Genomic DNA, 281645 nt, shown 5'->3' with positions numbered 1-281645 from the left:
TAGAAGATAATTGTACTGTATAGATAAACCCATAGAAATTCTATACGAAACTAAAAAAAAACTCTAAAGATATTCTCAAGAATTTCTAAAGATATTCTAAAGAATTTCTAAAGCTATTTCTTAAGCTATTTCTAAAGTTATTTCTAAAGTTGTTTCTATACGAAATCTAATAGTAAAATATATAGAATTTGTATATAATTTCTATAGAATTTTGTTATAGAAATTCTATAGATTTTTTTCTTACGGGTTATGCGCTATATAACCGTAAATTTATTTTTTATTACAGTGTAATATAGTGTTGTTATGAGGTTTCTGACTTGTAAGGAAGACTCTACTCGCTTGACTGTCGTAACACATATATTGTTTATTCAGTATAATACTTGATACAATAATACTTCTGTACAATATACAACTATAACTAAGGAACAGAGGATAGGTGATGCTGTCGGTGAGATGTGAAATGTGTAGGTCTGCTTCTGGAGAAATGGCTGTGAGGTGTGTCTGGGCTCTTCTGAAACTTGGGGGTATATTGGCTTCGGTTCATTTGCATATGTCACTACGTCATCTGTGAGGGTAACGATTGGTCCTAAGTTGATCCAGGGGTGTTTAGGTGGGAGTGATTGATCTTATCTGGGGAGGTTACAATGATGAATTGGCCCTGTCGAATCTTTGCTTAAAACTGTCAATATCTAATTGTTTTACGATGAGAACAGTTAGAGAGGTCAAATAAACTGTTTACTTTTGGGATTTAATTATGAGCTAAATGGACTAAATGTACTTTTTAAACATCTGGACAAACTCTCCTCTGGACTTTCTGGGTCAAGTTTGTAAACTTAGTTGAATTCTAATACAAAGGTTGATTTCTCAATTATAAATGTATATCATTATATTACAAAAGGTAGAACATCAGATGGTGAACCACAGCAGGCACTTCGTCGACCCAGCCACTGGTGTGCACACCCAGTACATCGAGTCGTATTGGAACCGGGCTAAGCTGAAGATGAAGAGAATGCGGGGCTGGAAGCGAGAGTGGGTACCAGAGTATTTGGACGAATTTATGTGGCGGGAGCGGTATTAGTCCAGTCAATCTACCGATAGACCCAAAACAAATTGCAATAGTTTCCGAACCTTTTTTATTTGATTCTATATGTTCCTGGAAGAAACATTTCCAAAATCTACCAAAATCGGTTCAGTGGAACATACTTTTTTAAGGGGTCAAGAGGTCATGGGGGTCAAATTATATATTTGTATATCTCAGTAACCGCTTGGCCGAACTTGGTAATTTTGGTGTCAAACAATTCAGAAGACCCATATTTATATTAACTCTTATGAAAGTTTTTTATCAAAAATGACCGGAATCCATGTTTTTGACCTTTGACCTATTATTTTGGCATATTCATATCTCGGTAACCACTGGGCATAAACAAGCGTTTTTGGTGTCAAAATACTCAAAAAACTATGTTTATATTCACTCTAATGAAAACGTTTTGTGTATTATGACCAGAAGACATCATTTTGACCTTTGACATATATTCATTATTTTATATTATTTCACTAATTATATTTGTTGTATCTCAGTGACCAATAGGTGTAAATTCGTAATTTTTGTGTTAATCAATTCAGAAGACCCATATTTATATCCACTCTAATAAAACTTTTTACAAAAAATGACCGGAAACTACTATTTTGACCTTTGACCTATTATATTGGTATATTCATATCTTTGTAACCAATGGGCGTAGATAAGCATTTTTTGTGTCAAAATATTTAGAAGGTCTATATTTATATTCACTCTAATGAAAAAGTGTGGTATGACCGGAAGTCATCGTTTTGACCGTTGACATATATTCATTATTTCATATCTCACTAAATATATTTTTTGTATCTCGGTGACCAATAAGCGTAACTTTTGTGTTAAACAATTCAGAAGAACCATATTTATTTACTCTAATGAAACTTTTTTTACAGAAAATGACCGGAAGCTTTAAACTATTATATTTATATATTTGTATCTTTGTGAACTATGGGTGTAGATGAGCATTTTTTGTGTCAAACAACTCAGAAGGATATCCACTCTAATAAAAAATGTCTGTGTATATAGTCAATGCAAAGTAATTATTTTGACCTTTGATATCTATCCAGAAAACGTTTAGTAATTGGGGCTATATATTGGTGTTATATTTCTTCATAGATCAGCACCCAAGATAACATTTAACTATTCATTATTCTGTTTATATTTACTCTAAAAACACACAAAACAGAAAAAATAAAATAATTACCCAAATAGGCCTGGTTGAGAATATTTACCAATCGTCTGATTTTACAAATCCATTGTTGAATCTTCAGAATCGGTATCTTCATTATCATCTAGTGAAATGTTTGCACATACACCTCGACACTCACTACATGGCATGGAGCAATCTAATCCATTGTTCCTACAGCTGCATTTCATATTATAGCAGCCTGTTTTGCATTTGCATCTTATGATTTGTAGGAGCGCTTGTGGTGCTGGGGGGTTGTCCGTCAAATATGGTATCATCCTGCCTTGGCTGATCTTCCATCCATATTTATCTGGAGGTACATTTTCTTCATTTCAAAGCCAAACTTGAACTTGTTGGTACACCCTTAGACTATGATACTTTGCCGCTGATGCCGTTGGGGGTAAAGAACGTGGATGAACTGCTTTAGTACTGCATGTAGTCTTTTCATGAAATTTACGAAACCTCAATTCATCTAGGTTTTCATTATCGCTGCTGCCATACAAAGACAAAATGGCGTTATTACCCGCTGCAATTACCTCCTGTCTGTTTGCCTTACAAGTCATAAAAACTTTGGCTTGTTCAGAAAAGAAACAGTCACTTCTTACTTTAGTTACTGCTTTGATTTTCCCAATACCAAAAAATCGTGATGTCGTGTCACATCCAAGGAACGTGTGACAAAATAGGATATATTTACAAACATCGCTGCCAAGGTCAAGTCTTGTTGCCGCAAAGTTCCAATATCGTTGCGCCTTTTTAGTTTCTTTCCTTTGGTTTGGCTTGAACCATACATTGTGTTTGACGTGACCACCATGATGGATAAGGAGGACCAGGATATCTGTATCATCTGCGATGACAACCGTGCCTATTTGTTCTGCACAGGACAGAGCCATCTTCGACACAAGATAGTCAGCGTCAGCTTCTGCGTGGTGAACAGTACAACCTTCTTTTTCAAGACTATTTCCCAAAATGTTAATGAATCTTTGTTTGTTTTGAACGTTTGACAGAAATTCTTCTTTTTTGGTTTGTAAGGTCATATAGATTGGTCAAAGTGTAGCTACACCAACACCACCACCACCACTTCTCATTGTATGTGTACAGTCTTTTGTACTTAGTGAGTTATCGCACCCATCAAAAACAATATGGTTTTCCATATTTGTGAGAAACATATTTAGTGTATACTCTCATAATGTCACCCCATGAAGCCCCTCTTGTCCATGGAATTTTATGAAGTAGTGCTCCTCCATCTAAGACTTACTGAATTTGATAAGGAGGTTCTGGAGCAACCTCGATTGCTGTTGACCACAAATTATCAGCTAAACTAGCTTTATTTGCAGACCTCATCATATCTGGTGGATATGAACAAAGCTCATATCTAAATATATCTGATACATTATCGCATCTTGTGCCGGCAGTTACAAGTCGTCTTTTATCTTCAATGCGCTTTTAGAGTTCATTGTAATGGATTGGCTCTTTTTCCGAAATGTGTAGTCGGCGACCTTTTGGTTTGTCATTGATTGCACAATTTGTTGACCTACATGCTTGGCATTGTCACAGTCTACATTGATATGTGCCGTCACTCCAGTTGCAATGTTTCTCAGTGATTTTGTACTGTCTGTATTGAATGGATTTCGCTGTGTCAGATACCTTGATATGTCTTGTACATCACTGAGGTCCTTCATCTTTATGGCATATGTTGTTTCTTTATGTTGTTCACTGGTAGTATACGAAACGTTAGTGAACTCTTGCATTGAATGATTGATCTCGGCGCAGACTGGAGTTGAAAGGACCCACTTTTGGTATACAGGTTATGTCCAGACGCCGCAAAAAATGGCAGCATATCATAGAGACATTGTAGGTGAAGTTCCCAATTTCCTAGTTGATGAAAGTACGTAGGATATCTATCATTTCCATATACTGGAACCAAAGGTTTGCTGTTCGGTATTCTCCTAACCGTTTCTTGTCTGCCTCAAATCTGTCTTGTAAAACTCTTATAATCTGATCGTTCTGCAAATCAAATGGTGAAATTGTTCCTAACAATATTCTCTCCAGAGTATTATTTTGTCAAAAGTGGAATAACTTTGTTTATGACATGACGATCGGGGACTGAAATTGAAATAACCATATTTTTGTATTATTACATTGTATTACATGGCAAAAAATATATACGTGTTAAACCATGGATTAAAGAATAGAAGGATATGCATCGACGGTGACATCAAACGATTTTACAACGCGCTTGCCTATACTAAAGCACTGCTGCCAATCAAACAAACACGCTCATTGAACTCCGTGTCTCTAACCGCGGCCCTCTGTAAAACGCTGTGAATCAACTGTTACATTTTTTGAGACCAAAACGTAACCATGTAGAAATCGTATGCGCAGTCTGAATGTTCTATTGACATGTCTGCGTCGATGATTAATTGACAACAAAAATATATTGCTGAACAATTCTGTTTTAGTTTCATCACAATCGGACTACGAAAAGTTCACTTTCTTACGACTGGTAATTTTAAGTAGTTGGTAATATTAATAAAATATGCAATTTTTATATTTGAATTATCATTATTTGCCTGCCATCTTCTGTCATTAAAAATTGCGTTAATCTATAGAATATTAAATTATGCATTTGATCATGTATGTTGTTAGCGTGGCCGGTGTTCACACATACAACAATCGTGTTTTTAATATATGGCTAAGCAGTGGTTTCTTCATAAATCTCCTTAATTATCGATGTGATTATATTTAAATTGTAGTGCCTGGTGATTGGCTAGTGGTTATGTCATCCACATCACATCCAATCACCGGGCCTAATTGAATGAAAACAGCGATCCCTGATCCGGGATTGGCTCGCTATGTATAGTTTGCGATACGTTACCTAGCGGTCGTTTTGAAAAGTACACGCAGGGCAAACTTAATCACGAACAAACGAAGTACCTATTATTATTCACACAAGAAGTAAGACAACGGTGAGTATATAGATCATGATTAAATGTTGTATCTACTACACTTAAGATTAGCAGTATCAATGTCGGCAAATCATATGGTTTACTAGTAAGCCTAGAAGGCCTAGGCCTAGTATTCTTGCTGATTTTTTAATTTTACATGTAGGCTGAGACAACAAATAGTTATTGTCTCAGATGTAGGGCTACTACAGGTCATAAAATGCTACTTTAATGTCATAAAAACATTAGCGAAGATCAATCGCGGCAGAAACCTATACTAATTACAATTATAGCATCTACAATTCTAAGCCAATAACAATATAGTATTGTTTTTACCTGGTATATTGATGAAGTAGGCCTACACTAGGGTCTTCACAATAACATACAATGTAATTTAATAACTGTTTTCAATAAAAATTATACTCAGTGGGAGGCCTGTAGCCACTTGTTTAGGAAACCTAAGTGGCCCTCTAAGTTTCAAAGATCGAGGCCTGGGACGTTTTTAGCACTTTCGACATATTTTATGCCTGTTCCTTTGGGCACTGCTCATGGGCCCCAAGCTTCAGGGCCCCTGGGTTTAGCCAGTGAGCGCACATAGTCGTTACGCCACTGATTATACTGTTCAAATATGTATGAATACATAGGTGCAACAATATTTTCTATTTTCTAGATAGAAAATGAGCAATCACCAATTGTGTCTGCAAACGATTTGTAGGCTATGTGGTAGCAGTAAAGTTTCTATGAAGGACCGGAAACCAAAGAACGCGCGAAAGAAGCGTAGCCAACAAGGTTAAATGTCGTTGCACATGTGCAGTAAACAATATATTAGGCACGCGACCGTTTCGTTGTTACCATGCGGTTAATTAAACTGTAACATTGTGGGCGGTCCGCGGTCTGTCGGCGAGAGTCAAGGAACCCTTGATCTCACGTCGATGCATATCCTTCTATTCTTTAATCCATGGTTAAACCAATTCAAACATTTTTGTTTGACCTTTACAAATAATATATATATATACTTGCTAGTTTATGCCGAGATTTGAAATTTTAAAATAACTACCTGAAACTGATGAACATTGCTCGTCCTGAATAGTATCATCAACTTCGATTCCTGTATCTTGCTGCATATGTATTGTTAGAGTGTTAATACTCACCATTTCAAATCTTCATATAAAATTCAAAATCTGTTGTGGCAATAACTTTCAGCCAATGGGAAAGCTGTATATTCAATTAGTGACCTCTGGTTTGAACTTTCTTCTTTTGAAAATGATTTTATAATATAATATATTTTTACTCACATTATTACAAATTTAAAATGTTATACTCAGACTCGAGATTTATTCATAACACGACTAGAAAATGTTAACGGTCAAAATAATGATTCGGTTATATTGTACATTTGCATTTGTTTTCATTAGAGTAAATATAAACATAGATCTTCTCTATAATGTAACAAATAAAAAAATTAATCTATGCCCATTGGCTATTGAGATACGATACTGGTATAATAGGTCAAAGGTCAAAAACATAGTTTCCATCCATTTTTTAAAAAACTTTTTCATTATAGTGAATATAAATATGAGTCTTCTGAATCTTTTGACACAAAATTGACGAAGTTGTGCTTAGTGGTTAGAAATCTAAAATAATGAATATGTGTCAAAGGTCAAAATAATGACTTCCGGTCGTTTTACACGAATCTTTTCCATTAGAGCTAATATAAACATTGACCTTCTGAGTAGTTTGACGCAAATAACGCTCACCTACGCCCACTGGTTACTAAGATACGAATATACGAAAATATACAATAAAATAAGTCAAAGGTCAAAAACATGCTTTCCTGTAATTTTTGGTAAAAAGGTTTTATTAGAGTACATATAAATATGGGTCTTCTGAATAGTTTGACACCAAAAAAAAGTATGTTCCACTGAACCGATTTTGGTAGATTTTGGAAATGATCTTCCCAGATGCTTATAGAATCAAACAAAAAAGGTTTGGAAACAATTTGTTTTGGGTTACGCCCTTTTTTGTCATAGATTGACTGGACTATATGGTAGGTCAGGTGAAGAGGCATTTGCCAACATTCTTCTAGATATTTCACAACATTATAGAGTGTAGGTAACTTAATTGTAATGTAGTATTTAACATGTTTTAATTCCGATTGTATTGTACTGAATATGTTTTAATTCCAATTAAAATATATTAAGTACTATAATACAATCGAAATTAAAACATCCTAAATACTACATGTTTTAATTTCGATTGTACTGTAGTATTTAAGATGTTAATTCCGATTGTATTGTAGTATGTTTTAATTCCAATTAAAACATTAAATACTACAATCAATCGGAATTAAAACATCTTAATTTAATTCCAATTAAACTGTAGTATTAAATTTAGTTATATTGTTTGTAGAACCGATTGTAATATATATATATATATCATTAATATAGTATATTTTCAGATGTTTTAATTAAATCCTAATTGTATTAGTTTAATAATTAATATTATTAGTCAAAAATTGACTGGTTTTTGTTCTGTATTGTTCCTTGTACTGTATGTTACATAACAAGACAATTGTATTGTTTTCCCATTCAATAGACACCCTTCTCTACATAAAACACCACACCCTTAATTTGACCCTTAATCACAAAGGATTTTTTTTGTCATAAGGTGATTGAATAGACACCTATAATCATAAAAATTTAGTAAAAGACCAAATTGTGCTTCAATAAATTTGTTATAATACATAATACATTGTTGTAATTGGTCAATTTTGAACTTTGACCCCTTATATCTCGAAAACGCTTCCTATCCTGATCGATTACCTTATATTCGTAATCTACGGAAAATTCTGGTCTATAAAAGTTAGATGGCAATTTGTCCCCTTTCGGGTGGTGATTTCCCGCCCTCCTGCCACCGGACTATTACTAATCTTAAATTAGGCACGTGAAAATAGTAACCCATCCCAACTTTTTCGGTCAGCAACTCATAGCAAAATAATAAAATTTAATACGAATAAAATTTGTTTAAACTCTAACTTTATTTTATAAACTCACAAAAACACTCAATCCTCCCTCACTCCCCGAGATAAACATGCATTATCTCCTTATTTTTAAAACGGTTGTATCATAAACGACCAGTCTTCAATGTCATTTTGTCAATAGTTTTTGTGACTTTAAAATAGAAACCCCCATGCGTTACTATTATTAGAGTAGTGGGTCATTATACTGTAAGTGGGTTACTATTAGAAGGGTTGCGGGACGATTCGGCCCTGGGACTATTCGGTCCGGATTCCTATTAGAAGGGGTTACTATAGATTTTTAATTATTAGAGTGTTAAGGCCCATTTACACTAAGACGATAACGATCGACGATAAATAGATAAACATACATTTTTCTTGCATAAAACAAAAGAAATTACAACAGTTTTCGTTCTAGAACTATAGGATAATAATTTATGCTGTATTTGATAAAAATAATATTTTTTTAAATCCATTCAAATGACGTCATGATAAAAAAAAACCAAATAAAATCGTTGTATTGTCACGATATTACTGCTCTTACTAATCATGACGTCATTTGATTGGACGTGTGGACATATTATTTTCATCAAAAGCAGCATAGATGATAATCCTGTAGTTTTAGGAGGAAAACCTTCTAAAATTCTTTTGTTTTAGGTATGAAAAAAAATGCATATTTATCTTTTTATCGTCGATCGTTATCGCCCTAATGGGCCTTTACTACTGTTAGAAGATTTACGGTATTGATTTTGAGAAACCCGTCTACAATATTTACGCATGCGTAGAGTACCGATCACCACTTTAAACTCCCGGATGTATGTGTGCTTGGCTTGGGTTGTTGTGTTGCAGTTGGTGTGTCTACGTCTAGTGTCGTGTCCCAGGCGTCGTTCTGTTTGTAGTTTCGTGTTAACGTACAAAAAGTATCCTAAAAAATCGCATAATTTACGTGTTTAATTCTTATTAACAAAATTCATAGTAGGTAAGTGGAGGTTCAAATGTTTTAAATTATTAATTATTTTATAATTATTTAATGTTTAACAGTTAGTATTTCAAATACTATTGGCGTAGGCCTAAATTTCGCCTAGTAGGCTACTGAATAACCCTCTAGGCCTATACTAATAGGTGATTCCTAAAAAAAGAAGATCCTAGTATTTCATTAAAAACATGCAAATCATTCATCGGTGTCTAAATAATAAGCTTAGCCTAGTAGTAGCTAGGCTAAGCCGGTACGGTAGATGTACCATCATCAGTCTTCTGCCACCTCTCTGCATGCAGGGATAGACTCAGGCTTCAGGCCTATGGCCTAGGCCTACCTCTGCAGCAGGTCACAATAAATAGGGAAATTCGCTATTAATGTGTACTTTTTTTAAAAACATAGCAACATTTTTTTTGAAGTTGAGTTTTATAAAAAGTAGAATTTATTTATCAAATAAATATTTCTACTTGACAATATTTTTTTTATTTTTATCTGAGTAAAACGCACCTCGAGATATGACCGGTTGGACTGCCGACAAGTTGAGCTGCTTTTCTATGAAACGTCATTTCATGGGATTAAGCCAAGTTGAGCTGCTGCCAGAAAAACGTTATTTTCTATGAAGAGCCTGCTATTTAGATGTTCTATTTTTATTTAGGATAGCGATTTATATTCAAAAGCTAATATCACGGTTTTTAGTATAAGTTATTAAATATTACAATTAAAGAAATTATGAAAATCTGACTTGTAGTTTCCGAAATATACGGTCTAGCAAATCGCTGAAAATGATTATTTGTAGCCACGAACGATGTAAACAAGTTGCTAGTTCTAAATGAACTACAGTACAGAAAGAAAATACTGCAACTTTTTTTTGTTCAACAATCCTAATTAGCATCATGCATAATGCATACTCGTGGTTTGAAATCTTTGTTTACTTTCGCATGCGACGATTTTCCAGATGAAATGTAATCAAATTAATTTGACTGCTAAATTTGGAAACACAACGCTTGACTGCCAAACACAAAAATCTTTGTGTTTCGCGTTTTTTACGAATTCCGGTGGATAGGTTAATTATTGGTATATACTATAAATATGGACGTTATATTCGGTCTGGACCGTCAATATTTTACTATTTGAACGTAACTAATCTGGTTACGAACGACTATAAAAATGGTACCCGTCGAAATAACATACACAGCGCATCACAGTAGAGCGATGGCTTGGCGCACTGTGTATAAAAAATAATGGAGTCATTTTTTATATATTATTGTATGTATACCCTAATTGTTTTGGTGTTTCACTGTAAGTGACCGAGTTTGACGCAACAAACTAGAAATGGTATGGATATTATCATCAGTTTAGGCTAGTAGTAGCCTAGGCCTAGTCGTAAAACGGTTCCGGGCCAACTTTAGGTCTGGTGTCTTTACTATGTGGATTTTTGTGAAACATTGATGCAAGATTTATGATTTATAAAATGTAATACATTTTTCGATAGTGGTAACTTGTTTTTATAGGCCTATCGGTGCCCTGTAATTAACTTTTTCGTTGTTTGTTGATCTCACCGGGCGATATTTTCATATTGTGATGTCTTGCACAAAATCGCGAATATCTCGACTTTATTGCACGAAACTACGAAAAACTCAAAAAGTGGGTTACTTTTATTTTACTATTACGATTTACATTTGAAAATCGTTCTTGGTACCATTGTAAAGCTAAAATCTTTATGATTATTTTAGTTTAATTACATATAAATCAAATCACATACATAGTTTCAATCAGCTTTAATAAAAAACGTCGAATTGGGCTAAAAACGCTGCCAGTGGCAGTTTCTAACTAGAAAAACGTAAACTTGTTGTTTTTGGCTCGAATTTTCGACTTAAAGTGAATAACTTTAATATTACTTTGATATGACCAATTCAGCCCACGAAATTCATAAAAAAGAAGGTCGGCAAAAAATTGCCGACCTTAAATTCGCCAAGGTCGGCAGTCTCGGCAGTTCTAAAAATAGAAAATTCACCAAGGCCTAACCTCTTGCTAACCTACGGCCTAGCTAGGCCTAGCCTCCCTAGCTATATGTTATGCAAAAAGAACTAGCAAAATTAACTAAAATATAAAAACCTAACACTAAAATTTACAAGATAAATTCTATTTGATAATTGCTGAACATCGTGGTTCTGGAGCTAGCCGTACACAGAGCATAGTTGCTTGCTTGGCATAACAGGGTATTCCCCTATACTACACAGGTCTCGCGCTGTGCCCAGCCAGCTTGATAGAAAGCATGCAGCTCACACACAACATGATGTAATGGTTGAGTGAATTCAGGGATCATCTTAATTCCATGGTTTGTTAACTAAACACAACATGGTGGTGAATATGCCTGTTAAAATTTCAATGATACGATCCCTTAAAGTACCATGTTGTTGCTAGGAGGCTTGAAAGGAGGGATCTAGCCTAGTTTCTAGGTCGGCAATCTCTTGCCGTCCTCTGACAATTTAAGGTCGGCAATTGCCGATTGCCGACGTGAAATTCGTGGGCTGCCAATTTAAATTTAGAATATTTTAACCTTCATTTCTTTGTGTTGTGTTTAAATGAAGGTCTGTATTCCATTAGATTCGACTTAGGCATTGTGGATTTTGTTTATTTATGGTATCTAACTTTCCTACAGTAGGTGTAAAAATGGGAAGTAGAATTTATATTGGGAGGCTGAGTTATCAGGCACGTGAAAAGGATGTTGAAAGATTTTTCAGAGGATATGGAAGAATACGAGAAATCAACTTAAAAAATGGATTTGGATTTGTAGTAAGTTGATTTGTTCAATTAAAGAGCTTAATATAATTTTACATGTCAGCAGTGTGAATTTGTGTATTTTTATTAGATTTTTATTGCTTTTTGATTCTGTTTTTGTAAATTATGAACAAATTTACAGGTTGTATTTTATTTGTCAATCGAAATAAATGTTGAACAAACATTTAAAAACAAAGTACAGTAAACATAATGGGCTTTTCCAAATGAAATCAATACAATAAATACAATTTTAGTCAATACAAGGAAATACTTTTTTTTTAGGAGTTTGATGACTATCGTGATGCTGATGATGCAGTTTATGAATTAAATGGCAGGGAACTGTGTGGTGATAAGTAAGACTATATTTATTACAAGAACTGGGGCGGATTGCAATAAAGGTCTTAACCGCGGTCTTAGACTTAAGCCCAAGATGAAATCCTTAGCAACGATGGTCTTAGATTTAAGACCATTGCAATAAGAAGTCTTAGCCTTAGAATGTCAGCGCCGTGGTCTTAGATTCTAAGCCTCCTCCAGGCAGGCTTACGCTAACCGCGCGACGCGAGCGCTCCTAGGCTAGCTAGTAATTTCATGGCGAAATTAACTTCTTTAAATACTGCTGTGAATTGATTTTATGATACTAGTGTAGGAAAGGGGTATTGAGCTATAAGACATGTGTATTATTATTTTTATCTACCAATTGTTTCAATAGATAAAATCTATATAGGCCCACACCTACCTGACGATAAATTACTATTAGCGGTCCACAACCGCACCAACAAGCTGTACGCATATTGTTCATACGCGGCCTAGCGATACACTATTTTGACCAAGAAAAAGACTGCATATAGTAGCATATTTAAAATTTATTTTTTTGAAATATTTGTTTGTAAACTTTAAGAATGTATTAATTAACCAATATTTACTATCAAATTACATACAATTTTGTTGCCAATATTTTTAATTATTTGCTAAAATCTCCTAGTATTTACGTAATCGTAACGCTATTGAATAGGCAGTGTGTCCATTCATGCATTAAAATGGCCGCAATATGTCCTACTGAGGAGCTTGTTGCTACTCCTTATTGTTAAATAACTCTATTTGCACTTGTTGGTATAGCGCCCTCATTTGTCGGTAACTATAGGCTGGTTTGATTGTTTGAAATTCTTTCCTAATAAAGTCTCAGTTAAGACCGCTATATTGCAATCGACTTTGCTGAGAGGCTTAACTAAGACTTTCACGAGGGGCTTAGGGCTTAGATCTAAGCCTAAGCCTAAGACAAAGTCTTTATATTGCAATCCGCCCCTGTAACTCTGAAAATATTCTAACTATGTTCAATGATGAGAATTCAGTGACATTCTGTAATAATGTTTTCATTGTAGAGTTATTATTGAACATGCTCGTGGTCCTGGAAGACGAGATGATCATCGTGGTGGTGGAGGAGGAGGAGGTGGTGGTGGCGGCGGCGGCGGCGGCGGTGGTTACAGCTATGGACCACCAAGGCGTAGTAGAGGAGGATTAGACAAGTAGGTTTAGCATCATTTATTTTTGACCAATGAGAATTTTTTCTTTAAAAAATGTGGTGTATTTCACAGTATGAAAAAAACTGTTTTCACTACTTTGCAGGTATGGTCCTCCAGTGCGAACTGAATTTAGAGTTATTGTTAAAAATCTTTCAAGTCGTGTTAGTTGGCAGGTAAATACTACTTTTCATTACTATTGTTGATATTCAGGTTTTTAAATTATTTTTATATTTTTATTGATTACTATACAGTTTTTCCCCTTTATTTTAGGAACTGGTTGTGAGGGTTTGCATTAATTACATGTAAATACCTTGATTATTGTTGAATTTAATTTCCATTAATAACTGTAATGGTAGGTGTGCAAGTCAGATCCTGCATTAAGAGAGTGTGCATGAGACCGATTATAAAATTAAATTATTGACTAAAAATATGTTGTGCTTCCTTAAATACTAGCTTGCCACCGGCTGATGCCGTTTTTGTCTGAGGGTCATGCTAACTAGAGGCTCTCTAAGAGGTTGATGATGATGTTGTGAGGCACTCGCTCCCTGGGCACAGACTTGACAAGGGCCGCTTAGTAAACTACTTGCCAGTCTACCTCTAGGATGCCTAGATGCGTGTCTTCAAAATTGGCTACTGCATCATCATTCTAAAGAGAAAAATCGTTCTGGAGCCTATCTGGCTATTAGTTAATGCCTATGGCAAATTAAAAGATAAAAGAATTGGCGACATCAGCACCATGGACAGATTGAAAACCTGGTTCAATCTAAAAGTTTCTAAATTTCAACTGCGGTCATGTCCTAAAGACGTGTCAAGTCCTTTAGGTTGACTGATCCTGGGAGTAGTAGGCCGCTACTCCAAAGATGTCGGTGGTTCTGTTGACTCGCCATCTGATCTGTGTGACTGATTGCATTCTATTGACTACCTGGTGTAATTTCTATAGGAGTGTTCTAATCGGCATTCCAGTGCAGGTATAGTAATGAGAAAATCCCGGGTAAACAAATTTATGAGAAAGAAATAATAAAATTTGGAAAAATTGATTTTAAATTTAAATATACAATGGGAGTATATTTGGTAAGTTTTAATTTTTTTAGATTTATTTGTTTCTCATCCGTTAATGACATGACTTGAATTACAAAATTATTATAAATTGCATGAAATACATACTAATTGTAATGTTTAAATTTTTTTGACCAACTTGAAAATGTGAAATTCCACTTTAATTTCTGTTTGGAAGCACATTCATTTAATTGGAAAGGAAAACACTTGTGATGTCTGTAAATTTGAAATTGTTTGCATGACAACATAATGTTCATTTCTTTTTTTTTTAATCGATTAAATCCAGCTTTAAAAAAAGATTGCAATTTTTAAAAAAATCTTTACTTCAAGATTTTGTTATTATAGTGACATACTATTCCTTTGACGTCTATACAGTTAAACTACAGTAGTATAAAGCTTGATTTAACCTTCAAACTGCACCTCGTGCACTAACTAGCAATACCTTACACACAGGTGCCGTACCACATGATGGCATTTATTGATGTTTCCAGACCAACTGAGAAGACTCTGCAGTGAATGTCAATTCAAGTTTCCCTATTCCATTCACAGAGTTTTCTATTGCAGCAATATATTTATCTTCATTTGCGTTGACTTTTTTGAAAATATTTTTTTTAATCTGATTTGTCTTACAGATACTGCTTTTAACTTTTCTTGTATTTTAATATATTGCATTTTGTATGTGTATTTAAACAGGACTTGAAAGATTACATGAGGCAGGCTGGAGAAGTTACGTTTGCTGATGCTCACAAACAACACAAGAATGAAGGGTAACTTTATTGTATATTCTAATTCATTTAAAGACAATGTAGCTTTGTATGGTGCGATAAGTTTTTGTGCAATTTACAGTACCTTAAAGTAAAATTGATTAAAAACTGTCAACTCTCTTGTAACTGATCTACCTCTGTGTGCACTAAGCTAGAACATTTTTTGCCAAATTTAAACAATGAAATGTAGGCTGGTGCTTCACTGTCTGGGGAAATTCCTTGATATCAATATCAAAAAATCGTGCTGCAACTTGTGGATTTTGATCACTAATTGGTAGTGGATCTGAAATAGATTTTCAAAACATGTTATTTAAATGTATCGAATTAACACAACTTCATACAAATAAAAACAAAATGTATATTATTTTGAGAAAAAACTACATTTTAAGATACCTTAATATATTAATATTCTCATCATTACAACATGATATAATTGATAACACTTTATAATTGCTTCAGGATTGTTGAATTTGCTACCCTTCCTGACATGCGCAATGCTATTACAAAATTGGATGACTCTGAGATTAATGGACGTCGTATCAGAATTGAAGAAGATCGTCCACGCAAGAGCCACCGGTAAGTAACTTTGTATAGTTGGACTCTCATTTATATGCAAGAATATGTTGCCCTTACAACACTCCTTGGCGAAGTATTGTAAGGGACCGTTCTTTTCAGTTACTGTGAAGCCCAAAATGTTCGCGATTTTATATTTTTAACTATTTCGCGACCTATTATTTTCGTGCTTTGAGTTTCTTGCGTAAGTTGTTGAACCAAATTGGCGAATGTATTTCGCCTCCTTGATGAACGTCAAAACAAACGGCGTCGAGTAAAATTACAGAATACGCGATTGTAAATTTGGGTGATGCACATGTAATAGGCTCTTAGATAGTGAACACCCCCATATTTAATATACTCTACCAAATTTTTGTTGCATCTACAAAACAACGGATGTGACGCCGACCAGATGAATCTCTGCTGTGTGGTGGTGGTATTTTTGCCGTTTGCTACACACCACAAGCTAGGCTTACGTATGTAGAATAATTACTTTATGGACACATTACAACTGATTATATGATTTAATGGACAAAGGATTCGTCAAGAAAGTACACTATACATTTCATAACAAATTACCTACGAAATTTCGTAATCTTTTTTATTCCAATTCGAACACGCGCATCGATCGCTGTCAGAAGGAATTTCATCATTGTTTTGAGCGAGGCTGAGTAGGGCCTAGCTAGCATGTTTTAATTACACCTGAACAAACAATATAAATAATAATCGGGGTTCGTAAATGTTTAAAAGAATACATAATTAGAAGTTTATCGTAACTATTTTATTTTCATTTTTTCTATATTTGGGCTAGGCTACTGTAGGCCTGATCGGCTGTAAACAACATCGTTGGGAATTTTTCGCGATTTTTTGGGCTTTACAGTAGTTCAATTGTTGAATTAAGCTACTTCATTAAACCAAAGTGTATTTAGTATGTTGCGTAAAGTTGACTGATTAAATTTCCAGGATGACTGCAAACAGTTCAAAGCCATAGAGCTTATTTCTTTTTTTGGTTTAATATCTAAGCCACCAATTTCGTTAAAATGATCATTCCTTACATCTGTGCTCATGTATCTCAACGGTCTGTAAGCTGTAGTACCGATTTGATTTATTTACTTTCATGTATTTTATATTATGCCTTAATAGAAGCAGCAGAAGCCCATCTCGTAGCCAGTCTCGATCAAGATCTCGCAGCCGCTCCAGACATTCACGTTCCAAGAGTCGCTCTATGAGCAGAAGTCGATCAAGAAGTAAGAGTAGAAGTCGTAGCCGTAGCAAATCAGGTGGTGGAAGCAAATCACCTCGTCAAACTAAAGACAGGAGTAAATCGAGATCTCGCTCCAAGTCCAGATCAATTAGTCCTAAAAAAGATGACTAAACTTAAATTTACAGGTAGCGTCTAAAAAGTACAATCTTGATTGAAGTTACTATCTAGAAATATGCATGACTACAGAGTAATTGACTGCTATTGAGCAAATAATCCAATACAAATAATGATTACTCAAACTGCACTGTACATATTGATATATCACTTTTTTTTTTTTTGTAAAGCATTTCAATTTGTAAGTTTTAGTAATGTATTTACGCTACAGACTACATGAATATGAAGTAGTTAATATGTATATGTAAATGAATACAAATAAGTTAAATCCCTTCAGATTTCTATGAATTTCCTGGTATAAATTGACCTTTTTATTTGTAATTTTAAGTTAGTTCGTATTCTTAAATAGCGACTGTTATTTGGTTTCTGTGATTTGTAGTTGTTTTTTTTTGATAAGTGGAATAAAAGTTTTTGTATAACCTAATGTTAGTACTTTTGTATACAGTGTAGCATTATTAGTATGGTTTGCTAGTGTAACTGAAAATACAGTTGTGTTGACCAAAACCATTGTCCTCTGTTACCGTGTGACAATTGGCAACCGATGATGTGATAAAAGGCAATGGATGTTTCTAATAGCGTTTTTGTGAAAACAAAAATTGATTTTTCTTAACGTTATAAGGCCAACACGTTATTATTATTATAGATAATTGAGCTAGACCCCTTTAACATCAAACAGTGTGATCTTCGAGGTTTGTGAGAATTCACAATTTCAAAAACTCCATGTGTTTTTAGAATCGTAAATGCTGCCCTCTATTCTGTTTGTTTTACGTCGCAGCGATCATTTAAATTGAGATTTTATTTATTTTTATAGACCGGCTATATATTTTGTGTCAAAATAAATTGGTGTGTAGAGCTGCAATGTTAAAAATGGACGCAAAAAAACCTTTAAAGATGTATTGTCCCCCAAAAACATGAAAAATGAAGATTAATTAAATCAGAATTTGAATATGTTATTTTGTAGTTTTAATCAAGTTAATCACTTCCATTGAAAAAAATACGAAAAAATGACAAAATAAATGGTTAAATTCAGCAGCCAATTTGACCATTATTGCTTAAAATTACAGTATGTTACATTAAAATAGAATATTCAAAAATTTGTTTAAGAATTATTTTTTCAGGGGGACAAAACATCTTTAAGGATGTGTATTGTCCCCCAAAAACATGAAAAATAAAGACTTAATAAAACAAAAAATGTTTTGGATCCAATTTTTGGTCAAAGTGAATAAAAACATTGACATTAAAAGGTAGCCAATAATTACATTTCTAACATTGTATCCCCTTGCCAACTAATAAAGGAAAATAAATTCTCAAGTAAAATTTACCAATATAACCTGATTTAAAAAAAATAAAATACTTTGATAATTTGTCTTGTTTCAGGGAAGGCCCTGTCTGCTATCTGTAAGATTTTAAAGTAAATCGAATATCGGATCTCGTTATTAAATTATTTAATCTTATTTTCACGCTGCTGCTCTAGCCCGCTACGTCACAAGAGATGACTCATTCAGATATAAAACAAGCAGCAGTTTTAGTACTGAAATACTGACGTTTTTGCTAAAATGCATACTCGACTATAATTTATAGGTCCCAGCTGCTGGAACCAAAAAACGTCTGGGAAAAGAGTCTATGAGGGCTCACGGTTGAACGATTTTGGATTCTTGCAAGAATTTCCACTTGTGCCAACTTGAAGTCTCTAGAGGGTATTCAGTTGCATGCCTACAGTTCAGGTTGAGGCCACAGACAAACAGGCTACAGCGCATTAAAGTTCAAAATTGACCATTTTAAATGCCATTTTAGAATTAGTAGATTAATATTTGTTGTCAAATAATACATTGTTGGAAAGGTACACATTACATTCTTCTTTCAAATGATCTGTGATTTGTATGTATCTTTGCGATTAAAGGACATCTTTTTAATAATTAATCATAAATTAATCAAAAGAACAATGATTAATTTTAAAATGTCGAGCGGCGTTTTTTGTAAGAAATATTTCTTGTTAATTACCGGGTCATTCCCACTTGAATGGGCTTCAGGTTTTATTGTCACAAAAAGGGCTATAGAAATGACCCAGGACACTATCGCGGTATTTCATTGCTCCCCCAGTCATGAATACAATTTTCCCGAAAATTATACTTAATAGACTTGAGTTTTGGGCAGAAACAGAAGAAATATTTTACCAAGAACAGGGAGGATAGGACGATAGATAATGTGTTCATTATCGATAATGTCATAAATAAATATTTGTCACGTAAAAGGGAAAGGGTATAAATTGCATTTGTAGATTTTCAAAAGGCTTTGACCTTATTGTTAGATTATGAGTAGCCATAATCTCAACTTGGAAGCAGACAACAGCGGATAAAAATAAGATATAACTCAACAGTGTTACATGAGAACTTGCACTACAGTTTATTCAGAACTTATATTAAAATATATGTACAGTACAATTAAATGTGATTGGTCAGTTAATAACCAGAAATGTGTGGGACATTCCACCTATCATGGGATATCAGGTACTCACACACCTGTCATTAATAAAAGTGCTAAATCAGATGTCTTTACAATAAAATTTAATGACAAAAAACAAGAAGATCGACGTTTCGGAACCATCATGGAACCATTTTCAAGATCAAGTGATCGAATTATACAAAAACAACAAACACCAGTGGGTGACAGGAAATACTAATTAATTGGTTAATTAACATAAAAGAAGGCTTACAATACTAAGGACTTAAGTTATTAAGCTCCTCCTTCTTAATTAATAAACAATTTAGCTTTGACTGAATCGGTTTGTTTATTAAGTGTAGGTTTCAGTTCTTTGATCCAAAGCCGACAAGTATAGCCGACATAGTTTGCATCGCACAAACCACATTGAAATTTATATACAACGCATTGCTGATTTACAATCATATGTTTTCTTTCCTTAGATTTAAGAATTTCACCTAACTTTCTACTAGTAAAAACTGGCATAATATTATTGTTTAACTTGCAACTAAGTTGTTTGAGTTGTTTCGTCACAGTATTAGAGCAGGTTTGATCCTTAAAATGGATATGAAACAATATTAAAATATCAACAAAAATAATTTTGTATGAATGCTTTACATATGAAATAACAACACACCAAAAATTAGGTTTTAATACCTTGTAAAACTTGAGAAATAAATAAGTTAAAAATCAGTGTAAAACCATCGAAAGATGGCCGACCAACCATCATGCCATCTTGGATTTCATTAACGTTCTAAACAAACGTACGCGGAATCTTCCGATTAATTTAAAACGCCCGCTTTTGCATCCACGGCAGCAGCTGTTTCGTGATTGGTTAAGAATGCCCAACTACAGCCAATGAGCTTCTTTCAAAGCGGACAGGAAGCGAACGTAAACAACACACGTCACACACGATACACACATGTCAAGCCGATTCTAGGCTAGGCCGGCCGCGCCGACCGCGAGTGTTTACATTTTCTCCGAAAACTTGGGTACATTCATCTACAAGATGAAAATTATTATTTATCATTATAGTTTTACCTAATGAAGTTTTTTGCATAAAAGCTAATATGATATAAGCCCAATGAAGGACAATGTTAGTAGTAGACGGCAAAAGACGAGAGCACCTCTTGAATGATGATGGATTGCCTTGATTGAATATCATCACGCATCGTGCAGTAAACTAAAAAGGTGGACAATTTGTACCTGATGAAAAAAAACCGGGTAAGCTCTACTTTTTTATTCGTGACTCTAAATAATGGCCATCATATAAACTGTAGTACAGTATTATTAAATATATGAATTATATTATTTATTTAATTTAACCTTTTGTTTACTAAAAATACTGCTGTTAATTCAAGTTACAAGCTTGACCTATATTACTCAAACTTTGTTTACTCGACCATTACTCGGCAGTAGCTAGGCCTACCTATGGTACCAGTCGAGTTTTAGGGGCTATACCAATTACCTTTATATATATTATATACTTACTATCTTTTATCTTTGCAGATGGAATATTGACTTGTTGTGGCAAGAAATGCAAGGAATTAAAAACTGATTTTACAGCATTGTAGATTTATGTTGCATTAATAATAATTCTATTTAAACATAGAAGAATCTTAAAATGTGGACCAAGGAGTATTGTTCAGATTTATAAACATTTTAATTGTATAATAAATAATATTAATAAATGTTTTAGTCAATTTGAAAGAGTAGGGCCTATATAATTTTATATTTATTTAATTTCTTGCTGAATGAAAATAAATGAATTAAATGTACACTTGTCTCAATGCTATTTTTTATATTACACACCTAGTCAACCATTTTAAAACATTGGCCTATTTTTGTTCACCCTTTATTTATGATGTAGCTGTCTACCTAGTTGTTGAAGTATTCGATGGTTATCAAGCTTGGTTAAAAACAATGGCCAATACTGTATATATTTATATAGGACAGGCAGCTCTATCATTGCAAAAAAATTTCAGAAATTTGTCTGTCCAGCGTCAGCGTGTGACACACTGACATGACCCTTTGGAAAATCCATAGAGGTGCGCGTCCTCCTGGGACACGTTGGTTTGAGAAAAAATCGAGTTGAATACAGTACAGTCGTATAGTATAAAGTTTTCCGAACAATGCCTAATGCGTGCTGTATTGGGGGGTGCAACAGGACCCCAACATCCCACCCACATGTATCCTTTCTCCTTTTTCCAAGCCAAGTGGACCAAGTGGAAACTTTTAAAAAATGGGAGGATTTCGTAAAACTAACTAGAAAAGGATACATCTGGAAGCCGTCTCATAAAATATGCACTGAGCATTTTTGTATAGAAGATAACATAAACCGCACCGAAATACAAGAGATGGGAAAGAAGGGGAAAAAAATAAGATACCGTCTTCGTCCTGGCGCTTTCCCAACATTGAAATCGCCAGTAATAGAAGGGAATAGGGATGATACTGATAGCACGAAGCCAAAAAAGAAGAAGATGCGGACCTGTTATCGGAGGCGAGAGGTCAATAGGGTAGGCATACAGTACTCAAATCACAAAACATTTTGTTTATCATAAATTGCCCAGATAGAATATTGGTATTTTACTAAAATATAATTACGAATAGAAACAATCTCCATTTAGGCCTAGGCCCTAATTTATGAATAGAAATATAATAATTGTGGATAGAAATAATCTCGGTGTAGGCCTAAACTTCTTCGTAGATGCATGACGGCTAGTTTAATAATAGCCAAATTTTGAACGCGCGTTACGCACAGTACGAAATAATGGTATGCGGCATACAGGGTCTAGCATTGTCACTAGACTCTATTAACCTATTATACCGTCTTAGGCCTATCTACTATCGTTTTAGGTTAGTTCAATCTGGTAAATACGCATAGGCCAAAAAAACGCAGAAATTATTTATTTATTTCATCTTTCTTTTTTTTTTAGATTTTAGCAGCCAGCCGTGGTCCAAGTACATCGTCGGTAAGTAGGCCTTTTCACGGATGGCAAACAATGCTGTGCAGGGAAGCGTAACCAACAGAAATAACATAGCACACCACAGTGTATAAAAGCATAGGCGCCGCAACTGCATCGCGGGAAAAACGGTGGTGACAAACGCTTATGCTTATACACGGGTGTTTTTTTTTTTATGAATTTTAAGCGAACAAAAAATCAATTTCTAATTTTTTTTCAGACATACAGTGATGTTTTAGGCCAATCTTTTAAGAAAATGTTACAGTAACTTTATTTCCTCATACGATCAGGGGTTACAATTTTTTAATTAACATGGTGTCTTGAAATCCATGAAAACTCTTTTTTTTTTTTTTACGCTTCCCTGCACAGCATTGTTTGTCATCGGTCGAAAATGTCTTCCATTTCGTGAAAAAGGCTTATACAAAAAGTCTATGCCTATCTACCAATTACAATTAATGCAGGGAGTCATTAGATTAATTTTGATTAAATCCCTATGGAAACTATTTCTAGTACTGTATTTTAAATGTAATAATTACTATATTTTTGTACATAGGCACAAGGACAGTATGTGCAGTCTTCAGGTAATGCCAATATTAATACTAAACTTTTTTACATTGATGATTCTGTCTTCACTATCAAACTACTATGCTTAAATATGATGGTTCTATGACATCATCATGTCCATATATGGGCATATCACATTTTTTTGTCACAAAGTTTGACAGTGTAGACAGAGCTTTAGGCCAATTGTTTTTATTGCGCACTTATATATCTTAATTTGATGTCAATCAAATACTTGTCAATGCCGTTTTTTGACATGACAAATTTACTTACACAATAGATTCGGATGATGAAGGAAGAAATATAAGAGGCACACGTGGCGCATTCAATTTATATTCGGAATCCGACAGTGATAGTGATCATGACGATGCAGATGCGGACTACATTGGTCCAGATGACCAAACAGATTATATAGAACCAGCGGATACTATTAGAGGTCAGCGAAAGTATATTGTTGGTCAAAGAGAATTAATGGCTCTCTTTGACAGGTGTCGGCAGTGTGGAGGGAAAGCAGATAGAAAAATAAAGAGAGAGTGTGGAACAGCAGTAGAGATAGAGTCAAAGTGCAGAAATCGAAGTTGCGGCTATCAATTTGAATGGATGAGCCAACCAAAACATGGAAAAATGTTTTTGTTTAACATTCTTTTGTCTGCCGCTATTCTTGTGTCAGGTAAGATAAGGTTTATTCTTTTTCATTTTTATGAAGGCTTGAAATAATCTAAAAGTTTACGGTTCAAACAACATTGACACTATTTACAGTACATAAATACATTTTTTTATATTTATAGGTTGTTGTATAACACAGTTTTTAAGAGCTATGAGATTTTTAAACATTGCAGTTTTTACTGATAGAACATATTTTTACCACCAGAAATGGTAAGTACAGTACAACTATTATTATATTTTTTAAATGGTCTATCGCATTCATTTACTTCTGCTGCCTCTCGCTTATGGGATGAGCTACCCGCCTCTATTCGATCATGTCGATCGCCTTTAAATCTGCCTTAAAAACTCAAATTCAAATTAGCTCTCATACACCGCACCTTTGATCACTTACTGCTAGAATTGGCGCTTTACAAATTCGTATTATTATTCACAGCAATAAACGCTCATTGGAGCTCGATGATGTGTTATGTTTTTTTTTAGGTATTTGCTGCCAGCTGTGTCCTGTGTTTTCGCAGCGCAGAGAGAACACAATTTCAAGAGCAACATGAATATTTCATGTGATATGCGCTGCGATAGCCCAGGACATACAGCCAAGTTTGGCACGTATACCACAATTGATGCAGACACCCATAAAGTAATCCACATTGAAGTGGTCCAAGTAAGTCGTCAAGTCAAATTTACTCCATCTTTATTGTACAGTAATACTTTACCTGTACTGTGCTTATAACAATGTTGGACATGCCACCTCCTAAATTATAACTTTTTAACTGAATTTGTTTTACAGAAAGATGAATGTTCGAATTCACCAGCAATGGAACTGGAGGGGCTGAAAAGAACATTGATGGTTTTAAAAGGTTACGGAGTTACAGTGGAAAGAATTGTTTCCGACAGACATAGTAGTGTAGCTGCCTACCTCAAAAATTCCATGCAGAATATAATACACTACTTTGATGTGTGGCATGTTGCTAAAGGCAAGTATTTAACTACTTCAATTCATCACCTTTGCTGAACCATCACTAATATGGTACATGATTAATATTATAAAATTATACACTAAACTGTTATCTCAGTACAGTAGTCCATTTAATTGCCAACAATCTTTAAACACAATATATTTTTTTTTTTAAATAAAAAGTGTGTATACTATTTGAAGATGTTTAATATGATCAAACTGCTTAAAGAAATATAAAATCTGTATTTTCTTAAATTGACATGCAGGTGTAAAAAAACAATGTCTGAAGGGTGGAAAGCTTAAAGACTGTGACCAGATAACAAAATGGATCAAATCTATTGTAACTATGATTTATTGGATTGCGTCAACTACACCCGAGACTAAAGATTTGAGTCACGACAAGGAACTAAGAGTCCAAAAATTTAAAAGCATATACAATCATGTTAGAGGGATACATGAACATGAAACTCCCTTGTATCCCAAATGCATGCATGGTGAACTGGAAGAACGGGATTACATTCTCCCAAGTAAGTATCTCATGTGTATAATTAAGTAGTAACCAATCTCAATCAAAGTAAAAATTGCACACTGACAAACGAACATTTTACAATTTTACAATGTTTACTGTAATGTCTAAACACATGATTTGTTATTATCTCGAATACAGGCTCTAAAGCTGAGGAAGTATTGTCAAAGATTCTGAATTCTTCATATCTTTTAAGATCAGTTCAACAGTTATCACCTACTATCCAGACATATTCTAACGAATCATTCCATCAAGTTATCAATCACTTCGCTCCAAAAATGCATCCATACCGTTTCAAGGGAATGATTGCAAGGTAGTATTATACATCTTCCCAAAACAAGCTAAAAAATGAAACAAAAAAAAATTACTCGAGTCATTGGAATGGTGAAAGACAAACAATTTTTTTACTATTTTCAGAACGTACATTGCTGCACTGCATTGTAATGAGAATGTCGGACGGTGCCAGCGAGAAAATAAAAAAGGCGAGAAAGAGTATTCACTGTGGTATTCTAGAGCCAAAAAAGACTGGGTGGCAAAAAAACATTTAGTTAACCCCACTTTTGGTAAGATTTATTTATTTATTTAAAAAATATAACATATATATGTTTTCTGTAATCAAAAAGTCTTATTATTATTTATTTGTTTTTCCTTTCAGAATACGCAATTAACGTCATTGAAATGGCAATGTACATGGCAAAAACAAATACAAAAGAACTATATTACACACCAGAGATAATGTGTGACCCAGGCACAATTGCAGAGAAAATGCCAAAACCTGACAAAAATGAGTTTGTAGCCAAGTTACTAAGCAGATTCAAACCTACAACATAATGAATTTGAGTCTACCTTATCTATCCAATGGTGGATATTTGAACCCTGTGTAATTGTTGGCTTCATCTGGGAAAACATCTCGTATTTTTTTCATAACACAAGATGGCATTGGTATTCTTCGGTCCTTGCCAAGAAACCCCCAGCACCAACGTACAAATTGGCGGTATGCAGTATATCTGTATCGCCTGGAAAAATGTACAAACAAAAGAAAAATACATGTTATTGTGTTCAAATTATTTGTTTATTTGTCTTGTAAGATTCCTGTCATGTACATTCCTCCAGTTGGAAATTAATAGTAGATTGATATACATATGATATAATATATTTTTCTTTTTTATTAACTTTTACTCTGTACAGTACCTTTCTATTGCACCTTCCACCACATGTTCTTGGTATTGCGAGACATACTGCCAATACGCAATTTGTAGTGTTGCTGGGTTTAAAATTGCAGGTTCGAACCATGGGTGTGTTGTTACGCACCCAGTGTGCTGAGGTCCCTCCTTGTTTTTGTTGTTGATTTTTTCTACCTGTAACAAAATACAAAGAAAACACAAATTAATTTAAAGCCAAAAAATAGTTGGTCCGAGTCAGATTTAATGGGTTTTTGGTTATATTAAGCCATTTATTTTGTCTTTTTTTTTTTACTAAAACTGTAAAACGGCCTACCGTACTATATTCGAAATTTGATTTTATATCTTCATTTTTCATGTTTTTGTGGGACAATGCAATTCTTTAATTTGTGTTTTTTCTGAAAATAATTAATTATTAAAAATTAATATTACCTGTTGGCAACAGTATCTATTCTCCCATGTTTCTTCTTCCACACAGTTTCCACATTCACACCTATTTAAACAAAATCATAGATTACACATTAATGTGGCTCATTGTTTCCTACTTTCGCAACGTGTATAGTAGAGCCCTAAATATATACAGTCGATAATTAATATGATTTGTGAAAGTGTAGTTGCAGTCATTTTAATGTACTTCCTAATTTAATTAATTATGCCTACATTTAGTCATTACATAATAACAGGTTGTACTAGCATACTATTTACTAGCCTAGGCCTACTGTACAAAATGCTAATATGGTGGACTGCCTCTCTGCTTAGATAGCCTACCATACATACCTACTATACTAATCTATTCTGTAGTCTATTTTTTATATTCTAAAAGTATTCTCCTACATAGCCTAATACTAATAGTAGGCCTGCTAATTATAATATAATAACTACAACTTACTGATAGTACTATCTAGCCAGGACTAGCCTAGGCTATATGAGCCTAGGCCTAGTAGTAGTAGGACTATTGAATATAGCCTAGGCCTCTAGCTCTATCTCTAATATAGCTAGGCCTAGTACTATAGTAGCAGGTGGACTATTAGTATAGTATATTTATATACTCTACTACTAGGATAGGTTAGCTAGGCAGGACAGGTAGGGAGGTTTATTTTCGCGTTGAGTACAAAGAGTGAAAAATCGAAAAGATGCGAAACAGCAGTAACTCCCAAAGTAGGTCTAAAAAAACCATGGGGTCCCATTACATCTCTCTTACTTATCGCTTACCATTCTCGACCTTGCCTAACATGCATGTTAGGTGGAAGCCCAAACCGTTCGAATTCCCTGGCCCGACGAGCGTCAGGAGGTAGGCCTAACCGATCGTCTGCTGCGGGCCTTTGCAATGGTGGTAGACGTGGGTCATTATCGAACGGTCTTAAATTGTCAGGATTTACTGGTAGTAAATCTTCTTCTATTTCTATATCCGCTACAAAATATTCCTCTTCACTATCCATTCCAAAATGATGATAAAAATAAACACTCCGCCGTCGATAGTGGAAAAAAAATGGCGTCGGGGTTTCTCCGTAGCGATCGTGTAATTGACATTTTCACACATGCGCACTGTATCTACGTTTCTCCAGCCTCCCGGTGCAAAACGTTAGTCAATTTGCAGAAGATTGCCATAAGAACAGATTTTAAAACTCATTTTAAAAAATAATCGGTTGACAAACAAACAAAAATTGTTTTCGAAAACATTTAAAACATATTCATAAACAAAAATGTAAAGCGGATAAGCCAAAGCTGTAATAATATAGAGCCAATCTGCAAAAGTCTGTGAATGACGAATTCTCCTAATGCAAATTTTTCTTTTAGTGACGTCACAAAAAGATTTTTTGTCACCGATTAGAGGGGGACCCAGACGTCCATAATATTTAGCATAAAGGTCACTAACATGATTCTATGCGTACTTTCCGATAATGAAACTAACTCATTTTTTTTAACATTGTTTCATATCCATTTTAAAAGGAAGAACAATACTAATTATAGGCTGTTCAAGTCAATCGCAATGTGTGTGTTATTTAAAGTGTCCAGAAACTTGTGTGCATAGTCCTGGTCCGGCATAAAAACAATGGTATCATCAACATATCGTCGGTAGAATGCTGTCATCTTATTAGATGACTGTAGGGTGTTTTCCACGTCACACAGATCGTAAAAGATGGGCAAGCCTCGAACCTTGCTGAGTGATTGTCGAAGCTACTTCTATAGGAAGATCACGAAAATACGTGATAGGCCTACTTGTTTCTCTTTCACTATCAGCGGATGGTAGTGTTTGATTGGTCTTCCTCTTGATTTAGGTTGTGTTTTACTTACGGGTTTAAAATTTGAAGTGTTAACTGATGCTTCACGAAGGAGTTGATCATATTGTTGTTTATCCATAACAACAACTCCTGAACCCTTATCTGGTTTGGTAATAATGACGTCATCTCTTCTCTTTAACTGTCCTATTGCACGTCGCAAGGATCTTGTACAATATATGATGAAATATGACCTGAAATTTAAGAGTACCAAATATTATTTAATTGTGATTCATGCTTGTGAAGATATGATTACAAACGTGATTTCGTTAAATTGTGCGTAGACCGCGTAATTTTTGATTTCGCACCGTAAAAACATAACCACATCGATTCCTGGCCATAAGGAATAAATTTACATAGCTAGATGAAACTAATATCAAGACAAGGCCATATGTAAGTTTAGTGTTTAACGACCGACCGACATAGTGAGCTCTAACTATTATGATACTTCAAAATGACCAACTTTTTTTCGAAATCTTGTTTAACAATTTTTTTTTAATTAGTCCAAGGGACAATACATATATATTTAATTTTAGAAAAACTTCACTGTGCTTTGACAAGAATATGTGTTGTAATTTATGTGGTCTTAATGTATTATATTAGAATATTATTTTTTATATAGACATTTACGGCGGCCATCTTGTTATTTCCCCCTCCGACCTGTTGAAATCACTTTTCAGTCTGGAGTACGCCCTCTAGCCTTCGGATTATTACACCTCTCCAGTGATTTGTATACTGTAGCCTCTCACAGCTCTTTATTCCAATTGACCATTTAAATATGGCGCCCTCTGGAGTTATCGAAGTCGCTTTGCCGGCCGCCATCGTCGTCGTCCGTCAACCATCATTTCTTTCTCGGTCTCTCTCTCGATCATCCCCGCGCGACGCGGATCGTGGTGTTTTGTTGTGAATGGTGGTGATTTATACTGGACAAATTTAGAGATAACAATTTCGTTTTTGATTGAATTGTAGGAAACCTATTGCTCATTAAGTGAGGTTAAATTATGAAGGTCACACTATTTTGTTAATGTTTATATTTTTACATTTACCACTTTGTTTTATAATTAACATGTTATATTGTTGTCTATCCTCTAGGTAGCCCAGGTAGGCCTAGCCTGGCTTTTTGGGCAATCCGCTTTTTGTAGGGCGCCTACCTCCTAGCCTACATTATTTATATACACACGTCGTACGTAGTGCTACTGGCGTGCTACTACCACTCCACCAGTTTAGGCCTAGCCTACTACTACTAGACCTAACTAACTGGCGAAGAAATACGAAAGGGAAGTTCAAATCAGAATGGGTCCTCCAGCAAAAGCACGAGGTGGCTTTTTTGGGGGCAGAGGTTCGCATAGGCCTAGAGGGAGAGGTGGTTGGCGAGGACGTGGTAGAGGGAATATTGATCCACGATTTAATGAATCAAGGTCTTGTAGCCCACCAAGTCCAAAAAGACGATCTAATGAACGATCAAGCAGAATGCTTGATACACGGTCACATGATAACACTGTGGCTAGGCCTAGAGATAATTCTCCTACCACTACTACTAGGCTTAGACATCAGCCTAGAAGTCCAGAGAAAAGTTATGAACACAATGATAAATGGTTAAGTGGCAGTGGAAAAAGGCACAGAGATGAATATTCAAGTTTTGCTGTGAGTGATCATGATCGGAAGAATTCTAATAATACTATGAGGCCTGGTCCTATGACTGCTTTTCCTAGAAAGTCTTCTAGTAGGCCTAGGTCAGTCACACCACCATTACCCCCTAATACATCAAGGCATCAAATTCATGAAACAAACTTAGACCTGTATTATGGTAGGTCAACAGAACCAGTATTCAGCCATGATGAGAATTTGTCATCTGCTTTAGTTACTGATGCCCAGCAGCAATGTTTAGCACAACCTAGTACTGGAATGCCACCTCACACCAATTCATCTAGTGGGGGTAGGTATGCACCACCACCACTACCAATGGTAACACAATTGAATGAAGATCCAACAAGAAAGATGAAGAAATCTTTTCAACAGGTAAAGGTGCACTAAAACTAAGTATAGTATAATGTAGACAGCATATGACCAATTGAACTGCGTTTGGGTGGCACTAACATTTCATTTTGTTTGGCGAAACCCTAACCCCTTTCAGTTTGTCTATACCCAAAATGGCTAAAGTCCAATTTTTTTTTAGCCATATAAATCGATCTTTAGTTAAAAAAAAAATGGATAGTTATTCACATATTTGAACATGATGACGTCATTAAAAATTAAAATGTTTGTAACTCCTACAAAAGATAATTGATTGAGCAAACAAATATTAATATCTGGGCGAATTTAAGTTACGGATAAGCGAGATGCGCTCTATTCAATGTTATGAGCTATAACAAAAGAAAATCTATATTTTATATTCGGGTGGCCATATGATGACGTCATAACATCCGAGAGGTAACAATTTTGCATTAATTCATATCTACAACTTATCTACTTGCATTATTATAAGTTAAACAAATTTGGGGTCACGGTTGATCCAGAGGAGCTATAATAGATTAAAAATAGACATGATTTTAACAGCATTTGTAATTTTTTAACTAAATCGCACGCAAATTGTCTAATTCAACATGATCGTATGATGAAGTGGAAATGCTTAAAAAAAATTTTTTAATTACCTGAAAAAGCTGAAAAAATATAATTCAAGTAAAAAAAACATGTTTTTATACTCAAGAGTGCATCGTACGCGTAAACAAGTTTGTGCGTGTGGGAATTTTTGACAAAACACAAAATGACATGATTTGCGTAGAAAGTTGATTAGAAATTAATTTTGCGCATCTAAAAATGTTAAATGCGCATGTGCGCATAACTTTGTGTGAAACATGACTCTCCTTTTATTCTAATTAGCTGGGGTAGCACTAACATTTCATTTCAATGTTTAGCCATTTGGCGAAATATTTTTTTAGTCAAACCTGTTTATCTATAGCCAAAACGACTAATGTCCAATTTTGTTTTATTTAGCCAAATAAATCGGTTCTTAGCCAAAATTAAAAATTGATGAAATATAATGGTAAAAACATTTTAGTAAATGTATCCATGTCAATTAGGCCTATACACTGTTCCCTGTACCTTGTAAGGCATTTAGAGAGAGCCAGGCTTAAATCATGATTTAAAAAATATTAATTTTAATATTTTCAATTTTTAATCATACAGTTATTAATTTCAAGGGCAATTCCAATGGGGGTCCCCGAAGTCTTATTTCGAAGCATGATCCAATTTCCGGGGTGGATCAACTTGGCGGCGGCAAGATTTTCATCTAGAGACCTACTACTAGCCTGGCCTAGATAGTCTAGGCCTAGCTAGTGACCACCTACTTGCATGCTGTATTAAGTAAAGTAGGCAAACACAGCAGCCTTTTTAGCTATGATCTACATATTTTGGGGGTTAATTTAAGGTCAAGCCAGATTTTACGAATCCCATGTTTTATGTATCCCTTTCGGTCCCGTACCATACGTAAAATGAAGGTTTTACTGTACAAGTCAGAAATCTTAGTGTAATTCTTGATGCTAATCTCAAGATGATGGCTCATATTTCTAAAGTTATGTCATTCATTTTTAATTAAGAAATATCCATAAATACTTAAATAGTGCAACTTGTACATGCATTTGTTAGTTCTTGTCTGGATATTTGTAACTCCTTGTTATCCAGGCTCCCACATACTGTAAACAACTGCATCAGCTCCAGCTCATACTAAATATGGTCTACTAATTTGCCTACATTTTCACTGGCACCTTAAAAGATTTACATTGGCTGCCTATTAAATATAGAATTGATATTGATTGATATAAAGTTTGCGGTACACCATGTTTGTAGTTCTGAAGAGAACTGTTGAGTTTCTTTACATTTTGATAGTCCTCAAGCGTGACGATTTTGTGGGGTTTGCCTAATATGGTTACATTTAAAAAAATTTACGTCACAGGCACGGAATAAATTATCTGCTGAAATTTAATTAATTCATTTGAAACGATAAAGATGAGGAAATCTGTAAGAATGAGAAAAAGTTGCTCCAACCAAGATTCGAACCCGGAACCTTCTGCTTGATATGCAAATGTCCCAACCATTAGACCACTGGGGCTTTCATGGTATTGTTCAAACCAATTGGTTAGCGACTCTTCAACACTCGACATGGTATGGCAGAACAGCACTAGTCCCTGAGTTGTACATACGCGCACCAGAGACCAAATTGATATGCCCTCATCTTTCAGTATTTTATTCACGAAGCGGGAGCTCCGAGGAGATGCTTTATTTTCTATACTGATATTTCCAATCATGAAATTGTTTTATTGATTTTGTAGAAGGAGTTTAAAGACACTGAATCTCTGAGAATAACTGTTGACAATGACCATTATAAGACCGAGAAGCCATCAGCATTGGAAAGGTTAGGACCACCTGTTGAAATCAACCAGCACCAACAGAGAAGGTACTGTAGTTGTAGTTAATTTTTAATGTGTTAAATATATTTTTAACCATTCCATTTTATACTGTCTTATCTTATTGATGACAAAATTGACGTCTTAGTTAACAATACATTGTTTGTTTGCATTGCCCTTTCGTAGCCTACGCGTAGATACAAAGCAGTAATTTCTTTCTGTACTGTATTGTCGAACCCAATGATCATCGGTCATTGTTCACTGAACGTAGCCTATGAAGTATTATTCATATCTTACGATGTATTGTTATGATAATTATCTATGCAATGATCATAGGGTGTTTCGTAGGGTTAGTAAACTCGTCATCGCCTTTAGACCCATGGGCAATGCAAACAAACAATGTATTGTTCACTAAGACGTCAATTTTGTGTACCCCCCTACGAATCGGTTATCCTGATTTGGCCGGACATCAGCCGATGAGACGTCATCTGGCACGTGGGCCTCGTCTTGCGCAGAGAGAGTTTCGGCGGCCTACACTATAAATGATTTAATCTTACCTTGGGTTAGCAAATTATAAAAACAACACCTAAGCTAGGAGAACAACAAAATATATGCAAAATAAATATATATTTAACATAGGCCTTTTAAATTATTATTACGAAAGGAAAAGGCCTGACCAGAATTTGGAGGGGAAAAAACATGCGAGTCGTGGGAACAGTTTATTAGAGCTGTTTTATTACGTTTCATGTCATGTGAAACAAAATCTAGGTACACGATCTTAATTACTGTTTTGCAGCCACGCCTTGTACCGAGTTAAAAAACATGAAATGTTGCAGTAAATCAGAGTATCACGTTTCATGCCATGTGACCATTAATCGCGGTCTTCTGTGGGCAGTCTTTTTGAGCGACCGATATTTAGAATAAATTTTTTATGATCTTTTTGTCGGCATCGTTTCTGGATCGACTGGACGTTCGCTATATTATTTTTATTAGTTGGCATAGTTCATTGTGTTGGATCGTGTCCCTACGTTTACATCGTGGGAAATTTACATTTATATTCGCTGTTGAGTAGGTAGGCCTAAACACACATGAAGGAAACGATTACGATTAAAAAGTATTATGTATTAATTTCACACCTTGTTAATTCACTAAGATTGATTTGATGATCTAGTTTTCTAGTTTCATTTTGGAACTAGAAAACCCAGATATTGATATCTGAGTTTTCTAGATCTAGAAAAGTCAGATATCTGAGTTTTCTAGATCTGGAAAACTCAGATATCGGAGTTTTCTAGATCTAGAAAACTCAGATATATCTGAGATCTGAGTTTTCTAGATCTGAGTTTTGTCATCTGTCAGCAGTCTTTTTGAGCGACCGATTGAACGTTCTGGTACTATATTTAGAATGAATTGTTTACAATTTTTTTCTCGCAACATCAAAGATCGTAGGCGCGCCTAGCCTATCGGGGGTAGCCATAACAAAGATCGTTTGCGCGACTATATATAGACTGTGTGTTGTATTCGGGGTTAATATTCTTATCATTATATATATTTTTATGACGCACTGTAAAAGGTTGGGGAGCGCTATTTTAGGCGCTCCTTTAATCGTTTTCAGGAGCGTCAGCGCCATGGCGCTCCTTTTAAATCAAGGTCTATAAATCAATGATAAACAATTAATTATAAAATAAATAATAAAAATGGTAGATAGTCCGGTGTACACAAATTTTTTATTCCAAAGCAGAAAAATATGATTAATTTTCACTTTCTATAAAGGTAACATTACATTTTAAATGTTAATTGGTATCTACTGTTACATAGCCTAAAGAATAATGTTATGTTTGCCTACTCGACTTGCGAGGCACCCTTGAAATTGAATAAATGGCACCGCCCATAGTGTCTCGCATTCATTTGCATTGAACGAATAGGAAGTGTGATATCTATATAATAGAAATATATGTTTTGGTGCTTTCTTTTCCCCCTTTTTCTTGTTTTAGGTTCTTCTGGGACCCCAGACATTTCATTTTTATGGTGACTCTGTTGCCTTTGGGGTCCCAGGATATAATGTTGAATAAATAAATAAATAAATAAAAGAAATAATACTGCACTAATTAACATAATATATTGTTTTTTACAGTTCAAAATATGAGTTTCAAACTGGGAACCAAATTGATAGTTCAAGTGGACCCATGCATGATGAAAAGCAGAGGAAAATATATGATGAATATCATCGTAAGAGTAAAACAAGTGTTGTAAAGAATAGTAGCAGTAGAAGCAGCAGTAGTAGTTCTAGAAGAAGCAGCAGGTCGCCTTCTCCTGATAAAGGCGGTAAAATAAAGAAGCACCAAGCATCAGTATCACGACATAGTTTTAAAGCTGAAGAATCTATGAAGTATACACAATCAAGAAATAATGACCCTAGACTGAGGGTTTCCACCCATGAGCTTGTTGAAGATCCTCCAAGCAAGATTGATAACAAATATCCCCATGCTTCTAAATTACAAGCTGTGTCAGACGAAGGCCAAAATTCAGTACAAAAACTTTTAAATGACCTTTCACACATAACACATTCAAGTTTTGATGCAAATCAAATGAAAGAAAAATCTAAATCATTGACTGAGACACTAAAGGAAGCAGCAGGTTTGTCTGGACCCACTATTAAGCCTGCTAAATCTATCTTAAAACGCACAAAAAATCCTGCTCCAATAGTAAGCCAGCCAGAACCTGACAAACCAATAAAGTCTATATTAAAGAATGTACCAACAACAGCAGAACCCGAGTTGTCTGCTTACTCTAGTATATTCTCTAGAAATATAGAAGGGTCTTTGCCTGGTCTTGATTTATTGGATGAACCATCTGAAGAAAATTTAAAATCTAACACTAATCGGTTTGGATTTCCATCAATTGATGATGAAGAAGAGTTTTTGTATGGAGATGATGAATCAGAAAATGAGCAACATAGGGATCATAATGATCAGTACAATACAAAAAATAGCACTGAAGTAAATTATCAATCACCTTTAAAGGAAAGTGAAGAAAAGTATGTACCAGAGTTTAATTCTTCTGAGATAGCAGAAGAGTTGCAAGTAACCAACCAGCCCGACTTTCAGAATACTCAGGTCCAAAAAATATTATCTGCCATAGGCTTTGATTTTGACCTTGCTAAAAAGATTCAACAGCAAAAAAAAAGTGAAGAAACTTCATCAACTGAACAAAAATCTAAAAACGCCTCATACATTGAAGTTGGTGATGTTAAACCAGATGGTAAACAAGCGCAAAACTCTAAAGATGTGCCATTTGGAACATTTGACCAGTCAGCATCTTTCTTGAGTTCAGGGTTTGATGGAGGGTTAGACACATTAATAAAAGAGGAAGCAACTGACAATATTCGAAAATCAATGGAGCCAAAAACAGCAGTCCATGAAATTCAAAGTAAGCCAGGTCCTAATGAAGCATTTAATTATAATGATTCGCATATATATCCACCATCGTCTATTCAGTATGCTAATTACCCTACCTTTCCTCCAAGAAATCCACCAGTTGGTATTGTTCATCCTCCTATTCATGGATTTCCACCAATTGAAATGCAACATATGATGTATTCATCCCATCAGAGCCCTTTTAATCCTAGTCATGGTCAATTTAATGCGAATCCATATATGCAACAATTTCCATATTATGACTATTCCTCAACTTATGGATATCAACAGCAACATCCAGAAGATGGGAAAATAAATTTTGAGTCACATAGTAGATCACTTGAGAAGTCAAAGAAGCATAAACGAAAGTCAAGACGTGAAATCAGTAGTGATAACGATGATGATAATATAGATCGCAGAAAACGACCAAAATATGCCAGTGATGATTCAGAATCTGATGGTAGAAAGAAACAATCAAAAACAACTAGAGATAGACCAGTTCGTGACATAGAAAAAGAAACAAATCGCAGACTGGGACTTGTAAATATGCCAACTGTTGTAAGCACAGAATACCTTTCCTCGGAGGACGAACTGGACCAATTGAATGAAAGGCAAGGAACTGTTAATACGGATTCTGATGATGAACGGGATGCCAAAAAACAAGCAGTTTTAGAAGTAAAGGAGAAATTTGAAAAAATAGCAAAGCAGCGTCCTGTGACAAGAAAAGAACTTGAAGATGATATAAAAGAGAAGACTCTTGAGATTCTGAAAAAGAAAAAAGAATCTGTTGCTAAAAATAAAGAGTTGACAGAAAAAAAAAAACAATTACAAGATGAAAAAGCGATATATCTTCGTCGAATGGAGATGCTGGAAGAAGAACTTTGTAGGCTACGTAAGCAGCAATCTGAATTAATAAGGAAACGGAACTATCGCAGAGATTCAAAAGATCCCGTACTGATGGAAAATACTATGCTTCAAGATGCAATCGCAAATCAGATTCATCAACTTAGAAGGGATTACACTGAGAAAAAGAAAAATGAAAGTGCACAGAAAGAAAAGAGTGCTAGAGAAAATAGAAGCATTTCCGTATCACCAGAAAAAGAATCTTCAAAATCAAATAGATTGTCTAGTTCAGAGCCAAATGAGTTTGTTCGTAAACGTTCCTCTTTTGCGCGGAATGGAAACAGAATGTCACCACAGAGACAAGATACATTGGACAAAGGGGATAGAAGCAAAGAGTGTAAAGATCTTCGCCGTTCAAGCAGAGACTCTTCGAGATATGAGAAACGAAAGTATTCCCCGAAACGTAGTGATAGTAGAGAAGACGGACGAAAAAACAAAGCTGTAAGTTACCTTAATATTGTCCCTTTATAATTAGGTTGTAATGGATACTCATATCTTTTGATCCTTTCATTTTGTTTATGCACCATGCATTTGTAAAATACACCTAAATAATTGCTGATGTATTGCTTTTGACATAAATTGTGCATGTGATATTAATAATTCTACAGTAGTTAAATTGTAAGGTTATGCAAAACCAACAGCATCACATAACTGTTAAAGGTTTTCACTATTATAATATTTTTTAAAGAAACCAATCAAGTAGTTCAAGAGTAGGATCAAAAGTAGGACTTGACTTGTAGCATTTGATTTCAAGTCATTTTTTTCAGTTAATATGAACATGTAAACATAAAATAGGTTTTCCATGATAATTTTCGATATTAGCAAGTACACATACAGGCAATATAAATTGTATAATGTCTAAACATCACACAACATTACAGGAGTGGTTGCCTATTTACTCAGCTATCAAGAGTTGCACTTAGCAATACCATATTTTATAGATTCATGCTATAAATACCTTAGCTTCCATTTGATTTAATATTGCAGTATTATTGTCTGTTACCACTTCAACAAAACAACAAAGTTTCTAATTTGTAAATCAGATGACTTGATACTAATATGAATACCGGAAAAGAAGCAGCCAAAAACGTTTGTAATTATTTTTGTGTATAGTATTAGTATATTACCATTTTTCAGAATTCATTGAACATACTGCATTTTGATTAGGTTGATGACCGAGATGTAGGTGAAAGGCGACATGATAGCAAAAGAAGCAATCAAGAAGAAAAAAGAAAACATTTAGAAGAAAATACCAAGCAAGAAGAAAGAAAACAACAATTGGAAAAAGAGGGTGTCAAAAACAAACCAAAAGAAAAGTTTCAGTTTGAATTTTCTTACTTTGACCCTGGCTCTCACTTTTGCAAGATGTGCAAAATGCCGCTAGCCAGATTAAATGAGGTTTTTATTCATCTTCATTCAAAGAAACACCTACAGGTAAGAAAATATTTGTAGTAGAATTGTAGGTGGTTTGTTAATAAAATTGTTACATAATAACAGCTTCAAAATACAACATAGGCATTTTAAGTATGGCATATATTTTACTGATAGAATATTGTAATTTGTTCATGTTTTGTTGCATATTAATTTGGAGTAGTGTTTCCTTGAAATATTTATAGTATTACTATTTCCACACCATTAAACGTATTGTGTGACTAAATTATTGTTGTTATTTATTCTGTATAGTTTTATAATAGAAAATTACAATTTTCAGTTAAGTTTCTACATATTGAGATAAACTACCGTAACTGATTGCTGCAGTTGAATAATTGCTGCATCAGACCATGTAGCTAGACACAATGATTTCAGAGTTGGATCTTGCCCATATGCATTGATCATATATTGCCACTGTCAAAATTAGCCACATAGCGACATCAGTGATCATAATACGGTAATGACTAGTAGCGTGATTAGTGCAAGAATCATCTTCAATCAGTTTGTGTAGGTTTTGTAAACTTTCAGTTTTTTGAAACACAGTAGACATGCAAATGCTGTGTACTCAAGGCTGTTTTACAATGTTAGAGGTAATATATTTCATTTTAAATGCTTTGTTTTACTTTCAAAATCTAACAAAAAAACTGATTTTACTTTTGACTGATTCAGTAAATTTTCTTTCCTAGAAATGTGATCCATTTGATAGGCCTTGGATGTCGGATATGAAAGCAAATCCACACCCATCATCATCAAAAACTGTTGCTGCTCCTTTAAAAGGTATGTTTATTATTACTATAAGTTATTTTCTATGATGTGAATTTCCACTGTTTCTATTTTTCTGTTTGTTTTATAACCCACGTCTTTCAAACTGCTAATTATGAAAAGCACAAAGTTAAAAACATCTAATTTACAATAGAGTTTGTAGCTACAATATGTTTTCAGCTGATGTGTTTCTTTATGCGTTCACAGACTTTGGTTTATATTACGTTTGAATATTTTTTAATTGAAACTAAATAATATTAGATAAAGAATCTTGAAGAAGCTTTAAAGTTATAGGATTACTTAAAATATATGAACACTTTAATAAAAGCATACAATCTAATCAATTGATGCACTATAACATCTTGAAATAGTTGATAATGTATTAAGAACTCTTCCACCAGGTGTTGATTTCATGATGCCAGTTAATGGATTTTACTGTAAACTCTGCAAGAATTTTTTTGGTGATGCAGCTTGTTCTGCTGAACATTTAAAAAGTGTAGAACATAACATGGCTTATCAGGTAAAGAAAGCAGACAATCTCCAAAGAGACAAGTTTCCAAAAAAATAAGCTTGAATTAAACAACCTCCTCTTCTAGACCTATTGTGGACATGCAATGTTTTAGTAGTTTCCTACCTTGGTTCTAAAAATAAAACCAATACACATTTCACACGTAGACCAAATGTAAAAAGTTATAAACATCGATAATTTCTGAGTTATTTGTACTGTGTTCGTACATGCATTATTGACCTTTTGTAACAACTCGTAAAAAAAACAATCAACAGATTTTCTATCTTAAGTTATCTGTTTGTATATTAAATCATGCTCAATAAGAATGAATCTATTCACTTGGCCTAGGCCATAGCATAGGCCTACGATGTTTCACAAGCCTTTGTAACAAGATTTACGTGTTCACACGCATGAATCCTTGTAATTGTAACTACATTTGAAAAAGATTGTACGTGTGAAATGGGTACTAGTCAAAACCTAAAAATGCCTAATGAATGAGGAAGATTTAAAAAATGCATCTGTATAAAGATTCATAGTACTGTACACACATTAAATTAAAAATGAAGAACTTAGTCCTGTGTATTCACTGTGCTGCTGCTGTATGCCTAGATTCATATGTTCCAGTTTTTTATTAGTTACCCATTATGTTTACCATTTCTAGAAATACATTGATGAGAATCCACTTTATGAGAAGGAACTGGAGTTGATAAGGGCTGCTGCTCTAGGTAAGCAAGACGATGTTAAGCCAGACCAAGGTAGTATTAAAGTCACCAAGAAAGAAGGTGGATTTGGCAAGTTTGCATTCAATAATGAAGATTGTGTGAAAGATGTAAAACAAGAGATTAGTGAGACTGCTAATATTAGACAGCCTGCTTCAAATCTGCTTATATATGAAGGACCTAAACTTCCCCCAGAATTACAGGTTCGTAAGTCTGTTGATATATTTCAACCAAAGCCATCTCAAAAGAATCCGTCATCTGGAAAGAAGATGGACAAATATGGTGATGAAAATAAAGAGGTCTATTTACCTGGGGAAGGAGACATAGCGGCAGCTTTCAGTGGTAAGGAGATGAGTCAACCTGATAATATGAACAAAAAGCATGACGTCAGTAAATCTGTTTCTTCTAAAATGTCTGGTGCAGCCAGTTTGATTGTCACAACAACTGCAACTACACCTTCAGCAAACATTCCAAAGCCTGCATTTATTGGAAGAATGCCTGGTCGTAAAACTGTAAGTAGAGGTCGTGGGAAACCTAAATTGGATTCAAAAATTGAAAAACCTGCAACTAAAAATGAAAAAAGTAAAGAAGCTCAGCAGATGGCTCATATTGCGAAGGAAATGCAAGCTCACATGGCCAGAGCACAATTAGCAGCTAAACAACAACTAGAAAAGGTACAGAAAGATGAAGCTCTTGCTAAATCAATGAAGGAAGCTAAAGAAAATGCGATGCTTGAAGCGGCAATTGTAATTCAAAGATCACACAATATTAACCAAGAAATGAAAACCAGACCTGCACCTTCAAATATCATTCAATTATCTGGTGGTGGTCCTCCACCTCCATGTATTTTAAAACCGACACCACAATGTGTTGCTGCTGTTCAGTCAAAAGAATTGCCAGCTGAAAGTTTTACTCATGAGAAACTAACAGAAAAAGATAGTATCCAATCACCATTGAGTATTGCTCCTCCAGGAATGTCGCCTCATAATAGTCCAGTTTCAAATATTCCTCCTGAAGAGGATCTGTATTCTATCGATGATATGTTTATGGAGGATGGTACTGAAATTCCTGGAATGGATTCTTTCATGTCAACATCCTCCATGGGTGTGAGGGTTAAACCACCTCCACCAGTTAGCAAGAACAAAGTAAACACTGGTCCCAAGGAAACATTAACAACATCATCGAAGGAGAGTATCTATGGACTGTTTTTTAGTGGAAAGTGATTGAAAACTAGGAAGGCTTGTATTGGCAATTTTCTTTTTATTTGGTAGATATATATATTATACATACAAGGTTCAGAAGTATTCTTTAAAATGGGGTTTGAATCAATTTTCAAGGACTGTATTTCCTTATATAGTACATTATTTGTGGAAACACAAAAATGATGATGGTGTTTCATCAATATTTGGTTGTAAATATGTATATCAAAAATTCTTTCCAGATGAAAAGTATGATTATTCTCATTTCAGTAATTGTAGACAATTTTTTAGGTGTACAGTAATGCACATAAATAAAATGTTTGGTGTTTTTTCTGTATGTTATTGCAGTTTTTATGTAGGCTTATTGCAAATATATAGCTTCACACAGTAGCTTATAAAAAATAAGTATATGTAGTAACACTATTATTGTATGTGTTTAACTATACAGTGTAAATAGTTTGAATGCAAAGAAACTGCTTTGCAATAATTCTGATTTTACAAATGTCCAGTAGCATTTTTATTGTAGGCCTATGTGAAATTATTGTATCTATGGAGGCAGAAGTACAGTGGAAACTGTAAAAAAATTGATTTGTCTATAACTTAGCCTTAGCTAGATAATGTTTTTTACCTTTAATAAAAGTGGTGACAAATTGTCTGTGACTATTTTACTTGACTGATTTCCACACATAAAATTACTGACTTGGGAAGATGTCGTGGTGCCTTTCATTGACTCTGGCTAATACATTACAGAAATACCATTATTAGAAATACCATTATTAGAAATACCATATTAATCATACAGTTTTTATAGCAAGTAATTCAAAGGAATGTGTTGTATCAGAGTGATAAAGGTGCCTGTGTTCTTTCTTTTGTTATGTGGTTAATGATGGAATAAGTCATAGTAGGATACATGGCAAATTTGTCAGCCAGTAGTTTACCATAGATGAATGATTATATTACTATTATAATACAGTACAGTAGTAGAAACTAGGCATTCAATTCAACTGTTATAATGGATAGTTTAATGAGATAATGTAAAATAATTTGTTTACATTCAATAATGTAAAACATGTTTTTATCCTTTGTTGCTTTTTTCTATTTGTAAATACAGTATTTTGCATTCAGTTTAGTAATTTAGTAGTACTTTGTGATGAGACAAGGGTATAAAAGAATTAGTGATAAATTATATAGCAAACTGTACCACAAATATTGTACTAATACTCTAATTGCATTTTATATTAAAAGTGTTTACTTGTTTTAGATAAAGGACTACACAAGCAGATACCAGATCATAACATATGGTAAATGTGACATGTTTAAACACTACCATGTGTTACATATTTCGGTTTGTAACACTTATTATATTATACAATATAGCATGTATGTATGTAGTATAATAATCTGAAGCATCTGTTTTAAAAGCATATTCTATTTGTTTTAATGCGAATAAAGGTTACATTTATTGTAATTGTCGTTATAGTAAGTTGTATTTATTCAGCATAAATTTAGGCCATTGGTCATTGCAACATAATTTTGTTTGTCTGGTTTAAACTGCAGGTTCAACTGGAAAGGTTATTCTCAACTAGGGACTAACTATGCGCGCAATATCCCTTACTTCAACAACTTAACTTAATTAAAGTTTATAAAGTTGTGACATTTACACACTAAACTTTATAATGCTATAAACATAAAATCATAGTAATATACATACGACTATCGGTCACTACTGATAGCTTAACCTTAAAAAAAAAAAAAAAATTAATAATCATATTAATACAAATAATCAAATGAAACATATTGACTCACCCCAGCCGGAATTCTGTTGGTTTTGATCAAAAAGAAAATTACAAAATGTATTCTACAGAAGGTACCTATGCTTAGCATCATTAGACGACCGAAACATAGGCCGCTACTACAAGTTGCAATAATTATTATTAGTAGTAATAACATATTGTATAATACTGTACTGTAGTATTTCAAACAATCTACCCTCCGATTAATAATGGAACGATCCATTTGATAATCTGAGTTTTGTAGATCTAGAAAACTCCGATAGATCTGAGTTTTCTAGACGCAACTTTCAGCATTAAAAGAATTTCAAATTAACATACCTCATCACTATATATGACTTTTTTACACCTTAAAATAATTAAACCTCTTGGATTTATTGTTCGCTCTTAATGGTCTGCTTTGAACTATCATATTTTAATTTCAAGTCGTTATTTTGCCTCTTTGGTCAGTATATCAATTGGCTTATTCTGTTAAACGTTAATCTCTTACTTTTACCATTAACTTCAGTAACTCAGTTCAGGTGGAGACGTAAAAACACATAGACTAAGACTATATTTTGGTGTATATCAAAAGTCTTTTATGATAATATTTTCTAAACGTAAAATTTCAAATTCTTTAAATGAACAAATGTACATTGATAATAAAATGATCGAACGAGTTATTGAAACACAATTTTTAGGAGTAACCATTGATGCCTCTTTGACTTGGAAACTACACATAAATAAGATCAGTAATCTAGTTTCCAGAAATGTTGGAATATTGAACAAATTAAAACATATCTTCCCTCAAAAAACCTTATTAACCCTTTATAATACTTTAGTTTTGCCTTACCTTTCTTTTGCCAATTTATGTTGGGCAATTACTCTAGATAACTTTGATACGTTATGCCCCTGGACAAGTCTAGAGAAACCCCAAATAAACCGCCTTTTTAAACTACAAAAACGTGCACTTATCTTAATTCTTTTTTTTTGTATCAATGAAAACCCATATTTTCATCCAATTAAAAATAATGTCACAATCAGGAAACAGTATTTTAAATGACATCACTCATAGAAAGATGGTTTCATTGAATCTTTAAATCCCGTTACAGTTACATCATAGAAGCAAATTAACCCTAACCCTAACACATAATATTACAATTGTAATTCATCAAGTCATCTAATCCCAAATAAAAAATAGTATTTTGTCACATATTTAAAAATGTTCCAGTTGGATTGATTGGATCTCGAAACCTCTATACATGTCTCAATAGCGAATGTTATATTAATCTACTTAAGAATTACAATTGGGCCTCATCCAATCAGAAAACACCATTTTGTTACGTCATACCAATTTTTAAAAAGTTCCATTGAACACTACGCGTCTAAAAACCCCGTAGACCCTTTAAAAAATAACTTAAAATCAGTATTTATTTACGGCGTATAGACGTTTGGCGCACACACACAAACACACACACACACCAATTCTGACTCACCGTGCGGCGACTTATATTTAATTTTCTATTTTGCATCTCCCCTCTTACGACCGAGAGGTTGAATCATTACGGTTGCGACGAACGTAAAGCAGAAAGCGGTGTTGAATCGTCTACATACGGCACCGTGGTTACGTCGTCGGTTCCTTCCCACAGTGTGATGACACGCAATGAATATTGCGTCGATCTGGAAACCACTTTCAGCTCTTAAATATAGCTCGGGCCAAATTTGACAGTTCGTCCCAATAACTTACCGTTACGAAACTTTACTTTATATCTTTTTATTGTCAAAATCTAAAATAAAAAAAAATAATATATTACAAATTCAAATGTTTTGTCAAAAGGCCAGATAAACGCAGCGAATAGGCCTACTTATAAATAGATCGTTACAACCCCCAGATTTCTTGCGATACATTATCTGATTTTTAATGATAAAATTACATTTTGTGAAGTTATTTTTGCTGTATTTTTACTTCTTTTACATTTTGTGGGTATGAATTATTAATATTTTTGAAGTACACTATTAATTTTAATATTTCTTGGTATATGTCCTCCCGTTCGTCCGTCGCCGTGCGAATAGCGTGATGCCACATGGGCGTAGTCAAACTAGTTTGATACCGTAGATGGAGATTAATGAAGATGTTGACCAAATATAAACAGCAAATACCCTTTTGTACCTTTGACTCAATAATGTGAGAGCTAATTTGTTATGTCAATTATTGTTCAAAGCATAGGTGATATACTGAAATTTATTTAATTTGAAACGATAAAGATGAGGAAATCTGTGAGAATGAGAAAAAGTCGCCCCAACTGAGATTCGAACCTGGAACCTTTTGCTTGATATAAGATGTCCTAACCATTAGACCACTGGGGTTTCATGGTATTGTTCAAACTCGATTGGATAGCGACTCTTTATATTTTCGGCGTGGTACGACGGAATAGCACCAGTCTTTTATTAATCAAACTTTACCTTGAAATGTTCTGAAGTTTGCAATGTTTTAATCAGCAGCTTGAAAAACTTCACTTATTGTCCGGTGGCAGGAGGGTGGGGTTCTGGAGGATGGGTTGTATCACCACCCGAAAGGGGACAAATTGCCATCCAACTTGTCTAGACCAAAATTGTTCGTAGATTACGAATCTGGAAGGTAATCGATCAGGATAGGACGCGTTTTCGAGATATAAGGGGTACAAGTTCAAAATTGACCAATTACAACAATGTATTATGTATTATAACAAATTTATTGAAGCACAATTTTGTCTTTTATTACATGTTTATGATTACCTTGACCTTTTATTGCAAAGATTGGTCAGAACTTGGTTGCAGGCCTACAATACTCATTTTGCTTTGTAAAGTTTACGGATTAGTTTCATTGGTTTTTCACAGGCGCCTTGAGCACTTTAGTGGATAAGCGTCTAACAAATCTTACTAAAATTATTGGTTATCACTTTTTTCATCCCCATTCTAATCAGAACATAATTTATAGTTCAACTTACGTCCAGAATATGTACATACCAACCTCAGTGAAGATAAATCTGGAACCCATGTCCATAAATGATTTTCTGGACTATCCAAACACTAACCAGGGCATATTCTTGCATTGCTTTGCTATATCATTAAAATGATTCTAAAAGAGATAATTAACTCTGACTTTTGTTGTAGAGCGCACATGTTTCACAATCATTCCAAGCATTGTTTTTTTTTATATATTAGTTGACATTGACTTGGTTCTATTAGTTTCCGATCCTTTTAATTATTTTATCCTAATAGTCTATTGTTTTTCAATAGGCCCTACTATATAATCTTTTATTATGAATAAGCTTAAATTGAAATCAAAATATCTTATGTTCGTTAGATAGACGCATAAAGAATTAAAGAGAATCAGATGAGTTTATTTCTCCTGACATCATACTGCTAACTTTGAACAGTATATTATATACACAACCCTTTCTTTCTCTTCAGAACACAACATTTGTACTACATTATGCACAGTAAAACTATCTGTAGCTAGCAACCATATCGAGACTGATATAAAAACTGTGGTCTGTCTGTGTTGAGTGAGTTGTGGATTCCAGAGCCAATAAAAGTAAAAATCTAAAGCATTTCGTCTCTTACGAAAGGTATTCATTGAAACATACAGTATTTGCAGAACTTGACAATGAAAAGACAAACACATAGTGACGAGTCCAAGATCATTAAATAGAAAGAGATGGGGATCAGTGAATGGCCAGAGTCCTAGAAATTGTGAATTGAAATGGTGAAGTAAACTACTTTTGCATTGTCGAAATTAAAGATGGGGGGGGGGGGGGGGATTGGGTGGGCTGGGCCACCTGGATCTGCCTATGCCATATCCTGTGGATGAATTGGTATTCTCTGATTCTGAGGAATAGTAGTTTTTTGTCCAAAAACGAACATTGTAGCCCTAATAAATGCAAATGTGTAGTGGCAAATCATTGAAGGTCATTGTAACATTTTAACATCATAACATTTTAACAGTCATATAATATTAATTTTATTATTTATTTTATAGTATTATAATACATTAAAAATAATGCGTACCCTACTAGAAAGAATATAAAAAATACCATAACTTCACTGATCAAATAACGTGATTACATTTATGACCATCGATCTCAATAAATTGGTTATAAAACATATATATATAATACATAATCACTTGCACTGATGAAGGGCTAGTGTTGCCCGAAAGCTCTGCTAACTTTTCTGGCTGTTTTACTTTTTTTTTTTTTTATTTAATTTGCCTTTGGATTTATATATAATGCATATTGTTATAATTGGTCAATTTTGAACTTTGACCCCTTTTATCTCGAAAACACTTCCTATTCTGATCGAAGTCTTTTGATTAATTGCAGTATTATAATTATATTAATCAAAATTATAATGAAATAACATAACTTTACTGATCAAATAATTTGATTATTTGTAAAACTATCGATATCATAGTTTGGACAACTTTGAATTTATTTGGAAACTAACTAATAGGCATAGTAAAATCTTGACCTTTGACCTTTTGTCTGATGAAATGATGTATTCGCTCTTTTACATTGCGTAGGCTATGATTAATTAACAGGATGAGAAAACATCCAATTTTTGTTAAATATTAGTTTTTGTTTGGTTTTATAGGTACGTTCTACGATTGGTCGATATTGACCTTTAATCACAAAGGATTTTTTTTCATAATGTGATTGAATAGACACCTATAATCATAAAAATGTAATAAAAGACCAAATTGTGCTTCAATAAATTGGTTATAATACATATACATAATACATTGTTGTAATTGGTCAATTATCACTTGTTAACACATGTCTGGTTTACATCTGAAAAGATATGAAGGCTGTCTATTTATAAAAAATTTAAAACATCTACACCCGACTTTGACCCCTTATTGTTGATTCCATTGTAACCTGGATTTAAAGCTCGGGAATATACAGAAATAATAACACAGAAACTACGGGAAATTAAAGAACAACGTGTGGTTTATTTTTCACTGAATCATCTCACGAGGTTTCACCAGAGAAGAGACCCGCGCATAGTTACAGTATGACACGTCAAAGGTGCATTACATATGAGGGGATAACTTAACACTTATATCATGGAGCTATAAAATTAGCTATCTAATTTTATAGCTCCATGCTTATATCTCGAAAACGCTTCCTATCCTGATCGATTACCTTCCAGATTCGTAATCTACAAACAATTTTGGTCTAGAAAAGTTGGATGGCAATTTGTCCCCTTTCGGGTGGTGAAACAACCCCATTGCTATATTAAATGTCGTGGATTGTCGGAGCCAATTGGTATTAACGTATACGGCCATAATGCGTTGAAACACCGGTTCTCGTCAGATCACCGAAGTTAAGCAACGTTGGGCCCGGTCGCGTTATATGGATGGGAGACCATCTAGAAATATATATACCGGAGAGTGATGGTAATGATAATATCGGACTAGCATGTGATAGGCATGGATTCGAGGTTATCTATACCATACTAATTGCATCATTAGGCCAGATGCTTTACTCTGGTGGATGGATCACCTTCATTCAATATGGTGTAAAAAAACCCCGTAAAGCTCAAGCTTTGCTCGAAATGTTAATGTCAAAATCAGCGCGTGAATCTAAACTATTTTAGTGGTTTTATTTTAAAAATTAAGATTTTTGGGTATTTTTGGCCTGTATTTGGTGACCATTAACCCAAAATTAAGCAATAATTGAAATTTTATTTTTACTGCCTAAAATGGTTAATAACAGATACAAATTTCATGCAGTATCAAAACCGTTGCTTTTTTCTAGAAAACATAAAAGCGAATTTATAACTGTTTTTGCTCATTTTCCAGTTTCTCCCAGTTTCCGTGGTTACAAGATACTATTAAAATTTACCAAATATAAAATTATCAGTGGATTTATATAATTTAAGATGTCTTCTTCCTTATAAAATATTAAAAAGTTTGGATTGTCACATTTACCATTTGGACTTTTATTGGCACACTTTGAATTGATTCTGGCTCACTGTTCGTCGTATGAAATGGTAAAAGAGCCATATGAAATGGTAAAAGTGCCGAACGTAATGATAAAAGTGCCGAACGTAATTGTAAAAGAGCCGTATATAAAATGGTGAAAGAGCCAAAATGGTAAAGGGTCGAATGATAAAAGAGCCGAAGAAGGCAGAAACGGCGTTCCATAATATCCGTCCAAACATTTGTACTAGCTATACTAAAAAGCGGAAGTACGATTTCCACGTGAATAATTAGCAATAACGGCATTGATTGAATGAACAACAGTGTACTGACCCCCGTCGTACTAACTGTCTATAAATGGACATTCATGTTGATTAAATTATCTAGAAACAATATGTACCTATTAAAACTTTGTAATTTTTGTGAAATTAAAGAGTACTGACTTGACTGATTTCAAACTAATTACTAGATGAATAATTAACAGATAGTATTTTGTTTTAGTGTATTTCTATGGAACTACTTTTTATTTCCAGTGAATTTTCCCGGTATAACTGTGTGACGAGGCATTTTATTGCTTCCGCTCTGTGCATGATAAGTATACATCGAAAATGTCTGACTGCTGCTAATAAGTAAAGAGAGTGCGAGAAAGACCAGGATTGACTTAAAAAAAATTGACATTTGTTGATCGGAAGATGGACAAACCCGAAGAATATGGATAAATATTAACTAAGGAACTATACTAAAGCAACATTCTTAATAATGGAGGATAGGTTAACAGACGAGTAAGTAGGGCCTACTACTACTAGGCTAGGCTAGGTGTAACTTTCTTTTTCTGGTCTAAAAAAAACTTTTCATGCATTTAATAATAGGCCTAGGGGCCTAGCCTATAGGGCCTAGGCAATGCCCAGCCCCAAGCTAGGCCTAGCCTCCTACCTAGCATAGTCTTGCCCGGATCCGTCCAGCCTACTACTACTATAGCCTACTAATACTATGAATACTACTTGCCTAGGCCTAGAGTAGAGGATCCGAGTAGAGGGACATATATTTTTCAATTTATCTTTCAGCATTTGAATAGGCTAGTGTTCAGTTTGGAAGAGTATAGCCTAGGCCTAGCCTATAATCTTTTTAAACTTTAAATCAACAAAATAAGGTGTAAAATTGAACCGTCACTAGGCTTAGGGCGCAAAAACTATAAATGTACACAATTGCTAAAACATTTTGACAAACTTTTTTATAATTTTAATAAATGCTTACAAATATAACTGTAATGATTTAGTGTCGCCAAAAACAACAACTAAATTCATACCTTGAAGGGGCCTTGATTACCTAGGCCTTCAAGGATCGGTAGTTTTTTGGCTCTCGACGCCTTCAATGTTTTGTTTATATTTCACATTTTTTCAATAAAAAATTTTGTTATACATTACTAGGGCCTAGCCTATATTAAGGATAACGATGGAAAATTAAAAGTTGTTATTTTTCAACCAATTTAAACAATCTGTTAGTATTTTATATCAATATTCCAATAAAGAAAGAATTACGAAAATCTGACTCATAGTTTTCGAAATATAGGGTCTAAACCATCGCCGAAAATGATCGTTTTTAGCCATGAACGATGTAAACAAATTGCGCCCTCAGTCGACAATTGTATGAACTACGCCATTTTTCGCTAAAATAATTACATATAATTATGTTTTATAGTAATTTATTTTATATATCAACATTGGAAATAACAATAAAATATGTTATTAATGTTTATAAAATATATAAAGTCGTTTATTTAACGGAATTCGTATAAATTAATTGCTCTAAATTTGTGTAGTAACGATCAGTACAGAGAGACCATATGACTTCACGGTACACGCGAAAGAAAACATTCCGCTGTGGGTGATTCGCGTCCACCAATCAAATAGCCAGAATCCCAAATCATTCAACCGTGAGCTCTGCCAATCGCGGGAAAGCTCAGCTTTGATTGCCTTACGATGACATCATATCACAAAATGATGGTTTTGTAGTTGAGCCTCACATAATTTTCACAATTGTGTGATTTTTCTCTAAAAGATTTGAATAATAAAGGTTTCATATCGAGAAAAAACCGATTTTTGGCACTTAAAAATATTTCTCAGAGAAAAAAGCACATGGCATGTAGAACTATATTATCTTGGCGTAGGAAGACCTACAAATCCCAGGTCATGAGAGGCTCAACTACAAAAACAAGGTTGAATAGGGTACGGTCACTGGACCGTTCAAAGGTTTTTGAGTAAACAATCTACCGTATATGGTAGATAATACGCTAGATAATACGATATTTTAACTACATTTTTTACATGTTTGGTTGGATGTAATAGAAATAAAAAATAGTTGATCTGATGGAATGATATGTAAATAAACAAATACTCAAAAGAATTATGTTTACAGTTCAATTATTTTCAGAATAATAATACATAAAAATGTGTTTAGCAATGGACAAATGATCGCGTCAATGACATAGCGCGCATGGTAACGTATGCGGAATTGAATCGTGGCAATAACAATGGAGTCAACTCTCGGTAACCCTAATACTATTATAATCGTTTTATTCTTTATACTGTATCTACAAAAAATTATTTATAATATTTGGTTTTTATAGAGATATTGAATTACTTTAAAAAATGCGATCCACTAATTAATTTAGTGATTAATTACATGTTTTTATATATAGTGCCACCTACTGTCTGATTGCATTTTCGTTCTTGGTATTTGAAGCCCTATATCAGCCAAATCCATGTGCAGTGGCCATTTTTTTAAACCAACTATTAAAATCAAATTTTGGTTAACTTTTACACATTTTTAATAATTTTGGTGTAGATTGTATAGACCGAGTATTGACCTTAATGTTCTTTAAAAACCCCAAATCACGTGTGACCTTGAACTTGACCTCAAATAAATTACTGGTTTCAGGAGCGATATTCATGGAAATTTGTAATTTTTTTTGTTACCCAGCGACGTGACATCGATAATGAATAATTCATGAGGAAAAATTATTTGATTGGTTGAAATTTTATACATATTCATAAGTAAACAGTATCAGGTGGCCGATTACCAGAACTTGCTGCATACCACGCCCCGCCCCCTACAGTATGGTTTGTTTACATAGGAATCCCTACCCTGCATTTGTGACCTTGTACACAAATAGTCACTGAGTGAAAAATACTAATAAAACACAAATAAACACATTTTATGAACATATTTTTATTTTAAAAATTAATGGTGGCACATATATATTTGCATAGTACCACATTATGGGAAATTGTGTCCAAATCACAAAAAAAACAAGATAGAAAGTACTTATGTATGTTGTTTACCCTCTCCCCGGACTGCGCAACTTTCAGGGAGAAATACCCCCCACCTCAGCCAGGCTGTGTGATGACGTCATCAAGCACTTCGCGGCCTAGAATTGCTTACTCACCTAGAATCAGGTGATTTAAAACCTTTTGCGCTCCAATATAGGTGATATTTATGTAAAAAATATAACCAAAATTGTACACTGTTAGAATATAAATACTGTATCTGTATATAAGCAAAATCCCAAAATATTATTCGATTTTTTTCTGATTTTACTAACATTTCGAGTCCAAAATATTCACAGAGAATTTTAAATTTTTAATCAGAATTTTCCGGAGAAGATCGTACAGTCATTCGTTTTTTCTGAATACCCAATCAGAGTTCGTAAATTCATGTGTGCGCTGAATTCTGTGACTCAGCCCTGGGGCTAGCTGTCTAAATCATAGTATTTGAGGGCCTGTCATGACAAATATGGTCCGGGGCCAAAATCTGTGTAGTATACTACACGATTCACTAACTTTTATGTTGGTTCAATTGGGTTTGCTATGTTTTTTCTAGGTTTGCAGGGTTTAGCAATTTTTTAAACCAAAAAATGATCTTTTACCCAAAAAAAAAATTAGTTACCAAAAATAATTAGGCAAATTCATGTGAATGGCGATATATTGAGAAAGTTACAAAATGTTATGTTTGCAGGGTTTAGAGATACGCACACACAAAAATTACAGAAAAAGAAGAAAAAAAGAGGAAGATATTGATCTTTAAGAATCACAAGGGTTATCCGCAACTTTGTTCTAATAATCGGGGATCGTAAATGTTTCAATGAATACACAATTAAAAGTTTATCGTAACTATTTTATGTTCATTTTTTCCATATTAAGCCTGATCGACTGTAAACAACATTGTTGGGATTTTCGCGTGACCTTTATTTTCATGAACGCGAAAATAAAGGGCATGTGAACCGGGCTTTACAGTATTAAAAATAGTGTTTTTTAAAGAAATTTGGTTTGTCTTTAATGATGACTGTACTTTGGCTTTTTGACCAGGTTTCAGCTATTAAAAACAATTATTGTAGAAGGAGGTAGGTAAATGCGAAGCATCCTCGTATTATTGTGTGCTGGTATTTCTCAACATGGACATAGACAATGTATACCACGATCTGAAAACACTCCTATTTGGAGCCAATTGTTGAAGCTAAATTCGTTTTAAATTTGTCAATAACTAGAGTTATCTAACTCAACTTAATTACTGATTTTCCAATTTTTGCCCTTACATAAATTTATATAGATACACCATTGAAAACAGAACATGTACATGACTCCATATACATGTAGCTATTTATTCAAACAAAGGAAGTGACTACACACAGATTCAAATCTGACTAATTGAATCCTTCCAATTCATGAATACACAAAACACCACAGTATGCATTTACTTACAATACTGCGTCATATACAGTACACTAATACTATACTGTATGATAAATTATCTACGTGTCATTCATAATGATCATAAAAAATTCATTGTGATCACCTTTAGAAACATTAATTTTGACACCGCGAAACAGTTTTTGAGTGGTTTGAGAATTTAATTTCGATGTGACATGTGCGTTATACATAAAGGAGAAACCTTGAGCTGTGCTGAATTTTGTCTTGATTAGTGCAATTTTGACCCTCCAAAAAAAAAATTACAATGCAATTTCCTGGGTACTTAAGTCTGGATAGAGGTCCATACTGTACCTGTATTTCGAAACCATTTTTACCTATGCTCCAAACAACTTCATGCCCCTGGGCCTCAGCTCACACAGGGGTGCTGTCGTCAGACTGCAGCACCCCTCTCCTCATACTGAGTTTTAAAAAAATTCGCATTTATTTAGTTGTTTGAATATGACTTTTGTTTTAATATAATAGAAACTGAAGTTTTAAAATTGCGTTGCCGACGTAATCGCCGACATAAGCCTAGCTAGGCCTGATGATAAATCTATGCGTCGATCGTAGGGTGGTTCGTAGGGTTAGTAAACACCATTCTCCTCGCCTTTAGAAGCATGGACAATGCAAACAAACAATGTATTGTTCGCTATTTAAAATCCTATCTAAAGCTAGAAGACGTTAAGTTTTGTAGCCTCTCTACGCATCGGTTATCCTAATTTAGCCGGCCATCTGCCGACGAGACGACATCGGGCCTGTGGGCCTTCAGCTCACGCATAGAGAGTTTTGGCGGCCTACATTATAAATGATTTAATCCTACCTTGGGTTAGCGAATTATAAAAAACGACACCTAGGCTAGGACACCAACAAAATATGCAAAATAAATGGGTGTCTAGAAAACTCAGATCTAGAAAACTCAGATCTCAGATATATCTGAGTTTTCTGGATCTAGAAAACTTGGATATCTGACTTTTCTAGATCTAGAAAACTCAAATATCAAGATCTGAGTTTTCTAGTTCCAAAATGGAACTAGAAAACCAAGATCATCAAATGGATCGTTTCATTATTAATAGAGGGTAGCTTGTTTGAAATACTACAGGACTATTATACGTTTTCTTACTAATAATAATAATTATTGTAACTTGTAGTAGCAGCCTACGACTTCAATCATAAAGAAATACAGTATACACCTTTTAAAATGTAGGCTTAGCATTTAGGCCTAGCCTAGCTAAGCAAACTCAATTCAAGGCTCAATGTGTGGGCGCTATCGCGATGTATCGCGAAGAGTAGGCCTGGCCCTACTAGGCTAGAAGTGGTCAACTCATACCCAAAATAACTCGTACCTATTCCCAACTTGGCTAACTCGTACCTCAACCAACTGTTATCCACACCAACTCGTACATACCTAATTTTTATGCCTACATTTTTAACGATAATGTGCACTGTATTTTTTTTATGATTTAAGCCGTAGGCCGCTTCTACATGTTACAATATTAGTACACAGTATCAGTTTTAATAATACTCTAGTATTTCAAATGGCCTACCTTCTGATTACTAAAGGAATGATCCAAATGACCTACCAACCAATCATTTGATGATCTGAGTTTTCTAGATCTAGAAAAGTCAGATATCTGAGTTTTCTAGATCTAGAAAACTCAGATGCTGAGATCTGAGTTTTCTAGATCTGAGTTTTCTAGACACCCAAAATAAATATATATTCTATGTTAAGATTTAAGATAGGCCTTTTAAATAATTATTACATGTTTAAAGAAAATCCAGGTACACGATCTTAATTAGCCACCCCTCGTACCAAGTTTTAAAAAAAATGTGAGAGGTTGCGGTAAACAGAGAGTATCGTGTTTTATGCCATGTGACCAAAAAAAACTAGGTCTGTATTAATTACAGTCTTCTGTCGGCTGTCTTTTTGAGCGACCGACTGAACGTTCTGATATTATATTTAGAATGAATTGTTCACGATCTTTTTTGTTGGGATCGTTTCTGGATCGACTGGGCGTTCCCTATATTATTTTTATTAGTTGGCCTAGTTCATTGTGTTGGATCGTGTCTCTCTACGTTCGTCTACATCGTGGGAAATTTATATTCGCCGTTGAGTAGGTAAACACGCACGAAGAAACGATTACGATTAAAAATATTATATATTTCTTATTAATTTACAACTTGGTCCTCCGCCAGTCAAATTTTACTGTAGCTGAAACTAAAAACATGAAAATGCTGACGTGATGACCTGCGTCAACAGCTTTAAATTACGGCATATGAACACGTTGAATTAGACTATTTGTGCACGTTTTAGTTGAAAAAGTTACAAAATATTGTAAAAAACGTGCCTATTTTTAATCTATTGTAGCTCCTCTGGATCAACAGTGACGCCCAATTTTTAAAACTTATTTTGCAAGTGGATAAAGTTGTACTGTAGATATGAATTAATGTAAAACGTTTTTCTCTCAGATGTTATGATTCATCATATGGCCACCCGAACATAAAATATAGGTTTTTGTCTCTTTCGTCATAGTTTAGCATATTTAATAGAGCGCATCTCGCTTAATATTCATATCATATTTTCCGCTGTTTTTTCCATATTTTCTTGGTTAATGGTTAAGATTAACATGCTTTTTTTCGGTTTAACTGTAAATTTCGGTACCTCATTCACAGCATTCACTAACACAGTTGACTGATTATTATGGTATATATCTTAATTGTATTTCAGAAGTATTCGATGTATTCATTCACAATTATGGAATGGAATCATTAAGCAAGGACTAGGAAGGTAGATCTTGGGCTAAATTAAAGTTGACCCCATTCTGTCCATTTTTGTTTGCATGATGTATGTATACTGTAGATTAGTCTAGGCACACTTTCTTTACTCACCATTTAATTTGTATTACTGTACAGTTTTCTTAATTTGTTTTAGTTTGTATTGGTTTGGTGTAAGTATGTGTATATTATTAAATTTATTATTATTGTGTAGTCATCTCAAAATTATACAGTAAACAATTATTCAAGTGAAACCTGGGTGGATGCGAGATAGACTCCACAACCTCAGCTCTACCATGCTTGCGGATGAGGTACAGTAACAACAGATTTAGAGTATATGAACCTCTAGTTGCCCTCAAATTGCACTCTTAATATCACTTAAATCTCAGTACAGGTACCAATGATCCACTGGCCAATTAAGTTAAAATTGCAGTGTCTAAGGCCTGTTTTTCACTAGGCGAATATACTGTATTCACTATTCACGCAAATCAAACATTCCAAAGTTCTCATTTATTGCACATTTTGTCAATAAAAATTAGTCAACACTTTTCGATTCTCACAAATAAATTTGGCCTACAGAGTAGCTATAATTACTGAATGTTCCCATGCATAATCCTTTGTGTGGTTCATTCATTGGTTTTTTATTGCATAGTACTGTATGTATGTAGAGGCCTTGTCTTGCTATGCCTCTGATATAAAAAACATAAACACCTTTGTTACCAGCTACTAGTTATTGTTAATAGCATTGTTACCAGAACAATGCTAGTATTTTAACTCACCTTGGAACTTCTGCCCCTATGGTTACACCCAATGTAGCCTAGCGATTGATATTAAATATAAATGCTTATCGTTTTTATTTCGTAGTCGTACAGGCATTTCTTTTACCAATTTAGTTTTAGCATTTAAATTAATTTATTCCTTCCATGTTAAAATATTACAATATAATATGATAATATTGCGTAAAAAGTAAATTTTTAAATATTGCCCTACAGTACAGTATACGAACGACAATCGACCAACTCTGCTAATCGAAATACTGTACATTCATTGAATATATATCCAATAACCCATGATCCACTGCGTACAGTTAGTACATTGACTGGAGCAGAATAAAAGCATGTGGAATTTGGCGGTCGACGGGATTATGACATGATTAAAAACTAAATCAATCAATCTAATCAAAAATGTTGATACCTTGTCTGCAGTATCCAGTTGGCTGAAAAGTGATTTAGGTATAGTACAGAAAGAAAATACTGCAACTTTTCCTACTTTGTGAAGTACTGTAACAAGATGTGAAAATTAATGTGTTAATTTTGACCGTTGGAGGACCAAGTTGTAAATTACCTAAAAATATATAATATTTTTTAATCGTAATCATTTCCTTCATGCATGGTTACCTACTCTAACACTGACAGCAAATATAAGTATAAATTTCCCACGATACATACAACTTGGCCAACTAAAAATAATATACCGAACGTCCAGTCCATCTAAAAGTCTTCTAGCCTTAGATAAGATTTTAATTAGTATACAATACATTGTTTGTTTGCAATGTCCATGCTTCTAAAGTCGATTATTAACTCTACAAACCACCCTACGATTGACGAGTACATTAGGTAATTATAACAATGCATCGTAGGTTATTTCGATCTACCTACGCTTAGGCTACAAAAGGTTAAAGGTTTATTTTTGTACTGTAGGTGACTGTATAATATTTTTATTGCATTAGAAGCAACATTTTGACATTTTTCATATGGTAGTCTGTTGTTTTCGCTACTGCATTGTTATGTTACGATGTCAATGGCGTAGAGTGTGTTTTTGATTGCTTGATTTTTGGCGTAGGCTAAATATATTGGGCGTAACTGCTGTATTTGTCAATCATTCTTAGCTGGTAGCAATGGTGTTTATAACACGTGGGGAAAGTAATTTTTAGCTATACAGTATTTACCGGCTTTAGTGTTAACTGGATTTGAAGCATTGATTTTACTAATCAAATTAGGGAATATGGACACTATCTTTCTTTGAGGCTCTGCAGTAGCAGTGATTCAATGGCAAGCAATGTCAGGGTATTGCTAAACCCTGCAAACCTAAAAAAAACATAGCGTTGTAGCAAACCTTATTTATCTGACATAAAAGTTATTGAATCATGTAGTGTATGGTGTTTCAAAATATTTTTCATCTTTCATTAAAAATAATTGATAAAGCCTGCAAACCTAAAAAAAAAAGCATTGCAAACCCCATTGAACCAACATAACAATGATTGAATCATGTAGTCTACAACTAACTACTTGGTATGTCAATTTAAAAAATATAAATTGTTGTTGTTTTGAGTGTAAAATAAAATTGATGTTTTACCCCCAAAATAATTAGTTAACAATTTTTTAAAACTGATATTGATTTGTACACTACACGATTCAATCACTTTTGTGTTAGTTCAATGGGGTTTTCTATGTTTTTTTGGAGGTTTATCAATTATTTTTACCAAAAAATTATGTTTTACCTGAAATAAAGTATATTAACATTTTTTGGATGTTTGCATGGTTTAGCAATATCCCAATGTCATGCAAAATTGTAGCAGTCTGGGGTTTACTGTACCTTTATGTAATGCACAGCATCATTCATGTTATTGTTAATACTAGTTTACAATTTGTTACAGTACTACTATTAGTTTTATTGTTGTTCATTAAAAATAATTGAATGATTTATAATACAGTTGCTCTCTTTGTGAAGTATTACGTTAAAAAAAAAAGGATGGATAAAGGAAGCAATAAAAGTATTTAGGGGCCGTGTCAAAATTATATTACTTCGTGTAACGCAGTAAACACAAAGTTTACCGCGGTTAACGCACTAACGCTCCTAATTGATGTTCATTTATGCATAATCTTGTGGATTTGCGAAAAAGTCGTCGACGTGAGCCTAGGCCTAAGCTAGGCCTAGCCATACAACAGGATCAATGTAAAGAATTTCCGACGTAAACAGTAGATTTTGAATGAAGTATTGTTTATTAAAATGTTTTTGCATGATTTTGTGAGTAAAAAGGGTAAACAAATTTCAATCATGTTCGATGTTATTGCTGCATATTCTACTTAGACTGTAGTGACAGTTTTATTCTTCGAGCATGATCGATGGCCAGGCGAACGCGAGGAGGCCAGAAGCATATATTGAACATTGATCGATACTTACCTTATGAATATTTATTATATACAATATAATGAAACATAACACAAGAAACACTGAAATTAACCTTTTAGATTTAATTTATTGATTGATCTTTACAATGTAAACGTCACAATAATTAAGACGATCCCCAACTCAGCTGGCCATGTGTACGTTTGTAGGGGATCGGCGGAGAGAGCGTGATTGACCCGTAAATTTGTTGTTATTATTAAAAAAAAGAAAGAGGTAGAGTAGTTTGCTTTCCAATTCATTTTATTCATAATCATTGTTATGATTATATTGTGTTTATTTTGGGATCGACTATTCTTTACTGTAGATGAAACTAAAAACATAAAAAATGCCAACCGTGATGAACAGCGTCAATATTTTCATGCCGGCTTTTTTTTTCTTGGTCGACATAATTTTTTTTTAAAAATATTTAGATCAGACATGATTTTACCATATTTTTTTTATAATAAAAGTAAAACTGTATTTAAATTTTTTAAAAACAACTAAAAAAAGACAAAACCATTACTGCACTTTACTATAAGAATAACATTGTATACAGTATGTACATACAGTATAGCCAGAGCCTTGCAGCACGGCGGTGACGGCCACACAAATGGGAATTCCCCTGTTGACTTTACAAACTTTACTACCGCATACTCTACTGTACTACATTATACCGCGTGTTGTCGCTGAAAAAAAAATTCATTGGGAAAAAAAATTCATTGGGGCTCCAAAAATGGGAATTCTCCTGAATTGAAAACAACGGAAACACGCGTAACGTATAATGTTAATATTATTTAATAAACAATTTTATGAATCAAACATGCATTTGTGCCCAATATTGGAAGTTGAAAAAAAAAACCTGTAAAAATTAGAAAAGAAAAAAACAAAATGTTCAAACCGTTAAACCGAATGTACTGTTTTTTTTCTTATTCAGTAAACGAAGCAAACAAATCCATAAAATGCTACGATTACTGTACAGTGGTCATCTTTTAACATAATATGCTCCATGAAGCGTTTTCTCCAGTATGGTGTAGGAACAACACAGTAATGGAAGGAATCTAACTGAATGAAATGTTCCGTGTATCTTTAGAAAATAAGTATGTGTGGTTATTTTTTCAGAGAGTCAATGGTTCGAGTGAAAGCCCAGGTAATGATACCAACTGATGGTATGTGGATACCACTTGAAGGAGGACTTAGCACTGTTGGCATTTATAAACATGTATTTGATGACGTGTCAAAAAAATGTGAATATTGGGTTAGAGCAACGCAAAATACAGATGTATGTGCCCCAGTAAGTATAACCATATTTTTAAAATCAATATTTTAAGTTATTTTTCCCTATACATCATTGTTTTCTATAAATAATTACAATGTATTATGGCAAGTAGATGAATGCTGTGACTAATACAAAATTCTCAAGGTGCAACATTACAACATTTTTTAGGTGTGTTGCATATCTTTATCTTCTATTTATTAGCATTTTTGTGTATTTGATCAAAACGAGGACTTCAAACGGAAACTGTCCTTGCTGGTTTTTAATACAAACATCCTTCCTGGTAAATGAGTCTAACTTCCTATTGAGTCTATGTGGGGACAATACTAGAAATCATACACTACAGTAGAAAGAAGTCTGAAAAATCAGAATTAACTAAAACTAAATGAAAAAAAAGTAGTTCAAACATTTTTATATTACTTTGTGCATAACATTAACAAATAAATTAATAAAATTTGTACTGTACAGACTTTCAGGGATATTGCTAAACCCTGCAAACCTCCAAATAAGTAGCAAATCTCACAAACCAACATAAAAGTGATTGAATAATGTTGTGTAAAACTCACTTGGCATGTCAATTTAAAAAAAAACGAAATTGTTTATTACTAATTAAATTAAATGTTGTCTTACCCCAAAAATAAGTAGTAATTCCTACTAGTCTGTATATATTTGTGTATAATCGGCAAGAAAAACAGTATAGGAGTAATATAAAGGGAAGAGGAATTGAGATCCCTGCTGCCTATTGTTTTGAGTACATTTTCTCCCCAACGTTTAACTGAAAATTAAGAAATATTTATAGAAATTGTGAGTTAATAATGAGGTACAAAAGCCAGAGAGCTGAATTATGTGCCCTAAAACCTCCTTACAGGGAAAATTAATTTCTTTTATATAAATTACCGTTGGCCAACCAATTAATTAATAATGATAAACTACATTGTTTTATTTTACTTTATATGGACCTTGTGCGAAAAAGCCAACAAGACCAAAAAAATAATCCCCATCGAAAATATCCGAGTTGACAGTTAGTTATTTTGTTAACCCCACAATGGACTGTAGCAATACGGAACTAGTCTTCCTGCACACACGAGGCATGTTGGAAAATGTGTTGGTTCTCATGGAATATTTGCTTCAAAACGTCAATTTAAATTAAAAAATTTAAATTAATTATTTCACTTTTTCTTGCACTAATGTAATGTAATTAGTTATATATTATAATGTTATTATTTTGTGGGGACCGAGAATTATAGCGCGAGAAAAAGATTCTGTGTTAACTGTTGTACACTGTTACATCCCACCGGTCCAGGCTAACGATGTTTTGTATCCTTTTTTATTTAGACCTGAGTGTTGGTTTCGAGATATATAGCCTAGCTAGTAGAGTAGTACCAACAGCGAAAACGAACTTACTCGCCGACGTGCCCTTATTAATATAACATCATTATTCTGTTGTATGTGGTAGTAGGCCTAGATGTTTATTTTAGGATGTAAACAAACCAAATCTCAGTCTCATCGGCCTTCCATAATTTGAACTGCATTGCGGGTAATGGATGACATGATTTTAAAAAATTGATTACCAGATAACCGTTTAACGTCTGAGAACATTTTCAGTTGCAATGCCGACAATTCTGTGGTTTGAGATACTTAGGAATAATTGTTTGTTTGGCCACTTCAACAGACCATACCTTTAGAACCTTTTGAATTACAATCATTTAAATTGCAAAATGTTAGGTTCAGTAAGTTCCTTAACTGAGAGAAAAGTATCATTATCCTTAATTTGAATTTTTTCATTGGATACATATTGGCTGATAAAAATGAATGAACCAAAATGAAAAATGATGAAATGAAAATTCTTTTAAAGGCAGCCAATCCAATAAGTGGATGTGTAGGCCTACCACTGATATTTTTAGAGTACTGTACAATTTCAATTTCCTGGTTCCTAGAGATTCATATTCTTAAAACTAAGTAAAGTAGGTAAAAGTAGCATTGCACCCTCCCAAAGAACGTTCTGAGAATGCTATTTCTACGCTCACCTCAGCCCAAACCATGGTGAGACAGAGGTGGGGTTAGGTAGGTTGCAAAATTCACCCTACAGTATGTTTTTAAATACGGAAATCTCTCCTCCCTTTGTAATGGGCTATACCATTAACAAGACTGTGTATTTTCCTGTAAATGTTAATAGCCCATTGCAAAGGAGGGGGTGGGTGGAGATTGGGATTTCTGTAATTAATCACCACTCACACTAAACATACTATATGTTAAATTAGAGGTGTAGTTTTTAGATGTCCAGACGGCAGTGGTAAAATACATTCTGCAATTTGGCGAAGATGACAGTTTTGTGAGTTTTTTTCCCAGTAATCGTTGGTGCATAGAAAAAAAGTTGATTGATTTCAGTGAGCAAAGCGAGCATCACTAGGCTGGGGGCCAGGGGGGGGGGGTTGGGGGCCGCCAAGGGGCCCTGGTGGGGGTCGAATCCCCTGGAAGCAACATGTAATTTGAGGCCATTTTAATCAGATTTAGGGTAGCCAACTGTTTCCATATTTTATGGTACATAAATAAAATACTATGTGGGTAAACTTCGACTGGAAAGTAACTACAGTACACATTCTGGTCCCTGGATAGAACATGATTTCACGCGTAAACCGCAATGAGCTGGACCCAATGTTAAATGTTCCGTACAAAGGGACACCGGCAGACAAGTGCGTACCTATTGTGTAGTTAAAGTGTAATAGCCCTCGACGTACTCATGGTCAAAACGGAACCTCATGATTTTCTAGGTGCTGATGTGGATGCGAATGATTTTTACTGAACAAAAAGTACCCCGTAGCTCCCCCGCTGGCGCCACCATCATCATCTTTAATGATAATATTACTGTATCATTCAAAGACTTTAAAATGAAAATGTATGTAATTGAGTGTTATTTTCACTGAATTCTAATGGGAAAGTAATCAATATATTAAGCATACTTCTGTAGATAGCTGATTGAGATTATCAAAATACTTTATTAAATTATTTTCTGAAGTGCTTGAGTCTGTGACTGAAACAGCCTGAAAAAGAATGGTGACTAAAAGATTTTTACCACAAAGAACAAAGATCTTCTGTTTAGTGAGGTCAGACCACAATCTCTTATGTTTGATCTTTTTGTATGCAAGCAAATGCCTGTGCTTTAAGCATAAACTTTGTACTATTTCTATTTACTTTCTCCTTACTATAAATTAATCACTGCCCTTATACCCAATACCCACTATATAACTAACATAACAATCTGAAATTGACTGTGGGCCTGTTTCTGCTGCATAAAAAAGAACTGGTTAAAACGTTGTGAATAGATTAACTCCATTTTCTTTTTTGTGGTAACCGGTTAAAAGTAGGTATCCCAATGAAAGCGCACAGAGGGGTATCACTTTTGAAATATTAACAAAATTCGAATAAGTAGTATGACTTTGATGGTAAATAAATCGTATTCACTCTTAATTAATACTTACAAAATTTATATTGGTTGAAAGTACTTGTTTTAATCTATTGTATAAGTGTGTTTACAATTAAAATTAATGAAGTAGTTGCCGAGATAATGCGATTTTAAAACGGTTCTAAAATCCTGTCGAGCCGATTTCCGCGCGTTGAAAACCTTATCGGAAAATCCCCATCAGTTTTCAAAACCAGTTTACCATTGAAGCTAGCGGATTAATTTTTGTTGTATGTTATCAGGCTTTAAATGAGCTTTAATTTGATATGAAAATCGTCTTTTATAAATAGGTTTTTAGTAACGAAAAGTCAATTTTTGTGACAAAAATCCAATTTTGAATCACCGTTTATGGAAAAATATTATGGATTTTAGTATTAAATTATAGCTAAATCTACATGGAAATCGATAAAACATAGATTACAAACGTATTGTGCATGGTAATTGTGCGAACTACATTTTAAAATGGTGCATGAGGCGTAAATCCCGTTCAGAATTTTAAAGATTCAACCATTATAATCCGGTGGATATTGTAGTGAGTAAAATATTGTACTGTGAAATACGCGCTAGTTTGTTGTGACGTTTTCCGTTTAATACATTATTGCACCCTATCAGCGAATGGTACGTTCCATATTTTGAACATGTTGTTTAGTTTTCCTCGCTCGAGTTCGGCCAGCTCGACGCGAGATGTGTGACAGCAGCGATGTCGGAGATTGACATGTCCTTTTCCGCCGTGGAATATCTGGTTTACGCATTAATTTAACAACTTGTGCGGAAGATTTATTATGCAAGTATACAATGCAAATGCATTAGGTTTAAATGTACCGAAGAAATTTATTAAGCTAATTTACCAACGTTACATTTGACTCTGTATATGGCGGCCGAAAGTCATTAACTGTGACCGAAATACTTTTACGGGAGCGACTGCTGATCGCGAGTAAGCTGTTACTTGGCCTAAACTTTAGCTCCGTATTTCAATTTAATAACGTACTTACGGTTAGAAATACGAAAAGAAAACCATTTTTATAATGTTATATATACTATTCAGGTAAACAATTAATTGTTTTAATTAACATTGATTATTTTAAATGAGTTTATTTTGACCCATTGTGTGTTTGCCTAAGAGAGCATCTTAGCCTGGCTTGGATTTGGTGTCATAATCATACAGGCCTAAAATCTTGTTTTACGTATTCAAAAATTATATATAATTTAGTATTTATGATTGAAATTATGAATATAAAGTATATTAAAATAATATAATAATCATACTTACCTAAAATTAGTGTGAAAGAAAGAAAACAGTACACACAGTTTTTAACATACTTTTTCATTTTTTTTTATAATTTTAAATTTCACCATAAAAAAAATATTTTTTTTTCATATTACAGTTTACACATCTCAAATATATTTATTAATGAAATACAGTATACACTACATTCTAACAAGTACAAAAAAAATTAAATGAATTAGTACAGTAGTTCAAAAGTTACAGATCATTGAAAAATTGCATTTTTTTCATTTTTTTGGGAATTCCAGCAAAAATAGGCGCAAAATGCTTTCGGACCAACTTTGCGGACCAATAAATTTAAAAATAGGTTTCCTTGAGGCTCCAAAAAAAATAGAGTTGTATAACTCTGTGATATCTACAGGTTTAAAAAAAATCAAAACTTTTAACTGATTATTGTAAAAGTTATAACCTTTTAAAAATGCTTCCAATTTTAACTGCAAAAAACACCATTTTTAGGCAAAAAATCGAGTATTTTTTTACCACTTTAAATAACCATAACTTCAGAACGGGTAATCGAATTTCAATCATTTAAATTGCAAAATGCTAATTACATTAAGTTCTTTATGGTTAACTGAAAGAAAAAGTAAAAAAATGAATCTAAATTTTTTCATTGGGATACCTATTAAAAGGCAACGCAAAATAACTGGTTAAAAACACCCATTCAATTCGGTGTTAGAACGCCATTTAACCGGTTATCGCTGAGCAATTTTAGCTGCAACACGAAATAATTTTACTACAGTAACGTTTGAATTAACCACCAGGACCAATTGCATTTTGGGTAATTCTAATGATTTTTGTCAATGACCACCCACTGATTTAAACGGTTATTTTGGAGCAAAAATTGAGTCAAAATATAATAATTACATTTTTTAAATAATCAGTTTATTTGGTTCTCTACAGCAGACACAATTTACACTTTAAAAAGGTGACAAAAACATACCAGCAACCATATTCTGTAACCAAATTTTAGTCCTACAATAGTTCGAGCTATAACTTGAAGTTGTAGTTAAAACCACAACTTCAAGTTTGATTAATAAAAGAAGTAATCATTTAAGTTTGCAGGAATTATGAAGTCATTTTAGTTGAGTTTCACATCTAATAATATAAAGACAACAGTATAATTTAGCCAATGACAGGACAGTATTTAGGAGGGCAGACAAGATTGTTTGCTTTAATATTGCCTTCCAATCCATTTTATTTAACAGAACTTTTTACGTAAAGTATATACAGATATTGACTGCTTAGAGGTTAAATATAAGATTAGACATCTTCGAGGAAATGATATATATTTCCCGAGAACATAATATCATTCCCGAATGGATGTCAAATCTTATATTTTACCGATATAAAAGGCGATGTCTGTGAATATTACATAGCCAACAACAAGTTCAATGTAACTGCTGGGTCGGGTGTAGCTAGGCCTCCTTTCTTTATGTAATAAGCCTGCCTAGGCATTGCATTCACCTTACCCTGCAAAGAATAATATACAGATAATTACTAATTAATGATTCCTTGGCAATAAAATATTCACTTAGGCCTAGGCCGTTTAAATTAACTGAAGAATTTCCATCAATAAGCCTACATTAATAATAATAATATTATTATCAGGTAGGCCGAATAAATAATAATTCTTCTTCTTCGAGGAGCCGATCACCGGATGTTCAGCTCGTCGCGCGTACCAAGTTACTACGGTGAATATTAACCAATCACTGACGGTCTTTCATCACATCTAGGGAGGACTAATAACAAATGAGGGCGCTATGTATGCATAGTTTAAATAGTAGTTGATTAATTTCTTCAAGCAAGTTGCGTGGCACATCGGATGAAGCGTTGTCTTGTGATGGAGTGACAATTCATCGCGAGTTGTTTATTTATCGCCAAATGCGAGTTTTGCCACATGAAAATTACACAGTCAATATCATCATACTCGAGAATTTGCTGGATTTTATATGTTTAATGACAGGGACACGATAATTACGCGAAAATTACTCACAATTTACAAGACAATATGAATACAAACAATTTACAAGCAATACATTAAATAAGAAACCAAGGATAGCCCATAAAGTCAAAAGAAAAATCAACTTAATTTCAATGGGGTCCTTTAAAAAACAGCGTAGACAATCACAACAAACAGCATAAACATACAAATCAAACACGCATACAAATAAAATATGGCAGAAGATATACAATTAAAAAAATTTTAAAATATGAGACAATAGTTTGGATGACTTACAAAGGATTTTGATAAAGCCTTGTTTGTTGTATTCAGTTCAGTGACCATACTTTTTGTGAACACAAAGCCAATCAAGTATGATTAAAAAATAAGACCATGGGACCCAGATGAATGTGTTGATTTAATTTGCTTATTGCCTCTCTGCTTCCCATGAATCAATATTGAATTGGCTTACAGGTTCGAAGAAAAATTACTTTACTAACCACCTCAATATGGAATCTTAGAATGATTCTCAGTGTTATAATTCTTTAAGTGATATTGATACTGTGACCTTGTCTTAGATACTGAATTATAGAATTTCCTCACTTTCTGTCACTAAACTGTACACCAAATTAAAATAATTTTAACTTATTCAATTACCTTGCCTAATGTAAACTCATTTACAGTTATTCTGGTAAGCATGAGAATCTATAATATATTAGAACACTAACGCCCGTATTCTTAAACCGAACTTTAGTCGTAGTTCGAAGTTCGACTTAATGAAGTCGAGCTTTTAGTCGAGTTTCACACGTCTGGGTAACAAAGGCTATACATTGACCAATGACAAGAGAGTATTTGAGGAGCAGACGAAATTTTGCGCATTGATATCACTTTCCATTTTCTTACAAATATGTTTACGCATCAGGACATATCAAAATAATTTGAATCGTTAATTATTATAGAACAAGATCAGTATTAATTTAACAGTGAAGTACTTTTGATTAACAACAAACAAAATCTTCAAAATATATTTAGGAACCATGGCGGTACGGTAACTTTCATATTTTCTAGGCCTCCAGCAAAGTATGATCGCGACGAACCACATACTTCATAGCGTGACAAGAAAGCGCTAGGCCCCTTAAACATTCCAGTTTCCGCATCTTCCATTGTCGCTTGGCGTGACGTTGTTCAAGTCGGACTTGCGCGAAGAAAATAATGTCATTTGTATACGGTTGTAAATAAACATGATTTGCATTATTATAACATATACCAATGTATATTTAATTAAGCTAATAATAATATAAAAATAGATATTTCATTCTTCAATATCTGGCTAATATAACAACTCAATGACTGTTACATTTTGTATAAACCTCGTTTAAATACCATTTAGTCTGCGATTTTGCATGCCCCCTCAAGGACTAAAAAAATTGATCAAAATCCGTCTCGATTTAGTTGAATTTCGGTTTATGAATTAATTGTTTTTAAAGTTTTAGCTCAAACTACGAGCTGAAGTCCAGTTTAAGAATACGGGCCAGCCTGACCGTTCTCGATTAAAAAATTGTCCTTCACCAAACTGCTAAATGTATTTCTCCCCCGCTTGATGTCAAAAAAAAGACCTCCAATAAACTGTAATATACTTTAACTAGCACATGTTAGAATCAGTCTCGCTGTGAATCAGTAACATGTTTAGATTAACACGCTATTGTCAATGTAGGGCAAGCGTAGCCATCACAACAAAAAATGTTTGGACTTATTGGGTAGCCATTGTTTGTAAATTTATTGACAACAAGGCCATTACATGGCTGCAGTCACGTGCTCAAGGTATTGTTTATTGACAGACCCACCGACCGACATAGTGAGCTGTAGAGTCGCGTTCAATAATTGAGCCAAACGAACTCAAAATAACAACTACCAGAGACGGATTATGTGACGAATTTAGAATTGAGTTAAAAAAAATGTGGTGTATACTATATTTGCAAGAGAGGTACATGAGTTGATTTTCTAGAGAATGGAAGCTATGTCAAACTCCGCTCTTGAGAAGTCTCTGCATTGCTGAAAACCACTTGCTATTACGAAAACAACCTGAAACTAGATTTGAACTCGTCACGGTGACGAGTTAGGCTATCGCACAACGCATCGTAACATGCACATTCTATTCATCAGGCTCAGTCTACAGTAAGCTGTATCACAATGATTGTACAAACAGCATAGCATCGATCGAAATCGTTTAACAAGCGTCAACAGTTGACGGTATTGTCATTGTAAACGGTTTAAATGACGGGTTATTTTTTTATTTTACACCACTCATGTTTATTTAATTGTTTGAGTATGATGACCTTTTCAAATTAAAAATAAAGTTCATATGTCTGAAGGAGAATGTTTTGAGTAATAATATTATTGAAAATTGGAAGAAAATTGATAACGCGATATGCGCTCTATTGAATGTTACAAACTGTGTCAAAAGAGATAAAAATCAAATTTTAAAAATTCAGATGACCATATGATGACGTCACAGCATACTTACGATCTAAATTTCACATGAATTCATATCTACAACTCATTGCCCTTTATAATAAGTTAAAAAAATAGGGGGTCACCAGCCATCCCGCAGAGCTATAATCGATTCAAAATAGGCATATTTTTTCACAAATTTGCATAAAATTACCAATTTTCAAGCGCACGATATTTAAAGTTTGACGCGCACGTGTGTCATTATTTTGCATTCACAATTCATCAAATATGAAAGAAATATATCATAAAACTATAAAAAACAATAATCAAGCGCAAAAACGGGCTTTCTAAGCTGCGTACGGGCTAAGTGCGCTAAAACGCAAACGCAACTCAAATTTTTTTGAAAAAGGTGAAATGCTTAAAATGTCCTGAAACGTGTAGAAAGTTGATTAGAAATTGATTTTGAGCATTAACTTTCAAAGCGTGCGTACACGCGAAAATATCAATGTTCAAAATTTTGCTGATGATACAGGAAGATGACCCTTCATGTAGCATACGTGTGTCAAGTGGTATTTAAAAATATCTATTGATTTTCAATTTATAGTCAATTTAAGAATTTCAAAAAATCACGCGTAGTAACATTTTCATTAAACCAAAGTCTCTTGCACAACTACATATATACGCGCATCTGCTGGCCAAGTTACAACATAACTGCTACCTGCTATTGTTTTAAATGGAGAAGAAATTAATATGGTAGATGTATTAAAATGTATCATAGATCATAAACTTACACTTTTTACAGTAACTGAAAGATGGATCCATTAGAATACAGATAAATTAGTTGGTAAATCATGTCAAAGAATGTATATTGCGTAAAATGCTCAATATTGATGTATAATGTATCATTGTACAATGCTTTTTTTTATTGTACTTTAATAATTTTATGATTAATGCTTTTAATCTGTATACTACACTTATAGCTTTTAAAGTATGTTAAATATTTAATTGTAAATTTAACACCCTTATGGACATAGTTTAAACAAAATAATATACAGTAAACATTGGTTTTATGGACTAGGACTAGGCCTACTTACGTTGGGGTACTGTATTATATTGTAAAATAAGTTACAAATAAATCAAGGACACAATTATGGCAGAGGTTTGCTGAGCTAGAAGGCCAAAATGTTGTTGGGCTTTTTAGAGGTGTTATGCAGGGAGTTGTAATTAAAATTCCCTGTGTTATGCCTATACTATGGCCTACATGTTATAAACATTCATGGTCTACAGTAGCTGTGACGTATATTAACTTTCCGGTTGTAGAGAGGGGATTTTGTGGACGCAGTTTTTTTATCTGACACAATCTCACAACCCCATCGTCTCGTGAACGGCTAATCGTTTGCGATCAATTAGAAATGTGAACAAGATTTTATTGTGGTTGAAAATCAGGAAAACCAAATTAGGTTTTAAAAAAAATACATTGTTAATTTCAACCTGTGACCCCTCAAAAACAATTTTACACCTATTTTAACCGATTACTTATTACATTCTGGTCTGGAAAAGTTGGATGCTTTATGATGCCGATGAATGATTTATTTTCTGTTATATTAATATTGACTTTGTTGGAGTGATATTTATCTGACTAATATCTGAATCTGAATTTCTTTTTTACAGGTAGTTGACTGTCAAATAAAGAAAGATTTACGCTTATGTAAGCCATCACCTATATTCCATCACTGGCTGTCAGAAAATAAGAAATTTGGGTTAGTGTACAATAACACCTACGATGCAAAAGCATTTGATAGAGGAATCAAAAGAGCAGTCGAGGAACTTACAGATGGTAAGTTTTATTGAAAATTTTATATTTTACACAGTCATTAGTTGTATTTAATACAAATATGCCAGATAACAAACAAAAAATGGAAAATAATGAGATTTGGGCATGCCCAGTCCGCATTTCCAAATACCCATTTTTTCAGCTGTAGTACTGTGATCTTCCGTGTGACACAGTTTCCTAATGCTTCCATCCTCTTGAATATAACTGCCTAAAGGCGTGGTGCGAAAATGCAGTACAATTGTCCATGATGACATTTTATATCATTAAAAACTCTAGCTATTTTGATGAATTGATTAAAACCAGTTTATAGGAGATACACATTTGAATTTTCGCACGTACAACGTAAGCATAAGTGTGTACTATGTCATATAGGCTAACTCATAATAAAACTTCATATTCCTAGTCACAGGGCTTGATTTAGTACTAATCTATACTGTTCTGGGCTCTCCAAAATCCTATAACTTACCGCCAGGTGGCTATTAATAGGTCGTCATGTAATTCTCACTAAGGTCAAATTTGCTTTCGTAAAACTGGCAAAAGGTTGGAGATTTTTTTTTTTTTTTCGCCAATTGTTCGGTAATATTAAATGTGTAGCATTCAAAATGTGGGATTACAATATTAATAAAACATGACAGCAAAAAAATCCAGGCCCAGTTTTGCGAATAATATAAAAATTCAATCGGCATTTGTGTATTCGCAAAAGTAGAAACGGAACGATCAAAAAATGACCTTGTAAACTTTGGTCTCTTTCACAACTGGTAGGCATAAGCATCCCTGCACAGTCGTATCTTCCCCTGACTTCTGTTTTGTCTGTTCTTCGATGTTTTGTGTATTTCGATTTTTGTTGTCGATGGATATGATATATTTTCATTTAAGTATAATTATATATTTTTGTATAATTCAACCCAAAAGTTGCAATAAATATATTTAATCGTTAATTTAATCGCAAATGGCTAATGTGAGCATAGCATCATAATTATTGATGGCATATGTTACATCTTTTTATAGTCTTTGTGATGAAAAAAAAATTAAACTGTAAATTAAGAAATAATTCAAATAATGTGAAATCCATACAATCGATAAGCATTATGCCTGTTTTATTGATTAAAGTGTTCATACAAACAATACCAAATACACCAGTCAAAAGAATGTGTTTTTATTTAATTAATACTAGTTTGAAAATAAAAATACATTCAGTGAACTGTTTTATCTTCGCCCTTATTGTTTAAAATACAGGATTCATACTATACTGTATAATTTGGCATAAATATGTTCTATTTTTTATTTGTGAACCAAAAACTCTGGCTGCATGTTTTTGGAGACCTTGATGAATATTATAGCAATGCTAGCCTATTGATCCAATCAACTGAATTTCAATGGATCTGTATAGGTTATTGTAAATGCCGGATGTTAGTATTCCACTCTGAGAAAACCTTATTTGTCTATCTCTTCTCATGCAGATCAAGTTGTTTAGGCTTCATTAATTCAACATAGTAAAACACGGACAATGCTTCAATTCCACTAGTTAGTCTACCATATCTGCATTAAGACATCTGTTGATTTAGCAATGCCTATTATAAGAGAATGCCTACTAAACATTGGTTGGTAAAACACAAACGATTCATAGTTTCATACACATTTACATTTTGCGGCTGAAATGAAACAGGTCTATAAGTGTCGACAATGTTCTTTTACTAGCAGCACCCTACAGTATGTAAGGCTATAGAGAGCTGTCACTCTCCAAACTGGTTTATGTAGGCCTACATGAACTGGTAAAACATGTGCTTGCCAAACTTCATGAAAAATAACGGTGGTTGTTAGTGGGTGACTTCACTATAGGCCTACTTTATATTACTGAACAACATATTGGATCATAACATTGTTAAACATTGTTGTTTATTGTTCAGTTAAGAAATGGTTTTTCATTAAAAAATAGGAAGTAGAAATTGTGTTTGGATGTAAGGTAACAGGAAATTCCAACCATACCACTGTCAGATCAATTTGATGAAGAATGCCTGCCTGTTGTGTCAAAGCAGTAATTAAATTGGTCTTCAAAGTTTAGCATGTCTGTAATAGAGGAATGCCCCAGGCTTCCCAACATGCTGTGCTGAAATAATTATTCTATTGCCATCTGTTAGGGGCCCTGTTCTAGGGAACTGTTCAACTACTGTAAAGCCCAAAATTTATTCTTTATTTTGGCGATTGAACAACGATCATGAAAATAAATGGCTCGCAAAATTCGATCGGTCGATTAGGCCTTAGGCTTACTGTAGTATGGAAAAAATGAATACAGTATAAAATAGTTACGATAAACCTCTAATTGTGTATTCTTTGAAACATCTACGATCCCCAAATATTATTTATATCTGGGATAGCACTAACATTTCATTTTGTTTACAGTAGCCATTTGGCGAAAGTCACAATATTTTTTTAAGGCCCTGTTTCTGCTGCCAAGAAAATACCGTATTTTATACGGTATTTTTTTAATACCGTATTTATACCATATTTTTTTGGCAGCAGAAACTGCGCTCATAAAAAAAATACCGTATTTTGTATGGCGTATTTTCCCCACAAAATTTGTGGATAAAATACGGTATTTACAAATTTATACCGTATTTTTTGTACCCTTTTCTGCTGCCAATAAAAAATACCGTATTTTTTTTGACCTACGACATGAGGTCAACATCATGTTTTTATTTTCTGTCGCTGTCAGCTGTTTTACACACGTGTATAGATATATTCAGCGAAAATGTGGAGCAAAGACGTCACAGTATTTACTATATAAATCTGTGTGGGGAAGAAGGGTGTGGGGAAGCTAAATGTCCGGCCAACTAAAAGGTAATAAAAGGGACAATCACATTTATAAAAACATTTCTAAAAAATAAAGCATTATTGCAAAAGACAATAACTCGGGGAGGGAACGAATTACTTGTCCCCATTACGATGTTTTCTGTGCTCTCACAACATCTCTATCACTAGGGCTAGGCTGTTGAAAGTGAGGCGTAAAACTTCCTTTATTGCGACTTTTAATTATCGACCAAATAAATGAATTGCAATTTGGGTAAAAAGGATGAAATTTAACACAGCAGAAACGGAGTACTAAAAAATACCGTATTTTATACCATATTTTTATACCGTATTTTGAGCAGTTGCAGCAGAAACAGGCCCTTAGTCAAATCAGTTTATCTATAGCCAAAATGGGTAAAGTCCAATTTTTTTATTTAGCAAAATAAATCGGTCTTCAGCCAAAATTAAAAATTGTTGAAATATAATGGTAAAAACATTTTAGTCAATTTATCTATGTCAATAGGTCTATAACACTGTTACCTGAACGTTATTGTAAGGCATTTGGGGAGAGAGCGATGCCTAAATCACTGTCCTTGTATGATTAAAATAAAACATTTTGTATTTTTTATATGATCAAAACAATTGGTCTAATTGTTTTTAATCATACAGCATTCATACAGTTATCAATTTAATAAGAAACATTTTAGAGTTTTCTGAAATCCCCTGAACTGAACACCAAAAAAAATCCGAGCGCAACATTTAATTTTGGACACTTTTTGTGTCCTTAAGCAGCTGTAGTTTTATTATTCTATAACTTATTTCATATTCATATTTTATCATTAACATTTTTTAATCTGCCGACTGATTGACATACTTCAAACGTGCACCTCTCATGCACATTGTCACTTTCATATCCCATATCCAGTATTGCGCTTTTATACTTAAAGACCCCTTCCCTACAATTTGTGATGTTTTGTAAAAATAATACATATATATTACTTTAAAAACATTAAACCAGGTCATTCCTTGTCTTAAATATACGTTTTATGGTAAATTATGATAAAAAGTGAGAAACAATGCACTACCTAAGTAACTCGCGGCGAATGACCTAGCGAAGCTAGGCTTAGTTTTGTAGGCCTAGCTGGTAAACATCGGTAACGTACGAACATCGTATACCTATATACCTAGCCTGACGTTGCATAGTTGCTGCATTAATTGTCAATCCGCACGCAATGCATTTTGGGATTTATAGCGGGCCGCTATAATGAATCGAACTTAGAATCGACTTATTTTTCACATTTTTAACCGTTTAAAGTTATCGCAATAGGACCATATAGTATTTTTACATTAAATATAGTTTGTGATCTTAAATTAGATCTAAAAAACGTAGGGAAGGTGTCTTTAATCATCCAATGCAAAATAATATTAAGTACATTAATTATGGGGGTGTTCACTATCTAAAGAGCCTATTAAACATGTGCCTCACCCACTGTGTAGCCAAACATTTATTTATTTACATTCATTCCTAAATTTACAATTGCATATTCTGTCATTTTACTGACGCTATTCAATTGTTGTTTGATGTTCATCGTGGAGGCGAAATACATTCACCAATTTGGTTAAACAAATTACACAAGAAACTCAAATCGCGAAAATAAAAGGTTGCAAAATAGTTGAAAATGTAAAATCACAAAAAGTTAGGGCCGCAAAAATTGTGGGCGTCACGGATAAGGTTTAAAGCGTCACGGACAACCGTAAAGCGTCACGGTAGAGAACCCAAGCATCACAGTACCATGACGCTTCAAATGCCTGGGGAGAACACTGTTATAAACTTTTCGTGGGAGGACTAAGTATAATAAAAGCACACTCTGATAAAAGTACAAATAAGATTTTACGTTTTAACTGTGTGTAATTTTCCTGTGTGAATGTTATTCTAGGGTGCGCATCAAAAAGTCACAACATGCACATGAAAGGGAAGTGCACATTGAACTCTGTCAATCAGTGGGCAGTTTAAAACATTTCAATGATAAAATTTGAATTGGTAATTTTTAGAATTAAGTGTATTCAATAATAAAACTACAGTTATGGACTGTTTTGTTTTGCTTTCAGAGTTGATACTTATTATTAGATTCGAACTCGATTGTACTAAGCATTGATACCAATGGCCATGGAGTTTTACTCACTGTGCTAAACGTGATTTACCACATTTAACTTGCGAAACATGGTCGCTGAGACGTCAAATTACTGTTATTTTTTTGCATTTGTTTAGTTTTTATCCTTAAAATTCAGGAAATTGATATAACCTATTGAGTGGCCCATGAATAAACACAGAAATCACTGTTCCTAATTACGCGAATAATTTAGTAGCATTTATATGCATTATGTGGTTCCGACAAACAAATATGGGCTGAAGTGTCTCCAAGTGGCCGACACGGAAAAGAATGTCTTTCTACAATCTGTGAGGTTTTATTATAATACAACTACAGTATTGTTCAGTATCAATCTTTTAGCAATGACAAAATTAAATTAATTTTTTTTGCTAGGTTTTATGGTATCTATAATATTTTTATATCAATATCTTGTACAATTTGTTTTACAGGTTCTTCAACGGAGTCATCAACAAATCAGGTTACAGATACTGAACTTGGTGATGATGATGTTTTTGTTGTAAGTTTCTATGAATTAAATTCTATTTCACACACAAAATACCGTACTTATAGTATCCAGAGGCATTTTTTCATGTCTCTGGATATAATATATTTAAACAAGTTAATGGCACAATCTCTGCCACAGTCTGCACGTAAGGTGTATTTCTTGATGAAGCAAAGTAAATTAACACGTTTTATTCATATTGTTTGTTTCCTCAATAGCTTTTCAAAACTACCCCACAAAATGTATAACTTGTCTGCTTTCAATCCCAGGTTTCAGTACATCTCTATGTTTGCATTGTATGCTAAATTACAAATTTACCACTTAAAGATGTATTGATTTTGAATATGCTATTTTGTTGTTTTCATAAAGTTAATCACTTCCATAGAATAAAAAATGGAAAAAAATAATGTTTTCACTAATAAAATGACAAAATAAATGGTTAAATTCAACCAAAAACAGCCAATTTGACCATTTTTCTTTGCTTTAAATTACAGTTTTTTCAGGTAAATACATTTTCTTTCGATCCTATTTTTGGTCAAAGTGGATTTACTGTTATGTTACATTAAAATGACATATTCAACAAAAAATTTGTTATTATTTAATGAGTCGTTAAATTGATGTTTAAAGCAGGTCTTCTTAAGAAATTAGACCAAATTTAATTTTCACCTTGAGGATTAGAAAAAAAAGTTAAAAAATTGTACAGTCCTCTGTGATGATGTTTGAAATAAATTTTTACACTCAAGACCAGGTCTTGAAACTATAGAAATTTAAAAAGACCTTGTAGACTTGGGAAAACATTGTGGATCTGCAAACTGAACTAAGGTTGTCAGAAAACCTCTTTATACTATAACTGATGGCACATTCTGTGTATTTATCTTTCAATGTTTATCATTACTAACTTAATTTTTTTTTCCTCTACAGGCAGTTGAACCCTTATTATCACCAAGTCATGTTCATGACTACCAAAATACACCAACCTTGTTCACTTCACGTTCATCTGATAATTATACAAGTACGCTAAAAAGCGTTATTACAAAACCTCCAAGGCGTAGTGACAATAATCAGTATGAATATCTGCATAGAGTTCATTACTTATCGAGACATAGGGTGGAGAAAAATAAATGTTGGGTCAAAAGTCACTCAGAATGGCAGTCGATGCATGAACAACAACCATGTAAAGTGTCTAGTGGACCAAAGGATTCTTATGTACAATTTGTAAAAAATTGTCCCAGTCGACATGACTACAGTTACCCAACGTTAAATACTTCAAAGTTTACTGATAGACACTCTATTTCAACTCAGCCAAAAAGTCTACTACAGGTGCCACCATTACCCAATAAAAACTTTAAAATAGACCCTAAAGTGCGACAAGAACATTGTGTCCATTGCACAAATGTGTTTGATCCAAGTCAGAACAAAAGAGGGCAATGCCAGTATGCGCCTGATAGTGCTTTACATTGTATTGAAAAAGTAACTTGCTATTGCTTGGCAGAGGGTTTGCAATATCATTGTTGTTCAGATGGTGAAAATGACTATGCTGAAGGCTGTTCATGTGATCCCAGGCAAGATGGATGTTGTAGAAAATGGACAGCTCTTTCAGCAATATCCCTGTGCATACCTTGTCTTTTATGCTACCTACCACTGAGAGTTTGCCATAAAGTTGGTGTCAAGTGTGGGATATGTGGAAGCAAACATGTAGCTCATTGACAGTGCCAATGAAATCCAGCATAATATGCAAACAGATATCAATAATGTCGGCCACCTCTGGCATTGGTGTTTTACAGAGGTCCATTTAAATGTCGACTCAATCGCACAAGATACTAAACCAAAAAATAGTATAGGTTGGGACGGTGGTTATGGTGGATAGAAGGGAAGAGGGTTGATTGTGCATCTGTTTGTATCTACAGTACAGTATACTTGATTCTACAGTAACAGAAATATCCAACTGTACCTTATTATATCAATTTAATGCAACATTTTTATTAGGCATTATTTATCTCTAAGTTAAGTTACATTTAGTTAGGGACTGAAATATGATTGTTATGGTTTTTTCTTTTGAGTGAACTTTTTCCTGACTGAGTATTTCTAATAATGTAATATGAAATTCATTGTTTTAAATATTTGTATAATTTGTCCAGATGTAAGGGTTTAAGTACTGAATTTAAAAGAAACCATTTATGTTGCTTACCTCCTTGTGTTGGTCTTCCATGTTTTAATTATTTCTGACAGCTACATCAATGTTTATTATTAAGTCACTAAAAGAGTGCAAAATCTACAATGAAATTTGTAAAGTAATACAATTTAATCTGTAAAACTATTTGCCTATTCACAAATGGCTTAATGTGATTTCATAGAGCTTAACTTCAGAACCTGAATGCACTCACTGATTTTGTATGAGTTAGCTTTTTAAAACTGTGGCATGACAATTGACATAAAGATGTGATTATTATTGCTTCAAAATTAACCACCTGATATAAAATAAATCAATTTGAATAATTTGGCATTACTCATTCATAACAATTGGAAATATTTACCTCGTTTCAGGAATTTAGTTCAGTATGCTCTGGATGTTGGTCATGATACTTTGTCTGTAGAAAGCAACTCGTTTTTATGTTTGTTAGCGTATTAAAAATATATCATTGCCATCAGGTGTAAATTTATAGTTTGAATACTGTTGTATTTTAAATACATCAATACTTAATATCATACACACACTGTGTAAACTACATTGATCACAACCTATGCAATTGAAGTTGAGAAATACTGTAGATACATTTTATGATTTGAGTATACGATATATACCGTTTGTATATTGCATTTATTATGTGTGTAGATATGCTGCTAAATACTGCCATGTATGTACCGTATTCAGCATCCAGTTTTCCTATTAACTTTCTGTATGGCTAGTTAGTATTGTTGAGCTTTACTCTATTCATGCCAAAGAGTGATAAACATACACTGTGGTTATCAGCAATTTTTCTGAAATATGTTTCCAAGGCAAACAGTTTTTAATGCGTAATAACATTTGTTGTACTTGTAGTATATGATGATGAAACATCTGTGGGTGTATTAACTATCATTAATCATTACCCTAACTAGTTTTTAATGGCTGTCTGGATTTAAGGGGAGGCTTCGGAGCCAGAGTTGACCTGGCAAATTTGCAGGGTACACACCAGTCCTGTGTAGTAACCTTTCAGATATAAACGTAATTTTATGAGAATTCTATGCAAATCGTGCCACTTTCACACTAACATTTTATCTGATGTTGTTTGGTTTTTGTGACCAACTGGCTAACTAGATTCAAAATGTCTAGTGCCAGCAGCATGTTCCGGGAGATTAACAATTTTGTAAACACAGCCTTTGACAACTCAATACCTTTTCTTATTTGTATTCATTTTTGTACATGTTTTCAAAAATGTTTGTCTTCAAGGATGATCCTCAGTCTTTCTCAGATTAAAAAAAAAATGTCTTTATGTTTCTATTTAAACTAATTATCTTTTTTACTATGTAAATGTTCCAATAAACAGTAATTTTAAAACACAATATAGGCCTATGGCTTTAAAAAAAAATGTAAATAAATATTTGACCATTTCAAGACAGCTTGAATAGTTGTTTACATTTATTTCAAGCATCATCCAAGCGTCACTGTTTTATATGGTGCTCTTGTAGGTCCAGTTGACTAATGGATGTGCATAGCCCCTGGCAGATTTAATCATATGTAAAGTTGTAGGCCTAATGCTATATTTTTTTATATGAAAGTGATATATGTTTAGTTACACATGGCTCTTGAATTTATTTTTAATAGTAAATCAAGAGATTAGCGTGGTACATAGTAATAATGTAGAATAGATTTAAAATTTAAAATATACCACCATGGAGCTATAATATAGCTCCATGATACCACTAAAAGTTTATTGTTTATCGTACAAAGCTTATATACTTTTATGACTTTTATATATTTTTTATTTGACAAGAAGTAAAACAGCAGGGCTTGAACTTATTTTTATGCAATTAAACATCTAATATTTGATTCATTTTGTAAAGATTGGTTAAATTCTTTGTTGTAATTACATTTTATAAATGATGTGGACATATATTATATCAATATTATAGTACAGTATTGCCTTTTTACTAGTGGTAGTTGTAGTAGTAGTGGTAGGAGTAGTGGTAGAAGTAGTAGTAGTATTAGTAGTCGTAGTAATATTAGTAGTAGTAGTAATATTAGTAGTAGTAGTAGTAGTAGTAGTAGTAGTAGTAGTAGTAGTAGTAGAAGATTAAAACAATTCTTCCAAATATATTTAGTTATCTACTGATTTAAAGTGATATCAATTTATTTATTTTTCTCATTATTTCAATTCATTTCTCATTGAACAGCCTGGAATACAAAATCACTGTATCAGCTGAAAGATTTTAGTACTAATATTAATTTTGTATTAAAAGACATCATTATACTACTCTAATATTATTTATTGCTATTGCATTAATATTTACAATACAATGGTTGTCTTTCGTTTTGGCTTTTGTGAACTGATGTATTTTACCAGCTTTACCTATCTTGTATCTTAATATTAATCATTGTTATTTATTATTTATCATTCATCATCTGATAATATTTGATACTTTACCAGTCATGTTTACAATCCACATATTTTATATTGGTTTAACTTTGAATGGGGGTTAAGATAAAACTTCTGTTGAGGTAGGCCAATATAATATATTCTATAATCAAAAAGTCAAAATCATTTTTTTAAACAAAATCATTGCATAGTGTGATTTTTATTGTCATATTTACATATTAAGAGCTTAATATGATCAAAATATTTAGAATATATTGTATAATATTGTTTCATATACCTTTTTGTTATTTAACATTGCTTGGGAAACATAAACTATACAGTGTGTTTGTTTAATATCTCTATGGTTTGTTTTGCATATACTGCATACAATATGTAAATACTATGTAAATTATGTCCATATGTACAGACATTTAATTTTTTAGTAAAATTAATACAAAGAAATTTGACAGGGTTTTTAGATGGTGAGTGGATGTTGTTAAGGTGTTTTGAGGAGGAGATCAACTGTGCCTTGATTGTTGTCTGTTTTCAAGTTGTGCATACAATTATATTTATAGGTTATTATTCTACTGTAGTTAATTTGTGTCATTAAAAAATGTATTCACATTGTATTCAATATGTAAGAAATATTTCAACGGTGCCTTTGTTGTTATTGATCATTTTCATTTTATTGGCTATTTTATGGTGACCCCGTTCAACTGAAATCTTAATAAACCTAATCAGATTTTATATTAGCATTCTTGTGCATGCTTGCACTATTTTTATTTAGGTTATAGAATTTTATTATATTTGGATTGATATGATGATTAGCAATTTTACAAATTATATTTTTGTTTACAGGCTATAATGAAATCATGAATAATAATCCAATTTATCAATGTATTTACCTAATGTATATTAATCTATGTTTAAATGCTTAATATATTAAAACATTTCATGAAATACAATGAAAATGTATACAGTAATATTGTGGAGTAAAGGAAGTGGTCACACTACACTTTATTAATACTTTATACAGTAATTATCTCCAATGAGTTGTGTTACAGTAGATGTATTAATTGTAACTACAGTATTTAAGTGTTCAGTATGAATGAAGTTGCGTGCTGTACAGACTTAATTGTTGAGGAGAGTGAAATGCAAGATATGTTAACAAGTTACCATACTAATTAAGTTTTTCATCTTTTTTTAACTTATAGTTTTCATTATCATACATTTTTTTAAAATAAAATAATTTGTTATGATGATCATAATAGTATTATACATTAATATATTACCAATATATTATTCTGGATGAATATGATTATTGTTTTATTGTCAATAGTTATGCATATGATTTTACTCTTATAAACATACAATCTACTTGAGTTTCAATATGTTATCATCTTGTTATTTTACGATGATATAGCCCATCGTTGGTTGTGAGACTATTTAAATAAGTTATTGATAAAACTACGCATGGAAATTATGATTTGTGTTTGTGTATTATTGTGTTTTATTCTCATGCTGTTATTCTCATTCTATTATTCAATTTAATTTTAAATAATTAAGATTTATATAATACAGTATAACATGAAACTCGGTACGGTAAACATGGAGGTCTAACTTGAATATAGTATAACTGTTACTTCATTTCTTTCCAACGTCATTTCCTCTTAAAGATCAGGATAAACAAACCGCAATAAACAATTACGTTTTTATTTCCGATTATTCAACTCATTGTTCCAATTGATAGATTTGACCTTTAAAAAACAATACAGACACTTTGTTTATTTCTTCTGTGGTCATCGAGTTCCCCTAAGCCTCTCGACAATTTTGACGCATGATGATGAATATATGAACATGGAGGTATAATATAAACCTCCATGATATGACCATCTACACAAATATTCTTGTATTGTATGCTCGTCATTGGTTATTAACGGAAGTGCTGAAACCGTACGACGCCAGCCATCAAAGGCTTTCCTTCTTCCTGTGGTTAGTTTCGTTAATAACTTGTTATAGGCCTTTAATATCACAATAACTTTACTGTATAATATTTTTTTAAATACACCGATGTACGTGGATGTCTTACCCCAAGCCATTTACGCGCACATTAATACAATTTACTAAAAATTCTAACTTAACCTTAATAGTACTATTTTTGTGAAGGTAAAATAACATAGATTCTCAAAAAATGTCATCTGGTTTCAAATGGATATTTAAAAATAAATGTTAACTTCTAAAAATAGCCGAAACGTAACAAGTAAATACTTGACAACTGGGTTAACAAAAAATTTAACATTTATTTTTAAAATAACATAGCAAATAAATAATCAACAAAGCACGATAGACTACATGCTATGCTCAAAATCCTTGACAAATTATTTAAATAAACTTATTGATGAGCATGATAGACATAGTTTTGTGAGTGACCATTGTGTGTTATGGTTAACAAAATAATCTTAACGTAAGTAGTAATCAACCGGTAAGTAATCTAAATAAACCAATTTGGGATATTAAACATAATCAAGATTATTCTTCAACAAAAAATAAAAAGGCAGCCACTGAAGGTATCAAAATTAAACATTTACAGTTTTAATAAGGATCAACAACAAAACAAACCCATATAGAAATCGTATACGCAATCTAATTGCTCCACTATCCAAGAGCACTACAACCAGTTTACAATCAGTCACATTAAACTTGTAAAGTTACAAATCATAAAAGTCGACGCGAACAAAATCAAGCAAAATCATTAAAAATCAACGCAGTTCGTAAAATATTTTTGTTTTAACAAATATGTTTTTCAACAAGCACCATTTTCATTTTAATGACGTCATCATATCTAACAATTTATATAACATGGGTCGTATAATTTCACCGACCTATCTGTACTGTATATTTCAACCTTTTACAGCTATTCAGAATTGAAGGTGACATTCATGTTTATATAACATATTAATTTAAGGTATTCCGGTGCGGTTGTGATGGCATCTACAGCAATCCATCACAACAAGTGGTCTGTTGAGCCGTGAAATGTGCAAAAAGTCACATTTGTGCAAACAACTACATTTGTGCAAACATGTTGCCTTCAAATGTGCAAACAACCTCAAATGTGCAAATCTGTAAAAATGTATAATCCACTAATGTGCAAACATCACGCCGTTAAATGTAAAAACGATTAGTTTTGACGTTGAATGTGCAAATGAAATTTTACAAATGTGCAAATCATTTTTTTTTACCTAAATCGTTTATTAAAAATGATAACCTAATTCTCTAAACAGTCACAGGTTTTTCTAACAATGTCTTCAAGATATAGCCACAATTGTAGTAGGCCTACAGGCTGAAATAATCTGTTTTGAAAAACCACAATCATGTCAGGGGATGCAGGACTGACACGTGATCGCTGCTTGCTGGATGGAGACTTCTATACCATTAACATCCCTTAAAGTTATCCTCTTATTTTAAAGGAAATTCACACAAAAATAAGGAACTAAGTTCATCATTAGATTTTATATTATTTTATTTAAAACGTATTTCTGTTATGCGCGATTTGAACAATTTATGCAATTTTAAATTGTGAGGATTTTCAAATCATTTTCTTTAACAAAATGAATTAAAAGGAAAATAATATAGATGAAGTAGGTATATGAATGTTGTATAATTCTTAAGCGAAGGTAAATGTTATGCGTAGTTTAAAATAGCGCAAAGATTCCGTTGCGCGTTTGAATTTGCGCAAGAAATATCTGCGTAATTTTAATAACATTTTATTCTTTTAACTGCATTTTTACAAATGTATACGGATTTCAATGAGCTTTAGTTTTTTAAAATACTGAATTTTCTGCGCAAAATGAATATATTCAATTTGCGCAAGAAAATCGTCAATGAATTTCAAATTGCATAAATTGTTCAAATCGCGCATAACAGAAATACATTAATAAAATAATATAAAATATAATTAACTCAGTTCATTACCGGTATGTTTTGTAAATTTCGTTTAAAATAAGAGGACAGCTATTAGGGACTTCAATTTCAACGGTATGGAAGTTACCATATCCAGCAACTCTACAGTTCACTATGTCGGTTGGTTGGTCGGTCGTTCGGTTGGTCGGTCGGTTGGTTGGTCGGTAAACACTAACTTGAGCACGCGAGTGCAGCCATGTATATGGCCTTGTTTTTTTCAAAAACAGATTATTTCAGCCTGTACTACAATATATGTTATGCTATATCTTGAAAACATTGTTAGAAAACCACGTGACTATTTAGAATTAGGTTATCATTTTTAATAAACGAACTTTTTGAACAAAAGTGATTTGCACATTTGTAGAATTTCATTTGCACATTTAACGTCAAAACTGATCGTTTTTACATTTAGGCCTAACGGTGTGATGTTTGCACATTTTTACAGATTTGCACATTTGAGGGTGCCATGTTTGAACAAATGTGGTTGTTGCACATTGGAAGGCAACATGTTTGCACAAATGTGGCTGTTTGCACAAATGTGACTTTTTGCACATTTCACGGCTCAACAGGGTCGCGTAACTTTGCACAAGTGCACTGGGTTAACCCAACTTTGAAAATAGTTAGGCCTAAGAGATGTTGGAATTGGGAAGAAGACCAAATGTGGATGGACGTGACAATAAAAGATATCCTAAATAGAAATAACATGCTTACAGTACAAGAACTGATAAATAGCGGAGAGATGCTGGATAGAAAAAGGTGGAGAAAGAGGCTAGCACCATTGACAAGCGAAAGCCTGCCTGGGAGCTGAACCCAGAACTAGAACTAGAATTTAAGGTATTGTATGCCTACTTATGTCTGTGATGTTTAGCTACAAATTGAATTAAATAAATAAAAGGGACATACTTTTTAAAAATATACAATACATGCTTTATTTTTTCTCGGTCAGTCTAATTACCGAAAACAACCGAAAACAACCATAAACAACAAAAAACAACCGGGAAAAAAAACCGAAAATAAACCGAAAAATGTGTATAATTTGTGTTAATGTCGCCCTCTACTGATGATGGGTGTTTCTAAAGCTAAGACCATGACTGAGAAAAGACCGCGCGCGCAAAAGAAATGGTAGGATTCAACATACAACTAAAAAGCGTACAAACTAAATGATAACACCGTACATTTACTTACAGAATCTGTAAACATATTTTGAATTTAGTCTTTCGATGTTTGATCCAGAAACCAACGCGTACTCCTCACAATTGTGAATACGTTAATCATGATCAATTTATAAACTCCCTGACGCAAAGCTACACCACAGTAGTTTAAAACAATTACAATGATCAATTTAATTATAGATTTTCAAATTATGATATTTTTAAGAATATCATTGATAATTTTAGGGACTATAAAGTATACTTAAAACAAGCTCACGATAACGAGTCACAATAAAATCTATTATTAAAATCACCGTAGTCGAGTTACTGAATACTGAATACTGAAATGCTTTATTTGTCCATCATCATCATAAAATAACAACAGAAATTCTTCTTGAAGATTGACAATTATTAGTACAATAATAAATAGATATAAATATCATTCAAAACGCGCGCATAAGCAGTAGTATGTAAAATCTGTAAAATTTGTTTTTGAAATCGAAAGGTTAAAAACGAAATGTGTTTATAGATTTTGTAAGTAAATGTATGGTGTATATCATTGAATTTGTACGATTTTGAGTTGTATTTTGTGCACACTACCATTTCGTAGGGTCTTGGCTTTTGCGCGCGCTGTCTTCTCTCTCCATGGATAGAAAATCATCAATAGAGGGCGACATTAACAAAAATATATTGTACAAATTTGTTTTCGGTATTTAGATTTTTTCGCGCCGCGGCTTTAGCCAGCTATGTCCCAAGAGGACATACTCATTCAGAAGTTATATCAGAGCGGTAGCTATAGTTCTAGAGGCTGACGTTTTTGATAATTTGTAAACTAGGACTGGTCATGCTCAAATTACTAACCCCAAAGCACGTCTGGCTGGGAGAAGAGAGTCTATGAAAACATTTGCTGATAAATACAGTAGGCCTATTATTGAGATGCATGTAGACGGTAATCTGTAAAATCTTGTTCAATAAATAATAACTTTGTTCTTGCTGTCAGCCTAGGCCGGTATTATAATAATTCACTGTCAAATAACTTTATTTTGGCTGTATAGGCCGGTATTTACAATCACTTCATTGACTGTCAATCTAGGCCGATATTATAATACTGTCAGATAATCATTGAATTATGATCAAAACAGTCAATAGTAAAGTTTTTGTTTGTAAAAAGATACAATTTATCACTTGTTGACATCTTAGCAAATGAACTAAAGTGACAGAAATTGAGTCTGTTTAGTGGTCTAAAATTGGCTTTAATACTGTTTAGACATCATTTTTATTTAAATAAGCACATCATCTTTTACAGATTCAGTATTTTTTATTTTTCAATTGCACAATTATGACATATCAAAGAATTAATTCTTGTTATATTTAACTTCAAATAAAAAAGTTATTCACCTCCATAAAAAAAATTATTATTCACTTATAAAAAGAGAAAGAAACGTTTAATTTTAACCAAAAACCATTGTCTGACAGACAATTTAAGTATTTGTTGCTTTAAATTAGATTTTTTTCAGGCAAATACTTTTTTGGTTAACGTGAATAACTATTATGTGACAATAAAATGACACATTCAAAAACAAATAAAAAAAAATTGTTTAGGGGGACAAAATATCTTTAAAACGGCTACGTCAACAAGCGAGCGGCGTTTTTAGTAAGAAATATTTCTTGTTTATTTTGTTTTCGGTTGTTTATGGTTGTTTTCGGTTATTTTCGGTTGTTTTCGGTAATTAGACTGACCTTTTTTTCTAATTAATTAAGCAGGCATGGGATCCAGTCAAGTCGCCCCAAAAAGTCGTCCGAAAAGATAACCGAAAACAACCATAAACAACCGAAAACAAAATAAACAAGGCCAACAGCCATTAAGTCGCGTGATACAATGCATAGTGATACCGGACCGACAGACAGACCGACCGACCGACATAGTGAACTATAGAGTCGCGTCCACGCGACTAAAAATCTAAATACCAAAAAACAAATATATATTTATTTTAAAAATATATATATTATACAAATGTGTTTTCGGTATTTAGATTTTTTTTATTTTGTTTTTAATTTGTTTTCGGTTGTTTATGATTGTTTTCGGTAATTAGACTGACCCGTTCATACCCATAGCGTACGATTACAATTACTGTATAGGGTTTGTGAAATAATATGTCCACAGTAGGCGAGTTATTAGTATGGAACGCCGTTACTGCCTTCTTCGGCTCTTTTACCATTCGGCCCTTTACCATTTGGCTCTTTCACCATTTTATACGGCTCTTTTACCATTTCATATGGCTCTTTTACCATTTCATACGGCTCTTTCATCATTTTATACGGCTCTTTCATCGTTTGGTGCTTTTCTATTTGGCCCTTTTCTTTTAGCATTACTTTCGGTGCTTTCATCATTCAGTGCTTTTACTTTTCGTCCCTTTTCACGTCTCAACAAATATGACCCTTGACATCGGGTCAAATGAAAAAATGTGACTGCTGCATGGAGCCTAGTCTAATTTGCTCAAACTTGCCCAGTAGGCCTACACGCGCGGCACATCGAGAGAGTCGATCATCATCCGTAGGGGATTTTTTGTCCACAGTAGGGGCTTTTATTGGAGTAGTGAGTCACCCATTGTGTTGTCCATGATAGGGGATTTTGTATCGTATGTAGGCCCAGTATATGTTTATTTCGAGAGTAGAAGTAATAATAATTTGCTTTCTCTTCGAGGCTAGGCCCTAGGCCTAGTATTTTTGTTACGTTAACAATAATGATTAATAATAAAAATCAACTTTATCAATTTAGTATTGCAAAAGACATCCAAACCGAGTTAGATCCGCATAGCTCAATGACAAATCATTCCAGTCAGAAGTCGGAACTTCTCATCCATTTGTTTATTATATTGTTTTAATTAAATGAATACATTTTGATTTTCAATAATAAAGCGAAATAAATCTAAATTGAATTATTCAAAATACGTCAATAAAACAAGTTTACATACACGCAGTGTACAATCAACATCAAATACTGAATTATATTAATTTTTACATTGTTTTAACAGTTTGATTAAACTACAATTTGAAAAATAGCAAAGATGAATAAAATACAACATAATTATTATATTCTTCGAGGCTAGGCCTAGCATATTTTGTTTTATGGTGATATAATCGAAGTTATTATGTTGAAATTATGTACTTTTTCATTTCAGCAGCATATATGGGCAGATTATCAAACATCTGTATGCCTATAATAAAAAAAGAAATAGTTACAATGCTATAATAATGTTTAAGTAAGTACTGTATAATGCAAGTAACTTCAATCTTAGTAATGCTGAGTCAAATATTATGGTGGGACACATTACTGCAGTTATGTTTAAATATTTTGTTGCATTAAAAAAAAAAAGATATGATGTATTTTATTTATTATTATTTTTTTTTCCAGCAATATTTTATGAAGGTGGTCCATCGAGCTGAAGCTGATCATTAGGGACCCTCACAAAAATACATCATGACGAGACTTTTCGCACCTGCCTTGTATTTTGACTCCAAAATTAATTCAACTAACTTTATCCTGAATACCACACCTTAGAATAATGCCTCATAAGTACTTTTATGAAGGAGATTCACATAAAAAGGAACAAATAAATAATTGATATTATTTATAAATAAACATTGGTGATTTTACAGATGTGTTCTCGCACACTATTCACAAATTTCGCATACTCAATTTTCAATATTTTCGTTTCTATCGAGAATGTATTTATTGGTGAAATGCACGCTTAATTTAAATATATTTTGTCAATAAAAATACGGTAATCTGTTACTGCTGATACTTTTCTGTTTTCAAAGAATATTAATCGATCTTAAAATCAGCATCACTACTTACCCTAGGCCTAGTCATAAGGGCGAATTTGTCGATTTTATTCTTAAATTTAACAAAACCATGTAAAGTATCAACAGTAACATTTTATTTGTATTGACAGTGACAAAATATATTGAAATTGAACATGATTTTCACCAAAAAAAATCCATTAAATAGATGGATTCCACATAGTTTTTAGCCCTCTATTCATGTTGCTCTTTTGGCGTTCCATAGAAACGAAAATATTGAACCACGAAACCCAAGACCCAAGACCTTAGATTGCCAATAGTTCCCTTTCGCATCTGCCTTGTATTTTAACAGTAAATGTGTTAACCATGCTTTATCCTGAATACCACACCTTAGAATTACTACTTTTATGAAGAAAAATCAATAAATAACAAATAATAAATAACATTTTACAGACGTTTTTTCATGAAAATTTCGCATACTCCAATATGTCTTAGGTCTTAGTTTCGTGACACCCGCCTCTCAACATCATCACCAACCTCGAGCCTCTAGTTAGCATGACCCGCATGACAAAAACGGCATCAGTCGGTGGCAAGCTAATATTTAAAGAAGCCACAACATATTTTTAGTCAATAATTTAATTTTATAATTGGTCTCATGCACACTCTCTTAATGCAGGATCTGACTTGCACACCTACCATTACAGTTATTAATGGAAATTAAATTCAACAATAATCAAGGTATTTACATGTAATTAATGCGGTGAGGGTGAGTGAGTGGCCCAGCGGTTAAGACAGTGGAACCGTAATTACGTAGCCATAACATCGGCAGGGGTTCGAGGCTCACTCACTCCATGGTTCTGGTGGTAGAACGAGTCTTCTCGGATAAGGACTATAAACCGTAGGTCCAGTGTACACAACTAGCTTGTGTGCACTTTAAAGAACCTAGTACATCTTTCGAGACGAGTAGGGGGTTACCCCGGTGTAATAGTACATCACAGCCACTGATCACCAACTGGGCCCTCTGGGAGACCAGTCTTTGACTGAAGAGGTTACCCAGTATAAATATATATTTCAATTATTTCAATGCAAACCCTCACAACCAGTTGGTTTGACGTTGGATGACGTCGCACCCTGACGTCGATACGCCTTTGAAAAGACGCTGCATATGAAAGGTGGATCGACGTCATTATGCCAACGTTGTATCAACGTCGGATATAAAAGTTACATTGACGTCAAATTACGACGTCAATACAACGTTGAATTGTAGTTGGATATGAAAGGTGGATCGACGTCATCTTTGTGACGTTGTGTCAGCGTCAGATATAAACGTTACATCGACGTCGATCTTTGTAGTTGGATTTGAAAGGTGAATCGACGTCAGTTTTCAATGTTAAATCGACGTCCAGTCACGACGTTGATAACATGTCGGATTTAAAGCCTGTTTTCCTGTCGATGTTATTCGACGCTATCATCGTTGATCGTTAACAGTTCAACGACGATCGTTTGAAAACGGTCAAGTTGAAATGATAACGATAGCGAGTACCCTTTCCTGTAAATCGTTAACATTTCAATGTTTACGTAGAAGATCGCCGATTATTGTTAACGATAGCGTCGACTAACGTCGACAGGAAAGCAGGCTTTTAGTTGTCAACGTCGTTTGTTTGACGTGTCAACGTCGGATATAACGTTACTTCTACGTCCAGTCACGACGTCGATACAATGTTGAAATGAACTTGGATTTGAAAGGTTAATCGACGTCGAGCAACGACATAATTACAACGTTGGGTTAAACGTCACGATTTCAACGTTCGACGTCAAGTTAAAACATTATTTTATTTTATTAAAACATATTTAGGCAGGATAACATAATTCAGAAAAGAAAAGATCACAAAGTTTCTGTTTTTAGTCGCGTGAAAGCGACTCTATAGTTCACTATGTCGGTCGGTCTGTCTGTCTGTCTGTCTGTCTGTCGGTCCGGTATCACTATGCGTTTTATCGCTTTCTGACCTTATCTTGATATCAGTTTAATCTAGCTAAGTCAATTTTTCACAGAATATTCCTTATGGCCAGGAATCGATGTGGTTATGTTTTCACGGTGCGCAATAAAAAATTACGCGGTCTACGCACGATTTAACGAAATCACGTTTGTAATCATATCTTCACAACCATGAATCACAATTAAATAAAATTTGGTACTCATAAATTTCAGGGCATAAATCATCATATGGCAATACAATTACGTGCGTAGCGCATGTAACGCATGCGTACGCGCGCTTAAAATTTTCAAAATTTATTTTCGATGAAATAAGAGTACGTTTCAGGCAATTTTAAGCGTTTACAAAATTGCCATGAGTGCGCAGATTTTTGCGCGCGCACTGCGCGTTAAATGTTATTGCGCACTCTTTTTGCCCGATTTCTGTTTTCTTGACTTACTTTTCAACTCGAAATTACGTTATACGAGCACGTCAAAAGCTACGCACGTGTAAATTAAAAAAATATAAATGTTTTTAAACATTTCAACATTTTTAAACATGTTCAGTAATTTCGGTCAGTATAGTTCACGATGTCGGTCGGTCGGTCGGTCTGTCTGTCGGTCTGTCTGTCGGTTCGGTATCACTATGCATTGTAGCACGCGACTTAATGGCTGTTGGCCTTGTTCAATATGGTCCTGCAATGAAACAACTTTTAAAAAAACACAAGAAAAATAGAAAAAATACTAGCGGGTACTCCGAGAGTACAAACCTCCGCCTACTGTAAAATTCCCCTACATAAAATGCCCCCTGAATATTTTTTTTTTTTACATTTTGTTTTATTAGTTCTAAGTGTAAATATGTTAACTGCACACTACAAAGTTGTGGATGACAGTGTGGTGTAATGGTTATGTACCTAGCCTCTCACAGTTGAGATCGCTGGTTCAAGTCCCACTGAGGTTTTTTTTTTTATTTCTTTTTTTTTGTTTTTTGTGGACCTTGATCTTTGACCCTGACCCTTCAAAATTTAACCACAATTATATGATGTGTCATTGATCATTGTGGCTAAGTTTGGTGAGAATCGGATAAAAACTGTGGTCTCTAGGCAGTAAAATAGTTTTTTGTTAGTTGTGACCTTGACCTATGACCTTTCCCCCTCAAATTCGAACTCGTCTGAGCTTTTGAGGCATAGATCATTGTGTCCAAATTTGGTGAGAATCGGATAAAAACTGTGGCCTCCAGGCTGTTCACAGACACACACACAAACGCACACACACACATACAGGGGTGAAAACATAACCTCCTTGGCGGAGGTAATAACAATCAGTGAATATAGAACGTTAATAATAATACATGTGGAAATACAATTATTTTTTTAAGAAATGCTTTTTATAAATAATTTCAAAACTATTTACAGACAAACTATCTAGGGATCTTTTTCCAAGCTTTTGCTCCTGCAATCTTTAGCGATCCGTTCATTAATAAGCAATTACACACATAATAAGAAATTATTCAATTTTGTTGGTTGAAAAACCAAGTAGTATCGCTTTATTTCATAAACAAATTGCAGCAACTATAAATGAAAAATTGTAATAAATAATACAGCAAATTAGCTACAGTATAAATCATATAAATTGGGCGTAAACTTACCTAACTATAGGACATAACATCTTCAATTCATAGGATTTTCCAACATTTTTCAGAATTCAGTGTCAGTGAGTCTTCTTGTTTTAAACAACTTTCAATATTTAATGCTAGGCCTAGGTATTAAATTTAATAACCCTCAAACAAAATAAATGACGACATCATAGATAGGCCTAGCTAGGTAGGTCTATAATGTTTAGATGTTTTCACTATGCAGGCTACAAAATTAGAAGAAGACCGAACTTAAATTGTCAGGCTTCAACCTGATTTCAACGTTGTATCAACGTTACTATAGTGACGTTGTATCGACGATGATATCTCTATTTACAACTAAGATATCTCTATTTAAAACTAAGATATCCATATTTAAAACTAAGTTATATTAGTTTTAAATAGAGATATCTTTGTTTATAAAGATATTTCTGTTTTTAATAGAGATCTTAGTTTTAAATAGAGATATCTCATTCAATAGAATAAATAAAATATTACTAAACCACCTGATCAACAATAAAATACAATTAGCTGGAGAATTTAGAGGCCCGTTGCGTCATGAACGCCACAAAAGAAAAAACAGTTATATGGTGGGCGGTAAAACATTATATTAAGTGTATATATTAGAAGTGTACATAAGCCTATATTGAAATTGAAAGGCATAATGGCAGATTGTGGCATGGAGGGCGATATAAAATATAATAATTAGAGAAGTAAGTTAATATAAATAATGTATGTGCCTTGTTTATTCATTAAGTTACTGAATAATGCAGATAAGCCTACATAATTAATGAATTAGAGCCTACTCTTCAGGGGGCCCCCTCGTGGGGGAGCCTAGGCTGAACAATTTAATGACGTCATTTTGACCACGCCCATTTTAAATATATTATGTAGCTATGTAAAAATATAAAAAAACTATAAATTACATAAATATGCCAAGTTTAGTATCAAATTATAGATTATGACATTTACAATATCACTAACATGAGAAATATATAATTTCCCAATATAATGACGTCATCAAAGCCACACCCATTATATATTACATAACTTCGTGAACAAATTTAAGAAATCAATAAATAAAGCGACCTGACTATTACTTTCCAGGCGAAGTTTACCGACGCGATACAATTGTGTTCAAAATAAATATATTGTCGAGGGTTCGATATCCTTTCCTAAACACGGCTTGCTCCTGATTCAAAATGTTACATTCATCTGTCCAGTCTACGAGTCATCATTGATGATATAAAGGAAAGCCTTAGATCAGAGATATCCCTCTATAGTTTTGAGGTTCAGAACTTTTCCCTTTTTATGTATTGGTATAATTATTTTATTTATTTATTTATTTATTTATTTCACTTTACAAATATATAAATATAAAGTGGAGGAGCCTAAAAGAAAGCAACGTTGAGGGAAATTGCCACTGACAAATATTAAATTGAAGAGAAGCTTAACTTTCTCATACACAAAATTTGGGACATTTAATAATATTTCGCTCGTGATACCATCAATACCCGGGGCTTTACCCTTTTTTGTGCTTTAAATGCACTTATGACTTCCATCTAATTTAATTTCTGTGTTCAATATTTGATTGATATAGGGCAAGTTGTCCACTACGTTTACAATTTTTGGAAGTGTTTGCGACCGATCGCTATCTTTTTTTTTTGTCTTTTATGGGCTCGTCCCACTTTTATTTCAGTTTGCAGTAAAAATTAAAAACAAAGGTCATGTTCTCCATTTTTCTTGTCACATGCAAGTGACGCGTACATATTTGTGATTATTGTTAAAACGTGTTTTATTTTAATGACATAGTATATTTAAAAGTGAATAAAACAAAATTTACAATTATTAAAAACATTTACTTATGACCTACATACAATATATATACAAACATGCTGAATATTGCGGATTTCATATAAATTATTAAAATTGTCTAGAAACATAATCACGGGTTACATTTAAAATCACTTGAAATAAAAAAGGGCTACACATTTATATTAAAACTTATACAGCATATGTCACACAAATATAAAATACAATTGTAAATCGTAGGGAGAGAGATCTCCAGCACATATATATTTTAATTATTCAATAAGTCAAATATCTTGTCTTTACTATTTTTCCATTTCTGATCAGCAGTATAAAAGTTATACGAATACTCATTATTTATGAGGTTTATAATTTCATTTTTAAATAGACCCCAAATATTTGCAGATTCTTTTTTTTTCTGTCGTTTCTAGTTCTTTATATATTATGGAGGATTTATATATACAAAATGTAAAAACTGAAATTAATTCGTTTACAAGTTTGTTTGTTGTTCCCAAAATTACATTAACCCACTTTGGGAAGTCTTGCTGTACTGTAACCTCATTTGGAAGACACTGAACCAGCATATCTTTAAACTTTTTCCAGACTGGTTGAATAGTTTTACATGCAATTAATAAGTGTTCTTCATTTTCTATATGATTCTTACACTTATTACATTTGTCTGTTGTGGATAATTTCTATCTTTTTAGTCTTTTTTTACATGTAAGGATTCGATGTAACAACTTAAAATTAAATTGAGCTACTTTTACCATGTGTTTCATTCTACATACTTTTCTATTCCATATTTCATTCCAGTCAATAATTTCATCTCTAAATTCTATTTCCCATTTCATTTGAGAATTTGGAATAATACATATATCATCATATCTCTTGCCCGAGATGAGTTAAGGTGGACAGAGATGACATCAAAAAGCAATTCTTATTTCGACCCGGTGAATTATATGGCTTTTGGACATGTGGCACAAATATCTTAAATGGAAAGCACAGAAGCTCATACTAACTCTGCTTTATCTCTACAACTTCTGACTGAGATGCAGACAGAGAAAGATAAGTGACGTATAATTTTGTTTGAATATCATAAAAAGATATTAACTTGAATACAGAGAGTCGACGAAATTTAAATCATGTTGTTAAACTATCCCTATATATGTCAGAGACACAAGACAATGATATCTGCACACATGGAAAGTACACATGCTTTTATCAAATATGTCTTTGCTCATGACCACCTGAACTATGGCCGGTTACTTCCGCTTTATCACTTTCAGATTACTGAAACAAATTACAGATATTGGAGTTTAATAAATAGAGATATCTTCAATACTTCTTAGTTTGCTCCCATTTTTAAATACTATCATTTTTTTTCTACATTTACAGTTAATTCCCAGTCTAGTCATCACAATATTATATCAAATATTTCTTTGCTCATGACCACCTGAACTATGGCCGGTTACTTCCGCTGTATCACTTTCAGATTACTGAAATAAATTACAGATATTGGAGTTTAATAAATAGAGATATCTTCAATACTTCTTAGTTTGCTCACAAATTAGAGATGTTTAATAAATAGAGATATCTTTGTTTTCTATCAAATAGAGATATCTTAGTTTTAAATAGATATCTTAATTTTAAATAGAGATATCTAATTCAATAAAGATATCTTAGTTTTAAATAGTGATATCTTAGTTTTAAATAGATATCTTAATTTTAAATAGAGATATCTAATTCAATAAAGATATCTTAGTTTTAAATAGAGATATCTTAGTTAAAACTAAGATATCTTAGTTTTAAATTAAATGACAGTTTGGCCCGCCATAGACTTCAACCTGAATTCAACGTTGTATCAACGTTACAATAATGACGTTGTATCAATAGGGGTAGGTCGACGTTTGTCCGACGTTGATATCGTGTTGTCCGACGTCGCGACCTAATGTTAATGTTGATTCAACGTCGGTATGTCCGCTGGGAAGGGACATTAGTTGAAAAAAATATGATTTCGTTCACTCGAAATATTATTTCATTCCTTCGAAATCATTCCGTTCCCTCGAAATATTATTTCGTTCGCTCGAAATCATTTCGTTCCCTCGGAATATTCATTTCGTTCCCTCGCAATATTATTTCGTTCGCTCGAAATCATTTCGTTCCCTCGAAATATTATTTCGTTCCCTCGAAATATTATTTCGTTCTCTCGAAATATTATTTCGTTCCTTCGAAATATTATTTCGTTCCCTGGAAATAATATTAGCCCTTGATTAAATCTTTCTGGTGTCATTCTTGTATATCTATTTAATAAAACAAAACGGGAAACTTAATTAGTAAATGCACATACACTTTCAATGTTGTTTAATATTTCAATATTTTGTTTAATTTTCAGTGGAACTAGTAGAATCAGACTGTTCATTTCGAGGGAAATTTAAATTAATCTATTTACAATCCACTAACAATATTTAACTGTTTGACAATTAGTATTGTTAAAAAAAAATTACTAAAATAATTTGCATTACATTACTATTAGTACAGCTTCTTATATTTAACTCGTTGTCGTCTATATGAGATGAACCAACCACCAACTGCAAGATGGTAGGTGGTACACCCATATTTAAAAGATGATGAAATGCAGTTGTATGGTCAACAGAGTCAAATGCTTTAGAGAAGTCGGTCAGCACCAGAGTACCGATGCTTTCCGATTTCTCAGCATGTGAGACCAATCTATGATATACAACATCGATAAGGCAATGGTTGACTTACCCTTCTGATTTCCATATTGTCTACAATCAATACTATTTCGAATTGATGGAAGAATTGCATTCGAGGTTAGTCGAAGACGTATAAAAGGTAGATGTGAAGAGATAGGTCTGATTGCATCAATTGATGGTTGAGTTTTCTTTGGTAAGGGAAGTACGTTTATTGAGAATTTGATCAGGCCCTCCGGATTTGTTGTTGGGTACATTTTAATTCATCAAATATGACCCAGGGCTCAAATTGAGGTGGTGGCACCAAACCAGGCAGGTAGGGATGGTAGTTCAGCAATATTGTTTGTTGTTGTAACTGTGAGAAACTAGAAAAAATATTTATCTTATTGACGATCTCAACGTGATTGCACACAAGAGCAAGCTGTAACTTTTATCTAGAAAGCTATAAGATTTCCTGGTTTTCATCATCACCAGCAAAAGACAACTAATCTGGACAGGAAGATGTACTGAACAAAAATATGTGATTGAATCCAGCCACTATGTGTCCAATTTTAAATAATCCAAATTGCAGAGGTTTTTCTCCCATTAGCTTGATATGGTGTGCATCTACTCTGGAATTGTTGGTGAACAGGCATGCCTTTTGCAGTAGGACACTTGGGAAAAACACCTGTACATTATTGGAAATTTACAAACAATTTATTAAAAAGATGTTTTTAAAGAAACATTGTTAAAATATTTACACACTCTGTTTTGATGTATTTTGAAGATATGTGGTTGAAGATGCAAAGCTACCATTAGCGGTAGGCACAGGTACTGTTAAAGTTGTGTTAGCTCGATTAACAAGCTGTACGTGTTGTAAATTCATACACAAACTATTTGTTCTGCTCAGTTGGTCAGAAGCTCTTGATGGTTGTCGCTCTAATTCGGATTGTCGTCCTCTTGAATACAAAAACCACACTTTTGTTAGAATCCTTTTAAAAGCTGCTTTAAAGTCTTGGTTTCGGTATGCATACACAAACGGATTTGCACTACAATTAACTAAAATAAGTATTCCAGTATATTTGTATAATTGATAGGTTCTTCCATTTCTAAATAAAATGATGTCCATGAGAACTGATATAACAACCAAAACCCATGTCAATAAATAAACTCCAAGTATTAGTGTGAGGGTTCTGAAATATTTACTACCTTTAAACATGTGGTAGTTTCTATGGTTAAAAAGTGCAGGAAAAAGATAAAGTTGAACTGCTGAAATAGCTCTGGAGTGATGTCTTGCAACAGACCAAACATTTATGTATGAAAACAACATTAATAAAAAAGCTGGAACAAATGTTAATCCAAGCTGAATAATGATAGTATAACCAATATGCATATAGTTACAGATATCATTGTCTTTAGTTATTGGCCATGTATGTATTAATGGCAAAACTGCTACAATTAAAGAATACAGCCACGACATCAAACAGTACATAGCAACCCGTTCTGATGTTAGTCTCTGTGTGTATTTTAAAGGCTTTACAAGTGCAAGATAGCGATCATAAGCTATCATTGAAAGACTGAGCAATGAAACACTGCATGCCATTGTCACACTGCAATATGGTAGATTGCAAATTGTTCCTGCATCAAACTGGAACACGTGTATAACAGAGATAATCAACACAAACACGCTTGTTGTTATATCAGCAATTGCAAGATTTACGAAAATATAATTGGATGGAATTTGTAACCGCTTATATCGCCACACAACTACAATAATCATAACATTACCAAGCAGTGTCAAGAAAACGAATGGAATAGCAATTAAGATTTTAAAAATATTGTAAATTTGCAAATTACCATGGCCTTCTGATGATGAATTCAGAAAAATACTAATATTTTCATTGCAGTTACCGACATCTGAAATAGGTGAAAACATAATGGTCATTTGTTTTTCCAACTCTGTTATGCTTTTTTCATCACCTGTACAATAAATAAGATAAGTTTAAACATTATTTGAGAAACCTATAAAAACAGTATCCATAATTGTTGCATCAGGTAGGACTAAACCCCGAATCCTTTGGCCTTGGGAAACACAAGTTCACTGGCAACAAGCTTGCTATCAGCGGCTAGAATCTAGATGGTCGGAAATTGTACTCACGCACATAACATTCTTGATAAAATGGCACCTCCCACTAGTCTAATTGGCCCGGAAATGACACTACGGAAAAAAGGGGGGATCGGGCGCGTGTAGTCGCATTGATTCTTGATTTTGCCGGTTCGGGCCATGAAGAAATGGCGCTCAAACATATTCACAGAGTCGAACGGATCATCCAGAATTGCTGAAACGACGGCGTGTTAATATTTGAGGGCTGCACCAACAGGATGATAATTGTATTTAACTAGTGTGGAGTAGCTTTGCGTCAGGGAGTTAAGTAATTGGTCAAATGTTGGCCTATTACCAGTAAGTGTTCTCAATTTACGTCAGAGTAGAGAAAAAATCGGACCAATTCTTATAAGTAACTAAACCCAGTTTCAAACTTACAATTTTAAATGTTATAATGGTAAATTACCAATTATACACTTATCTACTTTGAAAGTACAATTGTCAATACATAAACGGCACTTGGTTCCAATACTACACAATGCATTGAGTATTGTTTCTTCAAATTGGAAGTTCAACATTGCCAGAATGTGTTTCCTTTAAAGAAAATCTTCCTTTGTACGATGAAATATTACATAAAATGTACAGAAATCCTAACATACCAGGTATACTTCTTTAAAACATTGTATTGGTAGATCCTGAAATGAACCAGCATATAAACAGCTACAACAACATAAAATTAACCGTGCATGCTTGAAATTGATTAGAGTTTACCATAAATGATCTGAATTTCATTCTCCAACCAAGATAATTTATTAGAAATAAGCTCCGCCTAGTTTGGTCAGAGCATGGTCAGAGTGTGCATTGCTATCTCATTAATATATTTTGCATTAAATATTTTTAAACAATATTTGGAATATGTGGGACAACAGGTTTATTATGTAACATCTAGTTTTGTTTAAAACGAAAAGAAAAGTTTTTCAAGTTACGTTCTCAATAACTAAACAAAAACATCTATACCATAACACCTGCAATATGAGAAGGTCCACACATTTGATAAAAGATATAGCAACAATATAGGCTACAGTATATGATTTTTTATCATAATTTAAAAAAAAACACCCAAGAAAATGTAGACATAATTGAAAAATATTCATTAACAAATGTTTAAAAGATGTATTGTCCCCCTGAAAAAATATTTTTTTAAATCGTTGTTGTTGAATATTTATTTTGCAATTTTATACGAGAAAACATTTTTTTAGGGAACGAATTAACTTTTTTAAAACTACAAAATAACCTATTCAAAGTTTGATTAAATTAATATTCTATTTTCATGTTTTTGGGAGACAATACTGTACATTTTTAAATGTCATATTGACATGCGTATGCGTGTCATATTGACATGCATATGCGTTAAATAAGTATCTACCTATTAGTCTTGTCATACTTTCTGCATTACCTACTGCATAGTTATACAAAATCTATAAACTAAAATTTCCACCAAAACCTAGTTATATAAGCATTGATAATATTTTGCATTACTTACAATAGTTTCCATTATTTTATTCAATGTCCATGTACCACAGACATGTGTGGGTGGAGTAGGCTATCATGTGGATTGCCAACACCCATGCACTATCCATGTGGCTCTCCAAAATCCAAACCACACTAGGCCTACAATACCACCTAAAATCTAATAATTCAAAGAAATATTAAATCTTAAAATAGTAGATGATGTACAAATAGATAAGAAATGTATTATAATGAGTGCATCAATGATGCACTCCTGTATAAAGTATATCTAGGCCCATAAGACAAGACATGCGTAGAACTAAAGTAAAGAAAAGTATAATTAGATTGCTACTCCTATGCACTATAGCATTTTAATCATGCACGTCGAGTAATAAACATTTCACAGATTCCTCAGCATGCGGTAAGTGCCGATTCCCATCAAGTTCCTGACACACTATCAAAGTCTGATTAATTGTGGGACGAGCTGAATTAAAATTATACAAATAAAGTGCATTGTGCTTTTTGATGATTTTTAGGAATATATTATAGTAAAATTCAAGCGAAATACATGTTAAACGTTTTTTTTAAACCATCGTTAACTTTCCATAATGTACCTATATGTATACATTCAATTTTTACTTTAACTTTATATGACTGTTTTTTTTTCCAATATTGATTTTTACCAAATAAAACGAATGAATGAAGATTCATAACTTAATAATGTGTGTGAAGTTGATCATAATTCAATTGTATTGATTATACAGGATCAGTTGATTTGAAGTTATTTGGAAAATCAGTATAAATATACTGTATATACAATGTATTTAATACCTATGATTAATGACAACAGACAACTCACGTAAACAAATATAAACTACAGTGAAATTACTGGTCACCCGGTCGGTTATCAGCAAGATTTTGCTATGGCACCACGATACTGTCCACGATCGGCAGTGACACACTCACATCTATCGTTTGGCATAAGTTGCAAACGCTGTTAACAGCTACCGTTGACAGCTACTGCAGCCTTCGCCAACAATCTCTGTGACAGCATGTTAATTAGAAAGGCAGTGTCATCTTCAATGAGTTAATGAATGTGCATTCACAGAAATGGCACCAGCCGCCTCTTCGTATGTTTTATTCTTAAATTTTGATATACAGAATTAAATCATTCTTAATACTTGAAACTTAGCCAAGCCAATGAATGAGTACTTCCCCAAGTGATCAGTGAACTTTTTTCCTCTTTGTAACCCTATTATTACTTAATTCAAAATTCCGTCATTCTACCCAATAATAATGTAATATCCAATTATTTGTAATCGAAAAGCCATTAAAACTTTTGTTTTTCATAAAAATGAGTGACTTTCTTAAGGAATGAAGCAACCAGTATTAGCCCTTCACTCCATTTATTATGCTCAATTGATGTATTTGTTGCCATGTTTTCTGTAAACTGTAACACTTGTTTCAGAAATCTATATATAAAAAAACAAAACGAATGTGTTAACTACATTGATCGTAAGGGAGGATTTCTGAAGTAGAGTATTTTTTTAAGAAACAGAGAGGTATTACCATTGAAAGCACACCTAGGATTACATATAATAGCAGCTTCAATTACACTACTGTATTTCAGTTCCTGAAGCTGTTTGTCTTATAACACAATGGATTTTGGACTAACTCTGTTAAAATGCCCTGCCCCAATTCCATTCATGTTTAATTCAATTATTGATGACTTCTACTCTAGGCTAGGGGGAGGGTTTCTAAACATTTCAATGTTATAGCGAATGATAGATGATAAATGTCAATAGCCTTTGATTAAAAACCTACTTGATTAGATACAGTTGATCAGGTAATGTTACATCTGGTAGATTAGTTGACATATAAAGTTCAGTGACAACAATAAAACTGACAAGATTTAAGGCATTCAAAATTGTAGGAATACTAGAAAAATAAAAGCAAAATTACTGAAACTACAAAAAAAGCTTGTATAATCTTAAAATCTTGTTCTAGTTTCATACATCATGTATATTAATATACTTTATAGTTAAATATGCAATACCAACTGTGGCAGATTCTAAAGTCCTTTTACATAGGATTATTATATCAACAGTTGGCAGTTAACGGATTTATTCTTGCTGTGATTAAAATCTAAAAATTGAAACTTTTCAATTCAAGTAATTCATTATCAATAGGGAACCTGTTTTTAAAAAATCAATCACATTAAAATGATTTGTGAATTTAATTTTTTTTAAATAGAATCAAGAAGGTTCTGTTAATTAAAACTGAAAGTTCGCATGAATTAATTATTGGATCAACATACTATTTGACTAAATCGTTTGATTTTGTTGTAACTTTTTTTATTCTAAGAATTCAGTAGCTTCTTCTAACATGTGAGAATGATAAACAGTACCTGGTTATAAGTATGCTGTAGTTTTTTCTCTGCCTTGAGCGAAGTTCCTTTTTTGATAATTGTTCATATCGCAAACTTGTAACTTGTAAAATGTTTTCTGATATGCATTGAGACTGATGTACAATCTTTTGTAAAATAGTTGTAACCTCTTGTTCAATTTTTGGTCGAAAGAGTGTGGACAGACATATATTTTCACATAAAATCTCAAGTGTAGACAGATCATGGTTTGCGAGTAGTAATCTATAAACAATATTTTAAAATAAATCAGAAACTTAAGCAAAAAAAAAAACTTGTTAAGCATCACTCTCTTAACGACCATACCTCTCGTAAGTGACTAAATCTTTTAAAGGAACACCACCTCTCTTAATGGTCCCGCTTTTCATAATCGACCACATCTTGTAAGGTCATTTTAGAAAGTTGGTCGCTTACGAGAGGTGCATAGACTGATAGCTAAATAAAGAGATGTCTTTGCACATGATTTAGACATAGGTTTGTAAAATATATATTTTCTACATTAGCTGGCGATAGTAACTACATTAGCTGTGAGGCAATTTTTGTTACTACATTAGCTGTTGACCGTTCTACATTGGATGGTGTTAATTTTGTATTTACAACATAAGCTGTTGGCGTTTCTACATTAGCTGGAGGTTTTACTACATTAGCAGTGGATTTTTCTACATTAACGGTTGTTTCGACATTAGCTGGCGTTTTTTACATTAGCGGTTGTAACAGCCAGCGTAATTAACTCACAAAAGTTTAATTTCTATTTCATTTTATTATTACCGTAATGTTTTGTATAATTTTGCATTATATTTAAAAATAATGGTTTTTAACTATACCTGTCTACACTTGACAACTGAGTGAAGTTGTTAACAATTTGTTGAATGACTTGTGACAGCATTTCATTAAGTTTATCATCAGTTGTATTCTGTTCACAAATAAGTTGGTCAGTGGTTGGAAGTTCAATACCTTGCCATTTTTTCAAAGACGTGAAAAGTTGAAATAGCATTCTTTTTAAGACAACCTTGTAATGAAATATTGATTTATAGTCTTGTCCATGAATTTTTAATTTTTCCATCATTCCATTCTACAAAACAAATCAACAAATCAACAAAACATATAATTTATGAGAAAAAATGCACTTTTCCTACGTTTTTTTGGATCTAATTTAAGATCACAAACTAGATTTTATGTAAAATTAAATACTATATGGGTCTAATGGGATAAATTTTCATCTTAATTAATGGTTAAAGAAATAGGTAAGAAAAATGAATGCGCTATTCTACTCAACGCTCTTTGTAATATACCAGTTAGACCTCCGGAATCAATGTAGAATATTATGATTTATATTTTGTATTATCGTACAATAGAAATAATAAAGTGCTATATGGTAATCATTAAAAAAATCATGCAACTGCTTACTGTTTTTGTATCTGTGTAGTCTGTATTCAGAAACAAACAGGCCCATGATAAACAAACGTATAACACAAAATCAGCAGTTTCCTTATCAACCTGATAAAAATTAATCTCGCCATGACTCAAGTGATTGCGTAGTCTTGGTCCTTCTTTGTATACTAAAAGATCCATCAACATTTCCTGTATTTAAAAAAAAGTAGAGTAGTACGTCGTGCTGTATTAGTAAGGTGTACTAGGCCTATCTTATTCATATTCTTTCAATACTGTTGTTTTTATCTAAATTTTGGTAGAAATTCCAAATCATATTTTCCACTATTGATATTACTGTATCTTGGCTAAAACAATAAAATGTTTGTTATAATGTTTATATTAATTAATGAAAAAGAAACTGTTTTCTCATTCTGAAAGTCTAAAATTGTGATATTACACTGCCTGGGATGAGTATACTACGTGTTAAATAACGTGTTTCACTTGAACCAGGGATCGATGAGTATATTATGCACTGCTAGAATGATGTTCAACAACTGTACACCAAGTGCATTCAGTAGTAAGGGATAATTTAGGTCAAGATATGAAAATATAGGGCCTAACCCCAACAAAATTGTAAGAAAAGGTTTTTTGATGTATTACAATAAAATAAGGTCTCTGTTAAGTATGTACATCGCACCTTGATACCTTGATATGTGAATTAGGCTATTTACGGTTTGTTGTAGTAATTGTAGTCGATACATTGTACAGTAATATGAACGTTGTGCACAATAACTGAGAATACCTAGTTATATACTAGCCAGTTTGTGCAAAATGGTAAATTGTTATCCGAGTACCTAAACAAATAATTGAAACAAAAATTATATATTGTCAACATTAAAGAGAAGATCAATCAGATAGCTTATTGCTTAAAAATGAAAATTGCAGGCCTGCAACCATGTTCTGACCAATCTTTTGCTTTAACCATTTATTTTATTTAAGGTCAGCGTAACATTTCACAGTCTGATTTGATTAATTACAGTATTATAATTCATTAATCAAAATTATATGAAATAACATAACTTTACTGATCAAATAATTTGATTACTGGTAAAACCATTGATCTCATAATTTGGACAACTTCGCATTTATTTGATAACTACCTAATACGCATATTAAAATGTTGACCTTTGACCTTATGTCAACCGATAAAATGATAAATATGCTCTTTTACATTGTGTATGATCATGGAGAAATAAGTTATCTCCATGGTATGATTTATTATCAGGATGAGAAAACATTAAATTTTATGTTAAATGTTAGTTTTTATTTGGATTTATAGGTTCTATGATTGTTCAATATTGACATTTGACCCTTAATCGCGAAGGCTTTTTTCATAAGATTGAATAGATACCTATAATCATAAAATATAATAAAAGACCAAATTGTGCTTTAATAAATTGGATATAATACATATGTAATACATTGTTGTAATTAGTCGATTTTGAACTTTGACCCCTTATATCTCGAAAATCTAGAAGTCTAGAACAACATATACGTACTGTGGGAAGTGCATTGGCGCTATTATTAACACAATCTGGTGATCATTTAGACAGTCATGAATGTTCTCTAGTGGACGGTCTTTAGGCCTAGCCTATAGCTAGGCTTGTTTTGCAGGCTAAGCTGGTAAAACATCGGTAACGTACGAACATCATACGCTAGATAAAGGCCTAGCCTGACGTTGTATAGTTTCTGCATTGTTAACATAATTTTTTCCAATGAGCTATAACAGATTAAAATATACTGTAAAGATGAAATTAAGTAACTCACGTTATTCTAATTTTTTTTTTATATGATGATGTAAAAAAAATAAAAAAATTTCAACTCATGTGAAAGAAAATTGATTTAGCAATACAATGATAATTTGTAAATGAAATGTATATACATTTGGTTAATTTCACCTGTAATGATGTAAACACTCAACCGATAAACCAATTTGGGATATTGAACATAATCAAGATTATGGGATTTGTGGAAGAAAAAAATTATCGAGGCAGCCACTGAAGGTATCGGAATTAGACATGTAAATAATAACTAGATTTGAACTCGTCACGGTGACGAGTTAGGCTATCGCGCAACACATCGTAACATACAGATGCTTATTATTAGGCTTAGCTTACAGTAAGCTGCACCATCGATCAAAATCGTCCAATAATCGTCAACAGTTGACTGTATTGGTTAATTTATATTTTACACCACCCACGTTTATTTAATCGTTTGAATATGATGACATTTTCAAATTAAAATAAAATTGGAAGAAAATTTACGTTTACGCGATATGCGCTCTATTGAATGTGACAAACTGTGCAGAAAGAGATAAAAATCCTATTTTTAAAATTCAGATGGCCATATGATGACTTCATAACCAGAGCCATATATATAAAGAGTTACGACATTGGATTATAGTCACATGATATGCAGATCAATTTGTGTCAAACTTGTCTCCGTTAATGCATGTAAAGTATAGGAGCAAGAAAATACTTTAAACTTTTTCTTATATTTAAAAAAATGTAATTGCACATTTTACGGTGAAATATCGATGTGCACAGCGTACAGAAGTACTTGCGGCAAAGAATATTGCGCGCGCGTGGGCTAGTACATTATAAAGTTCGATTGATTGATTTTGGAACGAAACATCCCATAACTACGTCCTATTAATAACAATTATGTAATATTTTCAATTCATAATGCATGCTTTGATGACTAAATAAAATAAAAAAGTGTCGTGGATATATTTGTTAATATATTGAATAGGGTATGAACAATATTAAAATAATAAAGGCAAATTATTACAAATGAAATGATGAACGAGTCTCTGAAAGTTTGTGTCAAAAACACACAGAGAGTCATATACTGTATAAAAAGAGGGGTGAATTTGTGTGTTTTTTGTATTGGTTCATGCTTTGATGTATCCTGACTTGCATGTAGGCCCTAGCATTTATTCTTTTATTATTATAGACACAATATATATATGTTACCAAATTAATACCATTAATAAAATTAATTACTAAAATAAAAACGGAATATAAGCGTTATTTCATAGACAAAAAAATCTAAAAATAATGCATGAACTACAGGAAAACGCTATACAAAATAGACGCGCGCGCCCATCGTGCGAATTCTTTGACACAAAAATGGCTTCTAAACTTCAATGTCGTAACTCTTTATATATATGGCTCTGTTCATAACATACTTACGGTCTAAATTTCACATGAATTCATATCTACAGCTCATTAGCCTTTATAATAAGTGAAAAAAATAGGGGGTCACCAGCCATCCCGGAGAGCTATAATAGATTCAAAATAGGCATATATTTACATAATATTTTGCATAAAATTAACCATTTTTAGGCGCACAAAGTTTGACGTGTCATTATTTTACATTCATAATTCATCAAAAATTAAAAGGAACTTATCTTAAAAGGTATACAGAACAACAATCAAGTGCAAAAACGGTCTGTCTAAGCTGCGTACGAGCCAAGTACGCAAAAAAGCTCTACAGAGAGCGATAGCCTAAAAACAAACCATGGTTGTTTTTTGAGACCATATTTTAATTTAATATATCATAAAAACCTTCTCTTGCAATTTTGTTGGGGTAATGAAACAGTGTGGCTCGACTAGATATTGTAAACATTAATATAGCATCCTTAGGTATGGTAGAAACCATTATTTTTGGATGTTTCGTTTCGTAATATTTATTCAACCAATAAGAAAAAATTATGTAACATAAATATTCAACATTTTAACATAAAATTTGTTCCCCATTTTTTGGTTAGGATCTGGTTTAGAATTAAACTTGTCTCAATCAGACCCCTCACAAAACAAAATATTAGAAATAGTTGAATAAAGAAACTGTAAACGCCATTTTAAAACTTCAAATTATCTATGTAAGTATGAAAAATATATATAAAGAACAGTAGATTTACTCCTGATATTTTGACAAATATTTTCCTTGGTGCACACAAGACTGAACCAAGACCTAGAGGTCTAGGGTAGGATGTCATACCAACCAAGATCTGGTTTTAAATCTGGTTAAGGAAGCTTTTTCTCTTTCTGACAGATTTGTTTCTTACCGTTAATGAACTTCTAGTATATCACTGGGCAGTTTAGAGTTTCTCTATTCCTGTCAAATTTATAAACACAAACCAATATACAAATACCATATATGACTCTCCGACTTTAGCAATCAAATCATTCTTTTTTCCATCTTCGACTTGTAGACATAACATCTAAAAATACATTTTTATATTATAAATTTTCAAAAAAACAGTTCATAATGAATAATGACCACATGCCAAAGAAAACTAAACCAGACAAAATATTTTTGAAGATATAAACAACCATGAACATCCACTACTAATCTACTACTAAACAGTAACAACCTACAGTCGTCACATAACATTTAAAAAACATTTGTAATTCATTTTAATGCTTAAAATTTAACAATAATCTTGGGAACAGAAATGTAGAACTCACCTCATCAAATGTTGTAAAAAGTACTGAACTCTATATGAAAAAAATTATAAATATCTTGATATCAAACCAATAAATCAAAATTAATCTATATATTAATGCTACTAAATTTTTCGCGTAATTTTACGTATCTCCTCCGAAACTGCGGTACCTGCTAACATTTGGCACACTAATGTTTATTGAGGGGCCGGACACGATAGGCTATGTCACTTTCCTGAATTTTAAGGATAAACACTAAAAAAAAAAAGCAAAAAAAAAAGTAATTTGATGTCTCAGCGACCATGTTACGTCACTGTATAAACTACGCAACCTCCTTGGTTGTGTACCGCCATGGCCGGATCTACAGATACCATGCCGGGCCGCCAAATTAAAACAGTGTTTAGTCTCGGCAGTCAGTCAAATGTATCGAATGATCGCGTTGTAAAGTTTAATTAATTACACCTATCCTTTGAACAGCATGATTTTCGTAAATCACGATTTGGCTCAGTGAGTAAAACGCTGTGGCCATTGATATCAATGCTTAGTACGTTCGAGTTCAAAACCGCGATATGTGTAAGTAATAAGTATCACCACTTAAAGCAAAACATCAAAACTAGACCACAATGTCATTACAAAAGTAGCAAAAAAGATAACAAAGCTCCCACAAAAAAATTGCAAAAAATAAAAAACCATTGAAAAAAAAAATGTAAATGAACAAACAAAACGAATTCAAATGAACATGAAATATAAGTTAATTAAGAACTGTTCACATGTTAGATTATAAAGTGTTGTAACCAAACTTTAATACAATCACTGCATTTGGTATAAAATTATTATTAAAGACCCCTTTCCTGCAATTTTGGACGTTTTTTGGAAAATAATACATATATATCACTTTAAAAACATTAAACCATGTCATTCCTTGTCTTAAATGTATGTTTTATGGTAAATTATGATAAAAAGTGAGAAACAATGCACTACCTAAGTAGCTCGCGGCGATCGACCTCTCGTGGACGGTCTTAGGCCTAGCCTAGCTAGGCTTAGTTTTGTAGGCCTAGCTGGTAAACATCGGTAACGTAAGAACATCGTACGCTAGCTATATACCTAGCCTGACGTTGTATAGTTGCTGCATTAATTGTCTTTCTATTTTTGCCAGACTCCGTTGATACAAATTGGGGAAAAGTGGGCGAATTACAGGTGAAAAACAAAAATATCAATCCGCGCGCAATGCATTTTGGGATTTATAGCGGGCCGCTATAATTATTAGAATCGACTTATTTTTCACATTTTTAACCGTTTAAAGACGAAAAAAGTTATCGCAATAGGACCATATAGTATTATTTTTACATTAAATATAGTGTGTGATCTTAAATTAGATCTAAAAAACGTAGGGAAGGGGGCTTTAATATTATATTGTATAAAACTAGATGGTACGCTTGCTTCGCTCACATACTATCTAGGGGTCCCCACAGATGGTTCTCGAATACAATAGAACCCACAGGGACATTTTTGGGACACTAAACAAAAACGGAAGTGTCCCCTTAATTGGGGTATTCGGAAATAAAGACAATACTGGATACCACAAAGAACAATTAATTGATGTGGACTCAACAAATTGAGGAGAAATGGAAATTTAACTACGGGGATTGGGCGGCATGGGGTGGTGGTGATTGAACTGCAGTAATAAAGTTGATTGTATTTTTACAGTATAAGAACCACACTAAATAAATACAGTAAGACATTCGGCGATCGGAAACGCTAGCTCTTATTTAGTAACAAATTAAACTGTAGTCTACCTCTTATTAAGCTAGGGATTATCAGACAGTTTGCTAAAAATTAACTCAATTTAATTAGTAAACAGGGTTACATCAGGTGGTTAAAATGAGTACCGAATGTATGAACCAACTTTATATACCATCGAGTAAAAATTCTAGAAGTAAGGTGCGATTTACCAAATTTTTCCCTGACATAAATTTATATATTCTTACCTCCGCTGTGACTAGTCTATGAGGACAGTTGTTGGCTTGTACAAACACTGTCCTAACTCCCATCTCCATTTGTGGTAGTAATAGCATTAAAAACAATCCAAATCTAATCAAATACAAAATTGTGTTAATAAATGATTTTTAAATAAAGAAAGTTTAAAGATATATTGTTCTAGTGAATTTTGAGGCTGTGTTACAACCACGCCAGCTATTGTTGAAACAACTGTTAATGTAACCCTGTAAGTGATAAGTGATTGATGACCCATACCGTATTCCTCCTGTGTAACGTTCAAATATATATGGTTTCATGTACACTGTTCTTTAACAATTATATTATTTGCATCTTACATTCTTATGATTAGATGAAACATTTTTACAAATTATCAATTCAATCGAATATCTTTTTTTCCTTTGCGTTCTTATGACCACCAATTGCTGTCAAGTACTCATACATAATTTCTGACAGGGTACATAATCATGATTGACATACATTTCGCATCTTACCAGACTCATTTTCAGAACAGGTTAAAATCTCACATGCATTCATATAGGTGAAAAAACCATGCGAGCGAACTTTCTAGTTTATTAAATTATCATAGTAGGGAAATGCAGTTTAAAAACTACGAAAACAGCAAAAACTAGAAGACACAGGCACGGTGTTACAACATATAAAAATAGGTAAAAATAAGATTGAAATCAGGATAGTTGCTTTGAGGATGTCGCCACTGTGCAGAAGCAAATTATTACTCGGTCAATTTACTTTGATATTACATTGTATTAAATAAATAAATATTTATTGTATTCAGGAAAAAATGTAATTGGTTTAATATAGTATAACAAGCAAACAATACAATAAGTCTTATTTGGCCTAAACACTATTGTTGAATGTTGTAGTAAGTAATACAAACCTTCCAGCATAATAGTATTGCAAAGCTTGTTCCCATAAGCAAATCATATTCTTCTGTATGAAGTTTGAATTATATATAATAGCCATCAGTTCATCCTTTTCTACATTTTCAATAACTGTGCAGTGAATAAAACATATTTTGACAACAATTCATAAATGATGTAATGTAGAAAATGTATGAATAAAAAATCTACTAAGGATGATATCAGTGACTCTGTTATTCTTTCACCAAAATATAGACCGGTGGTCAAAAAGTGGAAGGCTAAGCAGTGGCAAAACGCAAATGGTTGGAAGAACAACTTAGAGGCCTCCAAGTGTATATACTGGGATGTTTTTGTAAATAGCTGTGGATATGAAAGAACAAAATACTGAATCTGTTTGTGCTTATATTACATTTTGTATGGATATTGTTGTTCCAAAGAAATGTTTAATTTCCACCAGTAGAATAAATATCTAGGTGTTGTTTTGACAGTCATTTTCTTGGGGGGATCATGTTGATCATATTGTTAAAAAATTAAACTCTTGAATGTATTCATTCATTTTCCTTTTTTCTGAATATTTAGTGGTGAACTTTTGATATAGTGTGGGTAACATATTTATTTCACAATATCAACTTTCAAAATGTAGATCCAAGAAATCTTATGATACGCCATATGTGCCAAAATGTTTTTCTTCTACGAATAAACTGAATCACCATTTATAGAACCTATAGATAGATAGTATGAAAGTCTCTTATCAAATACTGTATTACAAATGTTTTAGTTTCAGTTTTTCTTTATATATATATATATATATATATCGAGTGGCTGTCAAATCTTATATTTTACCGATATAAAAGGCGATATCTGTTATATTACATAGCCAACAACAAGTTGAATATCTAGCCTACTGCTGGGTCGGGTGTAGCTAGGCTAGGCCTCCTTTGTAATAAGCCTGACTAGTTAGGCATTGCTTTCACCTTACCTTGCGAAGAATAATATACAGATAATTACTAATTAATGATTCCTTGGCAATAAAATAGGTCGTTTAAATTAACTGAAGAATTTCCATCATTAAGCCTACATTAACAATAATAATATTTTATCAGGTAGGCCGAATAATTCGTCTTCTTCGAGGAGAGCCGAATCACTGGATGTTCGCCGCGTCGCGCGTAACAGGTTACTACCGTGAGTATTAACCAATCACAAATGGTCTTTCATCACATATATGGAGGACTAATAACAAATGAGAGCGCTATGTGTACATAGTTTAAATAGTTTAGTTGATTAATTTCTTCAAGCAAGTTGCGTAGCGCGGCGTGTAAAACGTCTCAGTATATGACTTTTGTTTATTTATTGTCAAAAGCGAGGGTTGCCACACGAAAATTACACAGTCAATATGACGGTACTCGAGAATTTACTGGATTTTATATGTTTAATGACAGGGACACGATAATTACGCGAAAATTACTCAGTCAATATCTATCTATATCTACGATACGATCCTAGAAGCGGTAGTCTTGTGATGCAGTTTCAACCAATCACGTTCACGTATTTACATACATTTTTTTGACGAGGCGCAGACGTACACCTGCTGGACCTCGCTGATTTGTCCCGCTTAATTGCTGATTTTACCGGATTTTGTTCAGTTTTGTGCTTTTTTGTGAAACTGTTCTGATGTTTGTATACATATTTAGTGGAATTTTGATAACTTTTGTGTTTTTGAGGTGTTTTGATGTCTTTTTGATTGAACATAATCGTAGGCCGCATTAGATCGATTGTGACTCGGTGCTCGCGATGAGATCCAGGGTTCTACCCGCGGTGACCTAACCACGTATGGTCGATTATGATACAACGAAGGAATATTTTACATGTCTTAGTAAGCCGTGCTGTATTGATAACTTTAAAGTAAAAAAAAGACGCCGTGGTAAACGAGCGTGCCAGAAACTTAGAAGAAATATTTCTGTACGTATTAGCAGTAGGCACAGAAACACTAATGGTGATCCCATTGGACGCGGGATTAACGCTGATAACTTGATAAATACAAGTACTCTGTGCAATGTTCATAGAGCATAGACCGTGTTGTTTTGAATGTTTATGGACAAGGATTACCATGCCTCGTGTATGTAAATATCCGGTACTCTATGTTGGGGCTATTTACTACCCCCCTTCCGCTGCAGGCACACATAGCTCACATAGTTGATACTATTGACTCAATACGCATTATTAACCCTACTGCGCCCATATTGGTACTTGGTGATTTTAATGATTTACAAACTGAGGATTTTATCATTTTACTGGGAATGACCCAAGTCGTCAATTTTGCTACACGCGATAATGCTATATTGGATAAAGTGTTTGTGAATTACCCTTATTTGTTCCACGAGCCTAAGCGTTTACCGCCTCTGGGACGTAGCGACCACGATTCTGTTTTATTAGAACCCCGGATTTGTTTGCCACAAAAAATGCATTACAAAATTACCACGAGACCTTCTAAAGAATCGTCTGTTAGGAAGTTTGGTGAATGGATCACACAATATGATTGGCTCCAAGTGTATAATGCAGATGATTGTTCTAGTAAAGCCGACGAACTTCACTCCATACTTAAAGGTGAATTTTCGAAAGCGTTCCCGACCTCTACTAAGCGCAGGAGAGTATCTGAACCGCCGTGGTTAACACAGAGTGTTAAGAACGTCCTGGACAAGCGTCAAGAAGTATTTATTAAGTATGGAAAAAATGATGAATGGAGACGACTTTGCAATGCTGCACAAAGAGCAATTACAAGTTAATTTTTATGAGAGCTTGATTGAAAAGTAATAACCCGTCTGGCTGGCATCGTGCAATCCAGAAATTATGTAATCTTAAACCTAAACCACAATTTAAGATACCTGGTCTTGGACCATGCGATACAGTGGAGGAAATCAACGCTCACTTTGCCAGTGTGAAAAACACTACCTGCATCAATGTTCAAATAATTTCTTTGGCTTCGTATGATTATTTTTGATGAAATTTTTTATTTTTTTTTTTTTTTTTATTTTTCTATCAACAACCATATACCAGATTGGGACAATACAAAGATCTTGGACAAGGAGTCAGCCAGAGTACAACGCACTATTAAAGAGGCCATTTGGATCAGAAGAAAGAAACACACCATGAACAGAGACGAAGGAGCATACGAGCTGTCACACATCTATGACGACCTTTTATCTTCTACACCAACAGAGAGAACCCGGGGTCCCCCGGAAAAGACCTCTTAACACGACAGAGGGCGCACGTCATGGGAAAATACCCACCGATGATACGAACTAGCTTCGGCTAGCTCATTCACCTGACGATAACAGCCGATGAAAGGTTGAAACTACTTGCATATTTACCATCAGCCAAACCTCCAATTATTTATGTTGGTCAAGTGCAAGCAGAACTCAACAAGTTGATTGTTAGTAAGTCAGGACACCCAGAAGACTTACCGTTGAAGCTCATCAAACAGTTTGCATTTGAGATTGCTCCACCTTTAACCAGTGCATTTAACTGCGCTTTGAAAGAAGGATTATTCCCTGACCCATGGAAGACTGCGACGATTACCCCTTTACCTAAGACTAAATCTGCTAGTAGTTGTAATGAAGACCTATCTCATTGACCCCCATTTTTGCATGCCTTTTCGAATCATTTCTTGTGAAATGGATCGTTGAAGATACCAGTAGTAAATTAGATTCAAAACAGTTTGAAAGTAGAAAAGGTGCATCAACGACCCACTACTTGGTCAGCATGATTGACTCGATTGTTAAAGACCTTGAGGGGGGTAATAAGTATGTTAACCTTTGCACCATCGACTTCACTAAGGCTTTCGATCGTGTAGATCATTCTGTACTTATTCGTAAAATGATAGATATTGGTGTTAGACGATCCATTATTCCCACCGTCTGCAGCTTTCTTACTAACCGTACTATCAACACCAAGCACGACAATTTAGTTTCTTCTATTGCCCAAACTACTTGCGGCATCCCTCAAGGAACTAAATTAGGTCCCATTTTTTTCCTCATCCTGATTAATGATGCTTGTTTAGAAAGCTGCAGATGACTTAACTTTAAGTGAGATGAATAGAATTGGTGATAATTCAAATATGCAGTCTTTACTAGAAGACTTTAACGAATGGAGTAACAATAATAACATGTTACCTAAGCCCTCCAAGTGCAATTCTATGCAAATTAGTTTTCTTCGTCGTGATGTTCCTTCTCCCAATTTCTCCATTAATGGTGTTGATCTTGAGGTGGTTGGTCATATGAAACTCCTGGGTGTTACTATTAGTAATGACTTAAGATGGAATCTTCATGTTAATGATATTGTACGTAGGGCTTCGAGAAAATTGTTCACTTTATGCATTCTAAAAAAGGCCAATGCACCAAATGAATGACCTTGTTAATGTTTACTTAGCTTATATTAGACCTTTGTTAGAATATGCTTGTCCTGTGTGGCATGGTTACCTAACTGGGGAGAAGTCTCGTGCTATTGAGAGAATCCAGAAACGAGCTCTTCGAATAATACTAGGGACTGATCACATGTATGAAGAGGCGTGCGAGATCGCCGGTCTACTATCGCTTGCGACGAGGAGGGTGGGTCTGGTGTTGTCTTTTGGTGAGAAACTTCTTGCCTCTGATATATTTCGGAATATGCTCCCTCATTGTCGCGAACTTGATGTCGGCCTTCGGTCTCGCCCCCCTCCTTCGTATTCCGTTTGGCAGAACTGAGCGATTTAAGAAATCACCTGTTCCTACTATGGCTAGACTGTTAAATGAAGTTAATGTTTTGTAATGTTATTTCATCGGCTGTTTGTTTCATTTGACTTTTTCTGAATAAAGATATACCGACATATATAGGCTATGTAATCTGCACTGACGAGATCTAATAAGATCAAAACAGTACTGTCTGCAGATTGGATATATATATATATATGTCCATTTGTGACAATTAAATAGTTGTATGCATATTTTTCCCTTTCTATTGTATACTTGTTTCCGGAGCTCAGCATTTGCTGGGTCCGGAGTCGACGCTGCTTGCTGGAGATGGTAACTTCCAGCTAATGGGCATGCAAAAATTTTTCGTCTTAAGACATAATTTGCTGCCCTCTTCAATTTTACGCATACGCAAAGACAATTCTTCTGCTAAGACAGTTTGATAAATAAGCTTAAGCACTTTCACTGCGTATACACGGATATAAACAAATGTCGTTGAACTACGTATACCCGGTATTACCAGGTATAGGAAAAACAATGATTTAATCATATTTTTCTATAATATATAGCACCCTCTATATTTTTTCGATAAACGTGAAGATATTTTCAATTCTTAAAAACTACTTTTTAGCACAACATGCGCCCTTTATATGTGTAATTATCGTCTTGAAGTTTCGATTTCAACTCGGAAAGTTGTATAGCTATAATGGCGCAAAAACATCCTCTAGTTACCAAATTGTACCCACCCCAATAGGGCAATATCATGTTCATTTGTAATATGCAAACAAAATTATAAAATAATCTTTAATTTTTCTATAACAGAGATTTTTTTTTTGGAAAATGTCTTTTTTCTACGATTTTGACCCAAAACTTTGATTTATGCATAATGTTTATAAAACGATAAAAATAATTCAATTTTTTATTTATTATACATATCTTCATCAATATCCAGTGGGGAACCCATATTTCATAAGAATAGTTTTTGTCATTGAATTGACAAAAACAGGAATTCCAAAATAGCTGTAATGGCATCATTAATATTAATATTAGCTTTTTTTAAACTCCCAACTGTTGACAAACCCTTTGTTTATTTATTCAACTGTTAGTGAAGGATCGGGACCAATAGGTGGTAAACACCTCTAAAAACGGTCCAGTCCCAATTGCACAGTGGCTGTGTGTGACAGTGGCTGTGTTTGTGTGGACTAGTACACCGGGGTAACCCACTACTTGTCTAGAAAGATGTATTAGGTTCTTTAAAGCATGAGCTATGTGTACACTGGACCTATGGTTTATAGTCCTTATCCGAGAAGATTCGTTCTACCACCAGAACTATGGAGTGAGTGAGCGGTTCCACTGTCTTAACTGCTTGGCCACTCACTCACTCTCACTTTGCCCACCACACACCACAAAAATTATTAAAAAGTGATCTCATTTATTATTTTTTGCAATTTATTAAAATCACATTTTTTTGTTATGCCATGTAACTTTGTTAATGGTTACAGATATTTGGGATTCAAATTAGCCTTCAATTTTAGAAAAGTACAGTACAGTATTCAACTATACACTTTGCCGGAGAGTGAGCATAATAAAGATTGTACAAATACTTGATTGAGGGCAAGGACTTTATAAAAAAAACCAATTTTTTAACAGTTAAAAAGTTTTAATCCATACCTGTAGTGGTTTGCTTAGTTAGATTGATGTTGGAAAATGTGAACCATTGACGATGTGGAATTTGAACCAATTCATGATTAGAACAAAGAACTTCTCCTAAACTTACAGCTATCATAATTAGAAAATAAGCATACCTATTGAAGAAAAAAACATAGTTTTATTTCATTAAAAAAATGTATATATATTTAAAGACCCATTCTCTACAATTTTTGACATTTTGTAAAAATAATGCATATATACATAGTTACTAACCGGCACAGTACCGCATTTCAAAGTGATTTTTAATAAAAACATACACATATTTGTCACGCATTTAGCAGAAGTATATGTGTGACCATATTTTATCACAATTTGGGAGGAAAATGCAATTATATTAATTGGTATAGGTTGCGAGTATTCATAATATAACACCACACATATAAAAAAAAGTGAAATATCAGGGAAAAATAACAATTAATTTTCCGTGGTCGTTCAACGTGATGAAGGATGCGCCGATAGCTACTAAATGAAAAATCCTATGTTGGACGACACAGTGAAATGATGTTGTGTGCATTTATTAAAGGGGAAACCTTGAGCTGCGCTGAATTTTCTTGCCATTGGTTGGTGGATCAGTTCAATTTCTACCCTCCAAACAAAGACATTTTAAAATAAAATAAATTCAAAAATTCAAGAATCATGAAAATAATGTTGAATTAACAAACAAAAAGTAACATACAATCTAATAATATTTACATCATTTACCATACCGGAAGTACATTATTATCGGGACTTCCCCTGACGTTCGCATTAATCGCAAAATGTGATTATTTTGCTGATTCCTACCGCGCTATGGGAGTCTCAATTCCGGTCAACCAGAGGTGCCATTCATCAAGAATTGTAATCAAGAAGAGTAATACAGGTATTTCCAGCCATCTAGGAGTGCCAGTGAAAAATACTTGGTTGGTAACTATGATATATTACTTTAAAAAGGAGGGGAGACAAATTGACATCCAACTTCTCTAGACCAGAATATCTATATCTATTCAATCCCCTTATGAAAAAAAAAATAATTTGTGATTAAAGGGTCAAATGTCAAAATTGACCAATTATAGAATTTACCTATAAATCCAAATAAAAACTAACATTTAACATAAATTTGATGTTTTCTAATCCTGTTCAATGTTGTCAACTAGGAAAAAAAGAAACAGGCAATATTCTCTTAATATTTTCAAAAAGGAAAGAAATCCTGGTGGTCACTTATGAAAGGTAATCAAAACATTTGAAACATAAACATTTGCAAAAATTGATATTGACAAAACAATGCAGATGTTTTTGTAGATATGTTTCTGAGATGCGCAGAATGAATTTCTGACTGCTTGTTGCTTGTGTTGCGTCTTGAGAGGTACGAAAGAAGGCCAACACACGCTGTGTTCGGGAAAACCCTGTAATATGCGTCATCGATTTGTCCATAATGTTTTCATTTTTCCGGGGGTTTTCCATAATATAAGGCCCAAATCATAAATTTGTGTATAGTTCTGTATTTCCGCATATTCATCTTAGGAAATTTCCGTAGTAATTATGAACATTCCGAACTTTGAAATAACAGTGTTACCGGTAGAAGAGCAAGTTTGCTTTTTTCTGCTTCTTATTTTCTTTGTTTTATTTTGGGGTATGGTTTAAGCAGAACTATTGTGCAGTTTATAGTGGAATGAAATGAATTTTGGAAATTGTGGTTTTAACTTCTGAGTTAATTTAATTCAGAATAATACAATTTAACGTTTTGCTCAATATATTTATAGCAGCGGCATAATTTTTTGTCTAACTTTTAAAATTATTAATTGATAATAATAATTAATTTGCATTAATTGATTATAGTTAGTACCGTACTGAAAGTACAATCATTGGGACTCCTATTGTAAAGCTACGTTCACATCAAGCCCGGATACGTTTTTAAATCAGTGCATTCACATCACTGCACGAATTTGCACATCTTCGGTTCGCACGCTATTCAAATTATAATCATTGAAGTTGAACGAGTGTAAACATTAACAATGACAGATTACAATGATGACGAGGATGTTCTTCTGTTGTATTATTTGTCAACAAGAAAGAAAGAATTGATAAACATAATCAACAAAAAAAGACCCATGGTCAATTCCAGACATTAATCCGTGATTACTTTTTCTCAGAACCAGAGAAATTTTACAATTACTTCTACTAATTCTTCAGCGTTAGTCACCGTAGGCCTATGCTTTCACATACATTACTGCAGCATACCATTACGCTGCTTTTTATAATAGTACTATAATCATAGGGCAGTTATTATCATTTTAAAAATACATATTATTAGGCTAGAAGTAAACTAGGTAGGCTATGCTAATATGCATTATTACGTTTGTATTGGGTTTTTTTTTTCAGAATGACTTCAGATCAATTTGTTCTTTTCGGTCTCGTTAAAGATATGACATCACAAAACAAAACGCACATTTTAGAGGCTGTATCGACGGACGAGGATGCCTAGCCATATGCCTAAGGTAGAAAAAGAAATGATTGAATGCGCCAACTTTAACTTTAATGTTTTGATCACATCAGGGGACATCCATCCAGATCCAGGACCAAGAAATAACTCTGATCAGTCTTCAAGTAAGCGGCCCACTAAAAAATATGTTTCCGTCTTACTATCTTACTATTACTGTCGCAGTATTCAAAATAAGTGTCTAAATCTAGCTACGTTCTGTGACACTAAATCGGTTGGATCAAATATTATTTGCCACTGAAACGTGGCTGAAATCATCTGATGATTCGCTGATGTTAAATTTTTCTAACAAATTTGAAATCAATTGTGTCCAATGACTGGAAATGTGTAAATACAATTCCAGTTCACAAATGAGGGGATAAGGCAATGATATCCAATTATAGACCAGTTGCACTCTCCTCAATGATGTGCAAAATCTTAGAAAAAATCATTATTTTATACTTATACTTTAAACAACAAATCAAAAAAAAAATTTTGTTTCAGTCTTTCAACTACATCTTGGGGTCATCCAACGGTCTTACTGTATTCATGACTTAACCTTTATTGGTGACTAATTACGTGTAAAAATTAAAATAATAGACCACAAATTGTAAATTCTAAAATATTGCTTCTTATTTTTGCTTACAATTTCAATATTTAAGTTTTAGACCATTCTTTTTTGCCCAGTCAGATGGCATAAAACCAGTGGTCTAAAAAAACTGTACTTTTGATTTATAAATATAAATAACAAAACAACTAACATTATAGGAATTTCACCTGGTGAAGCAAATCCATGCCAGAAAATATTTCTGAGGTTGAGACTTGTCGGAGGTCCAATCAATATATGTAACATTTTTATCTGTGAATGAAATTTAATTCATTTGTGAAGGAGATGACTACAGTAGTACTAGTTATAGGGTAGCGCTAAATTCATGAATATAATCTTGCAGTCCGTCTGTTAACATCAATGAGCATGATCTGATGTCACCCAATTTCCTGTTTATTATTATAATAATTATTAACAATAACATATGTACGATTTATATTTTATATGAAGTACAAATTACGTCAGAGTAGGGCAAAACATCTGACCAATAAATGTTCTTAATACACAGAAAACAATTAAACAACAATATAATTTAATATAAACCCGAAATTTAGACACCCTATAAAAAAAATTGAAAATCCATTTCAGGTCCATTAAGAAAAAGTAATACAGTAGAACCCCTATTGAAAATGTGTCCCTTTAGGGGTTGGCCGTTGTGTTGAAACATATTTTGCCCTTTTCTCAGGAAAATGTCCCCTTAATAGAAGTTCTAAAGTAACAACCATGTTTAAAATATGCAATACATATGAAACGGTTAAAATAGTGATGATCTCTAAATCTAAAGTATGTTGGAGGTTTCCAATTTTAAAGTATCCAAAAAAAAGTTATTTTACATATAGGCATTGTTTTTTCATTTTTTTGCATCAATTTTATCCGAAAAAAAAAAACAAACTATAAAGCACTTGATGTTTATTGTAGAATACTTACTGCAGTACATCCAAACAGTGAACAAAGCTCAGGAGCAGCCAACAGATCTTTCAGCATTGATGGACATGGACTGTTCTTTGTAAGATACACCTGCAAAATGTAAGTGTGTAAAAGTGTAAAATCAATCAAAAATATATAGTACAAATTACCGAATTAACAGTACATCCCTGTCACATATATACCTTTAGTTTGTTCTGTTAATATGCTTTAAGCTCGGTGAGTTGATAAAGCAGTTAAATTAAAAGAACCGTGGTGAACATTCATACTTTAATATGGTGTCAGAATAGTGGAAATTCACTCAGAATGGAATTGTTAAAATTTAAGCTGCCTTCACCCTTCGATTTTAATGGTCCTAGTGTGTCTGCTGCTTGGAAAAGGTGGAAACAGAGATTCACATTCTTCCCGAAAGCAATGGGTAGTGCACGTAAAAGTGGTGAAATAAAGGTAGCAATTTTAATTACTACACTGGAAGGGCGTGGCTTAGATATAGTCATAGTCATAGTCATATATACTTTATTGTCCATTTAAAAAAACAGAAATGTGATTTGAAAACTGGCAAAATACAAAAATATAAATATAAAATACAATTTACAAAAACACACACAAAAAGTTAAGAGGCTATTAAAATTGTTAAAATTAGATAAATATTATTATTATTTAATTGTATTATATGATTTATTATTATATTGCACTAACGATGTTTTAAAGTCTATATAAAAGCATTAAAAATACATGCGTGAGCTATAAAAATAAACAAAAGCGGTTACATTTTATCTTTGTACTCTGGAGTTATATAAGTGTATAGCATTAGGTACAAACGAGCACCTAAACCGTTTTGTTTTGGTATTAAGTGCACGTAGTCTTATGCCAGAATTCATGAGGGCAAATTGTTTGTGAAGAGGATGTGTTTCATCATCAATGATACTTTTTACTTTTTTTAACACATTTTCCTTATACAAGGATTCAACATCAGGTAAGTGCTCTCCTACTAGTCTAATTGCTCTATTTCCTATTCGATTAAGTTTAATTTTATCTTTTTGCATTGTATTACCATAAAAACAAACATTACAAAAAAGTATTACACTGAGAATTACAGAGTTATAAAACAATTTAAGTATAGTTTTGTCAATTTGTAGATACTTCATTTTTCTTAAAATAAACATCTTTTGGTTGGCTTTGCATGTGGCTTTATTTACATTATTTATCCAATTTATCTTATTGTCAATTATACAACCCAGATATTTGTACTCATTTACAACAACTTTACGTTTAATGCTCTTGTAGGTGAACCGGGTCAGGAAGGTTATGTCCCAGCAGAGGATAATGATGATTTTGATACAGTAACGAAGTATGATGAATACTGTAATAAGCGGGACCTGATAATGGGGTTACGAGCAGAATATTGGCAATATGAATGACCTGAAAGTCAGGGTCTGGATGAGTTTGTGAATGACAATAGGGTCATCCGGTTGCGTTTGCCTCTAAGTCGTTAACATCAGCTGAAGTTAATTACTCACAAATAATGAAGGAGATGTTAGCGATTTGCTTTTCTGTACACAAATACCACCAATATGTATATGGTCGACCTGTTGGAAGTTCACACTGATCACAAACCACTTGAAACAATCACAAGCAAACCACTCCATAAAGCTGAATACAACAAATGTTGCTCAAATTGATGATGTATGAACTTGATGTGAAGTATGTTCCTGGAAAGTATATGAACATAGCTGATGCTTTCAGCAGAGCATATCCTGATACGGTTGATTGTGATGCCCAACCTCTTGAACAGTTGAAGTATAGAGTGCATAGTCTATACGAAATATTGCTCATAAGTAAAGCTAAGATTGAAGAAGCAATACTAGCTACAAAGGCAGATGTGGTACTCCAAACTCTATTCCTAACATGCAAAAACAGGTGGCCTAAACATAGGCTTGCAGAGATCATCTGATTATAATTGACTATTTTTCTAAATACCCTGAAGTAGTTACACTCCATATCAAAAAGGCTAGAGCGATCATCAAGAAATTGAAATTCATATTCTCAAGACAAGGCATCCCTGAAACATTGATGACAGATAATATGCCGTTTGCTAGTTATGAGTTCAAAATGTTTGCTAACCAGTGGGGGTTCGATTTAGTGAATCCGACATTGAATACCAGCCTAACAACTTTGACAACCATTATCAGCCATGACCAAGTCTTCAATTTTTGGAGTACTTTGTGAGAGGTTATACCCCAGTGCATGATAGTCCTCTGATAAGACTGGTCCTGCTTTCTTCCGAATGCCATTTTGAGTGCCATTCAAGTCATCATATATGTGATGGTCAAGAGCAGGAGGCTGAGAAACAACCATATCTGCATGGAATGTCGTACACAACGATGTTGTACTGTTAGCATCACCTTTCTTTGACGAAGATCAACATACTGATTCAATATGATGTTTAATACCACATTTGGAACAGGTTTTACCATAGGCAGGGCATAACTGCCTGCGCATCGTTGGTGAACTCCTCGCACTATGTCCTTTATTGCCGCAATATGTACAAATGGGGTCAGAGCCAATCTTAACCGGTTGCTTCTGCAGTTGTCGATATGAGCTGCTGGCCAATGCTCCTGTAGTTGAAAGATGAGACGAAGAGCGCTTACAGGCTCTTTATTGCCTCAATATACAAAATTACTGCTTCCAATGTCTTATCTTGGTTGCGTTCCCTAAGTAGGTTAAGCTGAATCTCCTGATCTGCAAGGTCACGTATCAAAACATCTCTTCCGAATAATAGATATCAGTCTGGGAATCCATACGCTTTACAGTGAATTTGCAAACAGATGACTGTCTACGAACACGTGCAGCAAACGATCGTATAATCTCATCTCGATCTTGGGTTACACGGACAACCATGCGTTTCTCTTCTATAACAGCCAACTTTCTCATTCCAGCAAGGATGTCGGTTTTCGGCCTTTGTAGTTAATACACTTGTGGTCAATCGCATCAGGTCCCTTCTAAGTTGATCATTGCAGCATTCCATCAGCTGAATGTTTCTTTCCTTTCCAGTGACTTTGGTAGCTTCCGCATACTCATTCCATCCTTGACAGGAAGGAGTCCAATTCCTCACTGGTTCCTGATGATGATATCGATGGCCGTTTAACTCGTTCAACCTTAGTCTGGTTTGAAGCAGAGTGTGAGCTGGCATGTGCAGTAAGCAGTGTAGCAACTATGGCATCTCACAGGTTATCCGTTGTCGTCCATCTATCAGGCAGGTCAGGGCTGGGATCGTCGTCACTTTGTTTTGTTCATAAATAAATCTCAAGACTATTTGGTTACCAATACATTTATTGTGCAATTACTATTGCAGCCAATGAACGAAAGGTAAAGAGACTTTAAATTCAATGGATACGCCTACATATATAAAGAGACACTGGCCTCCAGTAAAGGCCCTAATTGTAATTCCTGTTGGGACGTCAGTATCGATCTAGCCGCTCTGATACACCAGTCAGGTGTATCCCGGCATGACTCCACATGAATGCTGACGTGAGTTGCACTCTCTTTCCTAAAATCTGTTTTAGGTTTGAGTATCATTCTATGTGGCTAGTATTAGGAAAGATTTCCTAGCAAGATGCTTGACTGCTCGCGGATTGCTGACTGTGTTCATCATACTCGTACATGATGATGCTCCTCTCGCTATGCCTGCACCCGCTGCAACTTCTACAGACCCGGATGCTCTGTCCCAGCAGTTCTGTAAGCCATCGCGGCAGCTGTGAGAGCGTTGCCAAGGGAAATGCCCTCTGTAACCTTCCCCAGTTCCAAATATAGAACTACAGCGTCTGTGGCTGAGGGTCCGTCCATTGTCAGGGGTTACGAAAGTGACATAATGATGGTCATACTCTCCGACGAGGAGCATGCGCAAGAGCGCATGGGGACCGAAGGAAGAGGGCCTGCAGGCATTGGTTAACTGGACGATTCCGACGGTACTCGAATTCCTATGAGTCGACTACGCGCAAAGTGAACAACTGAAAATTGAGCTTTACCAGTCACTCCTCCACCACCAATTCACATGCATCAGTTGCATGTGGTTGCATAGGTGTTGCATACAGGTAGTGCCAGCTAGGTTGCAAACACAGTCAAAATTCACGCCACCCCATCGTTATCTCCACAATATTACACCAGCAGGCACAGCAGAGCTGAAGGTAATGGATACACAAAACTTGTCTCTCATCACCGACTAGTTTCTAGTATCTGCTACACTGGCTATTATCGGTTTATCGAGCTAAGTTGGGCACGAAATAGACTACACAAACCAACAGTGGTGTTGGTAGTCTATGAGTGATAGCTTTCCTTGATAAACGCCCTCCCACCATCCCCTTAGACAACACTACCAACACCACTTTTGCTTTGTGTATTTACAACGTTCAAATGCATTAATGGCCATTCACCATCATATTTATCCTGAATGTTAAGTTCAAGGACTCCCTCCACCCAAAATGCACCCGCAGCCGACTCAATTTTTTGTTTATTTTTACTGTAATGGGATCTCAGACACAACTTGAATATTCAGCAATAGGTTTTGTAGCATCTTTTGGACATTTCCCAAGAATATGACGCAGAAAACCCAATGATTTTGTAGAATCGATGTGATTGTTCCAGGATAGGGGTTTGGAGAAGACTGACCACCAACAGTTACCCTCTGTACTCTTTTTTGATCCTGTTCAGGTTTGCGGAGTAATCGCAAGTGAGGGACAAAACACAAAAAGCTTTAGAAAAGTCTAGTAAGATCAAGTCTGTTTGTTGGCTGCTGTTCAAGTCTGACAAGTCATTGACAGTAGTGATTAACTGTGATTCGCATGATTGTTTTCTGCGAAAGCAAAACGTCAGACAGATAAAGTCCAACTGTTCCATGATCTATGAATGATATGCTCTAGCAGCTTACAACATACTACTGTTATAGATATTGGCCCGTAGTTGGATGCTTTTGATCTATCACCTCTCTTGAAGACTGGTACAATAGTGGCTGCATTCCAATTAGTGGTATTAACGGTCCACTATCCATATATCCCTATCTGCCCTAAAATTAAAAGAATTTTGCTTGGTTAAATTTTCATTCTGTGTTCAAATATAACTTAGATATAGGTGGAAGCCTACCTGGGAGCTGAAGTAAAAGTGTGGTGTAAACCCAGAGTCAAATGGGCCAAAACAAATACAAACTATCGTATATTTAGGAAACTATATTATACTGTGCTTCAGTTTGCCAGGGCTGCCTTTTTGTTTTATCACAGTTTCCACACTGTCAATGTGCACAAGAAAGTCAGAACTAGAAGTTTATGGTATTTAGTCATTAAAGTATGTCAGAAAAGGCTAAAAACACCAGAGCGGTCGATGATTTTGCCCCAAATTATCCCCTGTCCCCAGTGTTAGAGGGCCCCCTAGATTGCCAAAAGCAGGGTTTTTCAGCCTCAAGCTGTGTTGCGCTACTGTTTCTCAACCTTGGTCTGCCCATCATTTCACCACTACTTCAGAGTTTCCAGTTCCAACATCATATTTCAGAACTTATTGCAGATGAATGTTACTCCTACATGTCTATGGATCTCCTCATTTCTTATTTTGTCCAATCTGGTCTTTTGACAATTGCAGCTCTGAAGGGTTACATTTCTGACAGTGCCGTAACGGCTATGAGCACTCACTAGCATAATCCAGAGCAGTCTCAAGACGAAAAATCAGACATTCAAATATGTCGAAAAAGCTAAAAACGCTTGAGGCCTCCAGTGTTGGAGGGCCACTTAAGGTTCCTAAACCAGGGGCCTCAGGCATCTGCATTACGCCACTGATTTCTGAGTCTCCTATTCAAGTCTTTTTTTGTTATGAGGTGGGTTTGGGAGGGGGTGTCCCCCTCCCGAGCCTCAGGAAATTTTTGAAAAAATAGATGCTTACACACTGTTGGTTTAATAGGCTAGAGCAACTGTTTCCATCACATTTAATAACAAATGTTACATCTATATATAAATTATGTTTAATTCTGACATAGGCGAGCACAATGGAAAAACTTCGGTATAAATCTCCGCCTTGTATACCTACCTCATCTATCTTAGATGTACCGCGAAACGTAGATTTGATAACATTAGTTTTCAGTACTACGCTATTGTTCCATTTTTGTCTTTTACAACGACAAAATTTAGCGTTACCTATCGAAATTTGTGGATATCACAGGGTTATTTTTTTAATACAATTAATGGACTGAAAGGATTTGATTTGTGAGAAGTAGTACAGGCTACATGTTGTTACATATACCGTAAAATGGTATAACTGTACATTTACTAAAAACTCACAGGTCTATAAGCTTCATATCTTTTTACATCAGCTGAGTTTTAGCCTCTCGTATTTATTGGTACTATTTACTGATCTCTTCAAACGAACTGTCGAAGCTAGCCCTAATGGCCGCAAACACGAAGGAAACTCCCGCCGCGACGGGCACAACAACAAGACAATCAAAACAAACCCATTTGTCAATGTCGGAAGTTATGAATAGTCCAGATATGGTTCTATTCATTGAAGATATCATTAAAAAGGCGTTCCAGGGACCAACGATTGCTGATATTATTGGTAAGCTGAACGATTATTTCAATGCAAACAAACTTTCAATAAATATTAACAAGTGCCATTTTATGCTTTTTGGTTTTCGACACCAAGATTTGATTAACGACACTCATAATGTTTACCTTGCTGCCTACAAAATTCCTCTTGTTAAGCATACCAAATTTCTTGGAGTAGAAATAGACGAAGAACTAAACTTCAAACACCACATTAAAGAAATCGAAACAAAAATTTCGAAAAATATTGGAATTTTATATCGTCTTTCATTTTACTTGCCCAAAGAAGTCCTTCGCATGATTTATTGTTCACTTGTTTTACCTTTTATTTCTTACTGTAATATCGTCTGGGCAAACAACTATGTTTCAAACCTCAACAAACTCTTTATTCTCCAAAAAAATGCTATTCGCCTCATCTCTGGTGCGTCACGCCTAGATCACACTAGTGAGCTTTTCTCTGATCTTAAATTATTAACTGTCCAAAACATCAATATCCTCCAACAATGCACCTATGAACATGTCAACTGTCTACTTCCAACTAAACTTTCTTGCAGCTTTATAAAAAATAATAGTATTCATACCCATAAAACTAGATCCTCCTGTAATCTCCACACTCCCCTTACCAAATTAACATTAATGCAACATAATATCCGTTATAGTGGCACCAAATTATTTAATGATCTCCCAGACGAAATTAAATTGGCACCTTCAAAAAATAAATTTTCTTTTAAACTTAAACAAATTCTACTCCATAAATAACTAATAATAATAAAACAACATGTTTATTCTGGTTTTCTGTGCTTCCATAGTATTTTATTATTATTAACTTGTCGTTGTCTTGTTTTACTTGTTTGTTTGTCTTGTTTTGTTTCTGTTTGTTTAAACCCCAATATGATTACAACTTTTTAAATGGCTACCCGTCACAAGTTTTTTTGGAGGGAAACCTCCAAATGTTATTACTTTCTGGGTTTTGCCTCTTAATTATTTATATTTAAATTGTTATTATGTTTACTTTGAAATGATAAGAAATAAATGTTATTATGAATGAATGAATGAATGAATGAATGAACACACTCGCGCTGTTGTTCAACTGGCTTCCGGGTCCGTCACTTCAGGCAAAATGGCCGTTGGTGGGGACAACCAATATTAAATACAAATATTTTAGTGGTTCAACGTATCGTGAACTAGGCCTACTGCAATTAATTTGTTTTAGATATTCAACTAATCAATTATATTGATTAAAGGCATTTACTTTACGTGAACTACAATTTGTTTTAGTAATTTAACTATTATTTATGCTATTTATTAATCATTTTATCAAATTTAGGTGCGATTCAATGTTACTATAGGAGGCCTGGTAGGCCTACCAGGGAAACACTTTTACTGTTTATATTATTGATTATTTCTGTTGGCTTCAACTGGCTTCCGGGTCCGTCACTTCCGGCAAAATGGCCGTTGGTGGGGACAACCAATATTAAATACAAATATTTTAGTGGTTCAACGTATCGTGAACTAGGCCTACTGCAATTAATTTGTTTTAGATATTCAACTAATCAATTATATTGATTAAAGGCATTTACTTTACGTGAACTACAATTTGTTTTAGTAATTTAACTATTATTTATGCTATTTATTAATCATTTTATCAAATTTAGGTGCGATTCAATGTTACTATAGGAGGCCTGGTAGGCCTACCAGGGAAACACTTTTACTGTTTATATTATTGATTATTTCTGTTGGCCTTTACTTTTACGTGAACTATAATGTGATTTTAGTGATTCAACTGAATCGTGAACTACAATTTATTTGTTTTAGATATTCAACTATCAATTATAAAGGCCTTTACTTTACGTGAAATACAATTTGTTTTAGTAATTTAACTAATTATTTATGCTATTTATTAATAATAATTAATTTTATCAAATTTAGGTGCGATTCAATGTTACTATAGAAGGCCTGGTAGGCCTACCGGGGAAACACCTTTACTGTTTATATTATTGATTATTTCTGTTGCTTGCTCTATTTATAATTATAAATGGTGTCTACTACGACCAATATATAAGTAGGCTACGGAAGTTGTTATTTGATCATTTTGTTGCAAAATTAACAAGATGCTGTTGTCATGATATATTGTGATACAAATGTTAAAGCCCTGCTCACTGTCACCCACTTTGATAAACTATGCTTTTGGTCTCTTTTGGTATGGTCACGTTAGAGACTGTTTCAGTGAATAATGGTTTCCTCCTGTGTGTAACGTTCAGATAATATTTATATAATAATATAATATGTATATTATACGTATACTGTTCTTTACAATTATATTATTTGCATTAATACCAATTGTTGTAAAGTTTTTACATCATTACAGGAGAATTAATGTACATTTTGTTTACAAATAAATAAATCTAATTGAGTAACTTTTCCCCTTTACGTTCCTAACCACCGATTGCTGTCAAGTGTCCATACATCATTACTGACAGGGGACATAATCAAGCATAATTGGTATACATTTCGCATCTTACCAAACTTATTTTTAGTACAGGTTCAAATCTCACACACTCATTCGGCGGAAGACCGAATATAATAATTAGCCTATAGGCCTATTGTTCTCTATTCGTACATTTTTTAAACTCTTATTTGCTATATCACCCTGGAAGCGATATTTTTGGCGTACCTAATTTATGGACCACCATGAAACATCACAAAATAAACCTACATTACTCATCAGTCATATGCATAGGTGTCACCCAGGCTTTAATTTCCAGAGCCGTTGGTCATGTTTTCGAGGACCATTCGGGTACACCCACTAGAGGGTGCGCAAGCGAAGCGAGCGAACCCTCTAGTAATGTAAATTTAATTAAATCCTTCCTTCTTTAAATCCTCCTTTTCGACGAACTAATAATAAACTTTGATCGAAAAACACTTCAAACGAAATGAATATTTGGTAAATACGGTACTCCGAAAATGCCTCGATAGTGCATGTGTTAGTGTACTGTGTTTTGGTGGTCTGTTAACCTCAGATATATACCCTACAGCCGGGTGAATAACTCAATGTAATTTAAAATACAATGCAGTAATTGCCGTGCCTATAACACAAATCAATAAAACGCCAAATAAGCCATACACTTTTTTTCGGCCGTGTACATACAAGACATTTCATGTTTATTCTATGCCTATAAAATAATAAAAGAATACCATATTTCTAGTTTATTTTTATCGTTTATACTGCATACCATTATTATATAAAAAACATTCATACGCGAGAAAAAAGTTGACGATATTACACTCCACTCTGTACAGGGGTGTAAATATACCACGCTAACGCTTGCACACACACGGATCAGGGCGGTAATTAACGTTAACTTTAAATGGGAAATTTTTGGAAAGTGATGACGTCAGCATTCACACGAGGAGCGAGCTAGACAAACGTGACGCTGGTAGTTGTGTTTTGAAAATAACTCAGTTGTGGGTATTTTCCGAAGATTTTAAATCGCGTTTTCTTAACTCTTTCACTATGTAGGCCTATTTACACAACTACAGTATAATATGTTATCTAGGCTAGCCTACTCTTCTCTTCTTAATTAAAAGAGTCAGGTGCGTCAAATGGTTATTGCATCTTTTTTTTTTCTTTTTTTTTGAGAATTAAGGGGGTGGCTAGCCACCCTATTCACCCCCCACCCCCTAGATCCGCCACTGGCGATACTTATGTTGTGCATTTCAGTAAGCCTGTTTTTCAGTTGACGTTGAGTTGTGTTGAATTAACCAGATTTAACGATTTTACAGGAATAGGTGGGAAAATATCTTTCTCACTTTTTGAAATATCTGAAGCTTAAAAAGTCAGTCAACATGACTACTGCTATTTAATATTATACAAATAATGAATGTTTACAATGGGAATGGCACAAATAATTTCATGAGGTCAAAAATTGAATGAATGAAATTATTTGGACCACACAAATATAAAAACATTATTTGTTTTTTTTATAACATTCTACGTGTCCTAAGATTTGCAAGTGAAAACTTGAGTACAACACTTACATCACCCATAGCTCTTTCCAATGTTGCAGTCAATAGGAGAAGGCTTACATGTGTTGAACAAGCATTATTAGACTGTAACACATCAAAACATTCATAAAAAACCTATAATATAGAACATGGTGTTAATTAGTGTTGTCCTCAAGTTATTCAGAATCCAGTTATTACAACCTTGTGGATGAATATCAATATATTTTCCTGTTAACAATGAGTTTGTTGTTTTTACAGAACAATATGCAAACAAATTGTCACTCTCCGTGCATTTGATTCATCATTCATATCAATGGATAGTTTTTTGCTATTCCATAATGCAATATAATATCATAATTGCAACAAAAAAAATGTCTTTAAATACCTCTGGTTGTCCTGTCCACTGAAGATGTTTTGAATATTTTGCTTTCAAATCTTCTATGTTTTGCGTTTTCAACCAGCTGGATATTTTAAAACAAACTGGCGCCAACATTTGAACATGTTCAGTATAGTCTGGCGGAAGATGGTCTAAATCTGCATAATATAGTAAAATTATATTATAATAGTTATCAATGTATGACACATCTGCATTTGATATGGACAATGCATTTATATCCATCCATGTATTATATTTTAAACCTTTTGTAACCTTCCCCAGTTGTTTCTGGTACTGTATGTCAAGAAGGATTTTTCTACAGCACCATAAGCAAAACTACATAATATATCACCTTTAAATACATGTTGTAATGATTTCCATTGAATAGTCCCCTGAGGAAGCTGAAGATGACATGTTGGAGATGACAATAATTCAGTGTTAGTACTACACAATAACTCCTTAACATTATCAGACAAGAAACTTACTTCCATCTCTGTCACATAACTTCCTAAAATGAGATTATTGGTAAACTGTGTAAAATGTGTCTCAACAACCTTTTTAATATAAACCATACATGATTCAGAACACAGTGCATATGATATCAATATAGTGTGTATTCCATTGTTGTTTTGTATGCTTCAAATTTACAACTGCAGGGACCATGGTTCCTAAATAAAATAAATAAACTTTATTGAACATACGCCTTTAAATTGGCAGCACACATTCTTCTGGACGGTGCATTCTTACATACATTACATACATTATGTTAGCCTGAAGGCTAAATAAAAGTATAAAGAGAAAATGAAAAAACATTTATAAGAAAGGAAGTGTTAAATAATAAAGGTTTGAGTTAATCACAGTCTGAACTTTACATTATGTGTACTACTGTGTATAGTCTGGGAGCCTGTAACATATGATTTCACCCCATTTCACCCAGAAGGTTTGACTCCTTAATGTTGTTAATACTATCAAAGACATTTTAAGAGCCATTGTCTGTAAGAATCAAAGAAATATCAAAAATAGTGGCAGACTCAAAAAAATGGATTTCTTTCAAATTTTGCACATGGTTATATATGTGTTGAGAGAAATCAAATATGAAGTATTTTTTATTTCACACATATATTTCCATGGCAACGGCCAAATTTGTGTTTTTGACAAATTTTGTCCTTTTTTAAGGTTTTTTAAAATGGATATTGGTACTACTTTGATGAACGATATTTTTGTTTTGTTCATTTAATTATAAAAAATAATTAGTGTATGCGTAATAACAATGCATTGTGTACCTGTTTCATATTTTTTTGATTTCATACTTTGGGAGATACCATTTATTTAAAAAGGGGTGTTTTTCACTTTTTAAAAATTGTTAAATGCAACTAAACTTTACTTCACCATAACTCCCAAAGTGGTGTATTTTTTTAGCTGATTTATTACAAATAGGTAGTTCTAATGTTTAATAATTGATTTCTAAAATAAAATACTGGGGTAATTTAAAAATCTACAAGCAGTGTTGCGAGAAACATAGGCATTTTTATTAAAAAAAAACATGGTATATTAGTAAAAACATTTTATTTTCTTTGATTATCTGATTTGAAACTCATTGGTCAGAAAAATTCTTAATGTTTTATATAGTTCTAGTTGTGTTGTGAGAAAAAAAAACAATATTTTTAATTATAGATTCTGTAATTCCCAGTTTTAACGTCATTTTATAGGTTATATCCTCTGGAAATTTGAATAAATTATCAGATCGTTGTGAATTTTAATCTTTGCAACAGATTACTCCTCTCTTATTTTGAAGCTCCTCTTTCATTTTTTACTTCTTTTATTTGCTAACCTAAGCAGATCCCACATGCCCATCCACCACCACTTTCGACTATCACCCACCCCCCCCCCCCTACCCCGACAATAACCACAAAAAGATAAACTGCAACACTTTGGTTGATCATCCACTATAGAGTGTCAAATACATGCATTCAAGCACCACCCATACTGCCGCTACCATCGCCCCAACCAATAGACGGATTCAATCCTCCATCCCACCCCTTCCCCTTTCTCGAAGCCCCCACCCACCCCAAGTTAAAAATTGCAATGCAAAAGATAGGACATAAAGTTAAGTTTTTAGAACCTCGCCTCCAACCTCCTAACTATTTCAAACTCCTGGATCCACCACTTTCGCCTCCCCAAAATTGAACCAATCAAAAGTCAATGATATACTCAGGTATGTTAATGCTACAATTATTGAAGCCCTGATGTGAAATTTCATTTCATTTAAGGTCAGCATGTAAAATATCACACTTTATATTAATTATTTTAAATTCTAAATTTTTTTTACTGTGATGGTTGGATTCAGTATTAATTATTAATTAATAATTATCTAATAATTATTTAATTTCCCTTAGTTATGCATAGCAACAGTTACTATGGTAACTAAAATTGAGATATTCTTTAGATTTTTCATACTTATCAAATTTAAATTTGTAGATGCCTTGTTTGCATTTTCAAATTACCGTTTTACAAGGTCATATTCGTAAGGACTTTCTTCTGTGATTATTTTTATTCATGAAAACCCCATATTTTATTTACAGCAGGCACCTCCCGTAAGAGGGCACCTCCCGTAAGCGGCCATCTCCCTTAACGGACGCATTTTGAAAAGCCTGTTTGTTCTTCCTATCTAATTAGTGCATTTGGTAGCTACCGTAAGTGGCCACCTCCCGTAAGCAGCTGCGGGCACCTTTTTTCTTTACCTTTTTGTATGATAAATGACCTCCCGTAAGCGGCCACCCGAAAAATGTGATACTTATTGCATGGACCTATGAATTAGAGGTCCATGTTTCTTTATATATTAGCTTTATTTCGAAGCGGTTTTAAAAACATTACTGTGAAGAGATGAGAAAACTACACAGATTTTGACCGACCATTTTTCATATGATAAAAGCTTTTAAAATTTATCTGAAAATGCTAAAAAATACTAAACCACCTGATTATAAATAATAATACAATTAGCTGGAAAATTGAGAGGCTCGTTTCATTAAGAATATCGTGTATAGCCATAATACGTGATTTTGGCCCTTTATCGGCAGAACCTCCCGTAAGGGGTCACCGCCCGTGAGCGGCCACTTTTCCAGGTCCCGAGGGTGGCCACTTACGAGAGGTTCAACTGTATTTAAAAAACAATTATCCTTAGTTACGCATAGAAACAGGTTCTAAGAAAACATAAATAATACATTTTGACATAATTTGACCCAACAAATGACCCTTTCACAAGGTCAGACATTTTCTGGGATTCAGTAGATAAGTAAATTTGGGAAAAAGTAGTAAAGCTATGTAATCAATTGTTTATAGTCATGAAACAAATATTGTACTTAGTTACGTATAGAAACAGTTGCTACAATACACTATAGGTAAAATGTTGATGTCATTTGACCTCAATATGTAAAATATATTTTTTTTTTCATGAAAACTTCATATTTTATTTAAAAAAAATTATTCTTAGTTACGTAAACAGGTTTAAGATAACACTAAAGGTCAATTTTTTACCTTTATTCAGATTTGTCAAGACTTTCTTTCTGAGATTATTAGGATTCAGTATTTAAAGTAAATTTGGCAAAAAGTAGAAATGTAAAACTATGTAGAAAAAATGTTTTGTATTTATGAAAAACCCCTTATTTTAAAAATATTTTTGCATAGAAACAGTTACTATGGTAAAATGTTGACCTCATTTGACCTCAAAATGAATTAATTTACAAGGTCAAGTTTGACATCACTTTAAGATTATTAGAATGCAGTAGAAGTAAAATCGAGAAAAATTACAAATGCAATCAATTCTTTGTATTCATAAAAACGCCATTTTTTACGTTTTTTTTAAAAATTACTTTCCTTAGTTACACATAAAAATGGTTGCTAAGGTAACACCATAGGTAAAAAATGAAAATTGTTGAGAATTTTTATGAACTATCTTGTATATTTTGATCAAACATTAATAGTTGTAGTAAAGTGGGGACCTGTCCTGTTTTGCATTCTGACCTCTTTTGACCTCAAATGACCTATTTACAAGGTCAGATTTTTTGGGAGGTCTTTCTGTATCTCTTTACACAAAATAGAAGTAAAAATTTATAAAAACCATTGACGCAATTATTTTAAAGTTTAGCATTATTTTCCATCAACTAAATATTTCAATGCAAAATACTGTTTTTCTGGCAATTAATTTAAATAAACCTGGCAACACATTCTCCTATTTTATCTAAACTATTCGTATGACTCTAATAGCATTATGACAAGCCACATATACATTTTATTATTGGATTAGCCATATTTAAATTGTGTTTCATGTGTTTTGTTTGCTGATATTTTGTTTGTATTTTTTTGTATTTTTCGTATTTTCCTGGCAACACAAAACCTATGTACGAAATTTACCCCAGTGTTTTTTTCATGATTATTGTTGACAAACCTATTGACTATCAAATTACAAAACCTCATTGATATAAAAACACCACTTTGGAAGTTATAGGTACGTTTATGAGGTATACTTTTATAAAAAATATATTTTTTAAAAACACCCCTTTTTAAAATAATGGTATCAACCAAACTCCATTTTGTAAATTTAATTTTTTTTTATATTAAATGGAACTCAATACATGTTGTTTACACTGCTATAAACAAAAACTGTATACTGTAAGTATTTTTGGTTAAAATAAGTATACAACTTTGTACTTTTTCACTATAGAAAATCTGTGAAAAATGGCAAAAACATCAAAATCTGGATAATTGACCGTTGTCATGGCAACGGAGGCTAAAAATTAAAATGAATGTTGTAGATATGCTTTTTATTGAAATGTCTATTCATGGTAAAAATTTGAGAGAAATCCATTTTTTTACATCTGCCACCAAATCTTTGATTTTTACAGACAATGGCTCTTAAGTAATTTTAATGACCTTTCCGACCTGATATTCTGTCAGTTTTTATTGACACATTACAATGTTTGTACATGGGTGAGATGAGATGAAATTAACGTGTTTGGGAGGGGAAACTTTAAAGGGGGCTGACATGACCTTTCTGACCGGATATTTTGTAAGTTTTTGTTTTTTGCTATGTCTCCACACACTTCTATGTTTGTACAAATTTTGGTTCATGGGTGAGATGGGGTGAAATAAATCGTTTTTAGGGATTTTTTTAGGGGGGTCTGCAGACCCGGGGTCAGGCTGACAAACTTTTTTTAAATGTTTTGGTAATATTAATTAACAACACTAAGGGGTCAAACCTTCTGCAGGCCCGTAGCCAGGGGGGGTTTTTATGGTTCGGGCGAACCCCCCTTAACCGACTGCGAACCCCCATCCCCGACATGCCCAATACCACACCCTCATCTCTGAATCCTCCAAATATGTGCCCCACACAGTACAAAAGGTTATTCGTAAATTGAAAAATTCGTAAACTCGTTCTTGAATAACTCGATACATTCTTCGCTGTATGAGTGTACGTCGAGCGATACGTGTCTGTAAATTTCCAAGAGTTGCAAATGAATTGCCGATCCTGGTTCAGACCTAGGGAGTTGTACGCCGCGTACAATACGAAAGCAAACGCCGCAGGTCTGAACCTTGAAATCCCTGGATGTAACATAATATTGACGCGACACCGCCAAAGGACACCGCCAGACAAATGCGTACCTATTGTTTAGATCACGGCAGTCAGCATGCATAAAGTAGGCCTATTCCGTAAATCTTTTCTGTGATTGTTTTTAAAGGGTGGGTAACTATTAGAAGGGGGACTACTATTAGAGTAGTGAGTTACTATTCTGGGGTAGCACTAACATTTCATTTTGTTTAGCCATTTGGCGAAAGTCAAAGTATTTTTTTTAGTCAAATCAGTTTATCTATAGCCAAAATGGCTAAAGTCCAATTTTTTTATTTAGCCAAATGAATCGGTTTTTAGCCAAAATTAAAAATTGTTGAAATATAATGGTAAAAACATTTTAGTCTATTTATCTATGTCAACAGGTCTATACACTGTTCCCTTAATGTTTTTGTAAGGCATTTAGCGAGAGAATCATGACTAAATCCTTGTATGATTTAAAAAAAACAAAAAACAAATTGTTTTTAATCATACAGCATTCATACAGTTATCAATTTAATAAGAAACATTTTACAGTTTTCTGAAATCCCCTGAACGCTATGTTATTTTTGTTTTTTACGCTTGGCTGGTCATGTTTATTTGATGGCTTCCGTCGCGTACCAGGCGAAAATCGTGTCCTGAGACTTCACGGTCACCGCCGCGCAGCGGGTGAACGTACTGGGTATGCTCAAGAGGTGCAAAAGTGCAGTGGCGCCAGCCCAGGCCTACAAAATTATGTACAACGGTACGTCGTATGCTAAAAATATTGAGGAAAATTCCTAGCAAACGAACACTCGTATCGTTGTTGAACGTAAGATAATATAGGCCAAATCACAGAGTACCACGTCTTTCCATCCCTCAGGGCTGCGCCGAAGCGTTTCTGTCAGGTGGAGAAATTTATATCATCCCGATTATTTGTTACACAACACCACAGAAGCCGGCGGCCGGCCCCGCTCAGCTGTAAAAATGCATGTGTGTGTTAGCTAAATCCCTGTTAGAATCTACCATTTCCAGAATGTTGTTTTGTTTACTCTACTGACCACGCACGAGGGAAGTTTATTAAGGGTAAAATATGAAACTACATTAAATTGGCTAAAATGCATAACGCATAAATATTTGATTTCGATAAGATTAAGACGTCATTCATCGAAGATACTATAATGTTTCTTTTTAATCTGAAAAGTACACCCCTATCGAAAAATAGACAATCCCGGTAAATAGCCGACCGCCATCGATCGTTTGTGCAGCGTGCAACACGTGATAGTTTGGGTAGACTTCATCATCCATGTGTCGTGTAACGTCTGTCTCTCTGTGCAGTATAGTCCTGCTACCTCCATCATATTGAAATAAAAGAGACGCCTGGTACAACGAAACAAGTTGACGAAAATGGAGCTTGAAGTAAACAACATGATAACGAACAAAATAAATGCTTGGAGATCGACAAATGGACCTTTTAGTTGGACTTTATGCTTTAGCCAAAATGATTATTTGATTATCTATTTAATCATATGTCATCGCCAAAATGGCTTAAGTAGCCGTTTTATTTTTCGCCAATCTGGAAACGTTTTCGCCCATGGCGACTTGGCGATCGGCCAGTGCGAGCCCAGCTATTACTCATCTTAAATTAGGCACCTGAAAATAGTAACCCACCTCAACTATTCTGGTCAGCAAATCATAGCAAAATAATAAAATAGTACGAATAAACAAATTTGTTTGAACTCTAACTTTATTTTATAAACTCAAAAACACACAATCCTCCCCACTCCCGAGATCAACATGCATTATCTCCTTATTTTCAAAATACGGCTATATCATAAACGACCAGTCTTCAATTCATAATGTAATTTTGTCAATAGTTTTTGTGACTCTAATATTAACCCCATGTGGGTTACTATTAGAGTAGTGGATTATTATTATAGATTGATTTATAAGGTGGGTTACTATTAGAAGGAGGGTTACTATTAGAGTGTGGGTTACTATTAGAAGATTTATGGTATAGCCTTCCGACGGACATAACAAATGTGTGGCTATGAAGTATAGTACGTGTATCATCATCATAGAGGATTATAGTGAATATTAATATATTACACTAGTAATATATTAATATATTACACTATAATATCTATGGTATCATGTACTGTAGGTTACATTATAGCATCTGTATCAATATCATCTATTTACATTGATTAATATTTAATTTCCTCAACAAATTGCTGTAAATAAATATAGGTAGAGCTATATAGTAAGCATTGAATTTGCCTTCTCACACAAAGTTCATATTGAACTTGAATGCAAAACAAAATACCGAGTGAATGATCATAACAATCGGCGATTTTAAAATAGTCCACGTGTGCGAGGAGGAGAAAAAAAGTACGAATACGATCGTTTTGCTCATTGGTAGCATGCTGCATGAGTTTCTTTTCCGACCAATTAGAGGTGCCATTTATCATGAATGTTATGTGCGAGAGTACCATTTCCGGCCATCTAGGGGTGTCATTTAACAAAATTCTCCCCCCTCAGTGGGGGGGCGGGGCAGTGTCCCAAATACTTAGTGTCCGACCCCCCCCCCCCCCCCCCCTTGACAGATCCTGGCTACGGCCCTGTTCTGGGTGGTATGGGGTGAAATCATATGTTACGGCTCTTGCCCTAGTAGGTTTTGTTATAGCTTCTGTTGTCATGATCATTTCAAAACCTGACAGAATTGTTTAGAAGTTCAAAAACAAGCCACGTATACGCTGGCACCCAAACTGAAACACCAAGGTAAATAAAAAAAATACTGTACACTCTTAAAGCCCCAGCATCAACAAATATCCACTGAACTGGCATGAAACTATACTGTTGAAAAAATATTTGCCAAACATTTCGTAATCTTACCAATAGGCTGTTGTATAAATATCTAACAGCAGTTGTACAGTTGCACTTCATGGTATGGTAAGCAGTGAACAAACCGTAGCTCCACACTACTAAAAATGCAGTGTTTAAATCATCTCCATACCACAATTGTTTATAAGTATCTTACTATAATTGTGATACAGTACCATATTACTATATGGTGACACCACTGGATTGCCCAAACCTCTGTAGGAACAAATAGTTGGGGAGCCAGAAAAGGGTTCCTGCACCCTCTAGCAAACTACAGTATGCCAACAATGTTTTTTTGCTTCTTTATATCAATACAAATAAATTAAAGGTTCTTTCCACGAGTTTGTGATACAAATGTAATAAACTATGTAAAAGAATTATTTATCAACATTAAAATGATTAATCTTTTTCTGTGTGTATATACATATACATACTAAACCATTCATAAAAGGCCTGTTTCTGCTAGACGGTATATGTAATATGGACTTGACCTTCTGAGGTGTGATAGAACTGAGTGGCATGACAACAAGATAAGTTGATTGAACGAGTGGAAGCAATGGAGGTTCGTCAAATAGATATGGAGCAATCAGTTACATTTACATCAGAGTCAATTAATGATCTGGATATATCTACTAAAATATCTAACACAATGAATCCGACTATTAAGCGACAGATAATTAATTTAGAGCGCTATTCACAAAGTTTTAATCTTCGTTTTGGAGACATTCCAGAAATAAAAGGTGAAAATGTGCATGATATATTAAAGAATTATGTAACAAATAAGCTGGACATACTTGATACTGATATTGAAATAGTGCATCGCACAGGAAAACCTCCCAAGTCTGAGAATGAAAAGCTATAGGCACATCTTGGCAAAGTTTACAGACCGAAATGTCATCTTGTACTTAAAAAGGCGAAATCAATAACAAAGGAAGGTGGGAATGAAAGATTTTCTAGCTGCCGACATACTGTAGTCAAGAAGAGAGCTCAAGGCATGGAAGAATGGGAAAAACCTTCTTTTCGTAAGCATATTTATAAACAGAAAACTATACTATACTAAGTAGTTTATTGCAAGGTTTTTAACGGTACTGTTCATATAGATAATAAAAATTCCCTATGGATGACAGACCAACTAATATTATAAATGAAATGAGGAAAAGAGACAAGTTACAAGTATTACAAATCACCCTCCTCTCAAGTCTGGAAGGAATTTAAAAAACAAAGAAATTTGGTAAATTTGCTAATTAAAAAATGTAAAAAAGTTTATTTTGCAGAAAATCTCATTACAAATAACTCTAAGAACATATGGGAAAATATAAGATACTTTGTTCCGAGTAAACAGAAAAACTCTGACATTAATAACATCAAGACAGAGAATGGTCTTGAATCAACCCCATTTGTAATTGCTAATACAATGCTTATTTTGCTAATATAGGACCTAAACTGGCTGAAAATATTCCTAAAACCAATCAATTTTTGGAAAAAACCTATCTCCACCATAATAATTTTTCTTTTTGTGAAGTAAAACAAGATTACATATACAAGCTACTATTTAATTTAATCTGTCAACTAAAAAAGCAACTGGAAATGATGGAATCCCTTGTAAATTGATAAAATTAGCAATTAAAGCCCCCTTCCCTACGTTTTTTAGATCTAATTTAAGAACACAAACTATATTTAATGTAAAAATAATACTATATGGTCCTATTGCGATAACTTTTTTCGTCTTTAAACGGTTAAAAATGTGAAAAATAAGTCGATTCTAATAATTATAGCGGCCCACTATAAATCCCAAAATGCATTGCGCGCGGATTGATATTTTTGTTTTTCACCTGTAATTCGCCCACTTTTCGATCGATCGTGGAGGCCAAAACAAATGGAAGACTCCTAACTTTTCAGCGAAAATACCGGGTTTTCCCCAATTTGTATCAACGGAGTCTGGCAAAAATAGAAAGACAATTAATGCAGCAACTATACAACGTCAGGCTAGGAATATAGCTAGCGTACGATGTTCGTACGTTACCGATGTTTACCAGCTAGGCCTACAAAACTAAGCCTAGCTAGGCTAGGCCTAAGACCGTCCACGAGAGGTCGATCGTATAATAGTATTTCAAACAAGCTACCCTCTGATTAATAATGGAACGATCCATTTGATGATCTGGGTTTTCTAGTTCCATTTTGGAACTAGAAAACTCAGATCATCAATGGATATGCTAAAGCTGAATTTTTCAGGATAGGTCCCTAATGTTGTCTGGAACAACATACTAAAAGTCTCCGGGTTTCCCCGGTCTGCTTCAAACCGATTGGGCCATTTTTCAAAATGGCTGCCATCTTAACAATATTTACTATATTTTGACAACCAGTAGTTTTCACTGTAATGGAGAAGTTTAACAAAAAATGACCGGAAATGCATGTTTGAATTATCTCAATATCTCATGAGCGACTGGCCGTAGAGACTTCTAAGTTGTCCCAAATTATTCAGAATGCCCAACTTTTTATTCATTCTAATAAAAGAAAAATACCAAATTCCTTATTTATTACGTTTTCTTACTAATAATAATAATTATTGTAACTTGTAGTAGCAGCCTACGACTTAAATCATAAAGAAATACAGTATACACCTTTTAAAATGTAGGCTTAGCATTTAGGCCTAGCCTAGCTTAGCAAACTCAATTCAAGGCTCAACGTGAGGCGCTATCCGATCGCAATGTATCGCGAAGAGTAGGCCTGGCCTTACTAGGCTAGAAGTGGTCAACTCGTACCAAAATAACTCGTACCTATTCCCAACTTGGCTAACTCGTACCTCAATCAACTCGTATCCACACCAACTCGTACATACCTAATTTTTAAGCCTACATTTTAACGGTAACGTGCACTGTATTTTCTTTATGATTTAAGCCGTAGGCCGCTTCTACATGTTACAATAAAACATAGGCCTACACAGTAATCAGTTTTAAACTCTAGTATTTCAAATGACCTACCTTCTCATTAACAATGGAATGATCCAAATGACCTACCAAGCAATCATTTGACGATCTGAGTTTTCTAGTTCCATTTTGGAACTAGAAAAGTCAGATATTGATATCTGAGTTTTCTAGATCTGAGTTTTCTAGACACCCGATCGATAGGAGTACATAAGCGAAATTGGTGTCAAAATACTCAGAAGACCCATATTTATATTCACTGTAATGGAAGAGTTTTAAAAAAATGACCGGAAATGCCTGTTTGGACCTTTGACCATAAATTTGGATTATCTCAATATCGACTGGCCGTAGAGACTTCAAAATTGTAGAGACTTCAAAATACTCAGAAGACCAAAATTCATACTTAACTTGCTGTAATGGAAAAGTTAAAGTAAAAATGACTAGAAATGCATGTTTTGAACTTTGATCCTAAGATTGGGTTATCTCAATACCGCAGAGACTTCAAAATTGTCCTAAATTAAGCAGAGTGCTCAACTTTCTATTCACTGTAGTTAAAGAAAAATACTAAAGGCCTTTAGAAACCACCTATTTTGACATTTGAACTATTGATCTGGTCAATACAGTATTTTATATCATAATTATATAGAAATCTTGGTGATCGATAGGAATACATAAGCGAATTTGTTGTCAAAATATTCCAAAACACCCATGTTTTTATTTACTTTTATAGAAATGGTGTACTAAATGCGATTGATAGTGTTTTTTGACCTTTGACTTTAATCACTACATTATAATTTAATAATTTAGGTCCCAAATAGCATGATGGACACATCATACCATTCATAATGCCACTTGAGAGTTATCCAAAACAGCCCAGAAAAAATGTCCGATGGACGAATAATACTATTCATCAATATAGATATGAGGCCATAATTTCAGGTATCAAAGGGTCACAATGTGTCATTTGACAAATCACCTACGTAATAAAATACAATATGAAACTCTTACAAATCTATCAAGATGGATTATAAAGAAAATGTCACTGTAAAGTTGTTATGGTCTTCATGAATTTCATGCTCATGATATAAACACAAAAAATGCTCTTTCCCTAAACAATTTCAAAAGATTAATTTCTTCTTAATTTAAGCCTGTTTTGTTGTAGTGAGTTAATTAATTGTTTAGTTTCTCTGTTTTAATTTTATCTACTAACTAGAAAATCTATTAATTCATTATAATATAATTTTCTTTTCTTTTCAATGTATAATTTTCTTGTTTGTTCATCAGTTTGATAATTGTGATATTGTAGTTTTATTTCTTTCATACGGCCTCGTGGAAGAACACATTTTGTTGTGAATGAGCCTCCGTTTTAAAATAAAGATTTGTTACGTATTTGCTATTTTTAGTCGCGTGGACGCGACTCTATAGTTCACTATGTCGGTTGGTCGGTCTGTCTGTCGGTCTGTATGTCGGTCCGGTATCACTATGCATTGTAGCACACGACTTAATGGCTGTTGGCCTTGTTGTAATTAAATCTAGACGCACGGTCTTGTCTGCATTAATAATTCGCATGGGATGATTAATTATAAACAAATACTGGATATAGGACTGTGTGAATATTAATCTAGGGTGTGCATCAGAAAGTGACAACGTGCATGAGAGGTACATGCATGTTAAAGTCTGTCAATCAGTCGGCAGATTAAAACATTTTAATGATAAAATATGAATTAAGCTATTGATTTATTAATTATTATTAAGTATTGGAATAAAATCACCACAAAAAGTCGAAATTAAATGATGCACTCGAACACAAAAACTTTAAAATTTTGAGTGTGTTTTTCATTGATATCTGATATTTTGTGGAAATAAGACACCCATTTGGATTGGTTATATTTGTGTGTGTTTTTTTTTTTCGTTTACATTTTTTTTTCTTTCTTTCTGGTTTTTTATATTTTTAAATTTTTTGCAGTGATACTTATTATATACACATAATATTAATATTATATACAAATTATTCACACATTTACACACATTGCGGATGCGAATTCGAACGTACTAAAGCATTGGTATCAATGGCTACGGCATTTTACTCGCAGAGCCAACCCGTGATTTACGAAAATGCTTCTGTTCAAAGAATAGATGTAATTAATTAACGTTGACTGGCTGTCGAGACTAAACACTCTTTTAATTTGGCGGCCTGGCAAGGTATTGGTAGATCCGACCATGGCGGTACACAACAGAGGAGGTTGCGTAGTTGATACATGACGCAACAACTCACGAAACATGTCAAATTACTTTTTGTGTTTATCCTTAAAATTCAGGAAAGTGACATAGCCTATGTGTGCGGCCCCTCAATCAATAAGCATCAGTGTGTCAAATGTGAGCATGTACCATTCAGTGGTTTTGGAGGAGATATGTAAAATTACGCAAAAAATTAAGTAGCATTAATATGGTGCAGGTCAAGTCGGCCCCAAACCGTCTCGGTCAAAGTCAAGTCGGCCCCAAGTCAACTCGGCCTCAAGTCAACTCGGCCTCACGTCAACTCGGCCAAAAACTAATCGGTCAACTCGGCCACAATAAAGTATGGAACGCAAAAAGTGCTTAATATTATTATGATTATTACTATCCACTCTTTAAAAAAAATTAAGAAATAAGAAAAATACTCATACAAAAAAATGATCTCATTGCCGATATGAATAGAAGTACCCGTGTGTGTTACAAAAACATATGCAGGTATCACATTTTAGTAAATCGAAGACGTAGGCCTACGTTCCACCATGGAGCTATTAATAGCTCCATGGTTCCACCGTTTGGCCATAGAAAAATGATCGTACGTTCAGCGAACGTAGCAGTTGTAGATATCGAAATAGCTGCCAAAGGTGCAGGGAAGCGCAGCTACGAATTGGCTTAAGATGTTGTCGCCTAATAAAATGCATACACTGAAGAAATCTACGCGTGATTCAACCATGGAGTTAACATTATTTAATACCTCAATGATTCAACCAAACAATCTTATTACACCCAATAAATGTCCTCGCATATCGGACATGTTTATTGAATTTTGACGCACGAACGAACATACGCGCCCACGTACGTGCATCATCATTATTGGGCCTACAATGTGTTCCTATTTATTATCCAAATGTTCATATTGTAATCATTAATAATAGTATGAATGCTAGCTTATTAATCAATTGTTTGTTATGCGCAATTTGAACAATTTTGACAAATTTGAAATGTTATTAAACGTAAATAAAGGAAAGTTGGTGAAATCCTTTTTTTCAGAATTATTCATAGGTAAAAAAATATGAAGAAATATTATTTTATCAATCCCCTTCCTTTGCACCTTTTGCATTCCATACTTTAACGGGGCCGAGTTGACCGATTATTTTTTGGCCGAGTTGATGTGAGGCCGAGTTGACTTGAGGCCGAGTTGACTTTGGCCGAGATGGTTTAGGGCCGACTTGGATCGAAATCCATTAATATATAGATTATTATAAGGTTATGTACCTAATATGCCTAGCCTACTGTAACTTGCTACTTACTTACTACTAACTAGGCCGGGTGCTGGTCAACCCGTACCCAAACCAACCCGTACCCATGCCAACTCGTACCCAACTTGGCTAACCCGTACCCAAATAATTGGTCAACTCGTACCCACTTTGGCTAACCCGTACCCAAACCAACCTGTACCCATGCCAACTCGTACCCAATTTGAATAATTACTTGTAATGATTTGATCGGCGCAAAACTAGTGGTATGCTTTTGCCGTATGAATATTTTTATATTTAAATTGTTTTTTTTATTTTACAGGTCTCGGTGAAATGTGTGCTAATAAAAATGACCATTGATTTGATTGTAAACTTCGTTTAATTAGGCATATATTTGTTTTGTTGACCGGGATTAACCTTTTATTATTTATTATTTATTACGCATTTATAGGGCGTCAAAGAGACGACTCAGTCGTATGAATGTTTCCATATATTGTATTTATTAAAGATGTATTGTCCCCCAAAAACATGAAAAAATAAAGATTAATAAAATCAGATTTTGAATAGGCAATTTCACGGTTTTAATAAAGTTATTCACTTCTGTAGAAAAAAAATCTTAAAAAATAATTATTTCACTTATAAAAAGACAAAAGAAATGGTTAATTTCAACCAAAAACCATTGTCTTCCAGACAATTTAGGTATATTTTGCTTTAAATTACATTTTTTTGGTGGAAAATGTGTTTTTTTTTGGTTCAAGTTTTTGGTCATAGTAAATAACTATTATGTGATATTAAAATGGCATATTCAACAACAAAAATAAAAAAAATTATTTTTTAGGGGGACAATATATCTTTAATAATTCAGTGAAATGATCATATCGGGGATCATTATACACGTACTGTAAGGCCTGCAGGGCTATGGGGTAGAATTACTCGTAGATTTCGTGTTATGTGTTTTTGCTGGCCGGGATTAACCTTTTATTATAAAAAAACATGCATTTATAGGGCGTCAAAGAGACGACTCAGTAATGACGTATGATCGTTTTCCATATATTGTATTTATTAATAATTCAGTGAAATGATCATATCGGGGATCATATACACGTACTGTAAGGCATGCAGGGCTATGGGGTCGAATTACTCGTAGATTTCGTGTTACGTGTTTTTGCTGACCGGGATTAACCTTTTATTATAAAAAAAACACACATTTATAGGGCGTCAAAGAGACGACTCAGCAATGACGTATGATCGATTTCCATATATTTTATTTATTAATAATTCAGTAAAATGATCATATACACGTACTGTAAGGCAATTAAACATTTTGGCAGATTTTCTTCTATAACATGCAGCTACGTGTTTTTGCTGACTGGGGATTCCTCTTTTATATTAAAAAAAAACGCATTGTAGTGTGTCAAAAAATAGACAACGCAATGTGGCGTATGATCGTTTTCTATTTATTTTTTTTCTTAAATAATTCAGTAAAATGATCTGTTTGTTTACGGCAATTAAACATTTTTGGTAGATGTTTCCTCAATAACAGCTAGCTACGTGTTTTTGCTGACGAGGGATTCCCTTTTTTTAAAAAAAAATACGCATTCTATAATGTGTCAAATAAGACAAACTAATGACCTACGACCGTTTTTCCATGGCAATGGATGTCGTATTATTTACTAAAATAATATAAACGTTCTGAAAGCCTACCTACACGTGTCTGAGTATACTTAGGCCCGTAAGTATCTGTCAGCGATAAGATGGTTTTTTTTAGTTTTAGTAGTATGTATTTCTGTTTTTTAGTCATAATAATACAGTATTAATCATTATAAAATGAAAACGTAATAACAGCAAATGTCGTACGTCGTTTGTAATTAAATGTTAAATTATTGGAGGTTACCTTTTATTATTATTCTCACATCCGTCATTGTATACTAGGGGATTTGTTTTATAAACGGCAATATGCCTAATCTACTTAGATTCATTTTTCTAATGCTCACTTAGCAGCAAAAATGAGGCTGGTATCCACTTAAATAGTTTCGTGATTTTAAAATACGAGTGACTACTTGAAAATGTATTAAATATTTTCGAAATGTTAAAACAGTTTAATATTTTCCAAAACTTGCAAAACAAAACAACAAAAACCATTTTTAAAACGATTTTCAAAAAGCACATTAGGCCTACTTCATTATCTGTAAAATAAAATGAAAATACAAATTATGTATAAAAGATATTCATGTTTACTTTTAATAATTCAAGTTTTCATCATCACAGGCTAGTGGGTATTTCAATATCCGTGTACTACTATTCGTAGTAAATAATAGATTAATAACTATTCATAAATGAAAAAAAATAGAATGCAGCACAGCCATATATGTGGCTCTGATCTTCAATGTAAAACAGCGCCCTCAAGTATTAACTTGACGACGTACCAAATACGACGAAAGCTGTGCTTTTTTCGTACGAGTCTGTACATATTATTATACTTTTTAGGTCAATAGTTTTTGCCATTATAATATCGAACATATGATTGGTATCTAAAAATGTAATAAAACTGGGTTTAAATGTAATATAAATATACTTTAAATAGCATTAAACTTGGGTACGGGCCAGCCAATGATGGGTACGGGTCAGCCAATGATGGGTACGGGTCAGCCAAAATGTTGGGTACGAGTAAGCCAAAATTTGGGTACGAGTTGGTGGGTACGAGTTGGCATGGGTTGACCTGTATTCACTAGGCCTGGCCCTAGGCTAGGCTACTAGGCCTATAGTACTACTACTGCTGCTAGCTAGCCTACACTACTACGGATTAGGCCAAGTTGAGCCGCCGCCAGAAAAACGTTATTTTCTATGAAACGCCAAATGCTAACTTTCGCTGGTGGTCGTTTCTATTTAATAGAAGTTCTATTTTTATTAGGGATAATGATGTATATTCAAAAGTTTATATATCACACTTTTTAGTATATATTATTAAATATTACAATTTAAAGAAATAATTATGAAAATCTGACTTGTAGATTCCAAAATATAAGGCCTAACACATCACTGAAAATGATCGTTTTTAGCCAAAAATGACGTAAACATGTTGCCCCCCTCAGGCGCCAGTTGTATGAACTAGGCCTACACCATTTCGGTTAAATAATTACATAAAATCACCATTTTTTAGGAAAATATTTTGTGTATTAAAATTGTAAAATTCAATAAAATATGATATTAAAAGATAGTAAATAAAAAATAATTATTTAACCTCATTCGAAGAATATCAATACTCTATTGTCATGGAGACAACGTGATTTAATACGTGGTAGGCCTACACGTGAGAAAAATATTATGGAGTGTATGGGATTTTTACCTTGAAAGATTAAAAACAATTAAATTATTAAATATGACTAGGCAGGCCTCTAGGCCTACTTTCCATTGCTGTGTTGTTATGGCGGTTCAAACTAACAAAATTGTAGTATGTAAAAAGCCTAGGGCTAGGCCTAGACTAGAGGCTAGGAGGCCTAGGCTAGGCCTATATAGGCCAGTATTATATATTTTCATGACACAATAAACATAAAGACCATGAACTTATACTCTAGGACACCACTCTAATCACTACGCGAAAAGGCGTAAAAGACGCACTGGGCGTTTCATAGAAATTACCGGCGGCTCAACTTGTCGGCAGCCCAACCGGTCATATGCCACTACTACTAGCCTAGTAGGCCTACTACTACTAGCCTAGGCTAGGGCTAGCCTAGCCTAGGCTCAACATTAATTAGCCAGGCCAGGCTACATAAGTTAAAAAATACCATGAATTAATTGAAAAGACATAGGCCTAGCCTAGATTTCTTCTACGTTAAGTCCTTAAGCCTACCTCTAGGGCTAGGCCTAGGCCTAGACGACCTACATCATACAACATCCGTTCCACGAAACATACACAACACGGCATGCATCAAACAACAATCTTGCTGTCGCGCATCACACACGACGAAATAATCAGACTTATATGACGGTTTGAGGGAGTTAGAAACACAAAAGTGACGCCACGACGCGAAATTACAGTGGGAAACAAATACCATCCACGAACAGAATTGAATGCAATAACTAGCGGAGGTATATTCAGAGCGTCATTCTGACGACTGGAGCATTCTCTACTTCCCTACTTCCTTCCATTTATGCCTTTATTAACTTCAATAATAGAAATAATACAACGGTAACTGTATTGTATTTTTAATCTGTTATAATACTGCACGTTTTAAATTGTTGCAATATTGTTGTTTTAATCTACCAAGCAAAGTGAATTTCCATTTTTATGGACAAATAAAATTTCTTGAATCTTGAATCTCGAATCTCAAGTGGACCCAATTTAGCACCAGGGTAGCACAGTGATATAAAATAGAAATAAAATCACTAAATTATAATATCTTTTCGTATGTTAAAACACCGTGCTCAAGTGGACACAATTTTGCACCAGGGGAGCACAGTGATATAAAATAGAAATAAGTCACTGATGGTAATATCTTTGCCCGAGTAAACCCAATTAAGTTTCAATATATTTTCGTATGTTAATACATTGTGCTCCAGTAGATCCAATTTGGCGCCCGGTGGAGCACAGCGAAATAGTCACATACAAAAACATCCAGAAAAAATTCTTCTGGAATTCAAGAATATTTCAAACTTGGTATATATGTTCAATGTCGGTTACTCCATCCGTAATGCAAAAGAAAAATTTGTTTCAAGCCATATCAGTGATTTTAATTATTGCGTTTGTCTAAGATAAATACTTATTTAGTTTCCCCGGAAAGTGCACCTATCGATTCATTGAAATATGAAATTAAATATTAAGTCTCCAGTACTAGCCCACCATGGTTGGGGCAGAGCTAATAATGAAAAAGAGTCCAGAATTGCACTTATACTTATACTTACTATACATCACCTATGATATTTATGATATTTGTTAAAAATTCAACTATCCAGATGCGACTTCAAAATTTTAGGTGGAGTTTTCTACTTTAAAAACTCGACTTCGTATATGCCTATAAGGCCTAGCCCGGCGGCGGAATTAGTCTAAGCTTCGAAATCGGTCTGGAAATCGGCATCTTTGCAAATGTTCTATATTTGATCTTATTTCACTCTCCATTAATCCCATACAAAAATCATCGGAGACAAACTATCTGTTTAAAACGTGTTTATTCTGGGACACACCAACTACCATAAACGTTTATTCATAACATATTACAATACAATATCTTGCATGAATCGGACATTTCGCTACCAATGTAGCAACATTGATTATACAAAATCAAAATTCAACAGTGAGGCGTGTTGACCGCGAATTACTAACAACACCATCTTTCCCACTACACCTGCACAAACTCATTTGCATAACAACGAACGGCATACCAAACTACGGTGAGACATACATTCTCTTCTAAACACGTAACGAAGATAATTAATTTCTTTTTTACATTAAAATTGAGGGCGCTAAACATAAAATTTACGAGATCAAATACATGTAGCGAAAAAAGCCAAACAAAAATGTGCTCTCCCTGCCTCAGCACTAAGGCCCTGCCACAGCCTTGGGGTCGTTTCCACCACATCATCACCAGATGCATTGCTAGTGCCTTCTCAAGATGTGTGGTGGAAAGGGGGACGTATAATTCTGTGAACCCCAAACACAGTTGGTCGCATACCTTTAACTCTATTCCACCGACCAGCGTGGGAATCGAACCCACGACATGCGTGTTGTCAACACGACGCTCAGTCGCCTGAGCTAACTGGTCATTTTGGTTTTAACAACGTTAATATGATATTTATGACGTAATGATGAATTACGTAATACACGTATAAATAGACTATTATCAACTGTTCGGTCGTGTACTACTTTATGGCGTAACGGGTAATGCTCAGGTTTGAGTTCTCTCAGTATTGGGTTCGAACCTCTACGGATATTTTTTTTTTTTTATTGAAAATAAATATTGTTTTTGAAAGTGAGATATTTTGAGGGTTGTAAATGTCAGGCCTAAACAAGTAGACCTTTTTTAAAATCAGAAACAAAGTTGCATGGCATTATTTTTCATTGATTCATCATTCATTTCATATATATAGACTATTATCAGCTCTTCAGCAATGTACTGATGTGTGGCGTAACGGGTAATGCTCAGGTTTGAGTGCTCTCAGCACTGGGTTCGAACCTCTACGGATATTTGTTTGTTTTTTTTTATTCAAAATAAATATTATTTTTGAAAGTGAGATATTTTGAGGGTTGTAAAGGTCAGGCCTAAACAAGTGGACCTTTTTTAAAATCAGAAACAAAATTGCATGACATTATTTTTCATTAAATAGACTGCCATAAAGCCTCGAAAAGAAGCCCATGTGCTCCTTCATTTTTAGTACTCATGGGTGGGCTTCTTTTCCACCTTGAGTTCTTTTCGAGAGCTGCTGGGTTCCCGCCCGGAAAATGTTTTATTTACATGATTTGAACAATCTTCTAATGTAAAGATTAACAGCATCAACATTTAACAGTGTGGCGTGTTGACCGCGAATGACTAACATAGTATTATCTTCCCCATAATACACGTGCACAAACTCATTTGCATAACAACCACGACGGCATACCAAACTGTTTAAAATAGAGCTGCAAGGTCCCCGAAAATGACATCTATTATTTTTTCAAACAACATGCATAAGAATCTTCAGTACCCCACCATACTTGGGGCTGAGCAAAGACAATTTTGAAAAATAGAGCTACATAGATTCCCGCCCGAAAAATGGTACTTTACATGATTTGAAATTATGTGAAACAAACTATATAAGACTCACCAGGACAATAGAGCTTGTCCCCGGAAAGTGCACCTATTCATTGAAATATGAAATTAAATATTAAGTCTCCAGTAGGCCTACTAGCCCACCATGTTTGGGGCAGAGCTAATAATGAAAATAGAGCCCAGAATTGCACTTATACTTATTACCATACATAATCACCTATGATATTTATGATATTTGTTAAAAATTCAACTATCCAGATGCGACTTCAAAATTTTAGGTGGAGTTATCTACTTTAAAAACTCGACTTCGTATATGCCTAAGGCCTAATTTCACTCTCCATTAACCCCATACAAAAATCATCGGAGACAAACTATCTGTTTAAAACGTGTTTATTCTGGGACGGTGCGGCCATACACACCATGACTACCATAAACGTTTATTCATAACATATTACAATACAATATCTTGCATGAATCGGACATTTCGCTACCAATGTAGCAACATTGATTAACAAAATCAACATTCAACAGTGAGGCGTACCAAACTAGCTCAATGAACCCAATTTAGTACGAGCGGAGTACAGGGATATAAAATAGAAATAAAATCACTAAAATGTTATATCTCATTTTAAACAGTTTGGTATGCCGTCGTGGTTGTTATGCAAATGAGTTTGTGCACGTGTATTAAGGGGAAGATAACATGTTACTCATTCGCGGTCAACACGCCACACTGTTAAATTGTGATGCTGTTAATCTTTACATTAGAAGATTGTTCAAATCATGTAAATAAAACATTTTCCGGGCGGGAACCCAGCAGCTCTCGAACACAACTCCAGGTGGAAAAGAAGCCCACCCATGAGTACTAAAAATGAAGGAGCACATTGGCTTCTTTTCGAGGCTTTATGGCAGTCTATTTAATGAAAAATAATGTCATGCAATTTTATTTCTGATTTTAAAAAAGGTCCACTTGTTTAGGCCTGACATTTACAACCCTCAAAATATCTCACTTTCAAAAACAATATTTATTTTGAATTAAAAAAAAATACAAATATCCGTAGAGGTTCGAACCCAATGCTGAGAGCACTCAAACCTTAGCATCACCCGTTACGCCACACATCAGTACATTGCTGAAGAGCTGATAATAGTCTATTTATATGAAATGAATGATGAATCGATGAAAAATAATGCCATGCAACTTTGTTTCTGATTTTAAAAAAGGTCCACTTGTTTAGGCCTGACATTTACAACCCTCAAAATATCTCACTTTCAAAAACAATATTTATTTTCAATAAAAAAAAAAATATCCGTAGAGGTTCGAACCCAATACTGAGAGAACTCAAACCTGAGCATTACCCGTTACGCCATAAAGTAGTACACGGCCGAACAGTTGATAATAGTCTATTTATACGTGTATTACGTAATTCATCATTACGTCATAAATATCATATTAACCTTGTTAAAACCAAAATCACCAGTTAGCTCAGGCGACTGAGCGTCGTGTTGACAACACATATGTCGTGGGTTCGATTCCCACGCTGGTCGGTGGAATAGAGTAAAAGGTATGCGACCAACTGTGTTTGGGGTTCACAGAATTATACGTCCCCCTTTCCACCACACATCTTGAGAAGGCACTAGCAATGCATCTGGTGATGATGTGGTGGAAACGACCCCAAGGCTGTGGCAGGGCCTTAGTGCTGAGGCAGGGAGAGCACATTTTTTTTGGCTTTCGCTACATGTATTTGATCTCGTAAATTTTATGTTTAGCGCCCTCAATTTTAATGTAAAAAAGAAATTAATTATCTTCGTTACGTGTTTAGAAGAGAATGTATGTCTCATCGTAGTTTGGTATGCCGTTCGTTGTTATGCAAATGAGTTTGTGCAGGTGTAGTGGGAAAGATGGTGTTGTTAGTAATTCGCGGTCAACACGCCTCACTGTTGAATTTTGATTTTGTTAATCAATGTTGCTACATTGGTAGCGAAATGTCCGATTCATGCAAGATATTGTATTGTAATATGTTATGAATAAACGTTTATGGTAGTTGGTGTGTCCCAGAATAAACACGTTTTAAACAGATAGTTTGTCTCCGATGATTTTTGTATGGGGTTAATGGAGAGTGAAATAAGATCAAATATAGAACATTTGCAAAGATGCCGATTTCCAGACCGATTTCGAAGCTTAGACTAATTCCGCCGCCGGGCTAGGCCTTATAGGCATATACGAAGTCGAGTTTTTAAAGTAGAAAACTCCACCTAAAATTTTGAAGTCGCATCTGGATAGTTGAATTTTTAACAAATATCAAAAATATCATAGGTGATTATGTATAGTAAGTATAAGTATAAGTGCAATTCTGGACTCTTTTTCATTATTAGCTCTGCCCCAACCATGGTGGGCTAGTACTGGAGACTTAATATTTAATTTCATATTTCAATGAATCGATAGGTGCCCTTTCCGGGGAAACTAAATAAGTATTTATCTTAGACAAACGCAAGTAATTAAAATCACTGATATGGCTTGAAACAAATTTTTCTTTTGCATTACGGATGGAGTAACCGACATTGAACATATATACCAAGTTTGAAATATTCTTGAATTCCAGAAGAATTTTTTCTGGATGTTTTTGTATGTGACTATTTCGGTGTGCTTCACCACTGGCGCCAAATTGGATCTACTGGAGCACAATGTATTAACATACGAAAATATATTGAAACTTAATTGGGTCTACTCGGGCACAGTGTATTAACATACGAAAAGATATTAACATCAGTGACTTATTTCTATTTTATATCACTGTGCTCCCCTGGTGCCAAATTGTGTCCACTTGAGCACGGTGTTTTAACATACGAAAAGATATTATAATTTAGTGACTTTATTTCTATTTTATATCACTGTGCTACCCTGGTGCTAAATTGGGTCCACTTGAGCAGTTACCGTTGTATTATTTCTATTATTGAAGTTAATAAAGGCATAAATGGCGCTCCGTAGAGAAGTAGAGAATGCTCCAGTCGTCAGAATGACGCTCTGAATATACCTCACTAGCGACGTGCTGTGCAGCAAACTGCCTATCGACTAGCCTACCTAGCTAGACTACGCTTTTTGTTTTTTTTTGTGATATATTCTTTGATATACTTAGGCCTAGGCTAGGCCAAGGGGATCGGCCAAGGCTACCTTCGCGCTACGGTACAACTGTGTTCTGTCGACTTCAGTAAAAACATCTAGGCCTACGTGTTTTAAATAAAGGTAACGTTTTATCCAATTTGAACTGGACGTGTGGCATAACATAGGCCTAGTCATAGAGGCCTATGGTTCAGGGACGATTCGGCCCTGAGACGATTCGCCCCGGGACTATTCGGCCCACTTTTGGTGGGACGATTCGGCCCACTTTGTCGGCCGAAACGTCTCACTTTAGACCAAATTCATATTCATTTTTTGGTATTTATCAAGTTTTTAAAGGTGTTTAACAATCCGTATTGGTGTCAGATGAAATCGGTCGTGCTTGAAATCGGTCGCGTTTGAAATCGGTCGCGATAAAATCAACTTCCGGTATTTTGCCGCTAGAGCTATACTTTTGATGATATCGGTCGCATTTGAAATCGGTCGCGTTTGAAATCGGTCGCGCTATTTTGTATGGATCGAGCGGGATGCATGCTAGAGCGGGATATACATTTTTCGTTTATATAGATTTAATTGATATTTTTTAGGAACTAGATTATTTATGTGGATATTTTTTACTTGGTTAATAAGTATTTATTATCAATCATTAAATTAATTTTTTTTGTATTTCACAGGTCTCGGAGAAGGACTGTGTCTTTTCAAAATGGCCATTTCTAAACACGTTTAAATATTATATTAGGCATAATGTTATATTAGGCATATAATAATTCCTCTATTTATATGTACTGTAATTAATATATAGAATATACGTATGTCGTGTCTTTTATTATGCAAACAATTACGTATGGTTTTAGGATATTAATAAAATATATAGATACTATGCCGTTTTAAATCAACCTACCGGCCTACAGTATGACTATGATGTACAATGATAGATGCGAGAATAATAATGTATGGATAATAAAGGTGGACACGATTCTCAAAGAGGTAATCTGCACTGATATTTAAACATTTAGATTTACGAACGGCGTATGAATGTGAGACACTGAGTTGCACTTACTTAATTATTTACATTAAATGATTATTATAAATGAAGAAATAAAAGATATTCAAATTAAAATCTATAGTAGGCCTATCGCCGACGTATATACGTAAATTATATATAAATCATACTGTCAAATTATAGAAACAGTGCTTTATTTGGAATTATTATGGATAAGCAAGCCTGTGAGCTACAGCGATTTTAATTGCTTTTGCTTATCCTTGCCTCCTTAGATTTCCACGTGTCTTGATTTTGTTACCTATGTTTTAAATGTATTTCGATTTTAAAGGCTAAATAAAGAATAAAGTAACTCGCCTTTTAACCATCCGCATATAATGATCATTTTACTAAAAACTATTTTAAACATTAGAAATAAAAATATACACGTGATTTGCCTCAACAATAATCATTATAAATACATAATAGAAAAATAACGCTTAAAAAAAGAACGATTTTTCGACTCCATTGTGGAGTCATTATCAAGTCCAATGAATAAAATTTAAAAAAACAACTAATTAAATAACACAAGCCAAGGGTTAAAGTTTAAATAACAAAAGACCTATAATCATTATACACTTAATATTATCCTACATAACGGATATAAATAAAATAGAAATAAAAATGAAATAAAAATAAGGTGATCGAATAGTATGTTGTTAACGACATGGATATGATATAATCTGCCACAGTATGCATAAGTATAAAAATGGATACGCTGGCTTTACGGGCTATATTGTAAAAATGATTGTTTTTAAATAAATTGTTCTCTTTTACGTAATTGTTTGCATAATAAAAGACACGACAGACGTATATTCTCTATATAATAATATATTAATTACAGTACATATAAATATAGAGGTAAATTATTATATGCCTAATATAACATTATGCCTAATATAATATTTAAACGTGTTTTAGAAATGGCCATTTTAAAAAGACACAGTCCTTCTCCGAGACCTGTGAAATACAAAAAAAAAATAATTTAATGATTGATAATAAATATTTATTAACCAAGTAAAAAATATCCACATAAATAATCTAGTTCCTAAAAAATATCAATTAAATCTATATAAAACGAAACATGTATATCCCGCTCTAGCATGCATCCCGCTCGATCCATACAAAATAGCGCGACCGATTTCAAACGCGACCGATATCATCAAAAGTATAGCTCTAGCGGCGCGCCATACAAAATACCGAAAGTTGATTTTATCGCGACCGATTTCAAACGCGACCGATTTCAGACGCGACCGATTGCATCGTAAACCTCCGTATTTTATTGATATTGACAAAGTTGATATAATATATAGCCTAGGCCTAGGCCTATAATAAATTACTAAAAAAACGTAATTTTATATTCAATTTATTACTCCGAAAACCTTGTTTATTTCGTGCATTCGCCAAGCGACCAACAGAGGGCGTAACTTGTTTACATCGTTCGCGTGACTAAAAAATGATCATTTTCGACAATGTTTTCAAAATGTTTGCTTTATTTATTGCATCTTTATCCCTAGTAGTGCTACCCCATATTCTCTCTGAAAATAAATTTTTGGGAAAAAAGCTTATTTTATGCTTATAAATGCATATCAAAGCCGATAAATTTAAGTGTGCCGAATCGTCCCAGGGCCGAATCATCCCAGGGCCGAATCATCCCGTTACCGAGGCCTATAGCGTCTTAGCGTTGGGCCCGATAGTCTTTTGTGTTATATAAAATAATGTTCCACATTTCGTTCCTAGTGCTTAGTGTCAACGTGCTTTTCTTGCGTAAGATTTAATTAAAAAGGTTAAGCCTAGTTAGATTTTTCTGATTTTATCATAATTTTCCCCTAATTAACACTACTGGTTTTAAGAATTTCTTACCAAATACTCTCGATTTATGAATAAATGTGATTGATTTTGATTTTTTTTTTGATGTTTTTATTGTGTTGTATAATGTATTCCCGTATTTAATTTTTGCTCTATACAGTGTGATATAACATGACTTCTCTCTCGCGACAAAATTAATAGCACATGCTTGAAACCTGATTTGGTAATACATGTTTTCATATTTTTCTGACTTTAAATCGAATAATTATTTTTAAAAATTTCCCGAGAATGTTTTGGGCCCGATCGTCTCTGGTCTCGATCGTCTTTCACCCTTGATGTGATGTGGGCCCGATCGTCCGTGGTCCCGATCGTCTAATAACCGTTTTCACCCTCTAGCTAGGGCTAGGCTAGACCTACTCTACTATCTCATTAGTTAGGCCTAGCCTAGCTAGGATGTACTAATTAGCGGTTTGTCCCAATTTTCGGTTAATTCATTAATTATATTAGGCTAGGCCTATATTTTTTCAAGAACTTTTCCAACTTTGTAAGTCCTTGATTGACACCGTTTAAGGTGATATTGTGAATAATGTTGCCGAACTTCCGACAGCATAACAAAATTAAAAGAGTTGCGAGTATTTTTCGTCGGGGAATATAATATACAGTAAAAATCATTCGGCTTCACATCATAGCTTCAGAGCCTAGAAAATCGTGACGTTCCATTTTGTTTAGTACGTCGGGAGGGTTATTACACTTTACATGCATGCATTATTGCCAGCGATCTAATAAGGTACGCATTTGTCTAGCGATGTCCCTTTGTACGAATCGTTTAACATTGGGCCCAGCCCATTACGGTTTACGGACGTTCCATCCAGGGATCAGAATGTGTAGGCCTACATCGAAAGTCCAGATGGTACGCACGCATACATCTGGGAAATAAACTGATTTCCCCGACAGAAAATGGGCTACGCTTGCAGACGCATTCCCCTCCAAAATGGCCAAGTATACAGTAAGTGTAATTTTTGAAGACCTGCAGCTCTAGTTTTCTTAGCTCAACCCCAATTATAGAGCTGATCATGGATACTTATACATTTCGGTTTATATTTCGAAGTACAATACAGTCAGTGCATTGTCTGGGGACAACTCTATTTTTTAAAATGTTCTTACTGTAGATTCACCCCAACCATGGTGGGCTGGTTCTGTAGACCTATATTTTCGTTTCATATTTCAATGTTTTGCAGAGACCTAGCAGCTCTATTTTTCACAGTTTTCTTAGCTCCACCCAACCATCCATGGCAGGCTGGTCCTACCACCCACCGCTTTCTTTAAAAAGTACTATTTTCATACCGGTTTTCAAATTAAAATTGAAAATATACTTTATTAGTATTACTAGTCCGGCGCTAATGCAGTTTCGTACGCACTCCTTAAAATTACTCAAAATCTTCATCCAACCTACTCACGAGTTGTCTACATCATCTTGACCCCTTGATGTTTGTTATATATACCTTTATACAGATGAGTATTTAAATTTTCAGATTGATTTTTTAACAAGTTATTTGTTTGTTTAGAGATAGGTTATTCCATTTTATGGCTTCTTTTATTTTTAACTATTGGTAGTTGTGTCGATAATTTTGAAATTTTTAACAATGAAGAAGAAGCTAACAAATTTCATCTACTCAAGACACAACAATATAAACTTTACAATTGAAATAGAAATAAATAATAAAATAAGTTTTCTGGACTAGCAATAGTTCACATTAAAATAATTGTACATGTACATATGTCGAATGATATCTTCAACTATGTTTACACAATGTCATTTTTGAAGGTACACATCTTCCTCCTAGACCTGTAAAATAAAAACAATTTATTAGTAATGAATATTCATCGACCAAACTAAAAATAATCTAGATCGTAACATCATTTTATCGAGACCAAAATTGAACGCGACCGATTTTGAACGTGACCGATATAATCGTAAAAGTCGTGATTTCCCCTTCTTGAGCTGGTGCGTTGTAGTGCGACCAAGGTGGAGTAATTATGGGTGTTTCCGCCTGGTGAGCTAACGCGTTTAGTGTGACCATGGAGTAATTAAGTCGGGGGCTTCCTCTCTGATGGGAGCAACTGATCGATGTAGTGTGACATGAGACTACACGGCAGGGCTACCACTTTTATACCTACACGTTACATGTTATTTTGTGTTCAATTTGTGCAAGAATATCATTGCATAATTTTACGAACTTGTAAACTATTTTAACGTTTAGATTAGGGGCGACTTTGTGTTGGGGCGACTTTGCAATGGGGAGACTTTGCGATTGGGCGACTTTGCGATGGGCGACTTTGTATGGGGCAACTTTGTATGGGGAAACTTTGTATGGGGAAACTTTACGATGGGGCGACTTGACTAGCATCCCCTCCACTTACATGTAGGTAAGTCACAAACTGCATTTCACAATACCTTAGTTATATTGTCCCCCTGAAAACATTTTTTTTTACTATTTTTGTTGAATAGGCCATTTTAAAGTTATTCATTTTGACCAAAAATTGGATAAAAAAAAAAATGATTTACCCGAGAAAATCGTAATTTAAAGCAAAAATTAACCAACCGGATGCAATGTGTTCCGGTTTAATTTAAAGATACATTGTCCCCCTAAAAAAATATTTTTTTACATTTTTTTGTTGAATATGTTATTTTAATGTCACATAATAGTTATTCACTCTCACAAAAAATTGGGTCTGAAAAAAATTTATTTACAGTACCTGAGAAAAATTTAATTTAAAGCAAAAAATGGTCAAATTGTCTGGAAGACAATGAGTTTTTGGGTAATTTAACTGTTTATTTTGTCTTTTTATAGGTGAAATAATTTTTTTCCCCCGTTTTTTTTCTTATGGAAGTGAACAACTTCATTAAAACTGCAAAATGGCCTATTCAAAGTCCGATTTTAAAAATCTTTATTTTTCATGATTTTGGGGGACAATACATCTTTAACCCTTGACCTGAGTTAACTCACGCATACTGTATGGGTACATGTGCGGATGCTCTCCAAATCAACAAAAATCCAACAACAATAGCATAGCATGAGAAAGAGTCGAGTAGTGACGCGATTAATTATTAATTAATACAAATGTTGAGAAGCAACTGTCAGTAATAAAGTTTTTTTTGTATATTATGTGTTTATATATCTAACAGTAGAGCCTACCCACACTCGCAGTAATACTTTGTATATGTGTTTATATATCTAACAGTACCACACATAATTTTCTATTCAAATGCAGACCAAAAATGGTTAATACGTATTTACAGTATTGTCAAAGTATTGCAATACTATTAATTATTAATTAATACAAATGTTGAGAAGCAACTGTCAGTAATAAAGTTTTTTTTGTATATTATGTGTTTATATATCTAACAGTAGAGCCTACCCACACTCGCAGTAATACTTTGTATATGTGTTTATATATCTAACAGTACCACACATAATTTTCTATTCAAATGCAGACCAAAAATGGTTAATACGTATTTACAGTATTGTCAAAGTATTGCAATACTATTAATTATTAATTAATACAAATGTTGAGAAGCAACTGTCAGTAATAAAGTGTTTTTTGTATATTATGTGTTTATATATCTAACAGTAGAGCCTACCCACACTCGCAGTAATACTTTGTATATGTGTTTTATATATCTAACAGTTACCACACATAATTTTCTATTCAAATACCGACCAAAAATGGTTAATACGTATTTACAGTATTGTCAAAGTATTGCAATACTATATCTTAAGGTTTTAAGTTTATTCTCCAAGGGCCCATAAATTTACCTACTTGTGTTAAACCAAGGGCTCATAAATTTACCTACTTGTGTTAAACCAAACTGGGAGGGTTCCATTCATCGCAAATCAATACATTTATATAAACGTATATTAAATCTAGTATTTTTTTCAACATTATGATGCTGTACTCGAGCTGTTCAACCGGTTTTCAGCTATTAAAATAATTATCATATAAGGAGATAGGTAAATGTGAAGCATCCTCGTCTTATTGTGTGCGGGTATTTTTAAAAATGGAAATTCATTAGACAGTGTATACCACGATCGAAAAACATCCCTATTTGGGGCAAATCGTTGAACCTAAATTTGTTTTAATCGTCAATAACTAATTATCTAACTCAATTTAATTAGTAAACAGGGTTACATCAGGTGGTTAAAATCAGTACTGAAAGAACGAACAAACTTTATATAGTGACGACTATATTGCTAACCAAAAAGCTCACTATTAGGTGGTGTTCGCCTAACAATAGAGTCACTTTGAAGAAAGTGCTCATGAAACTGTCAGTCAGGTCAGGTCATTTTAAAATAACATGTACTCTTGCATTCATCTTACATAGTTTATCATCTTCATTCAATTCAACTTTATTTCGTCCACATAGGAAAATATTTTTGAGTGCTTTTCACAATATAATTAATTACAATATTTAAAAACACTATATATTATTTAACAAAGTACTAAGTATGAACATAAAACTACTTTTGACTATATATATAATAAAAAACTGCAATACATCAAAAATTACAAATTATGCAATATCATTTAACAGTCTAATGGAATACGGAAGAAAAGAATTAAAATATCGCATTACCCTACTATTGCACGATCTCAGCACATTTAGTCTTTTTGATCTCATTTTAACATAATATTTATTTAAAGGGTGGTTTGTGTCGTCGCACATTTTCATAGCCTTATTTCTTATGATTTTGTTGCAAAGGTCATCCAAATTATGTCTAGATCCTGTGATCCTACCTACTTTATTTAATATTCGTTGTAATCTGGTTTTTTCTTCTGATCTACATGCACAGAACCAGGCAACACAACAGAAAGTGAGCACACTCTCAACTATCGAAGAGTGTAAGAAACTTTCAATCCATTTAATTATGGATGGGTTCACCTCTAACTTAATCAACTTATCTATTAAGATGGCAGGATTAAGGGTATTAAATGCTGAGGAGAAGTCGCATAACAACTTAAGTTATTTGTATGCTGGTTTAACAATTGTGTAAGAGTTAGGATCGCATCGTCGACAGATCTGCATGATTGGTATGCAAACTGATATGGATCAATTAAATGGGATAAGGGAGTAATAATTAAGTTACACATACATTTTTCAAAACATTTCATCACTGTCGAGGTTAAGGCTATTGGGCAGTAGTCATTCAAAATCTTAGGGTTTGGAATTTTGGGTACTGGAATAATAGATGCATCTTTCCAGACCGATGGTACAATATGATTATCTAACGACATTTGAAACAGTTTGGTAAAAGGAATAGACAGTTCATGGGCACATGTCCTCAGAATACAGCCGCTAATGTTATCAGGACCACTTGCTTTATTTCTTTTTACTTTTTTGAACAACGTTTTTTCTTCCTCAGTAATGGACCAACAATGAGTGATGCAAAGGTAATTCCAGATCTACCAGGCTTAGCAGAACTTCCAACAAGTGGTATTGTTTTAGCTAAACCCATTCAAATACAAAAGATCAAGAAAGCTATTAGGTTAGAGCCACTTCTTCGCAGTGTAGAACAGATCATCAGAGAACCTACTAGGTAGGGTTTTTTTGCAACTATGCTTATTTTTAAAAACAGTTACAGTCTTATAAATATGACGTATTATTTGTGTAAATCTCACTTAAATGGTCTGTTATCTGGAAATAAAAACATTGTTAATGTTTGTACATTACCGCTGAGATGCCCGATTTTGTCCTACATACGTCCATATTTTCTCTATGATTTAAGTCGTAGACCTCTACTACAAGTTACAATATTAGTAAGAAAACGTGTAATATTGTAGTATTTAAAATAACCTACCCTCTGATTGATAATGGAACGATTTCAGTCACATGCACTTGCTTAAGTAAGACGTTCGCTGAATAGCTCCTGGTCTATTGTGTTATACAATCTTAATTATGCCAGACACATGTGCCACTGCTAACTCTCATTCTAAGCCCTTATTTTATAACCTGAAGGTCCTAAATATTTTTGATATCAATAAATTACAAACTGCTATCTTTATGTTTCGATTATCACAAAACTCTCTTCCAACCTATATCACTTCCCTCTTTAGCAAACCATTCACTTATCACAATTATCCAATGCGTTTTTCCTCATTTCATTTTCACCCAAAATTTCATCCATCACTATTACTAGTAACTCTATACTATATCTATATCAACTACCAATTCAGCTAAAATCTAAGAAATCCATAGCCAGTTTTAAAATCACATATATAAGCAATCACTAATTAACAACTATATTTCCTAATTTATCTTTTTTGAAATCGGTTTTGATGATTTGACAGTAAATAACCTTGTATTAGTTAGTTTTAACTTTAATTATTTGATAACATTCCATGTTATTTATTTATTTTTTTTTTTTCCTTTTAATATTTTGTTGTCAATATTTTAGAGTTATTAGTTTTCTTGTCATGTCGACAACTGTTCAGGTGGTCAATGCTTAAAGTAATTTTTACTTATTTTGATCTCATTTTACACATTGTGTTCTTTTTGTTCAATGTGTAGGAAATAAATAAATGAAACAAACAAACAACAAAATGATCCATTTGATGATCTGAGTTGTCTAGATCTACAAAACTCTCTGCAAGTCACTCTGATTACTTTATATTGAAGCTACTGGTAAAAATAAGCTTGTTATTATTATTTATTCTTTATACTTGGTAGCCTCTTCAGTCTAAGACTGTTCTCCGAGAGAGCCCAGTGTATATATATGATGAGTTTGTGACAGTGGCTAAGTGTGAACTAGTACACCTGGGTAACCCCTACTTGAAAGATGTACTAGTGCACAAGAGCCAGATGTGTACACTTGACCTACAGTTTATAGTCCTTATCCGAGAGGACTCTACCAACAGAACCATGGAGTGAGTAAGCCTCGAACCCTTGTCGATGCTATGGCTACGTATTATGGTTTCCACTGTCTTTTTTTTCATTTTTCCTAGCAAGATGTTTCTATACATGGAAACATCCAAGATCCAAACATCCAACCTTTTAACTTATATCCTCACACAAGTCGACAAGACGACGAGATTTTGCACATATTACTTCCACAAGAGGACTTCTTTCAAATTTAACGTTCCACAATTTGAAGTTCTACAAAAACTAAACATTGTGGTGATGTCTCAAATGAAAAATGTCAATCTATATATAAATTATGGTTAATTCTGACATAGACGAGCACAATGGAAAAACTTCGGTATAAATCTCCGCCTTGGATACCTACCTTATCTATGTTGGAGTTACCGCGAAACGTAGATTGATAACATTAGTTTTCAGTACTACGCTATTGTTCCATTTTTGTCTTTTACAACGACAAAATTTAGCGTTACCTATCGAAATTTGTGGATATCACAGGGTTATTTTCACACGTGACAATCGCGCTGTTGTTCAACTACTACTTTTTATCATAATTTACCATAAAACGTACATTTAAGACAAGGAATGACCTGGTTTAATGTTTTTAAAGTAATATATATGTATTATTCTTACAAAACTTCACAAATTGTAGGGAAGGGGTCTTTAACTGCACACTCGTAAATTGTTATTTAAATAAGGTTTCTTCAACTAAAACCGAAAGTCCGGTACAAAATACCATGATTTTGCTGACCTAGTCGTTTAAATTGATAAAGAATCTGAAAGTAAATATGGTAACATTTTGAAAAATTCAGCTAGATATTATGTAAACAACTTATATTCTCATGAGTACTGCTGTATCTGTTTACAATGAAGAGACTTCAACCCCACAATTGATCATAGCTTCTTGGTTTTTTTTTTTTTTCAAAATGGTGACAGCACCACTAACTAAAAATGTATTCATTTTTAGATGTTACTGACTATAAACCAGTTGAATATGTTTAAAAAAATATAAAATGTATATTTATAATGCAGGTATTCTGATAGTGATGATTATGAAGATGAAAATGTTAACTTCACAAATGGAGATTTCAAACCAAATGGCCATAAAGATATGCATCATCAGCAGAAGAATGTTAAGGCAGATAACGTGAAACATACCAATGGATTCAATATAAATAAACAAGGTAGTTCTTGTTTTTTTTTAAAATTATATTTTAGGTAGATTAATTTTTGTGTCTGGTGAAACCATAAATTAGCCAATCTAGTCTTCAGATGCATCTGGATGATGTTATCCTTCATAAGGCGCGAACTACACATTATTTCCAACGGCAGAAACACATTCTAACATGTTTATTATTGTTGTATGTCAAGCTGGCCAAACACGTTTGAGAAAGGCTGTTTGGAAGCTGGCCGCTTGGGGCTGTTTATTCCATTTGGTAGTTGACTCCTCCCCTTTGTATGGCTGACTGATTGCCACTGATAAACACGTTGAAATGTGTTTTAACATGTTAAAACTTGTTTACAATATGTCAGAAATGTACCATAAAAACATAAAATGATTGTTTGATTTGTCAGTAAAAGTAGGGATAAGCTGAGCATCCCCTTTTTACAATGCACCATTCAATCAGACTTCTAGCATGTGGTTGCTGTACAAAATACAATCTTGCTTGAGTGTGGTAAGAAATGTATTCAAATACCCATTTAAGGTTTGTTCATAGTTTTTTTTCATTCATTATACAATATTTTCCTTTTTAGTTTGTCAGGTTTTCCATTCCAAAGAAAATCAAATAACATATTTTGTAGTTAATATATTCTACTGTACATCAGGTGTTGGTAAATTTGAAAAATTATATGATAAAATTGGTAAGATAAACCTCTTAGTTTCCACATGTTGAGAACGCTTTTTATTCGTTCTAATTTATTTTCAAAGGTATGTGTAAAAATATCATCAGCGTTCTCCGAAACATATATTCCGAGGTATTTGATTGGCCCATCTGTCCAACACAAATTCTTGGTACAGTCAATTTTAAAATTGGTATTGGTAAAAGTTGTTTTGATTTCGTTGACCGCCAGCTTCAACAAGTTGTTTTTGCTTTGATAGCTATTGCTATTGCTTAGGTTTAACCCACTATTATCTAAATTATTTATAATGTCTCTGTGGATGTAACAGGCTTAATATAGAATGAGTTTGCTTGCTTGTTTTTTTAGGTAACATAGTGGATTTATATGTGCAATAATATCTTTAAATAGGTTTACTCCTATCTTGTTAAACTGATCTGATATAATAATTGGGTCGGTAAGTGTTTTATTGTTGTGCTTGATGATATCCGGAATTTATTGTGTGCCATGTTTTTTTCATGTCTCCATGGCATTTCGTTATTCTAGACGTGTAGAAATTCCTCCTTGCCATTTTGCAAGATTTATTAAAGATGTTACGGTATTTATTATGTTTTTATTTGTCCTCTGGTTAGTTTAAGTTTAGTTTTACTAGGTTTTAATAGTCCATTTTTCATCCACTGTTGTTTAAATTTTGTACTTGAGTTTGTTGAATCTTGATGTTTGTAATATTTCTGAGGAGATGTTTATCATGGATCAACTTTATAATATGTGATCCGATTTGGCAAAACCCTACTTTGTTCGTAAATATTCATTTTGTATTTTTGATTGATATTTATGTGAATCATAAGCTTTGCAATGGTGTTTATTTCGTAAAATTTGAGTAAATATTTAAAAAGTTATTACATTTTAAAACTTACAAATCATTTACGAGAAAATCGTGTTTGAAGTTTGCAATGAAATACTTTTTGATACGCGCTGAAAACTTACTCCGTAGCAACGCTGTATTTTGGTCTAAGGCACAATGACGTCATACATTTCCTCAAAAATGTCGCCATTAACTAGAAAATCAATAGTTATTCTTAATTGCCTGCTTTCTCTTAGAATGTTTTACAGATACAACAAAATATTGAGATAGATCTGGCTTTATAGAATTTAACTCCCAATCTAATCCCTCGTCGATGGATTGAAAGACATTTCAAGAATATGAATTACTATGTACTAATAAATAATGTAAAGATGCTTAGATAAACATAAAAATGAAAAATGCAAAACATGAATATAAATTAATTAATTATGAACAGTTTGTAAAAAACAAATTAATCATAAACGTAAGTAGATGATGTCTACGCTGCTGTCTAAGTTGCTTTCTAACTTCCTAAGCTTCTCACTCTGTGCTCTTTCCCGTAAAAAGCTCCCATAAATTTCACACATAGAACTTCAATACTATCATGGTAACGTTTGGTTGCAGTTTTAGGAATTGTTTATCAATTCAATCAAAAAAGGGACAGGGACACCTTTCAATTTTACGTTGATGTCTCAGGGACATAAAAGAACTATTAGTCCAGAAGGTTTTGTTTAGCAATTTGAGTACAAAAGGTTTGAGGTGTGGAGTATGTAGAATGGTCTATGGGACCCAGAAATGGCAATTCTTTAAGTGACTGGTTCTGTTCAATTTTAAGTGGGAACCATCCAAATTACCCTAAAATTATCGAAAAAAAAATATCGAGTACATGGACCAAACCAATTCTAAAATGTTCTCTGACCTATCAGGAATCAGTATCATTAATTCTTAAGTGACCATTACTATGCTAAATTAACTTAAGAACGCCTTTATTAGTGCTAATTAGACATTTAAGTTAATAGTCAAGCCAGACAAACAATTTTTGTGATTTTTTACCATTTAAAAAAAAACCTTTTATACTGTAGTACAAGGAATGTTTAGAAAAATAATTTGCATACTGTACTTAACTGCTTGGGTTTTTTTTTTTTTAATATAGAAAGAAAGACCGACAGACGACGGCTGTATAACTTTACGAAGTTGAAGAAAAGCAGAAAATGGTTAAAGGTAACTAAGCACATTGCTCATTACAGATGTGTGTGAATTCCATTTTTGTTTCACCATAGACCTATAAATTAGGTCCATGGTTTCACTTGTCGAGGATATTATATTATTGGAAGTTAAAAAGAGTTAAAACTAGATTTGAATTCTTTGATTTACCATAGTACTGTAGATCATTTGGCATAAATTCTCCCCTCGAATAAACGCCCAGGTGTTTATTAGATTCCTCAAATAAACTCCCTACTACATTTCTATTTGTAGTAGAATTCAGTACTGATTGCATCACTTCTTGATATTAATTGTGATTGTATTTTTTCATATCTAACAGGTATTTATTTGATTATACATGTTACCATATTACACCCCAAAAAAAAAACGCCTCCCCAGAATAAACACCTCCCTCATATAACTCCTCCCCCCCTTAAAACCCTCCTGAACAAATAAAAAAATAAACAGTAATAAGCTTTTCAAAAACTTTTTGAATACCGTTTTTTGATATCGTTATCACCAAAAAAAAACAAACTATATCCGGCCCATTGACTAAATTAGTTTCATTTTTTGTACATAAAGAACATATTATTGACAGACAGTTCGGAAAGTGAAGATGATGATAAGATGATGACTAAAGAAGAGATACGACACCTTATTAAGGTTCATAAATACAAGCGCTCTTGTCAAAAGCTGTTCTATACACAAGGCGAGGTATTATTTTTAGACCATTGTAGAATTTAGAATGATTGTCTATTGTCTATATTCAGAGAAATAAACCCACTGAAATTGATGTCCTTAGTTATGACACTTATATAATGTTTAACTTAATGTGTCATAATAACCAACTTGAAACACCAAATTTCAAACTGAAAATTTGGAAAGTGTGCATATTTTATTAATTTTGGACAAAAATGAATTTACATTTAGGTAGTAAATTTATTTTGGTTTATTTATAATTTTGGGTGCGTCTTATACAAGGAATGATACTTTTCTGTCGAGACCATATTTTCCCTCAGCGAAATTATTTCCCTGGGGATGTCAAATGTTGTATTTCACCTATAAGCAGGTGATATGTGTATAATGTTGTTAGTGTTAAAGAGATATAAAATGTCGAATATTTCTAAAGATCTATTTTATGACTTTTCAGGTACATCAGCATCAATATTATGGTGCTGGTTTATTGTCTACATATGACCGATACTTAGACAATGAACGACTTATTCTTGGTCCAAAAAAAAGGAAAAAGGAAAAAGGTATGGTTTCCATGCACTTGGTGAATTATAAATACAGGGAGAGAGGTGATTAAACAATACAATCTGAGGGCATTAAAATGTGGGAAATCTATGAAAAATACACTTCATATATTCATTTAACATATTTTCTTTTAATTTATTTTCTCCTGATCTGATAATGTGCACCAGAGATCATATTGGTACGCCCTTATCTTTCAGTGTATTAATTATCGAAGCGGGATCTCCAAAGAGATAATTTTTACATATATATAAACATCATAATTTTGGTTGGTTAATGGTTACATATTTAAGTTTAATTGAATTAATAAAGACAAAGTCGATTTTATTTTAGTGGATAAGTTTAGAAAAGGAAAAATGAAGATTGTGAATTTAGAAGAAGCAAAAGTCCCACGTCCTCATTTCTCTGTTTCAACTGTCTCCCAGTTTCATGATTCTATAGTACGCCGTAAGTTAGCAGGAGTAAAAGATATCGATGGTTTAAGAAAAAAGCTATGGATTGCCATGTCAAAAAAAGATATTCCAAAGGTTAGTGATTATTTATAGCAAACTCTTTTTGTTGATATATTCTACTTTAAAACACTCTCAATATATTTAAGAATCTGAAATCGATTGTGTTTTTTTATTAAGGTGCTTCACTTGACGTAATCATAAACATTACAATGCAAAAGAAGAATTAATTTAAAAATGCAAGATAATATATAATACAATAAATAAAAAGAAATACTTAGTAGTAGTGGGATTTAACCTTTTATCATTCACCGAATGACATTATTTGTACCATTCCACGAATATAAACATTCAATAGCTTTGAATTCGTCACTGTAACGAGTTCCGGTTTTATCCGCGCAAACGCAACATGCACATTCGTTAAAAAAGGGATGCTGAAAATTATTATGCCAACCTATGACATGAAGAACGTGTATATGTTTACAGTGATGTACCTATTTTGTGTCATAAAACATATCACACACTGGAAATTGGTACCGCTTGTCGTAGACAACTGTATTTGGTGTCAAATTGTTCAAAATATACATGTTTATATGTACACTTTTTAAATATTTTGTTGAAACATGACAGGAAATTCCATTCTACATACACTGCAAATCACGGAGACTTGATATTGGTGTCAAAATGTTCAGAACATACATATTTATATTTACCCGTTTTTGAACATTTTGTTAATCATGAAATGACGAGACCTATCTTTTAATCCAATTTTTAACATGACATCATCAAAGTGACACATGAAGATAGAAATTTCAAGATGAATGCATTAAATTACCCATTTTTAGCACACGATTATTAAAGTTTAAAGACCCATTTTTTTAAAAGACAATAGGATCATATTGTATTTATTTTTTCATTAAATGTATTTTGTGAGCTGAAATTTGATCTAAACAACATAGAGAATGGGACTTTAACGCACAGGTGCATAATTAATTTGCTTATAAGTTCATCAAAAATCAATTGCAAAAACCTTTTTTCTACAGTTTTTGTGTGCGGAAAATGTAAAAAATGTGTACAATTTTGAAATGATTAAAATGACCTGAAATGTACGCGGAAAAAAAATCTTCTCGTGTACGGAATAAAGTCTCGAGACCAACTGAAAAATGTGAAAACCAATTATGACCGCTTGTGCATATAAACAATAAAAACATTCAAAATTGACAGAACTAACATTTTTGGAGAGCATAAGTAATAATTTAGATCAAAAAAAGCATTTAAATTAGCTTTAGATAATTTGTATCATTTTGATTTAATAATAATAAATAAAACTCTACTTGGAAGACTTGGAATCATTGAAAAAAAAAGAATTAGGCTAGATTAGTTTCAGTTGCCTGGTGACGTTTGTAATTATATCGTTTTTTACCTAATTTAAGGTCACACACTCCATTTTATGTAAAAAGAAATACTATATGGTCCTATTGCAAAATTTTTATTCATCTTTAAAATGGTTAAAAGTGTGAAAAATAAGTTGATTCTACTAATTTTTTGGTTTTTGTTTTTTTTTGGAGTGAAGTTGTGGCTTGGCTACCACTCAAAGGGTCCTGGGTTGAAGTCCCGTCACATGTCAGGATTTTTTCTAAGGACAAAATTGCAACTCCACTCCCAAAGACTTGTAATAAGACCTTGTTTATGTAAAGCATCTTGTGTATATGTTTGTCTTGTGAACCTCTGAGGGTCGCGGCCCGCTATAAATCCCAAAATGCATCCCTCGCGGATTGATATTTTCATATTGTGATGTGATGCACCAACTTCAACCGATCACGTGAAAGGGTAAACAAATAAAAGAACCGTAAGTTTTCAGCGAAAATACCAGGTCTTCCCCAATTTGTAATAATGGATTCTGCAAAAAAACCAATACAATTAATTCAGCAACGATATAGCTAGTGTACAATGTTCGTACGTTACCACTAATTACCAGCTAGGCCTACAAAACTAAGCTTAACTAAGCTAGAAGCATCTACAAGAGAACTTTATAGAATTAATTCATACATTGAAGTCATAGATCAATAATCACATTTCCATCTACTTGTATTTCGTCAAATGCAATATTTCAGCCTTTGGTCCTTTTAAAAAAAAATATTCATGGACTACATTCCGACGAATATGAAACAGGGATTACAAAACTATGTAACCGTTTTCTTTAACATCTCCTTATTTAGTACTATAGTACTAGTATTAAATAAATGGATACCTAGAGGGAACAGGGCACCACAGTATACAAAGAATGCTAATAAAACTGTTATAGTTTGATTAAAATCTGAAATTGATATTGTCTTATTGAAAATCATTGTATGTTATGAAAAATTTGTATTTTTATATATAATATATATTTTTGCTTAATTTTACATATCAGTTATTTTCTAAATTCCAAATTTTCTTATTCAGATTTTTATTCTTATGTGGTTTTTGTTTTTCTTTAACTTTTCTGTTTTTGTTGTATTTTCTGTATTGTATCTGTTCCGAGGGTCCCAAATGATCAGCAACTGCTGGATGGATTACCCTCATTAAATATGGTTAAAATAAAATAAATAAATAAAATAAATAATCTTGAATTACTTATAATTTTCCCCTTATAGGCATATAAACATCGATCATCTTTCCGTTCTAATAACATAACCAATGCAAAAAAACTTGTACAACTTTGTCAAAAGGAGATGAGACGTTCAGCAGTACAATCACAGCGTATATGCAAGGAGACTGTTCCAAAAGCAAGACGATTGACACGTGAAATGATGTCTTACTGGAAACACTTTGATCGTGTTGAAAAGGAACACAGAAGAAAAGCTGAAAAACAAGCAATTGAACAACGCAAGTTAGATGATGAAATAAGAGAGGTTGGTATTTTTTATTTTCAGTATCATAGTGTGTAGACGGGACTTGAGACGGTTGCTTTTTTCTGTAAAACATACATAAATGTATTCATCTTCTTATCTTCATCTAAATTATTCTTCTGTACTCTCTCGCACACACATCCTGGCTTATATGATAGTGATGTCCAAAAAACCCCCATTGCTACAGAGTGTGTATCTTGCCTTTTAGTAAGGTTTGTTCTCGATGATTTTTTGTAGGATAGTGTACTATTTGGTCGTAAACTAGTACAAAAAGAATTTCATTGCAAACATTTAAACTCTGTGGCTGGTATTCATGAAAGGGGACTATCTTTAGTCCTGGACTATCCTTAGTCCTGGACTATCTAGTCCAGGACTAAGGATAATCCTGGACTATCCTTGATATCGTATTCATGAAACCTGGACTAACTAGTCCTGGATTAAAGGGCCTTTCACACCTGTTCCGGCACGGTTCCGGTCCGGCGACGGAAAATCCAATCGAACGTCAGTGTTTCGTTTTCACGCGGCTACGCGCATATCGATTGGCGCATAGCCGCGTGGAGCGTCGTGAAAACGAAACAGTGATGTTCGATCCGTCGGACCGGAACCGTGCCGGAACAGGTGTGAAAGGCCCTTAAGCCATGGAAAATTACAGCAGCTAGGTGGTCCATGATGTTTCCTTCTAAACTTGTTCTAAACACGCTAGCATTGCATTCGCGTACTACGCGTCCAGGGTATAATTTACCCTGCACAAGTTCAACTAGAGGTCAGATTATAGGTTCTGCACACAGTACTTGTACACGTGTGACAGATGCCTGATGAATAAATAGTAACATAAAACAACCAATTTTGCCATTAAACCAGAAGCATAAATGAAATTATTGGAAAACAAAGTAAGTCTTGAATATTTAAAGAAGACTCTTGTGTAATTTTATTTGAATTTCATGTAAAGAAATTGAATTTTAAGGCGAACTTCAGGCCTAGCATCTAGCTAGCTAGCCTAGTAGTAGTGGGCCTACCTTGTTGGCCTAGCCTACCTCTCTCTAGGCCTACCTAGACTAGCCTAGGCGCAACTACTATCTAGGCCTAGTATTCCTACCCACTATTCTACCTATAGTCCTAGGCTTACACTAATTTCACTAAAAATATGGCCTATTACCTAGGCCTAGGCTAGTTCCAGTAGTAACTACTGTCTACTCTTTTCTTTAGATCTAGACTAGCCTAGGCCCTAGCTAACTACTAGGCCTATATTATATATAGGAGGATTATAGGCAGACTCCTTCTACTACTGCTACTACTAGTAGTAGTGCTACTATCCAAAGGGCTAGTACTAGGCCTAGTAGTACTTTTTTATATTTTGTTTAAAAAAATGGATGCATCATTTGTTATTAATTGATCTGTTACAGTAGGTTGATTCATAATAATAATATTATATGATGATTAAATTTAAAAAAACTAGGCCTAACCTAGCTAGCTGCAACCTTGTCCATCTAGTTCCTACTACTAGACTAGAGTAGAGCAATAGCCTGCCTTCTACTAGCTACTGACCAGGGTAGTCTCTCCTGGTAGTAGGCATAACAATAACATATGCATTATTTAATTGAAGATCTGTGTTCCATAATATTTAAAATGAGATAACACAATATTTATTGTAAATTACCTTTTTTTTATCTACACAGATTTTCAAGTCAGCAAGGCATCAACATTGTTTAAAGACTGATTAAATTAAATACTGTTGTTAGGACTATACTACTATTTTCATTGTTGGAGCTGTGGTTGCAAAATTATCAGAGTATAAACTGCAGAATTGAGAATTGGACATAAATAATTCAAGACAAGTCACATGATGACCATCTTTAAGTAACAAAACTATTTATTTTGATGACAATTGTATATAATATATATTTCAGTCAGGAATTATTTATCTAAATAAAAGTTGGACAGAATGCTGTGATCTGAACATGAATGTACTACAGTAATATGGTATTTGAATTTATTTATTTACTGTTTTTGAATAAAACAATAGAGTAATTTAAAAAGTTTCATATGTGGTTTTTATATGGATTTTCTTATTTTCATTTATTACTACACAACACACATACTAAAACGTATACAATTGTTTTGATAGTCCTGTTTCTCTCTGCATGATTATTGTGCTCCATCCAGGTTTGTTAGCAATTGTATCTAAAAAAAAATATTTAAATAATGTTAAATTACATCCAAACAGCTTTACAACTGAAAGACAGTACAGATAATAGCGGTAGACGATAGACAATCGCTAGCCCTGGCCAATAAAGACTGTCGGCTTACAAGCCTAGATAATTTGTCACAATACTCCACTTCATTTTTGTTTTCAATAATACCTCTTTAACTTGTACTCGAATAATTATGATGAAAATATCCAGAAAATTAAGCCTTCCCCCTATATAACTATAAATTGGGTGGATCCAGGATTTTTTAATTCGATCCCCCACCCATCTTGTGTAGTTTGCAGGATGCAATTTTTTTAGACAATTTATTAATACATTTTAAATATTTGTCTTTATCTTATTACCTTACTTGACCAACAGCATCATTCCATGTAGCCTAACTAGGATGGCAGTGGAGGAGGCATGTAATATTGACCAGATATATGTGTTCAGCAGTCTAAACCAATAGAAAAATAAATGAAATTAAACTATATTATCTAAAAAAATATTGAAACTAATACTAGCCTAGGTATTTTACATTTATTATGCCAAATTAAAATTAATTCAACAGGTTGTATATAAATTGTTTTATTTTTATCTTAATAATACCTTACCTGACCAACAGCAGCATTCCATGTAACTAGGACGGTAGTGGAGGCATATAATATTCACCAAACATTTGTTCAGCTGTCTAAACCAATACTAATAGAAAAATAAATAAATGATATTAAAATATATACAGTATCTAATATTTACTACTAACTATTAGCCTAGGCCTATTGCATTTATTATGCCAAATTAAAATTACTTCAACAGGACGTCCTATGTAAATTGATCCAATATTTTGAAAATACCTAACACTGCATTCCAGTCTAGGCCTAGACAAGGCATACTAAGTAATACAAGGTATGCCTACAATAGGCTAAGACTACTGTTTACGGACTACCTGATGTAGGGCCTTGCAATGCCCATCGACTTAGCCAATGGCAGAGTCTAGAGAGGCCTAGTTAATTAGTAGTAGGCCTAGGCTACTAACTAGGTACTCTAGCTAGCTAGGCTTACTAAATACTAGACTTCGGCCTAGCTAGCTAGGCTATATCCATCTATCATCATTTTTAACAAAAATTATAATATGTAAAATATATTACAAATTAAGATATATAGAGTGATTTACATCTTTAAAATAAGTTAAATGTGCGCTTAATGAAGAACAAATCATTTTAACACTAGCAGTATAGGGTGGTTGCTAGGCAATATCGCCCTAGGCAAGCGCTGTCAGAATTGAAACTGTGGGCCTAGCTTTTGGGCCTAGATTAAACACACTAAATTAACTTACTAAATATAATTTTTTTACTTTCTAAAGTACTTTATTATATCAAATATACGTTATATTTACTAATTTGATACAAATAAAAATGATTAATAATATTTTGTTTCTTAAATATGGTTTTAAAGTTGTCACACTTGTAACCTACCTTACCTCAGGCCGCCATTTTTTTCGAGCTATTCTTGAGATAGTCCAGGACTAACTTTCTTAAACCTACCCCTTGGGTGGACTATCTTTTGCCGGTTTTAGTCCAGGTTTAGTCCAGGTTTAGTCCAGGACTAAAGATAGTCCCCTTTCATGAATACCATTTCAAAATAGTCCAGGACTAAATCCAGAGATAGTCCAGGACTAAAGTTAGTCCCCTTTCATGAATACCAGCCTGTGTGTATAAAATGTAACAAATAAAACAACATTGCAAATCATATAATTTAAACATTTCTGACAATAGTAAGGCTTTTTCAGATCAGGGAGATAGGTAAAAATAAACAATTCTATTTATTATACAGGCAAAGCGACAGCAGAGAAAGTTAAATTTTTTGATTACACAAACTGAACTTTATGCACATTTCATGAGTCGCAAATTGACTGGAGAAACCGATAGACATCGTAAAGAAATCCTAAGTAAATTGGAAGAAAATAATCCAATGAGAGAGGTGCAGGTTGATGGAGGTGTACTTGTAGATGTAGAAGCAGATGATTATGGTAATGTACAAATTTAAAAGCGTGTTTTGGTATCACATTTTCTTTGCCTCTTTGATCTTTTATTATATTACATGTTAGGGTTATATGCCTTTAATAATACGGACATACTGCGTTGAAACACCGGTTCTCGTCAGATCACCGAAGTTAAGCATCGTTGGGCCAGGTTGCGTTCTGGATGGGAGACCATCTAGAAATCGCAGCGGGTGCTGTATATACTGGAGAGTGATGGTGTGATGGTGTAATGGTAATATCGGACTAGCATGTGATAGGCATGGGTTCGAGGTTATCTGTACCATACTAATTGCATCCTTAGGAAAGATGCTTTACTCTCATTGCCTCATCCTTCGAATGGGATGTAAAGCCGTTGGTCCCGTGTACTTAACAGTGCACGTTAAAGAACTTACACTATTCGAAAAGAGTAGGGGATCGTCTCCCGGTGGTAGGCGCTGCACTGCTGGCTGCCGTGGGTCCGTGGAGGGCCTAATCTGAATTTCCTCAGTTTCCAGTTAAGCTTGAGGACAAATATAAATACCTTTACCTTTAAAATTAGTTTTTGTTACAATTAATACCTATAAAGTAATTTTTGTTTAATAAAAAAGCTTTGCTTTACTCCTTGATGGTAAGACAAATTATATTTACTAAATGGTCTAGGTCGTGTCCACAGATGGTTCTCGATTACACAGTAATTTCAGCGTAAAAAAACTGGTGATTTCAAATGTACGTACCGCAGGACTATAAATACATTGTCGTTTTAAGGAACGAATAAATAGACACGATGATTAATGTAGTCAACTAAAATTAGCACACTGGGAATTAGGCCTACTTTCGAAGGAGAAACTTGTCTTAAAATGAGTCCAAAAAACTAAAACTGTCCCTGTTGTAGTCGATTGAAATAGTAAAGTATGTATAACGATACACCACTACGATGTTTATATTTTTTATAATTACTAATTAATACAATAAACAGTAACCACATTCACATTAAGAAAATTTCGATTCAAATGGCGACCAAAACTGCTAATTACTGGGCGATAGTAGTCTTTGACAGCTTTTGTCTCTCCTCAGTGCTCCACTTTCACGTTTTATGTTATGTTTGTATTGTCTTTACTGAAAGGAATAAAATAAAATAAATAAATACTACGTACAGTGTTTACAATATTGTCAAAGTATTGCAATGCTATATCTCAGTTTTAAGTTTATTCTCAAAGGACCCATAAATTTACCTACTTGTGTTAAACCATGGAGGGCTCATAAATTTACCTACAAACTGGGAGTCTGAGAGATTGGAATGTTCCATTCATCGCCAATCAATACATTTGTATAAACGTATATTAAATCTATGAAAATAGTATTTTTTTAAGAAAATCGGCCTGTCTTCAACATTATGATACTGTACTCGAGCTGTTCAACCGGTTTTCAGCTATTAAAAACAATTATCGTAGGAGGAGATAGGAAAATGCGAAGCATCCTCGTATTATTGTGTGCAGGTATTTTTTAAGAGGACATCTATTAGACAGTGTATACTACTGTCGGAAAACACCCCTATTTGGGGCAAATCGTTCAACCTAAATTCGTTTTAATTGTCAATAACTAATTATCTAACTCAATTTAATTAGTAAACAGGGTTACATCTGGTGGTTTAAATCAGTACCAAGATTCTAACCAACTTTATATACCATCGAGTAAACATTCTAGAAATAATGCGCGATTTACCGAATTTTGCCCTTACGTAAATTTATATATAGATTTACACTATTATTGGATGGAAGCCTTGTTCACTTTAACATCAAGAAATTATACAAGCAAGTGCAATGGGTCTATTATTATCTTTACTACATAATATTACAAGATTTAGACTTATTAACACTTTCACCACCAACCACTCACTTAAGGAAGATCACCGCCATACATTTTTGCTAAATTCATCTGTTTTTCAAAGCTCACAGTGGAGGTTTTTTTATCAGATAGATATGTACTATACATCAAAATAAAGACATACAAATACTGTAAGCTTTCCAATAATACCAAATATTTTATTGAAATAATATTCTAAAATTTCAAAATACAAAGGCTAGATAATAGGGGTTTCCACTCGTGCTCGGCCTAAGCTAGTGTCCCTAGGCCTAGAATTTTTCTTTTCTTTAAACATACATAAATCTCACGTAATTTATTACATTTTATAAATCAAACTTTGATATAAATATACTAACACCATCTGCGGATAATAAATAGTAATTTGCAGAGACGGAATCAGCAAATATTTCTGCAATTGCTTCATCTGTAGTAAGCATGTTTACTGTACACACACCCGCTAGTAGCTGGGGTCAACGAGAATAGGTCACAATCAAATTGTAAAATATGTGCAGTACAAATTGAATTGAGTGTTGACATTTTTACAGTAGGTACATAGATACTTACTCTAACCAATTCTACAATAAAAAGGTATGAACAATCTGGTGGTGTTTTTCTAAAGACGGAGATTTCCGTTTTTGACAGTGAAAGTGTTAATAATTAGTACTAAGATAACAAGATACAGTTTACTAGGAATATGGGAAATTAATTAAACCGGCAGTTCAGAGACATTTGGTTAGATGAACTATAGGTACCAATATATAGCTATATGATGGTGTAGAGAAGGATTACCTAAAGTCAATAAAAATTGGTGACAATTAATGCCAAATGAAAAAGTTGAGTTCGCAATACTAAATGGATAATGGCAGACTAATTGTCCTTTGCACCGCAAGTACCATACGCCCTAAAGTTTGATTAGAGACCCCCTTCCCCCAACCAGGCTATCTTAAATATTGTAGATATCGGGTCTAGGACAACTACCTCCTAGGACAATTACCCCTAGGACAACTATCCTCTAGCTACCCACTATCCTCTAGCTACCCACTAGGACAATTACCCCTTAGCATATCATGTAGCATATCCGGACAATTCCCACCCGGACAATTACCCTCTAGGACAACTACCCTCTAGGACAACTACCGTCTAGGACAACTACCACCCAGACAACTACCCCCCAGACAACTACCCCCTAGGACAACTACCCTCTACTACAACTTCTGTGCCCCTAGGACAACAACCCCTCTAGAACCACAACACCCTCTGGACAACCACATCTCTGGAATAACTAATCTTCATGACACCTACACATTAGGCTTTTTTATTTTATTTAATTTATTTAACTTTTTTTCTAATAATAAATTACATTACATATATTTTCCGGTTTTCTGATATTTATTTATTGTACTTTTTTTATATTACCTTTTTAACATTTTATATGTGTTTTTTATTATGTCTTTTACATTTCCATATGTCCTTCTTATGATCCTTGTTCACTTTCACATCTCCAATTTCTCTTGCAATGGACCCCATTGGAAATAAATGTCGACATGTCGATTTTATGGGTCGTCCTTGCATCCATTCACTTTGGTTTTATTCAATTTTAATATTCCTATTGTTTGTATTTTTTCTTTGTTTTGTATTTTAAATGTACTGTTGAATGGATGCTAAATGAATAAATAAAATAAATTACACTTTGATAATGATCTTGTAAAACTCACTGAACTTCAAAACATAGGGAGAGAGATTGATCTTAAATTAAATCTTTCGAATCTTTTAATATCATATGCATATTCGTCAGTTACTTGACGTTGAACGAGAATCGATAAAGCTCCAAATTTCTTAAAATGTATTCTAATTTTGACAAATAAAAGGGGTGGGCTTATTTAATTCTTGCGGGTGTCATTTGGTATTGTAAGAACTCACCTGTTCATTTGGCATTATTTGTGAGTGGTATCTCGCTCATCTATGATATCCCCATTTTTTAGGGGATTGCAGTGAATAAAATGTCTGTCTGTCTTTGGATGAGGATGTCAATGGGCATCTCATGGTGGTGAAATTACAGTACAGCTAAAATTTACTACAACGTAACCCACGTTCCAGCTTTGTGGCTATGTGTGGCTACAAGGTATTGTTTTTGATCGCGATCCTATGAACTGCATTGTTTTTTTTATTACAATCCTACGATAGACATTGTTTTGCCATGTGTCTATTGTTATGTGTTACAAACAACATTGTTATCAATGAATCATGTGTGATTGCAATAAAAGGTTACTCGTGGGAACGAAGCAGTCATTAATAGCTGTACTGTAAGTGGTACAGTATCTCTCAGGTCTATCTGGTACCATTTTTTAAGCACCTTTCGTAGTCCCCCAAGCAGTACCCGACAGACTCCCATTTATTTTGACTTCAGGTAACCCCCTTACACACTTACATATTCAGATATTGGATCTTGCTCATCTAACCAAGTCTCTTGGCTGCCTGTCTACATAGATGTAAAAAGTATACTGATTATAAATACCTACTCAAGGACTAGCAAATCTCAAATGCTCACTTCTAGTTATCATATCAAAACCTGCTGATTTGTGTAAAGAAATCTTATCAATTAACAAAGCAACTTTGAGACTTTGTTTATACAGTAATTTATGTTTTTATATGAAATAAACTGTTGGTTTTTTTGTCTGCATCTAATTGACAATTGTTTTTTACATGATTTTCATCTAGATTCCAGTGAAGCTAAAGATCTTGCCCTAAACAATGCTCAGAATGCTTTCAAGAAACATGAGGAGAAAACTGCAATTTTTGATGCTGATATTCCTCAAAGATGTAAGTTTGAATTAATTTGAGGGGTTGCAGTACTATAGTGTGTTTTAAAAAGAAATCTCTTTTGCACTTTCATGTATGCGTTAATTGTTGAATTTAATTGCGATCCTGAAAGAAAATGTGGAAAATGGATCTTCAAGCTGATAAAAGTAACCAATTTTGAACACCATTAATAAAAAAAAAATTATCGTTTCTTTTTTTATAGTTGATCTGGCTAATCCTTTCTTGCTTAGTAACAATGAGATGCCTCAACCTAAAATGTTCAATGGCCAATTGAAATCTTACCAATTGAAGGGTATGAACTGGCTAGCCAACCTGTATGACTGTGGAATTAATGGTATTCTAGCTGATGAAATGGGTCTGGGTAAAACTGTACAGAGCATTGCATTTGTTACTCATCTTGCTGAGGTAAGTTTTCATTAATTTGTCTGATGGAATTTATTTTGATCAATGTTTGATAATAAATATAATTATTTAGCCATTTATTCACTTACAATGTGCTTGTATTCATTTAACTCATCCATTCATAGACTATAGTACAGCTATTAATTACAGCATTGTTTTTTTATCATAAACCTATGAAGTATTGTGTTTTTATTGCACAAAAGGTATTGTTTTTTATCGCAATCCCACATGATACCATGGAGAGATATTGTTTTTGGATTGCGATACTACAGGGCTTTGTTTTGCTATGCCTCCGTTGGAAGGGTGTTAAATATACACCATTGTTACCAGCTATCAAAAGAGAACAATGTTAGTATAATAACCCACCTTGGATCGACGAATTCTACCCCTAGAGTTATGCCCAAGAAGACCTGCAACTACAGTGTACTACTACATATACTATATGACACAAAATAGACACAATTCACCGATATCAACATATTTACAGATCCTGAAAGAAATTTCAACATATCTTTCAACATATTTACAGATACACATACATTGTGCATATTTCATGTTACACATTGTGTGTTAACACTGATAAGTTCAAATCTAGTATTTTATCTGATTTTACAGCTTTCCCATTTCTACTAAGCAACATAGTGTACAAATAATGAGTGTTTATTAGTGGAATGGTACAAACAATGGCATGAAGTGAATAATGAATGGTTCTATTTCAACGAGGCAATGCCGAGTTAAAATATAACCTTTCCTAATTATTCACCAAATGACATTATTTGTACCATTCCACGAATAAACATTCATTATTTGTATTATAAAAACATCTAAATGGATTCTTGCCCAGCCTGGTAGAGTGACACATATCCCACACTTGTAGCTACTTCAAATGTGTTCTATTGATTTCAATTTCAGAATCAAGGTATATGGGGCCCTTTTCTTATCATTGCACCAGCATCTACTCTTCACAACTGGCAACAGGAGTGTGCAAGGTTTTCTCCACGCCTGAAGGTAAAGTAGATTTAATAAAATGGATAAATGTGTATATAAATCCAAAGGCAAATTACAATGCTGTGGGTATCAGTGGCTGGATCTCAATGGAGATACAAAAAAAAAGCGAAAAGCTAAATCAAAACTATAAAGTAAAACAGCCAGAAAAGTTAGCAGAGCTTTCGGGCAACACTAGCCCTTCATCAGTGCAAGTGAAGGAATTTGGATAACATCATAGCATAAGAACTGGCAAGTGCTGCCTGGGTGGACAGGAATAAAAGAAATACACCAAAAGGAGACAGGGTGGTGAATGGTGGGTGGAGACTGAATAAGAAAACAAAGAAGGTAGCTTGGTAGAGATATAAACAATTTTGGAATGAAACTAACAAACAGCTTAAATGGTGGTTAATATTGAAACTTAAATTTTGGTGGTCAATGGAATAATTTTACCGATCTGGGAGCATGTTCCTAATGTTAAGTCCAAAAGGTTTTGTGGTTTTAATGTGTATATAATAAAAAAAATAATGTCATTATTATTATTATCTTATTTCTAGGCTCTGCCATACTGGGGTAACCAACATGACAGACGTGTTTTGAGAAAGTTTTGGAGCCAAAAACAGTTTCACACTGAGGATTCTGAATTTCATATCTTGATTACAAGTTATCAATTAGTAGTTCAGGATGTAAAATATTTCCAACGTATTAAATGGCAGTATATGATACTGGATGAAGCACAGGCCATCAAGAGTAGTACCAGGTAAAAGTAAAGAACATTCTCCTTAAATACTGAGCATTTTATTAAAGTCAATAAATATTCAAGGATTTTCCTTATAAGGAAAAATGATTTTTAAGTGTTCTCTTAAAAGGTTCTTTTTTTAAAGGGAATATTTCAGGGTTTGAACTGCATCATTTCATGTACATTCTTTACAAGACTTTTTGTCTGACTGCTCTGAAGCTAATGGGTTGATAAAGATAAATATACATGGTAAACTACATTCACTATCGCTCTTGACTTAACTTCCAAAAAAAATTATTAGGTGTTTTTACTTCTGTTCAAGTCATGAGAAATTTATCATAGCCATGACAAGACTAAAATAGCCTGTCGCTACCACTTATGTTGATAAATTATACACACATAAAATGATTCATATTTCCAATTAAATATAAATATAAAATGTTTTTACCCTATCATCATCATAACATAGTGTACCATTAAATTATTTCAGTGTGAGGTGGAAAATATTACTTTCATTCAACTGCCGAAATCGTCTACTTCTCACAGGCACTCCAATTCAAAATAGTATGGCAGAGGTAAAGTCAAGATTTATGTTTTATCACAAACAAACAACTTATAACATGATTTTTGTCCCCACATAGTGGGGCTCCTTAGACCCAAAATACTTCAAATTTGGTTAGAATCATAAAACTTGGTAGGCAACTTGTATACAAAATTCGCAACTTTTAAGATTTGAGGCCATTTGACCTCAGATAATGTCTGATTCCTCAGAACGTACATCGTAGAAATATGAAAATAATGACAAATGATGCAGAAGTAATTTCTAGCAATCTGGAGGCGTAGTGTTCTCATATTTTTTAAAACTATTATTAGGTGAATTTACCAAGGCCGCTAATGTTGTTTAATTAATATTTTTATTTTTATATTTTAATTAATCCTATAGAGAGTGCAGAGTTCTACATTGTAGGGACGTAATTCTTATCTTCGCACATAACTTTGTAGGCTACATTATACAATGTGTGTAATAAAAGGGAACCCCGGTCTACAAGGAGCTATTTTAAATATTTTTAATGGTATCCTTAAAGTAAGAGTGAATTTATCAGGTCTATATTCCTAAAAGAAGAAACAATCCTTACAACTAGATTTAATTCGTCACTATGACGAATTATAGGTTATATGCATTGATTTAAATCAAGATAATTGATTTTTAAAAGATATATTGATTGATTGATTTTCTCAGAATCTTTAATTATTTTAATATATGAAAGGATCATACAATAGCCGGTATAACAATCCGATCAAAGATCCCTCTGCATATAATGTCATAAACCACATTGTTACATAAGTAATAAAGACATTACTTACTTTTTATGTAAATTTCATTATAAATTATGTGTATAATCTATACACTAAAAAATAAAATTGAACAAACAATACGGATAATAAAAATTCGCTTCCCAAGGTGAGACTCGAACTCGGTACCTTGAGTGCCATAGACACGAGCACAGACCACCGAGCCATACACAACTGACTAAAAGTTGTAGAAAAATTCCTCCGTGTATTTACTATGCAGTAACCACTTTGGTGCAGATAGATTATTACATACCGCAATGAATTATAATTTTTTAATATGATGACATCTTTAAAAATGTTAAAAAATGATGCACTGTCAAACTATATACTTTTAACTTTAATATATGAACTTTTGAAGGAAGAAAGTTAATGTTAAGTTTGTTATTTTGGTCTAAGAAAATGTCATAATTTGTTTGATTGTCGAAATTAATTTTTTAAAATTTAATATGCAATTAATGCTGACTTAATCAAGTTTTTTCTCTTAATTTGATAATAAATCATACATATGATACATACACTTCATGAAAATGAAATAAAAAATAATTGTTCCCGAGCATTCTGACGATCTATATTAATTTTAAAATTTGGCATATTTTCACCCTTTTGTTAACTTACATGTGCGTAGCCTGTCACTTTTGACGTGCTCGTATAACTCAATTTCGCGTTGAAAAGTGAATAAAATATGTTGATATCATTAAAGAAAGGTTGTACAACAGAAATCGGACAAAAATAGTGCGCATTAACGTTTAACGCGCAGTGCGCGTGCAAAAATCTGCGCACTCATGGTAATTTTTTAAACGCTTAAAATTGCCTGAAACGTATTCTAATTTCATTGAAAATAAATTTTGACAATTTTAAACATTTTAAGCACGCGTACGCATGCGTTATATGCGCTACGCACATAATTGTATTGCCATATGATGAAATATGATCTGAAATTTATGAGTACCAAATTTTGTTTAATTGTGATTCATGCTTGTGAAGATATGATTACAAACGTGATTTTGTTAAATCGCGCGTAGACCGCGTAATTTTTGATTGCGCACCGTGAAAACATAACCACATCGATTCCTGGCCATAAAGAATATACTCTGAAAAATTGACTTAGCTAGATGAAACTGATATCAAGATAATTGACGGACAAAATAGTGCTAAGGAAAGAATAAATAAATAAATAAAGAAATAAATAAAGATTGTGACAGAATCAAGAATGCATATAACCTAATAACACCATTTTTTAACACGCATCCTTACAGTACGTTCTTTGCCGTAGTCTTATTTCAAAGATTCTGACGATAGTCTGGGACAGAGATTTTTAGTGACTAAAGAAGTGCTGAGTTAATAAAAGTTTTATTTTATACCTCAGTCTAAACCATGGTCCATCAATCCCAAAACACAGTAACTAAGTACTAGTAAATTTTCCAAAGTAATTGAAGTTCGAATCAATTGTTTAATTTTTGAATAAACTGTGGACACGTACCAGGCATGTAGCTACAGAAATCTGAGGGTACCTAAATTTATTTTTAGAGTGGGCACCCAAAAATGTTTAGTACTGGCAACGTTAGAGGAGGGATTAGGTCATTGAGAGGTGTTTTTTTTTTGTGGAGTGGGGGTTTGAGGTGAGGGAAGTCTGCGACTTCATTTGCCTTTTTGCCAGTATTGAGTTAAATGCATAAGTTTCTATTAAACATGAATAGAAAGTAGTACTTCTGCATCATTTGCCATTATTTTCGTGTTTCTAGAATTTACGGTTTACGAGATTATGACATTATCTGAGGCCAAAGGTCAAATTTTAAATGGCCTCAAATCTTGAAAGTTGAGAATTTTGTTTGCACTTGTTTAAATTAAACAACTTCATTGCTGGATATGATGTTTTCTACTATTTTGTTTATTAGGTTTAACAATTTACCTCCCTCAATTTCCTGTGCTGCCACCCACTATTCATTCTACAATAAAATTAAAAATTGCCTTTTGTCTTATTACTAATAACCAATTTCTGTTTTACAACCTTTCTTTAATAATATCATCATGTTTGATTCACTATTCACTTTTCAATTGCGTCATACGAGCTCGTCAAAAGTGACATGCTACGCACATATAATTTAACAAAATGGTGAAAATATGCTAAATTTTTAAATTAATATAGATCGTCAGAATGCTCGGTAACACCTATTTTGCATTTCATGTTCTTGAAGTGTATGTATCATATGTATGATTTATTATGAAATTAATTGCATATTAAATTTTAATTTAGGTGTATATATGGCTCTTTGGCCGATTACCCAGCAACCCTAGTACCAAGGGTATGATTTTTCCAGACACCATCCATCTTTCGAACAAACCATCCCAAGAGGCCGTGGAGTCAACATAATTAGAGAGATTAAAAAATTGTATCTCTTATGTTGACAATAAATTTGAACTTATCTTTAAAAAATGTAATGTAATAATAACAATATAAAACATGTGGGAAAAGTTGAAAGGAGGAAAATTAGGAAGACTAGCTACATAAATGTTACCAACCCATGTGCGACTATACTCAAAGGAGGTTCTGCACAGTATATAGGAAGATGATGATGAGATGATGACTCGCCTTTCCTCCGCACTCGGGTCATTTAAAAAATGTAGTTTAAAAATCTAATGTAATTTGAAAACTTCCCAGCACATTTGTAGGTACAATTGTAGTCATTTTGTTACCAACTACCCCATACCGTACAAATGCCAGTCATGTTTGTCCCATCACTCGCAACCCCTCCCCACTCTTTGGCAGTTTTCAAATACAGTTTAAAACATTCTCAGTATATTTTTAATTATTTTGATACTCCAGTACAATTCAATACAATTTCATAGCCAATAACCACACACACACACACATATCTATATGTAGGGATGCATGCAAAACAAAAAACAAACTTGGGAAAAGGTATGGCATTGAGACATAGATAGATAGATATACACGTCATGCCTCCCACATATATAAATAAATGAATCAAGAGAGTTAATTTTATTGTACTTTCATTTTCCCCCAGCTTTGGGCATTGCTTCATTTTATAATGCCAACATTGTTTGATAGCCATGATGAATTTAATGAATGGTTTTCCAAGGATATTGAAAGTCATGCAGAAAAGCAAACAGGAGTTAATGAAGGTATGGATGTTGTTTGTCACTGATTGATAGCTTAAAAGTTAAATAACATAAAGCATTCCATGTTATTATCAAAGAAATTATTTTATTGCAATTGAACATGCAAGACAAAACAGTATGCTTGAATAATTCCAAATGAAGAAAGAAATGTGGTGAAGAATTATCTCTCAAGGCTAAAACATGTGGGTAATATAATTCATAGGAAATAGACATTTGTATAAAATAATTTTTACGTATAAACACAATTTTGTTGATCCAATTCAAGAAATAAATGAGTAAAAACAACAGTTCCTGACAATTTAATTAAACTTCATTGTGTGCGAAATGGTGTTTTTCAATCATATTTTCATAACTATGTGTAAGATATCAATTAAAAGCAAAACTTGTATGTGTGCTCACAAAATATTTTGTGCACATTTTTGTAAAAGGCTCAAAATCAATTTCTAATCACATTAGTAGTTTCAGAATGTCTGATAATAATTTTGATATTGTCTACAAATAATAAAGCAGGATCTCAAATTAGATCACTAAAAATATTAATTCTATTGAAGATAATTATTTACTCTTTATATCTCCAAATTACTGGTTACCGTACGTATACATTATAGTCAACGATATTATTATTTTTAAATCATTAGATCAACTGTCAAGACTGCATATGATCTTGAAGCCATTCATGTTAAGAAGGGTAAAGAAGGATGTGGAGAATGAATTGTCTGATAAGGTTACCATCATTGTTTGTTTTTTAATAGTTTGACTAGGCCTTGGTATTGTCTGTAAAAATTGTATGTATCATATCAGTGGCAACGTGTCTCCCTGATGCATGTTTGTAGATCAGATACAGTAAAAACATAATTCTATTATACATTTTGGAAATACACCGAACGTTTTCCAATTTTAACGTAGTTTATATCAGCTGCTGCTTTTTCGAGAGCTTTTCCAACTTTCATATGTCCTTGATTGACACCGAAGTGTTTAAGGTGATATCGTGAATAATGTTGCTGAACTTCAGAACATTTGTGCATACATGTTTTGTTGTTACGTTGAACAACATCATCAGTGCAATGAAATACGGTCTTAGACGTTCTTGTTACCTGCAGATCAGGTAGATTACTCCACCCCAAAGTCAAGACAAACAGATTTAGAAACACCTATATTCCATCAGCTATCAGGTTGTATAATAGAGATTTCAAACGCTAGTCCGCTTATTACTCATGTTTCTGTTACATTTCCCTGTTCATTATTTATTTTAGTCTTGTAATTAATGTTATATTCATACTAACTCGAGTGTACCTAAGGACCCATATCTCATAACTGTATATTTTTGCCGTTGTGACAATAAAGTTTTATCGTATCGTATTGATACCTTTATACAGGTGAGTATTTAAATATTCAGATGGATTTTGTAACAAGTTATTTGTTTGTTTACAGATTATACCTTTTTATATGTAGGGCTTCTTTTATTTTTAATTTGTAACTATTGATGGCTGTCGATAATTTTGACATTTTTTTTGCTGCATTGATCTAGGCAATTCCTATTGTTGTTAATGTATTTGTATATATGTGAATTTTTATCCATACCCGTATGTTCTTGAATCCTTGTCTTTAGATGTCGGAAAGTTTCCCCGATGTAAGAGGCATCGCAGCCCCCACAATTCAATTTATAGACGACATTGGATTTAAGATCAAAAGGAATGGGGTCTTTATTACTGAAAAAATTGCCAATTTTAGTTTTATTAAATACTATGTTTATATTTAGATTTTTGCAATAGTTACATAATTTGGTTATTTTATTACTAGTGGCCACTGAAGTATTTTCAAGAAAAGGTAGCTTAAAATAATATTTTTCATCATTATTTTTTTTTCTTGTGTAAACTTTTTATTGAACAATGTTTTAATTGTTTTTTCAATTTCATCAGGTAGAAATGTTTAAGCAAAATGTCTTTCAAATTATTTATGTCTTTATGTAAACCTATCCAAGTTAATTTTGTGCAGTCTATCTATCTAACAGGGTATTGATTAATCTTGTTTTATACAACATGGGACAGAAACTAAAATATCCTATAAATGAGACCAGTGTTTTCTTCCTAAATACTGATATTACACTTTTACTCTTAGGGAGCCTTTTGATAAATATGTCCAGAAAACTTATTTTATTAGCCTTTTTTTTTTCAATCGTAAAGTTTATATTGTTGTGTCTTGAGTTAAAGAATCGATGAAATTTGTTTAATTCTTCTTCGTTGTTAAACAGGCAGAACATGTCGTCTACATTTCGTGTTTAGAAATCAAATCTTGGGCAATATTTTTCACTTAGCCATTTTCCCTCATTGTGATCCATCAATAAATAAGCTAACATGGGTGCTCGTGGCGAACCCATACTTCGTCGATTTATTGATAATATGCATTATTGTAAACGAAATGAGTTCCCGAAGTTGTAAGCATCAATAATTTCTAAAGATATTTTGGTGTTATTTTACATTCCTCATTTCTTGATATGTAGTTAACTGCCAGATCAGTCGACTCGTCTAATGGTATATTTGTAAATAGATTTTGTACGTCAAACAAGACCATAAACTTGTTTTGTTGTTTAAGATGTTTTATTTGTTGACAAATGTAAACGAGTCTGTGGCACAATATATGGTTGGTATGCATGGTTGAATTAATTTGCTTAAAATGCTTTGTTAAGTTATAGTTATATGTTCCTATTGAAGAGATGATTGGTCTTGTTTTTGGTGATCCATCACTGTCAAAGTCCTTGTGTAGTTTTGGTAAACCATATAATGGAATGCGTTCCTTTTTTAGATATCTTTATATGTCGCTTCATCTAACTCTCCTGTTTTGTACAAATTTCGTAAGAATCGTTGTAAATATCTAAACAAAATACTAAATTAAATATCTTAAATACTATATTACATTAGGAAAATATTCAAAACAATTAAATACTAAATTAAACATCTTAAATACGATAACTTAAATTATACATCTTAAATACGATTATGGCCTACATGTCGTCGAATCGCAGTCAAGTACTTGTTGATCAGGCGTTGACCTTCACATAATTCCGTCTGCAACCTCTGAATAGCTGTTCTTCTTTCTCTGTACTTCCTCTTCATTGGTGGTGGCTGTTGACCTAACACGTCAGCACGAGTGGTTCATTGTGTGGCAGCTTGTTCTTCATTCATTTCCATGATGAACTCGCAGACATTTGGGTGGCATTTTCCTATAGCGTTATGCCAACCTTCCAGAATGTTGTTTGTTCGGCTGTCTTCTCTGTGTACATTCCACATAGCGATGGGAAAAAAACCATTGAACCAGGTATCACTGAAATACTGTAGAAGATCGGGAACACCGGGATGATTTGCAGTGGGCATTTGGTTGACTGTGTACGTAAAGAGGTTGCAAACAAAGTGGAATGAGAGACAAAGCCATCAGAGACTGGATTATTCACTTAACTTCTTGGTTTTTGTGGTATGCTACTGTATTGATAAACCCAAGTTCTGTACCTTTCAATAAATAGCCTGAATAGAGTGAAGTGAAAGTTGCAGCCTTTCGTAGTTGTCCTGGGAATTATTAGCGCAATTGTTGATATCAAAGTCGGTCATTATCTTGTTCGGGCTGAATTATAGTTGACGATATGAATGTTCAAACAGGTTGTAATAGGTGTTGGCAGATTTGTCAGGCAGCAAAGTGAATAAAAGAGGTAAGAAGAATCAATGAATGACAGCATGAAGGATATAGAGTTAGTGTATATCCGAGGAGAAACCTTGAATGTCCCATCCATGAACAAAGTATCGGCTTCCGCTAATTTATGGAGGTTTCCGTCAGTTGCAAACATAAGCATGTCGTTATCTTGGTGAAGCAGGAACTGTTCATCATCCTTAGTGAGTGACCATTCGTCCGGTAAATCCACGTCGGCACGAGTTGCAGGCATGGCAAGTATAATTTTTTATCTAGCATGATACATCTGAGATCGACACGAAAAAAGTTGTGGAAAAAGGATGTCATCATCTTTAGGAGGAGCATCATCCGATCCAATACACTGACTGTACACATATGAAAATGAAACAAAGTGTGTATACGTCGTATAAACATAAACAGTATTGTTTCTAATAAATGCCCCCTCTGAGATTTTTTCCATATTGTAATGATTGCTCAATAGAATTGCATGTATATCCAGTCCAAAGGAACCTTAAATTAGTATAGTAAGGCAAAATATTTATTTCACAATGTTGTACCCACTAGCGATGTTTGTAAAACGCCTCATACTCTACCTTTTATTAATGACAAAACTAGGCTAATTTTAATAAGCTAAGCCATATACAGCAGTATCAGTTCTGATTTCTTTACTTACTTACTGCTTCAGCACACAATACGCTTGACGAATCCTGCTCGACTACTGTTTCGACCACTGTACGAAAAGCTTATTAAATTTCTTCGGTACATATCTATCAACGTAGTTACATTGTATACTTCTGTTATAAACCCTCCACAAATTTAAATCACCTTCAAAGTTGTTAAATTGACTCTTAAACCTGTTATAATTCTACGTTAAATTAAACCAACACGAATTAAATTGTCCGACAGTTATATCTATATATATATATATATATATATATCCAATCTGCAGACATATATATATATAAATCCAAAGGCAAATTACTGAAAAAATGACAATGCTGTGGGTATCAGTGGCTGGATCTCAGCTGGAGATACAAAAAAAAGCGAAAAGCTAAATCAAATGATAAAGTAAAACAGCCAGAAATGTTACGTACAGCATTACAAGAGGTGTAAAAATCTGTTTTCTGAAAATGCTATACTGTAAAGCACAAAATGTTTTGATTTAATGTACAAAGGATTCGTCAAGCAAGTACACTATACATTTCATAAAAAATTACCTTTTATTCCAATTCGAACATGGGCCACGTGTGTCGATCACTGTGAGGAGAAATTTCATCATTGTTTTGAGCGAGGCAGCGCAGGCTGAGTAGGGCCTAGCTAGCATTTTCGGTCGGTTGCAATTTATTTTTATTTTATGTTTTAATTACACCTAAACAAACAATATAAATAATAATCAGGGTTCGTAAATGTTTCAAAGAATACACAATTAGAAGTTTATCGTAACTATTTTATTTTCATTTTTCCATATTTAGGCTAGGCCTGGCTAACTAAGCCTAGGCTAGGCCTGACTGTAAACAACATTGCTGGGAATTTCGCGATTTTTGCGCCCCCTTTATTTTTGCGATCGTTGTTCAATCGCGACAGTTGCGAAAACAAAGGTGCGCGAACATTTTGGGCTTTACAGTAGTAGAGAGGTGGTGGTCCTTTAGAAGAATATTTTATTTTATTATTGATAAAAACCGTATAAAATCTAACAAAAAGAAGAGCAAATTCAATGACTACCTGACATGACCATGTTTCAAAAACCATGTCACATGGTTCTTCAACCCTTGAATTGAATTCCTTCAATAATTCTCATGAATTATTCATAAGAAACTACAACTGAATTCACATCGCAACCGGGTGATTTTGTCGCACTTTGGTAAATCATAGAAAACCACAAATGACCCCAAGAGGGCTCACTACTTTTTGTCCAGTCTAAATGAATGTGAATGAGCTTGATGAAATTGTACCCAAAAAGAGAAAATAGAAATACAGAAGTATCATACTGATAAAAATAAAATAATTAATAAACTTAGCTACACCTAACCTAAAATGAATAAGTGAACTGCTTACTTTAAAATTAAATGTAAAATGATGTTATATTTTATATAAAAATTTAAAGGAATATACTGACTCTACATTTTGTAATTCTTGGTTCAGTTCATTCCATACTTTTGGTCCTACACATGACACTGAGAAACATGTAAAAGTATGCTTATGTTTTCTAGTACTAGTATTATGTCTATGGTAAAAACAATTTTTGGTAAAGAGTGATGAAAAGCGCATATCAAGTTCTCGGTATCTTTATTTTTTTTTAAATGACATAAAAATACAAAAGCAGCACAAGTGCTGAATTGACATATTCTTTACACAAAAAAGGAATAACTAGATTTGAACTCGTCACTACGGACGAGTTAGGTTATCCGCAGCGCAAACGCCACGCGCACGTCATACGTTAGAATATTGCGCGCATTATTGAAAAAATGTTAGTGTGCTCTCTATTTTGTGTCACTTCTAAGTATATACAGTATACACTATATACTGTATACGTACTACATACAGTGCAAATTAGGAGAAAATAAGTGACCAAAGTTATTGACGCTTTTGAACATGATGACGTCATCACAATTTTAAAAATGGTAAATCATGCGAAAGATAATTGATTGACCTAGACACTATAAACAATTGCGGGAACTCATTTACTTCCAGAATCTGTAATTTAAAAAATTTCACCACGTAGTTTGAAATCTATGACTTTTTAAAAAAGGGCATAATTTGACGAATTTTTTAACTTTTTCATCAAAAACACGCTCAAATTGTTCAATTTTACGTGCTCGTATGACGTGATTTTAAGTCGAAATTGTTTGAAAGTTGATAAAATTACTAGAAAAGGTTGAAAAAACAAAAATCAAGCCAAAAAAAAATGATTTTGCGCTACGTGCGCACACGCGCGTAAAAAATTGCACACGCATGGGAATTTTTTTAATGCTCAAAATGACATGAAACGTGAAGAAAGTTGATTAGAAATTGATTTTGCGCACTTTGAAATTTTACGCGCGTAACTTTCTGTAAAACATGCCATTTTTAATCCATAGAATGTTTGCGCATGGTATGACTTAAATTTAAATACAAAATGACTTTTGGTTATTTATCTATGATTAATCATTGAAATTCATAAAATCGCGCGTAACTTGCGCTGCGTGACTCGAAATTCATAAAACAGAGTTTCTTGCACATTTACAGCTACAGGTCAATCTTATGACAAAGTTATACAATCTAATGTTAGCCAGAATTAGAGATATGCGTGCAACAAAATTCGTGGAAAGAAAGAAGAATATAGAAAAAAAAAAAAGAAAAAAAAAAAAAAGATCCTGACAATAACAAGGGGTTATCCGACCAAGTGCGGATAACCAAAAAATTACACAATTAAAATATATCAAAGGTAAAATGTATATAAATATATATGTCAATAAAAAAATAGGTTCCAATTGGTGAACCCAAATATTTACTTGTTTACTTACTACTATTTTCTAATAATTTCATTAAGTATAGGACAGGATTATTTTTAAATCTATTTTTATAATCGAATATAGCCCAAGTAAACACTTAATAATTCTTTAAAACCTTTCTTTATTAAGCAATAAAGGACAATTAAAATACTGTACATAAATAAAAAAAATCACCAATTGGGAAAGGAACAGACCTTGATCACAAGGATAGCCAAGAAAAATACTACACTATTAATATTATGTTGCAGTAACTCAGTAATGTTTGAATGAGTGATTTGTATATCGTTAAAAGATCATAGGTTGGGAGAAAACTTTAAATAGTATGCCAACATATCGAGACATTTTCTTCGTTGTAACATTAATGTGCTTAAATATGATAAATTGATTGATATACTGTTAATCCCAACATTTTCGCAGCCCTAAATTTTCGCGATTTTACATTTTCAACTATTTCGCGACCTTTTATTTTTGCTATTTGAGTTTCTTGTGTAATTTGTTGAACCAAATTGGCGAATGTATTTCACTTCCGCGATGAATGTCAAACAACAATTGAATAGCGTCACTAAACTTACAGAATACGCAATTGTAAATTTAGGGATGTAAATAAACGTTTTGGCTAAACAGTGGGCGAGGCACGTGTTTAATAGTGAACACCCCCATAAAATTAATGTACTCCAAATTATTGTTTTTTTCTACAACAACAACGATGCTGGCCGGATGGATCTCTGGAGAGCTCGAACATGGCAATGATATTTTTGCCGTTTGCTACCACAAACTACGCACGACGTAGAATTACTTTATGGACACATTACAAGTGTGCTATACATTTAAAGATGTATTGTCCCCCTGAAAAATTAATTCTTATTTTGCAATTTTAATGTCATCAAATAGTTATCCACTTTGACCAAAAATTGGATCGGAAAAAAAAAAATTCACCTAAAAAAATAGTCAAATTGGCATTGGGTTTTTTGATTGAATTTAACCATTTATTTTGTAATTTTATAAGTGAAAACATTAATTTTTTTTAGTTTTTTTTCTACAGAAATGATTAACTTTATTCAAGCTACAAAATAATCTATTCAAAGTCTGATTTTCTTTAATAAAAATTTACCTAAGAAATGTCTTAAAGATGTATTGTCCCTTTGACTAATTCAAAAAAAAAAAAAAAAAAAAAGATTTTGAAAAAAAGTTGGTCATTTTGAAGTATCATAATAGTTATTAACTTTCACCAAAAATTAGGCGAAAAAAAAATCTAACTGAAATACAGAAGTTTTTTTGTTAAAAATAAGTTTTCGATCAAAACATATCTCATAATACAACCCGCTTGTTTGGCTACTCTGTATGCATATTATCATAAAACTTCCTCGCGATCTGTGTGAGAACAAACACCTTCTGAACCGTGACGAGTTGTAAACAATCCTAATTAGCATCATGCATAATGGTGGTTTGAAATCTTTGTTTACTTTCGCTCGCGACGATTTTCCAGACGAAATGTAATCAAATTTATTTACCTGTTAATTACGTAAACTTGTTGATTTTGGCTCGAATTTTTGACTTAAAGTGAATAACTTTAATATTACTTTGATATGACCAATTTAAATATAGAATATTTTGACCTTCATTTTTTGTGTTTCAAGGGACAATACATCTTTAAGCTTTTTTATTCCAATTCGAACATTATTTCAGCGATCAATCCTCCCCACATGGCGCCACGCTTCTCGATCGCTAAGGAGGAATTTCATCATTGTTTTGAGCGAGGCGCAGGCTGAGTAGCATTTTCGGTCGGTTGCAATTTATTTTAATGTTTTAATTACATCTGAACAAACAATATAAATAATCAGGGATCGTAAATCTTTCAAAGAATACACATCATATCTATTTTATATTTATTTTTTCCATATTAAGCCTACCTAGCTAGGCCTACTCTACTAGGCCTAGACAGTAATATAATATGCCTGCCTTGCTAACTAGGCCTAAGCCTAGGCTATCGACTGTAAAAAACATTGTTGGGAATTTCGCGATTTTCGCGCGCCCATTATTTTCGCGACGGTTGTTCCATCACGAAATTTGCGAAAATAAAGGGTGCTCAAAAATGTTGGGCTTTACAGTAAACTCAATTTCACTATCATTTTATTGTTGTCATAAATATTTACATTCTCTAAGTTACTTAGATTTCTATGATTATGGAAAATTATGTAATTGGTTTTATTAACATTGATTGATAGTTTATTACTTATGAACCAATCGATAACGTAATTCAGCAATAACCAGCTCAATGAGCGTATCCAAGTTTTTGTGAGATGCAGATATGTTAGTATCAGTATCATCAGCAAATAAAATGTTTATAATGCTTTTAATATTATGGTGTTAAAGAGGGACATTGTTTCTCAACAAATTGCTCTCCAAGAATTCCTGGTACAAATATTGGCCATGAAAACTAAACATCATTTGTATGGTCGGACACACATTGATATTTTTAAATAATATGCAATTAGATTCACCTAAAGCTATCAAACAAGACTGGATTAGACAAAAGCTTATGGAAGAACTATAAAAATTACTCTATGGGCTTATATACATTAACACTTATTTAACTGTAGGACTTTCATTACAAAAGTTTACTTGCAGTGCAACATACTTTTTGATTACAAATTAGGAAATCCAGAGTAAACAAATTATGATAAGCGTCAAAAGGTATAGCCGTAATTGTAATTAAGATTCTGTACCAAGAATAAACTGGTAATTATTTGGCAGGTTAGAAGAACTTTTTATATAGACCATGACCATCTCCGTTGCAAGATTGATGTTGAGTGCAAAATTCACACCGATAGGATGTTGTACCGCGGCATGCATAGAGGACAAACTTGTTGTGTTTGCCTTTTATATATATATATATAGATAGATGTTATTAAATATATTATTAAAAAATGGGTGTAATTATCTATTTAAAGATGTATTTTTAATTACTACTTTTATTGAATAGATTGAGATTTTGGTTTATTGTAACATGTCTCGAAGACAGAAGCTGCTTTATCAAGCTGTGAAACAAAAGATATCCATTGAAGACCTCTTACAGTCTACCAGTAGTTCGACATCCTCTTCAAGTATTCAGACAACTACTAACAGCCTCATGAATCTTGTTATGCAATTTAGAAAGGTATCGTATCATTCAAAATATATGAAATTCAGGTTATAATGCTAAAAATATTAGTTTAAACAGTCACAACCAATTGGTTCAAATGTATTTTGAATTGGTTCTAGCTTTCCATTTTTCTATGTAACATTTTATAAAACATTTTATATTGTAAGGTTTGCAATCACCCAGAACTATTTGAAAGAAGAGAAACAAGATCACCATTGTACATGCATCTACAAGCATATTGTATTCCTAAGCTGATTTACCGGGATGCACATCAGATAAACTCAGACAAAAAAAGGTCAGTTTCAAGGTAACAAACTATTATTTGTACCATAGCACGAATATATAAACATTGATTATTTGTTTTATACTAGAGGGTGAGCTCACTTTGCTCGCTCCCCCTCTAGGAAGTGTAGACGATGGTTCTCGGAATGATAATGACTCGGGTAAAAAGGTTTTAGAAGGACATTCTGGCCTGGACGTTTTCGGTCGGTTACCATTATTGAAATGCTTGATATTCGTAAAACTAAATCTACTCATAGATCTACTATATGTCCGGGCTTCAACCGGTAAAAATTGGAATTCACTGCACTATGTGGAGCGATTCATAGGGCATTTGACCCGATATTCATCTAATCAAATGACAGGAATCTATTTGGGTGTTATATAATACATCATAATATGTAGTACAGTTGACCTTCTCATTTAACGGCATTCGAACGATGATGTCATCAACCAATTAAAACACATAACATAATTTGTTGACCAGGCTAGTGGCCAGGGTATCATCACTATCAAAAAAGACCATGATTAATAGAAAGATTAAACAAGACTTACCTGTAAGTTGAGTTTGATCACTATTTTATGAATATAGTGAGTGAGGTGTAAACTGAGATCCCGAACCAGCGCATGCGCAGTAACCAGTCATATTTTAACTCTGGATCATGGAACCAGAAAAAAAATGCATCGAATGTAATTATAATATCGTACTCTGTACTACAGAATACAACTTATTTATGGGTGGGCGAGGAGGGCAGTTTACACCACGTGGTGGTGAGGGAGGTGTGCCTGGGTAGAAAGGAGTGGAATTGTAAGAGCCTCTGACATGACCTTTACAATCTGGTATTTTGTCAGTGTCTGACTTTTTATTTTATTTTTTTATTTTATTCATTTCGGCAATAAACATAAAATAATAATTACAAAAACATAGAAATGAAGTACAAGACACGAAGCCGAGGAGAGACAAAAGCATTAAACAAAACGCTGTCACCGGTAAGGTGTGTCTCTCCAACACAAAAATTACAAATAACAAGAATATATACTAAAATAACATAGACATTTCACAAGATAAAAAAAAAGGATTTAAAAAGTTAAAAAGTTTCTCTCCGACATTTAAAATATAGCTTTAGAGATAATTTAAAATTAATAAATGAACCATTAACAAAAATATCGCGAATCTCATTGGGTATGGAATTCCAAGTTCTAGTGAATCTGGTCGTGATGCAAAATTTTGACATATCATTACTGGAGCGAAGATGCGTGAAAGTGAGAGTATCATGACGATTATTAACTATGAGTAAATTATAAATAATAGATCTTTGATGATAAAGTAAAACATTGCAAACAAATAGAACAGTATAACAATCTCTAATAGCGATTGTGGATGGGATATCAAGAGTGTCTAGTCTCCCCTCCTGACGACGTTGATGTAAAATCAACCGGGTGGCCCGTCTCTGGATTTGCTCAATCATTTGATTTTGACATATGCGATAAGGATACCACACCTCGCAACAGTACTGTATATGAGGGAGAACTAGACACTGGTATAATTTTAAAAGAATGGGTGTAGAACAACCACCAGCAATTGCTCTAACAAAACCCAGTGTTCTATTACACTTATTTACAACCTCATGTACTTGTTTAGACCATGACAAATCATCGGATATGTACACGTATATGTTTTGGTATGTGATACGTAATATACTACAGTACTATGTTTTTACAAATTTAGTATGGATGACCAGTGTTGAAATTAAGCAGTCACTTTAAGGGGTCTGACCTTTCCGACCTCATATTTTGTCATTTTTTATATTTTTTTCTTATTTACTTACATACCACTATGTTTTGACAAAATTTAGTTCATGGGTGAGATGGGGTGAAATTAACGTGTTGGGAGGGGGGGCTGACATGACCTCTTTCCGACCTGATGTTTTGTCAGTTTTTGTTTTTTTGTTATGTCCTCACACACTTCTATGTTTGTACAAATGTTGGTCCATGGGTGAGATGGGATGAAATAAACTGTTTTTGGGAGGTTTAGAGGGAATCTGAAGACTAGACCCAACCCCCGGGATCAGGCTGATAAACTTTTTTTTAATGTTTTTGATAGTATTAACAACATTAAGGGGTCAAACCTTCTGGGTCGCATGGGGTGAAATCATATGTTACGGGCTCTTGGTTAAAATTAACCGTTTAGTTTGTTTTATTTTAAAGTGAAATAATTGTTTTTTGAGGGTTTTTTTGTTACAGAAGTGAATAACTTTATTAAAACTGCAAAATGGCCTATTTAAAGTTTGATTTTATTAATCTTCATTTTTCATATTTTTTGGGGACAATACATCTTTAAATAGAATATCAATTAAAAAAAACATCATTTATTGAAGAAAGAACCATGATTAACAAACAGTCGAGTAGCGTTTTTTGTAAGAAATATTTCTTGTTAGTATTTTAATGGACATTTTTTATATGCAAGTTAGTATTTTGTGTTTAATGTTACCTATTTTATTGCTCATTGTATTAATGTGTTTTGATGTTCGATGATTTTTTTTTTTATATTTTTGTATACAATGCTTTCAGATTTTGCTGCATTTTGTATCGTTTTATATATACCAAATTAATAATTAAAAGAATGACAGATTGGTACTGTACACCATAATAATTAATCAAATTCTGACCTTGTATATTGTAATACAATCTATTTACAGTTAAATGTTTTTATACTTCTTTATAGTACTTTATTGAAGAAGCTGTACATTTTCTCCGTGGATTATATTCATCATTCACTCTTTCCTGGTTCTGTTGAATCATGCAGAAGTGGTTGTTTTTCATTTACACGATTTATAAACCTATCAGCAGGTGAATTACACAACTTAATGGTAATTGGTTTGTTATGCAGATGGATTTCCTTACTTTTATTAATGAAAGCTGCCTACAGGATACATCATCAATCGGTATGGCATTCACATCAATCACTAAAACAAAAGTAAGTAGACCTACATTTGACGTCGCATTTGCCTTTTTCTTTTATGGAGTCAAACACATTTGGCAGACGTTTATACAGTTCGGAAATGTTATCTATAACCTATAACATTGTAAGGAATACCTCAATATGATTCTACTTGCTTTGTTGTCTATTATGTAAACATTTTCTGTATTCATGTCATATTGAAATAAAAATAACCGTTGACGGATGAAAAAAATACCACATATACACTGCCTTGTTCCTGACAGACCCCCTAAATATAATGCCTATACCACCAGCAACGAATGTTATATGATCTAGAACATTGTAAGGAATACCAAATGGCATATTACAGACCATATATACACTGCCTTGGTCCTGGCAGACCCCAAAATAAAAAAAGGAATAAGGTCCTTCCGACACCACCGAGATATACACCCCCTTACCCAACACTAAATTTACCTACCTATTGCAGATATAATGATCTAGCACATTGTAAGGAATATAAAATGAGCTATTACAGACTACCTACTGTACATACAGCCTTTCTATCGTCCCCATTTGAATATAAGGTAACTTAGCTTATCTGGGCTTTCCTTAGCAAGTACCAGAATATAAATACCAATTATCCTGCAAAAAATCGAAACAAAAACAGGTTTAATTGAATAAAATATATCAGTGCAATATTCTATTTGCAAATTAGACTCATCAAATGAACGAAAAAAATAGATAAAAACCATTTTAAAGGGAAACATTTAAAATGTATATAAATAATATAAATAATAAAATCTCACTTTCCAACGCATGATGAGGTTAGAATCTACTATCTAACATTTATTCTTATTCTTTATTGCCAATCAACAACAACTACAATGTAAGTGGCAGGGAACACAAAAAAACTAAATCCCTATGACAAGAGCCTGTGAATCCTCTTAGGGTCATTCCATGTCAAATCATCCAAAAATTTATCCTCCAATTTAAAATGGCCGAAAATCGTTAAAAATAGCAAAATCTCGCGAGAACGTCAATTTTAAAACGTGAATATTTTCAAAACTACTAGTCCGATTTTAATGAAACAAGTAGCAACTTAATGACCATTCAAGGAGGATTAATTTATCCATAATGTTTCTTTTTGTCTTCACTCGGACAGTAATGGAGAAATCTTAATTCAATCAATTCAAGTCTATTTTTTAAATATCGGTAATGTTTACTTTAGTAATCATGTTTCATTTCTTGTCTTTTATTTCTCTGTATGTAGCACAAAAACCATTCCAATCAACAGTTTACTATTGTGGCCCTCATGGACAACTAGTTCTCCAAATCGAGCTTTTAGCATTGTTTTTCAAGATCTGATTTTTACCAGTAATGTTTCAACTATATATGTTCACACAAATCATGTTTATCACTATATGCCAGAAAGTGCATGGCACCTGAAGTTAAGACTTGGCAAGGCACACAGATCACCAACAAGAATCACCCATCAAGCAAAAAGGTCATCACCAGGTTGTCCAAGAAAGGTACTTTATCAATGGCATATCGTAAAACCTGAGAATAAAAAATAAAAAATAGAAGTAAAGTTAAAACATAATATTCCTTTACGCATTTACATACATGAGTGATTCTCATATAATGAGTGGTTTTATGCTGAGGAAAAAAACTTGGGAAATCTGCAAAATTAATGTTCTGGATGCTCTCATTTTCATTTTTTATTCATTCATTTTTATCTTGGGAACCGTGCACCTGCAAAGCATTCCTAGAAATTGGAAGGATGACATCAAAGGATTGTACTGATGGAGATAAAATGATGTGTCCCACACTAGCCACAGGTCTACATTGGTGAATTTTATTGAAATTCCCCATCACATGCTGTTATAAAACCTTCAAACTCTATGTTCATTGGTCCATAATTTTGTTTGATTCATTTAGTTTTTTTTTAAACCAAAAGAATCGCATGTGATGTGGAAATAGACATAGGATAGTTCCACATTTTTTATTTCAAATGAGAGGGGTGTTTTTTTTTTTAATTAAATCAATTACGCCATTTCTTTATGAAATTTTAAAGATGATATGCAGAAAGAAACTTTCAAATACAATGTTTCAAATAAGAGGATTAATTAAGTTAAATTGATAGCAAATATGGTGTGTTTTATAATATCACCAGTAGTTTTTGTGACTGGATATTTAATTCTTGTTAACCTCCCTTTAATTCTTCTAATTTTCCATTTCTTTTATTAAAATATAGCAAACAATTGGAGAATGCACTTATCCTATGATCACATCCTTTTCCAACTTTGCCAGTCCTGGTTCCAACAAGCGAATTTCAATTATCTATTGCTGCGAACCTACATTTGCTCCAGCTTGTTTTCTTCAGTGTGTTTTCCATAAGGTACTGTATATAATTTAAGAAATGAATAATTAATTTGACATTTTTTATCATAAGGATATGGTTAATTGATTTTAGAATTTCAAAACATTACACATTTGAATGTATCAAAATAACACAAGCAACTATATTCTTAAAACTTAGAGTTTATAACAAATCATATCACAGTATAAATAGGAAACAGTTTAGTTCATAAATATATTTACTTACGTATTTAAGATTGAATAAAAAAAAATTAATAATAAAAAAACAATATTAATGTTAATAATAATCTTAGTTGTATTTTATTTAGTTAATCTAATGTTATATATTTATTTTTAAATTTAAGATTTAATTTAAAAGTTTGATCTTGGAAGAAAATCAACAATATGCGTGCAATATAGAAATTGAAAAAATCACAACCAGCAGCTCTTCCAAACCGTCTTATAATTAAATTGATATCAAATTATTTTCACTGAGTTGTTACAATATTGACGTAGCAGATATTCTAACAATTGAATTTTCCATCAACTCATGGGTTAGAAAACAAAAGTTACAACTAGAGAAATGTATTGCTATTGTGGTTTTTGTTTGTACAGTAGGCCTACTATACTTTGCATTTTCTCCTAAAATACTTTAAAATAACATCTTTTAAACAATTATTTGTCAATACACGGTCCTGTCTACACGAAATAGATAAGCTTTGACCTTCTTTGAGGCCTATACTCTGTGTCTACGAAAGATTGTCGGAAAGTTGGATGACTTTACGATAATTGAAATAGCGACTCAACATGACTGGAATTTCAGTATAATGTATTGTAGTTTTTTTAAACTTTTTGTTTTTATACACGGCCTTGAAGAAAAACAACTGCTAGTTGAACCAAGTTTTCGTTTAAATAAAGCATATTATTAATAATTCTGTCTTCTTTAATTTTAAAAATGTATTGTCCCCCAAAAACATGAAAAATAAGGATTAATAAAATCAGACTTTAAGTAGGCCAAGTATTTTTTGTTTTAAATTACATTTTCTCAGGTAAATATTTTTTTTTTTCCCATCCAGTTTTTGGTCAAAGTGAATAACTATTATGTGACATTAAAATTGCATATTAAAAAACAAATTTGAAGAAAATATATATATATTATTATATATAAACACAAGAGGCAAAGAACATTAATTCTAAACCGCCCGGTGATATACTGAAATTTAATTAATTAATTTGAAACGATAAAGATGAGGAAATATTATATAGATACAAAGGCAAATTACTGAAAAAATGACAATGCTGTGGGTATCAGTGGCTGGATCTCAATGGAGATACAAAAAAAAAAAAGGGAAAAGCTAAATCAAAACGATAAAGTAAAACAGCCAGAAAAGTTAGTAGAGCTTTCGGGCAACACTAGCCCTTCATCAGTGCAAGTCTTATTATATAAAAATATATCTTTAGATTAAACTAAATATTTACAGTAAACATGTGCTAACAACATTTCAGCTGGACTGATGCATTTGAAGAAAAACATAATTCCTTCATAGGATCGTAATATTGTTTTCAGTTCATTTCTTGAGTTGTTTTACATTTCAGGTAATGGCACCTGTGAAAGATTGGTTTTGTAGTGACCGCAGTGCTGCCTATGATAGTAATAGAGCAAATTCTATGGTCCTAACTTGTGCACAGTATGGATCAGGTGAAGCAAACAAGTGTACACCTTTGTTGCATTGCATTCAAGAACTATACCCTACACTGGGTTGGTCTCACATTCAAATTCCAGGTATATTTAATGTTTAAAAATAGTATAGTGTGCATATTTTAGGTTTTTTTTCAGAAAATTATGTCATTATAATATACAAATAATTAATGTTTATGAATGGAATGGTACAAATAATTTCATGAGATTAAAGATGAAATTCTATTTTTATGAGACAACCGAGTGATAATGTGAATATTTCACCGAATTAAATTATTTGTACCGTTCCACGAATATAAAATATAAAAACATTCATTATTTGTTTTATATGACATCTAAATATAAATTAATGTAAGGGCAAAATTTGGTAAATCCTGCGTTACTTCTAGAATGTTTACTCGATGGTATATAAAGTTGGTTCATACTTTCGGTACTGATTTTAACCACCTGATGAACTAATGAAATTGAGTTAGATAATTAGTTATTGACAATTAAAGCGATAATTATATATTATTTAACGATTTGCCCCGAAGGGAGGTGTTTTTCGATCGTGGTATACACTGTCTAATGGATGTCCATCTTGAAAAATATCCACACACAATAATATGAGGATGCTTCGCATTTACCTATCTCCTTCTACAATAATTGTTTTAATAGCTGAAAACCGGTTGAATAACTCGAGTACAGCATCAAAATGTTGAAAAAAAATTTTTTAAATACTATTTCGATAGATTTTTATACAAATGTATTGATTTGCGATGAAATGGAACATTCCAATATAATTATTTGGTTTAACAAAAGTACCTCTGTAGGTAAATTTATGGGCCCTTGGGGAATAAACCTAATACCTTTATTGCAATACTTGGACAATACTGTAAATATGTATTAAACATTTTTGGTCGCCATTTAAATCGCAAATTTCTTACTGTGAGTGTGGGTACTGTTAAATATATAAACGCACAATATACAAATAAACTTTATTACTGACAGTTGCTTCTCAACGTTTGTATTAATTAATAATTACAAAAAATATAAACGTTGTAGTGGTGTATCGTTACACTACTTTACTATTTCAATCGACTATGACAATGACAGTTTTAACAAAGTATTAAATCGCAAATGTTTTTTTAGGCCTATAAAACATGGATAAAGAATATATTTAAAAATTGTTCCTCTTTGTACCCATCCTCTTCCCCATCCCTCAACCCTAATGTTACAAAATAATACGAGGATGCTTCGCATCCTTCTACGATATTTGTTTTTAATAGCTGAAACCTGGTTGAACAGCTCAAGTACAGCATCATAATGTTAAAGACAGGCCGATTTTGAAGACAAGCGAGCGTACCATCTAGTCTAAATAAATTCTTGTCTGATTCAGATTTAACGATTTATATTTATTTTAGTTTATTTTATAATTGTGTTATAAATATAATACAATATTGTGTGTATAAATGTGGATGGGCAATGGTTGGGATTTAAAAAAAAAAAATTTTCTAACTGATGTTTTATTGGGGAGGTGTTGGGCGTTTATTCAAATAAATACCATCCTAATTAATAACTAATACATTATTTAGTTTAAACATCTTTTGAAACTAACTTCTGCAACACAGTTGGGAGCAAGCCAATCAGCTTCCGATTTTCCAAGATGGCGGCCAAAATCAATAATAAATTGGATTATCATATATATCTGGCTGTAAAAGTTACAATAGACAAATAATGTAATGAATCAGGAATTTCTGAGATCAGGACATATTATCTAATGTGAGTTCCAAGATACCAAAAATAAAAATGGTAGCCATTGAAATTGAAATACTTATACAGTTGAACCTCTATCCTTGTTTTCGTTTGCAAATCATAGGGAAAGCGCAAGCATTGCATTTTATAAATATTTGAAGCATGTTATAAACCCATGTTGTCAAGTTTATAAAATTGTTAATTGACCTTTGACCTATCTTTGCAATGCTTAAATTAATGAAATCATTTTAGTGTCAAATTATTTTCATATTCATATTCGTCCTAATGGAAAATATTTGTCCAAAAATAACCGGAAGTGTGATTTTTGGCATATTTGACATTTGACCTACATGTAATATAACTCTGGAAGAGTCTACAAGAAAATGACCTAAAATCATTTATTGACCTTTGACCTATACTCGTAGTACACATTTCTAATAAAAAAACTAGTGGTCATAAACAATTTTTTTATGAGAACTTTTTAGAAATATATATATTTATAAGTTTTAATTTTAGTTTTTATAAAATGTAAAACAATCCTATTGATGATCACTAAATTTGTAATTAATTTGTTAACATCCAATTGTTTGTTATATTAAAATGTGTGATATTTGCAGCTTTTAGGCACTTAACGTATATTTATTTGAACTATAGATATTTAAAGTACAAAGTGTATTTTTACTATGTGAACAGCACCCGCAATCTTTATTTTCCCCTAAAATACCACATTTTAAGAAATTAACTGGTTATAAGTTTTTTACGCGTGCAAACTCGACTTACAGCTCATTATGTCAGTCGGTTGGTTGGTAAACACTAACTCAAATTTGAGCATGCGACTGCAGCCATGTATATGGCCTTGTTAATTAAAAATAGAACTAAAATGTATGTTAAAATATGAGTGCAAAAATTTGATGTATGCCATCCTACTGATGCATATACAAACAAACCATACATACATACTTACAGTGCTGAGTTGAGCCTATATTATCATATAGAGAATATATACAGTATACAGTACACTGTATATACAGTGCAGCATAGGTGAAATTATAGGGGAACTATACTTAAATGAGGTTCTGAACAGTATAGGAAGATGATGATTATGTGTTCTAGTTTTTTTGGTATGATGTCGACATTATAAAAATGAAGATGACGATTTTGGAAGATTATGATTTGAACAAAAATATATAAGATTTGAAAATTGGACATGTAGAAGTGTGGTGCGCAATCTTTTAAATTTGTATAACTTTGACAAAAGAGATGAAAAAAATACTTTTTAAATTCCACTGGCCGTCACAGCATCCAATAGGCACACACTTTTTATATGAATTCATATACATTTCAGCAGCTTTCATTATTACAGTATTTCAAATTGGTTTTTTTTTCCTCTCTTTTTTAAATTCCTTTTGAACTGTCTATGTAGGTAACGGTCTTTAAAAATTACAACAATTTATAAAGTAGGTCTGATTTTAGACTCTAGTCATGCCTCCAATTCTTTTTGTTTGTGTGACTACACTAAGTATAGATGCTTTTAACTGAAATTTACTAATCTGAACTAAAGTTACAGGACTTTCAAAAAAAGGGCTATATGAAAACTGTGGCTCATGAGCTTTCACCTACACTCACCCTTTTGTTTCAACAATCGTACGATATCAGTATTTTCCCCACACAGCCCTAGTTACAGCCATATATAAAAAGGTGCTAAATCAAATCCATCAAATTACCATCCAATTTCCCTTTACCTGCCTTTGTTGCAAGCCACATAGCCAAGCATCTGCATCTATATATAAATTTCCGTAAGAGCAAAATTCAGTAATCCGCGCGTTTACTTCTAGAATTTTTACTTGATGGTATGTAAAGTTGGTTCATACTTTCGGTACTGATTTTATCCACCCTGTTTACTATGTAGGTTGAGTTAGATAATTAGTTATTGACAATTAAAATAAATTTAGGTTCAACGATTTGCCCCAAATAGGGTTGTTTTCCGATCGTTGTATACACTGTCTAATGTCCAACGTTGAAGACAAAATGAATCACCAAAATTCAAATAAAATCAGTTTAGACTCATAACATGGATTTCGTGAGCGCCTCTCTACTATAACCCAACTGATAACATCTATCCACGACTGGGCTTCTACTATACAACATCATGGTCAATATGATGTCATCCTGCTTGTTCCTCATCTCTGTTTATCCGCTAAGCTACTATGGCATCAGTGGCCTCACCCTTTCATGGATTGATTCTTTCTTGAGTGCAAGAACACAAGGATCCGTGTTGTGTCCAGCACTAAATATTCTCTACAAATATGATATTTTGGGAAAGCCAAGATATTGCTGACTATGGATAATAGATTTGTTTTTATTGCATTTGTGTGAATGTGATCCAGTGTTTAAAGCTGAGTGTCAAGACAGTTAATTTAGTAAGCAAGTTATTGGGTGTACATGAGTATATTCTTAAGTTCATTTCAACATGCAACCCAAACTTTTTATTTAAAGGCGCATCTTTCAATGATTTTAGAATAAATACATTTGAAACTTGTTTTGCTTCTACTTCTAAGTTGTCTAAAATAAACCTTGTTATATTTCAGATAAAGAGTCAATGGTATGTGATTCTGGAAAACTGCATGTTTTGGACAAGTTGTTAACAAAGCTGAAACAGCAAGGACATCGTGTTTTGATCTACTCACAAATGACTAGAATGATAGACCTTTTACAGGTAAGAATATACTGTATTTTTATACCATTGGAAGAAATAATTTGTATTTTATATCCATTATTTTGGATAAAATTGAGTTGGTATCTACTTGTAGACAAATTTCCTAATTAATAACGCAAAAAGAACCACAAACAATAGGCAATTATATACAAATAAACAATCTGACTTCCTGCCCATACATGTTATGAGCTGTAGAGCTGTTGTACTTTTGACTTGACGAGTACCGACAAGTGTGTTAGCTTTGCTAGCATACGAAACAAATTTGTAGTCAATAATAAGTACCATAAAGTAACCAAGTTTATTTTTATTTGTGATACATTTTATTTATTCGAATTAATACAATATTTATATATGTATTTATTGCATTTTGTAGACCTCCTAACCTTTGTGATATAATTATTAGTAAGATCACAATTTGCAAACACAATTTGGGCAGTCACCTTTGCGGCAAAACTTTTTCATTGGTCAATGTGTTTGGTAAATGACAATGAGGTATCAAAAAGCACTCCCAGATCCTTTTCCTCATGAACAACTGTGATATTTGTTTTGTTAGTTGTACTTTTGGTTTCTTCGACCATAATTAATAATAATTTTACATTAATTTTTATTGAAGATAAGCTGCCATTTCTCTGGCCATCTCCAAGTCATCCTGTAGAGTATTTGCTTCACTGAGATCATTTACAACCATATACATTTTTTTGTTGTCTGCAAAGAGCTTTGTATCGCAGTTTAAGGATTTAGGCAAATCGTTGATACAAATAACAAATAATATCGGACCTAAAAAGCTAACTTGAGGTATACTGCTGGTAACTGGTTTAGATGTTGAATAATCTTTACTCTCTGCAAACGTCCAATTAAAAAATGTTTTATCAACTTCCAGAGATTACTCGAATTCCATAGGCTTTCAGTTTCTCAAGTAATCGTTGATGGGGCACACTGTCGATTGCTTTACATTACAGTAGTCAATATACACACAGTCAATATTGTGACCTTTGTCCAATGAATTTGACCATGATTCTAGAACTTCAAGTAATTGAGTTGAACAGGAATGCCCTTTACGGAAACCGTGTTGATTTTCGTTAATAAGATTATTCTAAGATTATGACATCAAAGAAACCAAAACACGAAAGATTGACCTCTAACTGAAACTTTGTTATATGACGTGAGAGTCGCGCAGCGTAAGTTACGAAAGTGTATTTCATAATATGGAGAAACTTTTGGCATGATAAATGTAGCGTGCTACGCAAAAAAATATGCGAGTACACGCATTTAAAATTTCAAAAATGCGCAAAATTAATTTCTAATAAATTTTGCGTAAATTTCAGGCCATTTTGAGCATTTCATAATTTTCAAAATATTCTGCTTTTTTGCACTTGTGCGCACAGCCCATACAAAGCGTAGACAAATTGTTTTTGCAATTGATTTTTGTTTTTCATACCTTTTGTAGTAGATTTCATTTATTTTGATAAAAAATAACTACCCACGTGAATAGTTATTTAATGCAAATTTGTGCAAAAATAGACCTATTTGTAATCAGTTATAGCTCCTCAGGATGGTTGGTTACCCATTTTTTTAAATGTATTATGGAAGCTGATGAGTTGTAGCGCATTTAAAATAGCGCGCACCGCGCTTTTTCGTGTCTAAAATCTATATATAAATTATGGTTAATTCTGACATAGGCGAGCACAATGGAAAAACTTTGGGACAAATCTCTGCCTTGGATACCTACCTGATCTATCTCAGATGTACCGCGAAATGTAAATTTGATAACATTAGTTTTCACTATTACGATATTGTTTCATATTTCTATCTTAGGAAGATATTATAAAGAGTTTTAAAACAACATTCCTAATTTCATTGGTAGATTTTCATTCAATTTCAATTGTACGCGGTCAAAGTAATTTCGGGGCTCACGATGAGTTCACCTTGCAACTACCTGGTTTCAACTAAGTTGGCCTATAGCCATTTTAGTTTTTGTTTATTTTCGGATCGGACGGCGCGTGTGAAGGTACAGTAGTTAAAAAATAAAAATTATACTGCAAATTAATAAAGATCAAATTAAATATACGCCATAATTAACTTGGCATCGGAATATATGTGGGGAATAGTATTATAAAATTACATAGGAAGATCTGATGATAAGACATTTTGTTTAAAATCGAGTGAAATCCCGATAGCCGAGTTTTATTGAGTAAGCTGGTAGGAATAACTGTAGGCTGTCTGTGTCCCGTTAGGACCAGGATGTCTGCCCATGTTGCAAGCCGTCTAAAATGTCTTCCTTCTTGGGCCGAAATGGCCCACTCTGTCGCACTGTTATCTACAATTCACCAAGCATTTATTATTTGTTATTCGTTTTATACCACTTTTCATATCTATTAGAGGATTTTATTTGATTATATATGTTACCATATTATTAAAACTAAAAAATTAAACATATCCCTCGAATAAGCACCTCCCTCAAAGGAACACCGCCTCCCCACCTCCGCCCTATAAGGGCCCTACCAAACAATAAACACTATACTTTAAAATGTTATTAATCATCTAAGACACTGTGAAACAGAGTAGGTTTAGTTTTACGGATGACAATTATTTTCAATAATGGTAACCGACAGAAAACGTACAAGAAGAACGTCCTTTTTACCCGAATCATTATCATTCCGAGAACCATCGTTTAGAGGGGGAGCGAGCGAAGCGAGCTCACCCTCTAGTTCTTCAAATTTTCATTAATGTAATTATTTAAATAATTATATTTTATGCTACATTTTGATGATGTTATCATGTTAAAAATTTGATGAAAAGATGTGTCTCGTAATTTCATCTATGCTACACTGTATATAACATACAGTGTCCGTAAATACTGCTTTATTACACAAATTGGTAAAATTCAGCCCTGTAAACATATTTAATTCATGTCATAAAATGGCATAATAATTGTCGGCATTCATATTTTAATGTATGTGCATGTGGCGTTTGCACGGATAACCCGAACTCGTCAAAGTGACGAGTTCAAATCTAGTTGTACTTATTATGGAGTTGGCTCCAAAAATAAGCACTGTTTATATAATTTGTTCTGAACAAATAATGCTGTTTAATTCATTGTTAAAGAATATAATTACTTGCATGCATGCATCTGTTCTATCTCTCAGGAGTACATGTGGCATCGTAAATATACATATATGCGTTTGGATGGCTCTTCAAAGATTTCAGATCGAAGAGACATGGTAGCCGATTTCCAAAGCAGGTTGGTGCTTTTAAAATTTTTATATCATGAGTTAATTATGTAAGTGGGTGGAATCTTTCTTATGTCATAGAATGCAAAGAATCAATTGGGGACAATATTTTGTAGGCGCCATTAAATGGTGGAATCCATCAGGTTCTTGACTGGGGCCAATTTTAGTTATGGTTTTTGTTAATGACCTTTTGCCAGATGTGCCTTGTATAAAATACATGGATGACACGAATGTCTATAAGCACATTGGCAGAGATCAGTTGAGCAATCTTTAGACATCCCTGGCAATTAATTAGACAGATGTAAATCATACAGTTATATTAATATAAAAAAAGACCCAGAAAATGCTAATGAGTTGTAAAGTAAAGTCTATTATTGATCCTATACTAATTATAGGAGAAGGAGTAGAGAACAACTTTTAGGAGTACATATTTCATCATATCTATCTTGCCAACCCAAGTGAGCCAAATTGTTAGCAAAGGCAATACCCAGCTAATCAGACCTTAGTATGATTGGCCAAATACACTATTATGTGTGATATGGGAAACATGTATCTCAAATGAACAATCTATAGCAATTAGAATGTATTCAAAGACAGGCTTTGGGTGTTATCTTTCCGGGGCCATCTGTGAGTGGCCCTGTGTTGCTACCGGAGTCGGACCGAAATGCTATTTTAAAACAATATTTCATTAAAATTAAATCACCCGCTCGTAAAACCCAAAAAACTTGATACAATCTAAGACATGTAAAGTGTTCTCCTTAATAAATAAAAACCAAGGAAGAAGTGAAATTAAATTCCAACGCTATGAATCAAATAACCGTTATTTTGCGTTGTAGCTGAAGGTTGCACAGCGATAACTGGTTAAAATGGCACTCTAATGGCACATAACCATACCATTATTTTCAGGCTGTTTCTGCTGCCAAGAAATTGGGGTTAATTTATTCACACGGTTATTAACCAGTTATATTTAACAGCAGAAACAGGATCTAGAAGGGCATTTTTTTTATCCTGCAGGATAAGTTGCTGTTATTGCTATTTTTACTTTAATCCATGTGGATTGTATATGATTCATTTTTTGGTGTCTCCTGAGTAATTTTGAAACAAAAGCATCATGTATTCATTTTTTAAGGTCTGATATATTTGTATTCCTGCTGAGTACCAGAGCTGGAGGACTTGGAATAAACTTAACTGCAGCAGACACAGTGATCTTCTATGATAGTGACTGGAATCCTACAGTTGATCAACAAGCCATGGATAGGGCACATCGTCTTGGACAAACCAAGCAAGTTACAGTTTATAGACTAGTTTGTAAGGGTACAATTGAAGAAAAGATATTACAAAGAGCAAAGGAAAAAAGTGAAGTAAGTTTTATGCCTTTATCTTTTGTTGGACAATTCATCAACTATATCTTTAGACCAATATATAACAGTAATCATACAGTATATTTTATAATACAATTCATTCTAATTATAGTCTGAAAAAGGTCTTGAAATTAGAATACATCTCTGACAAAAATATGATAGATATGGTACAACCTCGTTTGTCATGTGAATCTATAGTGTCAAAAAATTAATTTCATGGGAGGAAGGATGTTTTTTTTTCTTGTTTTTTTATTTTTACAAGTTCCATCGACATTGATTTCAAACTGACACATGAAGACATGAAAAAGGTCTTGAAATTAGAAAACATCTCTGACAAAAATATGATAGATTACTATATAGTACAACCTAGTCTGTCATGTGCATCATGTTTTTTGTTGATGTGAATTAGGAATAGGGCCTAAAGCTAAGTAATGGTATTTCCCAGCCAGGCATGGCTGCAATTTTGTAAGACCAGGTAGGCTTCCAGTTAGACTGTAGCAGCGGTGGTGGGCCCCTTCATCATTGAAAAAGCATTTTAGAATTAAAAAAAAAATGTACTTTTTTTGCCTAAACTTGTGGGTTTCAAAGCAATTTTGTAGGCCTGATTTTTTTCAGAGTATATAATGGAATAAATTGTTTTGAGTACTAGATATACATTAGATGTTTCATATCCTTATATACTAATATCCCACACAAAGAAGGAACCAACCAATAACAATTTTATTTTTGGACCAACCATGAACATAATCTGAATTATTCTCATCATTCTAAAAATATACCGTACAGTAAATAAATGTTATGAAACTTGAAGATGTACCATATTTATTCAAATAAGGGTCATTCCGTACCAATTCCCAATGGGTTTAACCCGTCCGACTCGGATTTTAATGAAAATTGGTATACATGTTCTTTGTGCACTCTCATGGCGAAATCTCAAATTTTAACGAAATCGGACCATTATTTTCGGAGATATGCCACACCCAAATTTGACAAAATCGATAAAAATGGATGCCGCCGTCGACCTTCAATATCTCCGCTTATAGTAACCAGATTTTTATAATTTTTATAGTTTTGGAAAGAGCATTGAATAAGAAATCTAAATCTACTTTTTTACTACTTTTCAATTTAGACAATAACAAACATCTATGAAACTTTGACCTACATTTTGACCTTGAATTTGACCTTGTGGATGGCGGACATTTTGATTAATTTTTTGTAAAAATTATCTTCAATATGTTAGGAACAACATATAAAAAAATTAGAGATGTAATATTTCTTATATCAAAATAATACTTATTTAAAGTTTACATGTGCGAGATATAAAACCAATATAAAGACCTTTTTACATGTAAACGAAACGAATGTAGGACAATAACCATCAGGACTAAAATGATACCAGCATTGTCATTTTGGATTTTGATTTTTTTTTAAAAACAATATATATTATATACTGTATATATATATGCACTGATGAAGGGCTAGTGTTGCCCGAAAGCTCTGCTAACTTTTCTGGCTGTTTACTTTATCGTTTTGATTTAGCTTTTCGCTTTTTTTTTTGTATCTCCATTGAGATCCAGCCACTGATACCCACAGCATTGTCATTTTTTTCAGTAATTTGCCTTTGGATTTATATACAGTATATAATATATATTGTTTTTTAATGTAAAGCAAAGCTGGTAATTGCTGTTTTTATACCATAATAAATATTATAACCTTACATTAATAGATTAACAAATATTTTTAATTCTTTTATTAAGATTCAGCGAATGGTAATATCTGGTGGTAATTTTCGACCAGATCAATTAAAACCAAAAGAAGTTGTCTCCTTCTTACTCGATGATGAAGAAATTGAAAAGAACTGTAAGAAAACTAGTATAACAAATAATGAATGTTTATGAGTGTAATGGTATAAATAGTTTCAAGAGGTAAAAGATGAAAGATTATATTTTCATAAGGCGACAAGAATATATTGTTTTATATAACATCTAAGTAGATTCTTGTCATTTCATTCAGATTGAATGAAAGGTAGACCTAGGCTACATTTGGTTCAGATTGAAACATAGGCCTAGGATAGGCTAGGCTATTTTTTTTATAATCTAAAGATGGGATTACCACATAATTGGTTTGCATTTTGGTGTTATTGTTGAGTCTACATCATCATGTAATTTAGTTATGTCATGTCATCACTCGCGGCAGAGAAAAATTGCAACCAGAGATCGCCATTTCTACTTGTTGTTATGAGAAGTCGTGCATCGTTCCGGTTCCACAGACAATTATAGTAATTCTAACGCTCTCACTGTAGCATGCGCAAAGCATTGTTGGGTCGAACTGTTGTGTGGAGCGATTGATAGGGCACTTACTTTTTATCATGTGACTCACAAACATCCATTCAAATGATAGGAATTTATTTAGGAGCCACAAAATATGTATATACAACTGCAGTGTTTATAGCTTGTTCTGCCTATAGGTTTTAACATTATAGATTCCTGTGTAATTGGTATACAGAATTACTAATGTTATTCTTCTGTTTTGTTTTCGTAGATTGTAAGAGAAAACTGGAAAAATTACCTTCTACCGTAAGTAGTTTTTGTCCAAACATCTATCATATCAATTGTATATTGTATGTATCATACAAGCGTATCAAATTGATCTCTGGTGCGCCTGCGTTCAATGGAGGGACTAGTGCTGTTCCACCGTACCACGCCGAGAATGTCAAGGAGTCGCTACCCAATTGGGTTTGAACTATACGATGAAAGCCCCAGTTGTCTATTGGTTAGCTGCATATCAAGCAAAAGGTCCAGGTTTGAACCTCGGTTGTGGCGACCTTTTATCATTATCGCAGATTTCCTCATCTTATCATTTCAAATTAATTAATTAAGTTCCAGTATATCACCAGGTGGTTTAGAATTAACTTTCTATGCCTAATGTGTTTATATATACAAAAGTATCTCTCCGGAGATCTCACTTCGTGAATGGTTAGGACAGCTGCATATCAAGCAGAAAATGTTCTTAGCCCAGCCCCACCATGGTAGGGATTGTTCTGGAGACTTATATATTTTGTTTCATATTTCAAAGTATAAGTCCAATTTCCGGGACCTAGCAACTCTATTTTTCAAAATGTTCTTAGCTCCACCCACCCCAACTATGGTGAGCTGGTCCTGTAGACTTATAATATCGTTTTATTCATCAATAGGGGCCTATATAAGTGCAATTTCCAAGGACCTAGGAGCTCTTTTTTTCACAATTTTCTTAGCTCAACCCCAACCATGGTAGGGCTCCTTGAGATATATATTTTGTTTCATATTTCAAAGTATAATAAGTCCAATTTCCAGGAACTCTATTTTCCTAAATTTTCTTAGCTCCATCCTAACCATAGTGGGCTAGTCCTGTAGACTTATAATTTTGTTTCATATATCAATGTATATAAGTGAATTTCCAGGGACCTAGCAGCTCTATTTTTCGCTCAGCACTATATTTTGTTTCATATTTCGAAGCATAATCCATCCATCTATATTTCAAAATTTTTTTAGCTCCATCCCAACCATGGTGGGCTGGCTCCTGTAGACTTATAATTTCGTTTCATATATCAAGTATAATTTCAATTTCCGGGGACCTAAATCTGATTAAAACGTTGCTTCCATTGCTTTTGTTTTGTTAAGTGATCTGATTTATTTAGAGGAATTTTTTTCTGGGAAGAGTCTCATTCGTCAGGGCACCTATTTAGTTTACGCATGTGCACTTAGGATAAATGGACCACAATTTATGGGTCGTATTTTAACATTTGCACAATTCAGTATGTAGTGCAAGGTGCAACGCGATGGTGAAAGCTGTTCTCGTTTTATCTGTAATTTTCATGCAATTCCACTACAAAACCATGACTCATATGACTTATCTTATGCAAAATGTTAATCTTTTAATAATCATAATTTGGTTATCTTTAGTCATTTTATTGCGTCACGACACCTAGTTAGCACTGAGTTAGCATACGTTGTTGTTAACATATACTTCACGGTTATAAATAATTCACTATGAAGTTGGGAGTGCCCTGACATGTGATCAATATTAATTTTCATCCGTGTTAATTTCAAACCTGAATTTTGTAACCACTATATGAAGACTATTTTCAGTACCATCTTGACTAATTCTCCCTTCAACATTTACATTTGGTAACTTAATCCCTTTGTTTCACATTCTAATTTTTATTGAATATTTTATATTATTATATTAAAAATCAAATTACCTTGTGTATGATTTATTTTCATATTCAGAAAGAAAATGGCACAAAAAAACTCAAAGGAAGCAATGTCAATTCTGACAATTTACCTGTTGGTAATGATTATGATGATTCTATAGTTAACCCGGATTCAGCTATACCAAGTCCACTTAGTGTGGTAAGTACAGAGAATTGTTTATAGCCTTTTAGTACTAGATTTTCATTATTGAATATTTAGTTCACTGGTTAAAAAAGAAAAATTAACATAACAAGAAAACTTGATGTAGCTAGATGAAATTTATTTGACTTATAAGTTGACGGACAAAATACTGCTAAAGAAAGAATAAATAAAGATTGTGACAAAATCAATAAAGATATATGCACAATAATGCATATAACCTAATTACAGCAGCGTTGTACGATTAAACAGTTCTTTCAATCATTTTTCACAAATACTCTATTCGTCGTTCCGAATCCCTAACGCCATAGGTATGAACTGGACCTTAAACTTTTTCTTTGTTTAAAAAAAATTACTTTTGAAATACCAATATTCATTAAATCTAAATAAGATATTCTTTTGCATACATTTTGTAAAATGTTTTTTTTTTCTATGTATGTTTATGAATAATACTTTACTGTCTTTACCAACAAAATGATATTACTCCTGCCAAATTCAAAGTATTCAAATATTTTATTTTTTATTGAATACCTTTTTTTCTCATATCAGCTCTTTTGACCATTTTATCGTATTATTTAATACACTCTACTTCCATTTACATACAGTACTTTGAGGAGGATAAAACACTTTGTTGACAAATTTCTACTATTTTGTCGATTGCACACATTTTGTAATCATATTTACCTGTTTACTTTTTCAGAAAATCGCTGTGAGCTGATCTCACTTATATATCAGAGGCATAGTCTCAATGAGATACATTAACTAGTATAAATTAAATAAAAATTAGACAGAAAAACAAATTACAAAATATTTACAGTATGCTTTGTCATGACAAAACACTGAAAAATTTGTTCTTGAAATATATACATTTCGTGCGTTCCATGCCATGATAAGAAATATTTTACAATGTTTGGCGAAAATATTACTTGCTAATTGGTTATTCGTTTGTTGCAGCTATATCTCTAACTCTTGTCAACATAACATTTGTTTAAATTAACTTAACTTGTCAGAAGATTGACTTCTAACTGTAGATGTGCAGGAAATATGACTTCAGAGTCGCGCAGTGTAAGTTACGCGTGATTTTATGAAATGTTATGGTTGATCCTAAAATCGGAACCAAAAAATATTTTTCAATGAAACTTTACAAAAGTATACTTCATAATATGGAGCAATTTTTTACATGATAAAAATAGCATGCTACACAATAGCAGGTACGCGTATTTAAAATTAAAAGGTTATTTTGAGCATTTCTAAATTGTTTGCATTTTGTGCACGCACTTTTGTGCACAGCTCGTACAAAGCGTAGAAAAATGGTTTTCGCAATTGATTTTTGTTTTTCTTGCTTTTACGTGCCCAAAATTCTTCAAATTTTTATGAATGTAATTATGAAGATAATTATCTTCTAAAGTTGTTATCGTCATGTTTCATTTTGATGCGTCATCATGTTAAAAATTGGAATAAAAGATGGGTCTCGTAATTTCTTCTATGCTACAATGTATATAATTTATACAGTGTATTCTGTAAAAATACTGAACACTGTATGACAAAAAATAGACACAATTCATCACTGTAAACATTTACTTCATGTCATAGGATGGCATAATCATTTTCAGCGTTCATATTTTAACGTATTCGCATGTTGCGTTTGCGCGAATAACCCGAACTCGTTAAAGTGACGAGTTCAAATCTTGTTCATATTTATCATGGGTTAATTCAATTGGTGTAATTTTGAATTCATTTGGGATCATCAAGCAATACGTGGTATTTAAGAGGCTGTGGTCATGTTACAAAGTGAGTTAAAGCCACAGACCACCATTTTTCGACCTAATTTAAGGTCACACACTACATTTTATGGCAAAATAAATACTATATGGACCTATTACGATAATTTTAAACGGTTAAAAATGTGAAAAATAAGTCGATTCTAATAATTTATATATTGTGATGTGATGCACCCACTCGACCGATCGCGTGAAAGGGTAAAACAAATAAAAGAGTCGTAACCAAATAATATTACCAAATTATGTAACAACTATAGTATAAACATTAACATTATAACTAATTGGTAATTTTTAGGTAATTTTTTTTTATCTTAATCCAGTGTGGTCTATCATTTTGGACTGTATGCCTATTACAGTACATTGGGAAACCTTCCCGACATTTAAAGACACAGATTCAAGAACATCTGGTTAGGGATAAAAACTCAAACTTTATAAACACATTAATAACAATATTGTCTAGATTAATACAGCAAACAAAATTTCAAAATTTATAGACAGCCATTAAATTGAAAATAAAAGAAGCCCTATCTAAAAAAAATTGGTTTGGATTTTCAAATTTTTCTTAGCTCAGTCACAACCATGGTCGAGATGAGGTCCTGGTGAGTCTTATATATTTTCCTTCATATTTCAACTAATCAAGCCATATCTCATCTCAGTCCCCAACCCCATACAACAACAAACGAAAACAACTATTTGTCGGCCACACACTCCAGTTGCCACATACGTTTACCGTGGATTCATGTTAACATTTAATTTACAGAGCTGAAAACAAACCCAATACCAATGATAAACACTTTGTTTCAAACAATAATACGCTTTTTTAACCTTGGGATAGGCGAAAAATAATGAGTCAGGGAAAAATCTATGAAAATGTCTATAATTTTTGAGCTGCTTCGGAGAAACAATCAGAGCTAAACAAAAAATTATATTCTGCTTCTCCCCTGTGTTGTTGCTTTGTAAATATAGTACTTATATACATATATATTTTGTTTTCCTACTGGAATTCCTACAATATATTTATACTGTTGATGTTAATTATGTTGTTTACCGCACCACAGTGAGTGTGATTGCCATCGTAAAGGTGAAGTGTCCGAAATAAATAAATAAAATGTAAACGTCTAGGAAAAAATACTTTTTACTGCATTTAATTTATATATTTACGTATTGTTAAGGAAAAAAATATGTTATGTTTCATTTCAGGTGTCTGTGAGTAGTGATAGCACAAGATTATCAAGTACTCCTGTACAACAAACTGTTGAAGATGTTTGCAGTGATGCTATCATTTTTGAAGATACTGACACTTTAAAAGGTATCAATGGTTTGTTTATATCTGTTTAATATGATACGATATATGATAAGAAGCCCCCTCTGGTTTGCAAAAGTAATCTCGAAAAGGAGCCCATCTCGAAATCAAGCCTGCAGGGCTTCTTTTCAAGATAGAAGGGGTTTCTTTTTGAGAGACTGTATTTGAATGTAAAGGGCATAGAAATATGGTATCAATGTATTTATGATCTTACAACCCTTAATTGATTGTTTTCAAAATGGTAATTTGATTGCATCTTGTGTCTTCTTTGCTTTCTTGACCTCCAGATCACTATCCTGGCATTAATATTTCTAGACCATGATTCTAGGCTATGGATTATTTTCGAGCCTAAGTAAGCAGCGGGTACTGCTCTAACAGGATTGTAATTGTAACTACTGTGGAGTAATTGGTCAGATGATTGCCCTACTCTGACGTAATTTGTACTTTATACTAAGTACATTGAGTGTATGAATTTATTAATGACAATAATTTTATTTATAACAGTCTATCAGGTTTTCGAACAAATTTTTGCTACCATGTCATCATCATTAAGTGTCACTGAGGACTGGAGAAATGTTCTTGATAGTGGTCAATTTAAAAATAATATACAGTATATATAAATTTACATAAGGGCAAAATTTGTTAAATTGCTCGTAAATTTTCACTTGATGGTATATAAAGTTGTACATACTGTCAATATTGATTTTTAACACCTAATGGTTAAGTTAAGTAATTGATTATTGACATTTAAAACGAAATTAGGTTCAATGATTTCGAACGAGGTATACAATGATTAATCGATGTTGAAACATACCAATACACAATAATATGAGGGTGCTTCGCATTTATCTCCTTCTACAATAATTGTTTGTTGAAATCCAGTTAAACATTATAATGTTGAACAAAAAACCAGAAATTATGAACAAAATTATATTTTATTACCTAAAATATATGTTAATTCGAACGGTTTGATTGACGATCAATAGAACATTCCAATCTCTCAGTCACCATCATTTTTTTGGTATAACACAAGTAGGTAAATTTCTGGGGGCCCTTGAGGGATAAACTTAAAATCTTTAGTTCTACGTACATAATAGTAATTATTAACAGGATTGCAATAGTAAGTTATACATAGTGTACATACCTTTTCTCCAGTCATACTAATGTGAACATCACTGTTATTCTTTCTTTAGAAGATTTCACTCCTTTAACGTCATCATGCTTTTCAGCTAGTGTCCTGTCTGGTAATGCACAAAATATCCTTTGGTTCATAACCAAAGCAAAGTCCGACAATCTTATCCCCTCTTTCTCTGCAGATAACCAATTGTTTTATGTCATGTCTTCTTTTTCACTTGGTTATCCATCCATTGGATGCTTTAAAGTCCACTAGGTTCAATTCCTCTGAAAATTGCTCAGCCTTTTCCTTAATCAAGGGTCCATTAATGAAGATATGTTTATCCCTAGCAGTTCTAAACCAAACTAACATAAAGCTGGTCGAACTTAGTTTTGATCACTCTGAATTTGCACCTTTGCATATGTGAGCATGTACCGTTCAGTTGTTTTGAAGGAAACATGCTAATCTTCGCCTGGTATCGCCAGGTATGGCCCGGTATTGCCTGGTAGGGTTTTATGACATAAAATGATGTCAAGTAAATGTCACCCATTAAAGACAATATCACCCATTAAAGACAATATCACCCATTAAAGACAATATCACCCATTAAAGACAATATCACCCAGTAACGACAATATCACCCAGTAAAGGCAATATCACCCAGTAAAGGCAATATCACTCAGTAAAGACAATATCACCCAGTAAAGACAATATCACCATGTAAAGACAATATCACCATGTAAATACAGTCACCCAGTAAAGACAATATCACCCAGTAAAGACAATATCACCCAGTAAAGACAATATAACTCAATAAAGACAATATCACAATGTAAAGACAATATTACCCAATAAAGGCAATATCACCCAGTAAAGGCAATATCACCCAGTAATGGCAATATCACCCAGTAATGGCAATATCACCCATTAAAGACAATATCACCCAGTAAAGACAATATCACCCAGTAAAGACAATATCACCATGTAAATACAGTCACCCAGTAAAGACAATATCACCCAGTAAAGACAATATCACCATGTAAATACAGTCGCCCAGTAAAGACAATATCACCCAGTAAAGACAATCTCGCCATATAAAGACACTTTCACAATGTACTGTACTGTAAAGACAATCTCACCATTTCCAGTAAATACAGGAAACCATAATGTAAGCTTCCTCGATGGATTATGATCTTCCACAATTTTCTACAAGAAATTAATACTGAATTCCATATGATAATGAAAATAACATATTTTACTTTTATATTCATGGTTATCAGACTCACCAAATTCCAAGAGGAGTAGAGGTAGACCACGTACAAAACCTTCAAACACTAAAAAGTTACCAGGAAGGCCTGGTAGGCCTAGAAAAGGCAATAGTGGAAGTGCTGCTGCAATGGCTGCTGCTCTTGCAGGAGCAGCAGCTGGGCAAGCTGCAGCCTATGCTGCTTATGGATTTAGTTTTACAGGCAAGTTGTTTTTATCTGTACTAATTGTTTTTAGCCAAGTTAAATACAGGGATGAGATTTCTAATTCAGATAATTTCTGTGTTTCGTTTGATTTTCAGTTTTTCTGTGTTTAAGGCCTATTTACACTACCGTACCTGTAGAACGATGATAATCGACAATAGATAGATAAATAGGCATTTTTCCTACATAAAACAAGAAATATAAAAAGTTTTCCTTCTAAAAAAAATCCTACAGTATACAAAGTGAGTATTTGAACGTCAAATTTTATTTGACCTAACAACTCGGAATCATCCTATACCCGATTTTATAATATCAAATGACAACGATATCACCAGTGCAGTGACTTTGGAAACAGCACCCTTTGTTCAATACTGCCAGCAAAGTCACACGCCGTGACTACCCTGGACAGGAAGTCGGTGGTTGGCGGTTCCACAAAGTCCTGCTCTGCTGTTGCGTGTCACATGTTGTTCTTTTAGCTTACTCGATTCCCACGCCTATGTATTCAACAGTATATCTCGGTATATTTATTCAAAAATTCACATTTGAAAGTACATACATGGCAGCACATGGCTGAATTGCATATATATTACACAATAGAAAAAAATTTGAACAATAGACAACACTATCAACTATATATAAATATATGAATAAGAATAAGTTAGCCTGCAGTTACCTCAAATAATACAAGCAAAAAATTAATAAATTAAAGTTTGTTCAAAAGTTCAACCATAAAAGGAACTGGACTAGTCTGGAAACGTTTAGTTTTATAACTAAAATTTTCCACTTTACGATTATGCCTAAGGGTCATGCAGGAACTATACTGAGGGGCAGGGAACCAGGTGGAGAATTGACCAGAGGCGTGTGCTTTAGAGGCAAAAACCTTGCAAGTGTCCCATCTTCTAGTGTGGAGTGGTTCAAGATTTAAAATGGCAAGAGAATCTGAGTATGTTATATACTCTTTGCACAACACAATCTTGCAGACACGCTTCTGAATCTTTTCCACCTGATTCACCTGTCCCTGCGTAAGACCTGCATGCCACAAAGGGGCTGCATACTCAAGCACCGGTCTCAAATAACCCTTGTAAACAGAAATAAGTTTGTTACTATTAAGACCTGCTTCTTTCAGTACCAAGTATTATTATTCGTAAACTGAAAAATTTGTACTTTTTTGGTGTATGAGCGTACCATCTCTATACTACGATACACATCGGTAAACTTGATTAAAATCGATTTGCCGATTCTTAATACTTTCTCTGGAAATTACCTACGCATTTGTGGCACGGACACGCCAAACCAGTCACTTGTCGGTAATCCTCGAACTGAGATACAGCCTAGAATATAAAAAAATTTTAAAATATTTTATCGATTAAATCTAACCTTTATGTATTCTAGAATCATACAGTTTTGTTATTTTTTAAAATTTTTCACCTAAAACAAGTAAAAAAATACATTTTGTAAGAAACCGTATTGATGAGTAAAGAGTATGTTATTGCAATCCAGGAACTCATAGAGACAGGAATACATTAATTTTTCAATGATTTTGGAAAAGGTGCTAAGTAATGAAATGGGTTTGTAATTTGAAGTTATATCTTGTCTACCTTTCTTGAAAATTGGAATAATTTTTGCTACCTTTAAATAATTGGGAAAACTGCCTTAAAAAAAGATGAATTAATACAGAACGTAAGGTGATTAATAATGAGTGGAGAAACCAATTTAATAACGTATGGTGTGACTTTTTTTTAATTATTGATTGATAATAATAATAATAAAAATAAATTTGTATTAATTGATTATAATTGCTAGAATTCATTACCTTTCCCATTACCAGAAGTACCTTCGTCTGGGACATCCTCTGACGTTCAAAATTGAACGCAAAAAAATGTGTGTTTTACCAGCTAAAAAATAGGCGTGATACGATGGTATTTCTGTTTGCTACTGTAGCCCGATATAGAGTGTCGTTTCCGGCGAACTAGAGTTGCCATTTAACATGAATTTTATGTGCGAGAGTACCATTTTCGGCCATCTAGGAGTGTCATTTAACAAAAATCGCCTTGCCACCGGTCCCACCATGGGGCCCTTTAACGGCTCTTGACTCTTGGGCAACCCCCTTAAAATATTTCTGCGACCGATCCTGAACCTGGTTCAACTTCAACGATTGCAGATTTTTACGTTGTTTTTTACCCCCTTTTCCTGTAAAATCATTGAATCCTGTCAATGCAGCGCAACTCAACGCAACTCGCCGTAACGTTACGTCGACAGAAAAACTGGCTTAAATGATCAAAATTTAAACAAACTTCTTTCGATTTCATAATTTATTTCTTCAGTATTTTTAAAACATTTTATGTGTTTAGGCCAACTATCTAAAATCTTTTCTTTTAATTTACTGACTGATTTGTAAGAGGGAATTGAAGATATTTTTTTTTGTCTTATCTTATTTGTATATAAATAACATTTACAGTAGTAATGAATTTAAATATTAAAAATAGAATGAATAATACAATTCTGACTTCCTTCTGTGCTGTTTGTCTTTTTATTATTTATTCAAACAATGATAAGATAATTGGCAATAACTTCCTTTATAGGATTCTTAGCATATTCAATGTACTCATTCACATGTCTTACCAATCCCAAGTGGTTAGTCGCTCTCGAGCTGATCAGGTCATGAGTCCATCGGTTTTATTTCCACCTACCCTCCTCCTACTATCTAGTAGTAGGCCTATCCTAATATTCTAGCCTACTCACAAAGTTATTTCCTCAATTTCTATCAACTTAACACATTTTTCAATTCAACTATTCTAAGCTTAAATGGCGCCTTCTATAAGTATCAATTTTTGTTATTGGTTGTGATTGGTCAATACTCGCCAAAGCTATTTGTATGCGCAGCTCAGTCAGCATACGGAGGTTCAGCTCAAAGAAGACGAAATATTAATATTATTAATTACTGTAAATATCTTCACGTTGAAAGTAATGGTAGTAACTGGAAAATGTTTTGAAATATCCTTAGTTTTAAAATGTATATAGATCGCCAGGATGATGATCCCTATTTGATTTAATTCTCTTACATTAACTTTGTTTAATTTAATTTTAAACTCAGTAGAATTTAAAACAAGTGGCTTGCGTACATTTTCATTATTATGTAATAAGGCGTGATATATCGAATATCCCAAACGACAAAAACGTGTGCAGGCAAGCGTCCTAATTCTAATTCTTGAAACAAATTTATTATAGTTAGGCCTACACTATTTTGTCCGTACTAACCTTAACCTAACTTGGCTAGTACTACAAATGTTTCATCACAGACTCAAACTTCCTAATATTTATGGGTTTTTTTATCGATATAAACTCACATTTGATAATTTTATATTTTGTGGTAACTATACGTTTATACTTGATACAAAGTTTCATTGAAACCTTTTAGGTAATACAGTAATTACCATAACAAAGTGAAGACGCCTACTATCTGCAAAAAAACATCTTGGAAGTGGATTCTTTTTCCATTTTTGATAGTGAAGTTAAGTTTTTTTGCGGTATTGTTTATATTTAATTTAATTGGCAGGAGAAATTTAGCATAGAGTTTATGTTTATGCTTTATAGATTTCAGCAAGCCAAGATTTAATTTTTTTTCTCTTTAGTATTGTTCCTTTTCAGTAGCGCATAGTGTTGGTGATAAAGAGCGTTATCAAAGAGATCAAAGTAGGGATCATTAGAATTAAGGATATCAAACCAAGTTTCATTAGAAACACTTGATAAAAGTTGTTAAAAGATGTATTGTTAATCTGTCTGACAGAAGGGATCTCTTCCTTGTTTGAGCTAGTGGCAACATTATCAGAGAGGTAGGAAAAAAGGAGATGATCAGATATATATAGCAATCCACTAATGTGAAGACAATCAAATTGATTTGAAATGATAATATCATATCTATAATAATAATTTATTATTATATCTAACAAGATTCAAGAAATTTTATTGGTCCACTTTAAAATGGAAATTCATTTTGCTTGGCATAATTAAAACAATAAAGGCAATGTAAAAATGCAATTTATAGGCCTATGTTAAAATACTGTTAAACACCTATTAAAAATGCAGATTGCAAAAATGCCATAGGCCATGTAAAATACTGTTAAAACAATTAAAAATTCAAAACAAAAATGACAGCAATGAGTTATCGTTGAACGTTAATTGTACCTATTAATGCTATTTACAACAAAAGGACTTCCTAGTTCTACATAGATTGGCTTTTTGTGATCGTAGTCATAATGCCAGATCTATTAAAATTGTTACAGTAATGTACATAGAACATTAAATTTCAGTATATCACCGGGCGGTTTAGAATTAATGTTCTATGCCTGATGTGTTTATATATATATATATAAGTATCTTAAGATACCGCTTTGTGAATAAAAATACTGATAGATGAGGGCGTACGTATCAATTTGATCTCTGGTGTGTGTGCGTACAATTGAGTGCTGTTCTGTCGTACCACGCCGAGAATGTTAAAGAGTCGCTATCCAATCGGGTTTGAACTATACCATGAAAGCCCAGTGGTCTAATGGTTAGGACATCTGCATATTAAGCAGAAGGTCCAGGTTCAAAACCTTGGTTGGGGCGACTTTTTCTCATTCTCACAGATTTCCTCATCTTATCGTTTCAAATTAATTAATTAAATTATAGTATATCACCGAGCGGTTTAGAATTAATTTCTATGCCTATTGTCTTTATATATATATCACGGAGCGGTTTAGAATTAATGTTCTTTGCCTTTTGTGTAAAACAGCCAGAAAAATTAGCAAAGATTTTGGGCAACACAAGCCCTTCATTAGTGCAAGTGAAAGTACAAAGATAGATAGATATATCAGGCGAGCGCTGCCTGAGTGGACAGGAATAAAAGAAATAAAACAAAAGAGGCACAAATTTTTCAGTAGACTCAACCAATGAACAAGTTTTGCCACAAAGTTGACTGCCCAAATTTTGGCTGTCATGAGAGTTAATTTCACTCTTAAATTTGGATCTGACTAATATATCACGAAGGTTGGGAAGTCTACGAAATGCAATAATGGGTGGTTCCGGAAAAACAGTCCTGAGACATTCTGTAAACTGTAGAATGGGCATATGTTTCTCAATAATAGCCCATAATTGAGGCAACCTAGGGTGATAGGTGACCAATGGCACTCTGGTCGATTTTGGCTGACATGGTTTGTACTTCAGTGTTTGACATTGAGGAATATCTTTTGCTTTCTTTATAGAAGTTTTGATGTATTCATTCTTGTAATTTCTATTCCGGAGATGTCCGGTTAGTTCTTCGGAAGAACAGATACGTCTGATACGTAATGCTTGACTGTACGGTATGTTTTTAGTACAGTGTCGGGGATGACAACTGCTAGGGAGCAGGTACATATTTTTATCTGTGGGTTTACGGAATAGGTCAGTTTTGAGTGTTAAGTCCTCGGGAAAGAAGTTTTTTCTCTCCTTTGGATAGTCGACAATTAATTTCAACAACTGAACCTTCTGCAGGGTTTCCTAAAAGCCCTGAAATCATCCGTAGGTATAGTCGTGGTTACTTCATGGTGCTTTATTACTACAAATTTGTTTCATATGACCAGCAAAGCTGCCCACACTCGTCAGGTAATGTACAAAGCATGAATGACACAAAATATAAGAGCTACTTGTACCCATGGTATTGAGCACTTTCTCCAGCTTTCTATTTAGTTATATAACCATTAACCCTACCCTCAATCTTCCCCTGTTTATAGTTCAATGCTTATTTATTTTTGGTGATTTTGTGTTATCACCTTAGGTGGCATTGCAGAAGAGTAAATGTTTCAATCACAAGTACAGTACATTTGAATGTTTAGCTTCCAAAATAGACAAAGAAAAATGTAACTTTAATATAATATTATAAGTTTAAAAACCATACAATCATTTTCTTTTGTTTTATTCAAGTTAGCCTGGTAATTCCATAGCATTTTATTTTTAATAAACTGCTTTCATAATGTTTTATACCTTGAATTGCTGTTTTACAATAAATACAAAATTATTGATTGCAAGACGTGCTGTTGCTATGGAAAATAATTTAAAATAGCAGATATTATAATTCAGAATAATGACTACAGTACACATCAATTTACATGGCTTATATGCCTTTCCTACCAATATGATAAGAAACCAAATTTTAGAAAAAATGTATTTATTCTACAAAAATAAATTTATTTGCTTCTGGTGATGAAGAAGCACAACTAATTAAATCTCAAATGAATGTATGAAATAGGTTTTCTTTTTCAGTGAATTTTATAGAAATTTAAAGGTTTGCAAAATATTTTAATCCTTACACTACCTTTAAAATTAAAGTATGTTTGTTGATATTCAAAGAAAGCAGGAAATGTTGTATCAGATTTCGTGACAGTATTTTTGCATGACATGTATCTTCCATGTCAGTTAATTCATTTTTGACAAAGATATTTTGAAATGGAACAGGAAATACAATCGGAAAAGTAATTATATTGAATGCAAATAGTGTAACCAAATTTACACATTGTAAATAAATCTCCTTGACCACTTAAAACAGATAATATGTATTATAAATTAGTTCTACTTATATTACTGTTTGTTTGTTCCTCATGTTGTACCAATATAACACCTTTTGCTATCCATGTTAAAAATTGTATGTATAACATACAGTGTATATTCATTCATTGTACATGGGTGGATCTAGGATATTTGATAGTTTGCATGGCCACGAAAGTGGCAAACGAGGAGTGGGTTTGGGAGGGGCTGTTCCTCTCCCGAGCGTCAGAACAATTTTGCAAAAATAGATGCTTACACACTGTTTAATAGGCTAGAGCAACTGTTTCCATCACATTTAATAACAAATGTTACATAATGTAAATTTAAATAAATCCTAATAATAAACTTTGATAAAAAAACTTTTGATCGCTAGGTACTCAAAAAATGCCTCCGATATGGTGCATGTGTGTGTACTGTGTTGTGGTGGTATGTTACCTCAGATATATATCCTACAGCCGGGTGAATAACTCAACGTAATTTAGTATACAATGGTTGCACTAATCGCTGTGTCTATAACACAAAATCAATAAAACGCCAAAGACATTTCATGTTTAATTCATGCCTATGAAATAATAAAAGAACACCATGTTTCTCTTTTATTTTTATCGTTTATACTGCACCATTATTATATTAAAAAACCTTTGTACATGAGAATAAAGTTCAGGAATATTATATTATTTAAAATTATAAACAACAATACAACAAATATTGCCAGAGAAGCTGCATCGCTATGGGATCTGTGGTCCTGTTTTACAGTTGCTTGCTTCCTTCCTTTCTGGAAGACATCAACAAATAAAATTCAGAGGGTGCATCTTCACTTTCCTGTCTTGTACAGTCTGGAGTTCCCCAGGGGTCAGTGCTTGGGGCCCATTTTAATAATTAAATTCTACTGTTTTTATGTCTAAAGGTCCCCACCCGACAGTGATTTAGTTGGTTTTGGGGTGCCATGTCTAATGTTTTGGCTGTTATTTAATATGTTTGTGTATTTTATTGTTTGTTTTTTTTTTAGACGAATAAATGAAATGAAATTGAGAGGATTCTTTATCCAGCAACAGCTGGTTAAATGCACTGCTCCCATTTTTCGCTGTGTACCTTGTCCATTTAATTTTGCTAAAGATCTTTTATTTTTTTATTTATAAGTATTGATCAATTAATTTGTTAACTGCTTTGTAATTGCTGCATCGCAGCTACTCTAATTGACCCATCACTCTTATGGATGTGTACCACTGGAGAGGACCACTCACTAAGTTCCAATGGTTGCAACATTTGAGATTTAATTAGTTTATTGTACTCAGCCTCTACACTCTGTATCATTGAGTATGGAATGGGGCGAGCCTGCTGGAAAACGGGTTTAGCGTCCGGATTTAATAACTTAAATGATGCTGTGACACCTTTTATACCAGTATTGTCAGTAGAGAATGCAATTCTGTTATGAATCAACAAATCATTAAAGGCATTGGGACTTAGATGTGGGTATTTTTACCACATTTCGTGGCATATGCCTAACAGTGAAACTACTTTTCCAATCTAATTTAACAAATTTGAGCCAATCTCTCCCAAACAAAGCTGGACGTTTTCCTTTAACTACAAGTTCCAAATCAAAAACGGGGCCCTTACTATACTGAACTGGAACTCTTATACTTCGAACAACCGGGACTTCTTCACCTGTATAACTACCTAATTTAATTACTTTGCAAAGGATTTTGACTTAACATAGCATTATATACAGTTTCTGAAACAGTGGATCGTGATGCACCTTTATCAAGTTCCATCATTATGTTAGAATTGCCCACCTTGACATTAAGACTTATTGGACTGTTTTTGTTGTCTGTACTTCTAAACAATACAAACCTAACTGCTCAATATAATAATAATAACTAAACAGTTCCCTCCCAAATTTCCAGAAAATAAAAAAAAAAATCTTTCTTTTGTTTTGAAAATCAAATCGAGATGGGAGATACTGTCCCACCTTTCTGGGAAATTCCCACATTCCATCAGAACAAATTTGTTTTGACGATAGCACAATGAAAATATTTTTTAAGCTCAATGGAATACGAGCAAAAAGATTCACTGTGGCGATAGAAACTTTAATCCATGCATGCTGAAATGCAGAGCACCTAAAAAAATGATCGCCTAGTACGAATCACGAATAATAACATTCATGATTAGAATCCATAAAGATACAGTGATTGAATAATTTTTTTAGTTTTGTTTTTAATCAAGCAAACGTATAATATTAACTGTAAAGTTCGCTGCTTGTGTGTCCAAATTAAGATATGCACAGCTTTTTGTTAAAAAATAGTAGGCATTATACTTTTAACACTTTTATGTGTTTGGATTCATTAATAAATAAGTGTTTGCTGCCATCTATTTCTGCAAAGGATGAAGGTGCTGCAGTGTGACTAGGGAAGAATTGTTGGTGGTATTTCCTTGCTTTTTTTGGACAGTAATACACACTCTTTAATCTTTTAATGTTTATCCTTTGTTAGCCACTTAGTATGTTTCACCAAACAACAAATAATGTTGGTACAGATCAGTATCTGTATATCGATGACATGAATTGTATTATCAAAATGTAGGTAGTGCAATCTAAATTAATTCTTGTTTAGGGAAAAGTAAAACCTGAAAGGTATTTATTGTTATTATTTTGTGTGTACTCTTCTATTTTCCAGCACTGTAACATTATGAGAGAGTTAAACAAATTTCATGTTCATTTCATATTGGTACCACCTTTTAATAGCACTTTTGTATTCCCATCCCTATGACATTCTTTTTAAATACATTGACTATAAAATTTGGCCAGTTTGGCAACATTAAAATTGTAAAAATAATGCATATATAACATATAACCTGGTTTAAACATTAAACCAGGTCATTTCTTGTCTTAAATATGTGTTCTAAAGTTAATTATGATAAAAAGAGGAAAACAATGCACTACCTAAGTTGCTTACATCGAATGTTCTCTCGTAGACGTCTCTAGGACTAACTTAGATTAGTATTGTAGGCCTAGCTGGTAAAGAACGGTAACATACAAACATCATACGCTAGCTGTAGGCCTAGTCCGACGTTGTCTTGTTGCTGAATTAATTGTCTTTTCTTTTTTGGCAGAAACTGTTAATACAAATTGGGGAAGACCTGGTATTTTCGCTGAAAAGTTACAGTTCTTTTATTTGTTTACCCTTTCACAATCGATGGTCACATCACAATATGAAGATATCAATCCCTGCGCGATGCATTCTGGTATTTATAGCGGGCCGGTCAAATTATTAGAGTCTACTTATTATTTTTTAATTATCGCAATATGTTCATATAGTACTTATATGTTTACATAACATGTAGTGTGTGAAAAAAACGTAAAAGGTAATAAAAAAGGAACATTTAGGTTTTTTAAACATACTTTAGGAAAACTGGGTAATTTTATCATTAATAGATCCAATGCAGGATTCATTTAGTGTCAAATTGTTCAAAACATATACTGTATTTATATTCACTCTAAAAAGTCTGCAACAACTACCATTTCCGGAACTTTGAAATTTCCCTTTTCCCTCTTCTTATACAGTAAGCTAGGCATAGAGACATAAGATTGAATGAATGAAGTTGTTCAGAGCATTTATGTTTATATTTGATCTAATGACATTTTTTTCCAAAAGTGACTTCAGTGACCAATGCACTTCGGGAAAATATAATCCCTCGTGAAAAACATAATTCCTCGATATCAAAAGTATCTTTAACTAAGCAAGTAATATAATAATCAAAGATCATGGAGATAATATATTATAAAAGTTTTTAAAATGAAACCAATTTTATCGAAGCCAATTATTTAATAAAATTTAGTCAATGACTAATTACTTGAAAGTTGCATTTAAACTAAATTAACAATAACTTTTGACTTTGTTTATAAAATATAATTGATCCTAATATTAGAGTTATTTCATTACAACAATTCACCGTGGCAACTAACTTGCCATATAAACACATGTCTGTCTGCTGGAAATATTAACACAACATCTTCTCAAACAATTAAAAACTATACAAATGTTCATCACAAACACCTTGTCAGTACACTGACGTCTAACAGTACTTATTATATCAAAACATCATCTATTTAAACACTGTATCAGCTGGTTTTGTTGTTGACTTGGTAACATAGTATGCTTGGTTATGTTATTCTTCCTAATTCTGTGAATGCAAGTCACTGCATGATACCTATGGAATTAATTTGCTAATTATTACCAATTTTATTATTTTAAGGATATGTCTTTAATTTACAATTGCTTGTTTTAAACAGCTTACTGTAATGAAAATAGACACCAGTAGAGTTAACTATAATGTTTGCATACATACAAACACCAGGAGACTCTCGTAATTTAAACTCTTCCTAACATTGTGCTCCCAGTTTTCCACATTTTCTCCCGGATTACACAAATAACTAAATTTTGATGTATTGGACTATGTGTTGATTTTTTCCAATAAAATATAACAAAAATCCTCACACACAAGCGAATTTATAATATTTGATTTTTTTCTAAACTGAAAGCGGAATCCCCTCACTCAGAGATTGTCACACCTTGTCTCGATTCTAAGAGGGCGATGTTGACTTTCGCCTTTTCTCCAGTTTTTTTTTCTCCAATTGGCAACTCCAATCGCCATTTGCGAAAAAGCGAATTTCTAGGGTGAGCGTAGTTATCATTCATCATATCATAACCTTATTGATTTTGTCGGGATCTTTAATTATTTATAATATATGAAGATAGTATTTTGCTAACGCACATAGCCGGTATCACAATCAGATCAAAGATCCTTCTGCGTATAATGTCCTAAACCACATTTGTTACATAATAATAATAAAGACATAAGTTAATTTATATCTAGATTTCATTATAAATCATGTGTATAATCTATACAATAAGGAATAAAATTGGATAATAAAAATAAATCTTATTTCGTTTCATTATATATCTTTTAAAAATCAATTATCTTTATTTAAATCAATGCATATAACCTATAATTCGTCATAGTGACGAATTGAATCTAGTTATTATTATTATTAGTCAATATCATTGTTCAGCATGTGCTGAGTAGCAGCAGCAGGCTTCCAACTGAGTCTTTCCCATCAATATTTCAAAAGGTTTCCGATTTTAAAGGTCTGGAATATGTAAACACAAAATAGGTTTTTACAGTGTTAATTACAGGACAGTCTAAAAATTAGCCCTTTTCATTATATATCTTTTAAAAATCAATTATCTTTATTTAAATCAATGCATATAACCTGTAATTCATCATAGTGACGAATTAAATCTAATTATTATTATTAGTCAATATCATTGTTCAGCATGTGCTGAGTAGCAGCAGCAGGCTTCCAACTGAGTCTTTCCCATAAATATTTCAAAAGGTTTCCGATTTTAAAGGTGTGGAATATGTAAACACAAAATAGGTTTTTACAGTGTTAATTACAGGACAGTCTAAAAATTAGCCCTTGAGAAATTGCCTCTAGCTTCCTCAGCTTTTGCAGAATGGTATAGTGTTGAATTTCTCAAGAAAAATAAAATTTAGATCCCTCCTATTGGTAAGTTTTGGTATTTTCTTACGAAAATGACAAACCAGTTTAATAGTAAGAAAATACATATAATTATTAAATAAAATAAATCATGTAGCAATTGGAACAGAAAACTGAACTTGACACACAATCTTAAAAAGATGGTCTTATAACAACATTAATTTGTTAATCTTATTTGTCATTTTAATTTTTCCCATGATTAAGACAAAGAGATAAGTGACCCCATTATTTATTTTTGTTTGCACTGCTAATTGTTTCCAAGTTTGAAATGTCACAATAAAAGGGACTTGAAAAGCCATTGTATCATGTATTTTCTACTCTTTTTTGGAAGTGGTTTTATTTTAATGTTCTCTTTCTTTTTACAATTATTAAACCAAATGCTGTCTAGAAAAATGCAATTGCAGGTTTTCCCCTTTAAAGCTTTTTGTACAGTTTAAGAAAGTAATGGGAAGTTGACCTACAATGATGCAACAACAGATACAACATCCAGTTCAGGATCATTAAGCAATCAAGCAGAAAATTATTGATAACATGGCTTATATTTAAACCTACCAATGCTTTTTGTTGGGTTAATTATTGAATGTGCTCATGCGTAAAGTGGTTGTTGGTTTTAACAATTACCCCAAAGACAACAGACCTATTTAGCAGTATTTTGTTTGTATTGACCAGCATTTTTGTTGTTTTTTTTGTATTATTATTGCATAAAATCATTGTCATTTGGCTTAACAAAATGAAAACTTCCTAAACCAATCGTTTTCAGACCTGTGAAATTATTACGTTAGGTGTCCAACAAATTAATTAGTTAAATTGACATTAACGCCATTTTCACACAAGCAATTCTAAGCATATTTATAGTAACTGATGATTAATTTATAATAGAGGTTTTAAGTAAAATAATTTGTGAACCCAATCAATTTCCCTATTTTAAACAAATTATGCAAGTAGACACATTAAACATATTTTGTTTTTTTTATTGGTACTATTTGTCATGTATTGATTGTTCTCTTTATGCTATGTCATGGTAGGGTTTGTGAAACCTATAAATGGTTTGCTTTACTAGTAACTTTTTATTGGGAATATCAATAAAATGTAAGTTTAGACATTTTAAAAAGTCATGGTTACAGTAAGTTGCAAAATTCTTATAAAGATATTATTTTTACTTAATGTTTCATTCCAGGTTCTAGTAACATTGGTCAGTCAACAAGTACTTCTTGCATATCTACTAGTCAAGTATATTCTGCTGATGTCATGCCATCAGCCAATCAAAATACAATGTCTGCTAGTCCAGATAGAACATAAATAAACAGAAATTGAATGGTAGGACATAATAACGTTATTTCTTGTTATATGGCTCGAAACATTTGGTTGAAAGAGCATCATGGGACCAAGTGTAGATTTACTATTTTCGACAATTGATCATGTTGGAGAAAATAGTAAATTTAACAAGAATATATTTACTATTTGCTGATAAATGACATATGGCACTGTGTGTTAGACGTTTGAGACCAACCCTAGTTGCATTGTTTATGTCCTTGGCAAGACACATTGTATTTTTTCTTGGATACCATGTTGTGTATTACACACTGCATTTTATTATTTTTACATTTATTTTGATTCATTTTAAGTTTCAAACATACACAAGCATATCCTCTAATTTTCAGGCATCGGAATATATGTTGGCTAAATCATCTAGTTTGGAGAAGGCCATTTAATTCATCTTTTAAAATAGTTGTTAAAATGAACATTTAGATGTAAATTATGAACTATGGAGGTACATTTCATAGGAATTTCCAAGAATTTAAAGTTATTGAATTTTAAAGCAATTTCAAGTAGTCCCTGAAGTGTTTACATAAATAGAAACTATCTCTGGTTAGAAAATGGCATTTTCATTTATGCACACAGTAATGCATTATGCTACAAATAGAAGCACAATAGCACATTAATTTACAGGAAATACCTGTACGCTATTGAAAAATCTTGAAATCTATATACGTAAGGGAGGGTATAGAAAGTTGGTACATACTTTGGTACTAATTTTCAAAACCTAATGAGTTAGGTAATACGTTATTAATGATTAAAACAAAAGTAAGCCACTGTGCACCTACTGTACTATTTAAATTGAAAATGACTTTCAATAAAATATATACAATTTAAAAAACAAATGAACTTTAGTAGATGAAGTCAATAAAAACAAAATTATTCAGAATGGTTACTTTGTAGTGTGGTAATTATCTATGACATTTTATTTCTACTATTTCAATTGACCATGACAGTTTCATAAAAGTATTAACCGGGTATGTACTGAATCCGTTTTTAAAAAATGTGTATGATTATTAAAAAGTTTAAGCTTATTAAAGTATCAGCTTATTGTGTCTTGGAGGAGGTGCCTACTACTTTTTGTAGTAGTACAACACAATTGTCCAGATTCATTTGTCAATTTTGTAGTAATTATTTATTTATTCCATTTTCTTAAATTACAACATCAACATATGTCAAGTACAAAAGGTTGTAAAGAATAAAGATAACCCCAATTGCTTTCCAATTTTAATGATTTGTTATTGTTAAATTTTACATGAATGTGTCACAGGGTTTTGTTAAATATCAAAAGAGCCTGGAGCTATTTCAAGGCCTTCAAATGTCTCTATAACTAATTTACAAAATAAGTACTATGGATGAACACAGCTATACAAACAATTATTTACAAGAGGCCAGAAGGTGTGAAACAGTTTCAAAACATGATAACAAGTTTCCTATTGAGATGAAGTTTGACGTTGATATACTCACAAACCCCTACAGTTATACCATTTTTATATTCCTGTTATAGTATAAAAAGACTGGATTTAATTTGCCACTCTAAATTTGTGTATAATCATGGAGTAACTCCGTGGTATAATGAATTCCAGTGGAAACTAGTAGTGCCTTAAGGCAAATGTTCTACAAAAAAAAACAGTGTACAGTGCATTGATGTCATGCAACTTCTCAATTCTTTTGCCTTCCCCATGGCGCTAATTTATTTAGCAAAATTTGAACTTAATTTCACAATAGATTTCTGCATTTATGCCACATTTTACAGATTGATTTTGTTAAGTTCATAATTGAAGGTGTTTGTAGGTAAATTGCTGAAGGCACTTAAGTATTGTGTAGTGGAGGTCATCATTATTTTGTTTAATCTGATCACTTCATTAGTATACGTAATCTATTGACATTCATTTTCATTCATTTCATTTTTATTCATCAAAATTGGTCCCAAGTGAAGATTAGTATTTTTTAATAAGCCTACAATTATTATTAGACCAAACTTGTTTAAAGACACCTTCTCTACAATTTGTGATGTTTTGTAAAAATAATACATATATTACTTTAAAAACATTAAACCATGTCATTCCTTGTCTTAAATGTACGTTTTATGGTAAATTATGATAAAAAGTGAGAAACAATGCACTACCTAAGTAGCTCGCGGCGATCGACCTCTCGTGGACAGTCTTAGGCCTAGCCTAGCTAGGCTTAGTTTTGTAGGCCTAGCTGGTAAACATCGGTAACGTACGAACATTGTACGCTAGCTATATACCTAGCCTGACGTTGTATAGTTGCTGCATAAATTGTCTTTCTATTTTTACCAGACTCCGTTGATACAAATTGGGGAAAACCCGGTATTTTCGCTGAAAAGTTAGGAGTCTTCCATTTGTTTTGGCCTCACGATCGATCGAAAAGTGGGTGAATTACAGAAGAAAAACAAAAATATCAATTTTGGGATTTATAGCGGGCCGCTATAATTATTAGAATCGACTTATTTTTCACATTTTTGACCGTTTAAAGACGAAAAAAGTTATCGCAATAGGACCATATAGTATTATTTTTACATTAAATATAGTTTGTGATCTTAAATTAGATCTAAAAAACGTAGGGAAGGTGTCTTTAAATGAAACAGCACTAGGCCTGTGCACTTTCACACAACCATCGTTTAGAAATTGCTGCAGTTACTGTAGGAAGGCCTACTGTGAATAAACATTTACAATATGTAGGTGAAAAAGAAGGTAGAGTAATGCAAATTTGTTTGATTTGGCAATAAAAAAGATTTTAGTATAAAGGGTCTAGGAGGCGAAGACCTGTAAGCTGCAGCTTGAATAAAAAGTAGGGTATGACTATAGGCCTATATTTTTCTCCATTTTTTTTTTTTTGGTGCAGATTTCCACCGATTGTTCATTCAGTACTGATTGTACATATTATATCATTTCATTTTTATTTCACATTTCATAACTCGATTATATGAACAAGAATATTTCACACTAACTAGATGTCATATTTCATTTATGGCCAGAATGGCTTAAAATGTACATTGGCAAAAAAAACATCACCGTATAAGGCTGTACTCTCCAATATTACTAATAACAATACTTGATGAAATATGGTGAAGATAAATCAAACTATACAAGCCCTCTTAAAAAGTACTACTCTTGCTGTCACATCTGCCTACACCCCCATATACTCTTAATTGCATATATCACTTATTATTTGTCTTTTTTAATATAAAGAACAGGATAATGTATTATAAGCTTATTCTTTGAATACTAGATTGATTTGTGTACTAGTAAACGTCATAATATTGTAGGACAAGTAGGATGAATGACACAATTAACCGTATGGCCTTAACACATCCCGTTACAAAGCTGATTGAAACTATGTATGTGATCTGATTGATATGTAATAAGGACTAAAAGACCCCTAAAGATTTTAGCTTTACACTGGTTGGTACCAAGAACGTTATTCAACTCGTAATTAGTAAAATAAAAGTAACCCACTTTTTGAGTTTTCATAGTTTCACGCAAGAAAGTCGAGATATTAATTTTTGTGTGTGGTGAGATCAACAAACGGAGTAAACGCTACACGGCATTGATAGGCTTGCTGTATCTATATATAAATTTACGTAAGGGCAAAATTCGGTAAATCGCGAATTACTTCTAGAATTTTTACTCGATGGTATATAAAGTTACTTTTCTTTCGTAAGTAATTCCCAGGGTTCTAATTTTATTTGACTACATAAATCACTGTCTATTTTTTCATTCCTGTAAACGACATGTATTATAGTCCTGTGGTACGTACATTTGAAATCGCCAGTTTTTTTTACGCTGAAATGACTGTATTCGAGAACCATCTGTGGCGTTAAAAGTTTACATCGTAAAGTTGCTTTTTGTTATTGTTATTTATATAATGTTACCTTCAAATATACTGATTTGTTCTACTTACTACTTTATTACACGGAAAATTATCTGATTACTTATATCTCCGACGCCAACTGTACTGTTTAAAATTGAAAATCTGAAAATTGATTTGACGCTTAGAAAAATCACTGATGCATCATTGGATTAGCGTTATTAAATCTGCCCTGTGTGCTGCTAGTTTAGTGTACAGTGTTTATTAGTCATAACAGCTGTCTGTTCCACAGCCTAGTTCAGACACAAAAATATGTACACCACTTACATAACGCTACCTTGCATAAGGCTGTGAGTCAGAACATACAGCAATTTTAAAATATATATTTTGGCTCCCAAATTGCTCTGGAACTACACGGTATCTGACATATCCAAACTTACTTATGGAAATATTGTAGGTGTGGTAGATTGGGTATGGCAGATCTCGCTCGCTTTTTAAATATGTATATGTCAAAACAGACTCATAATCAAACTTGTTTGTCAATTATGCATATTTCAAAGTCATGTATTTTTTTATTGATGACCTCTGACTCCTGATGTGATCAATCGTGGTCGTTAACCTCCATGTTTCAAATGATGAACTGTTCATGCAGTAGATTTTATAATAGAATGTGTCATATTGTATGGTATTTTATTGGAATTGTAATATTCAATGCACCAACTCTTAAATCATGTTGCTATTTATTTAATTTTTAGATACATTTTGTACATCTGACTTGTCACTGTATAAAAAACACAATTTAGAATACAGTACTTGATTGTTAGAGATATGAGGCCCATTTCTAATTTTTTTAAAAAGAATTTGACATCCTTCAAAACAGGTTTTGCTAGCTGTTTATAAACTGATCATGTTGTAATTTTTACTCAAAATAGACTTATGGTCACAAATCAGCACAACAGATGGCTGGCAGAAACGAATCCATATTCAAATATATCTTAACTATGTTGTACAAGAAATCAAATTAATTGTATTAATATTTCATTGATATCAGTACAAAAAGTACCCACTTTTTGGTTTTTTTTGCTAACTAATTAATACAATTATGTAATCATTAATATTTCCATTTTTTTTAAATAGTACAAAAGTACCTTTACTACAATGCATTCCAATATAATAATTAGTATTATTATTGCCAACACTCCCATTTTTTTTAAATATGGCAATCTCTTGGTTTTTCACATTTTCTCCCAGATTACAAAGTTAACTGAATTTTGATATATGCATGTGAATGCAATGGAATTTGCAATATTTAAGCCATTGTACAATAATTAATATTTGTTGTGGGTTTTTTTTTGCAAATGGAAAGGGGATGAATTCCCCTTACCTAGCCACCATGACACCTCACACCTTGCACTCATTACCTCTCCAATTCTGGGCTTTAATAAATAGAGGGTTCTATTGACCTTTAAAAAAATCCACACCTCCCGTTTTTGTTAAACTACAGATGTTGGCATTTTTATTTATTCTATATACAATATATATTTTATTATTATTATAATAATGCTACTAATACTACTACTAATACTAATACTAATAATACTAATACGCCCAGAGAGTGTATAGAAAGCGTCATGACAAGGTAGCATTGGAGATTTGCAAAAAATTATGAATGTACTGACAAATGGTATTACCATCAGCCATTAGCAGCCACAAAGAATAAAAACATTTGAATTACTTGGGACATGACAGTTTACAAAAGAAATTAAAACAAATAACAATAATAATAATATATTATTTAGATTTAAATCCAAAGGCAAATTACTGGAAAAATGACAATGCTGTGGGCTGGATCTCAATTGAAATAAAATAAGCAACAAGCTAAATCAAAAACTAGAAACTAGCTAGAAAAGAAATACATCATATATCATATGAGATTAATAATTTGCAATGGCTACACCATATTGTTGACTATTATTTTGCTATAAGACATTGTTTGTATGATATCCTTTGTGACAATAATCAGCCTTGTTCTGTATTGATTAATAGATCAACGTTAAGCATTTTCCAGCAATGTCAGTGAAGAAAAAAACATCCTGATATTCATTGTTTGTACACATACTGTGAAGTTGTAAAGCACCCTTAATATCTCCTTAATTTGTATTATGTACTTAAGTACATTGTTCATTAAAAAAAAATGGCAGAACTATCTATGGCCCTGCTTCTGCTACCAAGTAAATACCATATTTAATACAGTATTTTTGTAATATTTTTTAGTACTGTCTTCTGCATTTTTGGCAATGGAAACGGCACTCATAAAAAATATATATACTGTATTTTGTATACCATTATTTCCCCACAAAATTTGTGGATAAAATACGGAATTTATAAATTTATACCGTATTTTGGGTACCCTTTTCTGCTGCCAATAAAAAATACCGTATATTTTGATTTTCTGAAAGCATCACAACATTTCACAACAAGAATCTTTTGATTTCAAGAAAATTAAAAAGGAACAGCCAGCCAGGTTTAGAAAGATACAGTAACTTAGCAAAAATTAAAGGAGAGTATTGGGTGTGTGAACTTGTCGTAGTCAATAACAATGACTGTGAAGCAGAGGCTACAACATCGCAAAAGATAACAAATTCTAATTCGGGCAAGGAAGGTATAACTTGTCCCCATTTTGGGTAATCGAAAGGTACTTCTATCAGAAACGGAGTACTAAAAAATAGGGTATAACATATACCATATTTTGAGCATATGCAGCAGAAACATGCATTTATTTTTTAGGTCCTACGTTTTTACACAATAAAAATCACATTTGGCATAAAGACGAACATCCAGAATATTGCTGGCACACAACCATAAAATTGCTGTCAATTCCATCACACTTCTCATTGTATCTGACTATAAATTGTCCCCCAGCTAACCCAAAAGTATTGCTAAACTACTACTACACCACTAAAAGCAAAGTAATATAATTGCCTGCCTGTTAATGTAGCCTCTAAATTATTGCGATTCAAACATTGATCATCAACAAATATATTATGAATGGGTCTACCAGACATAGTTGAGTAAACATATATGCAAGGGCGGACGCAGGGGGGTTGCCCCAGTTGCCCGGGCAACACCCTTAATTTCATGCTAAATGTTTTTTTCTGTCACTAAATTAAAATTTATCATATATAATAACCATTAACGTTATAGAAGTCCAGTATTGGAAGAGCCTATATGTAAATTGACAGACTGCAGTGTAAATTAACCAGCATTACAATACCGCGCACATTTTACCGCCGGCTGTCAGACAGTATTTTGCAGTAACATGCTCAGAATGAATTTCTGACTGTTTGGATTGTTTTGTTTGCGTCATGAGAAGGTACAAAAGGCCACTGCACACTGTGTTTGTGGAAAACCCCGCCATATGGGTTGTCTTATTCTTTACTCCATGATTTGTTCATATTTATTCAAAGAATTTCCGTAGTAGGGCCTACCCTATTTATCTCCATCTTATGTCCGTAATATTGGGCAAATATTCTGTAGTAATTACGGACGTTCCAAACTTTGAAATAACAGTGTTTAATTGCTCCTTTTTGCAAATTTTGATCATAATTTCATAGTTTAAGCTGTTGAATGAATTTTGGAAATTGTGGTTTTACTGACTTATTGATCAAAATAATACAATTTAACGTTTTGCTCAATATATTTATAGCAGCAGCTTCATGATTTTTTTGTCTAACTTTTTTAATTATTAATTGATAATAATTGGTTATCCGCACTTGGTGGATAACCCCTTCTTATTGTCACAATCTTTTTTTTTTTTTTCTATATTCTTCTTTCTTTCCACAAATTTTGTTCGCAGCGTATCTCTCTAATTCTGGCAAACATAAGATTGTATAACTTTGTCATAAGATTGAACTGTAGCTGTAGATGTGCAAGAAACTTTGTTATATGACGTTAGAGTCGCGCAGCATAAGTAACGTACGATTTTATGAATTTCTGGTATTTAACATATGCTACATATGGTTAACGTTATTATATGCAGCAGAAACACAAATATTATAAACCGGATTCAAGTATTTGAAATGTGGGTATACAGGTGCATAATGAAGATCACATGGAAAGATAGAATTAGTAATGCAGAGGTGTTGAGAAGAGTGGGAGCTAATAGATGTCTAGGTTATACCATCAAGAAAAGAAAGCTAGAATTTTTTGGTCATATCATAAGGAAGGAAAGTCTTCAAAGGGAACTACTAGATGGTAAAATAGATGGAAAAAGAGGCAGAGGTAGGCCACGTTTTACGTGGACAACCAACATAAAGGAATAGACAAAAATGAGCTATGAGAAGTGTGTGAGAAAGGCGCAGCTGAGGAAAGAATGGAAATTCATGACAGCCAATCTGCTTCGAGCGGAGGACACCGACAGGTGAACATAGGTCAATAAACATACAACAATTAAAATTGAAACTTAGCAAAGTGTAAATTTATATCATGCGCTAAATATCTGTGGAAAAAAAAATGGCATGTTTTACAAAAAGTTACGCGCGTACATGCATTTAAAATTTCCAAGTGCGAAAAATCAATTTCTAATCTAACCTTTCATGTCATTTTAAGCATGTAAAAATTTCCAGACGCACTCAAATTTTTACGTGCGCAGCGCACACATAGTGCTAAAAACATTTTTTCTCGCATGAATTATATTTTTTCAGCCTTTTCTAGTAATTTTACCAACTTTTAAACAATTTCGACCTAAAATCACGTCATACGAGCACTTCGAATTGGACAATTCGATGAAAAATTTGATGAAAAATTCGTAAGAATTATGCCTTTTTTTAAACAGTCATAGTTTCTAAACTACATGCTGAAGTTTTTTTTTATTACATATTCTGGAAGTAAATGAGATGTAGATATCGGATCATTCATCAATATGGCTCCCCGGACATTGTGACGTCATCGTATGGCCACTCAAATATATAATATAGGATTTTTGTCTCTTTCATCATATATCATCACATTTAATAGAGCGCATTTCCACTTATCCATATTCCATTTTCCCCCATTTTTTTATATTGTCTAGGTCAATCAATTATCTTTTGTATGATTTACCATTTTTAAAAGTGTGAATAACTTGGGTCACTTATTTTCATCATTCCATTAAATTTAAATATGTTATAGCTCCTCAGAATGAAAATTGATACCCATGGTTAAAACGTTTTCTGGAAGCTGTTGAATTGTAGATACGAATTCATGTAAAAATTTTGCGTATCGGATGTTGTGGCGTCATCATATGGCCAGTTGAATTATAAAAGTCATATTTTGCTTCATAATTCATGACATTTAAAAGAGCGCGCATCCATATTCTACATATCCAAATTTCTTCAACACGTTAATATGTTGTTGCTCAGATAATTCCCTTCCAAAATTGCTATCTACGCGTTTTATTATGATGACGTCATCATGTTAAACATTGGAATAAAATGCGGGTTCCATTATTTCCACCTATTCTGCACTGTATGTAGTATGTATACAGTATATTGTATACTGTATATACTTAGACACAAAATAAAGGGCACACTAACATTTTATTTTCTTCAGGTCACAATGGCATAATCGTATGACGTGCACATAGCGTTTTCGCGGCAGATAACCTAACTCGTCCATAGTGATGAGTTCAAATCTAGTTTGTGATTCTCACAATCTTTTTTTTCATCTTCTTCTTTATTCTTCTTTCTTTCCAGGAATTTTGTTGCACGCATATCTCTCATTCTTGTCAACATAAGATTGTATAACTTTGTCAACAGATTGACCTGTAGCTGTAGATGTCACTATACGCATGACTTTATGACATTTTATGGTTGATCATAAATTTATTTTTCAATGAAACTTTACGAAAGTGTATTTCATAATATTTTAAATTTTAAAAACATTTCAGGTCATTTTGAGCATTTCAAAATTTTCTAATTGTTTTGCATTTTGCGCACGCGCGTGTGCGCACAGCTCGTACAAAGCGTAGAAAAATGGTTATTGCAATTGATTTTTGTTTTTCATACCACCTGTAGTAGATTTCATTTATTTTGATGAACTTTAATTGCAAAATAACGACGCATGTGCACGTTAAACTTTAATTTTTAATCAGTTATAGCTCCTCAGGATGGCTGTTTACCCCAATTTTTTTTAATGTATTATGGAAGCTGATGAGTTGTAGATATCAATTCATGTACAATTTGTACCTACAGGATGTTCTGACGTCACCATATGGCCACTCAAATTTTTAAAATAGAATTTTTTTCTCTTTTGTACTACTTAATCTAATGCGCTCCCCATTTTCTCCTAGATTCTGACATTAAAAATGTTGCGTGTGTTTTAACGGCGGAAAAAATAGGCAGAATATGATGGTATTGCTGTTTGGTAGCCTGATAGAGTGTCATTTCCGGCGAACTATAGGTGCCATTTATCGTGAATTTTACGTGCGAGAGTACCATTTCCGGCCATCTAGGGGTGTCATTTAACAAAATTCGCTTCTCCACAGGCCCCACCATGTGAGGCATGTTACGCAAAAACTTGTTATCTACGGTCCTGGACTTGTGGGCAACCCCTTAAAATAGTTCTGCGACCGCCCCGAATATGTATCTAAAGATCACAAAACAGGCAAGTGTAATTACATTGTGGCATAAGTTCTAAGTAAATAAATGAATATTGTGGATTCACCAGTATGACGACAATATTCCCTAAGTAAGCACACCGCAAGTAAATTTGAACAATCACGATGCGACAGATCATTTGAACAGAACTAATTGCGTTTCACCCAAGCAGGAACCAAGCTTTAGCTGTGTTCACTCCTGCTAGTGTTAGGTCTGCATTGCATTTTTTTTTCTCATCCGAATCATAGACTTGCAATTAACATAAGTACTCATGTGGTTAAAAAAAGACTCTTTTTACCAAGGCAATTTAAAAAACACGACTCGTTTGTCTGTTCAAGGTAGGAACTTGTAACAGTCCTTTGATCTTATGTCTGGCTACGACAAATACCAACAGTACTGTACAATATACATATTCTCCGCAGCACAGTGTCTGTTAATCAAACATTTGAGGAAGCCAATTGGGAAATCGAAAATCAGTCAAAAAGCTTAGGGCACGTGGAACTGATTGTATCCTGTTGTTACATTGCCTTGCTTTTATGTTGATAAAACTTGAGTGGTTTACATCTTCTGTTTGGTTTCATCAGCCAATTTCCAGATGGCTTTATAATCCACTTGTTACTATAGTAATTTGTAATTTTAAAACATCTAGTCAAAATGTCACCATGGTGACACTATTGTTCTTGGTCCTAAGGATTTTGTAACTATTGATGTTTCTATGAGTGGGTATAACATTACATCTCATTAATAGTTTTTTTTATAATTTATCAGTAGTAAAACAATTTGCAAAAAACTATGTAAATTTGTATTATTATGTAATGTACTACCTACATCTTGTCTTCTTTTCTTGCCTTAGTATTATGTATATTGAGTGTCAAACAGTATTTTTTATTGGTGGAAGAAAAAGATACACAAATAAAAATACGGTATAAATACTGTATTTTATTGTTATTTATCCACAAATTTCATTTGAGGGAGGTGATTATTCGAGGGATACCTTTCATTTTTAGTTTTAATAATATGTAACATTTATAATAAAATAAAATCCTCTAAAGTCCATATAGATATGAAAAGTGGTAAAAAAGAATAACAAATTCTTGGTAAATTGTAGATAACAGTTTGATTATTATTCTAAGGGTCTGTTTCTGCTGAAAAAATAAAAATAATTGATTTTTCCTAAGTACCACAAACCACAGAATTGACTGCGTTGCAACAGAAAATGTTCAGGGTATCTGGTAATCGCTTTTTAAAAATCATGTCATCCATACCCACAGCGCAGTTCAATTTATGGAAGGCCAATGAAAACTCTCACATGTAGGATTAAAAATAAAAAATTGAACTCTTACGTAAAGCTATATTATTTGTAAAATAAACATCTAGGCCTACCGTACCACATACAACAGAATAATGATGTTATTATATTAATAAGGGCACGTCGGCAAGAAAAGTTTGTTTCGCCGTTGGTTCTACCATGGACCTATAAATTAACTAATTATAGGTCCATGGTTCTACTCTAGGGCCTAGCTAGGCTATATATTTCTACCGAAACAACAGGCCTAAAAAAGGACATGCAGAACAGACTGGTGGGATGTAACGGTGTACTTGGAGTCTCTCGGTATAATTCTCCCCCACAAAATAATAACAATCAAACCCCACAAAATAATAACAATCAAATGTTTGACATTCCATATGGTATTGTCAGCAGAAACAGGCCCTAGTAAAACTGAATCAGTAATACGTTTTTTATGATTATACATTACATTAAATAAGTTAAATATATAGTGCATTGTAAGAATTCTTTAACCTGTTTAAAATAATGTCAAACTAATACCATGTCTTCAAACATTTATATTGTATGCATATCATGCAAAGATATCCTTATACTTAAAATGTTAAGAATATTGTTATCCTGTTTAGCCTCATAATATACTTATGGTTTTTTAAATTAGTAAACCATTATAATAATTATTAGCAAACATACATTTAATGTTGATGATTAGCATTAAATTTAACTTTTGTTGTTGTATTGTAGTGTAGATAGAAGAATTAAAATGTTTTGTTCTGTTTTGTGTCTGTGTGTATCCTCACAATTGAAAACTGGTTGCTGTTGTGAAAATATAATACCATCAGTATAAAGATGATGTATGCATACAGTAAGGATGTGGTGTCCTGCTGATTGCTAGTCTAAATAAGGCCACCAGTCTTTTGGAATGCATACTGGGTCAGCAGTTGGGTCAAACGATACTACTTATTGACTGATACATTCTGGTTGGACGGCTCCCTAGGCACAGTAGATTTTCATCAACACGTGCTGCTCTCATTTTATGACTGATAAATACTACTGGTTTAAGCCCTGGTGCTGGCATATCATTGTGTCTTCAGTGAAGCTACTAGTTAACAAATTTAATCTTTTGTCTGTAGGCAGACGGATCTACCATTTTACGAACAGGATTTCTTTTGTGTGTTTCTAATATTTGCATTTAATTATTTTGTATCAAATTAATATTTTGATTTAAACCAGAAGCCACACAATTTAAAAATGTATGTATCAAAAATGTTGATTTTACTAAGTAAAACATACTGAATTACAATTAGGCAAAACATATTTTTAGTATATCTGCTAGTATATTATTCAGTTAAACTATTGTTAAAATCAAAAGTAAAGAACTTTTAGAAAGAATGGTTATTTATTTTGTAACTAAAAGGTTTTAATATTTTATACTTAATATTAATGTTTCAGTCATGGATTAATAGTACAACATTGATACTATATCAAATAACTTGTGTTTTCAACAGATGATTTGTTACTACTGTATTTAATTACAGTACATACTACTCATCGTAATATAATCCTTATTGTATATTACCACATTGCTTTCAACTAGGAATGTTATGTTTTTTACCAGTATGCAAACATTATGTACACTATTTGAATTTAAATAGTTTGATGATTGTTGATTATAAATTAGTCATATCATATTAATCCCTTATTTAAAAATTAAAAGTGTTTTCAAATATTACAAAATTAATTACTGATATCATTATTTCTTAGAGTATACTTCTCTTATTCTTATATTTGTTATATTTTTAATCACATGTTTCTAGAGAAACATCACCTTATCTAAACATTTTCACTCATTAAAATTCATTGTTTGACACTTTTCCCCAATTATTTTTATTATTTCCCACAAATTACTACTACTACTAAATTCTTACTTTTTTTAGGTGATCATTTAGAATAAAATGATCACCTATTGTTATTGTATCAAATCTTTAATGTTATTGTTTCTGTACACTATTTTGTGTAACAATTATCTCAAAAAGTATAATGTCAATGATTACCAAAATTTCATAATATCTTTCAAATAATATAACTTAATCCTAATAAGCTTTTTAGCGTGATCACTCATCCGTGATGTCATTTATACGCCATTTTGTGAAATCACCTTATCAATCATATCTCCATAATTCATTATCACATATTAATGAAATTCACTACACGTAAACTTCAGGTCAAGACTAAATATATTACCAAATAAAAACGCATACGTACGTAGGGTCATGCGCGTGAAATCGCGCTTTAAAAATTTAAAAAGTTCAAAATTAAGTTTTGATCAATTTAGAGCCTGAATTAGGCCATTTGCGTGTTTCAAAAAATTACTGCGCAAAAAATAATTTTTGCGCAGTACTTAAAAAGCGTAAAAATACGATTTTTTTTACAAATCGCATTCTACTCACCATCCTTAGTACATTCACCAAATTTGAGTCAGTTCCGACTTAAAATAACGCTATACGAGCAGGTTCAAAATGACAAAATGCGCAAAATAATTGCATCAAAGTGCTGAAAATGGTGAAAAATAAGGCATTTTTAAAATGAAAATAATTCTCCAGAATGCACGATGACCCCCAATTTTTTTCTCTTTCGTCATATTTTGTCACATTCAATAGAACGCATCTCTGTTATTTTGTACCCGATTTTCGCTCAAATTTTAGTATGTGATTGCTCAATTAATTGACTTTCTCATGATTTCCCACTATTTTTATTTTGATGACGTCATCACGCGTATAAACTTGAATAACGTAGGTCGTGTAATTTCACCTTCGCCGTAAATTTGAATATCTTACAGCTCTTCAGAATTGACGGTTACCTTGATGATTACAATTTATTATGAAAGCTGATGAAATATAGATATGAATTCATATAAAAATCAAGCCTATCGGATGTTGTGACGTTAACATATGGCCAGTTGAATTTAAAAAGTAGTTTTTTCATCTTTTTCGTCAAAGTTATACAAATTTCAAAGAGCGCGCACAGCGCTTCTATGTGCCATATTCGCTTCCAATTCTTATATTTATTTGCTCAATTTATTATCTTTCGAAATTGTCATTTCGAGTTTATTTTGATAATTCCATCATACCAAAAAATTAGAACATGATGTGTGTCCCGTAATTTCACCTATGCTACACTGTATATAGATATACATTATATACAAATCAAAGAGCTGCATAGGCAGGATATAGAAAAAAATCAAGATCAAATAAGTTAAAACTGCCTCAATATAGATTTATTTTTACGACATGTTTCGGGCATAGCCCATCACAGTATATACATTATATACTGTACATTATTGTATATGGCATATAATAGGCACAACTCAGCACTATAAGCGTATAATAGGATGGCATACATCAACATTTTCCGATCGTATGTTAACGTACGTGCATGTAAAAAAAAAATTAATATCAGTAAAATGATAAAAATGATCACCTATAATTCGTCAAAGTGACGAATTAAATTCTAGTTTATTATTAATTCTTTATTTTTCAGTTGACATGAAATGAAGGATTCATTTCAAGTTCAAAGAAAAAATATTTTTGTTGTAAAAGAAAGTGCTTGCTTGCTATGTAACCACTGATCATGATAATAACCAAACTGGGAAGGTGTTGGTGTGGAAAATTTATAAGCAGTGACAGTGCAAACGTCATTGACGAATTGAACAAATAGAAATAATTAATGTTTATGGATAAAATGTTTTCATGAGAGGAAAGATGCACTGTTGTATTTAACGACCCAAGTTAAATAGACGAATCAATCTTTTAACATAAATATTGTATTCCTTCTACAAATTCAATACATTAATTATTTGTTTCACACAAAAAAACCTGCATGAATCAAATTTTATGCAGGGCACATGATATGTAATCAGTTTCAAGGATAGGTGTGTCATAATGAATGTAAAATATTCAAAAGATATAGCTACAAGTGTATTTATAAGGAATTGGTAGCATTACTTTTAAGTTGGACAATAATACATGGATTAATGGTAACATTATAATTGGAAGTTGGTGGTAATTACAACTTAAGCTTCTATTTTTTCATGCTACATACATTACTTTGAATTTAGAAATCAAATATGTTAGATTTGACTTTAAACTACATTAGCTAGGTTCACATTCAGAAATTAACGCGAGTTTCTTTATCATGATGTTCTATATGAACCTGCAGGAAGTCATTAAAATGATCTTGTTTATCACATTAATTCTTGTTAACATGCTCTCGGAGAGCACGTTAATTATCATGATCTTACGAAATTATCACGATATTAGACACCGTTATATGCAGAGACGAAATTCAACCAATCAGCGTTTGGTTATTTACTGCGTCATCGGCCACCCACCGGAAGACGTCACCGTTGTTTTGATTTCGTTGACCGCCAGCTTCAACAAGTTGTTTTCGCTTTGATAGTTAAATTATACAACGCTGGGAGTGCCACTTTCGGCGACCTTTTAATGCAGCGACCACTATTTCTTTCGGTGACTTAAACATTTCGGTGACTTTGGTACTTAGCGGCGACTTTTTTATGCTTCAGCTAGAATACTTCAGAATTCTGCAGCTACTTTTTCATTCTGCGACTTTACAATTCAGCTGCAACTTAATGCGCCGACTTTGTTTCGGTTGAATAACTTTGTTGGCTACTTTTTTATTTGGCGACTTAAAGGTTTCGGAGCATTATCGTATGGCGACTATATTGCGCAACGATAACAGCTTAACCTTGGAAGGTCCTGGGACATTTTGTAATGTCTGGAATGAAAAGCCTAAACTTCAACTTATTAAGATCCAATTACCACTCTTCTGTGCTTGTTTCTTGGTCCCAGTGTGTGTCAATTGCATTCAGGAAAATTTGATTAGGCTTATGTAGCCTAAGAGGCCCTAATTAACATTTGTATAATAATTTAAGCGGCTGGGTGGCTGCATCACCATTAATGCTAACTGCTTAGCTGGATCACCATTAATGCTAACTGCTTAGTTGGGTACATGAAATGTGTATCTAAATTTGTATTCTTGATGTTTAAAGTAAAGTTTTTAACTAATTATATATATTTATGTAAATCAAAATTGTTTTTTTTATGGCGATCCTGCATTGGGTGTTTTGACACACTGTTCGTTCTTAAATAAATAAAATAAAGGAGACAAAATAAAGAAAGAACACCAACAAGTTTAAATAATTACCGAAGATAACAACTTCAACAACAAATATCTTTTTTATATTACATTTTCATATTTTCTCTAATAAATGTATTACATGCGTAATAGAATGTTCATTTAAAATCTTGTTCAGTACGCATAAAGTAAATTTAAATGTAGGCTATGTGAGTCTCTTCAGTAAGTTTCTATATTAGGTTTATAAAAAATAAATTTTAAAACTTGTTTGAATATTATTTATTTTAAAAGTTTATTATTTTTATACCTCCATGGTTAATTCAGATAAATGAACGTGTATTACATGGCAAGCGTAGGCCTATGTTTGGCGCATTCTGTATTACATTTCATATTTTATTCGTATTTATAGATATGGTTCAATGTTTCTGTCATATCCGTCACAGTTAGGGAATAAACAAAGATAGAACAAAAACTGGTTTGGAATTACAGTATAAAATAATTTTCATTATTAATTCTTTGATACTATACAGCTTTTTTTCTCAATAAATCAAAACATCTTTGTTTTAACATTATTAGTATGATTTTCAGAAAATATTATGGGGCTGCATTGATGTTTTACAAAATTCTTTGAAATTGATATTACTAATACTAAGCAATGAAATAGTATTCGTCACGGTCCTCATCTCCGTCACACCGAAACATTGAGAAATGTGACGGAGCTGAGAGCGTGATGCAGATGATATATTTAACCTAGGCCAGCCCAAAATCACCCAGTAAATATGTTTGACGGCGGAGACAGGGTATACCCTGCTAGATACTGTGAACATATTGCACTTCCATCTATTTTGAATTTTTTTTTAAATCGCATGAAATCATAAATAACACTAACTGTTAAAAATATTTTCATTTCAACAAAAGTCTAGTTATCAATACATGATGTGTGATGATAAAAAAAAAAAAAGAATTGAAAACGATCGGGACATGATTTAGGAGGTTACCTGAAACATTTTTATACAGAATTAACCATATCAATGTTATTATCTTTGGTTTAATATGTAATAAATTATTTTAACAATAATGTTGATTAAGAATTTTTATTTTTTTAATGATGAATTTTCAGTTTATATCAGAACCAATGTATGGGGACACGATTTTAGACACTTTTCCATTAGAACGAATATATGCATCTTCCAAATAATTTGACAGTAAAATTATTTCATTTAATCTAAACGTTGCAAAGATATGACCATTTTGTTTTCAATGGGTCAAAATTGAGGTCATAGGTCAAAGATGAATTTTAGAAATTTGACAACATGGGTTTTTATAACCAGCATGTTCAAATATTCATAAAACACAAACAATGTTTACACTTTCCCCATGATTTGCACACGAAAATACATAGGGAACTGAACTATATGCATAAGTCACTCAATGACAAAGTCGCTGTTGAATGCCATTTCTCCGCCGAAAGTGGCACTCCCGGCGTTCCATATTAAATTGCTTAGGTTTAACTCACTATAGTATCATACATCAAGTTAGTTAGACCATGGACCTATAACATGGTTAGACGATTTTTAAAGAATAAAAATAGCCAGGACTATTTCGAAAGCTAGGCCTAAGCCTCCAACCCAACTTGACTTTATTAGTATATACTATTGTACTGTATTTTAACCGCGAAAGGATATAGTACGTCGTGCGTGTGTAGATGATGTTATATTCTTCAAAAGACTTGACGGGGAACTGAATTTTTAAAATAACTCCTAAATATATAGGGGCCTAGACATAGTAAATTAATTATTTCTAGGCCGAAATTATGGCGCTAGTTCCGTTTCGCACCTGTTTTTATTTCGACTTCCTTTCGACTCCAAACTTGTTAAGTAACTTATTGTGAATACCACACCTTAGAATTGGGCCTCATAAGTACTTGTATGAAGAAGAATCACATTGAGGCCCAATTCTAAGGTGTGGTATAACAAATTTTGAGTCGAAATAAAAGACAGGTGCGAAACGGAACTAGGTAAAATAAAACTACATATAGGCCTACTGTACTTGTCAACAAACGGTATAGGCCTATTCAAAAATATAAATCTAGCATCTAGCCTATACTTACGGACTATCCTAGACCATATGCATATTGTTAATTTCAGTAAATAAATTAAAAATAAAGGTAATGTGATAAAATATTCGATGTTGTAAAGTTGTGAATCTGAACAACATATAAAAAATGGAGATGAAGAAAAATTGCTAAATAGCATATAACTAAAATGGCCGTTTTCTCTCAATTTTAAACCCAAATATCAGTACCGTATTAAAGCATCCGATTTTGACAAATATTTGTTCAACCAGTCATTAAAACATGCAAGAAACTATCATTGGAGATAAATTGTTCAACTTTTAAAAATTCAAGATGGTAAATATAGTTCAAAATGGCTGCCATTTTTCTCAAAGGGAAAAGTTTGAAGTTTAGAAAAAAAAATGCATTTCTGAGTGAAACCTTATAATCAGACCAGCTTTATGTATGAACTAGTTAGGCATACCAAAAGATTATGACCCGAATAAAATCTTAAAGTTCCTTGTATTGCAGTTGAGTTTTACAATCGCATTGAATATGCTGGGAGGGGTTCAAGATGATCCTTTCAAGTTGACACCTTTGTGTTGACATTGTTGTCCAAACTAACACTGGAGTGGGGGAATTGATGCATTGGCACTATGAGTAAGCCCAACCAAAAACAGCTTCTTCTTTGATTTCAGATGCATACTTCCAACTAAGTTTACTTGTTTTACCTATTGCACTTGCTGATTACAGTAGTGTAGAAGTCTTTTGTAGATGAAAGAAAACCTTCGACAGAGTTTGGCAAGAGGCACTATGGGCAACAATGAACAAATATAACAAGAGACAGAAGCGGGTCCACACCGTCAAGCAGTTATGCCAAGGTCAGCAACATGTAGTAGTTCGGGAATGTGTTGGCGAATGGTTTCATACATCAGTTTACCCCAAGGCTGTCTACTTTCGCCTACATTCTTTAATATCTTCTTTGAACGCATCATGAATGAAGCTCTTGCAAAACACCAGGGTACACCATTTTCTGAGGGAATGTCAGTTCCGTTTTGCAGATAACATCGATAGAGTAGACGGTAGTGAAGAGGAACTTGCCCTGACGATGAACCTGGACAGTAATATCCTCCAGGTATGGCATAGAAATCAGTTCCGAATAAACAAAGATCATGACCAATAGCGAAAGGCCAATCTCAATCAAGATCGAATTCACCGGGCATGAGCTTGAGACAGTGAATAAGTTCATATATCTTGGTTCGACCATCAAAGAAGAAGAACCAACATTGCTGTCGCAAAGATAAACATTATTTGGAGGGACAAAAAAATTAGTTTGAAAATAAAATCCAGGTCCTGTAAATGAGATGCTAACCAGGTGCTCTATATTTTACCCTTAATTTGCATATTTCAGCTAATTTGCATATGTTCCCAAGGTGTAAACGAGCGGCGTGATTTGTGAAATTTCATCTCCACATTATGTGTGTTCAATTTAAAACCTAAAAGTTTGTTTGTAATTTTTTATTTATTTAAATTTAAATTAATTAATTTAAATTCTAGATTGCCTAGACTATACCTGATATATAGAAAAATACTGTATATCGCGGCCATTTTGGTTTTATGGACATTAACCTAATTTCTTCAACTACAGTTTTTCTCCATTTTTAATATGTTGTTCTGATAGGTCTTTAGAGATATTTACCACAAAAATAAATTCTGTTCTAATTTTGTCTAGGTATACCCATTATTTTTGCTACATTGACCGGACTTATGGCGGCGGAATGTTTGTTTGTGAAAATAAATCATTTATTAACTCCATTGTTAACAAGGCGAGATTTTTATAGGTTATTTATCATGTTTTTTAAACATAAACATTCTGGAAAATTACGGATTTAATAAATATAAACTATCATCAATTTTGAACGGTCTTGATTACTGCCAAAACTTTAAAAACGAATCGGTCAGAAATCTTCGGTAAAGTTGGTTGCGTAACGTGACACGTGAGGTGGTGAAATGCACACAGGCATTGACGAGCCAGGTTTTTAGGTTTTCGAAATACTTGGACAAAGAAGCCTATTATAGTTACTACTAGTACTACTACTACTAGGCCTAGGTACTGTCCGCCTACTGGCCAGCTACTACTACTACTAGGCCTATCTACAAAGAAATCAACAATCCCTTCCCACGTGTGCACCAAACATGCGAGTTTGGTCTTTCATGCATCAGTACGTGCACCTCATTAGCATACTTATATCACAATGTTAAATTCTATGTGAACGCTCTTCCTGCTAACGTTATATTCAATATCACGCATCGAAAGCACGATATAAAAATCATATGTGAACGTTGTTACAACCGCTAACGTGGAAAACGCCAGCTAATGTCGAAACAACCACTAATGTAGAACAATCCACCGCTAATGTAGTAAAACCTCCAGCTAATGTAGAAACACCAGCAAAATCAACACCAGCTAATGTATGTAGAACGGTCAACAGCTAATGTAGTAACAAAAATTGCATTCCAGCTAGTTACTATCGTCAGCTAATGTAGAAAATACATAACAGTAAGCCAACGAGTTAACAACCAAACACTCAATTAGTAGCAATGGTATATGACCTTGACCTTGTATTGTAGTATCGTGAGCGCGCGCAAAAACATCGAACATCGACTTGGAACTATACGTACATAATGCCAACGAGTTAACAACTACACACTACATACAAGCAACAATGATATAACATGTCATTGACCTTGAAGTATCGTGCACGCGCGCAGCAAATAACAAATATGCCTCTCGTCTTGAACTATTACGTACATTAAATCAACGAGTTAACAATGTCGCGCGCACGAGCAGCAAAATAGTAATAATTCAACGCGTTAACGACGTTAACAGACGTATCGTGAACACACAAGTGTTGAAACAACTCAATATAATCATGATATATTAACTCGATCAAAATTGTTTGAGTCTAGAACTAAATTTAATTTGATTTTTTTTTTTAACATTTGTGGGCGAAAAAGTCTCTCCTTTTTTACATTTGTGGGCGTTATCACATTTTTGGGCAATGGTTGTTTTCACATTTGTGGGTAATGGTTGTTTTCACATTAATTGTGGGTTATGCGTTTTCACATTTGTGGTTGTTTTCATATTTGTGGGTGATGCGTTTTCACATTTGTGGTCGTTTTCACATTTGTGGGTGATACGTTTTCACATTTGTGGGCGTTTTCACATTTGTGGGCGTTTTCACATTTGTGGGTTCAACATGGCCGCGTTTTAAAAGTCAGTCGTTTACGAGATAGCTACTAAGTAAAGAGATGCAATTGCACATGATTTAGACATAGGTTTGTAAAATATATAATATTTTCTACACTAGCTGGCGATAGTAACTACATTAAATGGGAGGCAATTTAATTTCCGTTACTACATTAGCTGGTGTTGATTTGATTATTTACTACATATTAAGCTGTTGGTGTTTCTACATTAGCTGGAGGTTTTACTACATTAGCGGTGGATTGTTCTACATTAGCGGTTGTTTCGACATTAGCTGGAGGTTTTACTACATTAGCGGTGGATTGTTCTACATTAGCGGTTGTTTCGACATTAGCTGGAGGTTTTACTACATTAGCGGTGGATTGTTCTACATTAGTGGTTGTTTCGACATTAGCTGGAGGTTTTACTACATTAGCGGTGGATTGTTCTACATTAGCGGTTGTTTCGACATTAGCTGGGGTTTTCTACATTAGCGGTTGTAACAAACGTGCCTATTGTGTGTATGAATAAACAACGTGTTATAGTTATTATTTAGGCTACACCACACAGGACAGTGCATGATGTGTTAAGGAGATACAAAAGTCACTTAATTAAATATTTATAATACACTATTATGTTAGCTCATCTAGAAAATGATCATTATGATGCTTCAGGAATTCTATACATGATGACTTTCAATAATGCTTGAGGCGGTTTCCCACGCCTAAAGGCCAAAGAGACACTCTTTTGTCATGAATGCTGTAAATGTGATCATAATTATTAAAAATTAACTTCTCACCTATATGTATATAACATTGCAATTATAATATATTATTTTGCTTATAATGCTCCTTGTTTTTTTAAACAATATTATACCTGTCCTAGTTAGAGAAATAAGAAATAACTAGTTTTGAACTCGTCACTTTGACGAGTTCGGGTTATCCGCGCAAACGCAACATTTACCACATACATTATATGAACGCCGACAATTATTATGCCATCCTATGACATGAATTAAATATGTTTACAGTGCTGAATTGTACCTATTTTGTATCATACAGTATATTACAGTATTTACGGAATACACTGTATATGTTATATACACCGTAGCATAGATGACATTACGAGACCCATCTTTTAAATCCACGATGACGTCATCAAATTGACATATAAAGATAACTATTTTAGAAGATAATTATCTAAATAATTACGTTAACACAAATATGAAGAAAGTTGGGAACGTTTAAACGCGATGAACTTTTACGAAAGAGATGGAAATCTGATTTTTTTAATTCAACTGGCCATATGATGACGTCATGACAGATAGACAAAATTTGTATATGAATTCATATCTACAACTTCCATAATAAGTTTTAATCACGTGGGTCACTTTTCATTCCGATGAACTGTAACAGATTATATATACTGTAAACTCATGTTATTCTACTATTTTTATATGATGACGTAAAACTCATCTGAAAGAGAATTTATTGAGAAAGAACGTATTGTTAAAATATAGGAGAAAATGGGGAACGCATTAGCGCGATGCCCTCTATTAAATTGGATTAACTAGTACTAGGAAAAAAATCTATTTTTAAAATTCGAGTGGCCATACGGTGACGTCAAAACAACCGGTAGGTACAAATTTTACATGCATTTATATCTACAACTCATCGGCTTCCATATTATATTAAAAAAAAATAGGGTCACCGACCATCATGAGGAGCTGTAACTGATTAAAAATAGGTATATTTTTGCACAAATTTGCATTAAACTACCTATTCTTTAGCATAGGATTATTAAAGTTCCATTCCAACATTCTGAGCCATTGTTTAAGAAATTGAATATACTTAAAATAAAAGATATCAACAGAGTTACCGTCATAGGTTTCATGTCCCAGGTTAGAAGTAATGTTTTACGTCTGGTCAACATGTTATTAGTATACATTGAATATGTATTTATACCTTTGCCTATATTTTTTTTTCTTTGTAATAATATCTGTTTTGTTCTAAAGGGTCTTAACGACTACAGAAAATTACTTACCGTTTTCCTACGCTTTGTACGAGCTGTGCGCACAGGTGCGTGCGCAAAACGCCACACATTTTGAAATGCTCAAAATGACCTGAAATGTACGCGAAAGTGATTAGAAATTTTTTGCGTAGCATGCTATTTTTATCATGTCAAAAGTTTCTCCATATTATGAAATACACTTTTGTTTCATTCATTGAAAAATGAATTTTTGTTCAGAATTTATGATCAATCATAAAATTTCATAAAATCGCGCGTAATTTACGCTGCGCGACTCTAACGTCATATAACGAAGTTTCTTGCACATCTACAGTTACAGGTCAATCTTCTGACAAATTTATACAATCTTATGTTGAAAAGCATTAGAGATACACTGCGAACAAAATTCGTGGAAAGAAAGAAAAACTAGATATGAACTCGTCACTTTGATGAGTTAGTTATCCGCACGACAAACGCCACGTGCACGTCATTGCACACAGAAAATGATTATACCATAATGACATGAACTGAAGAATATGATATGTTGTTAGTGCTGAATTCTGTCTATTTTGTGTCATATAGGCCTACTATATATACAGTATACACAGTATAATCTGTATACATATTAAATACATATAGAATAGGTGAAATTACGAGACCCGCCATTTATTCCAATTTTTAACATGGTGACGGTATCAAAATGAAACACGAAGATAGAAATTTCGGAAGGAAATTATCTCAGCAACAACATATTAACGTGTAGAAGAAATTTGAATACGTAAAATATAGATGCGCGCTCTTTTAAATGTGATGAACTATGAAAATACAACTTTTTTTATTCAACTGGCCAACATCTGATTGGCAAGTTATATTGAATTTTGATGAGCAATAACGAAAGAGAAAAATCCTATATTTTACATTCGTGTGGCCATACGGTGACGTCACAACATCCGAGAGGTAAAGATTCTGCATGAATTCATATCTACAACATATCTTGCTTACCTATAATTAGGTTAAAAAATTGGGGTCACCGTTGATCCTGAGGAGCTGTAATAGATTCAAAATAGGCATATTTTGACAATATTTTGTAACTTGGTCTAAATCAACATGTTCGTATGACGTCATTTTAATTTGAGTTAGGCTATCGCGCAACGCATCGTAACATGCAAATGCTATTTATTAGGCTTAGTCTACAGTAGGCTGCACCACAACGATTGTACAAACAGCATAGCATCGAACAAAATCGTCCAACACGCGTGAACAGTTGACGGTATTGGCATTGTATTGTTTTTATTTTACACCACTCACGTTTATTTAATTATTTGAATATAATCAACTTTTCAAATTAAAAATAACTGTTATCGCCGTTTTCGAGATCTGCGACGAACAAAAAATGAGCAGAAAAAATGAAATTGCTGACAATAACAATAGGCAGACAGAGAGCGATAGCCTAAAAAACAGAAAAAGAAACAAGATGATTACAAGGAGTTAACTTAATAATAAGATCCTGACAATAACAAGGGGTTATCCGCCTAGTGCGGATAACCAAACGAATAACCAAATATAATGTTGGAAGCACACATCTAGATTAGTTGTAGCATTGTACATAAAATTGACACTTCTTGATATTCGCAAGTTTCAAAAGATTAAACTTGTAAAAGTATTAATTAGTCATCGAATCATTGAACTTGACAACCGCTAAAACGCCAGCAAATGTCGAAACAACCGTTTAATGTAGAACAATACACCGCTAACGTAGTAAAACCTCCAGCTAATGCAGAAACGGTCAACACCTAATGTAGTTACTATCGCCAGCAGAAATGTTATATATTTTACAAACGTATGTTTAAATTGTTGCAAATGCATCTCTATAACTGTCAGTCTATTCCGTCTCGTAAGCGACCACCTCCCTAAAACGACAATACATCGTAAGCAACCACCTCTCTTAAGGGACCGCTTCTCATAATCGACCACCTCTCGTAAGTGACCACCTCTATTGAACGACCACCATCTCTGTTAAGGGACCGCTTGTCATAATCGACCACCTCTCTTAACGACCACTCCCTATATGTTAATGATATTTTTAAAACATTGCATTTTTTTCTTTTATATTATATGCCGATGATACAACTATATTTTACAGTAATGATGACATCTTTGAATTATATCGTACTGTCAACAATCTATTATTTTATATTTGTGAATGGTTTAAATATAATAGATTATCATTAAATTCAAAGAAATGTACTTTTATTATATTTAGTAGAAAGAAAAAGGCTGATGATGTAGAAAATGATGACATTCAAAGAGTAGAAAAAAACAAATGTTCTCGGTGTTTTCATTGTTGAGCAGTTAACTTAAAAATAAATTGGTGACTAACATATCTAAAAGTAGGCATATAGAGGTGTAATCAACAGAATACCCTGACGCAAAGCTACTCCACAGTTGTTATTAACAATTACAATCCTGTTGGTGCAGTACCCGCTGCTTACTTGGGCTCGAATCTAACCCCTAGCCATCAGCGCAAGCTCGGTGGTCTAGAGGTATGAACGCCATCTCTTTTAGTGATCGGGAGGTCGTGGGTTTGAGTCCCACCCGAGAATTACTTGAGTATTCTCATGTACTTAGTATAAAGTACAAATTACGTCAGAGTAGGGCAAAACATCTGACCAAAGCTACTCCACAATAGTTAATTACAAACAATAGTATAAAGGAGAAAAAATACTATTTTAAAAATTTGAGTGGTCATATGGTGCGTCAGAACATCCGGTAGGTACACATTTTACATGAATTCATATCTATAACTATATAATCTTCCCTAATAATTTCAAAAATGAGGGTCACCAGCCATCAATGAGGAGCTATAATCGATTAAAAATACGTATATTTTTTCACAAATTTGCATTAAATTATCCATTTTTTAGCACACGATTATTAAAATTGAATGTGCACGTGCGTCGTTATTTTGCAATTCAAGTTCATCAAAATGAATGAAATCTATTCCAGAAGGTATGAAAAACCAAATCAATTGCAAAAACCTTTTTTCTACGCTTTGTAGAAAAATTGAGAACATTTTGAAATGCTCAGAATGACCTGTATGTACGCGAATTTGATTACAAAATAATTTTGCACATTTTTAAATTTTAAACACGCGTGCGAGCGTAAATTATTGCGTAGCACATGTTGCCCCATATTATGAGGTATACTTTCAACAGGGAGTTGTTAACAACTCCCTGCTTTCAACAAGTTTCATTAAAAAATGTCTTATAATTCAGAATTTATAATCAATCATTATAAATCACGCGTACGGTACGCTGCGCAACTCTGGCGTTAACCTTATTACGACATATTCAGATAAAGGTTTAAATTCTGCGCTTTTTCTACCCCCTCCCCCGCCATGCGAATTAGGCGGAAAAAAAATTGTTAAAAAAAATATTTAAAAAAATGTATTGTATAATTATGTAATCGATCGCGTGTGTCTGTTTGTTACTTGGCAAAATAGAATTATCTAAAGATAAAAGATGATGAAATCTGTGAGAATGAGAAAACGTGACTACGAGACTAGAACCCGGAATTGTGACCTTCGCCGTATATTTGAATATCTTACAGCTCTTCAGAATTGAAGGTTACCTTGATGATTATAATTTATTATGAAAGCTGATGAAAAGTAGAGATGAATTCATATAAAAATTAAGTCTGTTGTATGTTTTGATGTTATAGGCCTATTGCCAGTTGAAGTTAAAAAGTAGTTTTTAAATTTCTTTAGTCAAAATTATACAAATTTCAAAGAGTGCGCACCGCGCTTCTACGTGCCAAATTTTCTACCAAATCTTACATTTATTTGCTCAATTCATTATCTTTCGAGATTGCCATCTTCAAGTTTATTTTGATAATGCCATCATACCATAAAATTAGAACATGTGTGTCCCGTAATTTCGCCTATGCTACACTGTATATAGATATACAGTATATACTATATTCTATATGGCATATAGGCACAACTCATTAGCACTATAAGCGTATAAATATAAATCAACATTTTGCGATCATATTCTAACATACGTGCATGTTTAAAAAAAATTAAATGTCAGTAAAATTATAAAAATGATCACCTATAATTCGTCAAAGTGACGAATTAAATTCTAGTTAGCAAGTTGTTTTAGTAAGTAATGCCGGTACTGTATACAATAATACTGTACATCGAATGGTGATTAGGTCTTCCGATAGCCTGTACAAGATGTTTGTAATGCTTTAAATTGGAGGCATGGGAAGTTATGTATTGTACGGTTCTCAGCCTTCTGCATGTGTAGGCCTAATGATAGATTTTATTATCAATATTGCTCAAAGCTCTGGCGTCCATAATATAACATTTTGTTTCTATAGAATGCAATGAATGAACTTCTTTAATAAATAATGACTTATCTTGTCTCTTGACCAGTACAATGTTGAGGTCATTAAAATAAAGATTGAAACCATACCACGATAATATCTATCACCTAAGTTACATTGGGTCAATTGATCATTGTTAGTGATTACAAAATTGAAGTGAATTGTGTGCGATCACAGAATCTTTGATTCAAAGAATCAAAAAATAAATAGTTTGTTTACAATCTGTTTATTTCAAATGATAAAAATAACTCGATTTTAACTCGTCACAGTGACCAGTTAGGCTATCGTGCAACGCATCGTAAGATACACATGCTATTTATTAGGCTTAGCCTAGTTAGTCAACTAAAATTAGCACCCTGGGAATTACTTCCGAAAGAGAAACTTGTTACAACAAGGCCATATACATGGCTGCAGTCGCGTGCTCAAATTTGAGTTAGTGTTTACCGACCGACCATCCGACCAACCAACCGACCGACATAGTGAGCTGTAGAGTAGAGTAAAAATACTACAGTGGATGCTGCAATTTGCTTTAAAGGAGAAGGTGTTAGATGAAAAAGGAAATCTTATAGATTATCAGAAGAGGTGGCAAGAGGAGAAAACCAAGGGCTGGAAAGAGAAAGCCCTACATGGAGATTCTTGGAGATGACTTAGGAATGTTTTTTTGAAGAAAGAGACAGAAGGTTTGATACTAGCTGAACGAATGCGATAAAATACAGTATAGATCAGAAACACCGTTATGTAGATTATGTGGATACTCTCTGAAACTGTAAGACATGGTGGATGCAAGATGAGTATAAAAAGCGTCATGACAAGGTGGCATTGCGGGTACACTGGGAGATTTGCAGAAAATACGGAATCGAATGTACTGACAAATTGTATGACCATCAGCCATTAGCAGTCACAGAGAATAAAAACATTCGAATTACTTGGGACATGACAGTTTACACGAATAAGAAATTAAAACACAATCGACCTGATATTACTATTGTAAAAAAATGTAGGTTCCAATCGTAATTGGCGCTCTTGGAACAATTTTTAAAAATGAAAAAAAAATGGCATGAAAAGTTAAGAGCTCAGATGTCGGCCATCCTGGAAACAGCACACATATTGAGGAAGCTGTTATGTCTCTAAGCTTCTTATTTCGTTTTGTTTCCCAAGGTGAGACTCGATCTCGGTACCACCGAGCCATATACAACTGACTAAAAGTTGTAGAAAGATTCCTCCGTGCATTTACTATGCAGTAACCACTTTGGTGCAGATAGATTATTACATTCCTAAATGAATTATAATTTTTTACTATGATGACATCTTTAGAAATATAAAAAATGATGCACTGTCAAACTATATACTTTTAAATTTAATATAAGAACATTTTAAGGAATAAAGTTAATGTTAAGTTCGTTATTTCGGCCTAAGAAAATGTCATAATTTGTTTGATTGTCGAAATTATTTAAAAAAAAAATTAATATGCAATTAATGATGACTTAATCATCATCATAATATGATACACTTAAGAAAATGAAATGCAAAATAGGTGTTCCCGAGCATTCTGACGATCTATATTAATTTTAAAATGTAGCATATTTTCACCATTTAGTTAACTTACACGTGCGTAGCCTATCACTTTTGACGTGCTCGTATAACGTAATTTCGAGTTGAAAAGTGAATCAAATATAATGATATTATTAAAGAAAGGCTGTAAAACAGAAATCGGGCAAAAAGAGTGCGTATTAACGTTTAACGCACTCATCATGGCAATTTGTTAAACGCTTAAAATTGCCTGAAACGTACGCTAATTTCATCGACAAATACATTTTGAAAATTTTAAGCGCGCGTACGCATGCGTTTTATGCGCTACACACGTAATTGTATTGTCATATGATGAAATACGACCTAAAATTGATGAGTACCAAATTGTATTTAATTGTGATTCATGCTTGTGAAGATATGATGATAAGATTTGATTTCGTTAAATCGTGTGTAGACCGCATAATTTTTGATTGCGCACCGTGAAAACACAACCGCACATCGATTCCTGGCCATATATACTCTGAAAATTGACTTAACTAGATGAAACTGATATCAAGACAAGGCCATATACAAGTTAGTATTTACCGACCAACCAACCGACCGACATAGTGAGTTGTAGAGTCGCGTTGCACGCACGCGATCACGCGACTAAAAATGAGTCCAAATTTGTTAGTTAAATTTAAACAACCTAATTTATGTTTTGTATGTAACATTAGGGTTGAGGAATGATATGAAGAGGATGGGTGCAAAGAGGAACCCTTTTTACATATATTCTTTATCCACTCAGTATCGAAATATTTGTTTTTATGTTTTATAAATAATATACCACTAAACACAGTAAAACATTTGCGATTTATTACTTTGTTGAAACTGTCACTGTCATAGTCGATTGAAATAGTACAGTAACGATACACCTACGGTCGGTCAGTTAGTTGGCTGGTCGGTCGGTCGGTCGGTTGGTCGGTCGGTAAACACTAACTAAAATTTGCGAACGCGACTGCAGCCATATGGCCTTGTTTGTAATTATTAATTAATACAATTAACGTTGAGAAGCAAAGTGTCCGTAATAAAAGTTTATTTGTATATGTGTTTGTACTCACACTCACAGTAATACATTTGCGCTTCAAAAATGGCGACTAAAATGGTTTATGTATTTATTGTCAAAGGTTTTAAGTTTATCCCCCAATAAATTTACCTAATTAAATAGTATTTTTAGAGAAATTTGAAAGAAAGTGCATTTCTATAATTAATATTCCCAACCCCCATTTATCGTGTTGCCACTCTTGGTTGCTAAATAATCTTATTAAATAGTATAAATAATAATATAAATATATTTTATATAACAGGGTAGTTATCCTTTTTATCACGCGCACGCGCTCTCGCATGCATGAACACGTGCGGGATACTGGTACTCTAGTAAAGAGACTATCTCTACCTACCTCTTCGCAATATATATATTATTAGGCTTAGTACTATTGAGTCAGACTAAGTATTAGTCTAGGCCATGGCTAGTTACTCCATACAATTCACGTACAGTGTGCAATTAACACGTCTGTAAAATCATCAATTTAAGGATTTAATTGTTACTTTTTATGTGATTCTCCTTCATAAAAATACTTATGAGGCCCAATTCTAAGGCCTGGTATTCACGATAAATTAGTTAACAAATCGAAATATAATAGTTAATACGTACTTATATATTGAGTCAGACTAAGTATAGTCTAGGCCATGGCTAGTTACTCCATACAAATATTCACGTACAGTGTGCGATTGACAGGTCTGTAATCTTTTTATGTGATTCTCCTTCATAAAAATACTTATGAGGCCTAATTCTAAGGTGTGGTATTCACGATAAATTAGTTAACAAATCGAAATATAATAGTTAATACAAGACAGGCGTGAAACAAAACGAGGCCTATGCCTAGTTAGGCCTATATTAGGCTATATAGGTAGGGTAGGCTAGTAGCGGCAACTGCTAATTAATAGGCCTAGTATTTTTCAGTAAAGTAGTAGACCTAGCCTAGTTAGTAGTATTACAGTAGGCCTATAGTAGTGTAGTGGTGACAGCTAGCCGAGGCGGTGTCTGATAATTTCGACCGCCGGAACTGCCAATTCAATTCATAGCATGGACAAAATACGCCACCTGAATTGTAAATATTGGTGAATGATGTATGACACGTTATGATTGAATATATGCTAAAATGTAAATATTTTAACTAATATTAAAGACCCCTTCCCTGCAATTTTGGACGTTTTTTGGAAAATAATACATATATATCACTTTAAAAACATTAAACCATGTCATTCCTTGTCTTAAATGTACGTTTTATGGTAAATTATGATAAAAAGTGAGAAACAATGCACTACCTAAGTAGCTCGCGGCGATCGACCTCTCGTGGACGGTCTTAGGCCTAGCCTAGCTAGGCTTAGTTTTGTAGGCCTAGTTGGTAAACATCGGTAACGTACGAACATCGTACGCTAGCTATATACCTAGCCTGACGTTGTATAGTTGCTGCATTAATTGTCTTTCTATTTTTGCCAGGCTCCGTTGATACAAATTGGGGAAAACCCGGTATTTTCGCTGAAAAGTTAGGAGTCTTCCATTTGTTTTGGCCTCACGATCGATCGAAAAGTCGGCGAATTACAGGTGAAAAACAAAAATATCAATCCGCGCGCAATGCATTTTGGGATTTATAGCGGGGCACTATAATTATTAGAATCGACTTATTTTTCACATTTTTTACCGTTTAAAGATGAAAAAAGTTATCGCAATAGGACCATATAGTATTATTTTTACATTAAATATAGTTTGTGATCTTAAAGTAGATCTAAAAAACGTAGGGAAGGGGGCTTTAAGCCAAATCAGCAGGCTCTTTGAAATCTCTTAAAGACCCATTCCCTACAATTTGTGACGTTTGTAAAAATAATGCATTACTTTAAAAACATTAAACCAGGTCATTCCTTGTCTTAAATGTACGTTTTATAGTAAATTATGATAAAAAGGGAGAAACAATGCACTACCTAAGTAGCTCGCGTTCAATGTCCTCTCATTGGCCGTCTTTAGGCCTAGCCTAGCTAGGCTTAGTTTTGTAGGCCTAGCTGGTAAACTTGGTAACATACGAACATCGTACGCGAGCTATTGGCCTAGCCTGACGTTGTATAGTTGCTGCATTAATTATCTGTCTGTTTTTGACAGACTCCGTTGATACAAATTGGGGAAACCCAGTATTTTCTCTGAAAAGTTAGGAGACGTCTTTTTGTTTTGGCCTCACGATCGATCGAAAAGTGGGTAAAATCATAGAGATATTATAGTGATAATATCTCTATGGTGAAATAAAGAAGAAAAACAAAAATATCAATCTGCGCACAATGTATAGATGGCCGCTAAAATTATTAGAATCGCCTTATTTTTCACATTTTTAACCATTTAAAGACGAAAAAAGTTATCTCAATAGGACCATATAGCATTTATTTTTATATCAATGTAGTTTGTGACCTTAAATTAAAACTAAAAAACGTAGGGAATGGGTCTTTAAACTCATACAGTTTTGATCTTTGTGTTAGAGTATGCCGTGGCTGGAGCTTATAAAGCTAAAATGCTAAAGCACATATAAGTATTTAAATTGTATTTTTAGACTGCTTAAGACTGCTTACGAAAGGTATTTTACCATACAAAAAAGTCTATAAGTCTATTTTTTTAGTAAAAAAAGGTGGCCGTGGCCGCTTACGGAAGGTACAAAATGCACTAATTTGATAGGAAAAAATGTTTAAGAAAATACTTATTTAAAAAATAGTTTGTATTTCTATTTTAAAGAGTGAAATATTATATGCCAGAAAAAGAAAAAAAGAAAACACGTCGTTTTAAAGTTGCATTTTCAATTAAGGTCCATTTTTATGTACTTCCATAACCAATGATTTAGATATTTCAAAATAAAAAGTGATGTTTAAGAAAACACTTATTTTAAAAAAACCACTTTAATTTGATAGTTTGACCTTGCATCTATTGTCAATACCCTTTTTAGAGCGGGTACAATAGTGAGGACAAGTCTAGTGAATTATTTACAAAGACTTGTTGGCCAGAGAACTGTGAAGGCCTGTCTAGACCAGAATCAAGCACCCTACACTCAAAACTACAAACTGTGCACATTGGTCTTGTAAAAGGATCTACATGCTTGACTTATTTGTTGAATGAGATTGCACAGTATAAAGATGATCCTGAGGTATAGATACTCAGAAACTCATTGACCTGGGTGTTGATGCCTTAGCCCTTCTGGGAATGCTAATCCTAATTTAAAATTACGAAGACGGAACTGTAAGAAGTCCGACTTAAAGAAGGATTATTTACATCTTTGTTCACCTTCTGTTCAATATACGTATATGTCGTTTGGCGAGGACGTCTCAAGACGTGTTAAAGACATCCAAGAAAAACAGAGCTGGTAGCAGAAATAGTACTATCGTGCCAGTACTGGTTTTGCGCCATCACTGGACTACAATCTATTACCGTATTTATTCGGATAAACGCTACGTTTTGAAAAATCTAGTAAACGCCCCCCCATAGGACATCATTTTGAATAACATACCAACGCCTTTAATTTATCTCCTCGAATATGCGCCCCGCCACATGCATATTATACACAATATTGTATTATAAAACATCTCTATTTGTAATAGAATTCACTGAATGACATGATCTACAATTTATCAATTGTTGTATTTGTATTATGTCTAAAGGGTGTATTTATTTGATTATACATGTTACCACATTACACCCAAGAAAATAAATGCCTCTCCGAATAAACTCCTCTGATGCAAGGTTTTCTTCTTTTTTTTTGGAAAACTGTTTGGTTTACAGGTTTGACATACTACTCCAACTGTGATGTGATGATTTTTAAGACCAACACCTTTTCCTAAACCAAATTTACTTACGGCCCATAATTATAGCCATTAAACACAAGAGTTTACTTTGCCTGCACATAACGTAACAAACATACATGGTACATAATAAATGTCTTGAAATGTTGCTGTTTCGGGCCAAGAGGTTTGATGTAGCAGTGCTCCCCCATTGATAACATACAGTGGGCAGTGAGATGAAGGTTTCTGAGTAGTCTAGCAGTATGTATGTAGTCAATGGAGTAAAAGAGGGCTGCAGGAAAAGTACAAGTTTCTTTTTCAACAAATGATGCATGTGTATGACTGTCTCTCATAGCCATCAATGATGAAATAGTATATGTGAGGGAATGTGCACTGCTTTTCTATTGATGAATATGGCTGATTTTGACCCATAGTGTAATAATATGTTTTTTCCTCTTAAATTAATATTCTGTCATGGTTGCTTCATTCATTGATTTAATACGTATGTTCTCGATTGGGGAGCACTGTGAATGCATGTAAAGTCTTTCCTTGGTGTGAAGCTCTGTAAAAATTAATTTACTTTTTATACATGGAATCCAGGGATGTGATACTACATCCCATCTATTTGGTATAGGAAAAGTCTTAAAAAGTCATCACACCTGCAGTAGTATGCTTACAAACTCTGTAAAACCAAACGTCTCCAAAAAAAGAAATCAAAGCATCAGGGGAATTGGTATTGGTAGCTATATACTGTATGGAGGAATACGTTCTAGGAGAAAGTAGCAAAAAGCACTTGAAATAAAATCTATTCCCCCAACAACAAATGCTGCAAAATGTCATTCCCTGCGTGTCTATTACCATGGTACAGCAGTGGATAGAAAATACTCTTCAACCCACAGACTGGGGGATGGAAAGTTACAAATGGCGTGATGTGTCCATTGATGACAAATTTACCCCCAGTACCACTGTTTGTGAAGAATACCACGGCATCAGCACATGCTCAATTCCTACCTATAGACAGAGGATGATAACCGGACAATGAAAATGAATGGATTAATAGATTGTAAGATTGTATAATTCTATTGTTGTGACAGTACAAATGTAAATGAACTGTTTTATTAGACACCGTAGTCCTGCATTAATAATGCATAGGACTCCGTTGTCTATATTATAACCGTGGTGATATCTTTGTACTTAAATGTGGGTTTTTGCTGCCAAATAACACTTAAATTAATGTATATTGCAGTTGAAATGTTTGACACTAAAAAAGCGGTAATTAGATATACAATATATATTTTTTGTTCATTTTTATACATTTTTATCGGCCATTTTGTTTAAAAAAAACCTATTTCTAGACTTTTAGTATGTTCATATATATATACAGAAATGCATTGTGGTGAAAAATTCTGTTGCAATTTTTTCAACCTTTTACTACTTTTACTGAGCATATCTTTCCTGTACTACTAGCTGTAACAAAGACTACTATAAGTAGTTCTGTTATGGCACAGGCAGCTATTGATTTTGGTATCTTTAAGCCGCATAGTACAGGGATGAGGGAATTTCATTTTTTCACTTGTCCCAGGACAACTACCTGCAAGGAAGTCACTTGTCTGAGAAAAAAATTTACTTACCAATAGTTCCCTATTTACCTCTAAATTTGTTAACCAACTTTATTTTGAATACCACACTTTAGAATTAGATGATGAAGAATCAATAAAATAACAATACATTTTTAAAGTAAATTGATGATTTTACTGACATTTTTCTCGTGCGAATTTCAATATTTTGTTTCTATGGAACGCCAAAAGAGCAACATTAATAGGGCTATAAACTATGTGGAATCCATCTATTTAACTCATTTTTTTTGGTGAAAATCATGTTCAAATTCAATTCAATATATTTTGTCACTGTCAATACAAATAAAATGTTACTGTTGATACTTTACACGGTTTTGTTAACTTTAAGAATAAAATCGACAAATTCATCATTTCCCCTTAGGTCGCCCTTATGACAAG

General features: G+C 33.3%; 8 protein-coding genes and 2 long non-coding RNA genes across 15 annotated transcripts; 6 read left to right on the top strand and 4 right to left on the bottom strand.

Annotated features, from left to right (window-relative positions):
* Window positions 1-9038: 9038 nt before the first annotated feature.
* LOC144852901 (serine/arginine-rich splicing factor 6-like) lies at window positions 9039-17670 on the top strand. Of its 2 annotated transcripts, none has more exons than XM_078710960.1 (8): window positions 9039-9198; window positions 11858-11991; window positions 12259-12329; window positions 13356-13499; window positions 13600-13669; window positions 15246-15319; window positions 15776-15892; window positions 17012-17670. In XM_078710960.1, the coding sequence occupies exons 2-8, from the start codon at window positions 11869-11871 to the stop codon at window positions 17241-17243; spliced, it is 831 nt and encodes a 276-aa protein (XP_078567086.1). In that variant the 5' UTR covers window positions 9039-9198; window positions 11858-11868; the 3' UTR covers window positions 17244-17670. The 2 variants fall into 2 exon arrangements, with proteins under 2 accessions (XP_078567086.1, XP_078567087.1); XM_078710961.1 differs by having other exon boundaries at window positions 9060-9198; window positions 11861-11991.
* A 4943-nt stretch (window positions 17671-22613) lies between these two features.
* LOC144852002 (uncharacterized) lies at window positions 22614-23641 on the top strand. Its single transcript, XR_013614252.1, has 3 exons — window positions 22614-22696; window positions 23241-23268; window positions 23529-23641. It is a non-coding gene; the product is annotated as an uncharacterized LOC144852002 (long non-coding RNA).
* A 78-nt stretch (window positions 23642-23719) lies between these two features.
* On the top strand, window positions 23720-25709 carry LOC144852917 (uncharacterized). The gene is made up of 6 exons (XM_078710976.1): window positions 23720-23918; window positions 24037-24124; window positions 24395-24572; window positions 24699-24885; window positions 25133-25393; window positions 25534-25709. Exons 1-6 carry the CDS (start codon window positions 23720-23722, stop codon window positions 25707-25709), a joined length of 1089 nt encoding a protein of 362 aa, XP_078567102.1.
* Window positions 25072-28111, bottom strand: LOC144852001 (P2X purinoceptor 7-like). Its single transcript, XM_078709678.1, has 5 exons — window positions 27786-28111; window positions 27006-27066; window positions 26584-26750; window positions 26239-26408; window positions 25072-25733 (listed from the first exon to the last, which is right to left on the bottom strand). Exons 1-4 carry the CDS (start codon window positions 28010-28012, stop codon window positions 26240-26242), a joined length of 624 nt encoding a protein of 207 aa, XP_078565804.1. The 5' UTR covers window positions 28013-28111; the 3' UTR covers window positions 25072-25733; window position 26239.
* Window positions 28112-29761: 1650 nt separating this feature from the next.
* On the top strand, window positions 29762-43658 carry LOC144852478 (uncharacterized). Of its 2 annotated transcripts, XM_078710295.1 has the most exons (8): window positions 29762-29840; window positions 29945-30871; window positions 33181-33305; window positions 35387-38012; window positions 38739-39005; window positions 39689-39779; window positions 40166-40284; window positions 40934-43658. In XM_078710295.1, exons 2-8 carry the CDS (start codon window positions 30146-30148, stop codon window positions 42212-42214), a joined length of 5235 nt encoding a protein of 1744 aa, XP_078566421.1. In that variant the 5' UTR covers window positions 29762-29840; window positions 29945-30145; the 3' UTR covers window positions 42215-43658. The 2 variants fall into 2 exon arrangements, with proteins under 2 accessions (XP_078566421.1, XP_078566422.1); XM_078710296.1 differs by lacking the exon at window positions 29762-29840 and having other exon boundaries at window positions 29932-30871.
* A 6832-nt stretch (window positions 43659-50490) lies between these two features.
* Window positions 50491-80226, top strand: LOC144852497 (sprouty-related, EVH1 domain-containing protein 2-like). Its single transcript, XM_078710336.1, has 5 exons — window positions 50491-50706; window positions 61729-61900; window positions 72689-72854; window positions 78238-78305; window positions 79212-80226. Exons 1-5 carry the CDS (start codon window positions 50684-50686, stop codon window positions 79995-79997), a joined length of 1215 nt encoding a protein of 404 aa, XP_078566462.1. The 5' UTR covers window positions 50491-50683; the 3' UTR covers window positions 79998-80226.
* Window positions 80227-99538: 19312 nt separating this feature from the next.
* Window positions 99539-101542, bottom strand: LOC144852514 (octopamine receptor beta-2R-like). The gene has a single exon (XM_078710360.1). The coding sequence runs from the start codon at window positions 101466-101468 to the stop codon at window positions 100623-100625; it is 846 nt and encodes a 281-aa protein (XP_078566486.1). The 5' UTR covers window positions 101469-101542; the 3' UTR covers window positions 99539-100622.
* Window positions 101543-102463: 921 nt separating this feature from the next.
* Window positions 102464-154863, bottom strand: LOC144852487 (endoplasmic reticulum membrane-associated RNA degradation protein-like). Of its 3 annotated transcripts, none has more exons than XM_078710318.1 (16): window positions 154764-154863; window positions 136390-136545; window positions 136047-136195; window positions 135695-135796; window positions 125079-125168; window positions 124306-124403; window positions 121051-121184; window positions 114673-114787; window positions 113768-113870; window positions 111804-111833; window positions 111488-111556; window positions 107308-107481; window positions 106725-106972; window positions 105886-106125; window positions 105303-105416; window positions 102464-104950 (listed from the first exon to the last, which is right to left on the bottom strand). In XM_078710318.1, exons 2-16 carry the CDS (start codon window positions 136526-136528, stop codon window positions 104809-104811), a joined length of 1947 nt encoding a protein of 648 aa, XP_078566444.1. In that variant the 5' UTR covers window positions 136529-136545; window positions 154764-154863; the 3' UTR covers window positions 102464-104808. The 3 variants fall into 3 exon arrangements, with proteins under 3 accessions (XP_078566444.1, XP_078566443.1, XP_078566441.1); XM_078710317.1 differs by lacking the exon at window positions 154764-154863 and adding an exon at window positions 154683-154717 and having other exon boundaries at window positions 136390-136541; XM_078710315.1 differs by lacking the exon at window positions 154764-154863 and having other exon boundaries at window positions 136390-136608.
* Window positions 154864-160778: 5915 nt separating this feature from the next.
* Window positions 160779-246114, top strand: LOC144852481 (chromatin-remodeling ATPase INO80-like). Of its 2 annotated transcripts, XM_078710304.1 has the most exons (32): window positions 160779-160894; window positions 169040-169213; window positions 171565-171716; window positions 174369-174436; window positions 175001-175132; window positions 175569-175674; window positions 176006-176199; window positions 178758-179015; window positions 183032-183227; window positions 187800-187901; window positions 188104-188306; window positions 189216-189311; window positions 189845-190047; window positions 190517-190601; window positions 194406-194523; window positions 195159-195244; window positions 204673-204846; window positions 204999-205138; window positions 207836-208087; window positions 209325-209583; window positions 210309-210452; window positions 212009-212195; window positions 216434-216561; window positions 219708-219802; window positions 220921-221152; window positions 222910-223012; window positions 223694-223728; window positions 225421-225543; window positions 228525-228642; window positions 231022-231210; window positions 244506-244645; window positions 244990-246114. In XM_078710304.1, exons 2-31 carry the CDS (start codon window positions 169053-169055, stop codon window positions 244625-244627), a joined length of 4461 nt encoding a protein of 1486 aa, XP_078566430.1. In that variant the 5' UTR covers window positions 160779-160894; window positions 169040-169052; the 3' UTR covers window positions 244628-244645; window positions 244990-246114. The 2 variants fall into 2 exon arrangements, with proteins under 2 accessions (XP_078566430.1, XP_078566431.1); XM_078710305.1 differs by having other exon boundaries at window positions 228525-228633; window positions 244506-246114.
* On the bottom strand, window positions 180938-182894 carry LOC144852515 (uncharacterized). Its single transcript, XR_013614300.1, has 4 exons — window positions 182674-182894; window positions 181813-181900; window positions 181564-181655; window positions 180938-181193 (listed from the first exon to the last, which is right to left on the bottom strand). It is a non-coding gene; the product is annotated as an uncharacterized LOC144852515 (long non-coding RNA).
* Window positions 246115-281645: the final 35531 nt, after the last annotated feature.

Source organism: Antedon bifida, chromosome 9 (genome assembly GCF_963402885.1).
Source record: "Antedon bifida chromosome 9, ecAntBifi1.1, whole genome shotgun sequence".
Lineage (NCBI taxonomy): Eukaryota > Metazoa > Echinodermata > Crinoidea > Comatulida > Antedonidae > Antedon > Antedon bifida.
Note: the sequence above shows the minus strand (reverse complement) of the source record. Positions and strands in the feature narration are given on the sequence as shown.

Bases quoted from the DNA above. Each gene is read 5' to 3' on its own strand.
- LOC144852901 (XM_078710960.1), top strand. From the start codon at position 11,869: ATGGGAAGTAGAATTTATATTGGGAGGCTGAGTTATCAGGCACGTGAA. The intron at 13,500-13,599 runs GTAGGTTTAGCA...ACTACTTTGCAG, and splicing joins AGTAGAGGAGGATTAGACAA to GTATGGTCCTCCAGTGCGAA. The intron at 15,893-17,011 runs GTAAGTAACTTT...ATGCCTTAATAG, and splicing joins CGTCCACGCAAGAGCCACCG to AAGCAGCAGAAGCCCATCTC.
- LOC144852917 (XM_078710976.1), top strand. From the start codon at position 23,720: ATGGCTCTCTTTGACAGGTGTCGGCAGTGTGGAGGGAAAGCAGATAGA. The intron at 23,919-24,036 runs GTAAGATAAGGT...TTATATTTATAG, and splicing joins TGCCGCTATTCTTGTGTCAG to GTTGTTGTATAACACAGTTT. The intron at 25,394-25,533 runs GTAAGTATCTCA...TCTCGAATACAG, and splicing joins ACGGGATTACATTCTCCCAA to GCTCTAAAGCTGAGGAAGTA.
- LOC144852001 (XM_078709678.1), bottom strand. From the start codon at position 28,012: ATGGATAGTGAAGAGGAATATTTTGTAGCGGATATAGAAATAGAAGAA. The intron at 26,751-27,005 runs GTAATATTAATT...ATTTTGTTACAG, and splicing joins ATAGATACTGTTGCCAACAG to GTAGAAAAAATCAACAACAA. The intron at 26,409-26,583 runs GTACTGTACAGA...ACATTTTTCCAG, and splicing joins GTGGAAGGTGCAATAGAAAG to GCGATACAGATATACTGCAT.
- LOC144852478 (XM_078710295.1), top strand. From the start codon at position 30,146: ATGGGTCCTCCAGCAAAAGCACGAGGTGGCTTTTTTGGGGGCAGAGGT. The intron at 39,780-40,165 runs GTATGTTTATTA...CTCTTCCACCAG, and splicing joins TGTTGCTGCTCCTTTAAAAG to GTGTTGATTTCATGATGCCA. The intron at 40,285-40,933 runs GTAAAGAAAGCA...TACCATTTCTAG, and splicing joins AACATAACATGGCTTATCAG to AAATACATTGATGAGAATCC.
- LOC144852497 (XM_078710336.1), top strand. From the start codon at position 50,684: ATGGAGGATAGGTTAACAGACGA. The intron at 61,901-72,688 runs GTAAGTATAACC...TCTTTTTTACAG, and splicing joins ATACAGATGTATGTGCCCCA to GTAGTTGACTGTCAAATAAA. The intron at 72,855-78,237 runs GTAAGTTTTATT...TTTGTTTTACAG, and splicing joins AGTCGAGGAACTTACAGATG to GTTCTTCAACGGAGTCATCA.
- LOC144852514 (XM_078710360.1), bottom strand. From the start codon at position 101,468: ATGGCATGCAGTGTTTCATTGCTCAGTCTTTCAATGATAGCTTATGAT.
- LOC144852487 (XM_078710318.1), bottom strand. From the start codon at position 136,528: ATGGAAGTAAGTTTCTTGTCTGATAATGTTAAGGAGTTATTGTGTAGT. The intron at 111,834-113,767 runs GTAAGAATATAT...TTTTTCATATAG, and splicing joins ATAGACTAGTCACAGCGGAG to AGTTCAGTACTTTTTACAAC. The intron at 111,557-111,803 runs GTGAGTTCTACA...ATGTATTTTTAG, and splicing joins TTTTTACAACATTTGATGAG to ATGTTATGTCTACAAGTCGA.
- LOC144852481 (XM_078710304.1), top strand. From the start codon at position 169,053: ATGAGTGATGCAAAGGTAATTCCAGATCTACCAGGCTTAGCAGAACTT. The intron at 179,016-183,031 runs GTTGGTATTTTT...TTTATTATACAG, and splicing joins TAGATGATGAAATAAGAGAG to GCAAAGCGACAGCAGAGAAA. The intron at 194,524-195,158 runs GTATGGATGTTG...TTAAATCATTAG, and splicing joins GCAAACAGGAGTTAATGAAG to ATCAACTGTCAAGACTGCAT.